We start from the raw sequence: 240,981 nt of genomic DNA on the forward strand, positions 1-240,981 counted from the left end.
CAACCCTACACAAGCATGCAGGAATGCTCTCTCTTGCTCCCCATCGCGCACACACAGTCACTCTCGCTTACATGCAGGACCGTGCTGCCATACCATTGGATATCTCAGCATCAGTGTAGAGGCTGGCAGACACAACCCTTTGAAATGCGATCCTGAGCCTTTCCAAGAGCAGCCTCTTGCCCTAATTAGATGATTATATCCAGAACAACATTAGTTTAACTAGGGAGAGCAGAAAAAGTCTTTACTACTCAGTAAATTCCCCCTGACTTGCTATTTGTAACCATGTCTAAGAGTTACCAACTTCAAGCTGTCAAATGAGTGCCAGATTGCGTCGAGTTTCTAAGCTGCTCAGAGGAGCGAATCGCTTCTCTACATTAGTTCCGCTCTCGGTTTCTCGCCGCAAGCCCGCGCGCCCACATCCAGCCGGGCCTTTCTTGCGTAAGCGCCTGCGTCCGCAAACTTTTCCGCTCAGAAAACAAGCACTCAGCACATAACCCTGCATGTAATAAACAGATTTTCGTGTCCGACTTCAAGAGCCCACACAGTCGGAGCACTCTGTGTCCTGAGACGTCCTGCGAAAGAACCGAAAAAGATAAACACTCGGGTAATCAAATAATGATGATCAAAGCATGTTTGTAAAGGGCAGCTAGACAACATCAATTGCAGCCCTGACTTTGATGTCTTCACTAGTTGACTAGCCTCTTAAGACAGAGACGATATAAATTAAAAACCAGTTTACAGTGTGACTCCGGGTCTCTTAGGAAGGGAGTCTTTGGTCTAAACTCCCGAAATGTTGTCATTGCGTTCAGAAGGTTCTTTGTCTTCCCAACATGAGAAGGCATGTTATTGGTGGAGGGGAAACGTCACATTGCATCTCCTCTTGGCAGCTGCAGTTGTAATTTAGAGGCTGAAGCGAGCCGTGGAACAAAGGAGGTTTCGGCTCTGGGGTGGAGAGGAGACGCTAGCATGTCATTTTAGCGGTCATCCATATATCTAAAAACAAATCTAAAAACAGAAGCTGCCTTTCAAATATTTCCCTAAACTCTGTTTGCCCCATAATCATGTGGAAAATGACAGTGCGCTTACATTGTCCAAGCAGCAGAGGCTTGTTTTAAAGAGCTGGAACAATGACGGACATGTGCAAATTAAAGGGACTCTGCATTTTAGTTACCTCACATCAAGACACACTTGACATACATATCAAGAAACAGCAAAGAACATAATCCATACACACACACACGCAGGCGCATACTATATGCCTAGCTGAATCTGGTAAAGCTTCAACTAATCAAAACATCAATAAAATCTAATTGAAAAAAGTCTATCTGCATTTGCAAAAGGGGTTAGTTAAATTTGTCATTTTGGCCAATACACCTTAAGGTTATCGGAAAAACTGGCGAGTTATATTAAGAACAAAATATAAGCCATACAGAGAGCACTTCCTGTTGATGTCACTGCAGTAAAACTGATATCCAATGAAGAGTAAAGGTGACCGGAAATGCTAAAATGTGGTCAAGGTCATGCCTAAAAGGTTTACTAGACAGTATGACGTTGTTTTCCTCCTGAAATCACACACTTGCCGTGCCATGAAGGGGAGCAAAACAACAGCCAAGAATGTTCAACTTTCGTCTTACCATTCTGATTTATGTTTTTTGAACCATACGTAAAGACATCCTCAGAAAGTCTTTTGACGCCACATTGCTTGGTGTGAGGAACTGACATTTAGTAGTCCTGAAAATATTTCATTTAGTGTTTCACAGAGGTAAGAAAGTCACACAGGTTTAGAAAGCAGTAGTAAGAAAATACAGATTTTCATTTTAGGGTAAACTGCTCCTTAAAAGGAATAGTTCACCCAAAAATGAAAATTCTGTCATTGTTTACTAAACCTCTTGTCATTTCAAACCTGTATGGCTTTCTTCTGCAGAACACAGAAGAAATTTCAAAGACTGTTGGTAACTGAACCACAGTGGTACCAATTCACTTGCATTAGTTTCCATACAATTGTGTCCATGCAATAGAAGTGAATGGGTACTGCGATTCTTTAACAGGGCTCTAGAGTGCGACCAATTTGGTCGCACATGCGACCTAATTTCTCAATGGTGCGACTAAAAAATATCTTGAGGTCGCACAGGTGCGACCAGCCGTTCGAGGGGAAAAAAAGTCTCTGCGAAAGTCTCCCTGTGGTTCAACAACAGACACATTAGGCCCATATCGTGGTCTAAACCAATCAGAGATAGTGAAGGGCGGACCCCCCTCTGATTGGCCGTGGTCCAGATATTCCTGTACCTGTGTGTACGTTTGAAAATGCTGTGCTGCAGTCAGACAGAGAGAGGTGAGTAGCCTAGGGCCGTCAGATAAACAGAGTGGATGTAGCCGCAGATGATGAGAGAAGATGAAAAGAACGATTGACAACTTTTTCGTTAAGAATGTTAAGTTAAGGCCTGATCCATCTGAAAATCATTACCAATGCTCTGACACGCTAGACTGCGACTAAATGGTCTCATTTTGTGACTATTTTTCCTGTCAGTGCAACAAGTTTTTCTTAATGGTCGCCCCGGTGCGACTGTCAAACTGATCAATATATAATTTTTGCGTATTATAAATTTAATGCGCAGAAATGTTATATTGCGCAAGCTGCGCATTCAGTCACTCATTTTCGTCTCCCCTCCTTCAACCATTCACTTATCTATCAGTGCCCCACCCCCAAAGACGTAATTCGCGGGTTATGGTTCTGCATAGGACCTATGCCGTAACCTAAAAATGTAACAACGCGTCAACTCAACACGGACCCTACGCGGACCGCAAGCGCTGTGATTGGTCGGTTTGGCAGCATCGTACTTCCTTCTACGCATTTCTGGCATCTTCTTCTCTGGCGTCTTCTTCCGGCAAGTTCAGAGTCCACAAAAGAACAACATGGCGAGCATCGACATCGACCAAGTTACTGAGCGTCTGATTGAAGAGGTTCGGAAATACACGCATCTGTATGACTCCTCTTCGGCGGACTATAAAGACTGTCAAATGGCGGCGAATTCTTGGAGAGAGCTTCCATTGTCGTTTGCATACACTAGCATACACACAAAACATCGGCGAAGAAGAGCAAACCCGTGAAAACACAAAGAGCCAACTAGCGTTTCGGCGGTGTAATTGCAGTACGACGCATACTCTCAACGCAGAACCATAAATGTTCACGACGGCGTCGTCTACGTACGTAGGCTACGCCGCGTAGGTCCTACGCACGAGTATAACTTGAGTTTAAGAGGCGAAGGACCGAAAGAGCAGACGAGTGAAGCGCTCAATCTTGCAATTTAAATAAATATGCAGAATACAAGAATTTCCCCTGCTAAGGTACAAAACAGCAAAGATAACGAAATGTGTTGCGAGTATTGTATGCATGTGAAGCTAATGCAGGAAACATGTGTTTAAGCTTTATGCACTAAACTATTGTATAAAGATCTCTAACAATACTGCAAAGCATACAAAATGTTATACATCACGCTAAATACTATTTATTTGTAAGTCGCTATTGATAGAAGCCAAATGTGTATCAATGCAGCTTTCATGAAGAATAATCACTAAAAGCCTTCAGGTCTCGCGAGTTGTTTGAGATGCGCGCGCCCAGAGAGTCAGAGCAAAAAATACTAAATGGAGTTCTCTTTCACGCCTTCTTACTCTGAAATGGACATATTAACACAAAATAACCTAAAAATTCCCATATTAACAAGAAACCTTGTAAAGGTATTCAGTTTGTTTCGTGACCAAACAGTTGGGAAACAAAACACGTGTTCCAGTATATTGCGCGAGCTCTTAAAGGGGCAGCAGCATAATAAAGATCTCTGTTTATAATGTTCATCAAACAACAAAGGACGGGCCCAAAAACACTCACTGATATTAAAGGAATTGTGTTCTCTTATAGGAGTCGTTCACAACAAATAAAGGAAGAAAGTAGCTTTAAGAAAGATGTGCTTTAAATATGGTAAAGTGTTGAAAGAGAGTTTACATATGAAAAGAATACAATCATAAACAATGATTTGTATTAATTTCTAATTGATTTATTAATGTATTAAATACATTTCAATGAGGTTTTAGTGATTCTTTTTTCTTACCTCACCCCACGACTCTGGTGCTATCAAATTAAGGGCTGGTGCCACCAACTGAATAACTTGGTAGCACCAGTGCCACCTCTCTCAAGTGTTAGTCTAGAGCCCTGCTTTCTTGTAGAATTGTGCTTCAAATAAAGAACTTTATGTTGACCAAATTGTTAGTTAATCACTTACAAGTCAATATTGCCTATATGGACAGCGATTTAAAAAAAAAGTGAACTTGTAAAACTGCGGTGTTAAATGCGATGCGGTCGAAAATTTGGGTGCACCTAACTTTTGTGCTGGTGCACCTAAGAAAAAAAGTTAGGCGCACAAGTGCAACCAGTGCAAAAAGTTAGTCTAGAGCCCTGTTTAAAATATATTCTTTAGTGTTTTGCAGAAGAAAGAAAGTCATACAGGTTTGAAATGACCAGAGGTAAGTATGATGACAGAATTTTCATTTTTGGGTGGACTGCTCCTTTAAAAAGGCTTGTCCCAAATAGTTCATGTTAAAACAACAAGATGCTTTACAGTAATAAGGAAAGCTGAAACTGCCAGCTCTGCAAACTTAGCATTTAATTTGTTTTTTATTAGTATTAAATTTAACCTATAAATGGAACCTCTTAAAAGGAAACAAGAAAGAACACCCTGAGCTAAGCAATAGATGACACCTCCTTCTCTTACAGATGCTCGGCCGTGTGCCTAATAGAGAGCAGGTTATGAACACCGCTCTCACAGAAGCTACAAAGTTTATGAGTATTACATGTGGCACGGGGCCATACCACTGGGCACAGGAAACTCTGCATACCCCGCTTCAAAATAAACTGGGAGCTTCATATAAAGAAGGTCATAAACAGAAGAAGCCAAAACATTATCACATGTTCCTACTATGTGACTATCACTAAAATACATGTAGGTGTTCCGAGAAATCACTTGAGTCTGTGACAGCTCTCAGCACTGTAAACAATAAACAAAGCACAAAGCCTTGGTGCAGCCCACGTATTTCTTAATTAACAAAGTTTTCTGCCCATCAATCATTGTGCACATTCAGGTTTGCTGACATGTCTTTGGAAGGTGGGGTTTTGGAGTGAGACTGAAGGGCTGGAGTAGTCTGATGGTAGCTTAGCAAAAAGGCTAAGACCACTTCTTACAGAAAAACATTTTTTTACTGTTTCACTGTCTACGGTCAGTCAGTAACTGGTGTTCATAACAAAAATGAATATAAAAACTAGTATCATACAATGTAGGTCTCCAAGGTTAAAAAGTCATAATAGCAAATGTGGTAAGAACTTTGGGTCAGGGTGAGTATAATTCAACATCATCTCAAGTCACAGGTCATCGAGGTCTAACAGGTGAACAAACACAGGCCTCTGAAGTTGTCCCAGCATTCTGGGAAGTTGCGGCTGTCAACGCCAAGCTCCAATCTGGATCCAGCAGTATACTGCCTGTAACTCTCTTGAATGGAAAATCTGAAGAGTTCCTTCTTTCCTCTCACTTTCCAACACAAGTCATCGCAGTTTGCATACAACACATGACGAGAAAAACAAAAGATACTCTCTAAAGATCTCAACCATTCTGCATTTTTTGGCTATATACAGTATACGCTTTGCTTTGGCTCATTATCGTTAGCATTCAATACAAATAAAAAAGGAGTCGCACATTGCTTCATTTGTCCAGCGCAACTGATTGGTGGCACTTCCTCAGAATGTAGTGCAGCAAGTAGAAACCCAAGAAAAACACAACCAGGAACAAAAAAATAAATGGCTGTAAACAGCAGATTAAGTGGATGTGGTATGGGATGTTGTTTATTTGTACTCGCTGCCTGGGTTCACTGGTGCTCAAAGCAGGCTGGCAGGGGCCAACTGGCAAAGGATAATGGAGTCTGACTAAGGGACTGGGCTGTAATGGGGCCATCAGGAGGGAGGGACGGCAACACATCTTTATAGGCCCCCTGAGGCTATCTGGACCTTCCCTACATACAGTGACTGACCTAACATTCAGACACCCCAAGGCAAGAGGCCGCCCGGATTTCAATGCTCTGCTCCCCTCTTTAGCATTGTCTTTCTTCTTTTTTTGTGCAGTCAGTCGGTGGTTATAAATAAATACCGTTTTTCTCTCACACACACACACGATCAAACATATACCTATACCGAATTCTTGTGGTCAACATGTGGGCATATCTAATGGACTTAATAGCTGGCTGGAATTCACTGCAACCCCATGGAGCAATAAAAATCTCTTTGTTACTAGATAACAAAACAAACAAGTTAAAGGTGAAGTTTGTAATTTCAGCACAACTAGCATCACCAACATGAACTACAAAAATACTGACCCCGTACAACACTCTACGCCATTGGTTGACCTAACAGCATGGTCCTGGCCTAAACTCACATCATCAGTTGAGTCACCGTTGCCGTGTTGGGACACTCAAACAAACATAGCGTTGTTTTGCAATAGCCACAGTACTGCTTATACTTATATACTTTTGGGGGAAAATCAACCTGCAAATGGTTTACTTGTCTCTGCTTATTAAACTTAAATAGGAAAAAAAAAACTGTAAAATGGACAAAACTGCACTTTTAAGACGTCTTATCTTGCAAGACACTTCATGACATTCTTTCCACTAAACTCATATAATTCCATTAATTCCCTCTCAACGTGTAAACCAGGTATGCTCATCTCCTTCCACCCACTCACCCACAATGCACCTGGCATAGGGCCAGGGCTGCTGTTAATTGTGTCTCATTATTGAGTTAAGTGTAGTGCAGGCAGGAGTGTGAGAGCTAATGAGCAGAAGGGAGGCAGGCTGTGTTTGCCCAGCCATTAGAGAAATTACTTGAGTGGAAAATGAATGCAGCGCTGACTGGCAGGAAGAGGCACAGTCTGATCGCAAGCATTCTTCCAAATATCTTTCTCTGTGTTCATCAGAACAAAGAAATTTATACAGATTTGGAACAACTTGAGGGTGAGCAAATGATGACCGAATTTTCCTTTTTGGGTGAAGCATTGTACAGAGTACATAATATGCCAACACGCAATACATAAGTAAAAATATGTATCTAATTCAAATTTTGCACACAACAAAATGGGCATGGATGAAATCATATCTACTATCTATGGTACACTGCAGTACTCCATTATAAATATGAAACGAACATATCCATTTTACTATGTATGCACCTATAAAGAAAGCTTTCATACTGTAGTAGACGAACGTTTGCAAACCATGAATCTAATGAGCCTTTCTCATATTTTTTGTAAAAATCTAATTGATCCATAATGGTAATATTTATACATTGGCAGAATAATGCAAGGAACACTGCCTGGGGGGGAATTCTGAGACCTTATATCAAAATAAAACAGAAAATCTAGACAAAATAAACTATTCACCAATTCTGCACAGTTCTCAGGCATTATTTTCATTGAGGTGATTAACAGAGATGTGAACACAGGAATAATATTTTTGTTTAAAGGAGGATTAGTCAGAATATAAACGAAATGTAAGAATAATAACTGGTGTGCGAATCAAGGATTGCATGCATGCGTATGTTTGTGTGTATCTGAGAATGTTTTAGTTCGACAGGCGGCCGAGACGCAGGCAGTGTTGATATCCTCTCTGCTTATGAATACTTCCATCCGCTAAAAAAATAAATGTCAAAGGCCGGCATGTTTTTATTCAGTTCCCATTAAAAATCCAAGACTTTTCAGAACAGTACACAGCCCTATCTCTCAAAAACATGGCTGGCACACAACCTCCAGGAAAACACATTATGTTCACATTAAAAGCAAGCAAGCGGAGGTCACATAAGAGGTCTGTTATGGTAAGAGTAGCAGAACAACATGTTTTTAAAGTAACTTTTTCAGTCGCACAGTGGAGAGAGACAGTGAAGCTATTGGCCCATACTGGAGCTTACTGTCCAGTGTTTGAAGGATCTGAAGGGGGTTTTCTTCATGCAGCCTCTGTTAAATTCTCCAAACACAACCACACTGGCATTCATCTGCAAATTATCCCCCAAAAGCAGCTTATCTTGACCACAGAGTGACGATGTTCTTCCTGGGAGATGCCCAGGAGATAACTGACTCAGGCTTTGAAATCCTGCTCCATGGCTCAGGGGTATAAATACTGTAAGCATGAGTACAGGGGTCCTATCTGATATTAAAACAGTTAGGGAGATCAGCTTGTTTTAGCTTGGCGGAGGCCCTGGGAGTCAGATGGATGGCCATGAAACAGATGTGATCAGTAATGTGTATAGTAATTTTTTTACTAAAACTAAAAATGAACAAAAATCAGTTACTGAGCAAGTAAATGCAAAATCAGTGTTCAACAATTCACAACAATAAGCTAATAATAATAATTTATAATTTGAGTTGTCAGGTACGATTTTACTGGGTACAATTTTGACCAAAAGATACTGTAAATACGTGAAGTAACCTTCAATTTTAGGTTTTGAACAGAAACCCAATATAAAGGCAAACATAACAGATTTGTTGCAGCTTTTATGTAGTATTTAAAATTGTTTTTTTACATCGTTTATTCTTTGAGAATTTCTAATAAAGTTGAATTAAGTATACTCATATTTGTATATTGTTGCTGTTCTTCCACTGTACTTTTTAAATTATCAAATGCTGTGTTGTCAAGCACTTTTAATTTTTTTTTGCTAGATGTTTGCTAAAGCCAGTGACAAAAAAAGCAAAAAATAAAATGTACAAAATATGGAAATACAAGGTTTCAGAAGGACAGCAGCGATATTCACATTCATAATGGCATTTTTTAACTAAGCAAAACACGTTGAACAATATTATGACCACCATGCACTTATTATTATAATTTATTGATTTTAGTTATAGAAATTTCACTCTTTTAACCTTTTGATTTTAGTTATAGAAATTTAAAGTCTAAAGGCTAAATCTAAAAGCTACATAAATGAAGCCAAAGATCATTTCCAACAGTAAGACTCAACATTTTTCTCTCTTGGCTCGAAATACATAGTAATTGAGCTGTAATTGAGTCTCCAAGCTTTACTTTTTTTCCTTTGCTAACTATTCCCCAAGCAGAGGCTCTCTGGCCTGAGTGCAGTCAGTGCGGCTGAGGTACAGGAGGCCAGAAGACAACCTCTTCCTGTCACGGTATTGTCTCTTGCTGCCATGCTGCTGGCCGAAAGCACTTAGCCCTGCTTTCAAACACACAGGTTCAGAGAACGGCCAGTGGCACTGCAGAAAAGCAAAATAAAGAGAACAGCTTTCGTTTCTCTCTCACCCTTTACCACCGTGGACTCTGCGAAAACATTTTCTCTTCCAGTCAGCTAAAGGTTATTAGCAAACAGACCCTTGACACAATAACGGATCTAAGGAAACGGCACTCAAGAGTTATTTTTGACAGACTAGCATAACAATGAGCTCAGTGTTTCTTAATGCTTGAGATTATTATCAGAGTATCACTTTCAGCCGCCACACAATAAGTCCTAATATGCGTATTTAGTAAGACTTTAAAATCCTCCGTTTTGCATTGTATTATTGTATGATAGCAGATTTGCAATGATTTGCAGCTAAACTACTGCAAACGATGAAAAATAAATAAAACTACTTTTTCCATATCTAGAGTACACAAAACAATATCAATGAGTTTGACATCATAAACCTCTTTCCGTATGCCGCCCTAAGCAAAGTAACCTGGTCAAAAGCACCACGCTTCATTCACAACAAATGGAGGACTACCACCATGGCAGAGGTTTCTATAAATAGCCATTTCATTGAACAATGCGGCCAGTGGGAGTTACAGTGATGTCTGGTACATTTGTAAATGAAAGCTAAATGCAAATAACATAGCTGCTTATTATTTAAACTCAAATTAAGAAAGAAAAAAGAAAACACGTTGCTTGATTAGAGGACAACTGTTTGCGATAGTTTGAGATCTTTTCATTCAAAACCGCAGTTAGATTAAAAGCAGACGTGTAAAGTCATTGCAAGGGAGTCTAGCTTTAAAAAATGGGGAAAATCGTTGTTTTGTTGAATGCAAACAATAGCTGAGCTGTAAATCATGCCTGGTGTCGGGCAGAGACCCAAACTGTCAATGAGCAGCAAACAGCCTTGATTCATTGATTACTGATTCAGTTTACTAACACTGATTTACAAGCAGACAGCGTCATGGACCCATTCTGGCATAGATTAAAAGGACTGGCATCAAAATCATGCAAATAAAACAGAATAAATTATTGCAACCACAGAAGGTCGTATGACAGTCTATCTCCCCTCCTTGTTACAGACAAGTTGTTCTTGAGATTTACAGACTCCACATCATCCATCATGCAGCAAACATCTTAACCTGAGAATTCAACAACCTACTATGAGAGAACAATGTATCAGGCAGCCTTATTCTTTAAGAAAAAATAGGCATAAACGTATATTGAAGTCATCGGCTGGATTACACATTCATGGAAAGTAGAAGGCCTACAAGCCAAAGTTGTTGCCAAGCAACCACATTGGATTTGTAAGCTTAAGAAATAAAAATAGACTGTGTATATGGTCTGTTGAGCTGACTGGTGCTCTTTTAGTATAAGGTTACATGAGCGTTAATGATTATGATTTATCAACATTAATTTATTCCTAGTAGTACTATTATAAGTTTTCATTTTAAAATAAGAAAAGGTTATAAAAACAATGTGTTCTGTAAAACACATTAATTATCTGAGCAATCCACCTTAGTTACAAAACTGGTTGTCATAAGGCTTAAGACTGTATATACGGTACATTTTGTTTTTACAGCAGCAGCAGAAAACAGTTGATTTTCTTACACCATTACCACACTTCCGACATAATGTGTGTAAACATCACAGCTTTTGAGCTAAGATGAATGACTAAAAGACAACATTGACAAAAGATCACATGCCTTCTTGACATACTGCCCGAGTGTCCTAAATACAGAAAAACATTCCTTCCCAAATTACTTTTTAGCAAACCTTCCAACTACATGACAAATCACAGACAAAACATCGTTCCAATTTTGCACTCATTCTGTTTATTCTCCCTTGATCTAGATTTCTACATGTCAAGTAATTAAAAGACAAACCTGCTTGGCCCACCTTTCATATAATAAATCTCTCTTCAGGGGAGGCAGAGCCTCACTTGTCATCATGAAAAAAAACGAATAATGATAACATAAAATAAAATTGAATAAATGAAACCTGTTCTGTGCTATGAATTTGTTTTCTGTATCATTCCAATAATTTGATCATTTTTATAGTCAAAATTGCTGAATTTGCACACTTCCTGCTCAGATAAACGGGAGAAATGCGATGTGCGGCAGCGATGAGGCGGGGCGAGACTCACCTCGGACTGCACTATCACTCACACATGGCTTAAGGCGTGCAATTGGCGCGTGCCTGTTGCTGTTGCTGTCGCTGTCGCTGTCGCTGTCGCTGTCGCTGTCTCTCTGTATGTCGCCAATATAATGTTTGCAGGCCCGTTTATTATACACCCTCACTTTCAACAGTCTGGCTAATATATTTCATGAATGTGTGTGACATAATTAGTCTTGCTAATCGGACATAAAACCGCAGTGAAAAGGCAACAAGGTGAGGCAGACAGTTACCGTTCCGCAACTGAAGGGTACGGAAGCCGCTAGGTGTCACCGCGAAGGGGGCAGATATGAGCCAAACAGTCAGGATGACTTTTACAACAAAGTGACGGAGATTTTCGTGAAGGATAGGCGCATGGACTTCGTTTATAAATAAAGGTAAGACCATAAACGGTTTTCAATAGACAAAAAATAGGACCAGACCAAAAAAAACAATTACATATTTAAAAACTAAATTTTGACCTTAAATAAAAAATTTTTAGTTTTTCCTATTATCCTTTTGTTGGACATACTGTCTGTATTAAAATGATTAAAGCATCAAAACGAAAAGCTTTTAAACAACAATATTTAAATTATTTTTTTATACACCACTCTTTCATTTGTATTGTAATGTATGATTATAATTAACGTTTAGAACACATGAACGGTGCAGAGCAAATGCGCTCTCTCGCCGCTATAAATTTAACATTCTTCCTTAGCCAAATAATTACCTTACCCGTGTGTGTGTGTGTGTGTGTGTGTGTGCGTGCGTGCGTGCGTGCGTGCGTGCGTGCGTGTGTGTGTGTGTGTGTGTGTGTAAAGTATGCTGATGGGTTATAAAACATAAACAGTATTCAATGTGCATGCTGGCAATTGAATAGTGAATAAGCTACTATTTTGGGCTCATATATTTGTAAATCTGACTCTGAAGGAGTAAGTGCCTCACCAGCCATGAACCCCACCGCACGTCACTGTCTCTCTTCTGTGCTGTTCTGGAAGACAAAAAAATAAGTGTTCAATAACGCAAAAGTCAAGACATTAAAAAGTACAGACAGCCTCTTTCAGCAAGGCCAGGGAAAAACAACGAGGTGCTTTAAGCCTGAAGGCCATGATACCTGATCATCAAACCACCGCCAATTAGAGCATTAGGAGAACTCATTTATTTTGCCTATGTTAAAAAAGGTGCTAAACTCTGTGAACCATTCCCTCATACCCTGCTGAAATTTCATCCAGAGCAAGTGCGGCCCCACAGAGTGAGAGACAGAGGGATATTGAGGGGCTGTGCGAGGGAGAGACAGAGAGAGAGAGAATGTGAGACACCAGGGACTTAGCCCCCTGGTGCAGATGCAGGCCAATCCAACAACGTCAAGCACTTTTTTGATTTCACTCACTTTTTACTCTTCTTCTTTATGCACTGCATCCCTGCTCTTATAATAGAATATATACTCCAAGTGAGGTACAAGGTACATAAAACATGTGGACAGAATCCGCAGTCAAAAATAGTCACCCACACAACATTTATTGCATATTACACACAAAACTGGAAAAACTTAGCTCCAATCAGATTACTCGACCGCAATGCAACTTTAAGAGTCAGAGTTCACAGTCCGCCAGGAAACTAGATCGTGTTAAAAAGGATTTGATACCGGATTGACATTATGAGCACTTGAGAACTAATTCCAGGATTTCTGGAAGTTTCTCTAAAACCAAAAAGTTTGTTGTTTCATATCATTGGATAGGTCTGAAGTACTTAATGCCAAGCAAACTTGTGAAATATTTATTCCAATTACAGAATTCCCACAAATAGTATGTAGTATTGTGTAGTATACAGCAGTGTGCAAAAACTGCCTGTGACATATTCAAAAGTAAGATTTTCTGGTCTATTGTCTTGTTCTAAACTATTTTTGATTTATCCCCCCATAAACAAAACAAAATGTGGTTGGTCACATTACCTGTCGTTCAGGTGGTCTCTTCATGTTTAAAGGGGTCATATGACACGGCTAAAACGAATATTTTCGTTTGTTTTAGATGTAATGCAATGTGTATACACGATTTAAGGTTAAAAAAAGCTGTATTTTCCACAAACCGTGCATGTTTGTATCTCCTCTTTGACCCGCCTCTCTGAAACACGCAGATTTTTTACAATGCTCATCGCTCTGAAAAGCAAGGTGTGCTATGATTGGCCAGTTAACCAGTAAGTAGTGATTGGTTGAATACTCCAAGCGTGTAACGGAAATTTAATGCCTCTTACCATAATTGGAACATCAGGTTCAAAAGCAATTGTACTGACAGGTACGCCCACCTTACTTGCGTTTACATTTGGGCGGTCTTAGTCAAGTCATACCATGAACTGATGTAGATTTGTGGAGGTGTGGTTACACGAGGCGTTTCAAGCAGGTCAGGGTGAGCATTCGCTTTTAGATAGAATGCATCTTTTGTTCCGACACTTTAATATTTGCAATTTTATGTGTCTAATACAAGCATGGGCAACTTATAACACAGAAAAACACGTATTCGCGCCATATGACCCCTTTAAGTGGGCAGTTCTTGACCAGTGGACTAGACTTGTCAACAGTCTGGCTAAATATGACTATGTCAATAATACATTCTCTGAATGTTTTCCATTAACATATCATTAACATATAAGCTAATGGAGTCCTCATAATACTACACAGCCTCAACACTTGCACCCGTCAGCATAAACATTGTTCGTTTAGCTAAATAGCCTACTCACATACGAACACAGCTAGCATCTTTTAATATTGGTCTCCCATCTAGTCACAATAACGACCTGGGTGTTTCGTATCAAAGTTCTCTTTAATCTAATTGAGCGTTACTATCAGGTCAAAGTACCACAAGAAGTGCTTTGCAAATGCTCTCGTGGTGCTTTGATGTCATGAGACATTGCATAAAGTCAAGCACCCAAAATCTCCATCAGAAAATGACAGGATATTTCTTAGAAAATAAAGTTTTGAGAAATAGCTACCAAAGATTCTGCAACACATTGCCCTTCCCATCCAGTCTATGTGATGGAAATTATTATGTTTTGTTTACCTGTGCGTTTTTTTAGTATGGGAATATTCCTAAAGCAAGTACACTCGAGTGCCATTTGACGAACAGTGCCATCTGCAGGCAGCAACAAGCTAAGATCCACGTATGGTTCACAACTACAGTTAAATCTTTCATTCTTAAAGCCTTTGTTGTTTTATGAGAAATGCATATTTTGACCTTTAAACAGGAGTAAGGTACACTGGAAAATGCACGAAAACTGAAATGTGTGAGATCCTACACCAGCTTGCATTCAATTTCAATGCAATATAGTATAAAAACTTTTTTAAGTATTGTTTCAATCCATTTTAAAGATGAATACTGTAATACACTTACACCTTACACTTACAGAAATAGTTAGCCAAAATCAAATTAGGTTTATGTATCTACTAGTACTGGAGCACAATGATGATGGTTCCTTTATTGCCCTTTTTGGGGTTTGAACCTCCAGTCTTTGTTTATCCGTCTTTGTAAGATCTTTACACCACATCAAATGAAATACAGCAACATTTTCTGTTTGAACCCAGCTGGGCATGTTGGATTTGCTAGGCCTAAATGTTGGAAACTAAATCAATTCTAAACCTATTGAATGGTAGAAAAGCAACAAATTCCCAATTTATTTCGGTGAGTTATGAGAGTATCCTATATTACCCCAGTGCCCCAAAACTTGAACTTGAGCTCTAAAAACCAACCAGGCCAAACCAAAATACAAGTCACGGCCCTGAAGCAAGAGTCAAAACTGCACACAGTAAAAGGATATTTCATACGACAGCCATCCACAGCCTCCAACAACAACAACTGAACACACAGAGGAAACTCTGCTCCGTCCAGGCAGGGCCTGCTGCTGGAACACAGCATCTGCTTAATCCTGCACCATAATGAGCTCATTTCACAATGTCATTTACAGCTTTTCTTTCTGCCATTACACTCAAACTGAACTCATTTATCTCCAGGGTTACAGTAAAGAAAACAATCAAATAAATCCCATTTTCTTGAGCTTTTGAGCACAGAAAAATAAGAACACATTATAATGAACCTAATCAGCTTGGCTCATGAATACCAAGCAGCTGATGTAATGGTTACCCAGTAGTCCTCGCTGAAAGGCACGCAAGCGGGCACTAGCCATGGTAGATTACCGTTTACCAGCTACAATTTTTCTTTGCACAGCAGCCAAAATTCTTAAAAATATTTAGACTATTTTCCAAAAAGAAGGTGGGTGCTGAAAGTTAAAATGGCAGCTACACCCACTGGGATCCTTTGATTTCTTCCGCAGCAGTAGTTTGTGTGTATCGATTTTGCACGTGTAAAGCAACTTACAGAGCAATACAGAAAAACTGAAAAAACGAAAGCTTGCCAAAACTAACCACAAGCCCGTCTCTTAAAAGCATCTGATCGGAGATAACAACCCAAGACCCGGCACTTAAGTGGGGTTGACAGTATGTCTGAAAGACATGATGCAAGTCCAAGAAAATTGGAGATAAACAGATAACAGTATGCGCTCTCTGCTGGACGCAGCAGGGCGCGGAGGGCAGGAAATAAACCTGTATTTAAGCTGATTACCCACTCGGAGCCCCGGGCCCTCTTAGTAGCTCCACTGCCCGGCCTTTCTACAAGCACTGCTGTTAATTAGAGCGGTGCTCTAGGGGAAAAAGGCTGCCTTGTCAGCCTGGCAAGAGTGTTAGTGATGGCTGGATGGAAGGGGGATATGGAAGGGCTCTTAATTGGGTCTGTATGCTGTATCGGTGGCTGGCCGAGCATTGGTGATGATTGCTGTGAGCAGGTGGCTGTGGTGGCAGCTTCACACAGACAGTCCCGGGCCAGCGTGTCCCTTCTCGTCAAGACCCGGAACGCTGAGCAGACGGCTCTCTCGCTCATTACCCCAACCTGCGCACCCCACGTCGCCTAGCAACGAACCCGTGGCCCCTTCACAACACTTTGTCCTGCAGGCCTAATACCTACCCAGAATTGTAGACCATTCTACTCTTTAAAAGGGCATCAAATGAAAAATGACATATTAACAATGCTAAGGGCCAAAAAATAAACCGTGTCACAGCAGAAAAATGTTCTTTACCACATTGCGTCTGTGATTCTTCATGCAATGGAGCTTTTTTCCAAGAGGTTTGCGTGCCTCCAGACGTGCCAGAACTAGAAGTCATACTCCACGAATCGCGCGATTGAGATCGGTCTGATAACACCTTGTCGAACACATACACAGGAATTGTTAAGATCTGGAAAGCATTCTTGTGAAGTCTGCAGCCGTCTGTTTCTGGCAAAGATCACCATCGGCCGATTACGGTAGATCTTTGAAAAAAAGAGAAAAAATTAAGAACTTACCAACAGAACAACCATTTGGACTTCAAGTACATCTCGATGGGGACAACGTCATGGGACCACGAATGGAGAAAAGCGTAAAACATTTTTTCTTTAATGAAAAGCAACAAAGTAAAAGCACGGCTCTAAATCTCTCCGCATTCAATGCAGAGAGGCAAATGTTGTTTTGACGCAGAGATGACCACATATCATTCCTGCTCTGCCAGGCACATGAACCTAATTTATTTTCCATATTTTTATATTAAATCAATCCATTAGAAAAATCTAAGTCACGGTAGGACCTGGGGGGAGGGGCGATGTGGCATGGGAAGGGTTTGGAGAACAACTGTGGGTAAAGCTGGAGAAAATGTCATGACTGAAAGGAAGTTTGGAAATGAGCTGTAAAAGACTCGAGATCTCATTTGACTTCAGCATGGCTTAGGATTCAGTGGCATCGAGCCCAGGCAGGGAAATAGCAGGAAATGACATAAGCTATTTGTGTGCAGTGCTAAGTTTGTTGAATAGACTTTTAAAACAGACATTTTGCAGATTTTACACCCTGGAGCGTACAATGATACTTTTTACTGTGGCGTTACGTGTTTATATTATAAATGGCATTTGTTAACGTTATCACATTCCATGCATTATTTTTACAGCACTGTATGGATTATAAAATATGTAAGCACTATAACAGTGCGGACAGATTGGACAGAACAAATAATGTAAATTGAATTTCACATTCATTAGCACATGCCATTGGAAATTTATAAACTGTATAACAATTGACTCTTTCTTTCTCTTGACATGTCAGGACTGAAAGTACAAGCTCGGTTTGATTTGTTTTGTTGTCATTGTGGCTTACGCATCTGTGTCACAGGAGTGATTTCGCACGCGGTCTTTAGGGCTTTAAGCGTGGTTGGTAAGCGAGTAAGTGAAATAGAGAGAAATGGTTACAGACATACTTCTCTCCTGAGCTCGATAAAGGTCAGTATTAACTCAGCACCACGACTCTGTTAGGATTAAAGATAATGGAATGATCCAGATTCCTACGGCGTTGAGTTCCCATCTGGATCGGTGTACAGACCCAAACGGACCCACGGTATTACACACTCCACCCTGCTATAAGGGCAACGGACCCGTTGGAATTCCCCCGGCCGATCATTTGTCACGGCTGAGTTTCGCATGGCTGGAATTTCACAGTTTGCGAATGCAGAATATCAGACAAGATGCGTGGTGGTCCTGCAGCTCGGGGCCGCCTGAGAGCCGTGTCGATCAAACTGTGCAGTGCCCCCTTTACACCGTTCGCACACAGCTGTGCGCTCGTCGGGGGTTGCGGTTTGACTGCAGGTGCTAGACCTCAACGTGGAAGTGTGTGTAAATGAACAGTTTTGACGCTGTGTTCACACATTCCCTCGAAGCTAACGCAAACTACCACCTTAGTCCTACCTTAGGGTTACACATGGTCGATGTAGTAACACCTAGAAATACAAACTACAGAACTAACATAGGCCTCTGTTTCTGGCGTGGACTCTTCCTGTGGTTGGCATTCGGCTATAACAACAACAACACTGAATCCAGCAAACCTGTGGAAAGATCCAGGGGTGTGTGTTCATAAATCCACATTTAAAAGTTTTCCTTAGCTACCTCATTTCATTACAAATCACTCAGCATTGTAGAATTTACACCTTACCACTATCCTGCTGATGTGTCTCTGTAGTCCTAACATTAATAATACGCTCTTACATTTGCCAGTTCATGATATTGGCAGTGCTTTAAAGTCCACTAAAACATTACAGAGAAGTTTTTTGTCCAGTCTTGAGTGTGCTCAGAAAGGAGGCCATGACAGTGAGGCATACCGGTCCAGTGAGTGGTAACCCTACAGTGTCTCAATACCAGTCCTCAGTCAGGCCCCCTCCCAAACTGTTTTAGATATCTCCCTATATATAAAAAAACACCTCATTCGACTAACCATTTTTTAATTAGGGAGACATCTGAAACATTCAGCTTATTCGAGTTCATGCAGCACAGGGCAGACCGACCGAAGTGACATCACAACAACATAGCTTTCAAATCACTCTTGCAGTACTGTGGTGGTCAGTGTGGTGTCACTCACCGTCCTGGGAGCGTCACATAAAGTCAAACAAGCCTGTTTTGGGAGGGACGATGAGTTGAATAAGGTGTTCTATTTATCTAAAACATTCTGGGAGGACACCTGCAACTTCAAGGAACGGGTCATTTAAAACAAAAATCTGATATTTAACATGGCTTTTTTTATACAATATGAGAGGTATTTGCAGCTATAATAAAACTGTACCCTATAGTTTCAAAATCACAACAGATTTTAAGCAAATAACAAATGCCTTCACAAGAAACAAACACAGTACATGTATGACACCAACTACCCTCGTAGAACCTTAATGATATTTTTGGAGATTTTGAGAATTCTAAATAAACTCCAGTAATCTCAACAAACTGTACAGTAATTCACTCCAAACTACCACTGTATGGACAGCAGCTGCATAAAAGTGTTCAAAAATGTTCCTATTATGTTTCACAGATAAAATAACATCATACGGTGCATCGAACGACCATATTGCAAAACATTTTTTGGTTTGAATAAAAATCCAACAAAGCAAAGACACATGACCATCACACATTCATCCTTTGACGTTCAAAAAAAACATGTTCATCCAAAAATCTTTCGGCGCACCACGCAGCCGTGCCGAATGCTAAATGGATTCAAAAAACCCCAGACTTCACTGTATTATTGCAGAAACAGAGAGAAGGAAAGAAAACAACGACAAATGAAAACACACTTGGATTTGTGTCTCGGCTCGGGTACCACGCAGTTCTGACATTACCAAGCCATTTAACATAAAGGTGAGCTGCTCTCAAGCATGCAAAGGAAGAGAAATGTCCCTTGACGAATGTGTGATTAATTGCACAGAGAACAAGCCAGAGAACCAGTCTGAGCAGAGCTTGGGGTTACACTCCCCCCAACTTCTATGAAACAGGCCTCCAAGAGCGGGAATGCTACATACGGGTGGTCAATTAGCTTAAAGGTTTCAGCTGACTGGAGGGGCTTTGGAGGTTAGTTTGCTCTCTCTCTTCTCAACCACACCAGATCAACAGCAGTCCAAACACGTACATAAACCGCATGCCGTGATCTGAGGCATTCCCCCGGTTGTAAAATAAAGAAGCTCTCTCCGTTTAGTCCAGCCTAAATCAACAGGCCTTTTTACTGTGGTTGCTGCTCAAAATCTCTCCTCACTGCCAGGATATGACCATGCGCTTTACCCCGTGTCACAGAGCGTTTATTTAGCGTAACAGTTTGTCTGCTGCTATCAGCTGCTCAATGACCCTGATGTACTTCCTGATGTAGTGTAAACTTACGAATTCCCAAATACAACCGATGCATTCTAACATGCCAGTGTAGTTAAAGATTTTAAACTCGCATCGAGAGCAACGGCGAGCTCTCGATTCGCACGTACCCCGTGCGAGAACACAGACCACTCTGTCGACTGAGCCGCATTTCTGTGGTGGTTCTGATGACGGTCTGAGCCTCTTTTATTAATCGTCCCCTTTGATGTCATAATAACCCACTGCAGCAACTCAAAGCAGGTGATTCATTTGGTGTGAAAATCGCAGCGCAAATAAAAAAGCTTACTGTGTAGCCGCACATCCTCACTTTCGGCCTGGCCCGTAAACTATGTTTGTACACCACCGCAGAGGGAACGCAAGGCCACGCTTTTAGAGTAAAAACTGGTACATGGCACTTAAGACTTTGGGAAAAAACAGAACCCCCCTCTCACAGACACGTCAAAATAATCCAAGAATCGGACCAAAAGGAAGCACTATTTTAAGGTTCAAGGGCAGCAAAAAAGTTGCAATCCGTAACTTTTTTGGTTGAAAAGAAAGAAAAATCTGTTATTGTGCATACATAAAAAGTCAGTGTTGAAAACCTTTCCCTTTAACATAACCCAATGCAGAATGAAAAGCTCATAACAATGATTTATAATATGAGCTGTTGAGTGGGATTTCGCAGGAAATGCCAGTTTGACTTCAAACCATGTAAAATCTTTTAAGTAACTTGCAATTTTGTGTTTCAAACAGAGATGGTGCTACAGAGGCAAAAGTAGTTAAAAAGATAGTTACCCTAATATAAAAATTGTCACCATTCTTCACTTTTCATGATGTTTAAAACCTGTATATACCCGTTTCTTCTGTGAAAAACAAAATAATATATGCTGAGAAATGTGTTTTAAGTCCATGGGCACCAGTGTTGTTCTACAGAAAGTATTCGTCAAAATATCTTCCGTGTTCTGCAGAAGAAAGAAAGCCATACAGGTCTGGAATGACATGACGGTGAGTAAATGATGACAGAATTTTCATTTTTGGGTCAGCAATGGGGCCACAGATCGAGTCATTTCAGGACAATTGTGTTCACGTGATTGTATACGTGCATAGAGGTTTTAAATAGAAGTGTATATGGCCGAGATTTCAGATGTGTGCGTGTCTGAATGAATGCGAGTCAATGCGTGTAAGAGGAAGAGTGAACGGATGGGAAAGGTGAAGGTTGAGACAGAGCTTTGAAAACAAAGAGTCTGAAGTCTCCCTACACACACACTTTTCCTTTTCCTTGGAGCACGGGGCTCTTTCCACCATTATGGGCTCAAGGGGTAACATCCTGAACATTATGGTTTTGTTTGCTGGTGCCTTTCATTTATTAAATAGAGTTTGCGGGGGAAATCAGCTAAACAGTGCTTCAGCTATGCTAAACAGCATGTTTCGGTTCTTAAAAATAAACACCTTTTGAATGAGAAAGAAGAAAGGGAATGTTTTGCAAGATTGTTTGACAAGTATGACCACATCTTCTGGCACAGTGTTACCAATCTGACATAAAGAACACTGAAAAGAATATTATTCCCATGTTAAACTGCTAGAGCTTGGGATACCCGCTAACGATCTCTCAATGGTGCAGTTTTTTCTCTCGCTTTCATGGTTCTCTGTCTCTATATCTTGGCGGGTATACATTTCTCTCTATCCCTGACATTTTTCTTTGTTCCCCCGGTTCCTCTTTCCAGCCTCCCCATCACGGTTGCTTCGTGAAAATTGAGTCATAACTTCCTGACTTCACTGTCCAAAGGTCAATCCCGCCGCCTCAAAAATCCTCCTCCCCTCTCCGCGGCCCCTCAAACAGCACGCCCAGCTCTGCATTCCTCAGTCACAGAGCACCTTCAAACGCAGCGGTGGGGCAGCCCAGTGCTGGGCTCGCAGAAACCCCCAAAGTGCTCAATCTCCACAGCTCCCCAGCCAGCTCGAAGAAAGGTATGACTTTGAAAAAATGCAGGCCACCGGCAACCCGGCCCCAGCGATGACAGGGAGAAGCCAACTGGGGGCTCAGCGGGGGCACCGATCGGTATATGCAGCACATTAGCCCCCCAAGCCACGGCCCAGAGTTAAGCCCTCCATGAGACGTCCCTGCACACACACACACATTCGCACGGAAATATCCTACTAGCAAACTCAATCATTAGGTGTCTCTCATGTCTGTGCTTGGAACTGGCAGCTGTATAAGTCCTGCTCCATTTCCCCTCTGACCCCAAAAGACGAGGTAGACAGAAGCACGGTGGGCTCCCCCTGCATCAACGGAGTGATCCAGTTACATCCCTCCGACCACTCTTGCACACACACACTACACAGGCACTAAGCCCTCACTGGGGGTCTGGCCAGGGATGTGACATTAGAGGTGGGGGAGGTTGGCCAGGTTTGTGCTATCAGAGCTCTACACATCTCCTATGACCATCATTCAAGTCTGGTGAACTTAATAAACCCAATGAACTCACACGAGGATGGCAGCACCAGGGTGTCTGCCACAGACACTCAATTGGCTTTCACCTGCCCAGAAGAAAAAGCTTATCTGGGTGTGCCACATCTGCCACGGCAAGTCCGCTGGTGCCAGCAAATCCTGACGTGAGATACATGGAGATCAAAAGCAGAGATTAAAGAGGTGATAAGAATCAGGGCTCTGGCACGAATTATGTTCAAGCGACTTTTCATGAAAGGTTTTTCTGTTATACACACAGAGAGAAGACCGGAGCTAGTCGTCACACTTTTAACAAAGCAATATTTCTATAAGGGTAGTTTGGGAAATACAATTTCATCACAAAAAATTTACTTTTGACAATACACCTTACAGTTAATAAAATACAGGCCTCGTGGAAACAGCCAAATTACAACAGCATCGGCCTCACATTACATGGGCCTACAACACAATCGAGAAGACAGTGCAATGCTTTAATGACAGAATGTTGCCAAGATAAAAATGAACACAGAATTTGAATTAATATTCGGCAAAACGTATTGTTGCAATTATTTCAGTGTTTGGGCACAGTATGCTTGTTTACACACCGTTTTACATTTACCTGTATTATACTTTATCATTATACTATATCAATATCACCCTCACTGTTTTGGGATGAATATGTTTCAATGATAGCAAAATATTAGTTTGATTAAGAAGTAAACATCAAAACATGATAAATCAAAACTGAAATCTTACCTGGATTGTGAAATGAACTTCAAACATATGAAGAGTTTGGTTCCAAAACGAGCTGAGAAAATCATGTTTTTTATTATGTTATCATGTTTTTATTGTGTTTTATTGTGTTACTTAGCTGTGTTTTTTTGTTTTTATGGTTTAAATCAAAAACAAACCAACTGCAGTTTGATTGATATTAATTAAAATTAGTTATCTCATGTTGGAACCAAACTCTTCATATATGCCTCACATACATGCTTCACATTTAAATATTTATGGTACCTTATATATTTACTTCACAATTCACTGAGATCATTAGATAAGACTATTTTATATATTGTACCTACTACATGACGTGAACTTCTTTTTTTAGCGTTTATGGCGGTTGGCAGGCAAACAAACATTTGGTGCACATGACGTGAACTAGTGAGCATTTAGCGCTTTAATCTATTATTTGGCGTGTTATATTCATACAAACAGTCGGGGGGCGACATCGAGCTCTCACGAACAACAAATGAATAGCCGAAGAAAACGGACGCGGTCTTACAAATACGTCATATCCTCTCAGTGCCAAATATGGACAACAGTACAAAGGAAATGTTTTGACAGATCAAACGTTTAACCAAGGATAAACAAAAAACACCCATCATTTTGCTAGTATTACAAAGAGCTCATGAATGGTAAGCATATTAGTTTGTCATTTTAAGGCTTATACTCACAAGGTTAAAAGTTTATTTAAAGTTTGTTTTAAAATAAAATGATTACATAACTAATTTAGAGTGATTTGTGGATGAAACAGACAGGTATGTGTCTCTGACTAGCACGTTCCCTGCAGGATGTCCAGTGGTGTTCACATGCTGTGTATCAGTGTACACAACACATCTGGATGGGTTTAGTCCAAGAATTCTATAAAACAACCTAATAGCCTCTTCTAACATTTGAGGGACCGATTACAAGGTTTTTAGATGTTGTTGACATCAATGAGTTCCATCTGTGATTTCTTTTAATTTCTCCTCTCTGTTGCTAATTTTCCATGTGCATTTTACAGAGGTTTTTATGTGATTTATATCTCAAAAAAGTAGTGCATGGGGAAAGTAGAGTGTCTGTGTATCACACAAGCATTCTTTTAGTCTAATTGGAGTTCACTAATGTAAAATATACACAACAGTGCATAATGTTATGTATTTGAATTAAAAAGACGGTCCTAATACAGAATGTTCTCTAGATGCTGTGATAGCTGCCCACTGCTCCGGGTGTAAGTGTGTTCTCTACTCTCTGGATGGGTTAAATGCAGAGGTCACATTTCGGGTATGGGTCACCATACCTGACAAATAGATCACTTTCTTTCACTTTATCTTTGATCCCCATCTAAGCATCCACAGCTTCTGTACTAACTGACACTTGTTTCATTAGCTCAAGCAGCTGATTAAAAGAACAATGCTCTCTGATACCATACACCCTGACACAGTTAATAATCCAGACAGCCATATCTCAATATTGATGGAGAATGTCAATGTTGCATGTAGTCTTGTGATCCAAAAACTTTTTTGTGTGATTACATTTGTTTACAAATTAGCTTCCTGGTGTTGAAAAAGTGGCACCTACCAGTTCAAACATCTCCATTTGCAGGTGAGGACAGCGCTGGTAATTGGCAAACAGATATGACCTTATCTTGCTCTTTCTTTTTGCTCTGTGTTCTCTACTAAGAATACCTTAAATATCTTAAATGAAATGGCTGACAACACAATAAACCTAAATAAACAGGCTTGGCTTAATAACGTGCTTGGTGAAAGTTTTTTTTCTTGTCATTTATTGTTATGGAAATGATTACACCCATCAGTTTTCTAAAAATTGTGAACCCAGCACATCCTTGTTATACAAAAATCAACACAAATGTTTGTCTAGACAATGGTGTGTGTATGGAAATGTCTGTCCTCAAATTGACCACAGGGAGTCGCTAATGCGCTTACAGCGTAGTGTGTCAAGTTATGGATTGTTAAAAGTGCTATCATACGTTTCTTCTTAATAAAAAAAACCCGTATTGTTTTCGTTAATTCGCACTGAATGATAAAGAAAAGCAACTACAGCTTAGCGGCTCTATGCGCAGTAAAAACTAGCGAAATTACTCACGTGCTCCACGCGCATGCGCTCTTCGGTCCGTGTGACATGTTCCACAACATGCTACAGCTGTGGAGTTGAGAAATTAATAAAGAAATAGTTTCATCGCATTTACGCACGTTTTAAAGAACGTGTAAACCCGATCAAGTAAGTGGAGCACTTTTTAATTATGAGAATAAATGAATGATGCATAACGAAATAAATAGCTTGTGATTGTATGTATTACCGCTAGCCTGTCTGTTATTTGAGTGGCTGTTACAGTAACGTTACATTAGTATATTTAAGATGGGTTCCGAAACACGATATTAACAAGCTAACGTTACGTAAAAATGTCGTAAAGTTACCAGTTGAGATGATGAGACTGTTGAACGTCTGAACAAAGATTGTTTTTGCTATACAACCAATGGATCGATTTATAAGACAAAAAGAAGAATAAAAAGAAGAAGCAGTAGTTGCAGCTGTGTAAACCACAGGAGATCAGGAACATGATGTTACGTTACTCCTGAAAAATCAGACACACCATAAATGTTATGTTTACTAACGTAAACTTTATTATAATAGCTACGATTAGATCCATTGAACATTTAATTTCAGCGTTGTTTATTTGTGTTATGGAATATGAGAGCTTTCAGACAGCTGCAATGTTAAATAGGCCATACGTGTTTGCTTATTGTAGTAAATACATGGAATGTATGCTTTTTGAAAACCTATGAGGTCATAGTAATTGCAGTCTTCTTGTTATGGTCTTGTGTACAGTAATGCTGTAGACACACTCATCAACTATGCTGAGTCGCCTTCAGGAACTCAAAAAGGAAGAGGAGACTCTTCTCAAAATAAAACTCATGCTGCAAGATCAGCTCAACAGACTTAAGGTAACGATTTGTGCATTGTTTGAATCAAGCAAGGGTGTGAGTTATGGATTTGATTTGATTGAACTGACTGATGTTGCTTGTGTTGTCAGTTTGAGGAGGGAACCCTGAAGTCAATGATCAGTGCTCAGTCTGAGGAGACCCCAAATGAAGCCCCTGCACCTGAGGTAAATAAACATACTTTATCTTGAAAGGGCATGAAACGCTAAAACTACCTACAGGTTGTATATCATTGACACATTTTGTTCATATTAAGAAAAAATTCAGTACTTTCTTCTATCCTGGCCCAATATGCAGAGACAACAAATGATGCATTTGCATTTGTTGCTTTAGCTTTTATTTAAAGCGATGAGAGGTCCTTTTGATCTCTTGACATTTGACAAAAAATGACATTGTTGATTTGTGTTTTGTTGTGCACAGGTGGAAATAAACCTAGATGACGAGACTGAGATCAACCAGACCAAACTAGCATTGGGTGCTCCTACTGACTATGACATGGAAGAAGAGGAGGAGGAGGAGGAGGAGGATGACGACGATGATGATGCAGATGATGACCTCGATATGGTGCTAGAAGATGAGGAGGAAGATGATAACTACTGACTGTACCTGCAAAGAGAACATTAGCATTTAGTCCTGTGTTTAGGTCTGTGATTTACAGACAGTTGGCATGCTGAAAGATAAGAGACTGCAGTTGTCTCTTTCTGTGTTTTAGATTGGTGTTGCTTTAGATAAACAGTTGGTTTAGCCATATATAGATAAAAATGTGTGTAGCACAAATACAATTCCTCTTCTTACTGTGCTGTTGGCCAAGCCTGCACTGTCACATTAAAACAGGTAAATTGAAGAATTGCACCAATCACATTTCATGGTGATTAACATGTGGTACTGTATTATTTAGACTAAATTTGATATTGTGTTGTTTTGCTTTTAGATTGATTTCATTATGATCGATAAGCTGATAATAAGTGTTCAGGTTGTAAACCTGCGGAAGTGTTTTTCTATTTAGAAAAGTGAATGTGTGGAATACGTTGTATGCATGGGCATGACAATTGTTCTTGCTGAGCCAATATTATACATTTTTTGTACTTCATGTGAAGCATTGTTAATGTACAGAGAGTCCCTATGTTTTCTTAGAGATTTCATAAACATTTGTTCTGCAATGTTCTGCTCAGTGTAAATAAATTGGAATAGCATTTGAAAATATTTCACTGAGTGATGCAACTGGACATTTTTCTTGAAAATCTGTAGTTGGTTTTTTTAGATGAACTGTACTTTGCCTTGATGTAAATGTGTTATGTGTGAGTGACATTTTTACATGATCCTTTAGCAGGTACGTGGTAATAAAGATGAATGCGATGATCAGATAGCCCTTCAGCATTTTTTGTGTTGGCCAACATTATTGATATAATACGGCACAGTTCTGTAACAACAGATTTTTACCCCTCCCAACCATGGCCTGAACCTGCAATGCAGTAAAATGCTACCAGCCGTTCAGCACTTTCCAAATAGCCCATCAACAATGTGCATAGTACACTTAACAAAAAGCAGGGCTAGTTTTGGAGAAAGCAGGGGTCATGTATACCCCTAACAATGACAGAAAAGTTGTGCACACAGTGTTGTGGCGTTCCTGCCTGTTTATATACATGGAAGTTAAAAATAGATACTTTGTTAGTATCTTTATATTTATCACAAATTGTCCAACTATTATTACCACATTTATTATAGGCCTTAAAATTGGATGTTGGAAATTATTGCATAAGGAAAACACTAAGAAATATTGAGTATGTTAATCATCAAAGTCAATAAGCAAAACAGACACTAAACTGACAACAGGTCTATAATATTTAGGGTCAGTTTATCCTGCACACCATGTGCTGCTATTGTTGTAGTAAACACAGGAGTATCAGCCTCACCAACATTTACTTTGCTTACAACGTGAAACCCTCATTTGTAAGAGATCTGTCCACTGTTGCAAAATGTCATTACAGTCCATTGACTCTCAATAGGCAGGCGTTTGGGTCTACGTTAGGGTCATAGGACCACCTTTAGTAGTGCATTGGGCTTTGCCCCCAGATGGAACAGTAATTGACTTTGTATGACAACCGTCAAACCAAAGAAGTGGATGTAACGTCAAGGTGTCGGATAGTTTTCTTCGATTTCAGAGAAATTTCTATTAGGCATCAATGAAAATCCTGTGAAAGGTACGTTTACAAGAATCAAGACAGCACTACATTCAGAAGTTTACTTAATTAATATTGCATATAGGAATTTATTATCTGTTATATTTGACCTGTGCTTCTCTCTCCTTTATCCTAAATGTGTGCTCTCACTGAGCGTGTGTGTGTGTGCGTACTTGTCTGTGTACGTACGTGTGTGTGTGTTGTGTGTGTGTGCGTGCGCATCCGTGTGTGTGTGTGTCTCTGTGTCTGTGTGTGTTGGTGCGTGTGCGTGTTGTGTGTGTGGAGTGTTTTGTGTGTGGGTGTGTCTGTCTTCTGTGTTTCAACCTTTTCTTGTTTTTGCAGGTACAACTTTGATTGTTTTGCTTGTAGTCAATGTGTCTCATGTGCAGCTGCTTTGTAACAATGAAAATTGTAAAAGCGCTATATAAATAAAGTTGAGTTGAGTTGAGAGAAGTGTGACTAAGCATTTTAAATACAGAAATTATATGAATCTATACAAATCTATATAGATAGTGCTACAATACAAATATTGCTCATTTAGCAGAGACTTTGGATAAAAGAGTCTACTGGATGATTTGCAAATGCATTCTTGAGAGTAGAGTCATAATACAACTTTTTGGATGTTTTGGATGGCTGAAAATTCATCTAGTGAATCTATCTGTCAAATCAGGAGACGAGAGACGCTGAGCTAAAGCTGAGATCTGGAACACGATGCTGCCGCAGCGTGTTGGCCGAGCGTGTCATGTGCTTTTGCTGGTGTTGTGTCTGTCTGCAGCTGAGGACTTCGACTGGACAACAAACAACCACGACTCCTTCTATTATGGCACTTTTCCAAGTGGTATTATCCCATTCTATGAATATTTGCCACTAAGGCCTTTGGAATATTAACTGATCTATAAGGATAGCAAGTGAACTGATAAATAGGTTGGTAAAGATATGAAGCCATACATCATTAGACATCAACATGTAAAAAGCAGCCCTGATCTGAAACCTCCTTAATGATTTGTATTAATGCCATGCGATGTCTACTGTGGTCACTCTTTAGGATTTTCGTGGGGGGCCGGCAGTTCAGCCTATCAAACAGAAGGAGCCTGGGACAAAGATGGGAAAGGACTAAGCATCTGGGATGTGTTCACTCATAAGAAGGGAAGGATATTCTTGAATGATACCGGAGACTCTTCATGTGATGGATACTACAAAGTTAAGGTGACCATGGGATGTTGGTTCTCTGTATGCCATTGACTAATGAGATCTAGTATGTATGTAACTGCCATTCTTCATTTTCATGTGTAGGATGATGTCTCGTTGATGAAAGAGCTGAACTTGAAACACTATCAGTTCTCAATCTCCTGGCCCAGGATCATCCCAACTGGCATCAAGTGTAAGTGTCTGTTACGTGACCTATAGTAAACCCCTTTCACATCAGCAGTTTTCATTGCGTTTCCTCCCTGTGTTTGCAGCTGACCATGTGAATGAGAAAGGAGTGAAGTTCTATAATGTTCTTATTGACGAGCTTCTGGAAAACAACATCACCCCTATAGTGACCATGTATCATTGGGACCTGCCACAGGTTTGTATTCCTTGGCATGATAGTTCATCAAAAATCAAAAGTCTGTCACTCACATGTCATTCAAAACCAAAAGACTCTTTCTTAAGTAGAACACAAAAGAAGATATTTTAAGAAATGTCTCAGTGGTTGTGTCCGAACAATGCAAGTTAATGGGTGCCAATGTTGTTTGATTACCAACATTCTTCAAAATATCTTATTTTGTGTTCTGCAGAAACTTTTTGTGTGAACTAAGCCTTTATTACCTGTAAAGATTTGGAAACTTACATATTGAAGGTTTTTCATTTATTTTATCGGTTCATCTGAACAGGTCTTGCAGGAAAAATACGGAGGATGGCAGAATATCAGCATGGTTAATTATTTCAACGACTTTGCCAACCTTTGCTTTGAGCGATTTGGGGACCGTGTGAAACACTGGATAACCTTCAATAACCCATGGGTATGCATGCTGTGGTCATTGCTCGTCAATTGAAGAAAAGTGTACAGGAAGTGCTCATTAATGTACTCATTATGTCAGTCAGTGGCGGTGGAAGGATATGAGACTGGAGAACATGCTCCAGGACTGAAGCTCAGGGGCACTGGAGCCTACAGGGCCGCTCACCACATCATTAAGGTGAGGGGACACATCCTTACAATTTACTCTGGCATTTCAGGATGAAGAAATTTATTTACTACTGTTTTGTATTGGTTTACTAACAGGCACATGCTAAGGTGTGGCACACTTACAATTCTCACTGGCGAAGCAAACAAAGAGGTATGACTGTACAAAAATCTCTTTGTATTAAAGTTCACTAATAAACTATACACCCATCCTCTATAAAGGAATGCGAGAGGGGCCCAATCCGGGTCCTTGAGGGTCACCGTCCAGTAGAGTTTATTTCCAATTCTAACCAAACTTAAACCAAACAGACCTTAACCAGCTACAGCTTTGTGTTGTCTATTTCCTTTTCTAGGTATGGTGGGAATTTCACTGTCTGGGGAATGGGGAGAACCTGTGGACATCACAAACCAGAAGGACATTGAGGCTGCTGAGAGATATGTTCAGTTTTACATAGGCTGGTTTGCAACACCAATCTTCCATGGAGACTATCCTCAAGTGATGAAAGATTTCATAGGTACTACTGTTACATATTATAACAAATACAATACAACAACAGGATATTCATGACATCTTTATCCTCAAGGGAGGAAAAGTGCACAGCAGGGCTTGGGAACATCTCGTCTCCCCACCTTTTCCTCTCAAGAGAAGAGTTACATCAAAGGCACCTGTGACTTCCTAGGAGTGGGCCACTTCACAACACGCTACATCACTCAGAAAAACTTCCCTTCCACCCGCGGCAGCACCTACTTTACAGACCGGGATGTAGCAGAGCTGGTTGACCCACGCTGGCCTGATCCTGGTTCAGAGTGGCTTTATTCTGTTCCTTGGGGCTTCCGCAGACTGCTTAACTTTGTAAAGGTGCATGAACAATGGGATGGAGCTTTTATCTTCAAAAACTATATTTAAAGTATTCATATATTTTTAACGGTATCATATTTCAAGACAAGGTGTGCATTATCATGCGTAATGCTATCGTGACTTCACTTTTTCTGAAGACTCAGTACGGCAACCCGATGATCTTCATCACTGAAAATGGGGTATCAGAGAAGACGATGTGCACAGAGCTGTGTGATGATTGGAGGATACAATATTACAAGGATTACATCAATGAGATGCTCAAAGGCAAGTGATGTACTATATTAAGGAACTTTATTAAAGTGAATCTGGATACATACTGCACTGTAATTTTAATTTAAAAAAGTGATTCATTTAAATCCCAAACATTTTGATTGTGGTACATCCCCGGTACTGTCCTGGCTGACTGCAAGCCACTTTGGATACATACTAAACAAAAAATGTGTTTTGTATTTTTTCGACATAAAATATTATGTATAATATGTGTAACATATCGTACAGCTATCAGGGATGGAGTGAATGTGAAGGGGTACACTGCCTGGTCTCTGCTGGACAAGTTTGAATGGGATGAAGGCTATTCAGAGAGGTTTGGCATGTACTACGTGGACTTCAAGAACAAAAATAAACCTCGGTACCCCAAGGCCTCTGTTCAGTTTTATAAACGCATCATTAGTTCTAATGGATTCCCCCATCAGCGAGAGGTACTTCTGTCCTGTTGATCTGCTTATAACCAAATAACTGCTGGTTATAAATATACAATATTAAAGCAGAAATTTAACTTGAAATTGCTGAGATGTGATGGAAGATCTACATTAATGAATGGTCCAAAATATTATCTTTTGTCTTGGACAAATGTTTTATTTTCAGATGAAACCAAATAAAATATAAATAAGTTTTATGAACTGTGCATTGAATGTGGTGTAATTAACATTAACTCAGAATACAGGCAAGTTACATACACACAAAAGGAAAGATAATAGAGTTCCATCCGTGTACAAGAAGATCCATCTGTAAGAGAAAAAAAATCATGTTTAGACAGGACTGACTGAGATTGTATTCTCCGAATCATCATTGGCAGGTCGAGAACTGGAAGAGAAAAGCTACAGAGACTTGTTCCACCAACAATCATCTCCTGGCTGCAGGTCAGTGGATCACTGGATCTAACTTTATTACAGAACATGTCCGACGGGGGCAAACAAGGAAAAAATCCATTTATCACTAGCTGAAAAATCAAATAGTCTTTAATCAAGACAACATGGGCACAAATTCCCCTTTAAAAGTACATGGGAACATTCCTAGTTTTCTTCATGGTCTCCGCTGTTTTATTACGTTAACCTCAACTGTGGTTTGACTTGATTTCTGCTTAGTCGTCTGTGTCCATAGGGAATTGGTATGCTTACCATGAAAACGGATTGACAAAGAGTTTGGTGGAGGTCTAAAACAAAGACTGAGGCGAAACCTCTAACAGGATTTTTCTTTGTTTGCCCTTCCAGCTAGAAGAAAATCCAAGGAAAATAAGGATCATGCAGAGATGCCAAAGGTTTGGCCAGTGCATGATGAGGTTTAGACAGGAGGGTACATATAGAAGTAATTGTATCCTTTTCTTTTTGGCTTGGCAAACTGCCGGCAATGTCCTGAAAAACCGCAAAATGATTATGTGGTTTAGTCAGATGAAAAGAACGTTAAACAACCCAATTCTGGTCAACTCCGGTCTTGGGAACTTGGAATCCTTCACTCAGGAGATCAGAAATGTATGCTAGAAAACCACCAGCTTTGCAGAGGTTTTCATTAACAGCATCAGCATTTTTTTAGATGTTCTTTGGGGAACTAGAAGATGCATCAGCAAATGCTGATAATGGCAATTTCTTGTGAATCAAACTGACAAGTCTGTCCATACAAACAGCTTCCTTCATATACTGTGCTATACGTCAGGCCAGCGGTGCAACTTTAGTTCCGACGGGCAACAGTTCTGCAAACTTTGGCTTCAACCCTAATTATATACTACTAAACTAATCTGGGTCTTTAGGATTTTTTAAATACAATTAAGATTCCAACCAAAATTAGGGAAGTTGAACAGACCTAAGTACATCATACTCCAGGTGCTGTATTATCCTCAAAAAAACAGCTAAAAGATTCCTTCTTTTAATGGATAGTTCACCTTTAAAATGAAAATTATGTTATTATTTACACACCCTTTTGTCATTTTAAACCTGTATGACTTTCTTTCTTCTGCACAAAAGAAGATATTTTGAAAAATGTTGGTAACAGAAAACCGTTGGTGCCCATTGACTTGCACTGGTTTTGTGTCCACTCCATACAATAGAAGTCAATGAGGACCAACGGTTTTTGATTACCGACATTTTTCAAAATATCTTATTTTGTGTTTTGCAGAAAAAAGAAAATCACACAGGTTCGAAATGTCAACAGGGTGAGTAAAGGGTGACAGAATTTTCATTTTGAAGGTGAACTATTTCTTTAAATTCTGTCACATGCCACTAAATTGATCTAATCAAGTCTTTAATTTACATTAACAAGACAGCAGAATAAACGATTGTGTGCATTGTACAAAGACACTTGACACTATTTGGCATGCTGTTCTGCTTATAACCCAGCTGGCTGAATGTAAAGCTTTATGCTGCCTCATTGTCATCTCAGACAGAGGCCTTCAAAGGGTTAATGTGTTCTGACGTCATCCTAAGGTTATTTTTTTCTCTTCATTAGAGGAACAGCGGAATACAGCTGCCAATATTCTAAAACTTATTCATGGTAAGCCATCGCAAACACATGCCACAGCCAGATACTGCTTTGAAGAGAATATATTAACCCTTTGAGTGCTCTGTTCGGTTGGTATACAGGTTTGGCTGATGACCATCTGAAATCATGTTTTTGTTTTTGTTTCAGATCCTTTAACTAGCCACATGGAGATGGTGACGGAGATTGTGGTTCCCACAGTGTGCACTCTCTGTATTCTGATCAGCGCTATTTTTCTCATGTTCCTGCTGCGCAAACGCAATTAGAACACTATGTTTAAATAAATGAGCACAAAAGAACAAGAAGGCTACTATGCTAAAATTAAAATATAAATCATACAAATTTTGAAAATAATCCACTTCATTATGGCCAAATTTATACCCTACCGACATCAAAATATCTGGGGTTTTTTTCTTTATAAATAATATCCCCATTATTAAACATACTCTTCTATTCGACTAAAGATAACTTTAACCAATAAAACAGTATAAATTAAAAAAAAATGTTTATTGACTTTATATTGTCTTGATTTACTCACCAGTTTTAAGTAAAGCTGATGAGACTGCAGATCACCATAGTCCTGTAGTAAGACATTGTCTCATTCTCTCCGCTCACCGAAACATCCAGGGGTAAATCTGCATGTGCATGACCAGACGATGTTGAAATGTCAGATTTGTATTTACACAAGGATGTGAGAGAGAGAGTACAAAGAAACAACCAGCTGAAAAGGATTTGCAGCGCCAAAGAAGCCACAGGCATGTAAAGACCAAACAAAATAAATCTGAAGAACAAAATAAAAGCACAAAGTAGTGGGTGGCATTACCCAAGTCAAAGCTGATGTGGTCCACCAATGACTTGTCACTGAGGTAATATGATGTCTTGACCTCCCGTGACCCTTGTCCACTTGACACCTCCACGGCCCAGGAGAACGGCTGCTCTCTAGGAAAACAAACCAACATTAATCCATACATGTCAATTTTCGTTACATCGAGACACTGACCAAAGTCAAGCAGTACGTGCAGATTATAAAAAATGTGTTTTGACTCACTTCTCATAAAAGTAGCTAATGAGTGCAGGCTTAATTTGCACTTGGAACACGTGGTCTTCATCATAGTTGGAGGTTTTATAGTACTGCAAACAAGATCTGACAAGAAAAAACATGTTTAGAAGAATGAACAACTACAAATGTGGACTTTTTAGTGTTCTCTAAAAATATAGTATAGACTTTAAAAATACATAGTTCCTTAGTTTACATATAAACAATATGTAGGGAAAGAGCAGAGAACTCACTGAGTGAACAAGAAGAGCCGATCGTGTGGCAGACTGAGGAAAGTGCTGCAGGTGCCCAGGATCTCCAGCAGGTGGTGCAGTTTCCTCACTCTTATCACCTGCTCCTGCAGGTCCACATCAGTGTCCAAGTAGTAACTCTAAAAACAAAAGATAAAACTCAAAGGCCAGCATCAACCTCACTGGTCAGATTCAAAAACTCGTCCTACCAAATAGTTAAGCGTTGTAAGTTCCTTTCCTAGAAAAAAAGATAAGGGAGAGGTAAGTAGCAAAAGTAACACAAGTCTGTGCTTCTCCAAGTTCTTACAAGCATTTACAATATGAGCACCTAAAAGGTAAACAACTATTTTGGCTTTAACCACTCAAGCAAATTTAAGTGCCAATTAAAAAGCCTATATTTCAGTCAGCGGTTGAGGCAACATACCAACAAGATAGTTGATAAAGTCTTTCCTTATCTTGTCCAAGCCCAACTCAAGCAGCATATTGGCAGGTGTAAGGCCAGTGAGAGGCACCGCATCCATCTGCTGCTGGTATGACTTGAGAATCATCTTACTGAGAGAGCTACTGCTGTCTTTGTGGATCTAAGGAAGAAACATGCTCATTACACATCGTTTTAATCCTGAGAGATTAACACAGAAAGGTCTATAATACTAGTTATTCAGCCACATAAAAATGTTTGGCCATGCTTAACCACATTAAAATATCTCTAGTACATTAAACCTGCCCATATTTCACTGATCCTTCGTGCATTCTCAAAACATCTAGCAAAATATAAAGTTGCACGCACCCAAGGTTTGATTTGACCACGTCTCACTGCTTTGATGACAAATTTCAGACAGTCTGTTATGTCTTCATAAGAAGTTACACCTACCAGGGAAAAAGTTTAAAAATTGAGTTTTCATAAAAATAGTTATATTTGTCAAATTCTTTATTATCAAAATCCATAAAACACTATGTACTCCTCCTCATCTTCTCCCACAGCTGTTCTGTGAAGTCTAGGTCTCCTCTCTCAATGACCATTGAACTGAAGGCAGCTGTTGCATCCATCTTAGTCTTCTGGCTCTGTTAAGGTTTACATTTTACATATGTTTGTGGTAAAAATGTAAATAATGTAACAATTCATTGTCATTTAGCAAATACCTCAGAAGCTTTGGCAGTGTTTCCTAGAACTCCATGTGCAATACTCTCAAGCACTACAAGGATAAGAACATTTAAATAAACATCATCCTCAAGTCTCACAGGCTCTGATTATGGAAACAAAGATATGAAAGAGTGTGATAGTGACAACTAGTGGATATCCATTTTATGCATCTCATTGCAGAAAAACACAGATCAGTCTAATTGTAGTCAGCACAGCTGCTTTACCTTCTATGAGACCTCTGGTTAAGTCAACAGCAGATTGAGTCTCCATGGGTTCCAACCATTCAGTTTCTCCTGTCCTCAAACCTTCTGCCAGAGCCTGGACAAATAACAACAAATATATGATGCTAAATTTAACTTTTTAATGCAACCGTAAAGTAAATTTAAAACCTATGTGTGTTCACACTTACCAGAAGGAACTCCATCTCTCTGTAGGTCTGATACATTGGACTCCTTATGTCTCCAACTGCAACTCTGATATTCTAAGAAACAATGAAAGACAAATGATACACAAATTTAAACCAATCCCCATCCCATTCCACATTGACAGGTGTGACCAGAACAGAGTAACTGGGACTAAAGTGTTTTAGATGAAATAAAGTGCACTATATGCACTGGTGCTCACCAGAGTTGCTACAGAAGACAATGGAGGACACTCCAACATTTTCTCCACATTGTTCCATTTGAGGTTTGCTATTACACTGCTCTGAGACTCAAACACCATGCTCTCCTCTTTCATTGAGCAGAACAGGTTGTATTGTGCCCAGCCTTTGGTCACCATCTGCAAATATACATATACTGTAGTATGTGTATAATACATTAGGCCTAACAGTGTACAAATGGTGAATATAGTACAAAAGCACATAACATAGATATAAAAGGGATTTCAGTCCTTACTGTAGAGGGGTGGTGTCTTTTCTGATGCTCCTGTTTGAGGTCATCCAAAGTGGTGAATGAGGCTTCATCTCCTGTTGGACCTGCAGGAAACAATTTGGTAGTGAAAACATTTGTACGTATTTTCAAAAAAAGTAATAGTTAAAGGGGTCATATGACACGGCTAAAACTAATGTTATGGTTTGTTTTAGATGTAATGCAATGTGCATACACCATTTAAGGTTCAAAATGCAGTATTTTCCACACACCGTGCATGTTTGTATCTCCTCTTTGCCCCGCCTCTCTGAAACGCGCAGATTTTTTTTACAAAGCTCATCGCTCTGAAAAGCGAGGTGTGCTATGATTGGCCAGTTAACCAGTGCATAGTGATTGGTCAAATACTGCAAGCGTGTGACGGAAATGTAACGCCTCTTACCATATTTGGAACATCAGGTTCAAAAGCAATTGTACTGACAGGTACACCACCTTACTTGCGTATACACTTGGGCGGTCTTAGTCAAGTCATACCACGAACTGACGTAGATTTGTGGGGGTGTGGTTACACGAGGCGTTTCAGGCAGGTCTGGGTGAGCATTCGCTTTTAGATAGAATGCATCTTTTGTTCGGACAATCTAATACATGCATGGGCAACTTATAACACACCAAAGACACATATTCGCGCCATATGACCCCTTTAAGAGTAATGTTACAGAACGGTGTAGGTGTTACAGTATAACCTTTGCAGCTGACTGTATAAAGTTTGATTCCAGTTGTCTTATTTCCATTGTAGATAGTCTCTGCCCCAAGCCAGGAAGTGGCACATGGGTCAGACTTGTCACAGCGGACCCAGAGAGGGTGTAAAGTCCCTGGGGCTTCTATCAAGGGCATAGCTGGATTCTGAGCCATGGTGTACCACGACAGCAGCTGCCTGGCAGATGTATGATTAATATATTAAAATGATCTGGTTTATTTATTAGATTAATTATATTAAAATACAACAACAGGGCTTCTTTTACCTTGCTTTCATGACAGAGAGGGGCTCAGGCCCCAGGTCTTGCTCTCTTTTAATAGGTACTTCTTCAACAAGGCTGCCATCATCCACTAGACTTTCTGTAGGTTCTGGTTCACACTTCATTTGCTTTTCATTGAAAAGGTTAACGCATGTCATTTTGTCATATTTATGTAAAGAATAGAAATAATACATAAACTGCATATAGGCACACCATAAACTGACTTACTGCTTTCTCACAGATAAAGATAGGATGGTTTTTGTTGATAATGTTGTGCAAAAGCTCATCATTCTTTCCCACCAGTACTGTAACATCATCCTAAAATGGAAAAAATATACAAATAGAATTATGCCACAGTTTTATTAACTAACACGAATGTTTAAGACACGTATCTCAAGCAGTTCTTACTATGTACACCGAGTCTTTAGTTTCATCTTGACACAACCTACAACGGATCGAGAAAGAAACCGAATTATACATATACTTAAACTAGATAGTAATGTTCATATAAGTAGTTTAAGTGTAAATAAAGTTGTCAAATTACAGTGCTCTTAAACTATTTGTTAAAATAGTTAATCGTATAACGTTACCAGTGACAGTTCATTCTTTTTCATCACAACATAAAGGATAACGGCAATAACTTACTTAAGAAATTTAACGAAACTGTTGGCTTCCGATATTATTATGGATCCCATTTCCGTTTTTGTAAACAAATTTAAAATTAATATAGTTAACAACTTGTCTTATTGTCAAAACACCAAAGTCTTTGGAGAAATATTTGATTCCAGCGCGGTAAATGTACGTCACCAGAGTTAGACGACTTAGACCACGCCCATTGTTCTTCAATATAAAACAAAAAGTAAAAATGAATTTGAACCTATATGAAAATCATTAATATGTTTTATAAACAATATATAGTTGAAACAATAAAGATTTTTAAAATTATATTATTTGAATTATTTCTTTGAAAGTAGTTCCATCAGCGCGTCAGTCATTCGCCTATAACTCGTCCATAAATAGTCCCCAAACCAACGTGAATGTTTCTTAGTTTTCTTTAAATTAATTATTGTTATTAAAATGATAAATGGTTTACAATTCATTTATAGGTAAATATACCGATGTTTATAAACTAAAGTATTGTCTAACACAGACCAAAAGATTGGACGGAAGTGACCTGAGTCGGATGGATATGGAAGTGCTGGTGTCGTGCTTCTCTCTTCCTTTTCTTCCGTGGCCGCCATCGTGTCAGGAGTGTGGTTCCTGGCGTGCCGTGAAAACGTGTAAAAATGGTGAGCACATTGCGCTCTTTTTTTACCTTGTTTTGAGCACGCTTACAATAAAGTTTCTTTCTTTAAACGTTTTACGCGTATGTTGATCATAATTTGCCAGTTCTTGAAATGTTATTATGCGGCAGCTTGGAACCTGGCATTGCATCGGGTGTCGGGAGCCATTTTGAACCGCTGTGCAGATTATACACGTGTAGCCATGCTTGTTAGGCGATTCTCTCGGTTTATGGATTACATAAATTTACTAAATTGAAGACCTTTATAAAGAATGTGTTTAGTTCATTATTTAATTCATTATCACATCCCAGTTTGTCACCCTTAGTGATTTTTGTCACTTGTTTTCAATGGGAAATGTCAGCATTCATGCCGTGGCCTAGCTATCGCAAACACTTCATGTCAAGTCTGAACTAAGTTATTATACACATTGGGTTTACTACTACATACTACTGCATTTAATGACGCATTATATATCCTACTCTTGCAATGATGGTGTAATTTGCGTCGTACTCTGTGTTCAGTGACAGTTGCCTGCTGTCTCGTGCTGGCACAGAAGGTTGATGAAAATAGAGACTGAGCAAGATCCAAGAACTCAAATAAGTTTTAAAATAACTTTAGCTGAAATGTCTAACGTTATTCATATCTCTTTTCAGGCTTGTGCCCGACCATTAGTTTCGGTCTACTCCGAAAAAGGGGAGACAACCGGCAAAAATGTGGTTCTGCCAGCCGTATTCAGGGCTCCCATCCGCCCTGACGTAGTGAACTTCGTGCACACAAACATGCGCAAGAACAAGCGTCAGCCCTACGCCGTCAGTGAGCTGGCCGGTGAGTGAGTTTACTTGACCCCAAATTTGGTTTGTTTGTCAATTCTCACTGATGATTTTCTTCGTCCGTGTTTCTGACACCTGATTAAACTTGAAGATCTGATGAGCCTTTTTTTTTAATAAAATAACTTGTGTATTATTATGCTATATTTACAGTTGGTGAAATAACTTCAAAAATGTCTCGTTTCAGGTCACCAGACCAGTGCCGAGTCCTGGGGAACAGGAAGAGCTGTGGCACGTATCCCCCGTGTGCGTGGTGGAGGCACTCACCGCTCCGGCCAGGGTGCTTTCGGAAACGTATCCTGTTTTGTCACCGAGAAAATATAGATCTTTGCCGAATAATGTTTAGTGCAATTATGCTTGCTGTGATGGTGTAATTTGCGTCCTACTCCATGTACAGCGACAGTTGCCTGCTGTCTCATGCTTGCGTGGCAGGTTGACGAATTCAAAGTCTGAGCAGGTTCATAGATACTTAAAATGTTTTCCTGTATATTGTTTTCTTATTGTGAATGGTTCGCCCCCTTAACTCCGGTGTAGATGTGTCGTGGTGGTCGCATGTTTGCACCCACAAAGACTTGGCGCCGTTGGCATCGCAGGATCAACATCAACCAGAAGCGTTATGCCATCTGCTCTGCACTTGCTGGTTCTGCTCTGCCTGCCCTGGTCATGGCCAAGGGTGAGTGAACAAATTGTGTACTGGTTTTTTTTTTCTTCGTTTTTTTTACTGAACCTGTTAACAATTTGAGGTTTTGTGTGTTTGTGTAATGGCAGTGCATGTCTGCACTGTTTGTTGTGTGGGTTGCCACTTATTGGCATTCTGCTCATCTTGGTGCATGAGCAACCTAAGTTTACAGAGGGTTAGAATCAAACTGTTGGCTCTTCCCTTTCGAAGGTCGAGCACAGTCAACATATTAACGATACTGTGTGTTAAATACTGTTCATAAATTTTCTAACAAAGATGCCAAATGTTTCAGGGCACCGCATTGAGGAGATCCCTGAGGTTCCACTTGTTGTTGACGACAAAGTCGAGGGATACAAGAAGACTAAGGAGGCTGTGCTGCTTCTGAAGAAGGTCAAGGCATGGAACGACATTAAGAAGGCGAGTTGCAGTCGTATTGATTTCTTCAATATTTTGCTTTAGTATTCTTATACTTAAGACAAACAAATTTCTGTTCTCCAGGTTTATGCCTCTCAGCGCATGCGTGCTGGTAAGGGTAAGATGAGAAACCGAAGGCGTATCCAGCGTAAGGGACCGTGTATCATCTACAACGAAGACAACGGCTTGACGCGAGCTTTCAGAAACATCCCTGGTATGTGATGTCTGGTTTGGTTTTTGCACCTTAAGAACACTGTTGTATATCAATGATGAGATTCACTTCTGGTCCGTGTTTATGAGTTCTGTGATCTTAGTGGAAGTTCTGACTCTTAATACAGTGCATAACAGATTTCATTTTGGACCACCGTAGTGTTTGTATTAACATGTTGTCGTCTTTTTAGGTATTGCACTGCAGTCTGTTAAGAGGCTAGACCTGTTGAAACTTGCTCCAGGTGGACACATCGGCCGGCTCTGCATTTGGACCGAGAGCGCCTTCCGCAAGCTGGATGACCTCTACGGCACATGGCGCAAAGCTTCCTCCCTTAAAGTGGACTACAAGTATGTATACACTCCTCTCGATTGGAGTTCCTTATGTCATTTTCTGGTGTGCTTTGAATGACAGTGATGAGTTACACTTCGGGTCCGTGTTTATGAACACAATGATTTCTTTAGAAGTTCTGAGTTGCATTACTTTGCACACCCAAATGCACTATATAAATCTAATATACATGTACACATACGAGTCTAAACATACGTTTGTAGATTTTGAGAAAAATCGCTAAACTTTCATGTTCCAGCTTGCCGATGCACAAGATGACCAACACAGATCTGAACAGAATCCTTAAGAGCGAGGAAGTTCAGAAAGCACTTCGTCCTGCCAAGTAGGTTTTGGTTTCTTTATATTTTGTATTTTAAAGTGCTGGCCTAATAGGGCAATGAGATTTCTACATTTGGTCCATGTGTCTAATTGTTGATTATATAAGTCCTGAGTCATTTTAACTTGTAAGGTATATTGTGTGTACAGAATAAGCACAGTACATTAAGTTAATTTATCTGTTGTAGCCGCAAGATTAGGCGCAGAGTTCTGAAGAAGAACCCTCTGAAGAACCTGAGAGTGATGATGAAGCTCAACCCTTATGCCAAGACAGCCCGCCGTCGTGCTATTTTGGCACACAACCCTGATGTAAGTACCCTGATAGCCTGGTTTCAGGACCCAGTCAAGTCTCACTATTGTGTGATCATGCACATGTACAGTGCTCTTGTTTAATCTCGTTCTCAATATGTGAACTCTGTAGGTCAAGGCCAAGATGCTGAAACCCAAGAAGAAGAAGGTTGTGAAGAAGGCCAAGAAGGCAGCCGCCGCTCCGGCTAAAGAGTAGAGCTCATTATACAGACTGGAGTTCAGAAATGCTTTCAAATAAAACATCACTTAAAAATTCTGCTAAATCTGTAATTTTTAATTCATTGCATACATCTCAAGCATTGCCACCATCAGTCAGTTGTCATCTGTTAAATAAACCTTTTATTATAATATACAAGTTTCTCTAAGTTAAATGACTGGTTTACTCTCCACCTACAACATGTGAAATTAAATACACAACATTACAATGAAAAAGTGACCATTAACGGGGGTAGCTGAGTGTAGTCATAAACCTTAAGATGTACTTATAAAGCATGATCAAAACAGTTTGACATTTAGGGGAAGATGCCTTTGCAATTTGACAGAACCAAAAAACTTAACACCAGCGTGCAATTGAAGACTTATATTCAGAAACTAATTTCTGTAGTAATAAAATAAGTATCTGTAATATGAATCTCGTCAAGAAATGTGTAGCCAGAACCCTCTGGATGAAATCAAGGCATTAGACCGCCAATATTTGGCAGAACAGATTTCAAGCATCCTAGAGGCATGATGCACTGTTAAATACAGCTGTACACATGTTAATACTCGAGAAGACATCTAAAATGAGATGGGGTGGAGGCAGTAGTTTGCTTTTGGCCTCTAGATTGATTGGCAGGTGACGAAACACTGCAGATGGGGGAGCGTATATCAATTGTATGGCTTAGAAAAGGATTGACGCTCTCACATTCCCACGCTGTGAGTCGGAGTTGCTGGCTGGTTGAGACCGATGGTGCTGCAAAGCCACCCAGCAAAATCAACTTCCTCCGCTTCGGAGGTCTTAATGAAAGAATGGACCTGAAAAGACAATGTTATGGACCAAATTAGAGAATGTGGTTCATTGTTGGAATAGTGAAGAACATAACTGGTTAATAGAACATAATTGTTCCTACCATAAGTTGCTTCAAATCCGCCCTTTCTGCTGGATTTTTGATTAAGCTGACCAAAACAAAGCAATCGATGATATAGTGTAAAAAAAGTACATAGACAATACATTGGTTTGTCTGGCAGGTTTTGTTCAACCACTAGGTGGCAGAGCAAGCATCACATTTCTCTAATGCCCAATTAAATTAAATTAAATGCAGACAAAATCAACTTTTTGCTTACCATTTGTTAACAAAGTCTTGAAATTCTGCACCAAAGATGCTTGGCAGCTTGGGAGGTGGCTGAAAATAAAAAAATGCCTCCATTAAGAATTAAGTGGAACGGCCAATAAATTCCCACTTTAATTAATTCACTGCTATAAAACAGTTTAGTGATCTTTTAAGAACCACTGAGAGCTTACTTCGTTGACAATATAGTCAAGCAGCTCAAATATCGCCATAGGAGGTCTGCTGTCCGGACCATATGCTGTAAAGATAAACAGACACATTATTATGTCAGGCTTATTTTATAGTAGCACAGTAATGAAAAACCAGGCATGGTGTTGAGCAGAAACACCTGTAACATAACAAATCTACATGCAGGAAGACAAACAGGCACGTACAGCTGCCGGGTCGACCTGGTGGGCGGGGTTTAGGGGATGCCTCGCTAGGTGAAGGGTCCCCTTCAAGGGGCTGACCGAAGATTTGCTCCAGCTCTTTAGCGTCAGGTGGTGGGATAGGGAAGCGTCCAATGGCCATTTCCACCAGAGACAGACCCATACTCCAAATGTCGGACTGGACCGAGTAGTGAGTCCCCTGAAGCCTTTCTGGCTGCAGACAGATATAGAGAATGAGGGAGAGTGAATATTATCAGTAAGGGCTGTGATGAAAACCAGGAGCCTGTAAAAACGCATGGCCTCCTTGAGAGGCTCCGAATCAAACATTTAGCTGAGAATCGGGTCTACTGTCCTGGACTAAGAAGCCTAAAAACACAGTCAATAGATCAAGTTACTAACAATGTGGTAAAAATGAATAGTACTTATTCAATTTCATGGGATTTTAGTATGGAGAGATTGTCTTGGCAAAGCAAACTTACAGACATATAGGACCTGGTACCCACAAACGAATTGGCCATGGAGTCAATAAGTTGTCCGCTCACACCAAAGTCGCACAACTTGATCTCACCGCGTGAGTTCACCAGGATATTTGATGGCTTTACATCTGAAACACAGAGACGATGTCTTCACTTCAGTTAGTACTGTCAACAAAGAAACGCAATGAAAATGATTAAGATAAAGGTTGAGATAGCGTGACACGAATCACCTCTGTGCATGATCTTGTGTTTCTCCCGCAGATACGACAGGCCTTTTATCACCTGCATGAATGAAGCGAAAACATTAGGTTAAATATTAAGCATTGTACTTCAGCCTTAATGAAACGGTCCATAGGAAACCATTGAGGATATCTGCGAGAAAGGTTATGGAGATACCAACCGCAATGCTAACTTTGCCCAGAATTTGTTCTGGGATCTTGCCTGCTTTCTTCAGGGACTGGTCAAGAGAGCCACCGTCCTACAATAAAATGTGGAGAAAAATGTAGCAGGTACCCTGACAAAGCACTTGAAATTCTTAAAACACCTACAAACCTGACCGCTGGTGATTTTTTAAGTGAGAAACTGAAAAGATACGATGATGATACATATGTACATACATATTTATAAGACTGTCAAGTGGATTGTCTAAATGTCATAAACATAGTTTAGATGACAGATTACAGATGATCTTCTCATCTTATCTTGATTCATCACAATGTAAGTCTCAGTGTTTTTAACAGCGACATAAGCAAACATATTTCAGTCACTTTTAATTCCCATTAGCCCAATTAGTAATGCAAATAAGTGATGCCAAATGGTGCTACACATGCCAATACCAAAAAAAATAAAACCTTCCTTTGTATTACATTCATGGTGAAAGATGACAGTACCATGTGTTCCATACAGATGCTGATCTCTCCATCACTGTAAAAAGCCCCATAGAAGCCCACTATGTAGGGCGAGTTGCATTCATGAAGGACCTGCAGCTCTCTGATGATCTGATTCCGTATTGCTGGCTTGATCTCTAGGTGGATCAACTGCATGAAAAAGACAAAGCAAAAGGGTTGAAGCAAATCACTGTGCTGTGGTGTCTGTTGGGGGGGTTCGAGCCCAGAGATGCACGGAGCTTGTGGTGCGACCTGTTGCGACTTCCTGGCATTTCACCATTGCTTATTCAGTCAGGCATAATGCTCTCTTCCTTAAATGTGTAAGCCTTGTAAAATGATCTTAAGGAGTGCTTCTTTCTGTAATGGTGTTTGTTAAATAGTCAGCTGATAGGCAGGATGGTGGATGATGAAGGTTTAGATTTTGTGTGCTTTGCCACTAACTGATTTTCTCATTGGGAGACCTTTTATTCAAGAAGTGTTGTTTCATCACATTCTGGATTGAAAAAGGATTTTTTTGCTTAGACAAACTACAGACAAGTTCATTAGAGACTGTCTTTGATTCTAAATTATGTAATTAGCCTTACAACATGCAATGTTATACATCATTTTCAGACTAGACTCAGGTGAGTCAAATCCTAAACCAATGCCATGCCAGGTTGTTTATTGTTGACAAGCAGCAGTTAACTTCACCATATTTTACCTTCCTGGCCATGATGAGTCCCGAGGGTCTGTGTAAGACCTTGAAGACAACACCTCCATTTCCTGCACCCAACTCACAGATCTTCTCAAAATCATCATCTTTCAACTCTCCGACCTTCTGCTTCTGGGTGAGGAAAGCCTCTAGGCGTTTCTTTTGCTGCTCATCTAGCTCCAATTCCTCGAGTTTCTTCTGCAGAGCTTCCAGGTTTGTTCTGCAACACAGACAGACATAGAAATTGATATTTGCTTACAAATTTACAACAAATATTTAAAATGATGTAATTGACCCGATATCTCATTTATGTAATTTTGGAATTATCATATTGTAGAAATGTAATTTGGTTTTAAACAAAAATTGTACATAATAATGAAGCGTTATGTTTTTATTACATTAGAATGAGCTATTTCTATCGACATACACCACGGGTCCCCCTGCATGGAAATCGCTATGTTGTTTCTACAGTTGTTTTTTTCACATCCATAACGCATGTTTATTTCCATTTTTAAAAGAAATTTGTTCATAACCTTTTTTGATGTTTTGACTATCAACAAGTTTTTAGTAAAATATAAACAGATGGTTCAATATATTGTAACAAATACATTCTCTGAGCATTTTTATGTCACGACTACAACGCTAGAATTGCCCAGTAGCCCTAAACAGACAAACTGCTCTACAGAGAGCGTTTCGTAAATACGTTATCTCCTTCGGCAAAGAAGCGAAAACGTGACAGCATCTTAGTTCCTGTGTCAGCCACCAGTGCTTTAGGAGGGAGGGGTGAGGGGTGGAGTGAGCTGTTGGTTGCAATTCGCAAACCTCACAACTAGATGCCGCTAAATTTTATACACTGGACGTTTAAAAGAGCTTCATCATCAAAATGTTTCCATTTTTTAACAAACGACAAAAGTCATACAGATTTGAACAACGTGAGGGTGAGTAAATGATGACAAATGTGTCATTTTGTAGGCAAACAATTCCATTGTGTCTATTTTCCGTATGACTATAAGGGCCAGTGTAACCGGTGTAGTTCTGCATGTGTTTTTTCTCTCTTTTATGGGGTAGTAACTGTACCGACAGTAACCACTCGGACATCAGATAACGGTTCGACTCTTCATTTAATCACTCTCTCCCATGCACAGCCTCGCTCACCTCTCACATGCACAGCCAATGTGAAAAGGGCAGAGCAGGCGAACAGACAGGAAGTTACACAAAAAAACCGTTCAAAGAATATTTAAAGGGGAAGGCGCACACAGACTATGGAGGACTAAACCTGCAAAAATTATAAATAAATGAATGTATAAATAAATAAATATATAAACGAATAAATGTAATAATATGAAAATAAATACAGGAATGAATGGTTTGATAAAACAAAATAATTCGTTTTAGCTATTATTGATCTTAGCTTTAACTTTTCTTTTCATTTTTTAAATTGATTTATTATTTTTTGTGTCCATTTTTAATTATTTTTAATTATTATTATTTTTTATTTTTAGATTATTTTATTTATCCTTTCCTTTTATTTTTACATTTATTTATTTATACGTTTATTTATTTTTATATTTATTTATTATCGCATGTATTTATTTCCACTTTTATTTATTTATTCTTGTATTTATTCTTACTTTTCTGTGTCTTGTATGATAATTAGATGGGTTGGTCTTGCCTACTATTGGTTCAGCGTAGATTGAAGCGTTTGATCGATTACTCTTGACTTGTTTTGGACTAACGTCACGTCACTCACTGATCGTTTGCTTCGTGTATAACGTTAAGTAACTATGGCGGGCGCACAATTAGCTAGAGAGTTACAGCATTTAGCCAATGAAGTCGATAACCATGCATCAAATGACTATGTGTCATTCAGATTAGATGCATTTATTGATGATTTATTACAGATTGACGGCGAGATAAATGACAAAGTTCTCCCTCGGTTGTTAGCCTCTTTGCAGCACATTCAAAGTCTGTGCGAGTCAGAGGGTGCTATGGTGGCGTTACAGTTCAACTGGTGAAAATCATAAAGCACAAAATGTAATAAGGTTTAACTACACAGATGAGCTTGTAAACCGAAGTCGCAAGCTAACGCTTTGTCAAAGTGATAGTTATAAGCAGCCTTTCGGTTAGAAAAAGCGTAAAGATTTAATGTAACATGATGTAACATAATGTAAATGAATTGAGACATAGTGAACTTAAGTCACAAGTTAACACGGTAGTAATGAGCATCGTTCTTTCACTACAGGGGCCATCAAATGGAAACCATTCCTTCTAAAAAGACGTGGTTACTAAACGGTACTCGTAAACTACATTCCATAAGAGATAAATAACACAGAGGTCACAAGTTAAAACGGGCATATTCCCTTGATTCATCCAGCTGCATATTGTTGTGTGACATCTTGATATTATTGCAAAGATCCGCAGCAGCTAGCATTGCGAAATAGCTTAGTGTGATTGTTACCGTAGTGACACGCTGCCTCGCTTTATTGTATGGGTACGAATCCCGTGTCAAATCGCTTTATTTATTTTTTCACCTCGCTTCAGCCGTTACGGGCGATCATACCAATAATTTGCAATCTTAACAAGAATGTCAAAATCATGTAACAAGAAAGTCTGTGTTTATTAGACATCTTAATATCAAGTCGTCTTGTGCTTTCAGAATCGACGAATCTGCTGAGGTCGTTCATGCACCTCTTTGGCAGAGGACCTGTAACCGGAACTTGGTCACCACCTTAGCACCCCCTGACTCGCACAGATTTTGAAGAACTTTGTCATTTATCTCGCCGTCAATCTGTAATAAATCCTCAATAAGTGCATCTAATCTGAATGACACATAGTCATTTGATGCATGGTTATCGACTTCATTGGCTAAATGCTGTAACTCTCTAGCTAATTGTGCGCACGCCATAAACGTTATACACGAAGCAAACGATCAGTGAGTGACGTGACGTTAGTCCAAAACAAGTCAAGAGTAATCGATCAAACGCTTCAATCTACGCTGAACCAATAGTAGGCAAGACCAACCCATCTAATTATCATACAAGACACAGAAAAGTAAGAATAAATACAAGAATAAATAAATAAAAGTGGAAATAAATACATGCGATAATAAATAAATATAAAAATAAATAAACGTATAAATAAATAAATGTAAAAATAAAAGGAAATGATAAATAAAATAATCTAAAAATAAATAATAATAATAATTAAAAATAATTAAAAATGGACACAAAAAATAATAAATCAATTTAAAAAATGAAAAGAAAAGTTAAAGCTAAGATCAATAATAGCTAAAACGAATTATTTTGTTTTATCAAACCATTCATTCCTGTATTTATTTTCATATTATTACATTTATTCATTTATATATTTATTTATTTATACATTCATATATTTATAATTTTTGCAGGTTTAGTCCTCCATACACAGACAGAATATCAAGTAAACATAAATACACTTTTTGTGCAATTCTAATACATGAAATAAACAAGTTACATTCAGTACCTGTTACACCAGATAAGTTATAAGTGTTATTTGTCACATACATAACCACACATAGTATCAAATATAGTGAAATGCTTTATACAGTATGTCAAAAAATAATATACAAAAGACATTTTTATGAATAAGAAAATTAAGAGATGTAAAGAATTTTCATAGAATTTTCAAAAGCAATAAGATGTAGGCAAATAACATAAAAGATAAATATGTATTTTCCATTATCCATATACATGTGGACATGAATATTAGGATGCATAACGAATCAGACTCGGTTTTGCGAAATGTCTCAGTCCACACAGTCTATGAAGACCGAAGGAATGCAGAAAGAATCTCTGTACTGGATATGTGTGTTTCTTTCTTCGAAGCACGTTCATATCCTTGCTTTCTGGTATGTATGAATATGTCTCTGCAGCAAGAATTTCCTCCCTTGTGATCATTAGAAAGCCAAACCTCCCGCAGTCTGGCAGCACGCTCAAATACATTCCTATCTTTCAGCCAAAATAAAGGTGAGCCTGTTGAATGGTGTACTGTACTAGTAAGCGCTCAGATTGCTTTTATGCAGATCCTTCCCTCAGCACTGTCTGAGGAAACAGGAGTTCCTCTAAGCATGTGAGCCTTTCCCTTGGCCTTGTTGTCATGGTGATGCATTTCCTTAGCATACTGTAGCAAAAGCAAACTTCTCTGACCCTCCACTCTCCATCCTTTCTTCCACTCCTCCATCAGCTTTATGTTAAAGTGTTTCTGCAGTCTAAAAATTATATTTCATCTGCCACACTGAGACAGAATTTATAAAATAACCAACTTAAAGAGACAGTTCACCTAAAAATGAAAATGTGTTCATCATTTACTCATATTTGTGTCATTCCAAACCTGTATGACTTTCTTATGCAGAACACAACGAAAGGTACTTTAAAGAATGTTGGTAACCAAACAACACTGGCCCCTATTGACCACCACTGTATGGACACAAAACCACTGAGACGTTTCTCAAAATATCTTCTTTTGTATTACAGAGAAGAAAGAGCCAGGTTTATCCAAAATGAGGTTGAATAAATGGTGACAGAATTTTTAGTGCATGTTTCAGCAGAACACAAAAGTCCTCAGTGCTTCAGAGTGCCACACGTTGCAAGCATCTGTTATGAAGGCCGATCTCATGCTGCATCTCCAAAAACAATGTTATAGGACCATCAGAAACCGTGATCCACACTGCCTCGAGGGCTTTTAAGCACTGAGCCAATTCAGATGTAAAACATGTTGTCCTGCTGTCAAACAATGTTCCAGACCACAAGTGACACTTGCACATAAATTTACATCAAAGCGTTCTGATCAGTCTGCAAAATATCACGACAGACGTTTGGATGGCTTCTCTTCAGCACAGACGAGCACGACTTAGGTGGGAGAGAGAACACCACCAAAGTACTTCAGGAAGTCGGATCTTTTTCTCATTTATATGCAGAATGAGGCAAAGACTTTTCTTTTTGACAGCAAGGCCAGTTATAACCATGGTTACGAGGCTGCTGTGTGGGTGTAAGTGGGTGGCGTGGGCACGGCGTGGTGGAGATGTGATAATGGTGAAGGCTGCTGAAGATTGGAGAGAAATACTCCACAACTCACACCTTTTATTGCATGTGGGAGGGTGAACGACTTCAGATATGCAGTATATGCAGAGAGATCTTAGTCAATGTGAGCGAGGATAGAAAGCGCACAATATAACTAAGTTACCAGTGAATCTGTAACCGTGCTGTAGTGAAACAGCCACTTGTAAGAGTAGTAAATAATTTAGTATATTATGTAGTTGAGAAGTTGACCCTTTGATATGAGTTTTGTTTACATAAAAGGGAAGATCCTTAACTATAAAAGCTACATTAGAACATAAATAAACGTGTAGAGTTAAGAACCGCATGTGGTGGGTGATTTAAACAGGCCCGAGGAGAGATAATCAATCAATCGTAACAATCTCTCTCGCAAAGGGTACCTAAAATGTTTAAGTCCAATTCATAAATAGTAAAAAGGCACTAAAAACCTATATTTCGCTGCTGTCCTTTTTTATTTTATTTTTTGCCATAAATCATTATTAGTCACCCTTTATGTTTGTCACTGGGATTTCCAAATATCTAACCAATAAAAAGCATTTAAAAGTGTCAATTTGACAACATGATATTTAATCAGGTAATAACATATAGCATATCATTTCCTGAAAAACTGAATTTGGTCATTAGACGTTTTGCAAGGACAGCGACGATTTGTTAAAACGTATTGTGATGAGGTGTGTGAAAAAAGGAAGTGCAAGTTCACATATCATGATTCAGGCCTGATTTATGTACAGTATATGTACAGTATGTGTATGTATTTTAACCTGTCAAGATGCTACATGTGTAAAAATTATGACATTAATATCAGCCACACGTTAAGAAAGAAAAAATTGCTTTCCCCCAAAGTAAGTTTCATAAAGTTTTTCAAATTCACCACTGTTTCTCCAGAGAGGAGCAAACATCCAGAGACTGATTCTTGTGGTCAATATTGTGGCAGCAGTTCTGTGGTTACATCTAGTGTCATCCTGTAGAGTAGAGATTCAAGCAGGTCAGAGGGAACAGGTAGGGTTACAATTCATGAATTCTCATATTCTTCTTGATGCACACTATCAGTCGTAATACACCCAGCAGCGTTCTTGTTAAGTAAAATGGAGAGCAGCAGATGGTGCTGCGGTGTGTGTATGGTGTTATTGTGTAACACTGTAATATTATGGGTGTTTATCTCAAAGAGACACAATGCAGCCGAAAGCTTGTGCCACACAATAGCTTCAAAGGTACTGCTGCCAATAGAGAGATGAAACAATATTGGCAGTCTGTTGGAGTCTAAAATGAGAATTCATGCCCAGTGCGAGCAAAAATAGGCTTTAGCAAATTGGCTAGTAACTTTATGAACAACTGCAACATATTGCACGAATTACAATTCAAAACTTACTATAAAGTCACATAAATGACAGAAAAAAACAGCTTGACAATCATTGTTATGAAATATTTATTTTCAATGTAAACAAATGTATGCTATTTCTCTCATTGCTCACCACTGGCTGGTGTCTAAATGTGGACCCTAAATAATACAAAACAAAAACTGTGCTCATCAAAACTGAGCTTCACATCTAATAAGCAAGACCATAAAAATTATGTTAACTGCACTCTTTGTGATAGGCTTGCCACAACAGATTTGAGGTTGAGGATTCTGGGAACAAAGTGTTGTCACAGTATTTAACATTCCACTGAATCTCTCTCCATAACACTGACTTCCACAGGACTGAATCACAGCTACACACACACATTCCACAGTGCGCTCGCCACAGCCTGTCCTGCACAGGGAGGAATTTTGCTTTTCAGTAACTCCCTCCCTTCCAACATCATTTTTATAACACTAAAACCGCAAACATTTCTCATAATTCTGTGTGGAATTAATAGACGTTAATAGTTTCCACGTGCCAGACTGCACCTTTATTCTTAAGTACTGCATAGTCTTTTAATGCCAAGAAATTAGAACTAGACTAAAAAAAAGTGTCTCAGCCCACAAGCGAGGCAATGTTGACATGCACAACAAAATCCATTAGGATTCTCACTGTCTTTACTCAGGCCAGCCAAACAATGGTAGCAATGGCACAGGTGGTCTTTTACCTACATCTGTCTGCGGGGGACGCAAAGTCAGTGAACAACCACTATATCTATATTTGGTATGGTACTTACTAGTAAAAAACTAAGCAGGAAAATCACTATCTGAGATGAAATTAAAGAATTATTCATGAAATTAAACGTTGTCCCTATAGTTTATATCTAGTTTATATTTATTGTCTGTTTAGCAGCATCAACATTAAAAAGTGCTTTTTTGCCTCTGCACATTTTAAATAGACAGACGGTATGATTTTGTAACATTTTGAGTCCAACTTATGGTGCCAACAGTTCAAAGAGAACAGTGTATGATGGGCTGGCTGCTCTTTCCAAATGTGATAAGATATTCTCATTGATCTCAGTGACATGAGATGCGGTCATTTTATGTGGACTGAGGAACACCATAACCTAATATAATATCTATGTTCGTAGAATATTTAATAATAACTTTTAGCTTGGAATTCTGTTCAAATAACAGTAAGATATAATTAAGTTATTCATCTAAATGTTGCAGTATTGGAGCAGGGCCAAAATAATAGAATTCCTCACAAAAAGGAATTCATGGTTTTGTAGTAGGGCCTAACCATAGTTTTAAAACCTTGATAATTGTATTAAACTATGGTTACACTTTACAAATAAGCGTGGTTACTACACTTTTACAACAATGAAAAAAAGTATAAATATCATAAATAACTATTGTGACCAAAACCCATTCATATTTACATTTATCAATCATATTCTCTTGAAAACACTACCAAAAATCCAATACCAAATAACAGTTCATCGGGCAATGCTATTTTAGAACATAATATCCTCAATAGACTATGCTATGAATTTAAGAACTACGGTTTTGTAAAGTCTTTTAACACCTAATTCAACATTAAATGTCAATGTAACACACTCACTCGGTGGCCCCGGTTCCGTTGATCGCGTTCCCGTCTGGAATCGGGTTCAACTGGATCGGCTCTGGCTTCCTTCTCTTCTGCATGATGAAATCCTAATAGATCAGCAGTAAAAAGACAATTTCAAAGAGCAGCGATCTGATCGGCAGACTACAAATCGCTCGCCAGGAGAGCAGTGATGCATAGGCTATGAATAGCCTATCACACCCTACCGATCGCTGTTTGCTTGAAATGAATAATAAACGCAAAATGTAGAAGTCAGTCTCGCATGGTCCTCTGACAGGTATAATAACGTTGAACCGAAAGATTATCTAAGGAGAAAACAGAGTTTTTAAGGGTATACGACAGGAGAGGATGGGTAGAGAGATGGGTCTCTTTACGTCATGAAAATATTTACATCTGTCTTCCGGACAGCATGAGTGCGTGTGGACGACAACCCCACCTGCTGGTGTAAGTTTGCAACTACACGCCAACTCTTTCTAACAGGTAATAATCATTGCAAATAAAGCAATTTATGCAAAAAAACGTCAACCGTAACACAATTGTTTTGTGTGCCTGTGTGTTTTGTGTTTTAAAATACAATGTCATGCAATACAGTGTATTATAAAGGCATATAAATAAAATATTAAAATATAAATGTATTTGTCTCCATGCAGTTGGTCAAATTAATTACAATCTTAACATGTCATTATAATGGAAGTTTTTTTACATGTCCACCAGTACAATAATTTGCCATGATAACATATCTGATCTCTGCAGTTTCTAACCATTGCAAGTGTTCTGCCTCTGGGTTGATCCCTCACATATAGATTCACAAACCAAAACAGACATTCAGCTCTGGTTTCTAGCAGTTACTCCTAGCTAAAAACCAAAAAAACACTTTACTCAAGAAATGGTGGGTAAAGACGAAATATCACAAAATGGCCAAATATTTTGCCAGATCATATTTCACAGGAAGAACAAGCAGCCCCATTTAGAGATTAAGGCGCATAAATTGATCCTTTTTTGCACTCCTCAAGGCATTAAATCTGTCTTCAAAACGTAAAGTAAACAAACTATTTGCTGCTTCTAATAAATTACTTTGTCTAGCATTTAGCATTGATCATACACAAGTATTGTTATTGTGCTTTGGTGATACATTTAATGACGTATTTGTGAGGTCAACTCTGTCCGCTATTAGTGAGGCGGATTATGACCCCTGTGACCCCAGTACAGCCAGGCCTGAAGATGGTGCTCTGTGTGAATATGCTGATGTGTGAAGTCCTCTGGAAAATCACTAGTCAATAGACAGTTTCCCACACATAAAAAATATGAAAATAAAGTCTGGTCCACAGGATGACCACAGGATGACTTTAAAACATCCATCCGTCCATTCTCTGAATCTTTTGCATCCACTTCCAACTTTATATTGTTAAAAACTTAGCGTTGTTTTCAAATTGGATGTATTTTACGTTTTTCCTAATTATGTGTAAGGTGAACATTTCAGAACAGGGAAGTATTGGGATTAAAATAGCAGCCCTTTCCTGATTCCTGCCTGATTCAAACTAATGCCTTGTCCTTCTTATGGCCGGTCCATATAGCTGCATCCATCTCAACAGAAAGAGTGATTGTGTCGCAGATTAAACAGCATTCCACAGCCTTTTCTTACCATAAGCATAATTTATCCATTTAACTTACTGCACGATACTGTAAAACATAAAGATTTGCTCTGTCAGCTAGTCTGACATGGATCCTCCAGTGATTTCATAAAAAGCAGATCTGGATAATTACTAAATCTGCATTTAGGTATGCATGAATTCTTGTCTCTTTAGGAACATCAGATATGATTAAAATTTGAGAAGAGTAAGCAGAAAAACAGGAGAACATATTTATGAGAAGAAATTGATTTTTTATTATAAATGTCCTCTCCCTTTATATAATTTTAAATCGGAAGATAGTTTTTATTCAGGAGTATTTTGAAGATGTGAGGAGGTTTACTGCACAGGAAACATAAGATCACTTTTTTTATATTCTCCCTCGTCCTGCACTGGCTTTTGGGGCAAATGGTAAGTAATGCATTTTTTAAAAATAATACGAGTTAATATGGCTTTGATTTATTCACTGCAGGCAGCTGATGCAAAATGTAACTTGTGAGTTGTATTATTTATTAAAGTGACACAACTAAAGCATACACCAAGTTAAATAGACTGTTGAAAATGATAAACAAAACAAACACCAACGACAATCGAGGCAAAATCTTATAGGTAATGAGTAGGTATGATATCATTGTTAAATAAAAAAAATAGATGTGACTGGGAATGCGGTTTCGACCTGCTTCCTGAAAATAATAAACATGCTTTTTTATCTTTGTACTTTGATATTTATATTTATTTCAATTCACGAAAAAGTTATACCTTGACTGGCTGACAAGTGTGTACCCAGCCTGCGGCTCAAGACACTCCAGCCCCCCGCGACCCTGCACAGGACAGGTTTGGGAGAATGGATACTAGCTCATACCATAACAAAAAAAAGGAAATACATTTCTTACTTAGGCTACTAAGTATCCTCTGAGATGTTATTAATAATTCAAATTCGGCAAAAAAATTCTACAAACCTTGTTTTTATCCTTGGTCTGTGTAAAACTTCGCCACAAGAATGATAAACCGTGTTTACTGAACGCTTGCTTGCGCAGTGACGTCACGCGAGTTTAAATGGTGGCCGCGCGAGAGGCAGACAAACAGTCATCAGCAACAGTGTCGGTCGGAGAGGATGAAGTGTAGCGCGCTGCGCTCTGTCAACACGGGTCTGAGAGCGAATAACCGTACAGCGAATTTCGTTAAATGCAGTGCTCGACTCATTCTGATGTAGTATGCCATAAGTAACCTGCGGCAAAGTGGAGACTTTGATTTGATGAAAAAAGGCTATGGGACATCACCACGAAGCGATTTAAAGGCAGGAAAAATAAACAGAGCAGCAGAAGGTATGTCGCTTTTTGTTAAGTCATTAGCGTATGTGTAACATGTCTTATGTTATATGACTTGTTTAAGATGCGTATTGTGAATTTGATTTTGCCGATCGGTTAATGAAAGTTATAACAGTTTATAAGTAGGCTGAATTGCGGCTTTTTAAATCTAATCTGAGCATTTTGTTTGTATGTACAGAGAAAACATTATGTTTTGTGTTATTCAAGTTTTAAACTCAGCGTTGTTAGGTTTTAGGCTACGTATTAATTTAGACGTAAGTGAATGCATTTATAAACAATTATGATGTATTCTTAATATGTATGATTTCGATAATAAAGATGATGAATGGATTTTTGGAAATACTGGTAGGCCTATCTCAATACATTTGCTTTTTCTACTGGAGACTTGATCATAAGTTGGTCGTTTGTTTCTCTTCCATAGCCTATATAATTTGAGCTTCATTTTGGCGACAGGATCGATTATGTATGTTGACAGTTTGGTCAATCTACATTGCTGCAGTCCATATATTATTTAGTATAAGTGTGGAAGAATTTCTTAAAGCCTACAGACAAAGTTGATGAATTGGGTCCAACAATGTATGCACGCTGTGATCTATGGCTTGATCGGTGTTTTCGTTCACTTGAGCTTTTTTTATTTGATTGTTTTAGATGGCGAATAAAGCATATCGCGTTGTCGGAGATATCAGTATACAAATCGACATTAATGTCACGAATTATCCAAAATCATATCTGTCTCTAGCTATGGCTGTACGGAACAGTAAATAATGTTACATTTACATTGCCATATCACTCGTGAACTCGTAATGTGTTGATGTTTGACAAAGTCAATAACTATAACGCTGTCTTTGTTAAACACTAACTGATGTTTGTGCATGCTAATGGAGATTGACACATTTGTAGGCTAATTAAACGTGAAGATGTGAATTACTCTCCTTTTTTTATATAAGACATAAACAGTTTGAAAGGAGACAGTGAGGATTTATTGCGCAGGTCGCACTGGAACGTCTTTCCATTCATTACTTTTGATTTAACATTTTTGTTGGCCACTAGATGGCTCTGTTGAGTAGACTGTAGGCAATCTGCCAGCGTTCTGCCCTGTGCATAACCAAACACACACGTTCTGTTCTGTAAATACAAAAAAGATATATTACAAGGTATGCTTTGGAGTTTTATTTTTTTCAATTTTCTTTCATAGTAAAATGAAGGAAATATTGCTTCATAACAACAACATCAACCTCATTTATATGTTGTGAAAAATATGAATTGGCCAATCAATGTTTATCATTACATTTGTTTAAATCAATGCTTTTTTCTTAATAGTGTGTACTATTTGGCAATATTGTGAGTTGTAACTTTTTCCTTTTTATAACCTTATGGACATTTTGTGGACTTTCTCCCTGTCTGAGTTTTATAGGCTATGATTTGTTTCCAGGGTTTTTGGCTTCATGTTTTTTGTAGTTGTTTTCTCAGGCTGTTGATTTATGTCTCATAACATCAGCCCTGTTGACATTTCCTCATTGCGAACTGATGTTATTTAGATGACTAATCGATACGCTTCTAACACAATTGACAAAAAAGCCAGACCTTTTTTTTTGTGCTCAAAATATGCATGACCTGCATTCATTTCATAATGTGGTGTAACATTATGAGTCTGCACAGTTTTGTTAGACTTTAAAGATTTGTTTTCTCTTCTGTCTTGCGAAGTTTGAGTATGTTTACATGTGTGTCGGTTAGTCGGCTTGCCTAGACTGCATTACGGCCATCTGTCAAAAAGTCATAAATGCACTTTGCCAATACAGTAATGCAGCTTTTGTTTCCAGTCGTGAGCTTTTAGCCTAATTAAACGGCAGTCTTGTTGAGAATTCATTATTTATAGATAGATATATTCATAAGGTGCCTGCTGTGTTACTCTGAATTTACTCCCTGTATTTACTGTTTTCCTCTATATAAATATACTGTATTTTGTATGTACTGTATATTGCTAATAGGTTTAAAAGGTGAAAGTGTGCAATTACATGTTTAATATTTAGTTTAATAAAGCCATGGTTTAGTTTCCACCAAATATATGGTTATTATGCTGATTTCACAGTTGACATAATACAATCATACAGCAATAATATCCAAATAAGTGATGTCATTGATTTGCAAGATTTGTGATAAAGTAGAAATCAGAGAATAATGAGAATGCTTCATGATGTTGACTGCTTGTACCTCTAGTTGAATATGACCTTGCGTGGTGTTTTGAGTGCCGGGACACACTTGTGAAGCCAAACCTCTGTGCAAGCATGTGTGCGTGCGTGCTTGCGTGCGTGCGTGCGTGCGTGTGTGTGTGTGTGTGTGTGTGAAAGAGACAGGAGCAGCACCACTGGTCTGTGAGCTCTGATTCGTCCCGACAGCACTTAATGACAGGAAAGCAGGCCGATTTGTGCTTTAATTTTCTGAGCTGTTTTGCAAAGTGAAGTCTGAACCAAGGGCAAAGACAGGTTTTTCTGGGCTCTTTTCAGTGCTCTGCCATTGCCTCTAGCCTCTCCAGTTTACACCCTAGTAAACCTTTTCAGCTGGAAATCCTGATGTTTGCTTCAATCAATAGTCTTAATTAGTGCTGATTAATGAAGGAACACTTGCTGCACAATGCTAATAGTTGCTTGCATTCCCATAGACGAAGGGCATCAACTCGCTGCTTTGCTCTGCAATTTACATTTTGAATCAAATACACATTTATGGCATTTCTGTTTTGAATTTCGGAGCTTTTGCACATTTCTCAAATATTTAGACTTGAAGATTTTTAAATAAATGAGACTTGTTTTAATTGGTCTGGTATTGGTTCTGGCAATCCAGGGCATAGCTGTAGTTTTCACATTAAGAATTCATTAGTATTCTGTGGCTACGCTGGCTCAGATCAATGCAGAAAATGAGCTGCATCCTTTTGTTTTAGTATTCTGATACAAAAGGCTTATTTATTTTTTACTCGTCTGGCTAAATGTAATGGCAATAACATAAATCTAACATTACAATCACAAGCTGATGCCCTTTTTTATACTTGATGTCATTTTGAAGTGTATAACTCGGGGAAAGAAATTTAGATGCAAATATCAGATAAAAGATTCATGGCGAAGTCTGAAAAACACTAGGAGGGACATTTTGAGTGTTGAGACATTTGTGGGATATTTGTCACCGATGCTTTGTGTGTGCGTGGTGTATGTGGTCTTCAGTGATCAACAAATTGCTGTGGAAATTGAACGACATGGCTTTGGTGTGTTGTGACCCTCATCAAAATCTCTCTTAGCCTCCATTTTCTTAGTTCTTATCAGTGTTCATATTAATGTCAGTTTTGACCTATAATTTATATAAAGAGATATATTCAAGCAATTCTTCACAAAATATGCAATAGATATAGATAGTAGAAGAGTTGATTGATTGTTTATGTTCCTGTGTTTGATTGTGCACTATGTCATGAATTAGATAAGATCGTTTTTAGTGCTCTTAAGATTTATCTCTTACTACCCACTGCCAAACTCACTTCATAAGAGGACTGAATAATTATCATCAAAAAGTGTCTGGTCTTTGCTGAAACGGTATAAAAAGCTGTTGTTAAAAATGTGGGGGCAATTAAAAACTTAAATAAGATTGTCAGAATATGTAGATCTATTTAACAGATTGCCTTTGCAAACCTCAACATTAAATGATTTATGTAATAGTGGGCAATTCGAGTAAAAAAGATAATATATGAAATTAAAATGGACATGTAAAATTGGACTGAAGTCATTCCTCTTTTAAACTTCGCTTAATATGAATTTTTTAACATATGACTGAATTGAGTTTTATATTTTTTATATTTAACACTGTTGATTTTTTACGTACCTTCATTCCAAAACCATCACATACTTCTATGAATTTTCAAGAATGACGATATGTTCTTTTTCATACCATGAAAGTGAATAGGGACTATAGAGCTGTCAGTCACTTACATTACGCCTAACACTAATCCTCATTATATGTCATTTACAGTGCTGCTCCAGTCCCCTAAATGGTGTGGTATAAGCCTTGACCTTTATTCTGCAAATCAAGCTGATTTCTCAATGAGCTCCCTGATAGATGTTATTTTAGTAAAAGCCTGTTGAACATTATACATTGAACAAATACCCGGGAGCCATAGTTGGAGCATTAGGAAATGTTAATGAAAAATATAAAGCCATTAGCAGAGCCTTCATGGGTCACTTTCTGCTCTGTTGTTGAAAACCTTGATGTATGTTTCTCATTCCCTCTGTATGGGTATACATATAGAGGACACCTTTCTAGCAGCCCCGTGCTTGTTGTCCCTTGACTTCAGGCTGCAACTCTTGTACTGTGCTATAGTATTGCATGTCATTATCTGCCTCAATATGTCAAATGTGTTTATTCAATTAAGGTTTTTGTGTCAATACTTGGTCTCAGATGCTGTTCACCAAAGAACCGAGAGTATTCACATTTCCACAGAGAGGAAGTTTCTCGATTTAATTAAGCAGAACATCTAAAAGAGGCTTAATTACAACAAACTTTAGTTACTGTAAGAGGGACAGACTTTATAGCTTTTTAGTATCACAGGAATGTATAATATGCTTAAAAAAACATGAATTCTTGTTCACAATTTTATTTGCGTAATCTGCATTTTTAATATTTTGAAATGATGTTAGACCAGGAACATACATTAGGAAAGTAAATGATTTGATAGAATGCGCTCTGTTTGTGTATTTTTTTTTTAAATTCAGTACAGCGCTTAATAGCATGGATCATAAGTCATTTTATTATTGATTGGAACTGCTTTCTTTCAGTAGAGTGAAAAGGTCTGTAATTATGATGTTTGAATCCAGAACAAGCAACATGGTGAGGACTTCTCTAGGGAACAGAACAGCTTATTTGCTACAGTCCAAAACTCATTAATAATGAAATAATCCTTTACATTGCGTTCGTTCAGCTGCACACGTGAAGGGAGGAAATTGTTTAGACCGCTGTTCAAAGATGTTTTCTTTACCACAACAATAGTGTCAAATAAAACCAGCCATTCAAGGAGAAGTCACTGACTAGACATTGAATAGCTTTAAAGAGTAAGTAGCATGAGATCATGAAAATTACATTTCATGCAGTGTGTTATGTTGCCGTGTTTGAAAGTAAGCTGTCTGCCAAGTTGTAAGTCCGAAGGTGAATAAATAACAAAGTTATTGGCTTGTAAAAATGGGAGTCGACTCTGAATCATGCAAACAAGACATGAGCTAGTCCGAGTCTCTAACCGCCGCGCATCTACGTCACTACACATAGTCCCCGCCTACGTTTTGCTGGGACTGCCGCGAAAACTTCACTACTAGTCTCTCCTACCCCAAAACACTAGCCGGGTTTCCATCCAAATTTGCGAATTTAGTTAATGCGCAAAATTGGAATATCGCATAAAACATTTGCGAATAAGCACCGTTTCCATCCAACTAGTCAACCGTCACTTCCTAATAAACTGCGACTAAATATCAGTAAGAAAAGTAAGAGAAGTCACTGAATATAATAATTTTCATAATACTTGCGCAAGCAGACGATTACGAAACAAATTAAATGCGGTGCTTTTGTGGATGCCTGCTGTTTGGGAAACACAGTCGTGATAGTTCTAAGAGGCAGTTACAGAAATACTTTGACGACTTTGCTCAGGCATTTAAGAATGACCATAACAACATTTCTCATGCTTTGTATCTGGTTAGTCAGGTCATGCCGTCTCTTAGTGCAGTTACACTACTTTTTGGAGGAATTTATTCGGCAAATGCATTTCCATCTCCCATTATTCGCATTAACCCTTTTTCACAAAAAAGAAGAACCACCTCAAGCGAGCGTAAAAACTTTTTTGCGAATTAAGGGTTTTTAATTCGAAATTTGCCGTTTCCATCACTTGTTTCTGATGCGAAACTTCAAAATGCGAATAAATGCGAGTGATGGAAACCCGCTTACTGTCGCTCGTTCGTGATGCGTATGTAGCATGTCTAGAACCTGTGTTCTACGTTGTGAAACTAAGTCCGTCTTATTTGAACTACCAAAGGAAGAACTTCTGAGGGAACAATGGTTACAATTCATTTTTCAAACGATACCAAAGGAGTATAAACCCAGGGTTTTACTGTGCGCGCGTCATTTCACCAAAGATTGCTTCAATAATCTTGGCGCGTTCACTGCAGGATATGTGAAACGACTATCCTTGAAAGAGGGGGCAATACCAACCTTATTTGGACCTGTTAGCTTCACCGAATCACAACCTGTAAGTGTGACTATTTATTTTTGTCTTAACTTCAAGAAATATTTGTGTACCTTATGTCTGTGTTTAGCTAATGCATGTAATGCTATCATTAGCATGTACCGTTATTTCTGGGGTATTACAGTTTGTTTATCTTGCTATTAACTCGGCTAATTTAATTGTTCAATCTATTAACTCTCAAAGTATTTATTTCAAAAACTGAATCGAGTACTATCTGTATTGTATTAACATCTGAAGATACGAACACCGTACACTGTATGCCGTGTCAACTAGTCCAAGTATAATACTGTTACAAGAGAATTGTAAATGTCCTTTTTCTTACTGGCATCTGCAGAAGGATCAATTAATTTTCCAAATACTTTCAACGTTTATGAACTTAATAGAATGTTTTATGAAATAATTTTTATGACATCCAACCACCTGTAAACCGTAATCCAGTAATGATGGTAGGCGTTCCATTTGCGACACATGATGAACGCGTTTGACCAATCACAACAGACTACACCATCTGACCAATCACATGACACTAGGCTAGCGGATAGGAGGGGACTAGACGGATGAATCGCGAAACGAATCATTTACAAGTCAGACAAGAAGTATGATAAGAATAACTGCCTATTATTACGACATAATAGTGTTTTTACACCTTGTATGTACATAAACTTGTTGTTGGACACTCCATAAACCAAAGTAGGACCTTAAAAATCATATGCTACTTGCTCTTTAAATGATCAAATACATTATATGCTGTATTTACACAAGACTTGACAGGTTTGTTTTTGAGTATTTGAAAATTTCACATAGGAGCAATTCTAGGATTTTTAGTTATATGAGGTATATTATTGCAAACGGGAAAGTAGTGGTGTAAAGATACGCTTAGCTCACGATTCGATACGATACACGATACTGGGTTTACGATTGCGATTGCATCATGATATTTTAAAAAATGAAAATAAGAAACTGCCACTCAAATTCCCCAAAACATTTGTTATTTTGTTAAAGAATTGACAACATTCAGGGTTAAATTAAACCATCTTTATGTAAACTAATAAAAACTTGATCTGTCACAGAAAACAAAATTGAATTTTCATTTAAATATAATATTATTAAATATTGTATTGTATTAAATAAGTATCATGTAATTTAAATATAAAATATAATATTTCATTAAAAAATATGTTGCTTTACGATACATATCTTAATGCTATTGTACTGCGATATTTGATACTTATATTGTTATATTGATATATTGTTACAACCCTAGTCAGAAGCTCTGATTGGTCAGCCAATCGTTAAAGTATAATTTAATTATATCCATATGTGAAAAGTAAATTGGAAAATATCTATGTTTTTATACATTAATTTAGGCAATATATCAATAATATATTGACAAATATGTTATTGATGTTACATCATAAAAAGTGCAAAATTACAAATAAAAAAACTAACAAAAAATCAACAATGTTTTATATAATGTCATTATTGTTAAGGTGGTCTTGTTGCAATCTCTTTAAAATCGCATGCGGTTCAAATATCAGGTTATTACCGTTTTTAATATATTAAGTAGCGGGACCACATTTAACTGCATTTATTTTGTGTCTTCATGATTTGATTAACTTCACCTGCCCTGTGCGGCACTATTAATATAATATCCATCACCCTACATGTTTGGTTTCTAGCTGGTGATGTAACCTTTGCCAGGGTGCGCCACCGACTAGAGGAAAGGGCAACACTTAATGTAAAGAACTCTAAAGTTTTTGACAACTGATAAGGCGAGGATTCAGGGTAAGATGCTGCATTCTGCTTAATGCTGACAACGTTTTCAGGAAACACAGAGAGGGAGGGATCACAAATCCAAAATCGCCTACGAGTTCAATGGAGACTAGGGAGAATAGAATCTAATAAAGATCGTCGGCGAGCATCTTTAAGCAAAGCTAATTAACAAGCAGTGATGTGAGCTTATAGAAAGGCTCAATAGTGCTTGTCCATACGATGCCAACTCCACACCTCTTTGCTGCGGCTCTGCTGGCTGCTGAATAATGCACTCATCAGGTCTTTTCCAAGCGGTTGTAATGACAAGCGGCTCTCCCTTGAGAATCCACTGACTTTTTACAAATACTGCTGATGGTCCTGCTTGCATATGCCACTTATCTCAATCAGAGAAGTATCACCATACAGACCCTCTCCTGAGCTGCGCTGCCCACCCGACGTCCTCTCAAGGAGGATTCATCATGGGCATACAAAATGAATAAAGTTTATTGTAGGGCTAGGTTTTGAAATCGAAGTGACCGAGGGTCAAATTGTTATGCTGCGTGTAAATCTTTCCTTATATTGAAAGGTTACATTAATGCAAAATTGAGGACCTTGCTGAAGCAGGCCATCTGTTTGTTGGCTTCGCTGTAGCTTCGGCATTATTGCATCATTTTGGATTTGGATTGAGTTGGTTATTCATTAACATTACAGGCTTCCAGTTATGGTGCCCATTATGAGCACCATAGCCCAAGGACTTCATGCACCCTTTATAATATACAATTCAGGGGCACTCTTGGTTTACAGTAGAGTCATAATTTACCATTGCAATCCCAGAGAGTGTGTCCCCCATTAACTTTATGCTTTTTAGCTTCAAGCTATTTCTGTCCCTCCCTATGCTTACAATGGAGAGATCTAAACAAGCTCAGTCTAGCATAGATCCGTCTAGTTCTGCTCTTGTGTTGTGAGACATCCTAATGGATGCGCTGAAGGGTAAGACTATGAGAGGTGCTCTGTTCCTCACGGTGCTTTGTGTTCGGTTTGCAGAGTTCTAAGTTAGTGCAGTTCTTAGTCAGACATGCACAATATGTCAGGACCAGTAATTGGCTGATATTGATTTTACCTTTATTAGTGGAGATTTAATTGTGGACTTGTTTGCACCTGTTTTTAGGTTTTCATGTTTGTCATCATGCAGTGCTGTACCATGAAGAAATAATGATTGATAAGTACGAAGAAATAGGTCTTGAAAAACCACATCTATGGAGTTGTGTGCATAAAAATAAAACGTTCATTCAAACTTCATCAAAAATAATATAAGCTTTACTAATTCTTCATTTAAAATGCAGAATTTATACTTAAACTTAACTAAGTTTATCTTACAAAATAACGGATACAAAATAATATTACTGTACTTGCGTGGCCTAAACTCAAATGTGAAACCGTCTGTGAAAACCCATTTTTTGTTTGCATAATGTCAAGAACATACTGTAAAATGTATAACCGCTGTTAAAAATAATCTTTAATATTGACTGACCATTTGAAATTATAGTGAAACCAATGGTTGAAATCAAACTTTGATGCTGGTTTATTTCATAATTAGATATGTGCCTGCCTTGTTTTCACAGACTCGGTCACAAGTCAAAAATATTTTGCATTGCATAAGTCCAAGTACAATAACACCTTTTATTCAAAGAGTTGTTTTTCTTTAGCAAACAATATTTTTCCATCATTCATACAGTATATGAATATGGTATAAAATTCCATAATGAACTCAATTCTGTAGCATATTAAATTATAGCTTTTAGTGTGTTTTATTAATTCAGAGAAAATGTCATTATTTTATATTACTGGCCATAACATAAAAATAACGATCATTTTATTGATATCATTTTAATAGCGGTGGATCTCTACTCTCAGTGGCATACTATTGAAGGGTTTGTGTGTACATCTGTTCTTAACTCACACTGAGTGATGGGTAAGTCTTGTAGCTGTGTCTGAACTCGCCATATTGTTTTTTTAACCCAGCACGCTCACTCCTCTAGTACGATTGGTAGATTACTTTTCTCTGCACAGTCTCCGGGTTCAACTCTAACGACTCCCGTAGACGTCTCCATCACTCAGGAGGGAAGACATTAGTGATTCTACGTGAGCCGCTTCACTCCACACCCTGCAGGAGACCTTTTTCTTTATTCTGTTAATATTTTCTCTGTGAAATGGTAAAAGACTGCACATTGGTTGTTCATTTGACTGGAGTTCTTGAGCAGCAGGACCAGCGTGGAGTTTAATTTCCTCGTCTAAACCCTGCTGGGGCCCCGTGGCTAGATCACCTGGGTGGAAATTGCTTTTACTGTTCCCTTCTGTCCTGTCCCAGGCCAGACAATAGTGCTCAGGGACATCTCGATTGAACCTGTAACATAGAACACGCCGTCTGTTTGTTGCCTTCCAAAGGTCTGAGAATTAACACTTCTCCATTATCTCGCAAACTGATGCTACAACTCAGTTTTTTTAAACTTTTAATGAAACAAGAGCTTGTTACAAAGAACTGGTGTGAGGTTTTAATATTTCAGATGCATTATAATGAGCTTCCAGTTCCATATGCGCGTAGCAGCATTTTCTGTACAGCCAATTATATTTTCCTGAATAAAAATATCTAACAGCAGCGGTGCTTACATACAGATGTGCGGCCAACAGAGCTCTAATGCTTAGAATTCTCTTCACACGTAGAAAATGTATGATGAGTCGCCTGCGATTGAAATCTTGCACAGGACGTTTATGCCAGTATATTTTGATATGCCAAGGGCAGTTGATTTTGAGAAAAGCCCTACTGTGACCTTTAATAGTATGTAGCGCTACAGGCAATTTTACAGCTTTGTTATTCCTTCCATGCTTTGCAATACTGTGTGTGTGTTGACGTTGATATTTGCCCTACCACATGACAGCTTCATACACGATGCATAGCCGGAGCTTAACCACAGAGGAGCATTAGAATAAAATTCAGAGTTTTAAAATGTCATACACTTACCTTGGCTCCATTTTGAAAAAAAAAAAAACCATGACCATCTCATTCAGACCTCCTTATTGGGAGCAGCAGAGATGACGTATTTTTGTATGCAAACCCCGGAAGCGAGTTTTTTTAAAGCCTTGTTGTGTCTTAAAAACGGCGGTTGATAACAAGTTGCTAAAAGCGACTACATCCTTTTTTCGGGGATGTTAGACGTCATCGCGCATATAAATCTTACAAATAATGCAACATGGGCACAAATCTCTAAAAATATCGATACGGATTCATTCACGGAGAAATTACTTACCAGGGAACACATTTTGAATAAAGATTGAAATAGTTGGTGGTGGTGACGTTGATATCGAGCGACCATAGTGTTGTCTGTTTATAGCATCATGTTAGCTTCTGGCGATTGTATTTCGGCTTCAAAAGTAACAAATGTTGTTACGTGTAAACATCATAAACCTTAATTAATCACAGAGCTTATTTTTTGCGATCTTCCAAAAGTCTATGGGAAAAATGCATAAGCTTTCGGTCGAGGGAACCACTGCAGCGCTAACTTCCGGGTTGGCCTACAAAAACGCGTCATCTCTGCAGCTCCCTTTCAAAGAGCCACATTATTGTGCGTGGCAGATGCCTTCTTTATTATTACAGCTTTGTTTGATACTCAAAATCCATGTCTCGGAGCCAGCGGTCAACAAAAGCACTGCGGGATATTAGATTAGTCTCAATAATGTTGAAGAGTCCCGTTTGAATGTCATTTCTTCTTTTGTCTTCATCTCTGAAGTCTGGGTTAGGCAGGGGCACTGGGCTCCGCCCCCTCCTGCTCCCAACACACCGGTGGGTGTCATGAGCGGTGATGGATCTGTAGTGTTATTGGTGCGATGCACCACTATGTGAAGCTCCTTTGCTTATTCAGCAGCGGGTGTTTAGCCGGCAATCAATGGCAGCTATAGGCAAGGCCATGAACAGAGAGCTGTTAAAGCCACACCTGGGGCCTGAGCTGCCCTATCAACAACACTTGCCAGTCATATAAATAATTCAGTGATCTCTGGCCAGGCCAGTTTTGCTCCTATTAGTCTTGGTTATGAGAACATAAGAACGGAGCAGATCTTTACCGCGGAGTCTGGGGTAGGGGCATGGGGGGCTAACCATAGATTGTCCCATCAGCTCTATGTGGAGTTGGAGAGCTGTTACTGGAGTTAGTTTATTGCGCAAAATCTGGCGGTGCTTAGCTTTAAATATACTGTGATATGTGTATGGGCCACCTCAAGAAATCCAGATATTAAGGTAAGCTTTAATAATTTATAATGAAATATTTAACACTGCCATAGTGTTTTGCTGCCGTTAACATTTTACTACCGCCGCAATTCACACCTAGACAAGTCACGTTTGCTTTGATTTAATTCGCTCTATTGTGCTTTGCCATGAAACATAATTTTGGAATTTGGATTTTTAAGCTTTAAGAGTTATTTAAGGCACATGAAAGTGCAGGATGGCTTGTACCCGGGGTGAACTATAGTGAATTATTAATTTTGAAGAGTATTGGAAATTAATTTCAGAGAGGAATGTCAGCAACTTCGATCACGTTCATGTAATTAGTGGTGTGTGAATTTACACAGTTGGGCTTTAATTGGCAGTGATTGTGAGGAGCAGGGACTGCATGGGTTGCTTAATTGGAGCCTGAGTGATGGTGGTAATGGCTCATTTGTTTGCCTGTGTGCGGTGAGGGACCCCTCATAATGACCTGTGCGGAAGGATCCGTGGTGAGGGGGGAAAGGTGCGAGATTAATAGTTCTACCTCGCTTTGCACAACACTGCAATAATGTTCCTCAGATGAATCTTCTGGCATGTTCCTCCTGTGCGTGAAGTAGATCGATTTCTAATGAAGCATTGTGTTTTTGCATGTCACTAATCTAGATTCGTATGCATGAATTCCTGGGTTTGTTCCCTTAATTAGCCCATATTTGGTTTGAACATTGAATTTGGGTACAATTTTACAATGTGCACATATTGAACGAATAGGTCAATATTAAGTTCCCGATTGCATTCCATGTATGGCCTTAATAGTAAACATGCCAAAAGACAATTTTGTCAAAAATCTGAATCTAAAATGATGTCTTTAATTCTTCATGGGGCGGTGTCCCTACAGGGATTAGTTTAAACCAGGACTAGGCCTTCGTTAAATGAGTACATTTAAGTCGTTTTTACAAACATGACTTACAAAATAACATTGTTGTCTGCATTTTGAGACAACACAATGGCATTGATGTATTTGAATATATGTCAGGGCAAGTTGTTTTTTTTTAGTTTTTGACAGCTCTAACGTTTATTGTAGTATTGAACTAATTTTAATCCCTGTCTGGGAAACCGCTCCCTAGAGTTACAGACATGCAAACTTTGGAGAAAGAACACAAAGTAACTGTGCAAATATTCTAACAGTTTTTTAAGATGTACTATTGCATGTAATACAACAAGGATTGCTAAAGTCAACAGATTCTACTAACACACCTACAAAGCTTTGTATGAAAGTGATTTTTTTACAATAAGGTTGTATTTGTTAATTTTATGCAAGCTAACATGAACTAATAATAATGATTATTAGCATTTATTCATTTTAAATCATGTTAATTTCAGCATTTACTAATACATTTTTTAAATTAATTAATAAACATTAATTAAGGCACGGTGAACTAACATGAACAGTTATGTTGGCAATAACTAATAATAACAATTATTATAATAAATGCTGATAAACTATGCTAATTGTTAGTTCACTTCAGCTAATGCATTTACCAAATACAACCTTATTCTATCTTAAAATGTTAATGATGCTGCTATTTTTTTAAAGTCATTTTCACCGGTCCCTTTCAATTTAGCTCCAAATTTAGGTAAATTTTAGTTAAAAATGAGAACTATTTTGTAACAATTTTGACCTACACATTTTTTAATGTTATTTTTTATTACTCTGTAAATTCTACTACTCGTTTATTAGTAAATATTCATAGATGGCATTTAATATTTTGCCTTTCATTATCATTTAATTACACTCTAAAGAATGCTGGGTTATTTTTACCCCAGCTTTGAGTCAAAAAGAGACGAACCCAACCACTGTGTTGTAAATTAACCCATGTTAGGTTGCTTCAACCAAAATACTGGATTGTTGTGTACAAACATTTTCTTGGTTAATTTAACCCAACAACTAGGTTTTACCATTTTTGACCGAATGCTGAGTTGAAAAAACAGTAATTTGTGTATTTCTTTCTCCAGACAAGCAATTATCAAAATCAAAATGATCAAAATATTTTTTTTCTCTAGTTGAGTTGGCACGGAATGACCCTCCAGCATTTCCAAAGACTTGTGGTGCTCAAGGACAGTGTTAAGGAGGACTTTGCAATGAATTGAGCATATATATTTAATAGTCTTGGTTGGGTAGATTGAATGAATATGTCAAACCTGTAAAGCCAGGAAGACATCAACCTTATCCTTAGTCTTCTAAGTGCCCCCATCATAAGGCCATATTTCACACACTCATGTCATGATGATAGGTTTTCACTTCCCTGATGATGACGCAGTGGCAACAGTTCATTTTAATAAACCATAAGAATACAGGTCTGACCTTGACAAAGTCAAAGTTTAGGAAAAAAGACATCGCAGGATTCATCATGTGTCCCGGAAATGTCGTGTTTCAGTCAAATTGTAAAGATTGGCCTCCGCGTTGAGGGACACCATTGATCAGTCGTCTAGTTCGTTTCTTTTTTCCACCGGACATTTAGATTTAGATGCATTTGTCTGGCCTACAAGGACTGAGCAAAGATGGACAGCTTCACTTAAATCAAGCCTGAAGTAAATGTGCCAAAGCTGATCCGGGTGTGTATTTTGTGCTCGAAGCTCATTAATAATGATTCGTCGAATGGAAGAGAGAGTCACCCGTAGCACGGGTTCGGAAAGCTGAATAATGCTTTTCTTCTCCCTCCGCTCTCTTGTCGGTTTCACACACCACTTATCCGAAGACATCTGGGATGGGCTTCCGATCCGCGCCAGCCTTTCGTGTCCTCGGACGCTGACACCAAATAAATGAAGACACAGAATGGACTTGGATGTTCGGAGTTGGAAGGGAGACGGCTGAGGTGTGAAACCACTGGGCTGTAAAATTGCCCTGGCAGCCATGCTGTTGTTTCAGCAGTTCACGGCAAGCTGCCTCCCTCCCGGCTCACATCCCCATTTCCTTTCTTCCTTGTCACTCTCTTTTCTTCACACAGGTCTTCCGCTTTATAAATCAATAACCGATCGCCTTGTTTCGCATGCATTGCTGCGGGGCGCTGCAACTGGTCCCTTAGAGCTATTCCCCTTTCTCACTTTCATAAATGTAGTCTAAGCGTGAAGGTGTTTCATATACAACCCGTATCACTGCCATATTCATTAACACAACACTAATTTGTTCTAATTTGCCAGATGACATGCACCAGATGCATATGATCCTATTATAATGGGAGAAGTCACAGGGAAAGTAATTGACTCGGTTGAGGCAAGCTTGGTTGGATCCTGACGGGGGGATGGTTCGGAAATAAGTGGCCCCTGCTGTTGCTCTCTGACCGAGGTAGTGGGATGCTGGTCTCGTACCTTGAGTGGGTGTGAAAATTATGACAATGCAAAGACTTGTCAATACCTTGTGTGTTGGTCATTATCAGTTACCGAAGAAGGAAACATAAACAAATGTATTTGAGGCTGTAATGTGACCTTATTGACATCTCTGTGATTTTATTGTGATTAATTAAGCCTATTTTCCACTTCATGTCTCTTTCAGGCTCGAGAAAATCGTGGCACAGCATTGAGTTCAAGGAACGGTTACTTACTTCGAATAAATCTAATTAATAGTGTGGCACTTGGTGTGTTTGACATGAGAAAGGGCGTGCCATGCTGAAAACTAATGAACACAAGGTACATTAACAAGCAGTATGCTGTTATATATATCCCTCATTAATGTTCATCTTTTCTTTTTGCTTTCAACTTCAAGCGAGTCAAATAATTGTTCACTGCTTTTTTGCACTTGTTCTCAAGCAAAGTTCTCTGTTGTTTCTTATGTTTTACGTGGGCTGAGGCGTTACACCATTACAGCACTATACTTTATCTGTCCTGTTGTCTAATGAAAATGAACAAGTTGGCACTAAATACAGGTGTGTGCATGGTCTAAAATGGTTTGTGATCTGATTACTCAAAGTGCAGTTGGAAACCACATCACATTTGCAGTGTGAACAGTAATGCATTGTGTCACATGCAGCACCAACACACTTGTCAACCCATGTGCTAAAGCGAAGGTTATGTAACCGTACCTTTAAAAAGTTTGAAAAAGCACCTGCTAAAGAAACATCTTTATTATGCCTGATATCAACATGCAGTGATAAATCCAGTGAAGCTTGTACGTTTTTAATGTACTGTGATATCAGCATGCAGTGACACACATATATAAAAGTGAGTAGGTATGTATAGAGTATCACAAGAGTTAGATGCTAGGAGGCTTTAGACAGCACACAGCATGGCTGAGGACACAAAGTTTGCATCATTTCCTGCATAAACAGGTTAAAAAAGATCAGGATGAGGAGACTGTCCCGTCTCGCGTAGTTCTGTCCTGGGGTGTAGGATGTGGATAAGGAAAGGTTGTAGTGATAAAGAATGACGTTAAGATTAGCAGGCTGTTACTGGACTCTGTGAGGGTGCAGCGAGCCACATTGTTTGATTTATGAGCGTTACGTGATGATCAGTGGTCGACACATGAATAATCCATGTGACCAGAATTAAGTTCCAAAAATTTACTTTTTTTTTTCTCTTATCCACACTCACTTCATCCAGGGGTACTGGTGATCTCACAGATCGGCTTATCTGTAGATTTGATTCGTTTGCCCTGCCCCTGTGGTGAATATTGTTAGGATTTTTAAAAACCCTTTGGCATTCCTTGAGACCAAAGTTTGATAAGATTGTTTGTTAATGTCACTAATCAGGACAGATTAATTCCTTCTATATTAAGTAAAGATATCATTGTTGTAGGTAAACACGCGCGCACACACACACACACACACACACACACACAAAACACAGACGCACACTAGATCAGATAGATCGAGGAAGAGAATGCTTGACCAATTTAACAGATCATGGCCTTCTTAATGGCGCATGTTTCCTAATGAGACAAGGTTATCATCAGCAATCAGATACTACAGGGTCACAAACACGGTGAGTGTGAGATGAAGTCTGTGACCTTTGAGAACTAACATTTTTAGTAATAATCACAGTACCTTATTGTTTTTTGAAACCCACAAATTATAACCACATGATTTTTTGGGGTCTGGATTGCTGTTTAAGCCACTTTTCAGTAACATGATGACATGACATGTATATATTTCTTAATAATGTAACTTATAGCTCAATCAGAATTATGTCTTCATATAAACCCTCTTTTTTTTGTTGCTTTATACAGTATACAGTTTTTATATCTTTAATAAGGCAGACCTTTAAATCATAAGGCATGCAGAGGAATTTTGCACTTTGTCTAAAAGAAACGCTGACAAGTTTTTTGCTGCTATTGTATCATTGAGACTAAATGTGCTTTTTGCACACACATACATTTCATTCAGAATACATATTATGCAAAATTTGATATTCGTATTAGATTGTGGTGTTTAAAAGATATACAGTCATCTGCAATTGTATCAAATGTAATGCATAGTCAGGGATATAAAAATAACTTATCATTTTTATGGAATAAAAGTATGTTTCATGGTTTGTCTGTTAATGATGCAATCTAATTTTAGAGTTAGAAACCTTGGAATTATAAGGACCTTCGTCAGGGATCATCTGGCATTTTTTGTCATTGTTTATTTACATATTCTTATTTGGTAACAACTTATTTACATTGTCATTTTTTATGTTATGTTGTTTTTAGGATGTGTTTTTTTTTATTGTTATTTTGGGACTTGGGAACAAAAAAAGTCAAGTGGAAGTCAAAAACTTCTCAGCTCAGTATCTCAAAACTTCTCAGAATGCGAACCTTATAAATCCATTGTGACGAATTGAAAACACCTAGTATGCAGCAGCTAGCCTAGGTCTGTTAATAAAATCAATCGCTACTGAATTCCCATGATCCGTTATTTAGTACAAGTATCTTGTCAGCAGATCCAGTCCGATCCTTCACTTCAAAGTCAGCAATCGCATTAGTTTCACAATGATTATATGTAAATGGACACAGGCTTCTCCTAAATGAAGATCGAGATAAATAACCAAAGCATGGTGACACGCTGACATAAACTTAAGATGCGGTCACGACTACTGTGTGAATAGATGGCTTGATTTTACTTTATCGTTGCGAGAGCTGCCAGCAGACCCATAACATCAGTCACTCGGGGGCTCAGATGCTGGGGATCAGGGAATTGGTTGGTTAATTGCATTGAGCTCTAATACAGTACGTGCGTGTCTTGAATCATGTCAATGTCTCCTTTGGTTGACAAGGTGGGAGCACCGAGAGTATTTTAAATGCTCCTTTTCCTCCCAAGAATCTGGACCACAGACTGGTAAAGCGGCACCATCGGCATTTCACATATTGTATTAACGCCTCTGTGAACTACAACACTCCCATGTTGAATCTCTCTTTTGTGCATCTAGCAGCCTAAAACACATGCTCCCTGGTGCGCAGAATAAAAGAAACCAACAAAGACTTTGAGTTTTACGAACGAAATGTTTAGTGTGGGAAATACAGATAACCAGAGACAATGTTACATGCTGTTTCTATTGTGAATGCTGGGCAGGCAGAGGAGAAGACAAGTACATACCACTGCCAACTGTATTGATCTGGGTTTTAAGGTATTGTTCTATGTATGTGTACAGACTTCATAATGAGAAATAAAATGATGTGGCTCCATATATTAGTTCCACGGTCTGAGGTGAAATACTCTCGCTTACCCATTTATATAATCCTTGTCATGTAATACTGAAATACATGCCAACAGGAGAGCATAATGCATTTTGCCATTCACTAACGCTAAGCTGTTTATTTTAGGGGTATTGTTCCAACATCAATCCAGAAGCAATGAAGTATGATTGAAGGCTGCTGTTTTTAAACAAATAGTATTTGATTAATAGTGATTCAATTAACCTCCAACCGTTTTCCCCGACTCAACACTTCTAGTGCTCGCATTGCGATGCTGAAAAATGTACCACCGTCTCCGCCTGTGTAATCTTTCTATCAGCAGACTTCAGATACAAGCACGCTGCGGCGTTTCATTTGTATTATTTACAGAGTTAGCTGCTTTCAAATGGAAATTCCACTTTCAGTTCATTCTAACTCTCACCTTTCATTCAGTTAGCTTTCAATTACACACTTCATTATGTTCTGTAATGAGTCCAGTGATGTGTCTATACATTCTACCCCTGAGGGCCTCATTGGGGTAATCTATGCAATTTCATTTTGCACCCCTAGGCTTGTTGGTGCTAATAAACAGAGGAATTCGAACGTGGTTGTGCGTAGTATTTCCCCTCAGGATTCTTCTTAAAAAAATGCATCTTATGTAAATCCAATGGAACATGAGCAGGCTGTGAGCAGTGAGTCTCAATGGGTTATTGCACTTCCTTCACATCTCCGTTCGTAACCGGTATGTCTTTGCGCGCAAGGGCTGAGGCTGGAAACACTTTATGCAGATACGCGAATGCAGGCGCAAGTGCTTGGCCAGCACATTGTCTGGCTGAGCGCGCTTAACGAAATTTCCAACGTTGGTCTGGTGGTAACGAACCTCAATCCTCAAAGGGTTAATAGAGTTTTCTTTAAATGCCTATATCATTAAGGGAATGTCATTCCAGTAGCTCGCAAATTCGGGTTTGTGTGTCAGTTAACATCGGCATTCACATACTCCCATAAAGTATGCTGAACTCTGACTGCTGAACTCTTGTTCGTGTCTACCGCACAGAGGTAGGAGAGGTCACTACCAGACAGCCTGTCGCATCCACTGTGCCTTTAACTCGTCTCCCTGCACTTGTTCAACTCTGTGTCCTCGCCTGCGGCTCTCCGCCGGGCCTCTTCTGCATCTGAAGGGGAAAAAGAATAAATAATGAATCCAGATGACAATAAAGAAAAAGGGTCGACAACTTTTGTTTGCATCCGTATAGCATTATTTTTTCAACTCGTCCTGAACCCCGGAGAACGACCTGTGGCCCGACGTGGGCATAATGCAAATCCGCCTAATGAGACTGAGGAATATAAGGCCCCTAGTTAGCCCCGGCGGTACTTGTCATTGTGTCGTTAATGGCCGTACTCTTTTGCTATTGTCGAGGATGCTCTTGTGGCGCTTGCTGGAAGATAAGAGGCAATGACACGTCGCACTCTTAAGGTAATGTAAGCTCTCATCCTTGTGTGTTAGCAGGAGGTGAATGAGTCTGATGTTTCATCCTCTCCAAACACGAGGAGCGGTTCAGATGTAATATGAGGGATTTAGCAGCTGTTGCACCGGGGATCCCCTAATGTCCGATTCTCCCGAGTCCTTTCCCTGAGAGTCTATGTCTCTCCTTCCTGCCTCTTTCTCTCTTTTATTTCTCTTTCACCATTTACACCGTTTATTTGCTCTCCTGTGCTCTCTTGTTCCAAACACTCACTGTTATCTCTTCCTTATCCCAGGTGCCCTCTCTCTGCTTGGAGTCTGATTATCTGTCTGTCTGGTCTCCAGCTCATCTGTGTCGGGTTGACTGGTTCATGCGAGCAGTGATCTTCCACAGCAGACATCTCCAGGGACTGCGGCTAGTGGTCTGAGGTGAGTCCAACCAGGATCCGGCCTCAATCCTCCTGTCTCCACTCGCTCACGATCACCATTACGCCAGTCAGATCCACATAGCTTTAATTCTTAGGAATCAGTGTTCATTAGAGTCACCTGCACTTCAAGAGGGAGCACAGAATAATTTGATGTCAGATGCCTCATTACGGTACTCTACTTAAAGCCATGAGAACAGTACGATCTTTTCATGCTCAAGAGTCACTGCAGGCCTGTGGGGAAAACAGAGAGCCGCAGATGCATTTTGATTAAAGGCCAAGTGATCTTACGGTGAAAAAATCAGTAATTCATAATGCATAGAATTCACTTCCCCGGAAAAGGTCTGATCATTCCTTAAATAGTATTGCTTTTGCCATCTGGATATGAGGAGTCGCTTTACTTTACTCATATTTTATTGATGTCACTTAGTTACTGTCGTGCCTTAGAATTGGTCTTGATTAAAGGGTTGGAGACATACTGTATAGCCTACTGATGAATGTGACCAGTCAAAGTGATCTTTTAAACAAACATACAGTACTGACCGCATCTAAAATGCCAACCATGTCATAAACAACTTTAGAGATCTACAAATCTGTTCAGTTCAAGGAATGTTAATATTACGGTTGATTTTTATATTAAGTATTGTTTTTTATTTGATTTAATATGTGAAATATTTTTTTTGTAAAGAAAAATGATATATGTTTTCATGTTATTTTACACCAGACTGAAAATTCTGTACAAGAAAATAGTAAAATTCAGTCAAATTATTTTTTTACAATGTATTTTGTAATTTCTAAAGACTTTCTAAAGACTGTGTGCACAGCAGTAAAGTAAAATATGCATTATTTTAACATTGTTAACTTTTGATTTTTATATTAAGTATTGTTTTTTATTTGATTTAATTTGTGAAATATTTTTTTGTAAAGAAAAATTATATTTTTCATGTTATTTTACACCCGGCTGAAAATTCTGTAGGAAAATAGTAAAATTCAGTCAAATTATTTTTTTTACAATGTATTCTGTTATTTCTAAAGACTTTCTAAAGACTGTGTGCACAGCAGTGAAGTAAAATATGCATTATTTTAACATTGTTAACTTTGGATTTTTATATTAAGTATTGTTTTTTATTTGATTTAATATGTGAAATATTTTTTTCGTAAAGAAAAATGATATATTTTTCATGTTATTTTACACCCGACTGAAAATTCTGTACAAGAAAATAGTCAAATTCAATCAAATTATTTTTTTACAATGTATTCTGTTATTTCTAAAGACTTTCTAAAAACTGTGTGCACAGCAGTAAAGTAAAATATGCCTTGTTTTAACATTGCTAACCTTTATATTTCATGATAAATTACATTCCGTTGCATAAAAACTGCAATTTACAGTACTTTTGTTAGTCCCATTTAGACTTAATTTATAAATTGCCATTAAAATATTACACATACAAGGTATTAGTTTGTAGATGCTGTCAATAAATGCTAATAGTGGTATTGTATGTTTCAATCTCTTCCCAAATGTACCATGTAGTTGCACAGTTTACTGTCAAAAAGAAATAAGATCATCCTCATCTAACATTCAGACTATAATATTGGCATTCACTACAGGAAAAGGCTGTTTTTACAGTTTAGCAGCACATTATCATAACACTCCTACCATAATCGAGATATCTCACAGCTGGAGGAATCCTGGGTAGAAATCACATGCAGTAAAGGATATCTGCACAAATGACCTTTTTTCCCAGAAATGAACATGGCTTCAATCTTCGCTTTTGAATGACCTGTTATGTAGTGGAAGTGAAAGAGATATTGATTTTCTCTCGCACATGAATGACCTGTGAACACCATTCAATGGCCACTGATTGGCAAGTGTGTGAAAGCCCATGTTATTAAACACAGCGTGCTTTCTTTGAAACATGTGTTAACAGGTTAGTCCTACATGTGATGCTGTCCAGTACAGAAACCCATCATTATGGAATATTAGCATGTTGAAGTGTCATTGCAAACACGCTCGCTTACGCCTGAAGTTCATCAGTTGCAATGTGTTTCCTTACTGTAAGATGGATCAGGTAGGGAATATTCACACAGTTTTAGAATAAGGTTGCAGATCCTGTTTTAGTAGCGTTTACACACCCTTCGGCTATTATTAATGAAAATTCTTGTAACTCATGAGCTGCGTGTCATCTGAACGTTTGGGATTCAGTCCTTGTCTTAAAATGGAGCTGCTTTCTGTAAGATGATAGGCTCCATACTCATTTAAAATTAAACAAAAGCATTCTCAGCCACTGTCGGTTAATTAAGATTTGATGAATGAAGTCACAACTCGATTAGATTTGTTTATTATATAACTCAATTGTGATAAAGATTACCGCCTTAATGGGTGAAGCCATCTATTCCTTTAGTCATCGTAGTCGACTAGAATAGAAAAAGGAGCGTAGTTTTTCGTATAATACATTTCTGTAGGCATATAGTGTTGCCCACAATCAAGCAGAACTCTTTCGCTTGTGTCCTTCTACAACACCCCCTGCAGTTGAACATAATCAGTGCTTTCATGCCTCACAAGCGCGTGTTTGTGCAGTGTGTCATTCATGTGCCCTTCCACATCTGTCACTGTCGTGTCAATTCATCACACACATGCTCATCTCCCATCATGAGTCTAATGAAATATCTTGACAATTTAACAAATGGTCCACCCTGTGTGGTCTCCAAAATAGTTTTTCATCAGTGTCACGGGACTAATATCCTGAGCTACCCCTTAAGGGTTACAAGACACACACAAACAAACGTGCACACGCTGGAATGTGCATTGTGACTAAAGTGACTGATAAATGACCCAAATACGCACATACAGAATGCCTGCATAGGAGCAATTTTTCTCGACATTCTTCTTAAAAAGTCAGACATCACACTTTCCACAATAGTGCAAGCGCTCCAATTTAGAAGAATGATAAAGGACAAAGTGTCCTTGTCTTTTTCTTTCTCTGTCTCACTCTTTTTCTCACTGTCATTCTCTCAGGAGGAGTCATGGGGCCGGTACTGGCCTACACATTAGCCCTGCCTGTGCTGACTGTTCTGAGCCTCATTATCAGTGTATGGAGCCTCAACCCAGATGACCCTAATGTCTGCAGCCACTGGGAGAGGTGAGTGGGGGGCACTCTCTAGTGTTAAACTCCGTTTTACCTTCCATTAATCTATTTCAGGAGTCACACTGTGTAGGTATGCTTCTCCAAAAGCCCAAAAAGATATTTTGGCCAAGAGAGAGACCGATCATAACAGTGCGTTGGTTTATTTGTGTATTATTGCTTGAGTACTATAATGAGTTTTGGCAACATTTGTTGTTTTAATAAGTGTACAGGATTTTCCATTTATTTCCCTGATGGTATAATTATAATTTAAACAAAATTTACAAAATAGATGGTTTATATCGGTGACTGCCCATTCTATATTAATTCAATATTGTTGCTTGGCAACTGCAAGCTTTTATTCTATCAGAATATAGGTTTTTTGCTAATTTTTTGCTATTGCTGCAGTTTTATTAATTGAAAATTCTGTCATCATTTACTCACCTTCGAGTTGTTCCAAATCTGTATAAATTTCTTTGTTCTGATGAACACAGAGAAAGATATTTGGAAGAATGCTTATAACCAAACAGATTTTGCCCCTCATTGACTCCCAGTGTAGGAAAAATTACTTTATCATTTTTTTTTAACACAAAAGAACACATTTTGAAGAATGTAGGACAAACAGTTTTGGGGCATTTTTGACTACCATTGTTTTTTTTCCTACAATGGTAGTCAATAGGGGATTCTTCCAAATTCTTCCAAATATCTTTCTCTGTGTTCATCAGAACAAAGAAATTTATACAGATTTGGAACAACTCGAAGGTGAGTAAATGATGACAGAATTTAAATTTTTGGGTGTAGTATCACTTTAAAGCAATACACCACCTGAGTCCACTTTGTGCCCAAGAAAACCCTTCCTCATAGTAAACTTACATTTAATGCACAGCCACTTGTGGTTTATTGCTTGATTGTATAATATAAACAATTTGTTTTGTAAACATGTTGTTGTGTCTCTAGAGTTACTATAGCCTTGTTCGAAAATGTTATGCAAGCATCATTATCTGGATTCTTTGTTATTTGACATTTAAAGTTGTTTTGCAGAAAAAAGAAAACAGATTAATTGTTGAGTATAACACATTTGAGTATTTTATGGTTTTATATATTTAATGGGGTATTGGGATGAATGTTTACTTCCTGTAAGATGTCATTTGTTACATGACGTTTGGTCCATCAGTAACACACAAAATGCGTATTTCTGCTCAATTTGTGTCCGTTTACATTTGTTTGTTGTTGTATTGACTATATTCACTTTAAATGGGACAGTTAAAGGGTTGTGTTTAGAAGTGTTGATTTGGTTACACAAGCGTACAGGTATTAGGTTCTGTCACTAAATACCCAGACCGATATTGATGTTTTTATTATCAACCTTGTTGTGTGCGTGTGTGTTTGTTTGTGTGTGGAAGAGATAGTATAGGGACAAATGAAACAGGTAGCAGAACAGCATACAATTGACCAGAACAATCTGTTTTGACTGACCCTGTTGCCTGAAAATGATTTTATGTAAAGGGTGTTATCAGTTATGAAAAATATGCAGGAACGATTGCCTGCGCAGAGGGGAGGAGTGAGGGCTACAGAGATAAATGAGGTTTAGCATTGCCCCACTGAAAAATAATATTTTGGACATTTTGTTGGCAACTATTTTGAAGTGGATGAGAAGATATTTTATTTAAGTTTAACACTGACATTATTTGAAAAAAGCTAGATTTAGAAGATGTTTATCAGGACAACTATTTACATATTATAAATGAAATATAATTGCAATATGTTGAAATACAGTTTTAAATGGAACCATAACAATAGAATTGATTATAAAATTGACTGGACAATTGTAACATCTGTAGGGGAGATTGAGGTTATTGCAATATTTTTTCTCTCTCTAGTTTTGTATAGGCACAAAGCTTAACATATTTAATAGCTTTTTAAATACCATGACTACAGGAACAAAAGTGTTTGTGACAACATGCCCCAATGGCAAAACAATGTTGCTATACTGTACTGTCTGTAGGCATACAGTTGTCACAATGGGAACATGCCACTAAACGGTCTATTATAGATTTTTCAGATCAGAAATAATTATGCAACCTAACAAAAATAATTCAAACCATATAACAAGATACACTGTAAATCTCTCCTTGATATTTCTCTCTCTCTCTCTCAGCTATGCAGTGACTGTTCAGGAGTCCTACGCCCATCCTTTTGACCAGATCTACTACACAAGGTGCACCGACATCCTCAACTGGTTTAAATGCACCAGACACAGGTGAGCGTGACCCTGACCTTTGATCTGTTGTACTTACAATTTGATGCCATGGCAACCAGCAGCACTCTCCCAGTAGGCTTATAAAAATCAAGGTGTCGGAAGAGATGCTGATGTGCCAGTGTCTTTATTACCGGGTGTTAATGTTACCAGCCGTGATTGTAGTGGTCAGAGCTGCGATGGAAATGGCCGCTTGACTGTCATCAGACATTACATTGGTTTTAATTGCTACATTAAAGACTTTATCGTCAGTGTCCCGGCTAAAAGCTGCTCGCCCAGTGAGTCACAGTGCTGAATCTAGCATTCAGAAGGGAAATGTCCTTCAGCTAACACAGAAACTTTGCCTTAACTCATTTTAATTATGTTTATTCCTCCCTTTCCACCTCCTTAACATGCAGCTCTGGGGTTTAGCTCGGATTAAACACAGAGAGCAAAGCTAATGGCAGCCAGCTGCATGTCATAATGTCCTTGTGTCTATGTCCTTGCGGAGTTCACCTGCCAGGTTATTGATGTTCATACTTTCCTTTGTGTCTGTGTTTTCCATCTCAGGACCAGCTACAAGACAGCGTACCGGCGCGGAGTGAGGACCATGTACCGCCGTCGCTCACAATGCTGCCCCGGGTACTTTGAAAGTGGAGACTTGTGTGTCCGTGAGTGCCTTTCTCATTTCTCTCACTTATTTTCTCCTAAATCAGCGCAGTCCAATTTCTCTTTTTTGCAAGTGGTTATGAGCACAATAAAAGCATTCATCCGCTTGAGCAATGTCCTCTTAAGCCTTGAACTCCGCACCTCCCTTCCTCTGGAGACATTCATCAAAATCTCAAAAAAAATCAGGCATAATTTGCTCCTTTCATTACTGTTCCAGCTCATATTGGGTTTGCCTATATATTCAGTTTTAACACGGCCAGTACGCCATTACAACGCTGTTAATAGCATTCAGTTATCACTCATTTTTAGACTAAAATCTTGAGTGATCCACTGCAAATCTATTGTCCTAATTCTTCCTGTCCCAAAGATAATACGCTAATTAAGAAAATAACAACTTTCATTGGCTGTGCTTGGAATGATGGATTTGCGATTATTTTTATTAGCAATGACTTTAAATGTCATCTTTTGAACTACTTCATTGTGCTTTTGCCAAGATTATATTTCACCAAGGCTTTTGGTGCTTTTTCATACTTTTATTTTAAATTGTTCATGTCTTATATTTTATATTATGTCTTATAAGCCTTCAGGCTTGTTTTTCTGTTTTTTCTTTCCTTAATTACTTCAGGTATTCTTTGTAAAAAATGTAGCTGCACCTAGTGAATTGACCCTTCGCAAAACCTTTCGGTTTCAGCTAGGGCTGGGCGATATATCGATTTTTAAGATATATCGATATATTTTTTCAACGCGATGCGGGATTAGACAATATCGTTAATATCGATATGGGGTGTGTTCGACTTGAAGCGGCTCTGTGGTGTCTGACATGCACCGTGCCCATGCGCAGAGTGAGCAGAGCACCTCGCTCTGCGCGCGAACCAGACTGACCCCGCACTTTTACCCTTTTATCTGCGCCTTATGAAAAAAACCCTGTCGTTGAATTTCTTTTCACAAGCCATTTTAATAAAGGTGATTGTGACATCGCACATGAGGCTTTGACTTGCTAGTAAACATTTATTCCACTTTGTAGAAAATATCAATATACGTATTGGATATCGCCTTTCATCAAAAAAATACAGAGATATGAATTATGGTCAATATCGCCCAGCACTAGTTTCAGCCATGTGTTCCCAGTGTAAATGTGTACACTCCCTGGGGAAATAGTGAAGAATTTCTGGAAAAATGTCACACTGATTTCAGACAGAAAAGATTTGAGATGTAACAATATAACAACAATTATACCTATATTTGCATCCACACCAGCAGACGATAACATTACGTTAATTCTAAACTCGCACGATGCAGTAGGCTACTAACGTTACTGTCACACAATGTATAGTTAACCTAAATGTGGTGTAATATGTGTTTATATTTACTCTGAAATTTGTAGTAATGACCATTTTAGAGAGAGAGTAACTTCGGGCAGAGTTTTGGTCGGCCGTTATCCTTCTTTGTGAAAATGAAAGTAAACTTTTAAATATTAGTTCAGTACAGAAAAAAAACAGCCCATCAGCGTCTTAATCTTTATTTGTGTTAAATACAACAAACACAGTAACTTACAGCTTTTGCTTTACGACTTCATTGCTGAAAACATCTTTCCTTTAAAATGTCACTGTTTAAGCTGCTCTCTGAAGGCTGAAGGTGCGCTCATCACATCACAGGGTCGCAAAGCATATCTTGCCAGCTTGATTTTTAATAGTTATAACTTGATTATTGTTTACCGTTATAGTGTGAACGTCCATTAAAGCTGGGTATACTGTATATCTCTCTGTTTACTATTACAATAATTAAAAAGGTATTTTTTTCATATTCATCACCGAAGCTCTACTACGCCAGGTTTGTCGGACTGGTTTGTTTGTCACATTTTCACTTCTTTGCCAAAGAACATAATGTATTTAGGAAACACGCTCTTTTGTTACTGCACACTTAATGTACAAACGAAAAAAAAATATATATATATATAAATAAAATAATAGGGGGTATGTAATTGTTGGACACTAAAAGGTTTCCAGGACTGTTGTCCTTTCATGTGCATTGAGTTAGATAATTATTTTATGCCTGGTTTCACAGACCATGCTTGAGGCTAATCCCGGACTAAAATGCAAGTTTAAGCTGTCTTTACTGAAAATACCTTGCAATGACATATCTTAAAATATGTAGATGCCATTGTTTTGTCTCAAGATTCACACCAGTAATGTTTTTTTCTAAGGCATTTAAAAAAAGGCTACTTAAATATCCTAATTTAACTAAAGCCTAGTGCTGTCTTAATCTAAACCTTGTCTGTGAAACCAGGCCTTCAGGGCAGAAAATAAGGCCTTGTCCTCATTCATTCATACTAGTCATACATGACTAACATCTGACAATGTCTCTGTAAAAGAATTATAGTAAGAAACTTGCTTTTATGGTGCATTCTGGGATTTCTAGAAAGCCTATGTTTCAATGCACTGGAGCAATTTTGACAATGACACAGTTTTGGAAATGGCTGACTCCCCGGGCATCACACTCCCTCCTGAACTAGACCTGATTGAGACACACTATTGTATTCACACCCATCGTGTTCCTATTGTCCCTTTTCATGCATTCTATGAGAACTGTGAAGTGATGATGTGAGAACTCAAGTGCAGTTTAGTTAACAATGTGAACAAAAACTAGATGAAACCAAAGAAGAACAAAATCATAGTATACTTATAACATAAGTATATTGAGTTGGGCCCAAAAAGTCATTCCTATTCAAGATTTTTTTGCTTTAATTCTACTATAAGTTGATAGTTTACCCAGCTTCATGTCACGCTTATCCATATGATTTATTTCTAATTTGGAAAACAAGAGAGAAAGTTTTGAGGAATGCAGACACTATTCATACCATGGAAACTATTTATACCAAGTGAACTGGGACTGAGGCTGTCAGTCAATATTTTACTTCAACACTCTTCAAACTTTTCTCTTGTTATTCACATTAAAGAAATGTTGTGCAAGTTACCAACTTGTTCTGATTCATTAAACAATGACTAAATTGCCGAGGGGTATAAATTCAAGAAATCTAATGACTAAAGCCCAAAATAACTGAATCCCTTACATATTCCCTGTATTGGTTATTGTGTAGGCCAGACTCATTATCCTCTAATGTGCTATAATCACAAGTGAGTGAATTCTATCAGTCCTATCAGACCTTTGCTCGCATGGTTCAGCGGTTGTTTGACAATATGCAAAAACCTCAGCATGAAAGGACCTCGCACAGGACCGTGTCAAGGTGATGATGTAAATGACAGTCTTACCAAGCTCCAGGGAGGGGATAAAAATCAACACACGTAGCATAACGGCAAATGGGATTTGATGCCCTCACAGCTACTCTGTGTTATTAACAAGAGGTGGGACGAGCTTTCTGATGGATGTCTGTTCAGTGTGGTCCTAGGTGGACAGTTTTTCTTTTGCCTGTAGGATTAAGTACTGTAACGGGGGCTGCATTGCCAAAAACTGCATAAGACCTGATGAAGCCTGCGGTCGTATTTTCATGCTCTGCATGCGCGAGGTTATGATTAAAAGAGAAGCAAATGTATTCCGTCCCAAGTCTATGTCCACTCTTAAAGCATTCTGACGTTAATAAGCGTTATGTCGTGTAATCCTTCTCACTGTGCATCTTAATTGGACCTCTGTGAAAATGTAAGAAATTAACAGCCTACATTAAGTCCTTATATGGGCCACTGTGATATCTAGCTCTGCAGGAATCATAAAACTTCTCCTCAGTTTAATAATATGAAGAAAAGAGGATAAGCCGCAGACAGCGCGGATGACTGAGATGCCGATTGCAAACTTGTGATGCTTTTATATGAAGTCATACTAATTCATAATTGATTTCATTGTAACTTTGCTGTATCAAAGAGAATTTCACTCATTATCGTGAAGCGAGACATTGAGACCCAGATGTTGTACCGCCATTGTCATGTCAAGGACCAAACGGTCTTTGTGTTTGAAATAGTCTTTTATTTAAAAGGGTTCCTACGCGTTTTGGAAAAGTATGGATTTTTATTTGATTGTTTCCAGGTCTGGATTAGTATGGAAAAAAGGAAATTGAGTATGGAGAAAAATTTTATTTTTCTAAAATATAAAATTACGTTTTCTGATAATAAATGTATTTTTATGAAGTTAGGAGCATGTTTCGAACGCTACCAAAAGATCGGCGCTAGACCAAATCTGCTGGAGGACGGTTTGCTGTGATTGGATGTTACGCAGTAGGCAGCAACAGAGCCATTGAGAGAGAGAGTTGCGTCAACTCCGTTGACTCCAATGGAAAAGTTTTTTTCACAGCAATGGTGGTTCATGGAGCCTCTCAATAGTTCCCGGAAGTTACTAGTATCGCATGGAGCTGCAGCAAAACAGACCGAATACTTTCTCCCTCTTTCCAGAGCGCTCGGGAGTTTGCACTCCCAATTTGAACGGCCTTGTCTCGTGTCAACATTTAAATAACGAACCTGACCAAACAGCCGATTGTAATATCCAATAATGCAAACTACAAAAAAAGACAAAAACATGACCAGACCTTCACTAGTTCATCCTAAACTGCATGCACTTTGCGTTTATAGGTTGTGGTTAGCCTATTAAAACAACAATATTATTTTCAAATATTTCAAATGCATCAATGAATTATTGTTCTTTAATTCTCTTTCTATATTATTATAACACTTTTTTAATAAAATAAAACAAGTGTCTGCAACTTTTATAATTTGATGTCTATGTCTGTAGCTGCACAAAAAGTCAAAGGAATAGCGCTTACATTTGTCATTCCAAACCCAAATGCTCTTGAAAGATTGATTGTATTTCAGTCTGGTAATATTTGTATAAAAATATTAATTGGCCATGTGTTTATCATTGATAAACATAAAAGACATACATGACTTTAGCTATTGTTATCTAATTTGCACTCAGTTGTTCTAAATTGCACATATGTAGCTCAAGAAAATCTTTTTGGGGGGGGCAAACTCAGTTTTTGGACCTCGGTATTTCTAAAATCCTGCATACAGCCCGGATTGAACGTTGTCAAATTTTGACAGAAGCCAAGTTAATGAATTTTTGTTCTCTTCAAGTTCATTAATTAATTATTTTTCAACAATCCTTCTGTTGCTTTGGGTTGAAGGTTTACAGTTATTTAATTTGACAAATGATTAACATTGCACTAAATTCCAATTATAAAATATTGTGCATTGAACATGTCTTGGTTTGGTGTTAATTAATTTGTATGAGGTATAGCTATAACAGTCCACTGATTATTTGGCAAAATATTATAATAATATACATGTGAACAGTCAATATGGGCCAACATTTCTAAAGAATGCTTTCAGCACCTTGTTGAATCAATGCCACGTAGAATTAAGGCAGTTCTGAAGGCGAAAGGGGGTCAAACACCGTATTAGTATGGTGTTCCTAATAATCCTTTAGGTGAGTGTATATCCCATAGCCTATATAATCACAGGACAAGTAAAGGCTGCTGTTAAAGAAAGAAACTAGTTCACCTAAAAAAGAAAAGTCTACCATCACTAACACATTCTCACTTAAAATTTCACCATCATAAATTATGTAAATATTTGGGAAGACAAAATAGGCTGTTTAACGATTAATCACGATTAATCGCATCCAGAATAAACGTTTGTGCTTACATAATATACGTCTGTAAACTGTGCGTATTCATTTTGTATTTATAAACACATACTCTTACATGTATATATTTAAGAAAAATATAAAAATGAAATATGATATATGATATATATATTGTGCAAATATTTCCTAAATATATACAAGTATGTGTATGTGTTTATAAATACAAAATAAATATGCACAGTCCACATACATATATTATGTAAACACTCTGGATGCGATTAATTGCGATTAATCGTTTAACAGTCGTATGGCGAGTACATTTTGATTTTTGAGTGAAGCTTAAGCATGACATTTATGTATAAAATGATGATTCCAACATTAAGGAAACAATTTTCAATCAAAATGCTGTTGTATGTGAATAAAGAAGCGCTATTCTTACAATATAGTCCCTGGCACATAACAGATGACCTATGCTATGCAGTGATATACACAGACGTTACTAGCTAGGTGAACAAATATTTTATTTCAAAGCTTTGATTGACCAATAGTACATTTTATCATGGCTGACATCCTCCACTGACCAATCAGCTTTCAAAACCTCGCTGACCTATTGTTTTTAATAAAAAAAATTAATAAAAAAAAATATATATAATGTGTCAAACGATATGTCATTAACGTGTTTTGTCAAACACCTCACAATTCAGTTTAACCAGCCACTGACTGTGCTGGTAAAGCAATGTGGGGAATTGCACAGAGCACAAATTCTTTTGGCTTTATTTGTGCCGTCACCTGATTTGCATTGCATGATTCATTTAGTGACGGTGCTTAAACAACGCAGGCGTGTCAGCAGAAATAAAACTAATTCCTTAATAACTGTTTGTCGCTTTTGACTGAAAATTTGAGCAGTAAGGACCTAAAAAAAAGAGAGACATTGAGTGCAAACCTCAACTTGTAGATCAACAGCTTGTTCACCAAATGTTGTCTTTTTTTAGTGACTAAAGGTCAGTGGTAGAAAGAAGAAGGTTTCAACAATGACTTTAAGTAACAAGAATTTTTCTAGGGTTGAATAAGAGTGACCATGGTCTGTTGAAGATAAAGATGATCTCATGTTTTTGTCCTTATTGAGTGGGATTGAGGCCAGCTCTATCTGTAGCCTGAAGGCACCGCTAACAGCCATGGGATTAGGTGCAGCTGGGATAGGGATCAGTTTTGACATTGTCTGAGTGGAGGGAGGCAATGACTATAATCAATAATATTCTCATTACTGCACAATAGCTGAAACAATTTCATGTTAACAGTTGTTGTTGCTGCAATGAAACCGTGCCATCTGTGGAGAAAATGTAAGCATAGTTTTTCCCTCAGTGACCTCAGCCAGTGAACCTCTTGGCTCTACATAGTTGATGAAACCAGGCTTTGTAAAACTCTGGCTAAGATCTGATTAGATGAGCCGTGTTTGTCCAGACATACTGTATATACACACACGCGTGACCGCACATCAATTGATTCTGTACAGTGTTATTGTATATTGCTAAATTGCTCAGGCAATACCTGTAGCCAAAGGCTATTGAAGATTATAATTGTTTTTATTTGGGATGCACCGAAATTTCGGTCGCCGGAAATTTTCGGTCAAAAATGGCATTATGCGTTTTTAAGCAATCTGAAACGCAACCACCTCTTTACATATAGATGTAAATGATCAGCGGATTGATCTGTCTGTAACTGATGATGTAGTTTTCAGTTGCTCTTGGACTGTCATGTGGCACGTGCTGCATTGAAGCGCATTTTAAACCCACTCACATGACATGACTCACTGCCACTGTTTTGCCTGTTGTTTTCATTTAAATGATTGTGTACCATATATAAACTCTTTGTATTATCGAGTGCTGAATTTGTAACTTGACTAGTAATATGCATTTAATAGTTATAAAATAATTCTAGAACTTGATATTATTTAGATAATTGGTGAAAAAGGTAAAAATCTATTCTGCTGCAAAGAAATAAAGAATAATACACGGTATTTATGGTTTAAAATGTTATGTCCAATTGTGGTGTTTTTAGTGGGTTAAACTAATATTAATAAAGTTATGTAGAGTTTTAAAAAAAGATTAATTTTCTGTTTCGGTGCAGAATTTTCATTTCGGTGCATCACTAGTTTTTATGATTAATTATTGATGACGATTATACATTTTTAGTTTCGATTTTTGAGAACTAGAAAATAGCAGAAAATTGTTAGAATTCTTGGTAGATAGATATTGAGTAAAAAATTCATTATTAACATTAATAGCTCTAATTATATTTTTCCTTTTCTTATGATATATTTTCATCACATAGACATTTTTCAGTTTGACCATTGTTGACCTTTGACCAGCAAATTAAATAAGGTGTATGTTCTAGTACTCCACTTATATTGTGATGTGTCGATCTGCAGGTAGTTCTTTTCGCTGTCTGCGCTCTTGTGAATAATCCTCCTGCTTTCACTGGCAGGATTAAGAGCTTTGTAGAACTACTGTAGTTATGTTCACCACAAGAAGAAGGTATTCAAATAATTTTCATTACATGTATATTGATCTTTGCCTTATTCTTCCATTTGAGCCCCTCTGATTTTATCCTCTCGTATGCCTTTTATCAGCTGCTTTTTGTATTATCACTCTCTCAGGTGCAATATTAGCCATTTGGTAAAGTCATTAATGGCTTCGACCAGTACAGTTTGATTGCGATTGAACTATGTGTTCAGCCACGTGTGTTTAAACCTGGGTGCGCATCAGCAATCCCAACTGTGTCAGTGAGCGTCTATAGGACTGCGTGAGTGTAGCAGCTGGTTGGCCTTCAAAAATTAAAAGATTTCTTAATAATTTGGTGCTTGAAAGCAGCTGTGTTTTTCAAGTGTGGGTTGTGCGTTAAAGTTGAGGCAGATCTTGCACATAATATACTGAGATGAAATGACTTTACTTTGCAGAATGAATCCTACACGGAGCCAAATCATTTCATACCATCTGGTCAGAAGACTCTCAAATATTTAGTAATGCAGTATTGATGAAGCTATATACATGCTGTGACTTATTGCTGGAGATGCTCTAATAAAGTCCTGTGCACCAGTCTGAAGAAGTTTTGAATTTAATGATGGGTTTAGTGATTACATAGAGAATGTGATGCTGACGTGACGTGCTGAGCTGGCGTGACGCCCTATGTTGCATGTTGCAGTGGTGCCACCATCTTGGGAGGATCATACTCCACTGCTCTTATTGTTTTGATATGTACCATTACTTGTTTTGGTTGATATATGGAGAAATCGAAAGTGAAAGAACCAGGGGCTTTTCTGAACAACTCTGCGTAATGCTATTGCAGTTTTTAACATAGCAAGACCGACCTACCATAGTTATATTTCCTTAAAAACCAAGAAAAACGAAACACTTCCATGAACGCACTAGCAGTGATCCTCCCAAGATGCCACAACATTCAACACGGCGTGACGTAGCTTCACATTCTCTATTGCGTTTTGTCAGCATTTGATTTCAGTTTTTCCAAGTGCATATGTTAGGATATAAAAAATGGAACAACTTCTGGGCTTTTAATTTGATTGATTGACTGATTGTCAAGAAGCATGTTTAAATCTGAATATTCAGTATAATAATGCATAACAATTACAATTAGCCCCATTGTTACATGGTATGATAACGTCACTGTGTAATGAGTTAGATTAGCCTTTTATCAAAATGAAAGCCTTCATTTTTCACCCGAGCCGGCAGACATAGACTTTTTGTGTAGAAGGAGGAAGATTCACTGAATTTTAATTAAAACGCAGGACCTATTTTCTCAAGCGTTATAGACACGTACGTCAATTCAGCTCTAGGGACAAGGTGCGTTTTATCCTTTCACCTACAATACACTACATAAATTAATTTTAATTTCCTGAAAAGATGTGACAAATTATCATTTCTTCTCTGCTGTCTGATCAGAAATCGCTGATTATAACAAAAATCAATTATTTCGTCACAAAGTTTTGTAACCTTGCCTCTGCGGCGTTGCATAGCTACATTGATTTCAGGAAGTCAAATTGATGTCTTTGTCAGCACAAAACACTAAGGGTTTTGTTTTTTCGTAAGCTGGAAGAGAACTGGCACGTTTGAATATCAGGTTCTCAGGTCCTGTGTAAATCCATACTGCATTATTTGCCAGTGGCAGGTTTAGCATTTTCTGTGTGTGGAGCATTTCTGCAGTAAGCAACATCCTCTGGGTATTCGGGATTCTCCCGTCCCCCATCTCATTCCTGTGCTTGTGCAGTGAGGGGCTGGTCGAAGGCTGAATGAGTGATAATCTATAGCCATGCTGGCCAGGAATGGGGGCAAGTCCTCTTCATCCTTTACCCACTGCCGCCAGCTTTAGAGAGTGCCAGCATCAAAACAAGCAGGCGTATTAATTCACTTTTATGAGCATCGTTCATTTGTATACACAATATTTGTTATATCCGTTCCGAAAGGCTGCACCTAAGCCAAACAAAACAGCACTGTGTTATTGTCTTCATACAACATTTATAAGGAACTTTATGCATTCTGATGTACTGTGTACTAAATGCATAAAATCTTATATATTTTTAAAACATCCCTTGCATCAGAAATTCATTTGCACCCCTTCCCTAAAGTAAAAATCTGTGTAAAAATAAAGAATAAAAAAGATGATCATAAGCAAAACATAACGTGTATGCAGCTCTCCTACTTTTACCAGAGTAAGCCTCTGTTCCCGTGGTGTTGACATTTAAGATTTGTGTCATACTTTTGGCTCCCATGAACGTGACAGAATTTGAAAAATGGTTTTGTATTGAGTGGGACTTGTGTGGTGTAAAGGCGCACACACATTAGATGGAAGTACTAAAAAATTGGAAAATACTAAAAATCTCTCTGAATTTATTTATTCAAAGAAGCTGAATTTATTAACAAACTTTGATTTTGTGTATATCAAGTTTAAAGTGATAGTTTTCTGCAAAAATGTAAATTCTGTCATCATTTACTCACCCTCCTGTCATTTCAAACCTGAATGACTTTCTTTCTCATGCAAAACTCCACCGTTGTTCGGTTACCAACATTCTTAAAAATATCTTCTTTTGTATTCTGCAGAAGAGAGAAAGTCATACAGGTTTGAAATGACAGGAGGGTGAGTAAATGATGAATGACAGAATTTTCATTTCTGGGTGAACTATCTCTATAAGGTTATGGATGACTTCTCTCACATTCCCAATAGAATCAATAATACATGCATTCGGTGGACAAGATAAATGGTTGGTCATCATGTTGCGTTTATCAGTTTTCTTTCAACAAAATGGATGACCAGCCTTATTACTCTGCGCTTTTGATAAAAGCATCCTAAATATATTTCATGGTCAAAGATAAGGCATCTCACACTTTTTTCTAAAAGTACATGCTCTCCTCCGCTCATACTTTGAGAGTCACTGCTGATTCCAATCAAAGTGGATTGTTCCAGAAGCTTTGGGGGCCAACTGTTTCCTTACTCAGATAAGAGCCTGTCGCTCAGAGTCCTGCTGGCCAGGTGACCTTCACTACCTCAGGCATTATTCATGCTTTACGCCTATACATCATCTCTCTAATTCATCTTTTTCACCTATCTACTGTCCTGCTGAAAAAGTCCACGTAGGTCATTATAATACTTGTCCCAATCTAAATATCTGACTGAATGCAAGGGACCAGACAGGAATACTAATGCAACGGACAATCAATTTGACGCTGTGTTGTTCAATAGGAATGATCAAGAGAACTGCACACTTCGTAAACAGCACGGAGGCTGGCCGGGGCTGCGTTCGAGCATTGTGGCAAAGTGCAGCCTGATCAAATTTGGAGGGATTTACAGCTTGTTGCCTTGCGGCTGTGGCTGCTTACGTCTGCTCGTTTTGCACAGAGCAACCAGTTCATGTGATAAACTGAGATGTTGACCAAGGAAATCGCTTGGTGCGAACGTGTTTACAGGTGCAGCTCTAAGAAAGGCTTTGGTAACAGTTGTGGTAGGGAAGCATAGGCGGACTGGGAAGCAAATTCGGCCCTGGATTTGTATGTAACGTGTGCATTGTGTTACATGCATACGTGTCCGACTTGCTAATGCCTTCGCGTTGCATGCATTCGCGTTAATAATACGTCCACCAGTCCGCCCCTAGTCGCGGCCGTGGGACGGCAGTTCTGGACTTTGACAGAATGTCCTACTGGCCCCTGGGCATAGGTGATAGCTATCTTTGGAAAATGGCCAGTCTGGTCATTGTCCGCTATATCGATACATCAGCAGACATTTGAGGGTGGCTAAATTATGCATTGCAGGAGGTTTGGGCTGCAGAAGTCTGTATGGCAGGGGTTGGCAAGTAAGTTTGGCATCTGGTCAAAAAAACAAATTCGCCGCTAGATGGCGGGCCAGAACATAGTCAAAGGATAATTTAAGAAATGAATTGATGAAAAATGCAACTACAATAGTCTACATTTAAAAATATAGTTATATAATTATTTAACGTAGCCTATTTTTTACACTCCTCACATACTAAACTGCATTTATTTTTTCCTGCTGGGGGTACGCCATTACGTTGTGTGCAGAGTGATGTTAACGTTTAAGCTAGCTAGATGGTGAGAGAAAATGGCACTATCAAAGAGTCTAAAGAGGAAAGTTGACAGCAAACATAGGGCATACAAAGAGGAATGGAACGACAACTAAGCATTCATCCTACCTAGTTTTGTGAATGCAAAGCCGGTGTGTCTTATCTGCAACGAAGTCGCTGTTTGCAAAGAATGTAATATTAGACGGCACCACGAGACGAAGCATGGCACCTTCAAAAAAAAGGGAAGCTGAATTTGCTTTGTTATTGTTCACGTGTTGGTGCTGAGGCCCCGCGATATAAGCAAACGTTTCAATACTTCACTGTTAGTTTTTTCATACCCCATATTTCATGACCGCTATTTTGGAAGTGTGTCTAGCGATCGACAGACTCCTTAGAATATCTTTCAGAACTTTTCAAATTAAAAGCTCTCGTACTTTTATTTTGAAGACAAATTCATGTGATTGTGACAGATCTATTTCAGAACCATCTGCCGGCGAAATAATCAAAATAATGCTGCTGGTGCCTGTTGCCGACCCCTGCGTATGGCATCCTGATCACATTCCCAGATTGTTTTCTTATGCAAGATTAGACCTCTTATTTTTATGGGGTACCACCAAACATCTTGTAAAGTGTATTAATAGTATACTTTTGTCATATTTAAAGCTCTCTTTTCTCTCTCTCTCTCTCTGATAGCTCGATGTTCTGAGGAGTGCGCCCATGGTCGTTGTGTATCTCCGGATACGTGTCAGTGTGAGCCGGGCTGGGGAGGACTGGACTGCTCCAGTGGTGAGTTCACTCTCTCATTAACTCTGAGAGCACAGTTCACTTCATTAAGGGCCTCTCGCTCTCACATAGTTAATGGCTGCGCCAGTCCCTAGACGCCACTGCAAATTTGCTGTGTTTCTCACTTATCCCCTTCCCTCTCATCCAGAGCCTAGCTTTACAGTGTTATGACCATGCGTGACTACTGCAAAGTAATTACCCGTAAACCTGCAAATCATGGAGGACAGATGTTTAGTGGTCTTGTGGTATAGGCCTTTTGTGGTACTGTAAAAAACAGAGCTGAAACTTACTCTTGATCTGTAAGTTTGTACATTAACTGGATACTCCACGTTTTTCCAAAATATATGTTATGCCCTAGCGAGAAACGCCTTGAAGCATCGAACAGCGCAAGAGCTCTGTCAAATCACTTGGAGCGCCAAGCAGGCCACATGAAACTAAATTACTATGACCTTCTTGGAAGGGTTTAAAGTGGTATAAAAGTGCCCCCTTGCTTTGGACAACTTATGTTCACTTTTCAGAATGCGGCGTGCTCCGTACTCTCTCCCTTTTTTAATGGAAATTATTTCTGTATCTAACAGCTTTCACAGAGAAAGCCCCGTGTATAACGTAAAGACCTAAACTAATCTAAAATGAAATTTGTTGTTGACTGTTGTCAATTTTTATTGGTTTTATTGATTAGCTGTTGTAGGTGTGGTAAATACACAACGGGTCAGGGTGATGGATGACAAACGGACAAATGAATGGATGAATAGACGGATGGGTGGGTGGAAAGCTGGGTTGATGGAATGTCTTTTTTCGTCTCAGTATTTGACGAAATGGTCTTTATCATAATTAGAATGATAAGCAGATGGTGGAATCAGTCTGCATCTGAAAATCAGACTGACTGTCATTGGTTGTTTAGGATGAATTGGTAAGGAGGCCTTTAACTCGGTGGCTTAAATGTTGGGGGACAAAATGGAAAACCATCAATATTCACTATCTAATCAACTAAATGGTGATAGCTTAAGAATCTGCCGGAAGAGAGGAAAACAGGCTAATGGTTGAGGGTGGAAGGGATATTGACTTGTTTAATATTTATGTTGGGAGGAACTTGGAGGAGGAACAACAAACTATACGTCTGTAGTGTCCAAGAACTAGGAAAGCAGACCTTTTGATCTTTGACCATAGATGGGTAGTTAACAAATACACCGTAAATATCCCAGCAAAAATGTAGAAAAAACTAGAATTGATCTTTTGTATTATGATTATTTGTATTAATAATATTAATTATTTGTATTAATAAAATATATTATTAACAGTTCGTTTTCTAAATTTTGGTCACAGCATAGGACACATGCACTGCATTTTTACTACCCAAGTAGTATTAGCATGTGTCTAAATGTAAATGTAAATGTAGCATGTTGTTGTTAGCAGTTAGCATGTGCGTGCGAAGCGTCAAATGATCAAAATATTTTTTTCTAAAGCAATGATAAGTTACGTTGACTTGGACATCTGAAATCTCTGAAAGATCTGAAATCCCTATGTCACATTGTGCTGATGTTTCACGTTCAGTGTGAACAGACAAATTGCTTATCGCTGAAAACTTGTCACATCACGCCTGTAAGAACACGCTCCTTTCTGTCCCGGTTAGTCAATGATGTACAGCCATTGTCAATAAACATGACATCAGACATGCTGATTTTCTGATTCAAGACGCATGTTTTGACCCACTTTGTTACATTTTCCAGTGCGTCTGTACCACTTGGTTGTAGCTCACTAACTGCCACATATTTACCAGTGAATGATGGACGCAGAAGGCTGCGTATGGATCTATGGGCATTTTCATTAACAAAGGAGCCATTTCATGATTACCAACAGTCTGTAAATCACCAGTTTTCCGAGGAACCGTCCACAGCAGAGGAGGCGCAGCCACGGACGACGCTAATGACTCTGATTTCCTAGAGCACAATCCACTTGCAGACCTTAACAAGGGTCCTCAGAGGGGGGCAGAGGAGAGGAACCCACCTCTCATGCTTACACCCGCCCAGCCTGACGGGTGTCTCTGGACGTTCGTCTGAGCAGGTGCTGTTCTGTACTAATCCACCTTATTAAAACAGACCTGGTGATTGAGACCGAGGCATTATTCATAACTTTTTTATTTCCATTCCGGGCGTTAAGCCAGGCTTTTTCATTTATGAGCTTTCATCTGTAGAAATGAGGAATGAGAGCCAATTTTTAAATTAAATCTGACCTCTTTTTTCACTCGTACATAAATGGTGCATCATTTTTTTTTGCCATTCATGGTGGTCAATTTCTCTCTCTCTCATGGATGAGGGGTGGGAAGCTCGGTGGATTCTGTCATCACATTGAGAATCTGGCTAGCTAACAGAGACGAATAGTCATAGATCGTTAATCGCAATCAGGGCTTATGGGTCACAGACTGAAATGTTTGCTGCCGGAGTCAATGAGGAGGTTTGAGAGTAAAATAAAGCAGAGTATCACGGGTGTGCTGAATGAATGGAGTGTATAGGATAATGCTAAGCAATGGGGATGATACGGCTATGAAAAGCAGAGCTGCTTTTTGGTGGCTGTGGAGCATTAGAGTTGAAGGGATGGGCTTTGCGCTGACGCTCTGGAGCGGCATCAAAGAGGCCGGGCAGCGTTACTGGAGCACCCACCAGGAGCCCGCTATTTGTGTCAGAAATGAAAACTGAAAGGTGGAGCTTATCGCCAGGATGAGGGGATAAAAGTGAAATGAAGGCATGAGAAAGAGGGAGGTGAATATAAAGGGCCTGTCATTTCTTTCCTGCTGAGGTCAATCTGCTATTGCCGTAAGACAATGGAGTCGTCAAGTCTGTCATGCTGCGGAGAAAAGATATAACCTTGGATCAGCCGGGAAACTTCAGGTGTTAAAAGTCACTTCAAGGTCATCAGAGACATAAAGGCTTTTGTGCTAATCTACATTACGCTTTTACCGTGAAGCATTAGAGTCACATTGTGCATTAACGGTTTCTATGTCTCAAAATTTATTTCCACTGCTTTGGCAACAGGGTTTCAATTTGATAATCTGTTCAAAGCTTGAGAGTTTTTGGTGGGACCGGAGGACCAAAGAGAATGTTGAGTTTGGGGTGTTTCCAGGGAAAAAAAGTTTCTCTAGGATACATCTACAGATTCCTCTGTTAGAAATTGATCAGTCCTGGATAAGGATGGATGCCATGTAATAGTTTTTTATGTATCTGGAGCTGGTGAGCTGCTTTCCGGGAACTCTGAGTTCTTCCGCTTGTCATCAACTAGAGAGAATTTTTGTTCGGAGGTTGTGTATATAGCTCAAGAGACTTGAGGTGTTCTCAGTTATATTTCAGTGTCAACAGTCAAGTATCATCTTGGTTAAGTATCAACATGACATGCCTCTCCTAAAATTAAATAAAAGGAAATATAAAGCGAGACCATTTGACAGTCAAGAGAGTATAGCTTTGGAATAAATGTGGATAACATAGTTGAGATCATTTGCATGGATTATTTCGATGAGAAATACTGTAATTCGGATAGAAATATCTGACTGCATCTCTGGTATTTTGGCAGATCTGAGCCTAATTTAGAACATTGGGGTTCATGAGATTAAATGACAAAAATGAAAATTCTGTCATCATTTACTCGCCCTCTTGTCAGAATACAAAAGAAGATATTTTGAAGAATGTTGGTAATCGAACAACGGCGGTACCCATTGACTTGCATTGGTTTTGTGTCCCTGGTGTTATTTTAGAAAATGAGTGCTTTAACATCTGCTTTCTACTCTCACATTTTGTAGTTTTGCTGTTTTTAGTTGTTATGGCCTAAGAGAACTTCAATTGTTTTCCAATCCAAATTTTTTCAGACAGTACTCCTCAAGCCTCATGGGACAAAATTAAGTAGCTTGAAGGTAAAACTTGTGAATAGACAAATAAAATAATTCCCGCGAAAAGTAAAAGTATACCGCTTTGCATTATTTCTTCAGCAGCGATAATGAGATTTTCTGTCAAGTTACACAATATATCATGATATAATTCTCTCCCACAGTGTAGACACACAGTTACATTAGCATTGCAGAATTATTATTGTAAGATTCGGTGGCAGCTTGACTGCCATGACAACAAAAAGCAGTCTCTATTGGCAACAGAAAAGGAAGATGATTTCATTTTAGGTGAAAATGCAAGCTTTAGGAGTGAATGATCATGTCTGATGTCTGCACAAACGATAAGCAGCGGCCATTATTTCGTTTGCTTACTCTCCTTATCTTCTTTTACAGATACACTGCTATTTGAATGATTAATGTCAGATGGGGAAATAAGCACCAGGATGTCGTCCCATGGATTGACTGTTTGGATGAGTCAGATCATGAGTTTCGCAGCTCTCCCAACTAATGACTTCTAATAGCAGTTGTCTTGGGAATAGTTTACGAGACAATTTTTTGGCATTAGCGCTCGGTGTGCAAAAACGCTCTTTGTAGGGAGAAGAAATGGAATGCTAGGGGTCGCCAGGGGCCTCAATGCTCACCTGCTGGCGACACCTCATTTATCAACAGAGGTCCACAAACAGATGGTGCCATTCCTGAGCCACATGAGTTAGTTGACATGATACGCTGTCAGAGAGGGAGAGAGAGAGAGAGAGAGAGGGGGGAGACTTGAAGATACCTGAACTGAACTTTAAACTGAGCTGAATTGAAGGAGACAGATGGATGGCGCGATTAGAGTGGAGAAAAAAGAACCAGAGAGAAATTTACATAGAAGGAACAAACATCTTAAAAATGGACGACACAGGCAGCGTTCAAGAGAGGGCAAGAAGGGAAAGTTGAAGGCGAGGAAGGACACGTTCTCTCCCGCTCTCCTCTGTCATCTACAAAGCAGTTAAATAAATCATTCTCTTATTCCCGATTCTCTCATCCTTCTCTTCTCTCTTTGCCTCCTTTAATCTCGACGCACGGCTGCCTCTGTGCTTTCAAAAGCTCCAAATACTGATGCGCCGCACCAGAAAGTTCTCTCAGCTCACACTCATCAGGGCTTTACTGCCTTTGTTTTATGTATATATGTAGGGTGTGTATATATATATACAGTATATATATATAATATTGCTAGCAGATGTTCTGTGTTTTCCCCCTGGTTTGGTGGCATGCAGTAGAGCTCCATGATAGAGATGACCCTTTGGCCCAGGGCCAGTGTGAGCCCACAGCAAGTTGACAGAACTGTATCTTGTCCAGTCAGGCCAGTGCCAAGTTGTCACTACATATTATGTTTTTTTGGAGCTGAAAACATTTTCTGTGATGCATTCAATGTTGTTGGTGAGAATTCTGCTGATTCAGGTCAGCAAATGTTACCAGGGTAACATAATGTAGTAGCTGTATGTGCATACTGTATATATACTGTATGTGAGGCTTTTTTCTAAATTGTAAATACAGTAGGATGGGTTGAAAATGATAAACACATCACCATATGTCGTCATAGCCAAAATGTGTTAATGATTTTAGACAGTGTAGAATTTATACTAATAGTTACATTATAGACACAAGTATTTTTGTATCATTCCCTTCTACCGTGTACATACATGTCACTACCTAACGTTTAGGGTCACTTAACTGAATTGTTTCTCATGGTCTTAAAAAACCTTTTCAACTTCAAGAAATAGTTTACTGGAAATGTCAATTCTCTCATAGTTTACTCGCTCTTATACATTTGGAATGACATATCCCCTCCTTTCTTTAGTTGAACACAAGTCAATCATTTCTGGCCTTATTTCAGGGAACTTTAAAAATATTTCTTTACTAACCACGCATAAACATAATTATCTCAAAAATGCAAGCATGTGCACACACAGTGTAGCAAGTGCACAAGCGCATGCTTAATACAGTGATATGAGACTTTAGCCATTAGTATTTTTATAAACTACTGAAAAAAGCACAAATATCAAGGCATGTCAAAGCTTCTGAAGGCTCTCAAAACACCCTTAGACCCCAGAGGGTTAAAATGCTGCATGTTATCTTCTTTTAGGCTCAAAATGCAGAAGCTTCAAAAACCGCATACACTCTTAAAAATAAAGGTGCTTACAGAAAAGACACATGAATTTCACATGTTTTTCCACATGCGATCACATGGATTCCCATGCGAAACACATAGGATAACATGTAAAAACCCATGGGATGTGAAGAACATGTGATCACATGTGGAGACATATCACCACATGTCGCACATGTCATCCCATGTGTTTTTACATGTTATCGCATGGGTTTCACATGGGATTCACACCATAATGTTCCAAAAACCCATTTCCCACAAGAAAACATCCTTATTGTTTAGCTCTGTGCTTGCAAAAATGATGACAGATAAAACGATCACTAGTAATGTAAAATTCCAAACACAGAGTGACAACTGATGTGGCTCATCTGTAAGCACAAATCATTTATACTGGACTGGAGGAAAAACAAAACTCAATCAGCGGGATACCTCATTATATAGCCGTAGGAATGTGTGTACCACATAATCACCGCTTTTTCTTAAAAAGCCCAGCAGTGTGCTTGTCACGGTCAAAAGCTGCAACTTTGGGATATTACCATCAATACAGACTTTTCCTGTGACTTTGAAGAATCAAAGCACGCTGCGAGAGGTGGCGAGGGAGCAGGCCTCACTCTGAGATCTCCCTGTTCTCATTGGATCAACACTGCCCAGGTGTATCTATGTGTGTGTGTCAGCAGACACAAAGTTCAGCCCCTCGAGCTTTGCAGGCGGCTCAGTTATGGCTCCTGCCGCTGCGTGTCTGTTGTTAAAAGCGAGAGACTGGGGCTGCTGTTTGTTGATGCTCTGTGAGTGACCCCAAACTCTCAGAACTCCACACAGGAGGATGAGGGCGGAATGAAAATATAATGGGCACCAAAAGTCAAAACAAAAGAAACGGCTCTCCTTGAAACAAGTTTGCGCCGATCTTTGGACATTGCTTCAAAGGATTTAGGATGTGTGTGAGTGTGTGTGTTCCCTCCCGATTAGAGCATTGATAGATGATGTGTTTTAATATAAATTGTAAAATAAATCACTGTGGTGGTGTTTGTAAAGGCTACCGGTGAAATTGAGAAAGGGCACGTAACCGGCCCCCACTGTTCTCATTTATTAACTGACCAGCTCTAATGGGCAAAATTATGTGCTTTCTCTATTACCCACACTTCCGTGTATACATAAAATCTTCTCAAAACTGCCCCACTGGTATTGTTTAACTTAGCCCTGAATACATTTTTGCTATTCCACAAGGGTATCTGCTTTTTATAAGCCTTTTGTTTGTTTTCAAGCACAATTAATTTTGGAGTAACGTCCCGTACGCCCTATTGTAGCTTTCATATTTCTCTGCCATGGTTATTTCCATATTGCGTGCTGTTGATAACAGCGGTATTGTCTGAGAACACAGTCAGCGACTTTCTCAAATGAAGGCTTTTTAGAAAAGGTCCAGCCATTTCGGTGAGTGTCGGAGAAGATAGCAGTGCCTGTGATTGCGCAGATATCACTTACGCCTCCCCGTGCTGGTTATCATCATCAAATAGATGTCCACAAAAGATGTAAAGCCAGATTCTGGAATGTCCTGAACAGCCTTTAGGTTTAATACGGGCACTATAAAGGCCTATCACTGTTTTGGAGGTGTCTAAATGTGTGAGAAAGTGATGATGTTGCAGGCGTAAAATGCTGGCAGCATACTAATAGAGGAGCAGGTTCTGTTGTGGTGGTTTCGCAGTCTGAGTCACGCTTGATTTTGAGGTTGATTTCCATGTTTATGAAGTTTAGCGCTACAGGATTCCGTTTATTCCATTGATCATTACATTTGATGATCGCTTTACACACTTGATGTTAATTTCGCAGCTTCGGAGCACAGATTACTGTTGGCGTTAGAGGTCGTGTTGTAATGTGAAGGACCTTCTCTCATGAGCTAGTTTATGGTTCCACTAAATACATACAAACAAGTCCGTAAGCCTTGGTTTCATTGGTGCTGCTTTTAAAGGCCATTGATGATTACATTTTAGAGACTTCGTTTTACTGGGCGGCTAAATTTGCGCAATACAACCAAGCAAAAGAAGGCTTTAAGACCGAGCGGAAGCCTCAGCACGTTCAATTGCGTGATTGATCGACTCCCAGTACCTCCAATCAATAAATGGTAATCCTCATATGGATAACACACAATAAATTAAATACTACTTAAGATGTAGTGCTGTTTAAATGAATGGTTAAACCCGATTTTATTTTATGCTGTTTTTGGCAGTAAAATATATTGTGGACGTTCATGGACACGCATACGGTGTGTTTGTTCTTTGGGCACCACCTCACACATTTCCTTGCCTCTGTGCTGTCCTTGAACATGCTGGGCTGATTATGTTGTTGAGGTAGGTGGTGTCAGGGTGGGGGGGTTATGGTATTAGTGGTAGGCTTCAGATCCTCTCGCACCTGCAGTCTCCTGATGTTTAACCCTGCGCTCCGTGGTAGTGTTGCGGCTGATTACCGGCCGTCCTGGGGGACATTGATTGTCCTGTTCCTCTCTGGCAAACCCCACACAATGCTGACGAATGAACTTCTGGCCCTGCCAAGTCCAATTAACTGTCAGAGCTGCATCGACGGGCCCCTCCGTTACGGAGGAGAGGAAGAAAAACAAACTTTTAATCAAATTGTGCTTCAGGCCCCAAGGTAACTGGGGTTTTATTCTGAATTCCGCACCATTCTTCTCTGTCGGCTGTTACACACTTTTTTTAAGAAGGTTGTTGAGAAAACAATTTGTTTTTACGTGATTAAGGACAAGGAACTACAAGCTTTACATTTTAATGCCAGACGTTTCTCAAACAGCCATCATATCCGAGCCATGTATTTAATATATACAGTATATGTATCTGTTTGGATACGTCGTCGCTGTTGGACTTTCACTTTACAGGAAATGCAACTTTTTTCAGAAATTAAACACTGTGTTGTCAAAGTTTACAAGCTCTTTTTAATACTTTTTATTGATCAAGTTTTTGCAAACCCCACAGACAAACATGAAGGGTGACCACTTCTAAAAATATTAAAATCATGAAAATGGAGATTAGGTTTCAGTCTGACATCGACGGTATCATCTGTAATAACTCTAACGATCTCTAACAAAGCAATAGTGACGCGTAGTACAAATATGTTTTACTCACATGATTGCTTTCCTGTCGGATCCAATATTGACTGCACAGCACTGCTTTTTAATTTTAGTCTCTCCGCAAATCCAGCGCCTTTTTCACAAAGGAATCCATGGTGAAATGACGCGAACAAATGCTCAATGTTTCACCCACGTGAGCAGGAACGTACTTAAAAATAAACTTCAACCACGCATTCCTAGTATCAGAATCCGAAGGAAGCGACTGTGTTCTTCCACAACCAGGCGCTGCACAATGTTGCATGTTTGGTGCTTGGTCGCTCTAAATAAAAATAACAGTGAAAGAAGTCCTCACTTTTGCACATATGACACGGGGCTAGCCGCTCTCTTGAGCCCTTCGCTAAAGTGACAGGGTTGCCAGATCTTCACAGAAAAATAAGCAAATAAAGACAAGACAAAACAAAATTTAAAATGCAAATTGCTTATATATTTTATAAGACCAAAAATTCTTAAAATCTGCAACAGACCATTTATTAAGACCTAAGTGCCGAGGCTTTTTGATCTAAGACCAAGCAACAAGCATAAAAGCGCTTATTAATAACAAACATGGCAACACTGCAAAAGAGCGCTGTGTGATGTAGCCTTACGAGCATAAACACAACACAGCGCAGTTTAGTTTAAACTAAAGCCTGGCTCAGACTACAGGAGTTTTAAAATCCGGAAAGATTAAAAATTCTGGTTGCAGCACACACATAAGGAGAATCTTGACAGATTATTTTATTTAAATTCTTAAACAAGCTCACACTCATCAGTGTACAACTAAATTACACATATTTTACATATCCATAGGATATGCAGTTTTGTAAAAGGAGCTAATAGTAACCGTTTTAATGGGTTTACTATTTTTAGATGTTGACATCACATCTACATTTGAATCTCTTTTTCAAGCACTACAAAAATAGGTTTGCCCTTTGTAAACTTGCATTTATGAATGTGAAATGTCCAGATAAGAAAACGTTGGGGCGTAAAGTTGTGTTTATAAATAAACCTTAAAGTAGCAAGTGCAAAAATAAAAATTTAGAAAGTTTGATTGGAAGTTTTTTTATTTCATAATTGCACATCAAAAGACATTCTAAGACACCCAAACTACAGGATAATATTAAGATTATCATACCAGAGGACGCCTCTCACGTCATCTCACCGGGAAACAGAAGTAAACAAAGGGACATTGCGAAGTTAATTTCACGTGATCTCACCTGGCAACGGTTGTGTAACGTCTTTGTCGCTCTCTGAATGATTCTCTGTCTGTCTGTCCAAAGCCGCGGGAACGTATTTTGAGCAGGGGGTGCTATAATGCTTTTTGCTAGGGCTGAAGTTATGACTGTGCTTTGGGCGAGCCGCTTAAGTTTAATGTTAATAAATAACGTAAGAAAAAAAATAGTTGCTGCCGAGAATAAAGATATATGCCAATGTGATTATAAGACACAGCGTAAAAACAAACACATAAACGCATGTTATCTGTATGCCTATAGCCAAATAACCATCTGTTGAACGAAACTACAAGCTGCGCGTTAGCAGTTAACTTACCCGGTACATTTAAAACCGACGCGACTTCTCCCCAGCTCTTTTCCTTATCTGTGCGGTTGTGGTATGTTTTGGAGGATACATTATATAGACAATCATGCTGTTGCCACAAGTTGTCCTTCCATCTCCGCTGTCCAACGTAGGAGCTTTCGCGGTCGACATTTTTAAAGGTCTGTCAGTCACCTCCGTCACCTTGCAGATGTGCCTCTCATTGGCTGTTGCGAAAGTACCAACGTCATCACCCCGATTTAAAATCCTAAATATCAAACATGTTTGATATGATCGGGGCGGCCCCGATTTCTCTCGGAGCAGATTGGGAGGTGTAAGATTCGATCTGTGAACGCCTCACATTACGTGATAATCTGGGCCGAATCTCGGACCCGATCGAGGTTCTAGACCCGATTTTTTCAAAGATTCTCGGGAGGGGAAATCGGGGTAAATTCTGGCCGAGAATCCTGTAATCTGAGCCAGGCTTAATGGACAAAACAAATCTTTAGCCGAAAAATATGTCGCTATGGTTACCAGTGTACTATGTGTGGCTAAAGTCATTCGCGAACCAGTGGGTGGGGCTCGAGAAGTAGTCGTTGATATTTTTCTGTGGAGGCGGTGTTCTATGATAGGTGCATTCCAGGACCTGGCGTTCGCTGAGGCTGGTGTCAATAACAGTTGTAATTTCAGTAACAAGGGCGTTTTCAGTTCTGACACTTAAAGGATGTTCGCTTGAATACGAGTCCCTCTCATACAACAAAAGCTTGGGTTAAAATTGAGGTCTTAATTCATTGCCCCTTTAAAACGTGAAAATATTCAGAGGTTTTGTTTACCACAGACCTTATTTCAGGCGATTTTCAAAAACCCGTTCAATAAAACCCATAGACTTTGGGGCAATGGAACCAGAATTGCTAAAATGCTAACTCGCTTCCGGGGTTTGCATACAAAAATACGTCATTTCTGAGGTATTCTATACATTTAGGCAGCATTCATTGCATGTATCTTTCATGAAGAAAGCAATCCCAGGGTGCATTAGAATAAGCTGTGGGAAAAAAACTTAGGTTTGTTATTTTTTCTAATATTTTTGTGTTCTATTTATTTTTATGCTTACAGGGATTGCGTAATTTATTTAAAAACATGATAACTTTATTGATATGATGGCCAGGGATATTGTCTCAAGCAGGGGCGTCGCTAGACCCCTTTAACTGGGGCACGTGCCCCAGTATAAATATGCTGTGCCCCAGTATAAATCTATAGTTAAGTTTTAACAATTCAACCGAAAACACAAACTCGTGCGGTGACTCGTGCCGTCCTATTGCGCAGAAATCCATGTCCGAGCGCGTCTGTGTTTCCTTCCAACAACTGCAGCACGCAGGCGAGCAGAGGTGACGACATGTGACTGAGGTAGACTATGAAAACATGATGAAACTAAAGTAAGTTTCTAAATAATATTGATTATTGATTAACTACTGTACAACCTCAGCCAGTCTCGGACATTTGAGAAAAGGTCTCAGGAAAACTTGGGGTGACCTTTGTTTTTTTAGATTAACTATGCTCTTTATTTTAGTTGCAGCAACTGAAATGACTGGTTTCTTGAAATTGTACATTCTTGAAAAGCTGTAATTATTCATTGTCATCATTGAAGAAGAATGCAAATATGCAGGACAATTATCTCTGCTTTCATTTCCATGCAGTGCATGCCATTTATGCCTTAAACCATGTTAATAATGTTCATGTTCAGTATGTTTAAGATACATGGATATTTTAAGCAGGCTTTCAAGAAAAAAATTGGAAAAGTAATGGGGGCCTGTGCCCCAGTAGAGCTTTAGGTTCTAGAGTTCTGCAGTTTTAACTTCCTATGCAGTAATATTTATTTTTCCTTTATTGAGCTCAGTGGCTATCAGTGTGAATGTGGCATTGCTGATGCTCTCAAGGTCACGATAAACAACTCCAGACTGCCTTGCTTTGATTATCCTGATGCAGACATTAAAAGCCCAGAAATTCAATTAAACTCCTGCCTTTTGCCTCTTAGAGAAACAGAGGAAGAGAAAGACCGGTACACGTCGGGATGGCTTATTAAGAGGAGCAAAGGGATCGGGTCTATGATCTGTGCGTCTGAGAAAGGGCATCTAGACGATAAGGTTCAAAGGAGAGTTTTACAGAACGTTTAGTTGCTTCCACGATTTCACACCTGTAATCTCCTCTTTTGAATAAACACGATTGGAATTCAAGGTCACTGCAAGGAAATATAGTTAGCGGTGTCAGACTCTTCCTGACATTGAACTAAAGTATACATAATTACAGATTACAGATTACGTGAAAATTATTTTCCGCTAGTATTTGTACTAAAAATTCAAATTAACAAATGAGGTCGCCAGCCTCATCAAGACGTTTGATACAACCAAACCCCTCAGGTTACATTCTGCAATACTTAAATTTTTTCTGGTTCAGCATTGATTTTTTTCCACATCTACAAGAGTAAGAACCAGCTATTGTGAGGTCGACTAATTTTAAGACTGATTTAGATAAGATCATTTGCTTTTGTTCATCAGGGGAATAAAAAGGATTTTTTTCCTCCGTGGATCAATACGAGAGCCTTTCTCATACAGATGCGCCATAGAATGAATGACTCACATTTGCTCTTTTACATTCCAATTGTCTTGTCGTACATCTGCAACTTTATCAGTCACGAGTGAAGTAACAAACAGCTCTGCGTTGGGAGTCTTGTTGTTGCCAATTGTTCTCGGTTCCAAGTAGTTTTATTTCCACGCAAGAGTTCATGACTAATAATCCGTAAACCCTTCCCGCAGCAACAGGCTATTTCTCCTCACGTTTATTTTCAACAGTCGGTTTGAGAAAGCGATACACAATTGATTTCTCATGGAGTCACTGATGTGCACCTTTGACTTCACTGTGACTTTGAGAATCCACAGGAATAATTCATGGACCCGGGTGAGTTTCCAAAGACGGGAAGAACAAAACTGCATTCAGAAATCTCGCCGCTCATTCCGGATAAATCTGCGCTTGTGAACCTGCCAACCTTTTCTGGAGAGGCGAGGGCTCTCCTGAGAGTTCTTCATGTGCTCTGTGTACAAGGGAGGAGAGGAACGGTCGTGATTGACACGCATTGGCCACTTCACAGGACCCTTAGAGCCTGACTGCGGTATCTGCCTCTCCAGCTTCTTCCGGCCATTGAGCCCGTTCCCTTACCTCTACTCTCGCCACCGTAGTCACTCTGCTAATGAAGCTTTAATGTGGTCCTTGCTTAAGTGGGCAGCCCTTCGATGGAGCTTAAGTGGCAAACAGGCAGAGAGAGTGCAATTTCCTAAGAGCCCAATATTGCTCAAAACACAAACTCTTAACATTTACTTTCAAAGGGCTGCTTGCTTTTTTTGGACCAATTCAAATAGCTCACATCAAAGAGTGACGATATTTAATGTATACATGCACAGCAACAGAAATGGCTATTTTAATTTCGGCCTAATGCTGATGATGTAAACAGATCATTGTAGCGATAATCTAACTTCCCACACAATCCGATTCCATGCGGTAAGCGACGCACTTTGACCCCTGATGATGGAGCACGTCATCCCCGATGTTCTCCTGAGTCTGTCCTCCACGTGTAATCTCCACAGCTCTGGTGGGCAGACGGCCACCTGCCGAGAGTCATAAACCCCTCGCAAAGATTTATCTCCTCACAATGAACATTAGCATAATGTCAGATCATTAAAAGCCAATTATACTGATCTGTGCTTGTACGTGTGATGTTGTGAAGTTTCTTGGAAAAAACTTGGCTTTTTACCTTGGTTTATGTGTGCTGATCCTATGATGACCATGAATGCTCACCGTGTCTTGTTTTAAGGTGCGCTGGAACATTTACATACAAGTTCTCCACCAAAAGCAGTTTATGCCATACATGTGTCCTAGGTGTGACGGCAAAGATTTTGAAAACAAACTATTAATTATACATTATTCTATATTAATATTTATCATATAAAAAAGCAAAAGAGAGATTTATCTTCATTCTAAATTTTTGCTGTCACACCATAGGACACATTTACAGTTTATTTGTCAACTACCCATTTATAGTTTTTTTTTAAGAATTACAATCGCTGAAAATATTCAGTGGAAAATTTGTCTTGCTGATAAGATTCATAGCTCAGGAGACTTTGAGTTCTTGACAATCATTTTACTTGTCTAAATCTTTAATGTAACGTTATTACTAATGCCACTAATTACCGCATTACTAATGCTAGGTAGCACGTTTTCTTTGCTTGCTTTTGACAATGACTAGAAAAAAATCGGATTAAATTTTAACATGTAAGGTCACTCACTGTCTAAGTCCGCAATTGTTTTTGAAAAAGTTAACTTTAACGCAAGGAACCTGGCCGGCCTGTGTGCGCTCACTCAATGGATCTAGGGACGAACTGACAGGATTACCTCCAATTAAGTGGCCTGACATCTACACCTACCAGACAGAGAAACCAAGCGTGTATAGTAAAGATAAAGATAAACTGAGAACGTATCCATCTATAGATGCCAGGGTGGACAGGGGCCCCTTGGCTGCTTTTTGTTTGAGGCCCCCCTTAGGTGGCTTTCAGGTGCCTTTCACGCTTGCAGTTTAGTTCAGAACGGGGCACGGTTTGCATGAAAAATTGCTAAAGTGAAAGCTGTCATGCGAACTCCCTATGGTGCACACCAGCATACCAAACCCTGCACATGATTACAATGTAAACAAATGTAAGAGATGATAGCGTTGGTAATTTACTTTGGATTCGAGCAAGAGTGAGCATGCATTGTATTCGCACATTGCGAGTGGAATCAGAGAGGCAAATGAATGGTAATACGAAAATAGCCTGTTTGCAAGCAGCAGAAAACTGTCTGCATGCAACGAACATACAGTAAAACCAAGTGTTGTTTACTCTGTTGCGCATAATAGCACCAAGTGAATAAAAAAACAATACAGTATATTGACCCGTGTTCTGTTTACTATCATGCGCCGTGAACGTTTGTGATGACGTAGGATGAACGCAAACACACCAGGGTTCGATAGAATCAAGCTGAGTGTTAAACCAAACCAGTGTTGCCAGATTGAGGCTTCTTTTGAACAGGTTAGACCACAGAAAAATGCATTGGGCAGGTGGACATTCTTAAACCTGCTGCTGTGACTCCTGTTCACTAATGCTAATCAAAGAACAAAAGAAAAGAGTAATTCAGTGTGTTTTGTAGTTTTAATGAGAATTCGTCTTTATTTCATTAGAATTTAGCATTAACGAAAGAGAACTTCATTCAATTTCTGTACATTTCCTACCTGTTAGACATGATAGCTCTCAATTATACTCTTGAATGGCTACAATTAATGTTAAAATAAATAAAAAATAATCAATTTAATAGAAACAGTTGCAGTACTAATATCAGAATGTTGGCTTTCATTCATAAAATGATGCTGTTAAAGAAATCTGTTGTTTCTACATTAATTTGAAGATTAAATGTGAAATTATTAGAATGTAAAAGGTTATGTGCGGTTAATCGTGATTAATCACAGAAGAAATGTGTGATTAATCAGATTAATTTTAATCGATTAACAGCACTATTTTATATGAAAATGCTGGTGTTGCCCAAGGTACCCATTGTGTGGATGCCACTGCTGTAAATATCATCCTTCCCAACATCCTGGTGCATTATAGTGAGAATCAATTAAAAAAACAGCATGCTTTGATGCATTAAATCACATTTTATAGACATTTCTTGCCATCATCTGCTCACTCGATATATTGCTGTTGTATGTGGTACACACACTTTTCTCATAATATTCTGTATACTACTTCCAGCACCTGGAGAATGAGTTCACGCTCTGTAGACTAGCAACAGTCAGGAAAGATGTATGACATAACCTAATTTTCAACCTTCCCCCTTACCGGTTCCAGCAGGTGCACATGCCGCGAAAACTCATAATGCATTGGCAGTTTAGGTCAGGAAAGTTCCTTGTGTTACATTATTCTATCGTGGTCTCTCAGTCCACACATGGTCTTTAATTGCCCTTTTTTAAGTCTTCATTTCTCTGTTTATTTGCTTTGGCATAATGGTCAAGTGGTTTGTAATGGAGCTCGTAATGAGCAGTTTTGGGGTTCGAAATTGGTCACATGTGCAAACAACAATCTACTGCCCTCACACTAGCTTTGTGTATAGATGAACGTTACCATTCCCCTGGACAAATCCTATTGATCGCGATGTATGTCGGCTCTTGATTCACTTCTTGCTGTTTCTATTTATTTTGTTAACCGGTAATAAAGACTTGTAGGGATATGGTTGCTGTACGATGCATCACTTTCCATGACACCAATACAAATACCGACTGAAGCCCTTTAGAAACATCATTTAAGTCAGGGCGGCCATGTTTTCTGATGAATGTATTGTGGATTCTTAGCGATACATCATAGCTGTTGTGTTCTCAGAAGGGAGGGGCCGTCACCGCAATGTAACATCTTTATAATTAAACGTATATCGTGATGCACCATCCTGCAAGCAAGCGGCTGGCATACGCAGCCTTCCCTACACGTTGACCTGTAGTTGAACCATGTGGTACACTGCCCCCTGGTGAGAGAGTTTCACACACAGGTCAACAAATCAGGGCTAATGTTAGCATAATTCCCCCGGCCTGAATCAGCTTTTCAATAGCAGGATACATGATAATATAAAGCAATGGTTTATGCTGCTTTAATTTTCTAATTTATGTTTACAATCATAAGATTCCAGCGCTGGTGGAATTGAGTCATGCACATGGATCAGTCGCCTACATCGGGCCCCTTCATCATCGACCCTCTGCCGCGGCCACTGGCACCATCTACTTCATCCTAATTAGAATTAATAATTGAAAATAGGAAATCGATGGGTGCAAATTAAGCGCGCTACGAGTGGGCTTTATTGGGTTGACATTGTCTCAAGAGCAGCGGCTGTTGGTCACTGCTGAGCTCACATTTGTTTCACGCATCCGTGTCTCATACGTCTCTATTTCACGTCAGAGAACGTGCGACTCTTTTCGCTGTTGGCCTCCTAGATCTTGAGAATAGCTTGTTTCTCCCAAGGGACGAGAGGAAGATAGAATTATTAATTTTGTAAAGCAATGGCCTGTGTAACAATCTGCTGAGGAGCACACTTCTGAGTTTTGTTGAATAAGCTCCTGGTTTGCCGCACTAGGTCACGGCTTCTCTCGAATTATTCAAGAGCGCAATAATGACCCGACTTGCACCCGCATTATTCACTTCATAGATCCCTTTACCTCCAGTCTCAGGAAATATGCCATGATTGGGTAACAATGTCCCTGGGTTTGGCTGCGAAGGGTTTGTAGCACAGTATTGAATAGAAGGTCTTGTAAAGGCTGATATTGATCTCTCGAGGTGTTTCACATCTTAGATGCATCTCGAACAAATGACCTTGCTGTATCCACATGGGAGCATATTTCTAGACAGCGATTAGTGAGTGCTCATTTTGACTTTTTGTTAACACAAGTTCAGGAATGTGAAAGAGTTTAGGGAAGATTTAGAGTGAAAACAGAATGCTAAAAGAGCCCATTTCAGAGAACATTTTTAGTTTCTCTGAATTTACTATTTATAGGTATGTGTTCAGGTAAATTATTATTTTTGTTTTATTCTGTGAAATACTAACAATATTTCTCCCAAATTGAAATAAAATGTTTCTATTTGCAATTTATTTGCAAAAAAATGAAAACTGGAGAAACAGGCCAAAATAACAGAAAGGATGCTCAGTATTTTTTCAGACCTCAAATACTACAAAGAAAACAAGTTAAGTTTTATGCAATACAATAGTAATATTTGTATTTAGGAAAAGTTTATTTATTATTATTAATAATATTTATTTTTTATGTGATAACCTCGATTTTCACAGTTCTCGTGTGTCTTGTCATGCTGTCAGTCTTTAACATTGCTGTTGGATGATTTTGTCTCTCCTGAGGTTTGATTTTGTTGAAATTCAACAGACACTGGACTGGAATGGCCACAATACCTGATTAAGTTAAAATTTGAGCTTCAAGTATAAAAAATATAATTTCCAATGTTTCCCAATGTCAGTAATATGATGTCACGTTTAAAACAAAAGTATTGGGGGCATGTTTTTACAAAGTTTGCTTTTAATTCAAGGTGAATGCCTTAGATTAAACTTTCAAAATATAAGGTTTAAGGTACGCAATAGATAAAACTTTTAAGATATTTTTTATATTCTTTTAATATATTTAAGGAATATGGGTTCCATTCGAATAGCTGTATATATTTGTAGCTATTCTCCTGAACCTTCACTTAGTAAGCTTTGCACATTTGTTTTTATATTTTTTCCAAACCTCCTTTAATTTGTCCGAAAGCCTCAGTTTACAATCCAATATGCATCATGAATACAACGTTTTTACCACATCTTTAATAATATATGTGACCCTGGACCACAAAACCAGTCTTAAGTGGCACGGGAACATTTTTAGTAATAGCCAAAAACACATTGTATGGGTCAAAATGATAGATTTTACTTTTATGCCAAAAATCATTAGGATATTAAGTAAAGATCATGTTCCATGAAGATATTTTGTAAATTTCCTACTGTAAATATAACCACTTCAAAGGCGATTTTCTCAATATTTTTATTTTTTGCACCCTCAGATTCCAGATTATTAAATAGTTGTATCTCGGCCAAATATTGTCATATCCTAACATAACCATCAATGAAAAGCTTATTTATTCTGCTTTCAGATGATGTAAAAATCTCGATTTTGAAAAAATTGACCCTTGAGACTGGTTTTGTGGTCCAGGGTCACATGTGTGAGTAAAAAGGAGGAGGTTAAATTTTGAAAGTTGTACGTCACTTAGCCACAACTTTTGCTCATTGCTTAATCAAAGCAGAATTACTTCATTTTACCTCATTAACATACTTTAGCATTGTCATTGAAATTAAGTCACTTAAAAATCCATTATGTGAGTAGCAAACAGACTCACAGTTGCATTTGTATTGTGTCACCTACACAAATGTATAAAACATTTTTAAGGAAAGATATGGAGAGACATCTTTTTTTCCAAGAGGAAAAAATCCAAGAAATAACTTTCTATAAAACTTATTTATTAAAATCTGTTGCAGTTTTAATTATTTATTTAAACCTACTGCATTTTCTGTTTTAAAGGTTTAACAAAGCAAGATCCAAATCCTAACCTCCAGTTTATTGCCAAAGCAGACTTCAGTGCACAGGGCCCCCCTGATGACAACCTCAATCCGTACTGCTGCTACACTAGAAATGAAATCTGTTAACAAACAAAAGTTTGTAGTAGAAGTACGCGTTTACTGCAGGAGGTATAATACATCAAAAAGTAAAATACAATGCAGAAGAAGTCTTTACATGTGAATCATAACCCAGCGTGAATCATAGCACAGAAAAAATGACATCAGCACATCCTTATGCTACGTGCCTCTCCTGAGGCTTTGGCTGGCAGATCTCATGCTGTTCCTCTCTCCTGGGGGAAAGGAAACATGTAGCAGGGGTTTGTCTGAGATAAATTAGGGTGGAAGGGACATCCCGGTTGGAGGAGGGAGCCTGGCAGATGCAGTGCAAGCGCTCCCCCCACTGTTATTACAACTCAGCACTATCCCCTCCTCATGACTATTGGCAGTTCCATCTGTATATTTAGAATAACATCCATCAGCTCCCCACTCCGCATAATGTTTCCCAAATTCCCTAATGTATCCCTAATTCATTCTTTAGCAGTCGGCTCTCTCAGTGTACTAATAAATAACATAGTGATAAGTGTCAGTGGAGCTCTAGAGGGCACAGCGGACCATTTCACGGTGAGAATATTGGCAGGTTTTACAACTGTACGTTTAAAAGCATGTCCAGTCGACATTTGTCATCCCAGTGTACCAAACAATCGGTGCTTTTGTCAAAGAAAAAGAAAAAAAAAGAGATCTATTCTTGCCTGTTTATCTATTGCAGGCAGCTAGAGAGCCGAGACAATGCTGGCAGGGTTATATAGCATGACAGAGAAGAAACAATATGTATTTATAATTTGCGCTTTTTATTATTGCTATGACTACAGCCTCGGCTATTAGAGAATGCTGGCGCTAATGATGCCAATGTCATGGGTTTAATTGAAGGGATCACACAAACTGATGGAATGTATATCTTGAATGTAAGTCACTTTAGATGAAAGCTACTGAAAATGTAAAGTAAAATGTAAATGTAAAATGTATTTCGTGTGTGAACTTCTCATTCATTTCTTACTGTTAACAATCTATACACACTATAACAAAATATACACACTGTGTATTTTTTAAAACAATTAATATAGTTTTAATGTAGTTTTATAATAATAATTAATTTACTTTCTAGCGCCTTTCAAGGAGCACTTTACAAAGTAAAAATGTAAGCATGTACATATAAAAGTTACGAGAAAACAAAAATAGATATTCAGAAGAATACAAGAGGTAAAATAAACAGGAAACAATATACAGTTGTATTTATAAAAATAAAAACACTCAACAATAAGCTTATTTAAAAAAATATATAAAATATAAACTTACTTAAAAAATCTATAATAAAAAATTTTTAAAGACGTTTTAAAAATGCCAAGGAACTGAACTTCACGAATTTCACCTGGAAGTTGGTTCCCCAACCTGGGCGCAGATACAGAAAAGGCTTGGTCACCCATGGAGTGCAGTTGTGTTTGAGGGATAACCAACATGCCATGCTGAGAAGAGCAAAGGCTACGAATTGGAGTATAAGGTATTAACAGTTGAGAAAGATACTCTGGGGCGAGACTGTGGAGAGGCATGAGAACCTTAAAATCAACTCTTTACTTAACCAGGAACCTGTGCAGTGACTTCAGAATGGGGGTGATATGATCACTCGTTTTAGGTCAAGTTAAGATTCTGGCTGCAGAGTTTTGAACATACTGTAGCTTCCCTAAAGTATGCTTAGAAACACCAATAAGACGCACATTACAATAATCAATACGAGAGAAGACAAAAGCATGAATTAACATTTCTGTAGCAGAAAGGGACAGCATGGGGGGCAATTTTGCAATATCTAAGGTTAAAAAAACGAGGTGTTAAAAATATTCTGAACATGTGGATCAAATGACAATGAAGAATTAAAGATCACTCCAAGATTCCTTAGTTTACTCAGAAACTCAAGTATAGAACCATCGCTAATGAGCGGACTTTGGTCACCCCAGAGCTATTGAGAGAGAGAGTTGCGCCAACGGAAGTTCAAAATTTTGCGTCACGTGATTCATGGAGCCTTCAGATAGTTCCAGGAAGTTATGTTTCCTCTTCAAATGGTTTATTTCTTTCATTTTTTATTCATTAAATGACTTGCGTCTTTAATTGGGATAAAAGTTTACCTAAGTCGGTCTGTTTAGCCGCAGCTCCATGCATTAGTAACTTCAGGGAACTATTGAGAGCCTCCATGAACCGCCGTTGCTGTGAAAAAACTTTTCCAATAGGCCTTTTTCTAGCTTCTGGGTTTTTGACTTCCGCATCGTTGGACGCAGGGTAAACGATGTTCCGGTTACAGCAGTATCCAAGTCTAACAAGAGTGTCTGGATTAAATGTCTTCGTATAAATAATGTAAACGAGCTTAATACTTTATTACCGCCTGTTTAAAGTTAAGATCTTAATTTAAAAACACCCCGAGGCTAAGAGGGGGGCTCTATTACTGCTGTTTTTGTCTTAATTTAAGGTTTGTACTGTTTATGGGATAGCAACCTGACGCAGGTACTTGCTGATTTTAACTACTGAACTGCATATAATAAATCCAGTGATGACGTTCTCTGTCTCATTTTATTCTTTATGTCTGTATGGTTTGGTCCTGCATTATATCGATAAAATAAACTAACGTTACAGTAAAGGCAGCGTATTGTGCTGGAAAAACATCACCCAAGCCTCCCGTCAGACTCGCATCACATATCTGTTTCAGAAAATTACAAAAAAAGTACCATTACACTGGTTGGGGCAGTCGTGGCCTAACGGTTCGAGCCTCAGTACCAGCAGGGATTGTAGGTGGGGGGAGTGAATGATCAGCGCTCTCCTCCACCTTCAATACCACGGCTGAGGTGAGACCCTTGAGCAAGGCACCGTTCCCCCCAACTGCTGCCCGGGCACCGCAGCAATGGCTGCTCACTGCTCTGGGTGTGTGTTCACGGTGTGTGTGTTACTCACTGCTGTGTGTGTGTGCACTTGGATGGGTTAAATGCAGAGTACAAATTCCGAGTTTGGAACTCTGTATACACCATACTTGGCCTCATCACATCACTTTCACTTTTCACACTTTCACATATTTTAATAATGTAAAATATTAATATCAAATGTTTTCCTTATGGGTGCATTAGATCATTGCCACACATTATGGATGCGTGTTTTATTATGTCTGCTCCGTGTTACTGTGATAGGGGAGTGAATAATTGTTCATGTATACAGTATATTAAAATAAACTGAGACCATGATTATTCAGGAACATTAGAAACTTATGTGCAGTATTGAAAGCGACCCATTAAAAGATTTGAAAAGGACAATACAGCTGTTTATGGTAAGAATTTTGTAATAAGGTCTAATTTATTAATATTAGTTACAGAGCAATGTAATTCTTTGTATTTCTTAACCTTTGTTCATTTTAAAGTTCTACATTTATTACTTTTTCACAATTTAAGTTTTAACATTTTACATTTGGTATTTTGAATGAACAAAGAATCTTATTTTAATTACAATAAAAAAAGAAACCTTACCTTAGAGTGTAACTTGTTAATATTTGTTAGTAAATACGATATAAACTGCTATGTTAACAGTGTACCAGTATTTTAAAGTAATTTCTTATAATACAGTGACGTTTGAATAACACGCGAGCTAGGGTGTATAAACTCAAAACAGTTAAATGAATATTAGCAGTGCACAAAACAGATAAATGCACAGACATTAATTTTCATGTTTAATATATATTAAAGTCGCAAAAAAGTCTGTACAGATAAACGTAAGTAGCTTTAAATGACACAGTCGCATTCTATTACAATGGGATTTAATCTGTAGGGGAAGTTGCTTTACCCTGCGGAGACGTAGTTTCCGACTCTTGTGAAAGAGGCCTATGGAGTCAACGGAGTTGATGCGACTCTCTCAATGGCTCTGGGTCAGCCCTACTGAGCTGATGAGGAGAGCCAATAAGCTCTAATCGCCATTTAAACACAAAAAGTTTGTAGCTGTCCACGATTTGGTAAGCAACAAGACAGCCTCTCTCTGATTATGTTTGCAATGTACAGTATGTAGATACAGTTGTGTGTCGTCAGCATAAAAGTGATACTTGGGGGTTTTGGGGCTCTTTGAGGCTGTATGTTGTTAAGCACTAAAAATGACATTTAGTTCTCTCATTATTGACTTAACATTATGTTGATGTTCTTTCTTTATTTTAACAAAAGAAACAGATTCACGTTCTAATTCTCTGTCACTATTTAATTTCATTGTATACTTCTACAGAATAATATGAGTAAACAACTGACAACATTTTTTTATTTTAGGGTGAAGCCATTTTTTTATGATTTGTTTCTAAACCACTGAAGCATTATTCTTTAATATATTATTAATCTTTACAGTTTCTATATACAGAGCACAAATTCATTGTATTTTCATGTCCTCTTTTGACTGACAGGATATATCAACAGAGCACAAATTCATTGTATTTTCATGTCCTCTTTTGACTGACAGGATATATCAGCCCTGCTCATCAGCTGTTGGCCGAAAGCCGATAATGTGAAAAATTGCTTTTATTGACCAATACCGATTATTTGCCAATATGTTGGTGCATCTATAATTTTAAGGCAGCTTTACTTCAAACTAATAATTATGTTGTTATTGCAGTTTTGCAGTATAGTATTTGTACCGCTTTTTCAGTATTTGAATCACTTTATTGCAAAAAAGGGTCTGTACTCTGTAGAGATGTCACAATATGCTGGTATTGACCATAACCAGCGGCGGATTAACCATATGGGCTATTGGGCGAGTGCCCAGGGGCACCAAGACTTTAGGGGCACCAAATAAACCAGCAATACAAAATATTTTTTTTATAAATGTACATAAGCACTTGTTTTTTAAGACTTAAGTCACGCATCTGCGCTAAATAGGCGTGGCACCATGTGTGGGAATGCCCAACTTTCAGATAAAAATGGTTCTGTCCCCCGCACTTTTTCGACACACCTCCGCCAACATTCTCACCCGTGTTATCTGGTTTGTTACATAGATTTGAGTGAACTAAAATTCAGTCAATCACAAGTGAGTGTTGTGAGGCGAGTCGTTTTAAGATTAAAACAGACGGAAGGGGGAACGGTGCAGAGCGCATTGTTGTAGCGGCGACTAAAAATGCAGCGATTGGCACTGATTAATAAAGGTTTATATACATGGCATGCGTCAGAAATCAGTATGGTGCCGATAATGTATGCTAATAGTACATGGAGGTAAGGGCACTATTTAAGGCCCAAACCTGCGTTTTAAAGTGAAAGTGAAGAACGGTGTCATCACTATAGCAATCAATTCATATGTGTACTTTTTAGTGGAGTACACTTTTATCTTAGTACTTATGTGATCGTTTAGGGGTCTGTAAGAAGAATATACACATACTGTGCTTAAAAAGAGCGTTTGAATAGCTGTATGTGCAATGAAACCCGTCTGTTTAGTGCGTCTCTCTAGCAGTTAAAATAGTACTAATAACGTTCCATGCTATGTTTATAAATAACCTTGCTATACATTGTGAATGCCACTTTTGTGAATTAAAGTCCCAATGTCCTGAAAATCTGTACTCCCATATATATATATACTGTATATATGTCCCTGTACCCCCACTTTGTGGCACGTACAACATTTACACCTGTTAAAAAAAATGTGTTCGTGATTTTTTTTTCACTACATCAAAACAAGAAATGTAACATTACAACAGAAAGCAGGTGCCCCTTAACTACAGTAGGCCTAATTGTTAAAAATGTTTGATGAAAAGAGGTGTTTTTTGTGTTCTTTTCTACAAAAGTGTCATGTTAATGTGTAATTCTTGTAAAATAGTAAATTTGTTAATTGCTGAGTTTCATTCTTATAAAATCTTTTAATATATAAATCTTTTAATGAGTGGATTCTTGCATGTGGGTGGATGGGGGGGGCACCTCTGGGGCTGTTGCCCAGGGGCACCATGAGGTCTTAATACGCCTCTGACCATAACCATGATATTATGTGATTGTTGATATTATGATTATTCTATATGATAATATTCTAAATAACCCAACATAGGAGGTGATGGTAGAGTATTGTACCCGTTTACATTTTGCTTTGAGAGCAACAATGCTCACAATCACTCTCTCCATCTCCCTTCACTTGTATTTTGACTTTGATACATTGGCTAAAACAAAAGAAAACAAAATAAATAAGATAATAGAAGAAATATATATTTGACCGATAGCGGTTTCCCAACAAAAATTCAGAGATATCGAATCGAATATGAAAATCGAATATTGTAAAAACCCTAATAGCAGTAGACTATCCGGTCTTTCACTTAAAAGAAAAAAGTGGTTTTCCTTTGGTCAGATCTTTTTTTTATAGGCACCAAGCGAGCCAGAACTGTCACTGGTGGCCCCTCAAAAAAAAAAGTTGCACGACACCCCTGCTGTGCTCTGAATAAGACACTCAACTGGCAAAGCAAAGGTTCTTACTGTCATTGAGGGCACAGCTAGACTTGAGTCACGTAGCACATTGCGCTGTGACATTGACTCGCGGTAATTAAGATACTCCGTCATGTAGGGAAACTCCCATCCTGTATTCATCACGGCTGAGCAGAGATGAACTGCAACAGAAGAGTTCAGCCGTCAAGGATTGGGATCTTCATTTATCCATGAGTTTAATTGTCTGGATGCTCTTCCTCCAGTCATTAACCGCTAACTCTAAAACTCGGGTGCGAGGGGTTAACCGGAGTGTGTCCTTCCATCGCTGCGGCTTTAATTAAAGGAGAGGTACAGGTCGAACTGGCCGCAAGGAAGTAGTAATTGGCCCTGGAGGCATCATGTGCTGTGATAGAGACAGTGTTGTCATCAGACATTTGTACAGTATTCCTGTTACACTGATTCACAAACCCTTTCCCGTGTTGCACGTTTTAGGGGATGTAATTCATCTGTACTTAACTTTCAATTCAATTCAGTTTTATTTATATAGCGCTTTTCACAATGTTTTATTGTTTCAAAGCAGTTTCAAACAGGAAGAAAGACAAAAATAAACAAAAGTTAGTCATTAGTATTAAAATAACAAGGGTCCATGTTTGCTCTTGATTGTTGACGGAGATTGCCTTGGCTGGAGCTGGGATGAACTTCTGTATATAATTCCTGTGTAAATTTTCTCTCTGCATCTAGTAAATAATTTATTTAATATCTGTTAATACTGTCTTCTGTACATAATTCCTGTGGAATTTTTCCTCTTTTATTTTTAAATGCCTACTGTAGAGCTACTAAATGGGTTTTCATTGTTTTTCTCTATTGATTTTCTATTCTATTCTTCTATTCTATATTATATTATATTATATATTACAGTATAGTATATTATATTATATAGTATATTATAATAATATACTATACAATATAATATACTATATAATATAATATATGATATATTATATTGACATAACTAAACCAATTATATTTATTATAAAAATAATATTATTTTATTATAAAAATATGAGATACTTTTTGTTGTTGTTTTAGCTTATTTTAATTCTTGATATGTCTTATTTTAACAAATTTTGAAAGGCTAGTTCACAAAAAATCTTGCATTGTTTACTCACACTAGTGTCACCCAAAAAATGTAAGACTTTCTTCTGCATAAAAAGCCAAACCACCAAACAACATTGGACCCCATTGACTTTCATTGTATGAACACAAAAACACGGAGACATTTCTCCAACTATCTTTGATGTTCCATAAAAGAAAGGAAGTCATACAGGTTTGTAATGTGTTGAAGATAAGTAAACAAACTTTCATTTTTTGGTAAAGTTGTTGAAGCATTTTAGTGCGCTTATAGTCTCTTGGTTAAGTTTTTAAACAGATTCTGAATAAACAGACAGCATAAGCAGGGCTTGCATTTCTTTCCACATGGGAGATATTTTGTCTTTGCAGAAAATACAACAATTTATACTCAGGAAACTTCACTAATTAGCCTTTTGTGATGTACGTGTATTTAGTCGTGCACGCAGCTCCAGGCAGAACGTAGCACCAAAATGCATATTTTTCTTGTCAGCCTTAATAATTTGTGAATCAGCCCTGCAGCAGAAATCATTTTTATTAATAAGGACAGTCTGGAACAGGCTTAACAGGCTTGTGGGAGAACTTCAAGAAGAACATTACATTACAGATGTCTCAGTCTCGGTTCTCCAAGGAATGCGTCTGATGCTGCCCTAATCTGAGATCTTTCCCAACCAACTGATCAGATCAGACCGTTAGATGATTTTTCTTATCACAGTACAGTACACAAACTCATGCCCGCAGCTCAACTCTGATGCCTTGAAGTGCAAGTCTGTTGTGAAGAACAGCATGCCTCCCAGTGCCGTCTCTCGATTAGTGGCGAGTGCATTTAATAAGGGTTGCATTGCAGGTTGCCCGTTTTGTCTGCGCGCAATGTCCATTTGCCCCATAGGGGGTCTTATTCGCTCCCCTTCTTTCTTTTTACTGATTAAGCTCATCCTTATGAAAGCTTTCCTTTTGATACTTTAAACACAGAAACAGGAATAAGACTTTGTGTGTTTTACAGCCTTGCCCGTGGCAACGAGTGAACTCTGACTCTTTAATCACAGCTAAACGCTGTCAGAGGGCCCGCAGTGAGAGTCTGGCTGCTGCGAGTCTGAAAAACGGAACGCAGAAGAGACCGAGAGATAATGGGCTTTAGGAGAAAATGTGCTGAGACGTCTCAATGTGGGGGGAAAAGAGGCTTTGAATCTTCAATAGCAACATTTTGCGGAGCTTCAGAGACCCAGAGAAAAAGACTTCTGCAAATTGAGCTCTGTCTAGATTTTTATTTGTCCTCCTCCGCAGTGATTTAGAATGGCTGCAGATGAAGGGGCCGGACGGACTCGGAGCCAAAGCGAAGTGGATTTTACGTGTTGAATGGTAGGGAAACTGTTTGCGTCTCAGTGTGAGGTTTGTGAAAGCGAGACGCTCGCTCTGGGGCTGATGAGGTCCGGGGGCCTCTGGGGGTGAGGCAAACAGTGGCCGTGTTGTGTTTTTCTCCTCCTTTTCTCTCATCAGCGTGGGAGAGCCGAGAAAAGAGTGATGAGCACTGATTGGCTGTGAATGGAGCAGACGATGAGCTGCTCATCTTTCTTCACTGACCTCCCGCAGATCGCCTGCCTTTAATGCGCTCTGGTCATTTGTATGGCGTGAGAGCTCAACCAACAGGAGAGCTCATCTGTGGCAGATTTACTCGAATCAATAACGTGCCTTCTACCCTCTCTGAGCTGCTTAGCGCGCCCGCATCACCTCTCGGGAAAGGCTCACACGCTGCCAGGATGTTCCATGACCCCCCTCTGTGCCAAGCTGCCTTCTCGAAATGCTGATCATCCTCCTCGTGTTTGCCTGGCATGGATGCTGAATACTGTTGTCTCAGTGCAAACGGTCCTCATTAGGTCCTTATCTACTTTTAAATCTGCCTTGTGAGTTCAGCCAAGTACTTGAAGTTTGTAGAATAGCTTGTGGTTAAAGATCTAGACTGGTTCTGGATGGCTGTGTGCCAAATTTGAACCTCAAATAACGCTCTCATCATTTATTTGCTCTCATGTCAATCAAAACCTGCATATGACTGTTTATTGTGTGGAACACAAAAGAAGATATTTTGAAAATGTCATACATTGGAAGTCAATGGTGGTCAATGTTGTTTCAAAATATCTTTTTGTTTTTTGCAGATGATAGAAAGTCAGGTTTGAAATGACATGTGGGTGAGTAAATCATGAAAGAATTTTCATTTTTGGGTGGACTATCCCTTAGATGAAGTTACATGTACAGTCCGTATAGAAGTGTATTGTGTCTGAGATTTTAGAATGCGGGGTGAGGAAGACGGGTGACAATCTTACATCGTGTCTACACTGGACATGAGCGGCGCCCCATTTATCTAATATCACGACAAACGCCTTGTTCTTAATGGGTTTGTCATGTCACGTTGCGCCGCATCCAGCGTGGACAAAATGTAAAATTCTAATAGGTTCTAATGGGTTCTATTGTCTTGTCAATGATTAAATGTAAATGTTGCCGTGCCGCTTCCAGTGTAGACGCAGTATTGTAGTCACCGAGAGACACATTTAGGCACAGAAATAGCTAAATACACAAAATTGGGAGAAGTGTCCCTCTCCATGTCTGTGGTGGGTTCAGCCGTATTTATGCTAGCTAATATCACAAGAAAAGCTGTGTCAGTCTTTTATAGCATCTCTGGGCCACTGTAGGTGCATTTGCAGGATTAGGTACCTGATTAGTTGACGTTTTCTTTCAGTTTGGTATTAGCTCATTGATAATTTAGGGAGAATATATGAGGGCATATAAATTATCTATACTTTACCTAATCCCTTCTCTCAGTAGGATTCACTCGTATTGACGAAACACTGTGCAAAGCCATTTAAGTTTGCATATAACCAGCAATAAAATTCAATGACTTTACAAATCTTGTGACTTGCCAATTTCAGAATTACAGTTCGCCTGTCAACTTATTGCTTGAAATGCAAAACACTCTTAAAGGGACGGTTCACCCCAAAATTAAAATTCATCATTCCAAACAAGTAGGACTTTCTTTCTTCTGCAGAGCTTAAAAGATATTTTGAAGAATGTTGGTAATCAAACATCATTGGCCCCCATTGACTTCTATTGAACGCAATCTTCTTTTGTGTTCCACAGAAGAAAGAGTCATACAGGTCTTGAAATCCATGAGTGAATCAATGATGACAGATTTTTCTATTTTTGATTGAACTATCTCTTTAAGTCTGGAAGGAGTACGCTAGCATACTCTTGTTTCTTGTTTGTGCCTGGCATAAAAAGCCCTCTTTCGTTTCCTCTGTGTTTCAGGTTGTGAAAGTGGCCACTGGGGGCCACACTGTAGCAATCGCTGCCAGTGCAAGAATGGAGCCCTGTGTAACCCCATCACAGGAGCCTGTGTCTGCACAGACGGCTACCAAGGCTGGCGCTGCGAGGATCATTGTGAGCCTGGCTACTATGGCAAGGCCTGCCACCTGCAATGTCAATGCCTTAACGGTGCCACCTGCCACCATGAGACGGGGGAATGCATATGTGCACCAGGCTATATGGGCCCCATGTGAGTATTCGAGATGAAACGGTGTGCAAAGTGGACTAAATATTCATCAGGATATAAAGCATTTTATTGTACAATATTCTTCTATATTGGGGAGACCATTGTTTATTGATCTTCTGTGACAACATACCCCTTGCATGTTATCACACGGCTAATATTGAATAGAGTAAAAAGTTCATCAGCTTTATGGTTAATATACAGCCCTTCAGAGAACTTCTTCATGTTACAACTAGCTCCAGACGCCTCTCATTATCAACATATTATATATTTATTCCTTGTCTACATTCATTGTTAGCAGTGGTGGAAATGCTGTGAAGTACTTGTGAGGGTACTTAAAAAGAAATATGGTTAGTTTTTGTTCTTGGGCCTTTGAACTTTCTTGCACTTCATGTTGCAATCCTATGCAATGACTGTCTGAGTTTTATGTTTTGGCTCTTGTGGTTTGGTAGTTGCGGAGAGCGCTGTCCCTCTGGAAGTCACGGGCCACAGTGCGAGCAGCGCTGCCCCTGTCAGAACGGAGGAACCTGCCATCACATCACGGGCGAGTGTTCCTGCCCTGCTGGATGGACGGTATGTAACTTTCACAATGGGAGAGTAAAAGCAGATACAGAGGTGATAAAAGAAAGAAAAGAGACAGAAGGGAGTCGGGAATTTAAATGAAAAGACAGATAACCGAGGTGAGTCAGAGTTGAACGAAAGGATGAGAAGACGGAGTAATTAGATGGTGAAGAGGAGCATTAGGTGAGTGAAGGGAAGGAGACAGAGGCCGTTTCTCAATATGCGTTCTTCAGCGGTCTTGTGTCCTCGTGTTCTCGCTCTACGTCATCAATAACCGTCAAAATCCAGTTCCAATACTCAAGAACACAAGAACAGAGAATGCATGAAAGTACCCGGATGTGTTCTCGATATCAAGGATTCATCGTATGCAGCCTTGCGTGTCTAAGGAATCCACTTGAAGTCCCAGAAGTCACTGCAGCGCATCCATCCAAGTTCATTCTTCCGAGGTTCCCTCGCAAAACCGGTCTCCACAAGAACACCGTTCTTTGCATTCTTGGAATTGAGAAACGTGAAAGTGTGTTTAAGAGGTAAATGAAGAAAGGTGGAGGACAATCTGAATAGAGATAGATTGACAAATCTAAGAGGGAAAGAAATGGCAGTGATGAGCTGTGCTTCTCACGGAGCTGAAGTTATTATTTTGAAGCCATTTGTGTGAAGTTTGCTGAGCCTTGTTACAGCGATCTTGCATCATCTCAAAATCTCAAGAGATGACATAACTATCGAAAAAAATTATTGCTTAAAGTTCAATGTACTGTAGTCTGAAGTTTGCTAAATTCCCAAATTATTATAATATTGTCATGATGCTGGACATCAGAACCGTGAGTACATTAACATACAAATAATCATAAACATGGTCATTGAAAAGTTTAGCGTCACTCATTCGATGACTTTTTTTTCCAGATATTATAATCATGTTAAACTCATCAAAATGATGGAATAACAGAAATGAACTGTGGAAATTATGTTGGGACTTAAAAATCCCAAAACAATTCAAAACCTGTTAGATTTGTTCATATTGCTGCTTTCCTTCCAAAACCTTCGCAAAACGTCCAAATTTGCTGTTTTTCAGGAAATGGAAAAAACACTGTACTTTTAAATGATTAAATACTATGTTGTCAAAGTTGCCAAGTACTTTTTAATACTTTTTGTTAGTTAGATATTTGCAAACCCCGAAGTGACAAGCATAACGGGTGAATTATGACGTTTTATGGCAAAAAATAAAAAAAAATGGAGATACAAGGTTTCAGAAGGACCGCAGCGATATACTTTGTAGAAATGTTCTCCTGGCATTTAATCAGCCAACTTCTTGAGGTCTCACTTTGGTATGCTTTTAAAGAATATTGAAGAAGTTGCTGTCTGTGCTGGGGTCTTATTGGGTGTATTTAGTCAAAGTCATCCATTTTAAAAGCATTTTTATTAAATAAAATGTTAGCTTTGTAATGAAACTAAAATGTCTGAGTAGTATTTTTTGTCAACAAAATTCATTTCAGACATTTACGTATACACCTTCAGATTAAAGGTGTGTATCACTCTTACAAAATAAAGGTGCTTCACGGTGTAGAAAAACGTCTTTGTCTAAATGGTTCCATAAAGAACCTTTAACATCAGAAGAACCTTTCTGTTTCATAAAAGGTTCTTTGTGGCAAAAAAAGGTTATTCAGATTATAAAAAGCTAAGAAAGAGATGGTTCTTTAAAGGGGTCATATGGCGGAAGTACGTGTTTTTCTGTGTTTTTGGTGTGTTATAAGTTGCCCATACATGTATTAGATACGTAAAATTGCATAAATGAAAGTGTGGGAACAAAAGATGCATTCTATCTAAAAGCGAATGCTCAACCAGACTTGCCTGAAACGCCGGCGAGTCTACGTAACTTCGTAACATGATTTGACTAAGACCGCCCAAATCTACACGTAGTTAAGGTGGGCGTAATTGTAAATCTCATTGTATCACCTGTCAGTACAATTGCTTTGGAACCTGATGTTCCGAATATGGTAAGAGGCGTTACATTTCCGTGAAATGCTTGCAGTATTCGACCAATCACTATGCACTGGTGAACTGGCCAATCATAGCACACCTCGCTTTTCAGAGCTTTGTAAAAAATCAGCGCGTTTCAGAGAGGCGGGGCAAAGAGGAGATACAAACATGCACGGTATGTGGAAAATACAGCATTTTTTAAATAAAATAAAGGTGCTTAAAATGTTCTTCACACGATGCCATAGAAGAACAATTTTTGGTTCCACAAAGAACCATTCAGTCAAATGGTCTTTAAATGGTGTATACACATTGCGTTACATCTAAAACAAACAATAATATTCGTTTTAGCCGTGCAATATGACTCCTTTAAAGACCATTTGACTGAATGGTTCTTTGTGGAACCAAAAATTGTTCTTCTATGGCATCGTGTGAAGAACATTTTAAGCACCTTTATTTTTAAAAGTGAAAGGTCAAGAGCAATTTTCTTCAAGTGACCCTAAACTTTATAATGGTATAGTGTACATGCTGTCTTGCATAAAGTAGACCTTGTTACTCAAGCAAATTTTGAGCAATATACAGTAATATTTGTTTCAAAAAGTTTTTAACTTTTTTCGTCACTAATAAATGTAAATCATATTTTTATTGGGAGGGCAGTTCTTAGTAAAAATGTGAACCCTTCACACCATGCAGAGCCGATTACATTTCTCTTGCATATGTGCTTATCGTGTGCTTAAAAAAAGAAATTGGGTATCTTGCCCTGAGGCAACATCATGCAATAGATGGTTATATTTGGCTACAAAAGTGACGATGGCTTGTGTGATTGCCATTAATGAGCTGATTTATCTTCTCTCTACCCTCTTACACAACAGGGGTCTGTGTGTGCCCAGCCATGTCCATTTGGCAAATATGGCATCAACTGCAGCAAGGAATGCTCATGTCGTAATGGAGGACTCTGTGACCACATCACAGGACAGTGCCAGTGTATGGCAGGCTATAGTGGCCACAGGTAATACAGGTGCATTGTAGCTAAATACAATCCCAGAGTCATCAGTGAAACTCGGCCTTCATCTTAATCCAGAAGAAATTCCAGTTTTCTAAAAAATGCTGTCATTTTTAACCCAACGTTAGGTCAAAAGGGCCGAACCCTGCCATTGGGATAAGTTAACCAAGCAAAGGGTTTATAATTGACCCAAACATGGGTTAAAACAACCTAGCATAGGTTAATTTACAACCCAGCGGTTGGGTTTTTTGACCCAAGGCTGGGTTGAAAATAACCCAACATTTTTTAGTGTAAGTATCAATTTTGTTGAAGTTGTTTCCACAATTTGTGAAGAAATACAAATAGATAAGAGTGTAGATAAAAGTACAGAATTATACAATTCCAAACATGTTTTGAGACATTGCTGAGATGAAACTATTGAAGTGACATGTGACCGAAGCCTGTGGTTATTTTTGTTGACATTTAAGAGTCATCCAACTTCTCTCCCCATCCTTTAAAAAAAGCACACACACACACACAACACTATGTTAATAAGCACAGTAAATTTGGCTGATGAATAATTGATGAATGATTTTTTTTTAACTGCTATGTTTTCATTCCCTATGTCCACTGATCCCACTCAAAGCTCCACACTGGTCTGTTAAATTTCTTCCCATTTATTACCAGTAATGGAGTTTTATTAGGATCCAATTGAAAATACTGGGTGTCTTTATATCCCTGTGTCTCCTGCAGTAGCTTAAGGTTTATTAGTGCACTAAAGTGATTGTCCGCAGAATGAAAACACTTCCAAGACGGGCACATCTTATCCTCTAATATTTAACAAAATTGCCCTCATTCATTTGGTCCGTGACAGGCGAATTAGCCCTGCAGGAATAATCTGAGATTGCGTTAGCGAGCCCCCGCCCCCGGTCCTTCTCACACCCATTCTCTCCTAATACAAACGACGCTGGTGTAATTTCAACATGAAACATACCTAGTCCGTTTTATAATTTAATTGAGCTATTTATCTGTCTCCTAATGGCTTCTTTGGACACTCAAGATTGATGTTCTGCCACGGTTGTATATTGAAGTTCTTGTGGAAGTCGTTGTTCCTTAAGTCACTTTGCTATTCAACAGAGAGAATAGGCCTGGGTCTAATTGTATTCGCTGTAATTAATGGTTGCGGTCTCGCTTTGCTGGAGCCCCGGAGGCGACGTCAGGGGCCTGACGAACCGGAGGAACAAAAGAGATGGCTGGAGCATTTGACCCTTGATGTTTAGATTTAAATATCCCTGTAGCCTACTAACCTGCGGAGCCTTTTTTTCTTCTGTAACCGCACCGAGCGAAGACAGTGTACATCCAAGCATTGTGTTATGAGTGTGCAAGGGCTTGTTTTCTTCTCTAATGTGTCTGAATTGTTCCCAGGTGCCAGGAGGAATGTCCTGTTGGCACTTACGGCCCCCACTGTGCCCTTCACTGTGACTGTCAGAACGGGGCCAAATGTTATCACATCAACGGGGCATGTTTGTGCGATACGGGATTCAAAGGGCCTCACTGCCAGGACAGATTCTGTCCACCTGGTCTTTACGGACTCATCTGTGACAAATACTGCCCCTGTAATGCCACCAACACGCTCAGGTGAGCAAACATGATTGTGGGCCTGTGCTAGAATGCTACAGTAACTGTAGAATTGAGAGGTAATGATATTTTCTTCCATATTTTGGGAATGTATGACTTGCTTTCTTCTGCAGAACACAAAAGAAGATATATTGAAGAACGTTGGTAACCCATCAACATTGGCCCCATTGTATTGACACAAAAAAGTCATTTCTGAAAATATCTTATCTTGTTACACAGAAGAAAGAATCATATACATGTTTTGAATGACATGATTGATCAGAATCAACAGCAAAAATGCAATTTTAACTAAACAATACAGCTAAGTTAAATTTAGCCAAGCAATGCTTATCTATAGAGTCCCTCTTGGTCAAACTCAAGAGTCACTTCCATGACCATCACTCCTCCAACAACCTCCTCCTGCGTTTACCTCTCGGAGCCATACGCGAGTTAAGAGCTTCATTTGACTTGCAAGTAAAAATCTGAACAACTTTCAGCTTTAGCATAGCACTTGCTCTTTATCGCGACCTGCGCTTCATTCATTATTTCTTAGCCGCGTTCTTGCCCAATGCAATGTTAATGCCTGGTATGGGCAGATTAGGCCCTGAGACACTGGGGCTCATTACTACACGAAGGAGAGAAAGGACACCCCATTCATCTGAGTGGAGCTCACAGACACGAATGAATAACTCAAAATGGTTTTAGTCCCCTCATTTAACTTCCTTAGTTAAAGTGTTTCTGTTAAAATGCTTGAAACGTGACAATTAGGCGTATTTGTATACCTGAATCTCTCCTTCATTTTCTTTTCCAGTTGCCACCCGTTGACAGGTGAATGCTCTTGTACAGCAGGGTGGTCAGGTCTGTACTGCAATGAGACCTGTCGCCCTGGTTACTATGGGGAAGGATGCAGTGTGCCGTGCCGGTGTGCTAATGGAGCAGACTGTCACAGTCTCACCGGGGCGTGTATCTGTGCCCCGGGCTACATGGTGAGTCTGTATTTATCATTAATCATAGACTACATCCATTCAGTTCTGCAATGCTGAAATATTGTCACATTTAAGGTCCAATGTGTAATTTTTTGAAGATCATTGACAGAAATGCAATATAACATACATAACTATGTCTTCAGAGGTGTATAAAGACCTTACATAATGAAGCATTTTGTTTTTATTACCTTAGAATGAGCTATTTCTATCTACATACATTCCCCTTGAATGGAATTCGCCATGTTGTTTCTACAGTAGCCCTAAAAGGACAAACTGCTCTACAGAGTGCATTTCATAAATTTCATTATCTCCTTCGGCAAAGAAGCGAAAATGTGACGACATCTTACAGAAGTTTTGTGTCAGCCTCCATAATAAAAGCCAAGTGTAAATGCATCTAAGACTGGGTTCGGTTTGTGATCGGATCACGCAAAGATTCAGAAGTGGACGGAAATCATGTGTAGTTTGAATGTGAATGTGTCATGTTGCATTCAGTAGAATAGCGAAGGGCTGCCAACTCCAGTCAACTCCTGCACTTATTCTGGTAGTAAAAGAGATTCAGGCCTGAACAAGAATGTGTCTCGACAGACCTGTTGTGATCGGATTATAACAGAATAGAAAGTGTAAACACAGAGATATGATACAGTATATGAACATGGCAAAGCTAATAGTTACATAATAAGAGTTTATGATAAATGGTTTGTGTTTGTGGATTGTAGGAGAACGCTGGAAGCACCCATGAGAGAAGATTTCCAGTCAGCGTTTTTCTTTATTTATCTCAAAAGTTTTTGTGTCCTCACACTTAAAGCAGAAGTGTCAGCGAATACAGTTTATTGCTTTGAAAATGATCTCTGCATCAGTATCGCATACACACACACACACACACACACACACACACACACACGCTCATAGAGAAACGCATAACCTCCTGCAGGGAGGCTGGGAACAAGGTGAGATTCTCCAAGTTTAGTAATGCCAGTCTCAAAATGCTTGCACTTTAATGCGCAGCAGGTTTGGACTTAACGCAAAGTCCCTGCCAAATGTTGAATGGAGATCAAGACGCAGGGACTCCAAAATAGCTTATGGTTTCCAGGCAGGACTTTACAAAAGAAAAATAACAAATCGTTTGCTGTCTGGTTGATTGCACACGGCGTAATATCTGCTCGGCTCTGTGCCCTCGGATAAACAAAAGAGATGCTAAAATGAAGCGATGAGGATAGAGGATGAAAAAAAGATGGAGAGAACATTTCAAATTTATTTAGAGAGATAGGTAGATGACTTTTGCTTTTATTGAATGAGTCATAGTATTGCTTATATCTCCTGTTCATTTAGAGACGAATACAATCCTTATGGAAAATGAAGAGAAACCAAAATAACCAACTGTAAAATAAATGAAATATTAAAAATTAAAACCAAGCGAGTGTGCTGATAAAATACAGACTGTGCTTCAGGTAAAAACTGTAACGCAGTGATGATTAAGACAGACACAGTTCTAGAGGCTCGAGCCAACTTTTACCTTGGCTCTAGCTGTTCCCATGTCCTGTGGCAGGGCCACTATAGCGATTTGAACCAGCAGGCGGAAGCACAGACTGTATCTTAATTTTCACCACCTGCTCTTTGGGTTGGATTTGAAGGGGCCCACTGCCAGTTCCATTAAACAATGCTCGAGGAGCTTTGGCCGAGCCGCCCATGTCGGCCGAGCTGCGGTGGAATTGGGACATGATGCTCCATTTCTCAGCCAGCTTTTTCATTTGTGAAATTTGACCGCAGTGGGGTTGGAAATGAGGGATAATGGCCAGCAAAGTTCTTATCAATATATTACTGAGTGATTGATATTTATAGGGGTGGGAAAGGGACATATACTGTATTTGCTTGTGCTGCTGAGAGGGTACTGGTGGCTGGATACAAGACATTCAGGACACCTCACAACAATGCACTAATCCACTAGCAAGCATTTGGTAGCATTTCAATAAGAAAGAAATCAGTCAATCTGATATAAAATGTGTTACTAGATAAGTCGAAAGAGCATTGTGTTAGCATCTCAGAGGTTGTAAGGCACATATGTTAAAGGGAAAGTTCACCCAAAAATGAAAATTCTGTCATGATTTAATCACCCTCTTGTCATTTCAAACCTGAATGACTTTCTTCCGCAGAACACGAAAAGATGTTTTGAAGAAAGTTGGTAACCGAGCAGCGCCGGCACCCAATCACTTCTATTGTATGGACACAGAAACCAACGCAAGTTAATGGGTGCTGGTTAACAACATTCTTCAAAATATCTACTTTTGTATTCTGCGGAAGAAAGCCTACATGGAATGACAAGAGGGTGAGTAAATGATGACAGAATTTTCATTTTTGGGCGAATTAACATCTGCCAAATGCATAAATGCAATAAATGGAGATTTGTACAGTATGTTCATATAGACAGGAAAAATATATGATTGTTTTAGTATATATATTAGATCTGAATATAATTTCTTGTATTAAATAATACAGTGTTTTTTATATTGCATATTTCATTGTAGTCAAGTCTTTGGCATACATTGATGATATGTGTTGCCATTATTAGAGGGACAATCCCTTGAAAATCAACCCTAGGGTACTAAAATATCACATTAATGAAAAAAAAACATTTTAATCAGTTCACCTCCAAAATCTAAATATTCTGACCTAATTTTAACTGTTGCTTTAAAAGCAGCCTAACCCCTGAACGCAAGACAACTTTACTTTAACCTGCTTTCAGAAGAGTTCAGTCACCCAGTTGAGTAAGTGTTCTCAAAGCTGTGTCAGTGTAATCTAGAGCGTTCACAGCACTCGCCAAATCCCCGTGGTCAACCGTGAGCCAGAGACTCTTTTACCTCCAGCTCATTCACCAGTCAATTGCGGGTTTGTTGAAAAGTCGAACCAACTAACTTTCTCGCCCCATTTGCGTCTGCCTGTGCCGATAGTTTTTAAGTCCTTTTTCCCATGGAACAGAACTGCCATTGTTAGCAGTCTGTTTGCTGTCACTTTTGAGCGGAACAAAGATAACTGCACGTAGATTGATAAAAAATTAATCCAGAGATGTAAGCTTTTCATGTGGGGAGAGGATGGACGAGCGAGGCAGATGGTGAGGTTGAATATTTGAAATGGCGAATACAATAGGCAAGAGAGAATGGGAAAAGAAAGAAAAGGAGTAGGAGTACGAGAAAATATTGGAAATGATTGTATCAAAACGAGAGGGGGGAGATGGAGATAAATGATGACAGATTGAAAGCGAGAGAGTGTGGAAACGAAAAATATAGAGAGAGCGAGTTGGTTTTTCTTTAAGCTCCCATGGTGTCCTGTGGCATATCTTATCTTGTCTCCCGCTCAGACCTGGTTCCAGATGATAATGAGAGAGTGGGTCCTTTGCCGCTCAATCCCCGGCACTCAGGAGACGGCGGCAGGAGCCGCCCGGTGCACTGCCATTACCCCACTAATTGGGAGTCTAAATCATTTTGTCAGCTGTCAGTCAGAGTCAGGGATGAGGCAAGAAGATACTGGTGATGGCAGCGCTGGGATGCAAGCACCTCCCTTGCTGATCCTGGTATAGTATAGAGATTTTGATGGTATTGTTTGGCTGGGCAGCAGGGTTTTAAAGTATGGTGTCTGTCAGTCATCAGGCACTGTGCTGGAGTAGTTAGCTTGGGGATGGAAGGAGGTGCTGAGGGCCAGGGGCTGTCTGCTCATTAATGCAGCCAGGGGAAAGCGGGTATTTAGCACAGAGCTCCGAGCATCCTCTGCCACTTTCTGTGATAGCAAGGACACAAACTACACATGGATGTCAGGTTTAGTGCTGTTGAAATATAATCTAATACTAATTCTGGGTACAATGAGACTCCCTTTATATCTGAGCTCATGTGCTGCCATTGTACAGCAATTATCTTTTATAATATTCTGGGTGGAAATGGATTTTTACAGAATTCTCAGATGAGTTTTGAGGTCATGTGCTTATGTTACAAAATGAAATTGCATAAGTACATAAGTATTAATGTTAATAACTAAAATTGGACATTTCTAATGAGAATGTCAGAAGTTTGGGTGGTTGCCAAATCACGGCTATGTGGTTAATAAGATGTTTTGTGTGTTTTTAGAACATTTCTATGCGTTTGCTTGAGTGTTCTCGATGGTTTATAAAAGTTTTCTAACTGGTCCAAGTCAGAAGATGCAAACTCTTCTGATATTGTGGTGCTTAGTTGTCCCTCCTTCAAATGTGTTGCATTTCATTTATTACTTTATTACTTTGAAAAACATAAGGTGACTAATGTAAATGATTTATGGCAAAAAATAAAAATCACTAAATATGGAGATATGAGGCTTCAGGAGGATATGTGACACTGCGATATGTGACACTGTCTGTGAAATCCAGACTAGTCTTAAAAAGCAATTATCAGATTAGGAGCAACAAAGTAGTAATAGCCAAAAATTGTGTGTTCTTCGCTATAAATGATTATATTATAGATTTTGAGATACATTACTCAAATTTTCATGTATAATACTAAAATGTATTGTTTTAATACTGAAAATAATAATTTTATTGTCTCTTCATTTTATTGTTTTGGCCTAGCTCAGTCAATTTTTTTCATATTATACAGTATGATGTTCTTTAAATTATGTAAAATGATTTTATGTTGAAAACAGCAAATCACAAAAAATTACTTTAGCTGGGTTTTCACAGGCAGGGTCACATGTACTGTATGTTCAGTGTACTGTATATTTAGTGTATGTATATGTTTATTAGGGAGATGACTGTTCCCAGACCTGCCCACCAGGGCTGTACGGTACTAACTGCACTTCTGCATGCCACTGCCACAACCTGGCATCCTGTTCCCCAATCGACGGCTCCTGCATATGTAAAGAAGGTACTGTAAAATCTCCTTTCCTTCTTTCTCTCATCTTCCTTTGTCCTTTAAATTAAAGTAGATTTGTTGACAAAATTCACTTTTAGCATGTATAGGCACTTTAAAACTGGTGGCCTTTCTCTTATAGGAACACAGACAAAAGATTGATGACTCATTCTGCACTATACAGATTTTTGCCCAGTCAAATGCTTTTTAAAAAGAGAATGTTGCTCCCCTTAATACCAGCTGAAACCAAGTGGGCCATATTGGGTCCAGTATTAAAAACTTCTCTTGCAGGCAGTTGTTACTTAAAAAAATTCAGAGATAAACACCGAAACATCAGACCATTATATAACATCCCATCCATACTCTACAAGTTCATATTTCTCAATTTGACGAACTGTATTTTTCAGTATAAATGGATCCTGAAGTCCCTTCAGTTCAGTTTCCGAGGATACAGAGACACACCACTTACTTAGACATGGGTTATTTAGACAGTAAAAGCATTTGGCTGACCGCAGCTAACCACACCTACGGGACGGACCCCACGTTGCATAAACATGGACTTGTCCTGAAAAGCTGATACCAGCGAAGCATTCGTTCAGGTCCCTTCAGCATGGGAGGAAGCTCATTAGAAACACTACTTTTAAAAACCTCACCCCATTCATAATGCAGTACCCCAGTGTGCTACACAACTTCTCTGTCTATCCCTCTCTGCTCTTATGTTGACCTCAAACCATGCATATATTCCACTCATTGACTGCTTTGCAGTGTGAGGCACTGGAGAGTACAATCCTCCGGCTCCTGTCACTTATGACCTCACTTCCCCTCTCTCTGCCCCAATAATTGAGCTCTGTTATAAATTGGTGCAGGTTTATTGGGGTAGAACTCTCTCTACACTTTCTGTATGATCATGAGATATTTTTAAGGAGTATTGCAGGGTATATGATATACTGATATGTATACGTTTAAGCCAAAGCCAAACATTTAAAGGTCCAGTGTGTAATTTTTGGGGAGGATGTATTAACAGAAATGCAATATAATATACATAATCTGTTGTCACGTAATGAACCGTTATGTCTTTATTACCTTAGAATGAGCTATTTCTATCCACATACACCGCGGGTCCCCTTGCATGGAATTCACCAAGTTGTTTCTGCAGTAGCCCTAAACAGACAAACTGCTCTACAGAACGCATTTCATAAATGTCTCCTTCAGCAAAGAAGCGAAAAAGTGACGACATCTGAGTTCTGTGTCAGCCACCGTAGTGCTTCGACACGGAGGCGTGGAGTGAGCCGTTGGTTAAAATTCTCCTCACCGCTAGATGCCGCTAAATTTCATACACTGGACCTTTAAGTCAATAGATTTTGATGACAAACACAAAATCAATCAAAAAAATTTCTTGAATGCACACAAGTAAACAAATTGGTGAATGCTTGTACCCATCTCTCCCTAACAGGTTGGCAAGGTGTCGACTGTTCAATCCTTTGCTCCAGCGGCACTTGGGGTTTGGGCTGTAACCAAGCTTGCCTATGTGCCAACGGTGCGGCTTGTGACCCAATAGACAGCTCTTGTACTTGCACCTCAGGGTGGAGAGGGGAACGGTGCCAGCAGCCCTGCCCCGTGAGTTTATTCCAAACACTATTTCCTCTGTCTGTCTGCCAGAAGACTGCCCACTTGATTTATAACTGTATATCATGACAAAAAAGTATAAGCTTAGCAAGATGGTTTGTGATGTGTATGCGTGTAAATTTTCAGGATGGCACATACGGGCTGGAGTGTCGAGAGCGTTGTGACTGCAACCACGCTGATGGATGTGACCCTGTGAGTGGCTTCTGTCGCTGTCTGCCGGGATGGACGGGTGAGTGTCAGGCCGGTGACATCATCACATTGATGTACGTTGACTTGACAAGGGGCCAATATCTGCAAACTGTGTCGGCACTGAACCTATAAATGCTGTGGCTTGTTTCTTGAGCTCAACAGAAATAGAATGCAGTGCAGCAATAATAAAAATCAATGTTGTCCACATATATGAAATACTCAAGCAATTTTTAGTTCCTTTAATTGCTATTGCGATGTTGAATCTGAATAAAATGTAGATCATTTTTAAAATCATTTTAGATTATTTTTTGATTATTCCTCACAGAACCACCATACCTCCAGAACATTTTATCACAGGACATCCAAGCACCACATTTGAGGAGTTCTCACTTTTTAGGAGTTCAAGAATCCAGCCTGCGGATTAATATGAGATATCTCAACCATGAAGCATTTATTGAAATTGTTGCTGAACGTGTTACCTAATTAGATCGCATTGACCCAGAATCAAGCAGTCGTTCTGGTACAGCTTTCACGCTGCGTTCACACCTTCTGTTACAGTGGTCTCTGCACCGCGTGTCCGTGTGAGCGATTGAAGCACTAGACATGTTTCAGTACCACAGAAGGGCCCTGTTTGCAAGTACTTGAGCATTACAGTAACACTTGAAAGTGTTAAAAAACACAGTAAGAGAAAGAGACGGAGCTGTTCGGGTCAGTACGTGTGCTTTTGCCTGCAGGCCCACAATTGCTCTCTTCGTTCAGGTCTCCAAATTCTGTCCGTGTGCTCTGGGATATAGTGTAGCTTTCATTATCTGCTAGAAGGAGCCAGCAACGCAGAAATCTCACGCTCTGTATCCTGCCCAGGTCTCCACCATCTGCCAGACCTAATGGAGTCACCAGGGTGCAAATAGGCCTCAGAGACTGAGCATCTGAACGAGACTATGCAGAGCAGTGATTTATGAAACCTATTGAGAGAGACAGAGTTAGACTTACATAGTGCATACTCTCGTGTTGTGTCTAAGAGAGAATATGAGCTACATACAGAGCAGGAGATCGTAAGAACATGGAGGAGATTCTATAAGGAAACTCACAAACAGGGATGAATTGTGGCGAGAGACAGAAGACAGGTTTTTGAATGTGTGCCAGTATTATAAGAAAATACATCAAATGATCAATTAAAATGCATATAAATAGAAGAAATAGTTCATCTTAAAAATGAAAATTCGGTCATCATTTACTCACCCTGTTGTCACTTCTATTGTATGGACACAAAACCAATGCAAATCAAATGGGAATGGTTTTCTGTTACCAACATGATGACTAGCTTTAACAAATTGACTAGCTTTAACAAATTCAGCCGTGGAGAAAACTAAGAGACGACTTCAATATTATGTTTTAACATTGTTTAACATTTACGCATTTGGCAGACGCTTACCTACATTGCATGATACTATACATTTGTATTTGAGTATGTGCAATCCCTGGGATCGAACCCATGACCTTGGCATTGCTAGCGCCATACTTTAACCACTGAGCTACAGGAAAGCATATTCATTTCTTCCAAATAAAAATGTTTTTATTTCCATTTATTTGCAGAAAATTTAAACAAGACAAACTGGTCAAAATAACGAAAATCGCATCTTAGTCTATCACATTGCTTTTGGAGGACTTTGTCACTCCTGAGGTTTGTTTCTTTTGGAATTCAAGATACTGGACTGGAATTGCCACAATACATGCAGAAATGCTGACTACAAACAAAACTAAAGTGGTCGCTTAATCTTTTCCACGGCTGGTCAAAAGGTAGTAAATGTGAAAAAGTGTGTATTTTGTGATCGTTTTGTGTGTATTTAAAAATATACCAAGTACTGAAACGCTCAGCCTGTCGGCCGTCCTCGATCATGTCGAACATGTTGTTAATTCAGGAACTGAGATTGTGAGAAGGTGAGAAGATAAAGAGATGACCCTGAGAGAGAAATAGGTGGAAGGCTTTTGAGGTACAAGGGAGCAGGATAACTAAAGAACAGAAGTAAGACATGCCCGAGGAAAGACGAGCTGAAAGTGTTTTATCAAAAGGGAAGAGAGGGATATGTGTGACAGAAATTAAATGGTCGTTCTAATAGAGAGAAGAGAGAAAGAGATAAAATGACAGCGAGATCGATGGAGTGAAAAAGCAAAGAAACGTGGAGGAACAATATTAGCAGCTTCAGGGTCTCTACGGTGAAGAATTCGGAGTATTACACCAAGTGACCCGCAGAAGCACGTGCCCTTCAGAAACAAGCCGTCATGTGTGCGTGTGTGTCCACTTAACACACAAAGTGCGCTGGAAAGTGATGCGTATCATGGTACTTCTGCTTCTCTCATTAATTGGCTGCCGGTCCCCGTGGCAGTTCTCTTCCAGAAAAGTCTCATATGCAGAGTTTTTCTCCCCCCTCTCTCTCTCTCTCTCTCTCTGCTCAAAAGCCGCTCTGTTTGTCACCATTAGTCTTTCAGGGTGCTCTTCTATTCTAATTCATTGCTGACAATAAAGGAAGTGCGGGACTTTTTTCTGCCCAGCCCAGCAGAAGCTCAAACAAGCTTGCCCCTTCTTTGATGGTTGGGTGGGCTTGTCATGCTCGCTCATCTCTGCTGCCCTCCAAACCCTGCTACCTCTCTGTTCTGCCACAGTGGTAGTGCAGGTATGATGCCTGTCCCTAGAGTTTAGGCCTGGACTAATTCAAAGCCCTGAGACTAATGCTGCTTTAATGTGCCGTGCCACTCGCCCTGAGAAGTCTCTGTCAAAGAAAATTGCAAATGAGGTTCCTGAGCTACAGCTTGAAAGTGTGTCTCTGTGTGCGAGAATATGTGTGTGTGTCTAAGATTGTGTGTGCGCTCGTAATGTCTCCCTTCTATGCCATTATATCGTGGTTATGAAGGGTGGAAAATATAGTTAGTTATTTATTAAGAATGTATTATTAAAGTAATAAACCACTTGAGGATGTGCATTACAGTTATTTTATCAAGCGCAAGGGTGTTCTTGGGCAAGAAAGCCTTCTTAATTGTGATTAAATTACTGTGATGCAACAGTTTTGTTGGCATGTTGTTTTTGTAAAACAGTGACAATAGCAAAATGTTAACACAATATCGGAATAAACAATTACTTTCCAAATGAATATTATAATAATATACATGATTATGTGTCTAATATAACCAAATTATCCAAGTCATGCTATTCACATTAATTTCATAGCTCAGTTCTCATCGTGCATGTCAACAATTGCCTCACTTGTGTATTTTGCATTTGTCCTTAGGCATTTTAAGAAATCAACCGAGACAAAGAACTTAAAGGGATAGTTCACCCACGTATAAAAAGATCTTTCATCATTTAGTCACCCTCGTGTCATTTCAAATCTGTATGCTTTCTTTCTTCTGCAGAACACAAAAGAAGATATTTTAAAGAATGTTGGTAACCGAACAACACTGGACCCCATTGACTTCCACTGTTGGAGACATTTCTCAAAATATCTTCTTTTGTGTTTTACTGAAGAAAGAGTCATATGCCTGTTTTGAATAACATCAGGGTGAATAAATAATGACTGAATTTTTGCATCCCTTTAAGAAAACATACCTAAGAATGTAATATCGTCTCCTAAACTGTGAAAGAGCAATACAACTTTACTCAGTGGTAGCTGAGCTTGTTTGAGAGTGTCCACGTGTTGTCTATGTTTGTGCTGTTATCTCAACAAGGCCGAGCTAACCTGACCAATGTCGATGCATTTCAAGACTATCAAAGCATATCGAGAAAATATCGCAGGTCTCTTCGTTATATATTTGTGCGTGTGTACTTGTGGGTGTCCCTAGCGGAGCGCTACATAAAACAGCTGAAAGAGAATGAGAGACGAGTCTCAAGGGACACGGCCCTATTAATGAACACACTGCACTGGCAGAGAGACCCAGTCTGATGAAAAATACATACAGAGCGCATAGCACAGCACAGTGCTGCGGCCGAGAGATATCTGAACCCACAGAGCCGCGCTATCAAAACCAGGACTCAAAACACACACACGCATACATACTGGTTGCTGCCCTGCTGTTGTACCAATGAAACTAACTTGGCCATAATGCCGCGCAAGGTTCTGGTATTTCGTACATGCTTCTCATGCTTGTTTTGTCTTATTCTTCTGGCTATTTAAGTAAATATGGAAGCACGTGTGAAAACATGCAGTGATGCTTTCTAAATTGTTTTAACAGGCATCCACTGTGACAGCATCTGCCCTCAAGGTTTCTGGGGGCCTAACTGCTCCATGACCTGCTCGTGCCAAAATGGTGGATCATGCTCTCCTGAAGATGGAACATGCGTGTGCGCTCCCGGCTACCGTGGCACTTCCTGCAAGAGAAGTAACTTCCTTTCCTTTTCCACCATTAGCCACAGTATAATAATTTTCTTATTGTTTGGTTTGTTTTCCAGCTCAATAAATCTAAACATTTGAAGCAAAATTGTATAACAAAAGGCTTGTTTTTAGTCATAGGCTAGCTATATAAAAATACTTGAGGGAAATTATTTCAACTATAAATAAAAGTTACTTTAATAATTTGCTGTATGCTTACATCTAAAAACAAGGAAAACCACTTGCAAATGAGTAATAAAAAACAAAGATAATTAAACGTACAGTATATTCTTAACATACTCAATTTTGCTTTGCAAGTAAATTAAGTTTTAATGATGTTTAGATGTTTATGCAAGCCAAAAACACTGATTAGGAAAACATGTTTGACAGCGCACGTCTCACTCAATGTCACCTTCTCCGAGTTGACACATAAGTGTTTCATTCGAACGCTCTTCAAACAAGATGATAAACAACTGGTGGGATCGAGAGGGGGTCACAACTGTCAAATCCAGACGGTGACCCACAGGGAGTGTAGTGGGATGAGCTGAAGAGGGAGACGCTTAGTGAAGAGTCATGAACATGTGTGAGCAAATCTTTAATCACACACGTCTGAATCACTTCAGCCCCACTCCTCTGTCTGGATCACTGTGGAGATGCCGAGTCCATGTGGGGCTCTCATCAGCCTCTCAGTGAGGAGAAGTGTTTGCCCAACCTCTCCGAGCCCTTCCTCTTAAGACTCTCTCTCTTTCTTGCTTTCTTTCTCCCTGTCTCGCTCCTGCTGCTGTGAGTTATTGCTGGCCATTTTCAAAAGCAGGAAATACTAAAACATTTAGAAAATATATATATACATATACAAAATATATGAATACATATTAAAATATATGTATTATACATATTTATAAATGCGTAGTAGTGCTGTCAAATTGATGAATTATTTGTTTGTGTTTATATAATATATGTGTTTGCCGTGTATATACATGTACATAAATATATATCAACATATATTTAAATATTATTTACATTATGTATAAAGATAAATATATGACTTATTTTTCTTAAATATATACATGTATGTTCGTGTATTTATATACACACACACACATATATAAACACAAACATTTCTTTTTGAATCGATTAATTGATTTGACAGCACTAGCGTAATTGAAATCTTTTTGAAGGACCACTTTAAGATTATTTATTGACAGTTTTGGCATAATTAAGCACATTTTGTTTACCAATAAATACATTTTATTTGCATTATTATTAAATTTCTTAGTATGCTCAATGCTCTAGATTCCCATTACTGCACTGTTACAGTAAAAATGTGCTAAAATATTTGTATTTTATAACAGTATATTTAAATCAGAATACATTAAAGGCAGTCCAACAAATTCATGTGACATGTAAATATTTTAATATTCTACAGATATTATGTTTCTTGCATTAGTAATTATGTTTTACAAATTTGCTCCAGGGTTTAGAAAATGTGATGAATGAATGAATAAATCTCAGTTATCCTAAAATAGACTTCACCTTCTTTAAACTCGATATGATTTCGTATTTCCATCTACATACACATTTATTTGACACAGACATGTTCTTGATCAGTTTAGTATCATTCCCCCGTAAAGAAATGATGTGTTTGTGTGTGTAGAAAGATTAGAGAGAGCAGGGAAAGGGAATGCAATTAATCTTGGCCACACTGTTCGTTGTTGTACAATTATCTTAATTACAAAGGCCCACCACCCATGATGAAAAGGTCAGAAAACACCATCCTCCTGCATTACACAAAGCTACAGCAATTAAAGAGAATCAAGGCTCTAATGAAGAAAAATGACCCGTAGGACATCCAGTCTCCGACACGGCTGAATGACAGAGACAGACTAACTTCTCGTGCTCTATGAGACAATACGGCTTTTCACACTGCGATTAGTAAACTCTATGGACCTGTGGGCGGGTCCAAAATTACGTCATAAAAGTATTCCCTTAATGTTTACATGTATTTCTGTAGCTCTAACTATCATATGTGGTAACATTTTGAAAGCTTAGAGTCTCTAGTTTCTGGAGAAGTGCACCATTTTGGCATTTATCGTACATAAAATAACTTATTTAGGCTGAAATTCATCATTTCCCCATGTCATAGCCCCTTTAAAATCATGTGTGTTTATGATCATGAACATTTGCATAACGCTGAAATATATGGAGCAATTTTAGTCTAAAATCGCTCCGTAGAAATATGTCCAACATGTTCAAGTTGTATATCAAATGAAAGCTCTTATTCTATAGAATATAGATCTCCAGATGGATTTATTGATATTTTACCACAGATCGAATGCAAGTCGAATTAATTATGATGTATGAAATTGAAAACAAACAACACATCCATCGAATATCTAAGCTAATAACGGAACCCACCATTACACCTAGCCACAAATGCTACATAATCTTTTTCGTTAGGTTGTTTTCTACAAAGTAAGTCCATTCTTACCTCTTTTCGTGGTTTTAAAGTTAAATATCCGCTTCCAATGTCTCCTGGCAACGTGCTGCGTCAGCAACGTGACATAAAAGCTTGGATAGTTAAAAATCAGTAAAATATCTGAACCTGTCATCCACATGAAATGCATATTAAACGGAAGCTCAGACTCTGACCTCTATGTAGACCCCTCATTTGTCCAAATAGGCAAATCAGAGGCTGAGATATGGCAATGCGCAACAGGGGAGGCGGACCAAAACACCACGAGCAAACTCAACACCAAGTTTCGCTTGTTACATGCACTTTGTTAAATGATTTACTGTGAAATTACACAAAAATATTCCATTTTCTATACCACGTTATGTGGTTATGGGGTCTGTTTAAAATTGGGTATGCCCAACACTTAAGTTGCTTTAGAATAATAATTGAATACCACATGATAGAGAAAAAAATTCCTTTGTCCTCTGTTTGTTGAGACCTATTGGAATAAAGAATAATTGTCTGCAGGTTCCTGGGTCCTTCAGGCTCAGAGTAATACACTTTCAAAAACAGACTTTAGAAAGAAAGAAAAAGTGCCTTTCATTTTCATAGGACTGACAACACATACAATAATGTTTAGCACTTTCAGCAGTGTTTTATGAAATTTGGAGGGAATATGACACCAAAAATGTGTATTTACATCACTGTATGTGGATATGGTGTGCATTTAAAGGCACAGTTCTTAATTAACAGCGGCCACTAGCGTTGTATTATATATTTGCAACGAATCACTCAGTCCAAACACGACGGTGGCCACCACAGTACAAAAAGATGTCGTTCTCATGTTGACGCAGGGAAGAGATTTTGCGGGCATTAGAAAGACTGTAGAAAGAGCGATATATGTATTACATAAAATAAAAAGGTTGTGGATTTTAAGTTGAAAAAGATGGATAAAAGTCAGGCAGGAGCAAGGACCTGCGCTAATATTATAAAGTCTTTCCAGCAGAGACACGTTAAGACCCGCGGTACTGAGGCTTTCAGCAGAGATACTCACAGATATCTAGAGAGACGTTGGAGAGAAAGATAGTCTCAAAATCACCCCCGAGGAGGTTGCTTTGATTCGGATCAGTACGTGAGTAACATACTAACATACCAAGATATGTTGTTGTTGTAATATTAGCTGTGTGCCGGAGCAGTTTTGAGCGTCATTGTTTATCTGGAAGCGCTTTAATATAATATAGTATATTTTAATATACTCTCTCTCGTCCCGATACTAGAGAGAGAGAGAGAGAGAGAGAGAGAGAGCTGAAACTGGAGAGCGAGCGAGAGCGCGTTTTACTCTTTTACTCAATGATGAATAAACTTTCAGTTAATCCGCGGGTCACATGCGTTCCGCCCCGGATAAAAACATAACGGTTCATTACGTAAGGTCTTTATACACCTCTGAAGAAATAGTTTTGTATATTATATTGTATTTCTGTCAATAGATCCTCCTAAAAATGCCGTATTGTTCCTTTAAAAAATGGGTATGACAAATTCAGGGGGAAATCCAAAAAATGGCCCAGAGTTAAACAGGTTAACCCTGGGTTATCTTCATTGTAAACCCCGCTTTTAACCCTGGGTAAACGAACGTTTCACACTTGTAATTTTGAAGCAGGGTTATTGCTGTGTAAACAACCCTTTGAGTTTTTTATTTATTTGAGTAAGTAGGTATCTTAAAACTGCCAAAAAGGATTTACGAGGCGTCATTTTTTCTCGGATGTGGAACAACAAGGTATTCGGTTATTTAAAAGGACCACGCATTATTTTTATTCAGTCCGTTTGACGCTGCAGTATTTATCCCATCATGACTGTTGACACCGCAAATATGCAAATAAGAATGTTAACCCAGGGTTTAGTGATGTACACTGTGAAACATCAGGTTATGAAGACCCAGGGTTATCTCTTAACCCCTGGTAAATTACAAGCAGTGTGAAACGTGAAACCGATAACCCAGGATTCTGTTTACCAGGGGTTTAGAATAACCCGGGGTTAACGATTTCAAGTGTGAAGAGCCCTAATGAGACCTTCATTACTTCTCCAGGCTTTAGTTAAACAGGTGCCTGTGGTTTAGGGTTAATGGTAACTGGAGAATTATTTCAAACCCTGTTTGGTCTGTAAAGGCATTCTGTAAATGTGGTACATGGATTTCACTCTCAATAACTGTCAAATTCATCACCTCTCTCTTTCTTCCTGTCTTTCTGTTTTTGCCCGTGACAGTTTGCCCTCCTGGTTTTTATGGGCACCGCTGCAGTCAGTCATGTCCACAGTGTGTGCACAGCACCGGGCCCTGCCACCACGTCACGGGTCACTGTGAATGCCTGGCCGGTTTCTTCGGCTCTCTTTGCAACCAAGGCAAGTAGCTCTTAGTCCAATCTCTCTCTGTTTCTCTGCTATCTCTCTGTCTTTATAGTCTCTTTACTAATGGGCTTCTCAGATCTTTAATGCCTCTAATAGAAAAAGGTAAAAGCATTAACTGTCCAATCATTTGAATCATTTGCTAAAACCACCTTTAAACATTTTTGATATAAATATTTATTGTTTGTTGTTTATCTCAATATTTATTTATTGTTTATAATATTTAGACCATTCATTAAAAATTCTGGTTTACATTGTAGCTTAATCTGGCCACGATCTGCCCACTCAGTAGGTGGAAACAGCCTAAATGTCAATAGATCTGTCTGTTTTCTCGGTCCAGTTTATCTAAAATATATTTTTACCATCATGATAAAAAAATGATGAAACAATAGGACAGCAGTGCACTGTAAAAATGATTTGTTGTTTTTTGTTGTTTCAAAAAAATATTAGTCAACACAACGAGTTTGCAACAAATTCATTAAGTGAACTAATATTTTTAAGTTGAACTAACTTAAATTTTTAAGGCAACAAGATAACTTATTTTTTTAAGTTGAAACAACAAAAAACAACAAATCATTTTTTAAAGTGTGTGAGCGAATGGTTAAGCAAATGTAGTGCAGACTATTTAACTGACATACTGTAACTTTGGATATTTAGTTAAACCCTAACAAACCTGATAAATAAACCCCTGATTTAAAAAAAACTGTGCACTCTTACTCATGAATGTTGCTTAAAATCAGCCAATCAGATTAGAGCATGCCAAATCAAGGAGATACTTTCCAGTCTTGTGAGCAAGATGCACTACATGTTCATCAAATTGACTCTGGGCATCTGTCTCCCGCTGAAACTAATTATGTAATGATGATGTTTCAGAGAGGATGTACATAGATGATACAAGGAGTTAACAGTTTACAGGTCTCACCTGTCATATAAAACGGGTTGTATTCTACCATTGTGTTTGTGTGTGTTTGTATGTGTGCTACCATTGGCATGGTGCCCATCTGTGGAACGCTCCGCTGACTCTGCGGCTCCTCTGTACAGAAAATAATTGCCATTATCACTGACACTCTGACAAATAACCTTCAGAGCGAAATCTGAATATTGCTGAGCTCATTCTTCTGAGTGAGACAAACAGTGAAGAGTCAGGTCGATCTCACCACTCTATTTTTGTTGAGCTTTAGCTCTAGACACGAGATGGTGACAGGATCTCAAGAGATTAATTTTCACTAATATACTTTATGCTTGTAGATGAACATTTCGTGGGATCTATTGCCTTTTGTGACCTTCCGTGCCCTCACGTTCAAGAGTACAGTAGATATTGATATTTACAGGCCTGACTTGTAACTTTGTGTGCTCCTCTGATGTAAAACAAAGCATAGATGAGAAGTTTCTTTTTTTTTTCAAGAGAAACTTGAAAACTGTGTTAAAAGATTGTACGGAGTTACTTTTTTATGTCATTGTTGTCACACAGGTTGAAATATTAACATTCACCTTTGGCAGTGAGCATTACATTAGGATAGCAAATTGTATCTTATTGTACAGTTTTTGCATCAGAAAGTATGATCTGTTGATATCATCTATAGGTTGGGCAAGTCCTGTCGATTGTAGTTTAGATGTAATTTCGTGATTTCAAGTTTCAGCTCAATGAGACAAATTTCCAAATCAAACTAATGAACGCTAACATTCACTTCCCACTCCACAGCACCCAACTGAGACGTCCAAATGAAATATAGATAGACCTTCTCATAATAATTAACGAGTCTTTTCATGAATTTAGGAAAGGCAGCATGACCATATAGAATTCACTTTCATTGCTTTCAGAGCGGTCTCGAGAATAAATATTTAATACCTTAAAGGAGAGGAAGGAGAAGGTTCGCGAAAAGGCTTGTTTTAATTTGTCCAGATTATAATTACTGGAAGAAAGTCAGGGCCCGGGGGAAGTCTGGCTAGCCCACATACCTACTTTTTTGTAGTTTGGTCTGTGCTGGCGTCCTCAGCTGTCTTGAGCTCATCTCAGATCGAGCTAATGAACTTCAGATAGTCACAGTTGAAGTGAAACGGAACACATGACATGAGGGGGCCACTAGCTAAGAGGCAGCTTTGAGTTAGTTGAAAGAGTTTTCACAAATGAGAAGAGTGTGGATGTATGGTTATTAAAAGACACAAAGATTTAGCTGCAACACCTAAATACAACGTCGATCTAATTTTATTAGTTGATCGTATTCGTGGTCTCCTGAGACAACAGATGTTGATATGTTGAATGTGATGGATGATTTGGCGAGGGACCCCTTTGTATGTACTGTACATTGTGACTTGAGAGAGAGAGAGAGAGGGGGGGCAAGTGAAAACACATGATTTGCTTTAATCTAAAATAAAATGTCTAATTGAGGCAAGTGTCAGAGTGTGGTGAGGAATTTGTTTTATTAAAAATGTACACAATATTCTATTTTTAATTCGGCAGTACATCCGTCGTCTCTGTTCTTCTCGGTGCCGAGCAGAGATGGCAAGATGGGTAATTGGACAGTGTGACAGAAGCACATGAAGTACACACAGTTCACTTTGAAGTACACACAGACACATGACTTCTGGGGTCTGCATGTGTCTCTCTACCTGAACTATCACAGTCAAGCATCATGAAGTATGTGATTTGTAAACATGACAGTTCATAATGACTTGATGATTATTGACCTTCCACACAGTGCAAACACCGGGCTTTCAAAACATGACTTGTTTGTTTGAGTAAACATATGGCAGTTAGCCACACAATGGTTTACTAAATGGTTTACTTTGTTGTCTCTGCATATTATAGGGTAGCATATTAACAGTCTTAATATTTTCATGTATTTTTTTAAGATTTAAAGGAACAGTTCACCCAAAAATGAAATGTATACCATAATTGAATCACCCTCATACCAGTGTACATGTCTTCTTTTCTTCAGTCGAACACAATTGTAATAATAATGCAAACCCTGGTGTTCATGGCTGAGTTTTTAAAGCTCCAAACCGTCCACATATTTATCATAAAGGTAATCCACACAAAGTGAAAAGATACATTTGTGAGTAAAAACTCATACTGAGCTTATTTACCCTGTACAATTTTTGCTGCCTTAAATTTTAGGTACAATCAGCTTGGTTCAATTAAAAAAATTAGGTTAATTTAAATAAGTTTTGGCTAGTGGTGAGTTTATATAACTTGAAATTATTTTAATTTGTTGAGGTAATGTAAAAAACAAAATTATGTGTAAAGCCAGGTCGATTGTACTTAAAGGGACAGTTCACAAAAAAAAAAACTCGTAATGACACACCGATACCAAAGACCGATACCTCACGTGACATACATAGAGCCCTATGATTTCCGCAATGCGGAAAACGCGGACGGAATAGAGGAATCCAGGCATAAAAACAGAATTTGCTGTACAACACGGAATGACACGGAATCTGGCAAATGTATCATTTCCTAACAAGAAATTAGCGCTTAACCGCTAACAGCTAACGTAACAGCTAACGAAATATTCAGATACTGTTTAAATATGTAGTATTCTGCTTGTTTTGCGTGACTGTGTGAAAGAGTGGTGCGGTTGCGTGTACTGAACCTGAACGCATTGTGCTTGTGAAGCTTTCAGCGCCAGCGTTTCACTGCACGAGGACACGAACACATAACAAACACCATTTGCGACGATCCGTCAAAATAAAAGTCCGGTTAATTTAAACAAACACTCTTTGCGGCGTCCCATCAAAATAAAAGTCCGGTTGAATTGAACAAGTTATAATACACTCACATTTTACCACACCACCCCCTTTGAATTTTTTATAATTCAACCACAGAGTATATTGTTTACTTTAGCAAACTGAAGTAAATGTGCTAGTAAATCTGTGCTACTTATCATAAAAAAATTGAACTTAATTTAAAAATAATACTTACATTTAAGTAGACCTAAAAACAAAAGAAAAAAGAAAATGTATCAGTAAGATACTGGTTTATTAACATAATTGTACATTATACAGGCATCGGTTATAGGTATCGGTATCGGCGAGTACCAGAAAAAAAGTATCGGTACTCATACTCGGTCTTTAAAAAATGGTGTCGGGTGCATCCCTAGTGAACTATTACTTTAAGATTGAAAAAATGACACCCTTTAACTTCACTGTGCATCACAAAAGTTACTTTAAAGTTCTGTTTAAAAGGATTGTATGTTCAACTTAAAGACACAGTAACATTACTGTAAACTATATTTATATATGTGACCCTGGACAACAAAACCAGTCTTATGGGTCAATTTTTCGAAATTGAGATTGTTACATAATCTGAAAGCTGAATAAATAAACTTTCTATAGATATATGAGTTGTTAAAATAGGACAATATCTGGCTGAGATACAACCGTTTAAAACTCAGGAATCTGAGAGCGCAAAAAAATCAAAATATTGAAAAAATTGCCTTTGAAGTTGTTAATCAGGGGCACTGTGACAGGCCATCCACTCACAAAAATAAAGTTTTTATATATTTAAGGTAGGAAATTTACAAAATATCTTCATGGATCTTTACTTAATATCCTAATGATTTTTGTCATAAAAGAAAAATCGATAATTTTGACCCACACAATGTATTTTTGTCTTTTACTAAAAATGTTCCCGTGCTACTTAAGACTGGTTTTGTGATATAGGGTCACATATTTATATGATTTATTTCTGCTTTGTGTCTGTGTTGTGCGTTTCTGTTCCGTCAGTGTGTACCAGTGGCAAATATGGGAAAGCCTGTGGTGAGATCTGTGTGTGTACTAACAATGGCACCTGCAACCCTATCGACGGCTCCTGCCAATGTTTCCCAGGGTGGACTGGAGACGATTGCTCACAGAGTATGAACCAATTACACTTTTTCTATTCTTTCTTTTACTTTCAATTTCACTTTCTTCTCTGCTTGTGCTTTCCTCTCTATGTGTTCCTCTGTTTTGTTCTCCCACATCCTGTCTTCCCATCCATTTTTTCATCCATTTCTCTCGTTCGGTCTCACGGGCACCTCAAGTCACCGTGTCATGTAAATCATCGCCACGTCCATTTTTCTTTGCCAAATAACCCACAAGCGCTGCTGATGGAAACCAACAGTTTCCTCAATAAATTACTTGATGGCACACTCTCGATAATTTACACAGCGTATGAGAGCCCCGATATGAAACGAGAGCAACAGTGTCCTGCAGAATTTATCGCTCCCCCCCACACCCCCTCGCTGAAGCACGAGCAGTTAGCGCTGTTAATCTAATGGTGTTTGCTGCATGTAAAAAACACCTGTGACCGTTTGTGTGTGGGAAAAGAGAGGGTGCCTGTTTTTAAATTAAAAAGTTTTTTTCGGTTAACTATGGCCCTCATTTTACGCCTCATTTTGGCTGTATCAGCATCCCACTTTTATATTTTTGTGAGATAAAAATAAGAGCCTGTACAATAGTATTCTGCTTTGACATACAGTTGGAGTTACGCTTTGTAGAACCTGTCAAATGTTAATAATAATAATAATGAATTATATAAAAACTGCCATTTTTATATTTCCTATTTATTTATTATTAACATTTTGCAGATTCTGTGTGCCGTATGTAAACTTATGACCCCAACTGTAGATGTGTTTGATAAAAAATCTTTTATCATTTCTCAACCTCATGTTTTTCAAAAACGTTTTTTGCTAGAACACAAAAGGAGAGGTTAGTGACTGACAGACTCAGTCACCATTTACTTTCATTCTATAAAGTTTTTTTTCTCATTTGTTCCACAGAAGTAAGAAATACAGGTTTAGAACAGGTTTGGAGGGCAAGTATATGCCAATATATTTTTATTGTTGGCTAAATTGTCCCTTTAAAGGCAAAGTTCACCCAAAAGTGAAAATTCTGTCATCATTTACTCTCCCTCAAGTTGTTTCAAACCCGTGTTGTTCTGCTGAACACAAATAAAGATATTCGGAAGAATGTTTGGAACCAAACAGTTCTGGGGCACTATTGACTTCCATAGTAGGGGAAAAATTACTATGGTAGTCAATGGTGCCCCAGAACTGTTTGGTTTTCCACATTCTAAAAACATCTTCTTTCGTGTTCAACAGAACAAATAATTTAATACAGGTTTGGAACAACTTCAGGGTGATAACAGAATTTTCATTTTTGGGCAAACTGTCCCTTTAAGATGTTAAGGTGCCAATGCATAGAAACAGTTGGGTCCATAAATATTTGGACAGAAGCACATTTTTTGTTATTTTAACTGTGTATCAAAGTGTATTCGAGTTAAAGTTTTATAATAGATATTGTCTTAAAGTGCACACTCTCAGCTTTATTTAGAGTGTATTCACATCCAGATTGGAAATGGAATCACACTGCCTGAACACTATTTTACTGAAGATGTTGTATGCTCATATCATGAGATATTCCAAGCCTTCTCCATATCTTTTATTCTTTTTAGTCTTATGCAGGCTGAAATTAATTTGATCTCTCAAAAAAAATGCTTTCTAGAGCTTGTTCGGCTAATCTACCCATCCTATTCTTGAGGCTTTTGCACCTTGTTGTGAACCCTCTCTATTTTTTCCTTGTATTCTCTTTATTGTTTTGATTGACAAACATTGACATATTTACCTCTTGGAGAGTGTTCTTCACTTGTCCGGACGTTGTGAAGGTGTTTTTCTTCATCATGGAGAGGATAATGTCATCATCCACCACTTTGAGCTCATATGGACGCCCAGGATTGTTTTGTTACTGAGCTCAGCGGTGTGTTGTTTTTTCTTAGAATGTACCAAATTGTTGATTTGGCCGCTATTAATGTTCCTGGCATCTTTTTGACGGATTTGTTGTGTTTTTGAAATCTAACTATGGTCTGTTTCACTTGCATGTCGATCTCCCTGAACCCCATGATGTGGGTTCACAGCAACAGCTTCCAAATGCACCACATGTAGAATCAACTCCAGACCTTTAACATGCTTCATTTATGAAGAAATTATTTAAGGAAAAGCCCATACATGTGAATAAAACAGCGTTTGATTCAACTGTCCAATTACTTTTGGTCCCTTGAAAAAGGGGGGAGCTTCATATTAAAGAGCTGAAATTCCTAAAGCCTTCAGCTAATCTGGATGTGAATACACTCTAAATAAAGCTGAGAGTGTGCACTTTAAGACAATATCTATTATAAAACTGTAACTCGAAAACATATTGATACACAGCTAAAATAACAAAAAATGTGCCTCTGTCCAAATATTTATGGCCCTAACTGTATATATTTACCTGTATAGAGTTGTTTTCTTTTGACGATGTCTCTGGCATCTGTAGTTTGTCCCATAGGCCAGTGGGGCCCTGACTGCTTGAACTCATGTAACTGTCACAACGGAGCCCAATGTAGTGCCTACGATGGAGAGTGCAGGTGCAGCCCAGGCTGGACCGGCCTCTACTGTACACAGCGTGAGTCTCTCTCATACACGTACATTCATCGACAAACATTTCCAAAAAAGCCTCTATTACACATACATACACACAAATACACACAAAACACTTCCACATACAATACAATCACATCCAACATCCTTTAAAGTGACACAGTGACATCTGTTGGCAGTGTATCAAAAGTGCAGCTGAGATCTCCGTGCTCAGCGGTAAAGATGCAATGCTGAAGCCTTCTGATGTTATGATGGCACGGACGGGTCCTTAAAAATAAATGCACGTATTTTTAATGTCAGTCATTTAACTCATTATATGACCTTGCTCAAGGCTGAAATCACAAACCATCAGCATGACACCTGCAAAAAAACAGCGATTCATCTTTCATTCATTACGTCAGTCATTTCAAAGATCTCGATCCTTCCTGCGCTGCCACTCTGTTTGAAACTTTTTTCTTTCCTTGACAGCAACGATATAAACTCTTTCCTTGAGAAGTGATGAAATCAGTTTGTGTTTTGCTGCAATGTTTGCTCCAGTGGGCTTCTTATCTTCAGTGGCCGGGCTGTGTGTTTTTGTATTGTAAGTGCGTGTAATAGTGCCGTAGCGAAGGTGGAAACACTGCCGTGCTAATGCGGTTTAATTAGGTAACATATTTGGGTCATTCGCCTGTATGGCTTCACGGCTGCTGCGGGTTTCCTGTTGATGGTGCCTTCACCAACTCTGTGTTGTAGGTTAATGTGATGTAGCAGGATATCTCTTTCCTTCAGGCTGCCCCTCAGGGTTTTATGGGCGAGACTGTGCAGAGGTGTGCCGCTGTCAAAATGGAGCTGACTGTGATCATATCACTGGCCAGTGTGCCTGTCGGACTGGCTTTATTGGAATCAACTGTGAACAGAGTGAGTGTTGTAACCTCTCTCTGAATGTGGGTGGGTGTTTGTGTTAGGAGAATATCAGCTCGACCTTGCCCTTAACAAAGTTGTTTTGCTGCCATGATGGGGATGATGATGATGTTGTTGATATGTGTATGTGTGTGTGTTTCCCATCCACCATCGCAGACAGGGGTTCACAGTTGTGTTTGTATGTGTGTGTTCTTGTTTTACAAAGTGTTGGCCTGGGGCTTTGGTTAATTGTATTTGTGCATGTATGTTTTTTCAGAGTGTCCTCCCGGGACATTTGGCTACGGCTGCCAGCAGCTGTGTGAATGTATGAACAACGCCACCTGTGACTATGTGACCGGAACGTGCTACTGCAGCCCCGGATACAAAGGAATCCGCTGTGACCAGGGTAACAATCTTTCTCTCTCTCTCTCTTTCTTCATCTACATCCATTGTTATTTTTCAGACCAAATGCATAAATCAAATGCACACGTTCACAAAGGTTCCCCCCTGTTCTCACAATACATTTGAGAGACACTTTTCTGCAGAGTCATACCCATTGTTAATTTGCAGTGTTTTTTTTTGCTAATGCAAGCATCACTATTTTATGGTGTACTGGTATTGCTTATTCTTTTTCTAAACCCTTAACTATGAAACTTTAGCTTATACCACTGTTTGTAGTATTGACATCCCTGTTGAAAAAAAACAGCATATGCTGGGTAAGGTATGTTTTGATGCTGGTTTGACCAGCTTAAACCAGCTAAGGACCAGCACATGACCAGCTTAAACCAGCACATGACCAGCTTAAACCAGCGCAAACCAGCATCAAAACATACCAAACCAGCATATGCTGTTTTTTTTAACAGGGATGTTTGCTGCATCTGAAATCAGGAGGGTTTCTTGGTATGCTGTTTCTTTAAGCTGTAGGATTTGTGATTTCACCTGGAAAACCAAAAATGTTCATTAAACACTTACATAACCTAGCAACCACCTTAGTAACACCCTAGCAATGCTATAGCAACCACCCAAGTAACACCATAGCAATTCCCTAGCAGCACTCTAGCAACCACCCTAATAACACTGTAGAAATGCACTAGCAACCACCCTAATAACACCCTAACAATATCCTAGCAACCACCCTAATAACACCCTAGCAATATCCTAGCAACCACCCTAATAACATCATAAAAGTGCTCTAGCAACCTACCTAGCAATGCCCTAGCAACCACCCTCGTAACACCATAGCTAAGCCCTAGCAAACACACTAATAACACCCTAGCAACCACCCTAATAACACCCTAACAGTGCACTAGCAACCACCCTCGCAACACCATAGGAATGCTCTAGTAACACCATAGCAAAGCCCTAGCAACCACACTAATAACACCCTAGCAACCACCCTAATAACACCCTAGCAATCCCCTATCAACCACCCTCGCAACAACATAGGAATGCCCTAGTAACAACGTAGCAAAGTCTTAGCAACCACACGAATACCCTAGCAATATCCTAGCAACCACCTTAGTAACACCCTAGCAATGCCCTAACAATATATTATATATTAGTAAATGTTAGTTTTGTAGCATGTATATGTTTGACTCATTTCAGTGTCTTCTGTGGCAATATCCTGTCTTGTCAAACTTTAAATAAACAAACAAACAAACAACCACACTAATAACACCCTAGCAATGCTCTAGCAACCACTCAGAATATAGCAGCATTGTGACAGTAAATTAAGATTGGGCGATCAGTAAAGTATCTGGATTTATTTTATACAATAATTGAACCATGTCTGCCGTTTTGTACATGAAACAAGAGATTTAACATGCATAAGAATTTTCTTCTAAATGTTTTCATGCGAATAAAAGCACTATGTTCTTCTGGTAATTTCAACTGCATTGTGTCACAGCTGCTCTGGTGATGGAGGAGCTGAACCCCTACACTAAGATCAGTCCCGCTCTGGGTTCGGAGCGCCAGTCCGCCGGGGCCGTCATGGGCATCATCTTCCTACTCCTCATCATCATGGCCATGCTCAGCCTGTTTGTTTGGTTCAGACAGAGACAGAGAGACAAAGGGCAGGACATGCCCAGCGTCTCGTACACCCCCGCTCTGCGTGTCACAAACACTGATTACTCTCTCTCCGGTAAGAACCTCCGTTGGGAATATGAATCACAATCATCAAATCCTGAATGAGGCCATTAAGTTTCATTTTTGTTTGGATTAGAGCTGTATGTATAGCGGCGTGTTATTGCATTCAGTAATCTGCAGAGAAAACAGCTGTTTTAACAATGCTTCATGGTTTTTACAGTGCTTAACTGCAACAAACTGTCCATATGCTGATAAACTTCCTCGAAGTATTCAAATGTTTTTTAATGATGCGAAAACAGCACATTTGTGGTTATTAAATACAAACTGCATACCCTGCTGAATAGACCAGCTTAGACCAGCATAAATTTATTACTAAATTGGTGGACATGCATAGTCATATTATTTACCAGAAAAAGGTTTTCTAAGGAACCCGCCTGACCAAGTTAAAGGAATAGTTCACCCAAAATTCAAATTATTTCATCATTTACAAACTCTTGGTCCCTTTTGACTCGCATTGGTTTTGTTTCCATACAATAAAAGTCAATGTTTTTGGTTACCAACATTCTTCAAAATATCTTCTTTTGTGTTCTGCAGAAGAAAGAAAGTCATACATTTTTTAAATGACAAGAGCGTGAGTAAATGATGCCCGAACTTTCATTTTTGGGTGAACTATCCTTTTAATGGGGTAGATGCTATTTTTGGTAATGTGGCTGTACAAAAAAAACAGAAATGATTGAAGTTTAGTAAAATCATATGCTGTGGTATGTTGGAGTTTTGAGCGCCATGGACTTTTGCTTTTGTCTTGTAGAAACATCTCAGAGCACTAGCGCTGGTCAGTGCTTCTCCAATCCCAGCTACCATACTGTAGCACAATGCAACATCTCTTCCTCCATCTCCAACAATCTGGACAGCAGTCTCACGCTTAAGGTGAGCACAAACACAGTTGCGTTACACTCTCTCATTTATAAAAGCTCTTAGAACCATGTTTTTTCATTCAATTGGATGTTTTCTGATTTGTTCCCCTTTAGAAAGGAGACAAGAGCAATTCAGAATGGAGAGCTTACTGCAATCTCAATGACCTGGGTCAGTGTCCTTACCTCATTCGTTATCTCAGCCACTATTCGAACTTTATCTTCCATCTGTTCCCATCAGACCGTACCTGAAAAGTTCTCCCACAAATGTGAAATGGAATTAGATACATTATCCTTTTCTCCGCTCAACCAGTTCTGCTAAATAAATAAGACATTTGTTTTCCATTGAAGCCCAAGCGAATTGAACTATACTTTTTTTCCAGGTGGGGTTTAAGCCAAGAAGTGATTGAAGTTTCTGTCACTGGTGCAAGACCACCGCCCGCTGCGGTTTTAATAAGCTTTACTTTAGGTGGCACACGCACACAGGGAAAGGTCAGGCTTAGTTTACATTGTCCAAGGTCACTCGCTAGGCTAGGGGAGAGAGGAGTTCATTACCGCTCTGACTTTCCATCCCATGCCCCCTCACCCCATTATGTCTACCTGCTGGTCTGATGATAAGAGCTCGGCCGAACATATGAGGCCTCGGAGACACGGGTTCGAGGTCGGGTATTTTCATCATTGTCTGTTACGAGCTAAGAGAGGAAGTAAAATAAGACCGTGACCACAAGTTCAAAATGGCTGTGACTTCATCTATAGTTGTTATGGGAAATTTCACTGTATTTGGATTATAGAGTTAATAGGTTCTAATATTTGTGTTCTAACTATTGAGCTTCACAATACTTCATTTTATATTTAGATCGATGCCTGTACAGTAGTCATAAAAAGTATTATTACGTTTAATAATGTTTAGCTTCGTAATGAGACATATTTCCAAATAAAACTGAATCTTCAATGTGAAAAAAATGAAGGGTGGATGTTTTATCTATCAGGATTTAATTGGATCATAAAAAGTGGGTGTTCCAATGGAGTCGGATCTGAATGGGTGTGTAATTACAGCTGGTTAACATCCATTAACCCAGCCCAGATGACATCACTGTAAAAGTTTAAAATTGTTTCAGGTTACAATTTGATAAAAGACAAAGAGGACAAACATTTCTTTATCATGCTCAATTATGGTTTTAACTCAAAGTGAAAGTATTAACTGTTCTTATCTGAACTCAGATTTAACATAAACAATTGTGTAGCCGAGGAACACACCAGGCCTCAACCATGCTTTGACTTTATCAGTGTGAAGCTGTTTGATAAATATCATTTTAAGATTGTGACATCACCTTGAAGGCCTGGTAGTACTTTTAGATGGTTGGTTAAGAATTGTGATTCAGTCACATGATTTGGTTGAAGGTTAACTTGAAATACTGAATAGAGTTCATCCTGCCTACAAATCTGTGTTTCTGGTCAAATACTTAGTGGCATCACTGTAATAATTCTCAGATTTAGTTTGAACCTAAAGTCATATAACCATACACTAGCGGAAACGCACTTCGGTGAGAATGGCGTAAGAATGACTGAAATAACAAAGTAAGGGTTAAAGTATGAACGTCAAGTTGTCACCCGAGTGTACACAAAAGAATAATATTGCCTGTTTTTGACATTGTATTGTTGCTTGCTGACAGCACCTGGTCAGTCATTCCAAGAGAAGTGACATTCGTGCGAAAGAATGATTATTTTTGTGCCATTTGATTTGAAAAGGTTTCCCCACATCAAGCCACATGGCATCATTTCCTGAGAATTACACATCTACTGGATCAGAATCAATAATCAACACATTATCTGTCCACATCATTAAGACGTTACTTTGGACCATTATTGTATCTTAGCATTTTCTGTACCTTAAAAGCAATGTTGGTTGCATTAAATAAAAGCGTTTGCCAAATCTATAAATGCAAGTTATAATGCATTTTATATTGTTATTGGGACACGAATTACCCAGAATGCCTTTATTTATTTTCCTCGCTAGGAGTAACAAGAGGAGACACACTTACACTGAGAGACAACAAAACCACCCGCACAGCCAAAGGTAATGACTCTTTTTTTTTTTTACTTTCAGAGATTTTCGGGGTCCTTAAAACAACACTGATGTGTATACAGTATATGTATCATTTTAGTTTCGCTCTGAATTGTGTTACAGATTTATCAACAGTCTGCAGGATCACCGTGTTAAATAACTCTCATTCTACAGTGCAAGTTCTTTATTTTTATTTTTAGATGCTGTACATGAGTAATGTTGTCACCATCTACTGTTTTTATAGCACATGCTGCTTCATCTAAATACAGAACTGCATTGGATCAGAACTGATGGGTGTGATGCGATTTGTCTGCTGATGTCTAACGTGATTTCCACAGAATATTGTTTCCACAAACTGCTTCTTTTGCACCTTTGACTAGAGATGTAACTTAATTTCCCTGCAGTTCTGTATATTGTAAATAATAACATTGCTTACATTTTTGTCTCTCCCATCTCTTCTTCCTCCCAGAGGGTGATGCGCTGATTACATCTTGTGGAAATAATAAATCTGTGAATGTAATATCATTTCTTTGATGTGTGTAGATTACATAAAGGCCTCCATGTGCAGCTCCAGCTCGTGTTCCCTGAACAGCGAGAACCCGTACGCCACCATCCGTGATCCGCCCGGTCTGGCGTGTAAGCACACTGAAAGCAGTTACGTGGAGATGAAGTCTCCTGCTCACAGAGACCTGACCTTCTGCTCCAGCACCAGCTCAACCCTGACCACCGCCAGCCGGAACGTGTATGACGTGGGTGAGTCTGAACAGCCTGTTCTTACTCAAGGTCATTTTTATTTATTCTTTTTAACCAACAATCCAACTTTGTCTTCTGAAGAGTAACGCAAGTTGTGTATGTTGTACTGTGTTGCCTTTTGGGAACATGTAGTTTTCTTCTGAACATTAATAAAACGAAAGCAAATTATAAGAAATTGTGCTGCTAGAATTAAAAGCGCAGTGTCTGAGAAACCAATAATATGCCGTTTAGAAGTAACTCTAATGTTTGTAATTGTGTTAGATGGTGGGGTTAATTTTATTATTGAAGTTGTATAATTTATTTAGAAGTGTTTTAGTAATATTAATGTTTTGTTTATGCATGAGTAATAGTTATGATTTAGGTTTAAAATAAATGCAAACAAATATATTATATAAAAAAGGCTGTATGGGTCTAGCAGTGGGGATGAATTAGGCTTTTATAAAATAATATAATATTGAATATTAATGAGTGAATTTTCATTTATGCTTCAAGACTATTGAAGAAATTAATACTTAAAAAAAAAAGAGAAACATTTATGACTGCTTTCCATTGTGGTATAAAGTCGCCATAGGGGAACATTTCATTTTTATAATTATTTTCACATGAGCCAAATTTTCGGTCAAAATGAGAAAAAATATTCAGTTGTTCCTTAATGGGTAGCAGGTATTACTGATGTTTGAGGAATTGAACTGCTGAGCAAACGCATCTGACCCCGTCATCACCCTTCTCCCTCAGAACCCACAGTGAGTGTTCTTCAGGGACCCAATGGACTGGCGACCGGTTTCTCCCAAAGTCCTTACGACCTCCCGCGGAACAGCCACATTCCAAGCCACTATGACATCCTGCCCATGCGCCACAGCCCCACGCACACACCTCCAGACAGCCCCCCGAGCTCCCTGCTGTAGAGCCCCCTCCTCCAATGAACAGAGACTGAAGACTGGCTGCTCCGGGGTCTCTTTTTATTCAATTTCTCTTCTCATCTCTCTTTCTCTCAAACACACATTCAAGTACAGATGCATGAGTAGATTATGTTGGACATTCTCTTTCTGAGGATGGAGAAATTGGACATGGACCGTACACTAGACTAGACCAACTGCTGAGATTTGGACACCAGCGAATATTCATTATCCTTCTCATCTATCGCTGACTTTTTATAACATGCTGTGTGTAATACATCAGGAAATACAGGTGTAGGAAAAGCATCTTTGTTTAAAGGTCTCTGATTGGCTTTCGGGTGGTTCCAGAGATCGTGATACCGAAGGAATTTTTCATGGAAACATACCGGACAGTATGTTGATTCTCAACGATTTAAGATCCTCACACTGGAACAGATTATCAATCTCAATGATCCAGAACTTTTCATCTGGAGTTGGCACCGATTTGGAACTGAGAGCCAGGGGCATCCGAGAGCCAGGGGCGTCCGTGAATGGGCAGTTCCCTGCACCCCCTGAGCAATTCAGCATTCAGAAATGAGGCCTTGGTGACAAAGCATGGTTTAAGAGAAATACTAAAGAGTTCAATTGTACACCTACAGATTCATTACTTCAGTTAAGGGAATATTGATCGAGACTTTATAACACATTCACAAGACCGCTTATAAACCTAAACAGAAATATTTATAAAAGTATATGAAGAGAGCCTGGGGTCAACATGAGCTTTGTAATACTGTAATGCTCATTTGTGTAACAACCTGGTGCTTTCTACTGTACATAGAAATTTATGACTGTTGCTATGGGTTATTTGGGTGTGTGTCTCATGAACGTGAGATTAAGTTGTGTATCTCAAGTAATGCTTTTCAGAACTATCAACTGTTTTTAGTTGTTCTTATTTGTATGTTTGCATTTAAAACATCAGTTGGTGGGCCTTGTTGGGGTTTTATTTTGTGTATTTATGATGTTTATTTATACTTTGTTAGTGCAAATGATGTTTTTCTTTGTTGTGTAAGTTAAACATATTTAAAAAGAAAAAATAGCATGAGAAAATAATGATACCCATAGTGACCAATTATTTTCACGTGCTTTTGCTGTTTGTGCATCGGATATATATTTGAACTCAACATTATATGTTAGCGCTCATGTTAAATACACTCCAGGATCAAACCTCAAACATGTCCTTATAAAAAAATAGTATAATAGATTTGGAGACATGTTCCATTCCTTGTGTATCAGTAGTGTGTTTTATGAGTCCAGCTTCGGTTGCGTTGATTTGTTTTGTTTTGAAGTGGCTGCATTCACTCACGATAGCAATAACATAGTGACAATCATTCATAAATAAAACAATGCATTTCATCAACCCTAGCAGCTTCACAGCGCAATGGCTCCCCATTAGCTTTTATAATTTCTTCCAAATGTTATGCATTTAATGTTCAAACCATTTAATTGATGTTTTCTTATACAAAATAAACTTAAAAGTCTCTTAAATAAAGGATTGTACATAATATATGAACACAATGTATAACTGCACATTTGTGAGCACCTCTTGTGAATACACCAAGTCTCTTTGACGTTTACATCATAAAAGATATATGTTATATATATATTATAATTCCATGCTTCTGATGAAAGGATCAACTTAAAATGTACAAGTTACGTAACCAAAGAACAGCAGGCACAATTTTGAATTAACTACATATTTTATTTGCTCATTTAAATTGGAATTACAGTGGATAGAGTAATAGTATAATTATAACAATATAAAATAAATCACAGTACAGTGCAGACAAAAAAAACAAAAAAGAAATATGAGGCAATATGTGACAGTCAGAAAAGTAATATCCAGGTAATCTAACTAGGACACGCCGGCTATGTTCAGTGCTTGGGCAGGTCAATGTTGTGCCATCTGTACCCTCACATCATTGGCACTGGCCCCCGTTAGCACCAGAGACCCCTGCCACTAAAGAACAGTCATACAATCAGAATCAGGGTCCTAAACGCGGTAAAGCCACAACACTACAGAAACAGACCCTGCCGCTTTTCTTTTTGATGTCAATAAGTACTGATTTACATCAATGTGCTGCTATATTATAAGATCTAAACCTTATAGGATACAGGAGACTGAAAACAGTAATATGACTCACATGCACCTATGCAGTAACGTCGGCCCATTCTGTTCAGTCTTTTTCTATATGACATTACTTGAGTTTGAACACAAGCTAAAGCAGTCTTGGAGAAGCCGTCGATTCCACCTGGAATGTGCTGTGATACTATTGAGAATTATCTTAGTTTTACCTGGGGCCGGAGTAATTAAAGTCAAAGAGATCAATAACCAAAGTGAAATTGTCTCGAAGTAATTGACTTCAGGGTTGCAGACTAAGATGCTGAGGTCTACGGTATTTTTCCACTCTGGAGGTCATCCGTGGCGACCGCTATAAAACATGCATTATTAGTTCAGTCTTTACTGATAGTTTGTGTCACACTGAATAAATTGTATTAGACAGCCATTAAGCAAAAATGAGCATCACAGCTTGTGGTTGTTTCCTCATTTGCTGGAATAAGGACAAGACTTTTACAGAGGCTAAAACATATAATACACTCATAAATTATCACACGGTGTCTTATGTTTAAGAGTCCCGTTGCTTCGCTGCCACGATTAGAGGCTAATAAGTGACTACCACAGAATAAATACAAGATTATAAACTGTAGTGCGGCAAGTCAACCCGGGAGATATTTTACATTCAGTGCAAAAAAGAGAAAGTATCCAGTCTATTCCCTCGCGTGTGATGTGGTCGTCCGCTGTTCACTATTAACTGCCATTTGGTTTTCCTCTTCTTACTTTAACAATATGTGACCTGCCAAAGTACTATGGGGTTGTGGTGATAAGGTAAATGTAACGTGTTCATAAATTTAGGGGAAGTGACGAGGCATTATAAAAGTATCTATTCCCTTGTTTCATACTGAATAGGTTGTGGTAGTGTTATTTTCAATTGCGAAGTACAAGCGAGAGTTATTTCCCCTCTAAAGCCGCAGAGACATACTCTTTCCACATTATGGCATCAATTACCGTTTATTACAAACTGAACTTTGCTGTAAAATTTCAACGACGTCCAACTGAGATAAAGTCACAGGGCCGAGAACACTAAAAGGGTCAGCATTATACTATATTACAGCATAATGACAGCACTGCAGAGCATCATGTGATGAAGGCCCCGCCGCATTGACATGATGAATCCGAGAGGTGCAGAAAACAGCTTTGTTCTTATGTTCTCACATGCATGAAACCAGAGGCATTGTGGGTACGTTCCGTTGAGAAAGGCACTAAAACCACTATTCTACCTCAATGAGGACGCTAAAGATGGCATGGAGTAGCTATGGATTTGTTTGAGGCACTGTGTTCAGGATGTTCCCTGTGCCACAAGCTTAAGTCCTCTTCCGCTGGCCCTGATGATGTAATGAAGAACGCAATGCAAGAATGCCGCTTTGTGATCTGTGCCGAACGCATGAAGCGCTGCAACTTAGCTTTTACATGCAATGTAACCCATACTCAGATGCATAAGGTGAAGTCTGTGGTTTTTGGGCCCTAATCACTGTCTAACATCTATCGACAGAGACGTCTCTACATCACGATATTAAATACAGCAATACCTCCAATACTGCACGTTTCTCCCATCCACCCCGGACGCGACAGCAGAAACGGGGCTGCTACTAAACACATACATGTTTGCGAATGAAATTATATATTAAGACATTTAAGTGACCATCGGGCACAAATAATGATTACAATTCTGCAATATAAAAGCCTACCATGGCAGGAAGAAAAAAAACAAGCATAGTCCAGACTGCAGGTGGTGACCCTTTGAGATTCTAGCTTTGGAACCAGCCTCTGTGCTCAAGCCTAGTTGTGCAGCTGCATCTCAGACCCAAAGCAGTCTTGAAGAGGAGGGGAGAGGGTGTTGCAGGTGGGTGCTTGGGGGGGTACGGGAAGGGGGGCTTGGGGTAGGGGCGCTGCTAGATGTTCTGGCAGCACTGCATCTTTGGTTTATTCTCAGTAGGCTGCACCTGGATGGACACCACATTGTTGCTAGGTGACATGTCATTATCTCGACGGTCAGACATCTGCTTTTGGGATACAATCCGGTAGATTTCTGCAGGACAGAGAGAAGGTTTCAATTCTCAGGAGTGTCTTTGCATATATTTATTGGTAGCGAGAATGATGTACAAGCTACGATAATGGACTTTGTGTCGCCATAAAAGCCTATAACCATAGAGCAAGAGTCATTACTGGATATTACAGCTGAAGTAATTACGACACTGACTGAGCGATGCCGTTAAACGTTTATTTGTCCGCCTGCTCTGCGCATGCCAGGATCCAAACAGAGGATCAAAAGAAACCCAAAACTCTCTATTGCAGTCACGTCAGGCTAAAGGAACCTACACAACCAAGACAGGGCTTCTGATAAGTCATTCATACAGATCAACCTTCAACCACAGGCCAATCATTTACAATCTCTCTTTTACCCGTCAGACACACACAGGCCCATTTCTGAGTGTATTTTAGTATTCATCTATTCCTACATCCATTACAAAAATAAACGTTTATCATCTTCAACCTTGCACGGCTGATAAGGATCGACTGCATGTGCTGAAACGCTTCCCGCTGTTTTTATGCAAAGCACACTTACCAGTCAGGATGGTCTGAAAAGCGGTCTCTACGTTGGTGGAATCCAGAGCTGAGGTCTCCAGAAAAGACAGCCCGTTTTTCTCTGCAAACATTTGGAATATACATGAACTGTCTGTGTTGATAAGTGCATTAAGGACTAAAAGCAAATGCCCTTGTAAAACACAGGCTTCATGTAATGAATCAAAAGTTAAAAGTCCACTGCAATGTGTTAATGTGCTTCTAACCTGCAAATGCACGTGCTTCGTCAGTGGGAACGGCTCTAAGGTGACGCAAGTCACTTTTATTACCCACGAGCATGATGACAATGTTGCTGTCTGCGTGGTCTCTCAGTTCCTTAAGCCAGCGTTCCACATTCTCATAGGTCAGGTGCTTGGCGATGTCATACACTAGGAGGGCCCCCACAGCTCCTCTGTAATACCTTTATACCGACATCACAGATAAACAAGGACAAAAAAAATAGTTTCACAGGATATTTTTTACACAGAATTGTTTTTCATGAGTTTCCCAAAACTATTATTCAGAATGTAATGTATCAAACAGAAAAACAAAAGGTAGGGTTTTATGCATAATAACAAGTCTATGTGTATATCCAATATAAAAAATGACATTTAATGAAATACAATTCAACTCCGATTGAGCATTCATCTTACGCTGAAGTGATGGCTCGATAGCGCTCCTGTCCAGCTGTGTCCCAGATCTGAGCCTTCACCGTCTTCCCATCTACCTGGATGCTACGTGTAGCGAACTCCACTCCGATAGTGCTTTTGCTTTCCAGATTGAATTCATTGCGGGTGAAGCGGGATAGCAGGTTACTCTTCCCCACACCAGAGTCCCCGATGAGGACCACTTGAAAATAAAACACATCATGGTTTTATATCTGACATCAGACCAACTCCACGTCCTCTTATTCTAGAACATTCAGTAAATACAAAAATACTCTCTACAATAATATTAAAGCGATAATTCACCAAAACACAAAACTTCATTAACTCGCCCTCTTGACATTTTAACCCTGTATGACTTTCTTCTACAGAAAAAAACAAGATATTTTGAAGAATGTTGTTAACTGGCCCTCATTCACTTGCATTGGTTTTGTGTCCATACAATAAAAGTGAATGGGGGTCAGTGCTGTTCCCATACCAACATTCTTCAAAACATATTTTGTGTTCACTGTTCTGCATCAGAAAGAACGTCATAAATGTTTGAAATGACAAGAGTGTGAGTAAATGATGACAGAATGTTCATTTTTGGGCGAACTTTCAAGTCAATACATACTTTCAAATATAGAAACTCGGTTATTGATTGTGGATACTACTTATAAACAGCCCTAACAGCAAAATATGACAATGAGAAGACATGCTGACACAAGATGCCTAAACTACAAGAGCGATAGTTTTGTCAGACGACAACTTTTGACGTGACTTCACCCACGCAGGTTCGTTGTTAGACCAATGAATGGCAAACAAAACTAAATTGAAAGAGTACATAGACATCTTACATCTTAACATATGCCCTCGTGAAGAATAAACACAGGCCTACTTGTGACATCTCACATAACATAAATATGATTAAACAATGAACGTACATTTTACTACACCTTATAAGATAATAACAATAAGCCAAAACGAATAACTACCATTTTAGGCTAATGTTCTCTACAGATTTATTCAGTAACGTTACATCTTGGTGGTCGTGTCACTGACATTGCTTTGTTCCTCATACTGACATGAATGCAGACATGAATACTGCCACACGCCACAAAGCGCTAACGTTATTTGAAAAACTGAATTCATCCACAAAGAAAATACAGACTATTACCCAAGACGTATCGGTTGTTATTGTTATTGTAAAGATTCGGAAAACAAGGGCCGTTTCCCATTTCTGCCTGCTCCACTAAACGGTTTCTGCGGCTAACTTCAGCTAGCCACATCAAGGTGTGGTCCTATCTGCGGTAAACGGGATTTTAAGGACCAACAATTATATCGACACTATACATGTGTGGTGGTTGGGTTCCATTGGAACGAAGCCGATCAAGCCCAAATCTTTCAGATGATTAAATTCCAGCCGATGATTGGGGGGTTGTTTGGGTGGCTCTACGCGAGCTAGCCGGTTAGCTGGCCTTTAGAGATCGAGTATTAAATATATAACCGCTCTAACGGTTCCCGACACAATAACCACAAAATCATAGCCGCTTTTCGTATACTCCCGAGACAAATGTATTTTACGCCTACCCTTAAACAAGTAGTCATATTCGTCGTCTCTCGTCCCCATGTCGGTTAAAAAAGCACAAACAATGGAGGAATTTGAAGGAAAAGTGGACCAGATCCGTCCCTGTTCTCTCCGCTGCTGCACTGCAGTGTGTTTGTGATTAGGCAGTAGCCATGCTAACAGATTAGCAAGCAGATGAACCACTAGCGAGTGTCTCGCGAAGTGTTCCGGGTTAGGGCCTTTGCTGTATATCATAATAAAAGCGTCTATTTTGTAATTTGCTATTTTTTATTATATTTAATCAATAAGATACTATTTTTGAGAGAGAGATTAACAAGCAATACAATTTTACACGAAAACATATTTTACGCCAATTCCAATATTATTACATTTACGACATTAATATTTAGAAATGGTCACTCAAAAAGTGAGTGCATGACGGTTCCATGGTGTAATGGTTAGCACTCTGGACTCTGAATCCAGCGATCCGAGTTCAAATCTCGGTGGAACCTGATGCTTTTCCGCTTCAAATAAACTAAGATGTTGACTTTGTTTTGTGATGTCCTAACATTTGTCTTCAAAATGAACTGCTGAATCTCAGTCGATTCTTAAAAATGCTGTTCATCGACCTTATTACAAAACAAACTACGGAGGTGGAAACTCCGAATTCTTAAATAAAAAAAATATATTTAAGATTTCAAAAACTCTAAAAATATTGAAAATGATACAATCAGAGATAATACAAAACCCTTTTCATTAAAATCTTAATAATTCGGAAATGATGAAGGGATCTATGTATTAAGTTGACCACAAGAGTGCAGTATTGTACCTGTATCGGTACAGAAAAACTACTAAAAATTCTAAATAAATAAATGCTTGGAAGTAATTTTTCAACACAGTGCTGATGATTTGACAACACCAGAAGATAATATATTTTATTACACAACCTAGCAACCAAAATGTAACCTACCTGTGACTCAAATGCATTCCCAATCAATGCTCTAACATCTGTTCTGTCTAGTCCTGTCACAGTTTGGGGTATTTTGTGACACCCAAAACTTGGTTATATACAAATAAAGTTTGTTAACAAAGTTTGTGTGCTTTAAAGTATGAGCGCCACTTTGAATCACCTTACCAACTTTATGATAACCCGTCCATGCACTTTTTATGGGGTTCCATTTGTGCCAAAAACGTGTCGACTGCTTTATTCAGTTCAATGCAATTTTATTTATATAGCGCTTTTCACAGTGTGCATTGTCCTAAAGCCGCTTTACAGGAGAAAATAAGAAAAACACAAAAAAGGTAAAACACAGCACAGTGCATGGTGTTTATAGAACAAGCAAGATCATTCTATTAAATAATATCTAATAAATGCAGTCTCCTGGTGGTTTATTTAGCATATTATGCATTAAGTGAAAGCTTGGCTGAAAAGATGTGTCTTTAATCTAGATTTAAATTGGAAGAGTGTGTCTGACCCTCGAATAGTATCGGGAAGGCTATTCCAGAGTTTAGGTGCTACGTATGAGAAAGCTCTACCCCCTTTGGTGGATTTAGTTATTCTAGGTGTTATCAAAAGTCTGGAGTTTTGAGATCTTAGAGAGCGTGATGGGTTGTAGTGTGGTAGAAGCTCTGTTATGTAGGTAGGGGATCAACCGTTTAGGGCTTTATAAGTAATTAAAATAACTTTAAAGTCAATACGATACTTAATAGATAACCAGTGAAGGGATGATAACATTGGGGTTATGTGATCGTATTTTCTGGACCTGGTTACAGCTCTGGCAGCTGCATTCTGAACTAACTGTAGTTTGTTTATTGATGATGCAGGACAACCACTAAGTGCATTACAGTAGTCAAGTCTTGATGTCACAAATGCATGAATAAGATTCTCTGCGTCAGCAACACATAGAATATTTCATAATTTGGCAACATTTCTAAGGTGGAAGAAGGCTGTTTTTGTGACATTTGAGATGTGATTTCCAAATGACAGGTTGCTGTCTAATATAACGTTATAATAACGTTAATAACGTAATATAACAAGGTCTTTAACTGTATTTGTTGGAGTAACCGTGCAGCCTTCAATTTGCAGGTTATAATCCGAAATATTCTTTTTACGTGTCTTTGGTCCAATAAGTAATATTTCTGTTTCATTACAATTTAAAAGAAGGAAATTACTGGTCATCCAATGTTTCATATCTTCGATGCACTCTGAATTTGGATAGCTGGAAGGAATCATCTGGTCTTGATGAGATATATAGCTGTGTATCATCTGCATAACAGTGGAAGCTAATTCCATGTTTTCTAATAATGTTGCCAAGGGGCAGAATGTTTATGGAGAAAAGCCTTGTACTATACATTTGTCTTTGTCTACGGTCATTGCCCGCTTGTTCAGGTATGTTGACGTTTATGTTGTCTCTTGACGTCGTCTTAATTTGTCATCCTGCTGTCCTTTTCTCTGTCTTTTCTACAGTCATCCTTATTGTTGTTTTGTTCTGTCATCTTCATGGTTGTTCTGTTCTGTTGTCCTTACTGTCGACTGTATATGTCCTCCTCCCTGTTGTCCTCCATGTCATCTGTAGGCCATATATATTTATTTATATATATATATATATCTTTATATGCATCCTCCATGCTAATGTTTGTTTGCAAAGAGCAACATCAAGCCACAATATAATCCGATAAATGTTTTACTGGTCATAAAAGATGTTGAATTGCTTTAAATGTAATCAGCTGGCTAGATTTAAACTTCTATTAGCATAATTATTGGAAGACATTTGTTGCACAGCACTGACTAACAGCATAAAATAGAAACAAAATCATACAACAGGGATGATGACATACTGTATACAGACGACATGGAGGACGACATATACAGATGACATGGAGGAAGACATGGAAGACGACATATACAGATGACATGGAGGACGACATATACAAATGACATGGAGGACGACATGGAAGACGACATATACAGATGACATGGAGGACGACATATACAGACATGGAGGATGACATATAGAAGACCAGTGGCGATCGGTGCCTCCTCTTCAGGGGAAGCAGGAATTCAAAATACGTGTTCAGCGCTTCACGTGAACCTATGTGCATCACGCATCATGTCAAAATACATGCCTGCGGCAGATGCGTAGAAAGGGTTTATGATAAAAGAGATGCTCTCTGATTACACATGAGACTAAGCGAGTATCTAGCAAACGCGAGCGTCTCTTTAATTAAAAGTGTTTTGAATGGATGCGCCACACACATGACGGGCTAGATACATGTTTTGTTGAGCTTTGCATTACTGCTTCCCCGGAAGAGGAGTCACGGATCGCCACATTAGAAGACATGTACAGATGACAAGGAGGACTGTATATGTATACTGTCATATACATTCGACAGTAAGGACTTACAGATCAGGACAACATTAAAGATGACAGAACAAAATGACAATAAGGATGACAGTAATAAAGACAGAAAAAAGGACAGCAGGATGACAAATTAAGATGACGTCAACAGATGACATACACGTCAACATAAGAAGAGTTTGGTTCCAAAATGAGACAACTATTAAAATCATGTTTTTTTATTGTGCATTCCAATTAATACAAATCAAACTGCAGTTGGTTTGTTTTGATTTAAGCCATTATAACTGAAAAAACACTAACTAACTAACACAATAAAACACAATAAAAACATGATAACATAATAAAAAACATGATTTTTAAGTTTTTTTTATTTTGGAACCAAACTCTTCATATACTGATTTACCTGAACAAGTAGGCAATGACCGTAGACAAAGACAAATGTATAGTACAAGGCATAAAGCAGTCTACACATTTTTGGCATAAATGGAACTCCATACTTTTTGGAAAACTATAATGGGACTTTGACTGTAACCAGGTCTGCATTTCTGAAATATACTTTGAGCGTCTGTCTATCATGTGCTCTGTAAGTTGCTGACTGATCGCTGGCAACAGTCACCTGATAAATATATTTTTAAGGTTTTCCCCACTACACACTGTATACACAGTATCTGCATAGCATCCACTATTGTCAGTATATTTCCACTGCCATAAAAGGGTTTGGTTAATAATGCTAATGCGATTTAACCTAGCTTATGAGAAGAAGTAAAATTTTTACAAACTTTAAAATACATGAGAGTGAGAAAATTATGACTTTAACTTTTAACTTTAAAAATGTCTTGATACTTGTTTGTATTGATTGTTCTCTCAATTACTGCAAGGCATCTAGGCCCAGAGGCAGAAAAGACAGTCCAAACCATGATATATAGATTATGTACAACTTTTAAAAAAGTCTTTAATGTATTTAATAAAAAATACAAACCTTGGGTGCTATTCGATAAGTCAGACTGTGTTTGTTTGTAACTGCAACATATTAGTAAACAATGCAAAATCTAGGTAATTCCAAAGGGTTCATAAACATCTTTTTGCGATTGTATTTGCTTTCCCTTGCATGCATTTAACCAAACATTTCTTACTCAAGATTATGTTTCAAGTTTGGCTTTATTTGTGACTCCAGCACACAGTACACAGTGGAAGAAAATAACACTCCTAGCTCCACAATGCAATTATAGAGAGGACATTGGGGCACAAGTTGTAAACAGAATAGACATAAAAAGTGCAAAACATAAACATGACTGGTTTAAATGCAGTAAAGTAGAAATTAAAGAACTAGTACATACATATTGAATACAGGAGAGCAATGCATCTCTCAGTGCTTACACTAGACAACACCTTCGAGCAATACATCAAGATGACATAACTCTGGTGGGATGAGGAGTACCATCAGGTGGGACGTGTATATTCTTTGTTTACAGTCTAACTAACATAATTGCTAAACAATATTACCCATTATAGCTAAACAAGAGAAGAAGAGATGAGATCCGAGAATCATCCTGCGGTTGTGTTGAAATGTTCTGCATACTAACATCGAAGCAATTGTTTAGGCAGAGGACTTTGTCAAACGGTGTGGTAGGCGGAGACCATCAATAGCCTACAGGCACTAATCAGTTTGTTGATCTCAGCAAATGTACAGGATTCAGAACCAGACACAGTACCAAATAGATCTCAGTCACAGAAGTGAAATAACATTGCAGCATTGCATTTTGGGTCAAATTGCAACCTTGACAATGATTACAAGGCAGTCAATGAAGTTTCACATATTTTGCTTTGGCTGAAATGGCCACAAACTACGTCTGAAACCAGAGCTCTGCCATCTGGGTGGCCAGCGTGTTAAACCACAAAGAGATACGAATACAACATGAAGGGTTTGTGGATGTCCAAATCTGCATGATGTTTATTGGTTCACAGAGCCAACTGGGTGGCCAGCCAGCATCTACTTAAACTGCTTCATTAAATCATTCATCTAGAGCTGAGAAGACTTGTAAGGTGCCTTGATGAAGAAACCTGACACAGTTTGAAGGCCTTTAGTGACTGATCTATGAATCCTCTAAAAACCCTCACACAGATGAACACATTAACCCCCAAAGACATTTCCTAGGATTGCAAATGCGTTTTAGAAGTGTGGAAAATGACATTACACTGCCCGATAAGGCTGTCAGATAAGTCTTGTTAACAAGCTGAGAAGTTGTTACGTTGGCAAGAATTTTAGCTGAAGATAGAAGTCATCCATTCTCATCAAAACCAAATGCCACAGAACAGCTGAGTCAGAAGAAATAGATTCAGATGTTGGCAGTCGCACAGTCTGCAAATTCTCTGTTTGGTTTACTATTATCAAAACCCTTCTAGACCATGCAGATCTAGAATCATTTGATGATTAATGTTGAGCTAGGAAGACATCCCTTACAGAAAAGACACATGAATTTCACATGTTTTTCACATGTTTTTCGCATGTGATCACATGTATACAACATGTGTTTAACATGTGCAAAAAAACACGTGTGATCACATGTGAAATGCGTGTTTTTGGAACATTTTGGTGTGAATTCCATGTGAATTCCCACGTGAAACCCATGGGATAACATGTAAAAACCCATGGGATGACATGTGCAACATGTGGTGACGTGAAGAACATGTGATCACATGTGGAGACATGTCGCATATGTTATCCCATGGGTTTCACGTGGGAATTCACATGGAATTCACACCAAAATGTTCCAAAAACACACATTTCACATGTGATCACATGTGTTTTTAGCACATGTGAATTTCGTGTGTCTTTTCTGTAAGGGATTAGAGTAAACAGCTTTTAGAGCCTCACTCTCTATTACTCTGTGCTAAATTGTTATAGTTGCCTTATTTGTTCTTTATAAACATGCCTAAGATAGAGAGAGAAGGATTTAGTTATGTGGAACTCTACATAAATCTGTAAATAATGACTTTCTTAGTTTTATAAACTATTAGGTCAACTATTCCTTTACTTTTAGCTTGATGGTCAGTCGTTATGAACTGTTAATATTTTGAAGAATGTTGCTAACAGGTGTTACAGCTAATTCTGTGACCGTCGTATTCTGTGACCCTAGTAGGCGCTGTTGTCACTGTGCAAATACGGCTCTCACTAAATCCTTGGTGTTTCGAGTCTGACGTCATCACGCAGCCGTGTTTTTTAGGCAAGTTTAAGAATCATATGTAGTTTAGATACTTTAGTATGGGTTAGGATAAGGGTTTCGTAAGACTCGAAACAGCAAGGATTTAGTCAAAAACAACAAGCCACACACCAAGGATTTAGTGAGAGCCTATTTGCACAGTGACAACAGCGCCTACTAGGGTCACAGAATACGACGGTCACAGGCACCCTTTACTTGCATTGGTTTTGTGTCCATACAATAGAAATGAATGGGTACCGACGCCTTTCGATTACCAACGTCCTTCAAAATATCTTCTTTTGTGTTGTGCAGAAGAAAGAAAGAAAGAAAGAAAGAAAGAAAGGCATACAGGTTTGACAAGAAGGTGAATGAATGATGACAGAAGTTTCATTTTTAGGTAAACTATCACTTTAATATTAGGTTGTTGCCCAAATAGCTGTGATTCATAGTTTGCATTACTAACATTACTAGACTTCCGGTGCGTGTTGTTTATCATGTACTGTATCTTTAAATCAAGCTGTCCAAAACACTTTTCAGCTGAAAATATGTTAATCGCATCCAGCACCACTGACTTTATATGGACTATCTGTCGGGACGCCCCCATATTAAATCACCGACAGTCCCCGGAATGTTCGTGACGTTTCTGTTTGCTGGCAGTCACGTGACCGTGCGGCAGGTTTTGATAAATGCGTGCGCGACTCTAGTCTACAGCATCTCTGTCTGAAAGCGTAGAGAAGGTGAGGCACAGCCCACTAGCGTGCACTTGTTATTTGGCGATTTCATGACGGAGGAATAATTCATTTAACTGACGAAAAATGGGTGGAAATACATAAACCCTTCTTCGGTCCCGTGATTAATAATCTTTGGCTTTAATCAGAATAACGGTGCGCGTTTCAATGAGCGTGTCCTCTGCATCGTCGTTCTACTACTGAAACAGTGAGTGTCTCATACTACTATCTATTTAATGGTTACGTTTGGGTGTGCGTGCCTTTGTTAATATTTTATTACAGACACGAACGGTAAAATTTACAGTTCGTGAAATGATAGATTTGGTGCCTTTTGTATTTAATATATCGTTTTAGGATTGTCAGACAAACGCTATCACGCGTCGATAATTGAGGGCTTGTTTTGATTGCGCTCGTGTATTTACATGCCATGTGATGATCGCCAACAGTTGCATTCATTTTCGGCATAATGTATTAAAATATATTATTATTGTGAAGTTAATGTTATTATTAAGGGCTAAAAAAGATTAATATTATTAATTGTGTTTGGCGTCACGATTAAACAATACCATGCTATAATTCCCTGCTGAGAAAAACAGATTCTACAGATTCTAATAGCTTTCATTACAAATACCTTCATAAACAGCTGTTTAACATTAAAACCATTACAAAATTCATTTTAATTTAAAGATACATAGAACCTAACACATTACCAGTAGACCCACAGAAACCATTATAGTAGACCTACAGAGACCATTATAGCTCCCATTAAAACCAATAAAATTTCCATTATACACATTAGGTTCATTAGAATTTCAGTGATGGTTTCTATAGTTTTTTTTCAGCAGGGTTATGATTTACATGTCTGACCCAGCCCTGTCTGTCATCTTTGTATATATGTTACATCATTAACTCAACTGTTGATTGCTTTTTTATTGCACATGTTTGTGTGTTGGCATGTAGCTTACTCTGTCTGCAATGTTTCATACCTGTAAGGGATTTAATTAGTCAGACATTTAAGGGAAAAGAAGGCAGATCACTTCTCATGGTGTACCCTATTGATTTAACAATGAGATCAGATTTGGAGATCAGGTGAAATATAGCCTACTGTATAAATGTACTTTGGGACAGCAAGATGAATTGGTGGTATTTGTCAAATATGTGTAGATTTTTATTCAGATTTATTCTTGAATTTTAGTCATGCATTAGTTAATGTCTTTATTTAGCAGAGTTTCATCCATCTTTTTCTGGCCGATTGCATCCATCATTGCTCTGCAGTCATTCTCTGTGTTTAATTACTGTGGAAGATCGGTGCTTGGCCATCTTTAGCAATGCGTCTTACCTAGACTTGAGTGTACCATTGCATTATGTATGTTTACAGTAAATGGCACATGTAAGAAAACGTTTTTTTTTTATTGTATTCTATTCTCTTGATATATAGATCATCTGTGTATTAAGTTGTATTGTGTTATGGTCTCTGTGTACTGCTGTTGTTGTTTCTGTGCACTGTGGAGCTTCTTTCACCAAAACAAATTCCTTGTATGTGTAAACATACTTGGCAATAAAGCTCATTCTGATTCTGATTAGAAGTGTTTCCGTTGTCTTCCTCTTCTCATCAACACTGTGCCTGTAGAATGCCTTCTTTAGATGGATATTGTTTTGAAACCTCATGTTTACAAGAATTTGTCAAGTCAGACATGCAGGAAGTTGTCTACTGAGGTTGAAGAAATGCTTATTTTTTTATCCCACGCTTTATTTTTTTAAAACCCCAGAACTCATAGTTACAAGGATGCTTTAGAAAAAGACTTGAATTGGAAGTCGGTTTTGTACCTCTGACAAGTTTCACAGACAAAACATTTCCACATAGAAATAGCCTTCCTGCCTCCTCCTATCCAAAGTATGCAGATGTGTGCTTGTTTCTCGCCATGGTGCAGAGGAATCGAATGTCCGCCCCTGTGTCTTAAGCAGGACCAGATGCTCGGCCGAATGTGCTGCATTAGTTCCCCTGCTCGTGTTTTTCCTCTTGGCCTCCCTGATGTCCCAGAGCTGTGCAATATCATGAGTCTCCTGGTCCACGGAGCCTTTAACTCTGGGCCACAGCCCATAACTACAACACAGCTGGATGAGATCGCGGTCATTCTTATGGGCAAGCTGTTAAACAGGTTTATCCTCTGACTCCGGCACACCACAGGTTGGTGAAAAGAGGGCAAGGCTTATCATTTTAACAGACGTAAGCGTGCCTCCTACAGCAGCAATGAGATTGAATTAGGATGCTGCGTTGTTGTGCTGTGGGGGTTTTGTTTGTTTGAAAAGACGTGTCTTCCTGAGAAAAAGAGCTTGTGAAGCTGCCAGCTGTGCTGGAGAAGAATGTAAATAATCTTTGTCTTTGTTAGGTGGTTTCGTTCAGATTTTATATAATCAAAGCATAAGGATTTTTAATGCTAAAATTCATAGGTCATGGTGGGTCCCCTCTGCAGAGGTCTACCGGAAGTTAAGTTTGGGCCATGTAATGTTTATGTTGTTGCCACTGAAACCGTCTATCTTTGAGATAAAATGCCAGCTATTGTAAGCTTTTATTTACTTTTTTATATTTATCAACGCATTGTGGTACACAGGAAGTGATGTAATTATGAATTCAGCGATCATCACCAAACCGATTGCCTTGGTAATGGCATGTAAACAATGACCATTTTAAGTTCGGATCTCTCAATATGGTTTAAACCAGGTGTAAATGAGGCCATAAAGAAGTGTGACCACCCACATCACAGGGCCACACGGATGATGTACTGTATGTAGGCCTACTCACAATCACATCCATTTCTCGGCTGTTGTGTAGTATTAAATAATGCTAGTCCCGTTCTATGGCATTGTTTTGTGATGTCGTGATTACTGAAAATGTCTTCTCATATAAAATGGAAAAGGGAACCAATAGAAAAATGCTTAATCTTCTATTATAGAATTTCGTAGGAATGATGTGTAGGTTGTCGGTCAGAGATCAGAGAAGATCATAGAAGGTCCTTATTTCTCACCAGTCTGTGTGATGGCTCAGACGGAGAATGCGATTTTCTTTCACAGGTTCTCCGTGCCAGGATTTCCGCTGCGTAGGACCCATGCCGCTTTCTGATGAAAGAGCCGTTTCCGACGCGCTTCCGGTCGCCTCTGACTCTCTGATTGACGTTACCATGGTGTTTCTCAAAAGGGCAGCAATTTCCTAGCAGTTATTTGAAAAGTGTTGAGTCAGTGCGAGAGTGTCTGTAATTGCATCAGATAAACATGAAATTCTCTTTAGGGCATTCCGAGACTCAATGTTCCTGCTTCATATAACAATGTTTTGTGTGAAATGTCTGATTAGTTTTCTTTCTCAACACAGCAGTTGTCATGTGAGCCTTGTTATCATTCGTGATTCATTTGTATTAGTTTTGCGTAAGTATTTTTGGCCCCCCTTACATTTTTAAGCCAAATGATTAATATAGGCAGCTTATCTTCATTGTTGCCATGGTGAGGATGATAATTTTTCAGTGCTGATGTTGGAGCGGGTAGACTCAGCCTCGGCGTATGTCGTCGTCATTGAAGCGAGAGATTATGTCTATATATAATCCTAAATCTCTCACATAACATGTGACACATCCGTTTTCTTTTCTCTCCAGTGTGTGTGGTGGACTTTCTGTATCCGTTTAGAATTGTGTGGGTGTGATGGATCTTGTGATGTTTGATTGTTCATGCAAATAGATTTATCTGACAGAATCTCTAAAGCTGACTGGTAGAAAATGGCAAAGCAACCAAGGTTGTGGGTTTGATTCCCAGGGAATATAAAACTGTATAAACTACATAGTCTGAATGTGCTATGTTGCTTGGGATAAAAACAAATGTATTTAATTAGGCTTGTCTTTTGCAGATATTTATTGGATATTTTGAAATAAAAACAGCAGAAAATATAACACGGATGAAACGCAGAATGAATAGGTCTCAAGGGTAAGAGAAAAAAGGGACCCATAGGTTTAATGAGGAGGATTATGGTTTTAAGACCCGTATTATTCTCCATCTCCACGTCATTAAATCTACTTTTTGTCATAGTTTTTGTGTTTGCTTGACATTGCAACTTCCTGTTTAGTACAGTCACCAAAAGTGTCATCAGTTCCTCAAAAGAAGGTTCCTCACTTCTTCACTTCCATGGTAGGGCAAAGGACTAGTCAGGGGGTCAGTTTCATATCCTGAGCTCTTAAGACATGTCCTGTGACTCTTCCAGCCATAATGTTACTGTAAAGCACATATAAGCCATTTGACATAGAGCTGAAAGCCAAAGACCATACACGTGAAAAAAAGATGTGTCATACATGCACCATTTTGTAAAGGAGCATCAGTGGTGGTAGTAAAGGAGCATCGGTGGTGGTCCTTGTTTACGATGTCATGACCGAAAATATGTAAAAAATTCAATATAAAAACGTCTGTTTGAATGTATAAGTCTCTTAATACAATTTGTTTTGACAGCCGGTGATTTCTATGCAAATTTGTTCTAAGGAAAAGAGCGTTTTTGATATTTCGATTGAAATTTAGTCTACTACCTATAATAATTGTGAACATAATTATGAGCCAACTGGTAGATTATCAGACGATAAAGTTGAACACACCACACAAGAACAGCATCCACCAATAAACCCTGCGCGAATCAGTCACTCGTGAGTGACTCGGAGGATGTTATCCCTGTGCATGCCAACCTGTGTGTTGTAGAAGCCCCAGGCTTGTTCTGGAAGGGACAGAGAGTTACTGATTCTTCCAATTAAGATATCAGCGGTTTAGGTGCTAGGGAGGCGTTACGGTGACAGACTTGTGTTATTGACGCAAGCGAGAGGAATTCCCTCTGCCATCTTGCCTCTTTTTTAAGGAGATTTTCATTCCTGCAGTTAGTCTGCAGATAAGAACTAGAGATGGGTGTATGACTCATATTTTAAAGGCTTATCGCAAATATACTTGCATCCAGTAATTACTTCCGTATGTCCAGTTTAGAAGTGCGCGGAGCTTGTTACATGAGTTTGTGTTCTGCGTCTGTGGGAGTGGATGTGTCATATCCGTCTCTATGCACATGTGAGACTGAACGTAACCGGAGTAAAAAAAATGTCATGGTATTTCCTTGAACTGGCGTCATGCGCGGCATATTTTGCTTCGTTTTTAAAAATCTCTCCCAATTTTCTGTTTGAGAATGTTTTGTAAGGCTATTTGTATTTGAGAACCTGGCTCAAGTGTCTTATTACAATATAGACTGTGCTGTCCGTTTCTCATTCTGTTCTCTTTCTCTCCCTCCATTACCAGCACTTATTCAGGTCCTCCCTCTATGGGGATGATAGAAGATGGAGGAGAAAAGTCTACGCGTAGCAGACTACTTTGTGGTGGCAGGACTCACCAACTCTTCTAAACCCCTCGAGGATGATGTCCACCCTGAGGATGGGAGTCACAGGATCTCAGCTCAGCTTAAAGCTCCCATCACCGATGTGGCGGTAGTGATGCGCTCTCTGGGGGAGGAGGTACCTCGAGGATATACCTGCCTTGAATGCACCCCCTCTGGCCTGCCTGCAGAACTGAATGGAGGGAGTCTTATGGGGCCGCAGATCTTTCTTTGCTATAGGAGGGGCAGAGACAAACCGCCGCTTACAGACCTAGGGTAAGATGTCTGAACCTTAAATCTGTGTTAATAGTTGCAGTGTTCCAAACGCTTAGTGAGCTACCTATCTAGGCAGCATTTGGAAAGCATCATGGGAATGCTTAGTAACTATTGCAGCATGCTCAGTGAGCATCAAAGATGAAGGACTGATGATGTGTGTTTATCAATACATCAAATTGCATTCAAAACTATTTGAATATTTGCAATATATTTTTCTACGCTGTGTTTGTTTTTATTGAAGAAAACAATAGTAAAGAACTAAACAATAGATGTCTCGCTTGGTTTAGAATGTGTTATCGTGTGTTGTATCATGTGCTGAAAAATTCAATATCCTCTTTTTGTTCACATTTCTTAGTGTCCTCTACGAGTGGAAGGAGAAATTGAAGCCAGATTGTAACATCATACAGACCACACCCTCTGGCCGCCCTGCTAATATCAGTAGCTCCTCCTCCCAAAGGATCTACATCACACACCGGCGTGCATCCGAGAATCACTCTCATTCCACGCTGGCTGTCACAGACATCTGTGTCATCATCCCCGGCAAGGGAGAGACGCCGCCACATGCCTTCTGCAAAGTGGAAAAGAATCTCAACAGTAGCATGGTGAGCGTGTCGATCCTTTTACCCTGCTGATAAGACAAGCTTAGACCAGCATAAAGTCTTGACTGGTTTATGCTTGTTTGTTGAACTAGATTGGGGACCAGCTCAACAATGCTGTTTACAAGCAAAACATAAAGGGGTAGTTGACTAAAAAATGAAAATGTTCTTTTTTTTCATTTACTCACCCTCGTGTCATTCCAAACCTGTATGACTTTCTTCCTTTTGCAGAATACTAAGAAAGATATTTTGAAGTATGTTGGTCACCAAACAACATTGGTCCTCATTGACTTCCATTATATGGACATTTCTTAAAATATCTTCTTTTGTGTTCCACAGAAAAGTCATAAACAGATTTTGAATAACATGAGGGTGAATAAATAATGACAAACTTTGACCTATTTTTGATCTTTTACCAAAGCTGGTCAACCAGCAAACTTTTCAGGCAGATTCTCTAAGGAAATCTTGCTTGATAAGCTTGAGTACAAACACACCAGAATCCAAAACAACATACAGTTTGCTGGTGACCATCAAAGCTAGTGGTTTTTTTTTATCTGCCTAGTTTCACAAAATATAGAAATATGTGATTACAACAACAATAAGATGTTTGTCAGATCTCAGGATTTTAATTTAGTATTAATATTTTAAATACAATTTGTTTTTTGTTTACAGTGGGGGTCCTCTGTGTACTTGTGCTACAAAAAGTCTTTGGCCAAAACAAATACCCTGGCATTCAAAGCAGGTATTGTATCTCTATCTTGAGTCATCCTTCTAATGTGTTTTATTGTGCAGTTTGCAAAGAATAGCTGGACAGGACAGCACGAGTCACTAAAACGCACATCTGGGCAAGAGTCTTTGTTACAGTAGGATAGTGCTGTGGAAGAGTGAAATCTAATACTCCCATGTAGCTAAAACAAAATGATGTCATGGTTAAACTGGTAATTGATGTTCTCATTGTATACTCGCTGTATGCAGTATCACCCTGATCCAATATTTGTTGCCTGTGATTTACATGTCACGCGAAGGACTCGGCCACGTAATTCATTACAGAAGAAGCTCTACAATGATTGACGGAGCTTTACAGCCTAATTGAGGGTTTCAATTATGTGTGTAGGTCTGCTGTCCCGATACCCCGAAGAGGACCACGATTCTTTTCCTTTGCCTGAATCCGTACCCCTGTTCTGTCTGCCAATGGGGGCGTCCATCGAGTGCTGGCCCTCTCACACCAAATATTCCCTCCCCGTCTTTTCAACATTCGTTCTCACCGGCGCCTCTGGAGAGAAGGTACAGACACGCACGAGCGCACACAAATATTCGCAGCGCATTTCGCCTCGTGAGGGTTCGCTTCTCACTGCAGTGCCGTCTCTGAAAGCATTCTTTTGTAAAATTAGACAGCAGAGGCTGAATTTTGTTCTGGTATGGAAATGCGCAGAGAATTCAAAGCAGCTGGAAATTGGTGCATACGGAATATTGAAGCTCAAGCGAATAGCGTGACTCAACAAAAGAACATTGGGAATAAGATGAACATGTGTAATGGGCCTGTTTAATAATGTAGATGAAACTCTGTCGGGGTCAGTTCGGGTACTGAATGTCAAACACATTACTGTGCTCTGCTCACTCCACTCGCAAGGCTCCAGGCCATTTGTGATGCAGTATCATTTATTTATTAAGGTGGCGTGACTTCAAAGAAAACCTCGCTATGAGCTCTGAGTTTTGATTTGATCTTCTCTAACAGAAAGGAAGAATAAATCTGCAGTTTCTCTTTCTCGCTGGACTGAAATGTGAAAAGCACTTTCGAAACCGATATTGAGGGTGATGCATTTTCAGTGGACTAAAATAGCTGCTGTGTACACTCCTTTTTGCTCTCCAAAACAGAAACTTATTGCATTTCCCGCAGGGGGTTTACGAGTATGTTTTGTGCTGACAGGTTTATGGAGCTGCCATCCAATTTTATGAGCCCTACCCAGAGGAACATTTGACTGACAAGCAGCGATCTCAGCTGGGCCTTCTGGGTAAAGGGCTCAGGTCTGATGGATCTGTGACTGTCCACACCAACAAAAGCATCTGCCTTCTTTCTCACTGGCCCTTCTTCGATGCTTTCCGTAACTTCCTCACCTTCCTCTACAGATATTCCATCTCGGGTCCGCACACTTTGCCCATTGAGAAGTGAGTGCTGGTTTATCTTTGAATATGTTTATAAAACGGATACTGTACTAAATTTTTTATTTGAATGTAGAATGGTGTAGTATGTCTGAACAAATATTTGTACACTATGTCCTAGTGTTATATTATTTATACTCACCTGCTGGTGAGTTTTGCACCACAAGTTTGACTTGCACACCAGATCTGCTTACTTTGCTCTTGTTATGATAGTCAACTCATGTCTTGTTTTGTGTCACCTGTGTGTGAGAATCAACAGTCCGGTCCGAGTGTGTGATGTGTTCCTGTGATTCCTGTTAAAATACACTTTTGCCACCTATGATTTTACAGTTTGGGGATTTTGTCCCTGTGTCTGTTTACAAATTTAATCTGTTTTTCCCTTTTTTACCCGTCAGGCATATTTCTCATTTCATGCACAAGGTTCCTTTCCCGTCCTCTCAAAGGCCACGGATCCTGGTGCAGGTGAGTTTTGTGCATGCTTTGATTAACATTCTCCCTGAAATTGTAAATACAGATGACATTATTTGGCCAAATATGTGCCAGCCCTGGTGTTTATGGGTGTTTGTTTTTCACAGCTGTCCCCACATGATAGCCTGATGCTGAGCCAGCCCATTTCCTCTCCTCTCCCTCTGAGGTAAGTCAGACAGAAGAAACATTAACCACATCAGGTAAATTCTGAGGGTTGACAGTGATACCTCAATAGGACCTGCTACAGTGTTAGACATATACAAATACATATACTATGTTAGAATATATATATATATATATATATATATGTACTGTATATATTTCATCTGTTTTGAGTATTGCCTGTATATATGCAATCATTGCGGCTCATGCGGTGTTTACGTGCATGTTATTTACATGACCGTGTTCCCGGTCCACAGTGGTGGAAGACTCTCTACGCTGCTGTTAAACCTCGGACCTAAGAATGCAGTAACACTGCTGGTGTTGGCTGTCACAGAACACAAAATCTTAGTGCACTCCCTGCGCCCGGCCGTTCTGACCAGCGTTACAGAAGCCCTAGTGTCGGTAAGTGGAAGGAACTGGTGTGGATCTGTCCACTTTCAACACTTCTTTACCTTTTTTTATTAAGTGTTTAAAACACCATAGAAAGTGAGTGTCCTTAACGGGTTTATTTTTTCGATTAGGATTGGCTGACTAAGCATTATTCCTTACTCATTGCACAGCTTACTAAATAAATAAAAAATGAACATAAAATATTGATATTTATTTTATGTGAGAAGAAAAAGCACATAGCGGGAGACGAAAGTCTCATATCGTCGCTATCCTTCTAAAACCTTGAATGTCCAAATTAGCAGTTTTTAGAAAATGGAAAAAAACGGTACTTTTTAAATGATTAAATACTGTGTTGGCAAAATCGACAAGTAATACTTTTTCATTGGTTAGATATTTGCAAAACCCAGTGACAAACATAAAGGGTGACTAATAATAATGATTTATGGCAAAAAAATAAAAATCACGAAATATGGAGATACGAGGTTTCAGAAGGACAGCAGCGATATACAGTTTAGTGATTATGCAAAGCTATCTGACTGCACAATGCAGTTTACTTTTACCACTGCAGTATTTTATAGTATTTTGTTTTTTCCTGTGCTATACCAACAGATGATATTTCCTTTCCACTGGCCGTGCCCGTACATTCCTCTCTGCCCGCTCGCCCTGGCAGATGTGCTCAGTGCTCCGTGCCCTTTCATCGTAGGGGTGGACTCACGTTACTTTGACCTCTATGAGCCACCGACCGACATTAGCTGTGTGGACCTGGACACCAACACTATAACCCAGTGAGTTCTGACCTCTACGTAGTTCTCTGCATGAGATCCCATGAGAGCCCCCCCTGACCCGTGACCTACTTAAGCAAAATCTTTTTACCCTTGTTTTATTGATAAAATAAAAGCTACTTTTTTCATTAATGTTTGGTGCTGCAGGTTGTTTTCGGTGTGAAATGTTGAGTAAGCTAGAGCTATTTTGGTGAAATTCTGAGTAATAATGATCTTCATCTCGACGCAGATGGTTTATAGATCAGGGTAGAGATGTACGACCATTCAGGAATGTTGTTGTGAAGATTGGACAACCAGAACCGCCATATGCTCAACACATGCTGCCTTTTTTGTTAATCTCTAAGTATGTACCTAAACGTTTGCAGTGCAGTTGTAAAAGCTCCATTAAAACTCCAAAGCAGCTCTCGGTTCTGTTGTTCACAAGCTCTGTCCCATTCGCTGTTTACTCTGTCTCTCTAACGATAAACATGTGTGGCCTATTTCAGCAAAGAAGAGCGCCGAGCCCTGACCTGGAAGATCCTGCCAAGAAAAGCCTGTAAACATTTGATCAACACCCTCAGCAATCTCTACCAGCAACTGGATGAGGGTTAGTTGGGGGGGGTCAATGTGGTGTCAACAGAGAAATTATTTTTCATTTTCTGTTAGCTGGGCAATATTAGTTCACTCCAGTGCACAAGAAATAGCATTCTAAATGGCCTGGAGTCTGACAGTATCATTTTTATTACCTAACAATGTTATGAATGCTTGACCGAGTCAGAGCTAACGTAGTCATCCTTCAGATGTGAAGAGATTTAGAGATCGGCCAATTTGCTGGATCGAGGCAGCCCAGCACACGAAATGTTTCTTTTGTGCGTGTCTTTGCACCGATACTTGGGTACTGATTCATGTTTCACTCTGAATTAGACTTGACCCCTAACCCAGCGCTTTTTCAATTCTTCAAAATCTCATGAACGGAATGTACGAACCTCAAAGTATCTCTTGAACTAGACCTAAACACGTAAATGATTAACTGTGAAGCTGTGATAAAGATGATGTATGTTTCAGCACCGAGTGACTGTGTTCTCATATATTTTATGGGGAACGTTTTTATGTCCATTGACCTGTATTAACGGATAGAGATCTTTTTGCTGACCTTCAAAACTCACTCAAGTAACGAGAGCGAGGATTATGTAACTATCTCAAAATGACCTTCTCTATGTTCTTTGTTGAGATCTGCTTCTTGTGTATCTGGACATTGTAAATTAGTTGTGCATTAGTACGTTTAGCTGTTTGAAGTTCGCTTGCATAACCCGAGCGTGATTTCTCCACAGGTTATCAGATGAGACGTGAGGAAGGGCAGATGGAGGCCTTCATGACCGAGCGGGAACCTGGCAGCGGTGGGAAGACTTTGGAAACCTTGGAGATGGAGATTCAGGAGGCTTTCCTACGCTTCATGGCAGCCATCTTAAAGGGCTACCGCTCGTACCTCTTACCCATCACGCAAGCTCCGTCTGAGAAAGCAACTGACGCCAGTTCATTGTTTGATCTGCAAGGTTAGTCGTGTGCACTACAAAGCAGATCTTAATGAGAGACTGCAGAGAAGCAATGCTGAATACGAACAAAGGCAACAAGCCAATCCATTATGGTATTGGTACTCATTTATTGTAGTCGAGTGAGTAGACATGATGCTTGCAATAGCCCTAAATGTATCCTTTTGTGTAAATACAAAGACTTTGTGATGGGTACAAGTACAGCTATTGTTGTTTGTACTGTATAATAGTGAATGGGTGAATGTCACAGACGGCTGTAAGTGTCTTACGTCATCAGCGAAGAAAAAACAAAACAATGAATTGTACATCCTCTGTGTCTTGTTTTGAACCAACCACATGCAGAGGGTCCGCTGTGATTTTTTTGTGGAATTCTGAAGCTCAGCAGCTGCTATGAGCAAATCTGGCCCCGTGTCCTGGCTCCAAATCTGTCTTAAATCAGGCTTGAAATTATTGTGGCGATTTTGGTAAAGCCCCATTGGAAATAAGGCGTTCCTGACAGGTCCAACAAACTGCAATGATTAATAGAATCTGTGAGAATACATCTGCAGACTCTTATGTAACCACTATTGAGATCTGTTGCTGAGCTTGTACACTCGCTCCAGAGTTTCTCAATGAAACTGGTCTTAGTGGTGATCTTCAAACATCACCACAGTATTATGGATATATAAATAATGACTGATACATCTGTGCTGTCTTCAGAAATCAAACAGGAGATGGTTTCTCAATAAACAGCATGTTACGAAAACATTATTTGAGAAAACGCTTTGTTGCTAGAGGTCCACTAATGCCCCCTAAAGATGATTGATTAAATATTTCATTGAAACGGACTGCTGTGACAATGAGCCATAATAATAACTCATTACCAAGATCATCTCTTCTTATTGTGATGAACACTGTCTCACTCTCTGCACCGTCCTTGATTTTGTATCTGGGTTTTGTTTATTCGCAGGCTTTTTGAAGAGTCGTGACCGATCCCATCAAAAGTTTTACTCCCTCATGACAAAGACTCAGATGTTCATCCGTTTTATCGAGGAGTGCTCTTTTGTCAGCGATAAAGATGCGAGCCTCGCTTTCTTTGACGACTGCGTCGACAAGGTATCAAACGTATTGATCTATATATAGTTTATATTTAGCCATGTATATTTAGCTTTCTTTGAGAAATAAATATAACCCCTTTTATGCTGAATAGAGCCATCTCCATTCAGGTTAATCACGGATGGCTTTTATAAGACTTGCAGAGAGTTTCCATTTTGAACTACACGTCAGGCTCATTGCTAAAAACTAACAAAAGACAAAAAATATAGAAATACAGAGCTTTCAGTAGAGCACACAGTGTGTGATTTGTGGGAACGGTAAGGGGGAATGTTGTCATTATAAGCTTTGCTGTTATGATCCTCTGGGCTTGCCTGCGTCAGGTAATTAATTTTCTGCCAGTGTTCTTTCATTCTCTCTGGCTTTTCTTCTGTGCAGTCTGTATTTATCTTTTTCATTTTCTCACCGCTTCTTCTTTTTTCTTTTTTCTCTCCTTTTCTCTTAAACTTGCCTTTTCTTGGAAAGTTATTTGGCACAGAGAAGGGAGGAAAGGTAAGCTGCCCAAATATCTGTCTCTTTAAGCTTCTGATATGGGAAATATGCTGTAGGGATTTGCAGTATTACCAAACCAGTATGAATTATTTCACATTAACAATACATACCACAACATTGTTATATATAGGTAAATATATACTGTATACAGTATATAGTTTTTATAAAGTTTATGCAATTGGACCCAGATCTCTGTGTGGAGCACTGGCTGTTGTTAGACTCCCTGTGCATTCAAAAAGCTCACTGGATTATTACAAATAATGGCAAAGGAATGTTTGAAAATGTAAACAGATATTTCATACTGACTCTGCAGCAAAATATACAAATAACTTGCTTAAAAAAATGTTCGGAATGAAAATACCAATGTATTTCTTTGTCTCACTCCGTCTAACGTGTAGGAGTGCTGCATATTAGATAGCCACAACCACTTATTTACATACTGCAGTACACAGAATAGAAAAATCCCATTTCTATTAATTTACCTTTAGTTTAAGAGAGTGTTTGGGGATGCGTTGAGGGTGCGGTGATGCAGTGATTTGGTGCGCACAGAATACATTTCTCTCAAAGCTCTGGGCTAGTGTACTGTCTGCCTTCATTATTAAAATAACATTGCTGTTTCAGTCTCTGCAGGACTCCAGATCCATTCTGCATGCATAATTAATTCTTCAGTGTCTTGCATGACTTTACATCTTTATCATCTCAATTGTCGTCTCATGTCTAGAGATGAACCAGACCGCGCGTTTATCTGAAATGGTCTTTTCAGTGGAACGATGGAAGTAGACTCTTGTTTTTAAAGTGCTGACAAATATATTCCCGGCTGGCTTTATTGTGCCTTTGTAGTACAATTTTATCTGTCTCGACAGAACTGAGAAGGCAGGAACGAGACAATTTATTCTTGTTTAGAGAAACAGTAGTCATCTTTCACCTGTATTACCCACAAGGCTATAGTGTGCAGGAAAGACAATTGAATGTCTGCTTTTCTCACGCTTTCAATTATTCTATCGACAGAGAAGTCGCATGTATCCTGCTCTGGCTTGTCCTTTCCTCATGTGGGGACCTTGAAGGAGAGTTCTTTAGCACTGTGCTGGTAATGAAAATGACAGATTGAGTTGATTTAAGATGGCGTTGGTTTGTGGGTCGGGTGCACACCAGAGACAGTCGGGGTAGTAAAGGACAGAGCACTTTACACTGTGGCAACTGGGTTATTGTTTGATATCCTCCTAACCATTCAAAACCTGTGTGACGTTTTCCACAAACAGGGTGCAAAAAATGACAAATCGGGTTTTAAGGGTTTTATATAGAAAGGTAGGATTTGTTTTTTTCAGAATGTTAAATCAAATACTTAGCTTAAACTCAATCAATATTCTGAAGGTCAAGCATCTCTTTTTTTTACAAGCCATTTCCCTTAAAGGTGGAGTGTATGAAATTTAGCGGCATCTAGCTGTGATGTTGCGAATTGCAACCAACGGCTCACTCCACACGTCCATTTCGAAGCACTACGGTGGCTGACACAGAACTCAGATGTCATCACATTTTCGCTTCTTAAAGTATTACGAAACGTGCTCTATAGTGCAGTTTGTCCGTTGGTAGGGCTACTGTAGAAACAACATGGCGAATTCCATGTAAGGGGACCCGTGGTGTATGTAGATAGAAATAGCTCATTCTAAGGTAATAAAAACAACGCTTCATTATGGAAGGTCTTTATACACCTCTGACGACATAATTATGTACGTATTATATTGCATTTCTGTCAAAAATTACACATTGGACCTTTACAATCCTAAAGTCTTGTTTTGTACCCAATTGTTGAAATGTCTCATGCTGTCCTGGTGCATTAAAGAGTGCTTTACAGTTATAAGTACCGTCACTCTCCGCTAAAAAAAAAGGCATCCATTGATCCAGAAGTCTTATTCGGCAATGTCCAGGAAGAGCTTAACCTTAAAAACGGTATCATCCAAAAACAATTGCTGATGTTGCTTTACAGAGGCCTAAACTGATTTCCCCATTATCGACAGATATAAAATTCATGCTTTATTCAATAGCCTGTCTGACTTCCAATGCAGCTTGGTGGCATGGGCTTTATGATGCATTTACGGTCCATTTACAGGGTTTGTAGACAGGCTTGTCTGGAGGCTAAATGCACAGTGGCTCCTCCAAGCTCTGGCTAGACTATAATCACTATATACTGCAGTGGAACAGTTTTATTCCCCTCCAGCAATACAAAACGCTAAGCGTTTAGTCCAGGTCAGTGCATTTGCAGTGCATCTGTGGCAGATGGGCAGGACTGGATGGAAGCTAGGAGGATCAGAGCTTTTTGGTTCAGATGTGAGATCAGTGATGAGATGATTAATGTGCTCATTTTCACTAAAACCAGTGCTCCGGCTGATCTGAGGTCAGATGATCTGCGCTTTAAGTCTACTTGTCAGACAGCAGAAAATCCCTTGGCATGGTTTAATGACGGGGTCATGTGTGTGCGTATATCTGGTGTGTAATGTGGTTCAGTTCTGATTTATGGATACATTTATTAGAGACTTCTTTTTGACGTTTTAAGTGGGCCTTTGATCTTGCAGAGCTATTTGATGAAATATTTGACCATGCATAGTGAAGCATGCTAGGATTTTAAATGGGAAAGGTTTTTGATCTATGTATACTTTAATTGAGAATCAGTCCAAATTAAGATAACTGATGTCTAATGGACTTTTAAAAAATGGCCTTTTCTCCATCATGGGACAGTGATCACACACGTCTTGTATACACTTATGAACACTGAAGTTTAACAAATGGTGTGTCTGTTTTAGGTCGACAGTGAGAAGCCAGAGGACACAAGGCTTATTGAACTTGATAAATCTCACCGTAGTGAGCACACGGTTTACATCACCCCCCCAGAGCTTCCAGCACTGCCAGAAGGAGAGGAGCCACCTTTGGTTTACAGGTATGAAACCCAAACATATTTTCAGAATCAGAAAGAGCTTTATTGCCAAGTATGTTTGCACATACAAGGAATTTGTTTTGGTGACAGGAGCATCCAGAACACAGAAACAGCAACAGGAGTACACAGAGACCATAACACAATAGAATACAGTACACAGATGATTTAAATAAGGGCCTATGGGTATAAAAAAATTAAGAAATACAATACAATAAACATAAGATAAAGATATAGAGAGTGTAAAGCTATGTATGTATGTAAATATGTACAAGTAAAAAATAAGAATAGACTATTGTAGTACAAGGTATGTGCTATATACAGCAGAATGAATGAAATATAATTTACAGAAAAAGTTGTATAAAAATAGATGGTGTATTATCTGGAGGATATAATTAATATTGCACTTAATTATTATTGCACAGAGTTATTAATTGCACGGTGTGTAAAAACATTTAACTGTTCAAGAGGTAGATGGCCTGAGGGAAGAAGCTGTTTTTGTGTCTGGTTGTTTTGGTGCTCAGTGCTCTGTAGCGCCGACCAGACGGCAGCATTGTGAAGAGATGATGGCTTGGATGTGAGAGGTCCAGGGTGATTTTCTGAGCCCTTTTCCTCACTCTGGATGTATACAGTTCTTGGAGGGTGGGCAGGGGAGCACCAATGATCTTCTCAGCAGTCCCAACCGTCCTCTGTAGTCTTCTGATGTCTGATTTTGTGGCTGAGCCAAACCAGACAGTGATGGATGTGCAGAGGACAGACTCTATGACAGCTGAGTAAAACTGTTTTAATAGAGTTTGTGGTAGGTTGAACTTCTTCAGCTGACGTAAGAAGTACAACCTTTTTTAGCAATGGAGCCAATGTGATTGTCCCACTTCAGGTTCTGAGAGATGGTGGTGCCCAGGAACCTGAATGACTCCACTGCTGCCACAGTGCTGTTCATGATGGTGAGAGGGGGGAGTGCAGGGGGGTTTCTCCTGAAGTCCACAATCGTCTCCACTGTTTTAAGCGTGTTCAGCTCCAAGTTGTTATGACTGCACCAGACAGCCAGCTGCTCAGCCACCTGTCTGTACGCAGACTCATCACCATCCTGGATGAGGCCAATGAGTGTGGTGTCGTCTGCGAACTTCAGAAGTCTGACAGAAGGGTCCTGGGCAGTGCAGTCATTTGTGTACAGGGAGAAGAGCAGTGGGGAGAGAACGCACCCCTGGGGGGCGCCAGTGCTGATTGTGCGGGTGCTGGATGTGAGTTTCCCCATTCTCACTAACTGCTGCCTGTCTGTCAGAAAGCTGGTGATCCACTGACAGATAGAGCCAGGAACAGATAGCTGGGTTAACTTTGTCTGGAGCAGTGATGGGATGATGGTGTTGAAAGCGGAGCTGAAGTCCACAAACAGGATCCTCACATAGGTCCCTGGTCTATCCAGATGTTTCAGGACAAAATGCAGCCCCATGTTAACTGCATCCTCAACAGACCTGTTTGCTCTGTAGGCAAACTGCAGGGGGTCCAGTAAGGGTTCTGTGATGTCCTTCAGATAAGCCAGTACCAGTCTCTCGAATGACTTCATGACCACAGATGTGAGAGCGAAGGGTCTGTAGTCATTCAGTCCTGTGATTTTGGGTTTCTTTGGGATGGGGATTATGGTGGCGCGCTTGAAACAGGAAGGAACTGTGCACAGCTCCAGTGATCTGTTGAAGATCTGTGAGAAGATGAAGGCCAGTTGAATAGCACAGCTTTTAAGACAGGCTGGGGAGATACCATCTGGGCCTGGTGCTTTTCTTGTCTTTTGTTTCCTAAAGACTCGTTTTCATGCATACAAATCCACAATGCACATGCACGACAGGACACCACAGACAGCGTTTTTTACCAATGGTGTATATAATCCCCAGCAAAGCTCTTCCAATAGCCTAGAGTAAGGCTCTCTAAGGATCCAATGTCCACAGAAACGCTCCCTAAAAGCAACAATACAGCCTCCACAGGGAGCGTGTAATTACATTAAGTGGATGTGTTATTTTGGGATTTGGTATGATTGTGTTACAGTGGGGTGTCTTGACATTGAAGATTAAGATTGTGAACATTTCCCATGTATTGAATTAAAAGCAGGACCACACGGAGTCTGCTCTCGCAGAACAGTGCAGAAAGATCAGGGGATTGCTGCAGAGGTCACGCATCCCCTGCACTTTTTATATTTGTAAATTAAGGGGGTAGTTTACTCCAAAATGAAAATTCTTTCATCATTTACTTAGTCATGTCATTTCAAACCTGTAACTTTCTTTCTGTAGAACACAAAAAAAATATTTTACAGAACGTTGGTATCTAAACGACAATGTCCCCCATTGACTTTCATTGTATGGATACAAAACCCACAGATATATTTCACAAAATATCTTCTTTTGTGTTCCACAGAAGAAAGAGTCATATACAGGTTTTGAATGACGTAAGGGTGAATAAAATCTTTATTTTATCTCTCTAAATTTTGGCTAACCAGATGTTAAGCTTTCAGTTGCCATTAGGTATGTAGTTCTTAAAGCTTCATTCAACACATCTAAACTGTTAGATTTACTTCAGAGATTTTTCCTCAGAACATGTGAAAAAGAGAAGTCAGCAGATTCTATCTGGGTCTGGTCATTAGGCTTGTCTGTTCTATTTATAGCTTGTGTTTTTCCATGTTGTATGTGGTTCAGCTTAGTAAAGCTGATGTTTGTAATTTTTTTATGTTAAACATTGTGCTGGTTTAAATGCTGTTTGTTAGAGCATCATAACCAGTCCAACACAGAGACACAAATTGAACCACCTAAAAGCAGTGATGATATTTGCACTTCCAATTGATAGCAACACAAAAATTTCACACTCCAACTGTTGTTAGTTTTTGCCCAACAATACGCAAAAACAAAGATAAGGTTCTTACATCAAACTGTGTTTTTTTTTATGCAGCTACAGTGGGTTTCCGGTACTGAACGTCCGACTCTTTGAACTTCAGGATGGTCCCAGAGTCCCCACAGCACCTTCAGTTTTGAGACACATCAGTCCCATCAGCCCAGCTGCCATTTTTAGACGCTCGCAGCAGGTCTGTCTTTCATACAATAATCCCATTAAATCACACCCCATGATCTCTCTTCTCAAACCCCCCGTCCTCTCTCTCATCCTCTCTCCGTAGGAGATCAAATCAGCCCAGAAGATGGCTAAGACCTACTCCGCCATCCCTCAGATGTGGTCCAAGTGTCTTCTCCGGCACTGCAGCGGCCTGTGGTTCATCTCCTTGCCTGCATACGTCAGCGCTTGCCACTCCAAAGTGCGGGTGCTGCATACTGCCTATGATGTGCTGAGGAACATGCAGGACAAAAAGTTGCAGCCCCCTGATGAGGTAGAGTCAGCTAATGCACCTCCATCGGTTATTCACCAGAACAGTTTGTGCTGCACCTAGCTGGCGGATATTTCTGTCTGTGTTGTGGTTTTGTAAATAATTGTTTGGTTCTGCTTCACTGAAGGTCTGTTACCGGGTTCTGATGCAGCTGTGTGGGCAGTACGGACAGCCTGTTCTTGCCGTTCGGGTTCTGTTTGAGATGAAGAAAGCTGGTGTGCAGCCCAATGCAATAACATACGGATATTATAACAGGGTAAGCGCTGGTACATTGTGAATGTAGTGCCTTTTTTAAACGTCCAAATTATTACAATTAGTGGACATCTAAGCCACAGTTGAAATTGTGTTCATGTTTTCGCATTAGATGTAAATGTCCAATAAGGTGGGATTTATAAAACAGATAGAAGCTTTTGCTTGCAGATGTCATTATTAAAGGAATAGTTTACCAAAAAAATGTCAATTTTGTCAACATTTATTCACCCTCACGTCATTCAAAACCTGTATATGACTCAAACACAAAAGAAGATATTTTGTGAAATGTCTCTGTGGTTTTGTGACCATACAATGGAAGTCAATGGGTGCTAGTGTTGTTTGGTTACCAACATTTTTCAAAATATCTTCTTTTGTGTTCTGCAGAATAAGGTTTGGAATGACATGAGGGTCAGCAAATAATAAAAAAGCAGCCTTTTTGAGTCAATTATCCCTTTAAACTTTAAAGGCAACCAGAGGCCAATTTGTTAACATTCCGTGAAATTACGTCTTCAGAAGACACGAAGAGCATGAACAGATTTATCTTAAGTAGGTGTTTTATTCTTATGCTCCAGGGTGTGAATTTGGCAAAGGAGCTGGGAACGTTTTTTTATGCCAATTATCACTAAACAAAAGTCATCTACCTGGGGAACCTTATTTTTTCTGCTTTATACAATGTCCCAAAATGAGGACACACTTACAGGGACACATAAGTCTGGCCAGCTGAGTGTTGTTCCAATTCTATCAGAGTAATTACAGCTAGTCCTTGAGAGAGAACACAATCTACTTAAGATAATGACAGGCGTTGCTCGGTAGAATTATGTAGTTAATCCGTATGCGTGAATGTGTGTGTATATCCCCAGGCTGTATTGGAGAGCACGTGGCCATCTTCCACCAGAGGGGGTTACTTCCTGTGGGGAAAGTTGAGAAATGTGCTTCGGGGTGTGGTGCTGTTTAAACAAATGTGGAGGAGACAGACCACCCACCCGAAAGACACCAATCTGTCCGGTAAACCCTAACACCCCCACTTAAACACACTTTCTACACATTCCTCAAAATGTTAAGTTGGCTGTAAAAACAAAGTTGATAACACATGAAGGCGGCATTGCATGTATTCTTTATATCCCATAATGCACTGCAACACGCTCCGTAAAAATCATTGCCAGATGATGTTGGAGAAATGTTGCTTATACATGTAGTTGTTATTTAAATGTTGACATTTCTGTGCAAAATAGCTAGTTTTATTACAAGCCTGTGGGTCGACAGTCCAGCCTAGTCTATAGGGAAGCACAAACTGTCAGAAAAACTCTCTAGAATTTCACAGAGTCAGAGTTGCTCAACCCGAGTCTGGTGCCTGAGGGAGGGTACCGTCTCTCAGCTGTCTCCCCCTCCTTCAGGCTCGATCCAGACTGCCTGCTGAACTAGAACGACTTTAATGGGTCCAATTAAGATGTGAATGGATAGCAGCCTGAAAAATTCACAGTCTGTGATCACTCGATCTCATCCTTTCCCACACAGTCCCCTGTAAACTGCATTAGAAGAAGTGCATGAGGGGCTTTCGTAATGAAAAAAAGCTGCGTCACCACACAAAAACACTGCAGCTTGGTTGTGCAGGCTGATTTTAGCAATATGAGAAAAACAAAATTTAATATACGGTACACAGCAGAGAAATATATGTAGGATTCATTTTTAAATACCTCTAAACATTGACATATAGTTACTGTGTGTTGAGTCTGTCTTAATTACTGTAAGAAAAGATCAAACAAAAGAGGAAAAACACAAAGGAAAACCGCATTGCATGCATTCGTTTGGCTTTGCTGGCCTTTTGAAATCTGATGCATGCTGTGGGCACCCGACTGAAATTCACATCACAGACTGTGGTTTTTTAAATATGTTACTCTGTGTTAGTCCTCTGCTAACTGCCTTTCTCTCTCGAGCAGATGCCAGCGATCTTGACAACGTCAGCCATGGCAGTCTGGACAGCTCCAACGATTCGGCAGAGCGAGCTTCTATCGAAACCGACTTCACTAAAATGGATTCCAGCGATGACAGATCCAGCACAGGTACTCGCTCTGCTTTCAGTCTCCACCTTTCTTCTCCTCCATCATCAGTCCTCCGCGGAGCAGAACATGCCTCTCTATCCTTCAAAGCATCTCAAGTCTCTCAGATAACTTAGTCATTATTTTTCACTGTGGGAGTGCAGGTTCTTTCCTCTTGTCATTTTTTTCTCTCACTTTCAGTCTCTCGTCTCTCTTCGAGCACATGTTAGCCTCACACATCTGGTTCTGTGAATCTGCAGAAAGACATGAGAGGAGAAAGTCGATGTGTTTGAAAGGCTGTTTGAAGTATTGTAAAGCTCTGGGCGGTGATGCTTGTTGAGAATATCTGAGAGGCGATATGTGGTGGCGTACACTGTGTTCTAACTAGATTGTAGCATCAAGTGATTTGTCTTTTTACGTTGACTGCGAAAATGGGGAGTGAAAGAACTCGATCAATCACAAATGATACGTTTAGTCATACATTTGCCCCGCCCTTTATGTTGATTTGAACTATATTATTAAACCAATGTCAAACATTGTCAAACAAGACATACTAAGTGGACTAGTTTTTATGTGTTGTGCACCGTTGGCCCTGACACATGTGATGCAACACCACAGCTGAATTTCATAATTGCTTGTTCTTTGGCATCGGTTTGTTATGTTCTGGGCTTTGGAGAGTTTGGTCTTTCCCTAATTTCCTACATAGGAAAAAACAAACAAAGAAACAATAGAACCTTGAGGAAAACAGAACAATTTAAAAGGTTATAATGGGACTCGTACTGCATCGGATTTAATGGATTTTATCTGGCAGATGGAAACCAAGAGAACACCAATAATCCTATTGGAATAATGCCCAAAACACACTACCAAAAGAAATGGTGTAATGGTTTTAATATAAAATGCTAATGGTTTATAATGGTATTTTAATGGAAGCCATTAGAAATTCTGTGATGGTTTCTGTTGGATTTCTATGTATTTTCAGCATGGAAAATAGCTGCTCGGGGGGAGTTACCAAGATGGCTGCCAAATGAACTGACTTTCCTCCAGGGTGGTTTGGTGATGTGACAGAATACACAGCAAAATCGCCAGAGTTAAAAAGGGTCAAATTAACTCTCACAGTGTTTATATAATCCACACTTTGAGAGTTAATTTGACATTTTTTAACACTGGCGATTTTACTGTGTAGAAGTTACTAGTTATAGCAGAAACATAACTGAAATTGTGAAATAGTCAAAGAGGCTAGAAAGGAAACGAGGAATGACTAATGATGTTATTTTAGCTCACCTCTGGAGGCAGTGCTATGATGTCAGCTTTATGCCCCATCAGTTTTCTCAGTGTGACTCAGAAGTAACAACCCTGTGTGTGTGGAAATGTGTTGTACCCTATTTTAGTTTATGCTAGAACAAAGCTGCATCTTTTTCTTGATGTAAAATTGTGTTGGGATGTGCTGAAATAGCTTTGTTTGAAGCATTGATCCCCAAAGTTCTGCTGCATCAAATCACCTGAAATATGTGTAGTGTCATCTTCAAATGAACGATGCAGTCAGTGTGAGCATTCTGATGAGCTCTGTAAAATCTCTCCTTCACATTAAACATTTATGAAGCATTTTATATGTGCTCTACTGTTCCGAGTTGCACTTTTTAAGTGGGTTTATATGTATTGTTTCAGGCGGCCAGTCGGATCAGGGTTATGACTCTCTGTCTAAAGAGGAGGTGAGGTTAGGAGGAGTTGAGGAGCATAACTCTTCTCCAGACAGGAAGGAGAAGGACAGAAGCCCATGTGAGTAACATGTTTAATCTCTTTTCTTAAATATACACATGGTATGTTTGGAATTGGGTAGTTGACAAATAAACCTGTCCTGTAGTGTGACAGCAAAAATTTTGAAAAAATAAATATAAATCTCTTGTGCTTTTTTATATTCATAACATCATTTAATAATTCAAATGAAATATATTTATAAATGTAATAATGTATTAAATATAGTATAATATAAATATGAATGATTAAAAAAAATTATTAGCTCTTTGTTTTCTAAATGTTTGCTATGTACATGTACGGTATATTTGTCAATTGCCAAATTACAAATGTAGCATTTTATTATTAAGATGGTAATGGAATACATGCGCTACATACACATGTAATATACTGTTGCACACTATTTCTAAACTATAGTATGCAGTATGCATTGTAGAAAGTAAGCAGTACACTAGTATTTGTTTCTGAACATGTTGAACATGTGTTGTTATACACTAAACACCTCTTTGGTTCGGTTCCACCAAGTGGTAAAGAGTGACACTGCAAGTTACTTAAACCTTGCTAGATCTCGTTTCATAAGCATCTTATATTTCTTTATGACAAATTTCAGTGTGTCAGACGAAGCCCTCGAAAAAAGAAAACCAAGCACTGGGGAGGAGTTTCCATCCATCCGCATCCAACGCACAAACCAGCGGTGTCTTTTCTAAAGCCCTTCCAAAATGCAAAAGGCCAAACTCTCTGGATATCTTCGGAGAAAGACCGTTTAGGCCCAGCACACTAGACTTAACTCCAGAAAACACAGTAGGCAAAAAACAAGCAGTGGGGGGCGTCATGAGCCCACCTAAACTCGCTGTGGAGAGGACTGTTAGCTGCACGGTTGCCATGGAGAAGGAGCATGTTGCCATGGAGAGGAGCGTGAGCTGCAGCGGTGCTCTTGGGCAAACGGTAAAACGAACGGGGATCGAAGCAGGATTTGATCCTCTCTCCCTGATGGCCGCTGAGACCCATGACCACAGTGAGGGTGATAATGCAGACACCCCCACCGCCCGACGAGACCTGGCTGAGGAGATTCAACACTACATGAACAACCTAAGTAGCCCGATAAGCCAGCGGTCTCTCAGCGTGGAGCTGAAGGCTCCCCAGACCCCCTCTCCTCATAGCTCTCCACTCATGACTGCAGCGGTCGGCTCTCCCATCACCTCTCAGCTTCAACCTCAGCCACGAACTAGACTCTTCTCTTCGCCCTCCCTCCCTCAGGGCCGTGCCCGTCGGGTCAGGGAACCACGGCCCAACTCCCTGGCCTCTCCCTCTTCACCAACTCATTCCACTTCATCCTTCTCCATGGACGCTCTGCTCACCCCGACACTGGACGTGTTCAAGAGCAGCTTTCTGTCTGCAGGAAAGGGCGTTGCTGAGAAAGCCAGTCGCCTATATTCGCGACTTTCCTCACAGACCTCCATCACGCAGGTAAATATGACATCATACTTGAAGTTCTGGAAAATGGTGCTTTTGTTTTTGCAATCTGACTCCGTTTTCTCCCACTAGGATTTGAACTCGGACCGGGTCAGCGTGTCCTCGCTCGGGTCAGGTGACCCTGAGTGCTCTTCTCTTATTGAGAGCGATTCTGGCGTGGACCCCGACAGACTTTCTTCTCCACAGCGGGATGGGGCTCAACCCATCACGCGACCCAGGAGGAGTCCTCACAGGATCAAAACCTGCATCGAAAGCCCATCCACACCGCCTCGACTCTTCCGCCAATCCTCCCTCACTGGTGTGTGTGCTGCATTCACTGTTTCATACAGTTATATAATAAAAGTGTCTTCTATTTGTCATGCACTCCAAGTCCTAGTTCGGTGCCCTAGTTTGGCACTCACAGCTATCGCAGAGATTATAGGAAAAAGCAGATTTTCAGGATGAAATATGACTGTGTTTTCAATGGGGCCCATCTTAAATGGGGCTTCAATCTTAAAGGGACAGTTCACCTAAAAATGAAATTCTTTAATTATTAACCCTCATGTCATTTACAAACCTGTATGACTTTTTTACATGTGCAGAACACAAAAGAAGATCTTTGTAACCAAACAACATTGGTCCCCATTGACTTCCATTGTATGGTTACAAAACCACTGAGACGTTTCTCTAAATATCTACTTTATTTTAAGATCCTTATTTATATGCATCCTGCTATATAGTTATAAATGTATCCAGACACTAAATAAGAAGATCTCAAGCTATTGTCCATAGCAATATTTGAAGCCCCATCACTCACAATTTTAGATCTTGGAATAACTATAAAGATATATATCCGTTATAAAAAATAACCAAACACTAAGAAATATATCGATTTTGATCAGTTTAAGACTATTTTAATACTTGTTTTGTCTTATTTGAAATCATTTTAAGTCATCTTGAGGTCTTCTTGAAAGTTGGTGACGCCCCCTAGTGATCACTCTGGTTGAGAAACTGCTCTAAATAACAAAGGTTAATAAAACATGTTCATTTTAAATGGTTCCCTGTTTGAGGTTTCTGCTGAATAACATCTCTGAATAGACCAAAAATAGAACCTCAGCGTGCTAGAAAATTACTCACGAGGCTCTTTCATGAGTAATGCATAAATTCCAGTTCTTGGTTAAGATTGCGCAAAGAAAATGTAGCACAAGAGTACCAAGAACGAAGGGAAGGAACTAAATGTTTTAAGGGATAGTTCACCCAAAAATGAACATTCTGTCATCATTTACTCACCCTTAGATTGTTCCAAACCTGTATAAATTCTTTGAAACGCAAAGGAAGATATTTGGAAGAATGTCAATAACAAAACAGATCTCATCCCCCATTGACTCCCATAGTGTTTATTTTCCCTACTATGGCAGTAAATGGGGGATGTCCCTTTAATCCTCAATAATTCTTAGCTTTTTGTGTCATTGTCGTGCCCGATTCTTTGGATATGTTTTAGCATATGGATGTGAAGTGTTGTTTGTGAGGCTGGACATCGTTTCTGCTCGAGCAGCTGCAGAAATAGGCCATCAGACAGAGCGGTGTAATGGGGTCTGAGAGGAGCTCTTGAATCAGGGGGATGGGCTGCGCTGAAGTGCCCCCAATCACTCACAAGCGCATACAAGCTTCTGGTGCTAAACTTCTCTAGAGCCTCTCCTCATTCAGCCGCCTCCGAATTAGCATTCATAATCCCCGCTGGCAATCACCTTGAAATGTGACTTGTTTTTGGAGAAGATTGAGCAATTTAAATATCTTCAAAGCTCTTTTTGCTGCAGGGAGTAAGTTGTGTTTTGTCTTTTGTCCTTCAGGATCATGTTTGACGTTAATGAAAGCTCTGCAGAGTCCAGATGCGGGTGCAGATTTGAACCTCGCTCAGACGGGGCAGAACTATGATATTGAAGTGAGTTTATGAAAAGTCTTTAAAAATTGTAGAAAATGTTGCAGTAATTACAGACTACAGAATATTTTACATGTATATTAAGACAAAATAAACGCTGTCTGTATCCTTTATTGTAAAATGACCCGTTTGAGGATCAAAATAACCAACTGACTGTATACTATATAACAAAAATATGTAAATAAATGGATTAAAATATTAATAAATTGGGTTGAAATTATTATGTGGGATGTAAGGGGGTACTACAAAATGAATGAGATTGACAAGATTTAACCGCAATATACAGTTGACCAATCAGAGGTCTCTATCCCAGAGCTGTGTAATAAGTTACAATTTTTGTCTATTGAGGCTAACTTTTGAATGTCTGTCCAGGTACGGATGTCCAGTTGTTCACGCTGTAACACCTGTGAGTGTTTGGTGTATGATGAAGAGATTATGGCCGGTTGGACAGCTGACGACTCCAATCTCAACAGCACATGCCCGTTTTGTGGCTCCCCATTTCTGCCTCTGCTTAATGTGGACATCAGAAACCTAGGAGACCAAGAAACTCAAGACTCACATACTGTCCAGACAGATGAAAACGAGGATCTTTCAGAAGTTCATAATGCCACAAGAAAACAATACAGCAATGGCAGAAAAAACCCTGTAAATTTCTCAAAATCCTTGCATGTCTTTAACGCATGTCGTTTCTCCCACTTGCATGACCCAACTGAAAAAATGTTTGCATTTTTCTGAGATATCAACTGACAAATAACTTAACTAAAGTTGTTTTGCATATTAAGCTGGAATAGGAAGTATTTAAATATTGGAAAAAAAAACTGTTTAGCTTTAAAAAGAAAATTCTCATTTTCACCCTCAAACCTGTATGACTTTCTTTTAGAACACAAAAGAAGATATTTTGAAGAATGTTGTTAACTGGCACCCATTCACTTGCATTGGTTTTGTGTCCATACAATAGAAGTGAATGGGGGCCAGTGCTGTTCGGTTACCAACTTTCTTCAAAATATCTTCTTTTGTGTTCTGTGGAAGTCATACAGGTTTGAAATGAAAAAAGGTAAATGATGACAGATGTTTCATTTTTGGGGGAACTATCCCTTTAATCTCTCAATGTTTTCTGATTGTTTGTGGCCAAAAAAGTTGAGTTCTTTAGGCTGGTGGTCAGTTTGGGTGTTTTTGTGCTGCAGGAGCCAGTAACTGTTCCCTATCTGAGTCCTCTGGTGCTTTGGAAGGAACTGGAGAGCTTACTGGAGAACGAGGGCGATCAGGCCATCTCATCCGCATCCATTGTGGATCACCACCCCATCGTGTTCTGGAACCTGGTGTGGTTTTTCCGTAGGCTGGACCTGCCCAGCAGCCTGCCAGGACTCTATCTGAGCTCGAAACACTACAACAGAGACGCTCGGGTATGTTGCTCGGGTATTCTCATGCGATACTCCGATTGCACTTTATCAATAGCATTTGCAATATCTGTTGTGTTATCCGATTCGCTGTGGGTGGAATTTTCAGTAATCTCCATTATTTGCACATTTGTTGCAGCCTCTGCAAAGCTGTGCATCAGAAGATAGTAAGAACGTCTTGGTCCAGATCCTGTGGGACAACCCTAGACTGCATCAGGACCCTATCCAGCCCTGCTACTTGCTCTGGAAATTATATTGTAAGAATATGTCTTACGATCTCACAAGTGTAGTCAAAAGTGAGCCCTATGACTGTAAATATGAAGGGCAAAAGTATAAAAAAATATATTGCAATATTTGGAAAAATAAAAGTCTCATATTTAGGTTTCTATATTTTTCTTGCCACACAACATTAATCAAAAAGTAAAATTACTCTGAGCATCTTAGCAACTGCATTGCAATGCCTTGACACCATGTCCACCCCAGCGATTATCATTAGACATGCAGGGCACTGGGCAGCTACATCATAATCTGTATATCTGAACAGGTGCAAATCCTGCAGTATCTGCTGCTGTGTGGGAAGAGGAGCAGGCGGTGAGGCTAGAGCTGCTGCAGAGCGTTGTGAAGAGCATCCAGAAGAATGATGTCTACCAGCCCATGAGTCAAATACTGCAGCTGATGGGCACTAGACTGGGCTTTGTCAGACAACGGTAGGAAAAAATGTGCACAACGCCCATCATTAAAACATTACTATTTGCTATGGAAAAAATGCATATTTATTAAGAAGCACTCTGACTCATTTAAAAAACTTGTTTTATATCCAGGAGCTTATATAGAGACATCCTGTTCTTGTCATTGGTGGCTTTGGGCAAGAGCAGCATAAATATTGGTAAGCTCATTGGTATGTGACTTCCATCATTATGCAAAACGCTGTTATATTCATTAATAATCGAGTGTACTCTTTTGTCCTCAGATGCATTTGACCGCGAATACAAAATGGCGTACGACCGGTTGACTCCCAGCCAGGTCAAGATGACCCACAATTGTGACCGGCCACCTAGCGCTGGAGTCATGGAGTGCAGAAGAACCTTCGGGCTGCCTGTCCTGTGACTTCACCTTTATTAATCTTCTCATTTGTCCTTCACATTCATGGCACAAAGTCATCTAGATATCCTGGAGCTCCAAGGCCCAGCCAAAGAAGGAACACTTTCATTCATGCGATCCTGAACATTTATTGTAACCAAAGCTACCTCTGGTTCTCATGAGGTCCCATGTAGAGACAGTCCCTGGCTGTCTCTGTGACTGTTTTGGCACGGGTCTAGTATGCTTTGTTCATTTTCCACTTTATCACCTGCGATCCTTTACATTTGTTCTTCCATCTGTCTCAACCCCTCAGATGCTTTCGGGCCACATTTAAATCCTTTAGCGCCATTCAGGTAAACTTGAGATCTGAGGTCATTGTAGAATAGGAGCAATAGCATTGTGCTCAGGTCATTTTATCACTCCATCAGTTCACACAGAGTGAATCGTGGAGTGGATGTGGGACCAGTAGCTGTAAAACAATCAAACAGCAGTCACAATAGGTACGCGTAGTATAGAAGCACAATAAACAACCCCACAACACACTGGTATCTATGGGCACTTGTATACAGTGTAACGCCTACGAAGAGACTTTTGTGTACATATGTCTATTATTATTTTAAATATTTGTATGATACAGTTATTTTTTAAGACTGGAATTTGTTATAATTGACGTGTCTCAGTTTGTAAAGAATATGCTGTTTGTTGTGTACAGGTTTCATTTTGAGTTGTGTTTGATGTTCTGGTCCTGGGGACCAGTTGTGGTTGACTGTCAGTGTCGATATGGATTTAACTCCTGAGCTACAGAACTGGACCAAATATTCGTTCATGAGTTATAAGGCCGTTTACATGGTGAGATGTAAGTTTAGTGGGATTTTGAGGTGAGAAATGCCTTATCTTGGGGCGGACCAATCATGTAAAAACATTATGGAGACAAATTATAACAGGGTATAAAGAGTAATGAAGTATAAAAGTATGAGGTAAAGGGGAAAAATTGACTGTTTTTATGAGTCTGCGTTTGACCAGTTATACTGTAGTACTGTTACATTTTCTTCTCATTTTTTTAAACATTTAATTTATATTGTACAGTGATACATAAACATGAGTTCCCATCATCATGATTCAAATAACACAAAGCCTCTGAGCATACCAGCACTTATTTTAGTCTAATTCTATCTCTTAACATGTAGTAACTGGAAGTGTTGTATTTGAATACCATTCAATTTTATCAAGGTTAATTGAAGATGCACTTTGAATCTGTTTGGTTGGTAGGAGAGCTTCGGAATTGTAAAAGCTCCCGATAAGCGCAGTTTACCATCATATGTGGAAAAACTGTATATGTATTAATACACATTGATGCATTGATGTTTATGCCCTGAGTGGGAAAACAACAGATAATACTGCCCCATGTTGGATTACAAAAGTGTTATTTTGTTTGGTGACCTGATGCTGTGTGAAACTACACATTTACTACAAACTAAATACATTATTACACTGCTGACAATGTTGAAGCAGTTTTTCTATCACCTGCTTTGTAAGATCATTTGGCATAGTATAGTGAAAAAACGGATCTATTTCATGGAAAGCTCATTTAAAGCTGGTAATGTGTAAGATGGTTAATTGTTTGTTTGTTTTTTAACATTTTATGTTAGGGCAACGTGCTTTACATATCACTCCTTTTGTTACTTCTATATTATATTTGTATATATCATTTTGTCAGATCTGAGCCAGATCTAAAAATGTTTAGAACTGTAAATAAACATATGGTACTCAAACCAGCTCCAGTATGTTACTGTTCACTTGAAAAGAGAACAACACATGCCACATTTAAAACCCCCTTTTAATTTTACACTCAAACAAGTGAAGAGACACAATGTGTGACATTCAGAAACAACCTTTGACTCTATATTGTACAAACAGCAACATGTTTTGTTTCACAATAGTTTGTCCGTATAATATACAGTCGAAGAAAAAAATAGAGACCATTTAAAAATTATTTTCAGTTTTTTTATTATTATTTATAGGTGGTAAAATTGTTATTTTTTGTTTCATTCTGTTAACTTAACAATATTTCTCCCAAAATTCAAATAAAAATATTGTTTCTATTTGCATTTATTTTCAGAAAATGAAAACTGGAGAAACAGGTGAAAATAACAGAAAAGACGCTCTGATTTTTTCAGGTATCAAATACTACAAAGAAAACAAGTTCGTATTCACTTTTAAGCAGTACAACAGTACTATTTGTATATGTATTTAGGAAAAGTTAAAATTTATTTTTTATGCGATAAACTGGATTTTAATCGGTTTTCATGTGTCCCGTCATGCTGTCAGTCTTTCACATTGCTGTTGGAAGACTTTGTCACTCCTGAGGTTTTTTTTTTTTTTTAATTCAACAGACACTGGACTGGAATGGCCACAATACATCTAGAATTGCTGATTAAATGAAAATTTGGAATGGTCTCTTTATTTTTTCTACGGCTATAGATTAGCATTAGTAATAAATAGCTATGTTATACGACTACTGTTTTGTTGAAAAAAATGTAAATCATATTTTACAGCACAACATCTGTATTTAAAATGCTCACTAATGACAGTTTTCTTGTTACAAAAAGAATTCCATTGCAGAATTACATCATTTACAATACGATCACAATTTCTCTAATTTAGTGACGTCTGCATACATTTTGAAAAAAGCTTAACCATATCTATCTAAAAACTCACAATATAAACCACAATATAAATAAAAAACAATTTGTTGTGATATCCAAATACTACTAAAAATTAAAGGGACATTACAGATATGTCGGCATTAAGACCATTTAAACATCACCCTATGGCGTTAAACTGGAAATATGTGATACAGGTCATACGATTTGCCCTTTTCCTATGTTGATGCTGTGATTTTGCGTATGTAGTGACAAGAAATGTGTATATTTTTGGTATAAACATAACTAAATTGTTATTTTGCATCAGCTTTTTCACAAATATTTTCCGCAGTTCCAGGGACGCTTCAAAAACCATATATTGTATGTAAAATTACAGTTCAGAACACTTGAGTTTTTATCACGTGACACAAGCGTCTCCACATGGATATGTGTTAACGTTGAGGTGTAATGAAAACCACAGGTCCGACAGCTGTGCTCAGATGGACACGGGACACACGATGATTCGGTCTTCTAGCATCACACTGATCACCAGGAACACGAAGTAGAGAACGAACATGATGGATCCCAACACTTTATTCATCCTCCACTTACAGGCAGCGATGGAAATAGTGACAAAGAGGAGCATGAGGAAGAGCAGTACGATGGCACAGAAGAGCCCGTTACTGCTCACCTGCACCGGAGCAAATGAATGGCAGAACGAGAACATCAGCCAGGGCACCGGCAACCTGCAAAAGCGTGTGAAATACAGCTGCATTATGGATATACATAAATAAAGGAAAGACATTTCACATCAAGGCTGTTATTCGTTCCGCTCACCCCATGGTGATGTCAAAAATGTTGCTGCCTACAGAGCTGGAGACCGCCATGTCTCCCAAGCCTTTTCGAGCAACAATCACGCTGGTTATTAGATCAGGAATGGATGTTCCTGCTGCCAGGATCGTAAGACCCATGATCTCCTCTGAAATGCCAATGGTCTCACCCACCTAAGAGAGAAAAAATGCAATTTTACTGATAAATGCGACTGACTTTGAAGGACAATCAGATGTTTTCTTCACTTACCTGATGTGCCCACCACACCATAAGGTAAGAGAATATAGCAATCCAGACTATCGAGCCAAGGAAAGTGATGACGAAGAACTTCTTAGATGCCTGTAAAACACAATCAACTACAAGATCAGACATTATACAACTAGAGGAACACATACACAACAAACACATAATAATCGTGTATGCATGAATGTTTTTTTGTTTTGATTTTGATTTCTCACAGGGTTTCTGACGTCTGGAACTGTGAGCCACAGTGGGAAGACGATGGGCAGCAGAAACAAATATGTAGCCTGTTTACGTCTGGTGTCTGGCCACTCTAAGGACAGAGGTTCATCATTGTCTCCCTCTGCAGCTTCATCTTCGTTTTCTTCATCGTCATCGCTGTCTTCATCACTGTCATCCTCCTCACTGCTGTCAGAGTCGTCCGTGCCTCCTGGATTCTCTGATCCACCTCCCGCCGCAGCGTCTCTTTCCTAAATAGAGAGTTTAGCAAGTTAAAGACTCAATAAGACACAAGCGTCTCAGAACTTCCGCCCCTTCCGAACCACTTTTAAACGCAGGAATGGTCCCACCTTTGGCGTCTCAGTCTTCTGATTCCCTTCTCCTTCCTTTGCTGCAGGACTTGTGTCATCCGAATCCTTGGGCTGGTCTGTTGGATCACCAACTGAGAGAAAAAACAAGCATAAAAAATGTGAAAAAGAAAATAAGTTCAATAAGCATAAATGTAGCAACAATGTCATACTTCTCTCAGATATGGAGTGAAGGTGTATTCAATAGGAATAAGGAACAATGTCGCTATAGTTTGGCTTGGATTTGGCACAAGATAATCCTGGTTGATTCCAAGCTTCTCATAATTAATTCATGTGATGGAGCTTGGTCATTATGTCAGCTAATGTGTAAAGCAGCTCTCAAGAAGAAACAAAAGGTGGAAACATGGAATGCAGGATGCTGCGCATACGACAAAATGGGCCAAACTCTTGGCAGCGTGCCCTCTCTTTGAACCTTTCATCCAACACACAGCTGGTAGTACAGTGCTTGTGGAAATGCAACATTAATAAGCATTATGAATATGTAACAGAGCTCATCTGTGATGCAGATGCACAATGCACTGACCTGTCTACAAAGCTCCGTGCACTCATAATTAAACAGACTAAGATTATAAAATCTCACCTTCACCCGATTTTTCCTTCTTTTTGTTCTCTACCTTCCCCCGGGCCATGCTGTTCAAAATCTGAGCCTTGTCTTTAAATTTCACTGCAAACCAGGAAAGGAAGAATATAGCTGTGATATTTTGTTCTTGAACGTGGACTTGATCTTGACTGTAACTCTCAACAATGGGACAAATTACAAATGTGCTTATTTCAGAGTCGTAATACAATGTGATGTCCTCGCATCTCACAGGCTACTACAAAAAGGCAACCACATCACAAGAACGACATCACGTACACTAAACCCCTTACCTTTACATTCCAAAGAGCTTCTAGCCTTTGCACCGCCATTTAACACTGACTCTAATGAGTAAAAGTAGATTCATATACAATAAATACCATGGTGAGTGTGTCACACAATGCCTTTCAAAACCACACATATCCTCACTGACAGATATTTGCACATGCACATTTTATTTTATTTATTTAATTTCTTTTATTTTTCGTCTGTGAGGAAAACCTGTTTCTGGTTAATAAAGCAATAAGCCCCAAGAAGCAGTGGGTTAAAGTGCATTTTATAACAGCTAAGGGGCGTGGCTAAAACCCACTTAGCTGTTAAAAAATGCACTTGAGACCCACTGCTTCGAGGGGATTAGTGCTTTTTAAAACAGTTATTCCATATGCGTAGCAAGGCCAAGCAACACAGACGCAACAACATTGGCACAGTGATTAGGCTGTGTAATGCGGTCAGCAGTTATCGGGTCTTTTATAACGGCTTAGAACGCGGCTCAACCAATCAGAATCAAGGACCAGAACTGACCGTTTTATAAATGTAATTTTAGCCTTTATAAAACTACCACTGCAGTACTATACATTTTGCATTGCATTACCTTACATTATACATTATGAGTATCAAATTAATGCAACTGATCAAAATGTATTAAGCCCAATGTAGTTTGTCACAGCATCAATGAATGAATGGCACAAATGAAAATTAAAGTTTGTCAACAGAATACAGCCTGTAGATGAGCAGCATCTCAAACAGCATGAGGTCCAGGAGAATGGCTCTGATCCAGCCTTCATGAGCTCAGTCAAAAGCTGCTTAATAAGATGGAGCAGTATAGTGCTGAGAGGTTATGTTTAGACTTTGAGAGCACAGGTACTGCACGGCTGAAGGTCATCAGCCACAGGAGACCCCCATCCATCAAACCACGGACCCACGGAGACCTCACCAACAGGGTTACTGCTATATTACACAAACTGTATGCATGTCCACCAGTATGGGAATACTGGACTACTGTATGTCAATGCACCTTTTAAACATATGTAAATGTATATTTTCTAGTATTTTCTAAATGTATGTTTTTTTGTGTCATTTCTTTAAAAATTTTGGCTGTTTTTTGTCATTCTGCACATACTTTTATGTGCAATGTGAAAACTGTAGTCTATTGCATAGTGACATACAGGTTGATGTGACATGACAAACTGTCATAGAGCCACTGCTTTAAGCCCATACCTCCTCTCACTTCTATGAATCACTCTTCACTCCATATACTGAGAATTTATCTTCTTAGTATCAATCAGGATTTAGTACAGCCATTATATAGAACATGCCTTGCTAATCCATTTGTACTACGAGAAGGACAAATGGACTCCTCTGTTACACAGCATTTGAGATAACAGACTATAGAATTTTGATCTTTATGTTTCCGTGTTTCATCAAAAATACCCCAACAGTTCTGTGGCAGTCTGTAAAAAGGTCCTGTATGACATTAAAAAACAGGACCTGTGATACTGCAACTTCTTCCCATTTTTTCAAAGTTGCTTTGTTTCCTCATTTTTTTCAATAAATATCATTGGAATTTATTAATTCATGCGAAAATGAGGCTTTAGGGATTGAGTTTGCTTTCAAAATAATTTCCAGGCATTAAGGCTATGCTTCTGGCACAACAGTTAATCCAAAACGTCGCTAATTTGATTCTTAAAATGCCTAATTTTAGAATATGTCCATATGCATACATGTGTGGAGAAGGCAATCCCACAATGCATTGCAATAAAGATTTCACATCAGTTACATTATGTGATTTTGAAAACTGATTTGTAATCTGCTCCTAATATATGAGAGTGGAACATCAGAAAGCTTCGTGCAGCGTTTTACGAATGGGTTTTCATTGTGCGGGAGCAGACACTGAAGTGCTCTTACCTTCTCCTAGAGGATCAAGTGTGTGAATCATCAGCTGGAAGATGGTGTTTCTCATGGTGCTGTTGTGCAGAGAAGCAGAACTGCCCCCGCGCTGCAATGTGGGCTTTAGCTACACAAGAGGAGATTCAAATTATGTCAAGTGCTAAATAATAATGTAAAGAAAATTAACCTTTGCATGGAGGAGTGAAATTATTCATCTATCGCTTTTGGTTTGTTTGTATAATGTATGTATGATGTGGATTACCTTTAATCGATTCTTGTCGTCTGGTTCAGGTGCCCTGTTTTCTTCACCTGAGGTCCCATTGTCCTGTGTGCAACAACATTACAGAAACTGATTTGACATTTGAGCATTTTCTGCCTGACTTTTAATTCTTCTTCCTCGACTGACTGATAAAGGCGAGTGTACTGTTTAGATCAGCTCATTCAGCTCAATGATTTCCTCATACTGTAGATGGAACACTTCACATTATAGATTTTCATACTACCATAATCTGCACAGATAAACATATTGGGATAGCCTACCTGAGAGATGCTACAAATGTTACTTTTTTTTCAAAATATAAGCATTATTTATCCACCTTTCCTCCAAATTCTGTGTATACAGTATATCTATTGTAAAGGCTGCACTTGGTAATCGTCTTTAATAAATTCAATACAGTGGGTTTAGTTTGACTGAGACCCTGAGGTCCTGTGGCTTTAATAAGCCTTCTTACACTGTATAAGCTTCAATCACAATCACACTTATCAGGTTTAAATACTCTATATGTTTCACTGTTTGTACATCAAAGCAGACCCTCAAAGGATTAGGTGAACATCTTTGGTGCAGACAATCACTGAGTGTCAACATCCTCAAAGTCCATGAGATAAATAAAGAGAGCTACGCACATACCCACAAACAAACTATGCGAATAGAACTTTTTAGTAAGGATGCGTTGAGTAATATTTTCTTCATTAAGACGTTTAACACAAAGAACGTGTGTGAGTGATTTTATTATGTGTTCGGGCTGTGTCACTAATACAGATGGAGCTGTGACTGTGAGCCAAACGCACCTGCTCCAAATACCTCACTTATTTCAAGACAACTCATTAACAATGTCTGGGCCCGGCAGACACAAGAGATCCTTTTCATTTTTGCTTATCAAAGGAAAACGCGAACACATGCGTAACGGCTCAATGAATAAACATAAGTGACTCACATTCACCTGAGTGGGATGCTATTGAATCGCTTTTTTAAAGAGAATGTGTGCCATTTTTATTATCTTATATTAAAATCAATTACGTTTTATCAACCAATCGTAGGAAACAACCATTATTTTTACCTTTGGTTTATTAGTGGTGTAGAATTTCCCACTTTACCATTAAATTCATCTACACATTCTGAATCATGTTGCATGAGAACTGTGTGATCTGGATTTGCATTTTTATTTACTGCGAGTGAAAACGAGGAGCATTTTAGTTTAAAAATGAAAGCAAAAAACACATGAACCATACCTTCTCTGGTTCTTCCACCGCAATCACCTTGACGATATTCTTGTGTTTCATGAGCTGAGTCTTAACTGCTCGCTCAATCTGTACGTTGAACTTCATGAAGAAAACATAGAGAACATAACCACCCACCAGCATCATACTCTCCCACCACATAATGTAGTTGTCCAAAAAGAAGATAATGAGCATGATGAGATCGAGGATGTAGAACGACACGTCCCGAAACAGAGGCCACCAGGTGAGGTGAAGCATTTCCCGGGAGAACAGCGCACACATTCCAATCACAAATAAAATATTAAAGACAGCCGAGCCAACAATGGTTCCAATGCCAACATTGCTATGCGAGATGAAGACACCGATCAAGGATGTGAAGAGCTCAGGAGCAGAGCCTCCAGCAGCCATGAAAGTAGCCCCTGCCACATCATCTGAAATTTCCAGTTTGTATGTGATAACCCCCAGCGTCGGGACAAAGAACTCATCGCACACAATGGCAAACGAAACAAACATGTATACCATTCCAAAGATGTGGAGAAGAACCCAGCCTTTACGTCGCTCCTCAATGGAGAAGATGTCCTCCGGGTACTCGCCCTTCATGTGTGGTGCATCTCCAGGAGTGGAAGCTGTAGTGTTGGCAATAGTGATTGATGGAGTGGGAACGGGAGTGGGTTTCGGAAGGTTTGGGTCGACAAAGATGCACTGGATGATCGTCCTGTTTGTGGTTGTTGTAGGTGGCTCTGTAGTTGTGGGTATTTTTGTGGGGGCTGAAGTCCTAGGTTTGTCTGACGGTCGGACCTCATCCGTGTGTTTTGGCTGAACATCAGTTAAAATACTAACCCCTATCTCCTCCAACAGTCCCACTAGAGTTTGTCCAGAACCTTCATCAGTGTTCTCCGCAATCTGAGGTTCTGGCCAGGGTTCTGGTAGTTTGGCTCTAATTGTCAGCTGGTATAAGGAACACAGGAAAACACCAGAGAGAAGAAATATAATCCGGCTCAGATGGAGTCTCTTTCGTCGAGTCAGAAACATTTTCGATTATGTTTCCTAAAGGGCACCAAGTTTTTGGTTTGGGTAATGAAACCCAGCACATCCAAAATGTACCCCCAAAAGATGCTGGGGTGCAGGGCACTCTTATAGAATGATTCATCTCATTTTTTCTGTAGTGCAGGTCTTTTCTCACAGCGCTTACTGTGGGTGAAACAAACAATTGTATAAACAACACAGAAAGTAGAAGACATGACAAACAATGGACTACAGTATATCACTAATACAATTGTAGCTTTTCAATTACATTGAATCAGAAAGGAGAGATTATCAAATTTCTAAATGAATTAATCTGAAGGAAAAGCATATCTTGCACATTTATATTTAAGAAAACAGAATGTAAAATGGCAAGATCTGAGGTTTATGGCAACCTTGGAAAATTCAAAAATATTAAAATTGTTATCAAAAATAACGTGTTGTAAGAAGATCCAAAAAAATGCACGTTAAATATCTGTGCACTAACACTAGTGATACAAATAGATACAGTAACACAAACAGTGTGACCAGCTGCTTGATGGCAACAGGTTGCTATAACAGTACTGGACTTGAAAACTAATTAAATTACTAACCCATTTATTCAGAGTAACAGTTCTTTTATTTTCAACAAAGGAAAACCTTAATACACGAAGGAAACGTACCGGTTGATGACGCTGCGTGCCATGCGATGTTGCGCGAAGCTGCTGTCTCACAGCTGGGCTGCAGGGAAAGACACGGATGATGCTGTGCGCGCTGGTTCAGGTCATTCAGGACAGATCTTCAGCGTGGATCAGCACAATGTCTAATACCTGAAGCCTTTTAAGAGGATCAACTGTACTCTCTCCTCACACTCTCATTATGTCTTGAATCATTTCATCCCAATTGCTCATTCAGATTTGTAGAGAGTGAGGGTAAATTCAAAACCGAATTCAAATTTATCCAAAGTATTAAAAAAACTAAAGTCTAAAATCATTTTTCATCTTTTATTATGATTATGGAATACAGATTTGTATAAACATTTTACATTTACATTTAGCAGATTTGTTTTACATTACATGACATTGTTTTTAAATTTGTTTGGGATATAGCATATAGTTATGCTTGTCTAAACTAGATCTCCTGAAAATCAGCATATACTGCATCTTTTAAAAAAAATCTTATTTTAACAAGGGAGAAAGTTCATTTTAAAACAAATTTAGAAAATGTACGAAATCCATTTCTCGATCGCAAAGTTTACCCGGAACGAATTGGCAGGTGTTTGTTGCTTCCGCACGACCCGCTTACCACGGCGCACACTTGGTGAAAAAGGATTTTTGTCACTATGGGTAAACATATCTTGACGTTTCTTTTAAATTAAGAAAAACGTTTTGTATGGGTGTCAACGTGTTGTTTTCGAAAATAATAAGAATTGATTATATGTCATGTTTTTGACATATATGTTTATCTGCATATATGTGTTTCTGATCACTTTATGATGCGTACCATTGCAATACACTGGCAGTGATGTTGAATAGACTGTATTACTTTGCTTGGTTACATGAACCCATGTCTGTACTATTGCATCTACACCTAAAACTTGTCTTTTTAAATGGAGCATTTAATTATGCTACATTTTTAAAGGACAGTTCTATACATTTTGTATCCATTGTGTTTCTATCCTCGTCTCTAGAACTCTGTCAATGACTAGTGTGTAACACATCGTTTTGTTTTACACAGATCCTTAAAGCAGTTCGTCTGTAACCGTTAATCATATCGTGAAACGAAGAGATTGCAAACATGCCTACGGTGGTTCTTATGGACTCATCGCTGTCCATGACGCGACCGGTGTCAGTGGAGGGCAGTGAAGAGTTTCAGAGGAAGCACTTGGCCGTTCATGGACTAACGATGCTGTTCGAACACATGGCAACAAATTACAGACTGGAGTTCACGTCACTTGTCGCTTTCTCCTCCCTCTGGGAGCTTCTGGTCCCATTCACCAGAGATTATAATACTCTGCAGGTGAAACACCAGGCCAGACAGCCCAAATTCAAAAAAGCAACAAAAGTCAGTGCACTATAACAGATTTTTCCCTGTTGGGGGTCTTGACTACGTGTCTACTTCCTCATTGTTTTGTAGGAGGCCTTAAACAATCTTGAAGACTATGATAAGACCTGTCTGGAGGCTGCATTACAGGGTGTCAGTAATGTAGTACAGCAGGAATGGGGAACCTCCTGCCCTTGCCAGGTATAATATATTCATATATTTTTTGCACAAAGCAGCTATAAGTCATGTGACAAGCTGTACTGATGGCTCTGAGGTTTACATTGATCAGTGTTAATGCTCTTTTCATGGTTGTTTTTAGGTGGTGCTGGTTACTGATGGTGCAATGGGGATTGGTCGTGGTTCTTTGCGCCATTCCCTGCAAACACTGAAGCAACGTACGGACGATAAGAAGTTCCCTCTGCCTTTCCCGTTCCCTTCCAAACTCTATGTCATGTGCATTGCCAATGCAGAGGAGGTACAACAGACATACACGCATCCATTAGGACATCTGACTTATTACATTGAGATCAAAAGATTTTGCTATTAGAACATAAACATGCAAGCATTTATTTGCGTTTCATATGAATTTTCCCTTTTATTCACTTTAATCTGTGTTGTGTTTTAATGTCCCCTAAAGTTTCAAGCTTCTGATGGTTTGGATAACTTGGAGCAGCTGATTAGTTTGAATGGTGGGGAGGGTCAGATATACACTATGGAGGGACCCCTCTGTCTTAAAAGTGTCCAGACTATGTTTGGGTGAGTTGTATTGTTGCTAAGTGCTTATGTTGTATTTGTTCATGTAGTTTGTTGGGCACATTGTGATTAACAGTGTCACTGCGCTTGTTTTGGCAGTAAGCTGATTGACCAGGCATACTCTCCCTTACATGCTGTGCTGCGCTGTGGGAACCTGGCTTCTGACGTGCAGGTCTTTCCAAGGCCAGAACCAGTGCTGATAGATGAGGAGGTGGATCCCATTCCCAAAACAGTTCAAACAGGTACAAGCACACAAGCGTGTGATTTATTAAAAAATACCAAAAAAAAGTATAACTGGTCAATATGGCTGTGGTTTTGGAATTATACTGACACCTACTGGTAGGGATACAGAATCACATCAAATTTCCATTTTTTTCTAGACTTGGAGATTGTGGGTTTTGTTGAGATTGGAGACATCTCCAGCCCTCCCGTTATATCCAGGCACTTGGTACTGCCCATTGCTGTGAACAAAGGTTGGTGTTTTGCTCCTTATTTTATTCACATGTCTAATATTTGATAGATGAACCTCTTATCATTGACAGAGGGGGATGAGATGGGTACAGGCACTGCTGATGAGACGGAGGAAGAGCCCTCCACAAATCAGATGGCTGGCAAAAGCCCAAATTTCTGCGTACTTCTACATGGCAGTCTAAAAGTGGAGGGCATGGTGGCACTTGTACAGTTAGGGTAAGAAACTACATTTGCATTTCATGAAGGACTGATCACAATTGATTATGCAAATTATAGCTATAATGTTAATGGTGTTAGAAGCATTTTAAGTGGTAAATGTTGTCAGTGTAGATCAATAATAGATTTCAAACTTTTTTTAATTTCCAAAAAGCATACGTGGTGCTGATTTTTTCATCTTGCTATTAGGCCAGACTGGTTTGGAATGCTTTATTCTCAGGCAGACAGTAAGAAAAAGTCCAACCTGATGATGTCACTCTTTGAGCTGGGCTCAGAGCCTCTGCCCTGGCTGGGCCGAATGTCACAACTTGGTCCTGCCTCAGGTAGAGTTCCCACTCAGTTATCAGTATCTCACAGCAATAATTCTTAAAATGCATATTAACATTTAAATAGTAAGCATAAACTTGTTGTAATGCATTATGCATTAGTTAATTGTTAAAACATTTAAACAAGTCAGCCAGACTAAATGATTCAGTTAGATATTTACCTTTAAGGTACACACATTTGCATGATTGAATATTTATTTTCCTCTCATACTGCCTGTTCTCTTTATTTATTTTGTTTTGCATAGTTTTGCCTACTGGTCATTGGTTTAAATATATAAAGACTGAGACTCTTTGTTTTTTGGTTGGTCTGTAGATGCAGCTGAAAATCCCTATGGCGAAGATGACAGTAAAAGTCCCTTTCCCATACAGCCGAAAAACAAGAGAAGTTATGCTCAGAATGTTACCGTTTGGATTAAAGCCAGTGGACTTCAGGTATTAACCTAGAGACACCGGACTGTTTCTCCAATATGACAGTGAGTGACTGAGTGATTTGTTTTTTGATTGTTTAAACGTATTTATGATGAATGTTTGTATATTTAATTTAACAGACAGATGTGCAGAAAATTTTCCGTAATGCAAGGAAACTGCCGGAAAAAACACAAACCTTTTATAAGGTACGTATGTAGATGATGTTTGTCTTGTGATTGTCTGACAGATTTCGGATAAAAATGCTCGCTACATTTATGGGATTATGTAGTTTTATTCCAAGCTTGGTATATCTTTTGACAGTAAAAATTCTAGAAAATATTTCTAATGGTAAACTTAAAAACATGTCTAAAACATTTTAGAGATATTTGCAGATTTTGTGTATCAGCATCTTTTAGAACCACAGACAAGTTATCTTCATATCCTCTGGCTTGGGTTGTGGTTCGAGGCCCTCGTTTACGTATGAGGTCACAAAAAACTGTGTAGCTGTCAGTCATATTCTGAAATGTATCAGTGAGACAGATACAGTTCCAATTTGAGCATTCTAGCATTTTATAAACAGTAATTATATCCCATAAAAAATATATTCTCCCATTCGCCATCAATCTTTTGCTTTAACCCATTTGGTTACGTTCAGACTTTTACCCAAAGTTTCTTTGTATATTCATACTGAAGGAATTGAATCGCCTGCGTAAAGCTGCTCTGGCCTTTGGATTCTGGGAGCTTCTGAAGAGCGTGGCTGAACTTCTGGAGAGGGAATGCACTCTTCTGCCTGATTCTGCCCACCCTGACGCTGCCTTCCAGCTCTCACACGCTTCCCAGCAACTTAAACTGGCCAGTACTGGAGACTCCAAGTACGCAGCTTTCGAACACAACATCGCCCCCATGCTCACGGACTTCTCTGGGGGCGGAGCCGAGAGAATGTAGGGGGTACGATGCTCCCGGACTAACGGATGTTGTGAGAAGTAATGGACCTTATTAAAGGTTTCTCCGTGGGAAATGAGTTACTGTACTTCTGAAATACACACTTTTTCCATTTTCAATGTTTTTGTAGTGTTATACCTCAACAAAGCCATCTTGCTAAGAGATAAGAAACGATATACTTTGTGACATGGTCATTTATTAGTATTCCATTTGAGGAAAGAAAAGCATTCAGCGTTTTCATAAAGTAGTACATTTATAGGCTTTGGAATAAAATTTGTGTAAATAGCTTTTACTTACAGCAAACAAATAAAACAAGTTGTTTTATTTGTGTGTGCTGCTTTTTTTTTTTAAAGGTAGTTGGAAGTCAAAACGGTTCACTGACATTTTTAATAAAACATTTTTAGTTCATGTCCAGATCCCCCCATACAATGACACTGTTTGTTTCATGCGTTGTTCCCTGAGGTTTAAGATCTATCTTGATGTTTTTGTGCTCTATGATGTATCAACAGAGATGACTGTCACATCTCAGGGGCTGGCAGGATGATAAAATGCTGCATGTGTTCTCTGTCTAGTAAATTCATCACAGCTAACATCCAACATACTGCACATAGATGAAATGTATAAATACCTTCATGGTCCTCTTTAGAGCATTTTAATAAGGTCTTTATTTCTTGTTCTTATGTCATTTATATATTGTACAGCTTAATCGTGGTCCTCCAGTATTTCGGAGTATAGAAAGTAAATGCACTTGATTTAAAATGAGAGGGAAAAACAAGGATTAAATCACGACGAGTCATTTTCTCTTCCTCAATTGGCTTTCCTCTTTTTTGTGCGAAACCGTCTTCTCCTTTGCTTGAAGAGGTGGCGGAAGTTAATGAAGAGGCCTGAAATTGTTGGTAGATTTAGTAAAACTGCACCTGTTTTATTGTTACACTGTGTCTATACCGGACGCACGGCTTGTTCTAATAGGATTGTCGTGCCACGTCCGGTGTGGACAAAATTTTAAATTATAATGGGTTCTAATGCGTTCTTTGTCTCTTGTCGCGCCGCATCCGGTGTAGACACGGTGTCAGAACTCAACATGTGATAAACAGGGTTCCCACCATCCTTAAGATTTACAGACAATTTTTTTAAATAAAAGATTATTTATATTCACTATATACTGTAAATCTCCATGGATATGTATGTTAAACTCTGAACATTTAAGCACCTACTCTTTATATATAACATATTTTTTAAACACACACAACTGGAATAGTCTGCTTGGTTAAAGATTGTAGGCACCCTGGTTTTACTTTAAATTTGTGTCTTATGTACAGTAGCTCTTACCGAGGAACATGAGCACCAGGTAGACCTGTAGGATGTAGGAAAAGCTGAGAGACAGGCCTGTGAATTTAGGCAGAGGAATGCTGAGAAGTTTGGTTTCATCAAAGATGGGGATGGACTGGATCACCGCCACCGCTGATCAACAATAAAAGAGCAAAGGACACAAATGATTACGTGGACATAGTAACAAAGTCTCACGTGAAGAGCTCATGTGGTAGGAACACTTACCTTCTGCTAAAACACCAAGAGGATATAAGGGTATCCATATAGTGTATCTCACCCAAGTCAACACTTTCCATTCTGTATCAACGCAGGCCAACATATAGAAAGGATACCTGCAATACAGTTTAACAAAGGTGGGGTTAGATAGTTGAGAAACATAAATTTGTTTTTATCAAACTATGATTTTTTTTCAACTATGAAGTTGAAATACTGCGGTTCAGTGGGACAAAAACTGTTGGCTAACACAGATGTCTGTCCTATAGTGAGCAAGATAGAGAAGTGCAACTTGTTTTAGCATGAGATAGTGGAGTATGGATTTCCTGTGGCTGTTCAGAAACCACATATGTGACACAAACAGCTTAAAAGCTCTGGCTAAAAGCATTAAGCTCTTTGCATTGTCTTTCATGCTTGCTCTCGATGACATAAAAATGCAACTCAAATGAGACGTTCGATTATGCAAAGATTTGCACTTCAGCCTCTCCTGAATCTGATCACTTTTTTATTTATTTGATCATTAAACAAACCGTATACAAGAAATAAAATGATTATTAACATCTGGCCCGGAAAATAGAGAAGAGGAAATCCTGTGGATAAAACAGTGATACTACACCATGTCAAAAACTTCAGCATGTACTCACCACAAGCAGTAACTGTGTTCTTAACATGCCTTATATTATACAATCACACATGTAAGATGCCATTTGTAGATGAATTATTCAGATAATTACCTAAATATCTCAATTGTACTCCATAGATAGAAGACAAAGAAGACCACTGGCTTGTTTTGCATCTCCTCTAAGGTACCAAATACAACAAAAAGGATGAAGTTCCTCCCCATGACCTTTGAAGAAGAGAACATTGCTGTACTGTAGACGTTTTTAAGAATTGACAAAACAAATATATCTATATTGGAGCATTGTACTGACCTGTATGAAAGCAGGCACGACTCCAGTTTTAACCAATCCCACAGCAGGATTAATAACTTCCATTATTGCCAGCATCTGACAAAAGTACATCACGTCAGCAATGGTATGAAAGGTGTCGTAGAAAGAATCTGTTGGGGAGACAAGAAAGGTGTTAAGGATCATACTGGATAGCCATAGCCCTAACAAAGCCAGGGTCATGGATTTACATACTGATACAAAAGTATAGGTAGAATTGCTTTTATAGTTTAAACCGTTTCACACTAAAACCGCTTTTTTGTGAAACATATTACACATGTACCCATGCTTGCCAAATGCAGACACACAAACTGCTTCCTGTGCAAAAACATGCTCTATGAATAGCATACGGCAATTTGCATAGCTGATCTGTAGACCTCAGCAAGCAACAATAACAGCTTAATCACAATAACAAAAATAGATTTTTAAGCAAGGTATATGGGACTTACCTTGCCCGAGTATGAACAGACGTACAGTCATGTTGACAAAGATCCAGGAATAGCCAAGGAACTGGACCAAGTTGTACATAAAAAGAAAACCTTTTTTCAAGCCAAGATAAGCTGCAAACACAAAAAAAACATCAACAAAAAAAAAAGAGTAATGAATGAATATTATTAAGTTGACCCACACAATAATTTCTACTCCAAGAATGAAAAATATACTTACGGTCCTTTCGGACTCTTGACTCAATGCTGACTTTATTTATTTTCTCTTCCTGTATACAAAAACAAGTCTGAGACATCCGACAAACATACCATGAAACCAAATAAATCTATTTCTCCATCAATCATTTCTCATGACCTTTTCTCTGAGCTCCATCTCTGCATCTGACTCGTCCAACCATCGGTCAAAATCAGGCGCTAGAAACAACGGCTTCTTCTCCTGCTTAGTGAGTCGATCCCACCAAACGTGCTCCTGTTTCCTCACCGTAATATTCACCTGCCGCTGAGTGGATTTATGTTTCACCTGAGGACACAAATAAACACAGACACATTTTTCAATGGGAACATGATTCCGACATAAACACAACATACAGCGCCAAACTAAACATACTTCTGTCTTTGGCAAGGCAAATGTTCACTGGACTTCATAGTGCATCAAAACAACACCAGAGGAATCGCACACAAGATGACTCCTACCTCAGGTTTGACTGGTTTTAAGAATTCCAAGCTGAATTCATATTCGTTTTCTCCTTTCGCTCCATGCCCTTGGCCTAAAAAACAACAAATACAATGAAAAAACACAACTAAAAAGTTAAATTCTCAAGTGGTGGTTAAAAATGTGTGAAGTGTACCCTTGAAGTGAAGGACGTTCTCTTCAACGCAAATGATGAGATTCTGAGTGACAGAGACAGAATGAAACAAGGAGTGTGAGATTTTAAGCTCCTCCCACTGTCTTGCTACATCAGTACACTGAACATCAAATGTATCATGTATTCATAGTTGAGACGACATATTAAAGCAAGTGTTACAGAAAAACTTAAAAAACAAAACAAATCTGATCTTATTAAACATTACATTATTTGGCTTGTGTTATAGCTTGGTTTATACACATACTATATACAACGTTACAATGCAAAAATGGCTAAATGTTTTACTTCTCCATCTACGTTCTTCTTCTTCTTCTAACTTACATAGGCACTCTATAGGGAAAACATTGTAACAGTTCCCAGACCACTTTATTTGCATACAGTGTTTTCATAGCAAACGTATAATAAACAACAGCAATGCCTCCTTTGTTCCAGATCTCTACGTGGAAAATGTATTCTCTCATTATCCTAATGAGACAACAGGTCAAACATGCTTTCTCCTGCTCTGTAAAAGCAGTATGGAGACGCCGGGTTAGTTAATAAAACATGCCCTGACATTCTAACTGGGACAGATGGCTAACTGGTCCAGTAGGATCAAGTCTCTCCCAATCAATAAGATCTTTATGTTTCTTCTCGCGATCTAGACTTTGACATCGTTCAACACAATGTCAACTTAGGAGTTACACAACAACCAAGATTTATTCATGTCGATGCACTTGCATAACAACTTAATGCAACACGTCCCAGATAACCGCAGGCAAAAGAATACAGTGTATGGCAACAACAGAAGAAAGAGAAGAAGCGTTTCATTCATCAGATATTACCTGGGCATCACTGATTTCCACTCGCAGGTAAATTTCACCATGCCGCTGGGCCCAGTACACGTGAGGGGTGAGAGCCTGCATTGCAAATACTCACGTTAAAATGCTCTTTACGCAAATTTAACTGTGAATGACAGGCGATGTAGAGCTCACGCGTCCACCGGAAGACGTTCCCAAGGATTCTCACTCATTTGCCCAGAATATTCTGCTAGCGCGCCTGCGCGGATGTACAGAGGTGCGCGCGCATCTGTGGAATCGACTATCTCCGTTAACTTTCCATTTTTTAATAAAGAGATTTATAAATATCGTCCATGAACGAGGTAGCAACGTTATATTTTTGCATAGTAGGTACTCTCCCCGCCAACAATGGCGCTGTGACGTTATTTATAACACTTTTATTTACGGAAGTAGTCTGGACGGTCAAAGTGCAATAGGCCGAACTAGTTTTAAAATAAACATGAACGGTTCAAGCCATTCTTTCACAGCTGGAGTTACCCTTTTAATTATAATCGTGCATAGTTCACAAAAAGTTTAACTTATAATGCAGAAGCTTTCTGAGTTGGATTCCCTGCAGACAAGTGGTTCAAAATTCCGGGTTCTGCTGGGTTTGACTGGCAGTGTAGCAGCACTCAAAGCGCCTTTGTTGGTAAGACAACTCCTTGAATTTCCAGAGGTAGGTGTTTTATATATATTTAGACCTATCTGTCTTATTTGTGTAGAGTCCTTTAGTAGTATGCACTATTTAGCCATACAATGCCATAGCTTTCGTCCAAAAAATGTGCTTAAATTTCCGTTTAATTTATCCACCAGAGGGCGCTATGCGCCTTCTAACTGGGTTACATTGTTTAGTCATTTCAAAACTTACTGCCGGTCTAAAGTGCTAAAACATACATGTTTATTGCTCTGTTCTCCAGGTTGATGTACGTGTGGTCACCACAGACCACGCCACTCATTTTTATGACATCAGTGAAGTGCCTGTCCGTGCATACACTGATAAAGATGAATGGGAGGTGTGTTGCCTTCCTTTGAATAAATGCCTTTTGTTGTTATCTTATTGTCCAACTGTGGAGTTATAACATTACCAAACTGTCAAATAATGATATGTCGATCATGCCTTATATTTCTATTACTAGATGTGGACAAAGCGCTGTGACCCTGTGCTTCATATTGAACTCAGACGTTGGGCGGATCTTTTTGTCATTGCCCCACTGGATGCCAACACGCTTGGTAAAATTGCCAGTGGTATCTGTGACAACCTGCTGGTAAGTAATATATAATATAAGGTGTAATAGTAAGTATACTGCAGGTGGAGCTATATTAATGTGATGTTGATGTCCGTGATTTTGTATGGGTTTGCACTGGGTGTGTTATTATGTGTGCTGTTTTAATTTGGCAGACCTGCGTGGTGCGGGCCTGGGACACAAACCGTCCTCTGCTCTTCTGTCCTGCTATGAACACAGCCATGTGGAACCACCCTATCACTGCACAGCAAGTGGCCTCACTTAAAAGCTTTGGCTACATTGAGATCCCCTGCATTTCCAAAAAACTGGTCTGTGGAGATGAAGGTATCTTCTCAGAAATCTTATCAGTGGGAATTTGCATTGATAAGAGAAACAAGTGTTGGTGAAAGATAAGAATCTCTCATTATTGTTTAAAATCATTTAGGCAGAATTTGATGCTCTGTATGTTTGGGCTTTAATTTGTATGTTTCTAGAGTGAACAAATATTTCGTATTTTAATGTATTTTAAATGCAGTCTTTGTATCCTCACAGGCAAAGGTGGCATGGCAGAGGTTTCAACTATTGTTGATACAGTCAAACAATATTTCCAGAAACCTGCTGTATGATTAAAAAAACATTATGGCAGATCAACAAAACAGAAGTATTGGTATGCTGTTACAAAGTTTGTTAACTTATCTTATATTCATTGCTTTTTACACAGAAATGTTTAATAACTTATCCTTTTCCTGTTAAACATTTCTCTGTTCTTGACACATCTCAGCTGATTGTGTTGTCGCAAATCGGCCTTCCAATGCACTTTTTTTGTTTAATGTTTGGAAGGTCAGCAAGACTCAATGAATCACTCTGTAAGAGCTATCAGAGCTGCACCGATTTCAGAAGAATCCTTTGAAAGTGTAATGCAGTGTTTATGCACCTTTGACCTATTAGATTGTGCAGTAATCATTTTTTTTTACTCATATTCACTTTATAGCCGTATAGAAGTTTAGACATTTTTCATGTGATTTCGTATGGGCTCAAGTTGTACTGTACATAGGAATTAGTTGAATTGTAAACATCTTATAAGGAAACTATTATTTACTTTAAATAAAAGTGTCTGCCAAGCGCAGAAATGTAAACACAGAAGGCTATAGTGTCATGCTCACATGGAGACATAAATCTGTTTACACTGAGATATTGTTACTGTAATGGCATAAAATTGATGTGAGATAAGGAGATATCTGGTCATGTGGGGAAATTTCTGCATCTCTGCCCTGCTAAACCATTTATGAAATCTGACTTTGGGGTTAGAACAAAGGATGTATCTGTGTCACTACGATGTAAAAGGAGTGATAACATCCTGCTAATGTGCATGTAGAGATAAACAGCTTATGTGAAGGTTTCTTCAAGTCTTTAGTCGCAAGAACTTTTCTGGATCAGTGTTACTGTACATTGCTATTTTCGTAACGATGTACAGTAGCATCTTCACACGTTTTATACAGTGTAAAAAGGCACAATGTACTAATTTAATATAATTTTCCATATAATGTATTTTTTATTTTTGCACTGCATTTGCATTGTGTTTTAGGGTTAACAGAAATGTCCAAAAATATTACCAGGACGTTTTCCTTTTTTCTTTTGTTTTTTAGGAGCTTGTTTGATATTTTAGTATGTTAGCTTTTTCATTTTTGCTGTGTCATGAATACGTTCATGCTTGAATTGAATTGTTTGTTTAAATTATGCCTTAAATAGGTTGTTTAATGGCATTATATTAATATATAATATAATATATAAAAAATATATTATTAGACAGTGGAGATGTTCATTATTTTTTATAGATGTTTCTACTTAGGGCTGTCAATTGATTAATCGCATCCTGAATAAAAGTTTGTGTTTACATAATATACATCTGTGTACTGTGCCTATTCGTTTTGTATTTATAAAAACATACAAATGCATGCATATATTTAAGAAAAATATAAAAATAATAAGCATTTATAACTTCAATTATTGGTAAACATAAATAAATACATCTATATATTTCTTATATACATGTATATGTTTTTGTTTATAAATACAAAATAAATATGCACAGTACACATGTATTATGTAAACACAAACTTTTATTCTGGATGTGATTAATCGTTTGACAGCCCTTTCTACAGAATGTATATTCACTGGCGTAAAATGTGACAACCAGCCCCACTCTCTCCTGATAGAATATGTGAACAATTTTCAAACTGAATCTGAATTTTCAGTAGGAATCAATAGCAGACCCATGGTGAGTGAATGATGGTGCATATGAACAATATACTTATAAAAATACTTTTTATAACGCACCCATTACAAATAGGGTGTTTTTTGTTTTGTTCATTCACTTCATTCGTATTTGTTTTGCAAAACAGCTGAGATGTTGTCATCAGATGTAGTCATTGTTGGGTTACACATGATCCCCTGTCTGATGCTGTGACTTGTCCTCTTGTCATTGGTTGCCAAGTCATAATTTAAAAGCAGGCGCCCCAGCAGGAAGAGAGATGTTTATCAGGCAGTTGCTAACAGGGAGTGACATCAAAGAACAGGGGCATACTATGGAGGGAGGGTTAAAGGAGAGTACAGTATTTTTTTAATTGTCTAAATAATCATTATTAAAATTATGGCCAGCGCTGATCTGTTTCAGTCAAGGTCTTTTAAAAAAAATTCTCGATTAGTATATTGAGCCTTTTTTTATCATCATATAAATACAATTTTGCATAAAGGTATAGATGTAAGCACAAATGTAAGCAGATTAAGGAGCTGCCTGCAGGCTAACTCAGGGCTCAGTTGTACCCCAGCAGACTGCTTGATGTTGGAGGTGTCAATAAGGTTGAATAAACATTCGTCACATTTCCTCCTTGTCATCCTTTGGGATTGTTGACAGGCTCATGGCGCTGCTTCCCCATAGTGTAAAGGTAATGCAGACGTGGCTGATGTAACTCTACAGCTGAGTGAACTCATAGAAGCCAGGGTTTCATCACACATTCGTTCTAAAGATATCACTCATTCTGAATAAAAACATGCAAAACTACCATCTATAGACTTTCAGCTGTAAACATGACCTAATACTGGCCTCATTTTAAGAGTTCTCAATTACAGTATTTGCACAACAGATTAAATTTGTCCAGCCACTGTAATTAAGAAAGCAATGAGTTCATATATGCTGCGTTTTACCATCTACAGTCACAGGTGAGATCTGCCTGATGTCATTGTGTTGGATGTCTGTACTAGAAGCTTCCAACACCAAAGAAAATTCCTTGTGTGTGCAAGCACACTTGGCAATAAAGCTCTTCTGATTCTGATGTTACAGTTGACTTGAGTTTTACTACACAGAGCCCTTTGTTTGCTTTTGTTTGTCAACTTAAAAAAAAGCCAGGTTTTGCATATTTAACTTTAAAAAAGGATGCCAGTTCTCACACAAATAAATAGTTGCTTCATATAAAGTATTTTACCTGATAGCATGTCTAATAAATGTAGAGTATGTAAGGATTTGTTTGTAAGGAAACAGAATCTCAGAGGAGCAACACCTTATCATCATAGCGTTCCTTGAGCAAATTAAAAATAGGACTGGTGTTAAACTTCTGAAGGGAAACGGTCACAAGTAAATAACGTAAAATCTTTCAAAGAATATAAATAAAATCTTACATAAGAATTAGCGCTATATAATGATAACCAGAATATACAAGATCATGTACATGCGCAACACATATTCTTTGTAATAATTGGGATTGTTTTGGCATTGTGCTCTCAAACTGTATTTTGATTTTGCACATCTAATTGCTTTGTTTTCATGTTCTGTTGTAGCCCATGGAGAAAATGCACAAGACAATATAAAAAAAACTACTGACATGTGCCAATTGGTTGTAACATCCAATGCTATGGTAACGCTAGGTACTTTGGGGAATCCCACTGAGACCCTGAAAAAGCCAAACCCTTAGGGAACATATAGGGCCTTACAGAGGATACCACCTTGTCTAGACCAAGCACTTGCATTCTCAATGGGAAAATAATTAGGCACAGTTGACAGATGTAGTGTATTTAGTATGAGCCAACCACAAAATGTAAAGTAGTCATGGACTGTAATGTTTAGACAAATCACAACTGCAAATTTCAATAATTGTTCTTATAACACAGGTTTATATAAAAGTGGCCACAGTAATGCAGGTCTGGTTCACTTTAGACTACAGCGACATAAACAAATTACATGGATCGTGGATAAATGGCCTAGTTCTGGCCTCCAATACCAATTACGGTCAACCATTAACTCCAGCAGGAAGACCGGGTAATAAACAATAAACAGCTGGAGTGCTTTATCTCTGCCATCTGTGTTGTGTCAAAACTGTCATGTAGACATGTGACGTAGATTCGTACCGTCTTGGGACAACACTTCACAACTGGGCCCTTCGCTCTGACTGGGTTTACTTCTGTGGAATAAGCCAATTCTTCTTCTATTAATTAGATTTTCCCCCCAAAATTTACAATGAAAAAAATTGTCCAAAAACATGATCATGAAAATTATTGCCAGTAAAAAGATGCCTGAAGCAAAGGTTAAAAATAATCTTGTCGTTTTTTCATTTCCATTAGAAAGAATTTAAGGAGGAAGAGCTGTAGAGATAACAGGCGAAGTCATAAGACGGAGAGAAGAGTCACAGATAGCCTGACTCTAAAGACAACCTTTCTTAAAAGTACTGATTTTTTATTTATTTTTTTGTTTTCCATGACACTACATTTAAAACTACATTTGTTTTCTTTAACCTTTTCAGATAATTTATAAATCATTTATAATCATGTCACATTATATCACTGCCCGATGTGTAGTAAAGGGTCATATGCAGTCATACAGCTGAAGTAAATTGATAACTTATGTATCTTATTTATATCTACAAAGCAATACATTTAGGCTTTCTCTGTGATTTGGAGCAATACTTTTGTTTCTTATCTTGGCCAAATGCCTAAGACTCTTATTACCAAGAACAATTTTTAATACCTTAGTCTGTCTTCGTGCTTGGTACTGTACAGGGCAATAAAACATCCTAGCACTTGTCGTGGCAAAATCAGTTGTCCAATGCAGAAAGAAAACACGAAGACCAAGGAGCCATGTTTTCAAAGGTTTCAATCTTTATTTGCTCGAGCAAGCAAACTAAGACTCACAGAGTTCATCTGAAGATGCCCAACAAATACATATCTGACTCCATCTTTTATACAGTAACCTCAAGTTGTTTTTTACAGTGTTAACCAATCAGGTTTCACATGATATCACCTTTTTTATTAGTCCATCCTCTTTCTGAGTTGCTACCATTATATTTTAATCAGGTCTTCACCTGCCACAGTTGTATGTCAGGCTCACTACATCAGGATTTAATCGTGGCGAAAACCTTTTGAAGTTCTTAAAAGAAACAAACTGGCAGCTATATTTGCCAGCACATAGCTGTAATTTTACAGCATACCTACTGTAATCTGCAACAACAGTTTATTACTATAAAAGACATTATAATTTGCACAATATAATACTGTTATTTTAGTGTTTCTGCTGTGATTTCCATTAATTGTTTATTACCAGAGGTGGGACCAATTCATTGTTTTCAAGTCCCAAGTCAAGAGAGGCGAGTCCAAGTCAGGTTGCAAGTCCTGAATGTTAATGGAACTGAATCAATATCACTTTTGTGCCCACAAAAATCACCATTATTGTGATCAGTGTTTGCTTTAGTTGGGTTCCTGATCCTTGGCTTCAGTAAAGTTACTTATTCAGTGGTGTAATAGTGTTTCAGAAAGAACACTTGTGCACTAAGAAAGAAATGCTCAAAAACAAGTTACATGACATTTAAATATATGACGTTTATCATAAAAAAGTAATAATACTGATTAATTGATGACTAGTTTGAGTGCTCTGAATTGTAAATGCACATGAACTTCGACAAAATAAACCGAAACATATTACTGACACACTTAGACATCAACACTCATCACACAAACCTCAACAATGGTGACCATTGTCAAAGTAATTCAGATAAACTGATCAACTGCAATGCATGCTGGGAGTCATGAATGAGTTTTGTACTATGATGTTACCCAGCATGCATTGCAGCATGAATTTTTCTTTTGTTGATTGTCACCATTGTTGAGATTCATACACTGATTCTTCATGTGTTTGTGTGTCTGAGTAGTTAAGCTGTTTTAACAGTTTGTGATTATATTTGTTCATTCCTAAATAAATTCACAGTGTTTTATAAGCTCATACTCCTGTAGCAGAGAACTGACATTGACAGTGAACAAGAGAAGACAAACTTTAAAATGAGTTCATCATTAAACAGAAGTGAGCCTCTGTCTAAGCTTGCTTTGACCCAATGATTGTAGTTTAATACAGCTACAACAGCCAAAGAAAACAAATTTAACATTAAAATAAAAGAGTCAAAAGCCTAACTAAAGCAAACACTGATCACAACAATGGTGATTTTTGTGGGCACAAAAGTGATACTGATTCAGGTCCATTAACATTCAGGACTTGCAACCTGACTTGGACTCGCCTCTCTTGACTTGGGACTTGATTGGGACTTGAAAACAATGAATTGGTCCCACCTCTGGTAATAAACAATTAATGGAAATCACAGCAGAAACACTAAAATAACAGTATTATATTGTGCAAATTATTAATGTCTTTTACAGTAATAAACTGTTGTTGCAGATTACAGCAGGTATGCTGTAAAATTACAGCTATGTGCTGGCAAATATAGCTGCCAGTTGTTTACTGTAATTTAACAGGGATTTTTTTTACAGTGTAGTTAAAAGGTGTTATCATTCCCACTGGCAATGTTTGGGTTACCTATCAGCTCTGTTATGAGTTCTAACAGGAGGTGATGGGCCGGTCATGATGTTCAGTAAGTGATCACGTGTGTGAAGGGATTGCAATGTGTGAAGTTTCAGCAATTAGTTACAACTTCTCAGATTTAGGGGGTTCATACGTGTTTGAAGCTTTAAAGGTGTGATGAACTGGGCTTGTTTATTGTTTTATACTGTTGTATGAGGTCTACTTATGACGTTCGCATATTTTTTACATTCAAAAACATCAAAATAAACAAGTAATAGGCTATTTTCTACCCGGGTTTTGAGGCCGCCTTGACAAAAGCCATGAAGACTTGGAAGTAAACGCCCACTGCTATGATTGGATAGCAGTTTGTGTAGTAAACTTAGTTGGAGTCTTCTGTGAATGTAGTCGTTATACGTTAGATTAGACGTAATGTTAGGTAACACATTCGCCCTATTCGCACAGGATTAGTATTATCTGGGGACCTCTTGTGAATTATAAATTTCCTCCCCACATCTGTATTTCATGTGGCGCATTCGCACGGGATAAATGAAGCCTGTGATTTTACTCAAATTTACGGACTTATTTCCCGGATGTGAAGGCAAGGCTTTGCGTATAGCTTGTATAGCCTATAGTTGTTATGGTGGTTTTTCTATTACAGTATTGGGTTTTTCTATTACTGATTGAGTTTTTATATGAAACAATGCATTTAAACTAGTTATAGGTCTCACACACTTCTCTAACACAGAAAAGGCTATGAGTCTCATAGCAAAAAGACTATGATCTCATGGGTCAAAGGTTACAGGCCCGTGTTGAACACCAAGCAGCACCATAAGACATCTGCCGTACACACAGACACTTTGAGAACACACACAACACACACACAGCACGCATTTTTGGAGACATTAGTTGTAAACAAAAACACGAGCCCTGATTCTGTTCAATATTATCTTGTCTAAAGTGCATGGAATTTTTTGAAGTACATTAAGATAGGGGTAGTAAATGCCAATATGACATACATTCGCATTTTAAAGATGGATGTATGTGTATTTCTTTTTTAAGCCTTTAAAAGGTTTCGCCACAGTTAAAGGTTGATATAGAGAGCTTGACATTTAACTGTGGAAGATTAAAAGAGGATGGACTAACAAAAATAAGTGATGTCATGTAAAACCTGATTGGTAGAAGGTGATGTCAGGTAAAACATGATTGGGTTAAACTGTGATAACGCCTGGAGAACAGTGTATAAAAGATGGAGTCAGAAGTGTATTTGTTGGGCATCTTCAGATGAACTCTGTATGTCTCTCTTTGATTGCTCGAGCAAATAAAGATTGAAAACTCTTGAAACCTGGCTCCCTGTTCTTCGTGAATTCCTTCTACATTGGCTGATCGATTTTGCCACAACATTGTATGGTGTTTAATGATATCCGTACCTGTCAACATTTGAGCTCTGTGATCGTGAACCGGACATAAGATCACCGCGATCGCGAATCTCAAATCTTACTCACTCAACTCAACTTTATTTATAAAGCGCTTTTACAATTTTCATTGTTACAAAGCAGCTGTACATGAGACACAATGACTACAAGCAAAACAATCAGAGTTGTACCTGCAAAAACAAGAAAAGGTTGAAAACACAGAAGACAGACACACCCACACACAAAACACTCCACACACACAACACGCACACGCACCAACACACACACACACAAATCTTACGAGGGTTTCCATGATAAATGAGACTCCCGGTAACTTATGGATATGACCCAGCACCCGAAATAATACCAAAAACACTCCAAAACAGCCTCCATTATTTGCAAACGATGGATAAAACCTTGAAAAATGATATATGAGCCCGCCAAATCACAGCGATCTCTAGCAAAGCAATAGTGACGCACAGTACAAATATGTTTTACTCAATTAAGATTGCTGCGCCATTTCTGTCAGATCCAATATTGATGGCACAGCACTGCTGTTTAATTTTAGTCTCTCCGCAAATCCATCGTCAACCTCTGCCTTGTTCACAAAGGAATCCGCGGTAATGTTTTACCCACGTGAGCTGGAACCTCTTTAAAAAATAAACGCATTACTAATGTCGGAATCCGAAGGAAGGTTATGCAGCGACTGTGTTCTTCCACAACCAGGCACTGACTCCACAATATTTTGCGATCTTTAACAGCATGTGTATCGCTTGCTTGCTCTCTCTGGTTCAGTGCAACTTGTGTTACTTCAGTACTGTCATGCGCGAACCAGTGGGCGGGGCTAGAGAAGTAGTCGTTGATATTTTTCTGTGGAGGTGGAAAATTCCTTCTTATACAAAAAAAGCTCGGGTTAAAATTGAGGTCTTAATTCATCGCCCCTTTAATCTTTTGTCTACATTAGATTTTCTCAAAGGGACGGCAGGGTCATTTTCCTGGTCAGGGGACAATTGTGAACTTGGCTGCTGATTTCCATGTTTCACAATGCTCTTAAAAGATTGCACTATATCATTTTGATCTTGTTTTAAATACTTTTGTCTTGTTTAACTTTTTTAATATCTTGTTTTACAGTTACATTCCATTTGGGTCAACTTGATCTATTGTCCTGACTCCTGACATTTGTCAGAGTAACCATAATGGCCACTGGAACCATCTGTGTCTCAGACAAGAGAAATAAAGGGAAGTATTACATTCCTCTAGACAGGGGAAAATGCCAGTTCTAAGAATATAAAATGTGTCAATATAAAATGTGTCAATAGATCACATTATAGTTGGACAAGAAAGAACAGGCAAAGACTAGGTCTCTATAAGCTGCTGCATCTGTTTACGGTGATGGTGAGAGGTGTTGGTTTCCTTCCATCTCAATTCCTGAGTATTCCTGACAAGGAAACACAATGAGATACTTGCACAGTCTTGTCATGAGTTTTGTCTATTTCGTGCTAAAAACACCTTTGACAATTGTTCCATTCACGCAGAGATGCACAAATGGGCATTTAAAAAACGGTAAACCACATTTCCTGTCCCCGCTACATGTTCTAGATATTTGGCTGTTGAGGTTTGGTTTAGTTTTAGTGAGATTTATATCTTGTCCTTCTAGACTCTAGAATATTTAGATTTTAAAAGATGTGATAAGCCTTAAAAGTGTTTTATTTATATATATAAATATATTTATATTTATAAGATTCTGTGTAAAGTGGCTATTGTGAGATTTTAGGTTTTGCCTGCGTGTCCCACATATTCCACATAGTTTTATGCTATATCCTGATTATGTTATTGATCACTTATAAGTGTCACTGAGAATTACGACTTGAAGTGCTGTACCAGTATCAGGATGTTCCAGATGTAGAGAACACGGAACTCACATAATGCTAACCTAAGTAAAAAGTACTAACATTTATGTTTCATGATTTTACATCTACCGAAGTGTCTGGGTCAGAGCATTACATCATTTCCTCATTTATTCCTATATATTGGACCTGTCCTCAATAAACATTTGACTTGCACTTCTGTGTCTGTGTCATTCTTGGTCCCTGTATCCAGAACTTCTGGGTGTTCCATCGACTGACTACGACTTTCAACCTATAGACAAAAGTAATATCTTACACAGTTTTAAATAAGATTGTATTTGTTAACATTAGTTAATGCACAAGCGAACATGTAATAACATTAAAAACATTAATCAAGATTAATGAATTCTAGAAACAACATTGTTACAGTTTAGCTCATATTAACTAATGCGTTAACAAATTTAAACAAAAACCTTATTGAAAAGTGTTACCAGATTCTGCACTATTTCACAATCTCTCTAATGGTAACACTTAAATATAAAATGTCAAATTTTCTTGCATCCTTGAAGCACATGTTGTGGAGAAATTGTGTCTAATGTTGCAATAAATCTCTTTGACAAAGGATCCAAGAACTAAAATATCAAAACTTTATTGCTTGAGACAACAAAACTGAGATGTCCGCATCTGACTATCCAAGTTTCAGCTTTTATTTTTATATCATTTCAACCAATGATCTCATCATGTGATTTACAACATTCTTTTTTGGCAGGCCTCCACAGGGCCTACACCATAACTTCCCCATCTAGTCCCTAATTGTGGCGCAATCACAGCTGAACTATTTAACAAAAAAATATAGAGCAATATATTTCAGCGGATAAAAATTTAAGTGTCAAAAGTGCATACATGCAGGCTGTTTTCGAAAATAAGTGCAGATAAGATTGTAACAAACATAGTGACAGATCAGTTGTTAATCTTTTCTATTTTATGTAAAAACATGTAAGGAAATATACCGCACACAGCACTCTTTAAAAATGTTGGAATATTTGTTTACTTTTATCCTATGAAAAATGAAATCACTGTAAATATAAATGCAACATTATTTCTTTTGAAAAGATTATAGCTTTTGG

At 38.9% G+C, this 240,981-nt stretch overlaps 12 protein-coding genes and 5 non-coding genes across 25 annotated transcripts; 12 read left to right on the top strand and 5 right to left on the bottom strand.

Moving 5' to 3' along the window:
• The first annotated feature begins 23,888 nt into the window (after positions 1-23,888).
• On the top strand, positions 23,889-27,657 carry snapc5 (small nuclear RNA activating complex, polypeptide 5). 2 transcript variants are annotated; one of them, XM_057348081.1, is made up of 4 exons: positions 23,889-23,991; positions 26,186-26,301; positions 26,391-26,465; positions 26,719-27,657. In XM_057348081.1, the coding sequence occupies exons 2-4, from the start codon at positions 26,212-26,214 to the stop codon at positions 26,896-26,898; spliced, it is 345 nt and encodes a 114-aa protein (XP_057204064.1). In that variant the 5' UTR covers positions 23,889-23,991; positions 26,186-26,211; the 3' UTR covers positions 26,899-27,657. The 2 variants fall into 2 exon arrangements, with proteins under 2 accessions (XP_057204064.1, XP_057204063.1); XM_057348080.1 differs by lacking the exon at positions 23,889-23,991 and adding an exon at positions 25,456-25,576.
• Positions 27,658-28,410: 753 nt separating this feature from the next.
• On the top strand, positions 28,411-34,721 carry lctlb (lactase-like b). Its single transcript, XM_057348078.1, has 15 exons — positions 28,411-28,499; positions 29,149-29,316; positions 29,524-29,684; positions 29,772-29,859; positions 29,939-30,048; positions 30,356-30,484; positions 30,563-30,658; positions 30,745-30,799; positions 30,999-31,160; positions 31,230-31,504; positions 31,642-31,768; positions 32,003-32,202; positions 32,580-32,643; positions 34,223-34,267; positions 34,403-34,721. The coding sequence occupies exons 2-15, from the start codon at positions 29,190-29,192 to the stop codon at positions 34,516-34,518; spliced, it is 1,755 nt and encodes a 584-aa protein (XP_057204061.1). The 5' UTR covers positions 28,411-28,499; positions 29,149-29,189; the 3' UTR covers positions 34,519-34,721.
• On the bottom strand, positions 31,799-39,354 carry zwilch (zwilch kinetochore protein). Its single transcript, XM_057348076.1, has 19 exons — positions 39,208-39,354; positions 38,971-39,007; positions 38,791-38,880; positions 38,569-38,690; positions 38,290-38,480; positions 37,577-37,656; positions 37,305-37,460; positions 37,090-37,161; positions 36,905-36,998; positions 36,680-36,732; positions 36,499-36,601; positions 36,327-36,406; positions 35,964-36,120; positions 35,749-35,777; positions 35,543-35,679; positions 35,301-35,396; positions 35,076-35,191; positions 34,791-34,887; positions 31,799-32,509 (listed from the first exon to the last, which is right to left on the bottom strand). Exons 1-18 carry the CDS (start codon positions 39,255-39,257, stop codon positions 34,796-34,798), a joined length of 1,755 nt encoding a protein of 584 aa, XP_057204059.1. The 5' UTR covers positions 39,258-39,354; the 3' UTR covers positions 31,799-32,509; positions 34,791-34,795.
• A 392-nt stretch (positions 39,355-39,746) lies between these two features.
• rpl4 (ribosomal protein L4) lies at positions 39,747-43,204 on the top strand. The gene is made up of 10 exons (XM_057348306.1): positions 39,747-39,851; positions 40,499-40,670; positions 40,860-40,966; positions 41,207-41,345; positions 41,644-41,768; positions 41,850-41,979; positions 42,167-42,323; positions 42,563-42,646; positions 42,828-42,948; positions 43,061-43,204. The coding sequence occupies exons 1-10, from the start codon at positions 39,849-39,851 to the stop codon at positions 43,142-43,144; spliced, it is 1,122 nt and encodes a 373-aa protein (XP_057204289.1). The 5' UTR covers positions 39,747-39,848; the 3' UTR covers positions 43,145-43,204.
• Positions 40,328-40,425, top strand: LOC130563333 (small nucleolar RNA SNORD16). The gene has a single exon (XR_008964102.1). It is a non-coding gene; the product is annotated as a small nucleolar RNA SNORD16 (small nucleolar RNA).
• LOC130563335 (small nucleolar RNA SNORD16) lies at positions 41,031-41,128 on the top strand. The gene has a single exon (XR_008964103.1). It is a non-coding gene; the product is annotated as a small nucleolar RNA SNORD16 (small nucleolar RNA).
• Positions 42,027-42,095, top strand: LOC130563331 (small nucleolar RNA SNORD18). The gene has a single exon (XR_008964100.1). It is a non-coding gene; the product is annotated as a small nucleolar RNA SNORD18 (small nucleolar RNA).
• On the top strand, positions 42,382-42,450 carry LOC130563332 (small nucleolar RNA SNORD18). Its single transcript, XR_008964101.1, has one exon. It is a non-coding gene; the product is annotated as a small nucleolar RNA SNORD18 (small nucleolar RNA).
• Positions 43,205-43,264: 60 nt separating the features above from the next.
• Positions 43,265-55,131, bottom strand: map2k1 (mitogen-activated protein kinase kinase 1). The gene is made up of 11 exons (XM_057348304.1): positions 54,755-55,131; positions 46,708-46,918; positions 46,011-46,157; positions 45,521-45,598; positions 45,351-45,402; positions 45,124-45,248; positions 44,651-44,858; positions 44,450-44,514; positions 44,272-44,330; positions 44,058-44,103; positions 43,265-43,962 (listed from the first exon to the last, which is right to left on the bottom strand). Exons 1-11 carry the CDS (start codon positions 54,835-54,837, stop codon positions 43,849-43,851), a joined length of 1,188 nt encoding a protein of 395 aa, XP_057204287.1. The 5' UTR covers positions 54,838-55,131; the 3' UTR covers positions 43,265-43,848.
• A 2,333-nt stretch (positions 55,132-57,464) lies between these two features.
• Positions 57,465-167,017, top strand: megf11 (multiple EGF-like-domains 11). 3 transcript variants are annotated; one of them, XM_057347593.1, is made up of 26 exons: positions 57,465-57,710; positions 78,384-78,516; positions 81,529-81,652; positions 83,793-83,894; positions 84,441-84,541; positions 97,405-97,497; positions 128,256-128,502; positions 128,949-129,069; positions 131,901-132,037; positions 133,436-133,648; positions 134,439-134,613; positions 139,373-139,493; positions 140,932-141,095; positions 141,231-141,333; positions 145,518-145,664; positions 150,366-150,500; positions 155,229-155,357; positions 157,794-157,922; positions 158,666-158,794; positions 159,054-159,182; positions 160,683-160,916; positions 161,670-161,788; positions 161,890-161,944; positions 163,790-163,849; positions 164,381-164,590; positions 165,326-167,017. In XM_057347593.1, the coding sequence occupies exons 3-26, from the start codon at positions 81,537-81,539 to the stop codon at positions 165,493-165,495; spliced, it is 3,339 nt and encodes a 1,112-aa protein (XP_057203576.1). In that variant the 5' UTR covers positions 57,465-57,710; positions 78,384-78,516; positions 81,529-81,536; the 3' UTR covers positions 165,496-167,017. The 3 variants fall into 3 exon arrangements, with proteins under 3 accessions (XP_057203576.1, XP_057203577.1, XP_057203578.1); XM_057347594.1 differs by having other exon boundaries at positions 78,433-78,516; XM_057347595.1 differs by lacking the exon at positions 157,794-157,922.
• Positions 167,018-167,203: 186 nt separating this feature from the next.
• Positions 167,204-172,601, bottom strand: rab11a (RAB11a, member RAS oncogene family). The gene is made up of 5 exons (XM_057347596.1): positions 172,438-172,601; positions 170,857-171,052; positions 170,431-170,624; positions 170,208-170,288; positions 167,204-169,670 (listed from the first exon to the last, which is right to left on the bottom strand). The coding sequence occupies exons 1-5, from the start codon at positions 172,475-172,477 to the stop codon at positions 169,534-169,536; spliced, it is 648 nt and encodes a 215-aa protein (XP_057203579.1). The 5' UTR covers positions 172,478-172,601; the 3' UTR covers positions 167,204-169,533.
• A 253-nt stretch (positions 172,602-172,854) lies between these two features.
• Positions 172,855-172,926, top strand: trnaq-cug (transfer RNA glutamine (anticodon CUG)). The gene has a single exon. It is a non-coding gene; the product is annotated as a tRNA-Gln (tRNA).
• Positions 172,927-179,645: 6,719 nt separating this feature from the next.
• Positions 179,646-210,995, top strand: dennd4a (DENN/MADD domain containing 4A). 2 transcript variants are annotated; one of them, XM_057347337.1, is made up of 30 exons: positions 179,646-179,909; positions 185,006-185,354; positions 185,710-185,956; positions 186,623-186,692; positions 187,065-187,234; positions 187,878-188,116; positions 188,506-188,572; positions 188,686-188,744; positions 188,998-189,142; positions 189,740-189,915; positions 190,398-190,498; positions 191,223-191,444; positions 192,391-192,536; positions 192,999-193,025; positions 195,824-195,957; positions 198,883-199,015; positions 199,106-199,312; positions 199,437-199,565; positions 200,422-200,566; positions 201,499-201,621; positions 203,266-203,376; positions 203,963-204,819; positions 204,898-205,123; positions 206,655-206,746; positions 207,116-207,388; positions 207,928-208,146; positions 208,280-208,397; positions 208,685-208,847; positions 208,962-209,026; positions 209,111-210,995. In XM_057347337.1, exons 2-30 carry the CDS (start codon positions 185,044-185,046, stop codon positions 209,245-209,247), a joined length of 5,112 nt encoding a protein of 1,703 aa, XP_057203320.1. In that variant the 5' UTR covers positions 179,646-179,909; positions 185,006-185,043; the 3' UTR covers positions 209,248-210,995. The 2 variants fall into 2 exon arrangements, with proteins under 2 accessions (XP_057203320.1, XP_057203321.1); XM_057347338.1 differs by lacking the exon at positions 192,999-193,025.
• slc24a1 (solute carrier family 24 member 1) lies at positions 210,633-219,531 on the bottom strand. 3 transcript variants are annotated; one of them, XM_057347339.1, is made up of 11 exons: positions 219,446-219,531; positions 217,773-218,951; positions 216,526-216,588; positions 216,282-216,390; positions 214,391-214,441; positions 214,101-214,184; positions 213,503-213,594; positions 213,152-213,403; positions 212,943-213,032; positions 212,700-212,866; positions 210,633-212,608 (listed from the first exon to the last, which is right to left on the bottom strand). In XM_057347339.1, the coding sequence occupies exons 2-11, from the start codon at positions 218,790-218,792 to the stop codon at positions 212,359-212,361; spliced, it is 2,178 nt and encodes a 725-aa protein (XP_057203322.1). In that variant the 5' UTR covers positions 218,793-218,951; positions 219,446-219,531; the 3' UTR covers positions 210,633-212,358. The 3 variants fall into 3 exon arrangements, with proteins under 3 accessions (XP_057203322.1, XP_057203323.1, XP_057203324.1); XM_057347340.1 differs by lacking the exon at positions 214,391-214,441; XM_057347341.1 differs by lacking the exons at positions 214,101-214,184; positions 214,391-214,441.
• A 521-nt stretch (positions 219,532-220,052) lies between these two features.
• ints14 (integrator complex subunit 14) lies at positions 220,053-224,481 on the top strand. 2 transcript variants are annotated; one of them, XR_008963948.1, is made up of 12 exons: positions 220,053-220,108; positions 220,500-220,781; positions 220,899-221,006; positions 221,125-221,280; positions 221,443-221,561; positions 221,658-221,800; positions 221,939-222,031; positions 222,101-222,245; positions 222,435-222,568; positions 222,885-223,044; positions 223,120-223,185; positions 223,673-223,718. XR_008963948.1 is itself a non-coding variant. In XM_057347342.1 (12 exons), the coding sequence occupies exons 2-12, from the start codon at positions 220,560-220,562 to the stop codon at positions 223,922-223,924; spliced, it is 1,557 nt and encodes a 518-aa protein (XP_057203325.1). In that variant the 5' UTR covers positions 220,053-220,108; positions 220,500-220,559; the 3' UTR covers positions 223,925-224,481. The 2 variants fall into 2 exon arrangements, 1 of the variants encoding a protein (XP_057203325.1); XM_057347342.1 differs by having other exon boundaries at positions 222,885-223,003; positions 223,673-224,481.
• Positions 224,482-224,568: 87 nt separating this feature from the next.
• Positions 224,569-228,657, bottom strand: hacd3 (3-hydroxyacyl-CoA dehydratase 3). Its single transcript, XM_057347343.1, has 11 exons — positions 228,544-228,657; positions 227,705-227,747; positions 227,550-227,623; positions 227,212-227,376; positions 227,077-227,125; positions 226,860-226,970; positions 226,396-226,523; positions 226,198-226,310; positions 225,476-225,582; positions 225,251-225,382; positions 224,569-224,805 (listed from the first exon to the last, which is right to left on the bottom strand). Exons 1-11 carry the CDS (start codon positions 228,622-228,624, stop codon positions 224,729-224,731), a joined length of 1,080 nt encoding a protein of 359 aa, XP_057203326.1. The 5' UTR covers positions 228,625-228,657; the 3' UTR covers positions 224,569-224,728.
• A 420-nt stretch (positions 228,658-229,077) lies between these two features.
• ppcdc (phosphopantothenoylcysteine decarboxylase) lies at positions 229,078-231,609 on the top strand. Of its 2 annotated transcripts, none has more exons than XM_057347345.1 (5): positions 229,078-229,186; positions 229,455-229,550; positions 229,674-229,802; positions 229,937-230,105; positions 230,313-231,609. In XM_057347345.1, exons 1-5 carry the CDS (start codon positions 229,082-229,084, stop codon positions 230,384-230,386), a joined length of 573 nt encoding a protein of 190 aa, XP_057203328.1. In that variant the 5' UTR covers positions 229,078-229,081; the 3' UTR covers positions 230,387-231,609. The 2 variants fall into 2 exon arrangements, with proteins under 2 accessions (XP_057203328.1, XP_057203327.1); XM_057347344.1 differs by having other exon boundaries at positions 229,079-229,213; positions 230,313-231,608.
• The last annotated feature ends 9,372 nt before the right edge of the window (positions 231,610-240,981 follow it).

Source organism: Triplophysa rosa, linkage group LG12 (assembly GCF_024868665.1).
Source record: "Triplophysa rosa linkage group LG12, Trosa_1v2, whole genome shotgun sequence".
NCBI classification, from domain to species: domain Eukaryota; kingdom Metazoa; phylum Chordata; class Actinopteri; order Cypriniformes; family Nemacheilidae; genus Triplophysa; species Triplophysa rosa.

Excerpts from the sequence above, each read along its gene's own strand:
- hacd3 (XM_057347343.1), bottom strand. The coding sequence starts at position 228,624 with ATGCAGGCTCTCACCCCTCACGTGTACTGGGCCCAGCGGCATGGTGAA. Across the intron at positions 227,377-227,549 it reads TAAAACCAGTCAAACCTGAG|GTGAAACATAAATCCACTCA; the intron begins GTAGGAGTCATC and ends TTGTGTCCTCAG. Across the intron at positions 225,383-225,475 it reads TCTTGGTGTTTTAGCAGAAG|CGGTGGCGGTGATCCAGTCC; the intron begins GTAAGTGTTCCT and ends ATTGTTGATCAG.
- slc24a1 (XM_057347339.1), bottom strand. The coding sequence starts at position 218,792 with ATGTTTCTGACTCGACGAAAGAGACTCCATCTGAGCCGGATTATATTT. Across the intron at positions 216,391-216,525 it reads ACGACAAGAATCGATTAAAG|CTAAAGCCCACATTGCAGCG; the intron begins GTAATCCACATC and ends CCTCTTGTGTAG. Across the intron at positions 212,609-212,699 it reads ATTTTTGACATCACCATGGG|GTTGCCGGTGCCCTGGCTGA; the intron begins GTGAGCGGAACG and ends ACGCTTTTGCAG.
- ppcdc (XM_057347344.1), top strand. The coding sequence starts at position 229,082 with ATGCAGAAGCTTTCTGAGTTGGATTCCCTGCAGACAAGTGGTTCAAAA. Across the intron at positions 229,803-229,936 it reads GTATCTGTGACAACCTGCTG|ACCTGCGTGGTGCGGGCCTG; the intron begins GTAAGTAATATA and ends TTAATTTGGCAG. Across the intron at positions 230,106-230,312 it reads ACTGGTCTGTGGAGATGAAG|GCAAAGGTGGCATGGCAGAG; the intron begins GTATCTTCTCAG and ends GTATCCTCACAG.
- rpl4 (XM_057348306.1), top strand. Across the intron at positions 41,980-42,166 it reads AGCTTTCAGAAACATCCCTG|GTATTGCACTGCAGTCTGTT; the intron begins GTATGTGATGTC and ends TCGTCTTTTTAG. Across the intron at positions 42,324-42,562 it reads TCCCTTAAAGTGGACTACAA|CTTGCCGATGCACAAGATGA; the intron begins GTATGTATACAC and ends TTCATGTTCCAG.
- ints14 (XM_057347342.1), top strand. The coding sequence starts at position 220,560 with ATGCCTACGGTGGTTCTTATGGACTCATCGCTGTCCATGACGCGACCG. Across the intron at positions 221,007-221,124 it reads GAACCTCCTGCCCTTGCCAG|GTGGTGCTGGTTACTGATGG; the intron begins GTATAATATATT and ends GGTTGTTTTTAG. Across the intron at positions 223,186-223,672 it reads AAACACAAACCTTTTATAAG|GAATTGAATCGCCTGCGTAA; the intron begins GTACGTATGTAG and ends TTCATACTGAAG.
- map2k1 (XM_057348304.1), bottom strand. The coding sequence starts at position 54,837 with ATGCAGAAGAGAAGGAAGCCAGAGCCGATCCAGTTGAACCCGATTCCA. Across the intron at positions 46,919-54,754 it reads AACGGAACCGGGGCCACCGA|AACAAACCTGGAAGCTCTGC; the intron begins GTGAGTGTGTTA and ends TCTGTGTTGCAG. Across the intron at positions 44,104-44,271 it reads CAAGACTTTGTTAACAAATG|CTTAATCAAAAATCCAGCAG; the intron begins GTAAGCAAAAAG and ends TGTTTTGGTCAG.
- zwilch (XM_057348076.1), bottom strand. The coding sequence starts at position 39,257 with ATGGGATCCATAATAATATCGGAAGCCAACAGTTTCGTTAAATTTCTT. Across the intron at positions 36,407-36,498 it reads GTGGGAGAAGATGAGGAGGA|GTGTAACTTCTTATGAAGAC; the intron begins GTACATAGTGTT and ends TTTCCCTGGTAG. Across the intron at positions 35,680-35,748 it reads TTACAACGCTTAACTATTTG|AGTTACTACTTGGACACTGA; the intron begins GTAGGACGAGTT and ends TTTTGTTTTTAG.
- rab11a (XM_057347596.1), bottom strand. The coding sequence starts at position 172,477 with ATGGGGACGAGAGACGACGAATATGACTACTTGTTTAAGG. Across the intron at positions 170,289-170,430 it reads CGAAGCACGTGCATTTGCAG|AGAAAAACGGGCTGTCTTTT; the intron begins GTTAGAAGCACA and ends AAATGTTTGCAG. Across the intron at positions 169,671-170,207 it reads TTTTCAGACCATCCTGACTG|AAATCTACCGGATTGTATCC; the intron begins GTAAGTGTGCTT and ends TCTGTCCTGCAG.
- lctlb (XM_057348078.1), top strand. The coding sequence starts at position 29,190 with ATGCTGCCGCAGCGTGTTGGCCGAGCGTGTCATGTGCTTTTGCTGGTG. Across the intron at positions 31,161-31,229 it reads AGTGATGAAAGATTTCATAG|GGAGGAAAAGTGCACAGCAG; the intron begins GTACTACTGTTA and ends TTTATCCTCAAG. Across the intron at positions 34,268-34,402 it reads TATTCTAAAACTTATTCATG|ATCCTTTAACTAGCCACATG; the intron begins GTAAGCCATCGC and ends TTTTTGTTTCAG.
- dennd4a (XM_057347337.1), top strand. The coding sequence starts at position 185,044 with ATGGAGGAGAAAAGTCTACGCGTAGCAGACTACTTTGTGGTGGCAGGA. Across the intron at positions 195,958-198,882 it reads GAGCCACCTTTGGTTTACAG|CTACAGTGGGTTTCCGGTAC; the intron begins GTATGAAACCCA and ends TTTTTTATGCAG. Across the intron at positions 199,016-199,105 it reads TTTTTAGACGCTCGCAGCAG|GAGATCAAATCAGCCCAGAA; the intron begins GTCTGTCTTTCA and ends CTCTCTCCGTAG.
- snapc5 (XM_057348081.1), top strand. The coding sequence starts at position 26,212 with ATGCTGAGTCGCCTTCAGGAACTCAAAAAGGAAGAGGAGACTCTTCTC. Across the intron at positions 26,302-26,390 it reads ATCAGCTCAACAGACTTAAG|TTTGAGGAGGGAACCCTGAA; the intron begins GTAACGATTTGT and ends TTGTGTTGTCAG. Across the intron at positions 26,466-26,718 it reads ATGAAGCCCCTGCACCTGAG|GTGGAAATAAACCTAGATGA; the intron begins GTAAATAAACAT and ends TGTTGTGCACAG.
- megf11 (XM_057347593.1), top strand. The coding sequence starts at position 81,537 with ATGGGGCCGGTACTGGCCTACACATTAGCCCTGCCTGTGCTGACTGTT. Across the intron at positions 158,795-159,053 it reads TGGAATCAACTGTGAACAGA|AGTGTCCTCCCGGGACATTT; the intron begins GTGAGTGTTGTA and ends ATGTTTTTTCAG. Across the intron at positions 159,183-160,682 it reads AGGAATCCGCTGTGACCAGG|CTGCTCTGGTGATGGAGGAG; the intron begins GTAACAATCTTT and ends ATTGTGTCACAG.